This window comes from Trichosurus vulpecula, chromosome 7 (genome assembly GCF_011100635.1).
Source record: "Trichosurus vulpecula isolate mTriVul1 chromosome 7, mTriVul1.pri, whole genome shotgun sequence".
In the NCBI taxonomy this organism is placed as follows: Eukaryota; Metazoa; Chordata; class Mammalia; order Diprotodontia; family Phalangeridae; genus Trichosurus; species Trichosurus vulpecula.
Window position 1 is genome coordinate 130,001,384 of NC_050579.1, and position 281,193 is coordinate 130,282,576.

A 281,193-nucleotide genomic window follows, 5' to 3' on the forward strand; every position below is an offset into this window, starting at 1 on the left:
TAAGGGACCTATGGATCATACTTGTTTCTGAAGGAGCAGTAACAACCTAGAGAACCACAGTCTGGGTAATAGTGAGTGAGCTTTTCATTTTCATTCATTCTTCAGAAAGGAAATTTCTTACATACTTAGCCTAATTTCCTTTATTTCCAAGGCAGCTACGTGTTAAAAGAATACAGTATTAGAAATTACATATATTAATAATTAACATTCTTGGTCATGGTAACTCATGATTAGTTGAGGGAATTGGGCATTTGGCAATTAATTAAGATATGAGACCTTGGCAAAACCACTCTCATTGATGTACATGATCAAAAAATGGTCTTAGCTATCTTGATGCAACGGAGCACATTTATTTCTTGATAATGTAGTAAAGCTCTGGAGTTACTCTTCTAACTCTTTAATCATACCTCCACTATTGTAGGGCCCTGATATCCTTCTTCTGCTCTTAAGAGTCACATAGCTCCCTGCTTGGGGCAATGTCTCCCCTGGGCTGCTTAGCTGGTTTCCCAAGGTCAACTCCTAAGCATAGCTCAACTCTCAATTGCCAAGGCTAGTTTTCCCTTGAATTCATGACTTGCTCTCTTCTCTGCTGTCTGAGGTCATACTCCTTGAAACTGCTTCTTGCCTTTCTCTGTACGTGTCTGACTACGGAGTGTGTGTCTCAAAGCCTTCAATTGTAATTGGAACTCTATTGAATCAACTAAGTTGCAGACTCTACATATATGTGTCTCCTGCTGAAATGGTAGTGACCTAACTCCACTAATAGATGCATGGTCTATGTGATGGAGAAGGGAGAAAATCCTTATAACACCCCCACTCTCCCAACCCTGACCTCTGGCATAGACATAGGGATCATGTTCCACAAAGCTGCTTCAATTTCTGACTTCCTGATTGGAACTACTCAAATGTCATTTAAGGGACACCCAGGGGTATAAATTTCTCTGTCAATAGTTAAGTTCTCTTTCTAACATGTTAATGATTCATAAAGGAATCACCAGACATTTTTACAGCCTCTTTACTTCCTCGAATTAGATAATGGACTTTCTGGTCTGAAGGGCTTGGTCAAAGACCAACTCACCTACATAGGCATGAAGACAAAGTCATACAAAAGGCATTAAGGTCTCTGAGCCTCAGTTCCCTCATATGTAAACTGTGGATAAGGCACTATCTATGTTATCAAATTACTGTGATTAAAATGCTTTGTAAGCCAAAATGTGCTATATAAATTTGGGATATTAACAAAAGTTTTGGACAGATTTGAGGTTCAGCTTGGGGTGGGGGGAATTAAACCCTCACAGGAATATCCTCTATTAACATGTTTCCATATTTCCTCATTTGCAATTGATTGAAGATTGAGTCCTCAAAGTCTTCAGTATCCTTTTTGCTGTCTTTTTTTTTTAAACCTGGCATAGAAGTGCCAGGGTAGGAATCCTCACAATTGGACCCTGAAGTGGTACATTGACAAATCCTATCTTAGGTATAGAAAGGGGAATTTTGGCATTAATTTGATGCTGTGGTTTTTTGTTTGTTTTTCCTTATCTTTGATGAAAAGGAATTTAATGTGATAAATCAGTCTTCTTGCTAAGAACAGCCAACTGGTGGAAAATTCATTATCTGCAGATTTCCAATCCTTCCCATAAGACCCTTCAGTTACTTGATTGTTCTTTTCCCATATCAAAAACCTCACTGCTGTATAAAACCAATTAGAATTCTAATTACACTCCTGCGTAGAATCCTACTTTCACATACCTTATAAGCAGCACTTATGAATGATAAGATGTGGGTCAGAGCTACTGTTTTGCTGCCAATGCAAAGGCAACTCATCAGCAAATTCATTTGATAGAGGTTATGTGACTTGCCAACAATTAAAGAGCTAACATGTGTGAGAGGAAGGACTCAAATCTAGGTTTTCCTGATTCCAAGACTGGCCCTCTATGCATTACACCTTACAGCCACTATGCCCCAGAACTATTACATTTTACTGTGCACAATGCTGTTCTCTCCTAAGACAGATGACCCAAAGAATAAGCCCCCAGTCTCAGCGGTCTCTGGATGACATCAGAATCAACCTGGATTTTAACATTCCTGCAATCCTCTCTTGGTTAGCAAAAGCCTAAAGATGGAAGAGCTCATTATAAAAAATACAAGCAAAGCACCTCAGCTGGGAACATCTTAGAGTTATTACCATTTGCCATCAAGCAGTAATCTTTACCCTGACAACAAAAAGGAATTCTAGCCCAGCAAAACATTTCAATCAATTAGATGATAGCATCACATTTCTAGGAAGGCAGACATCATGGTCACATGCATTTCACTAACTGGATTAGCCAGAATGTTTTATAAATGTGGTCCAAGAGATCTAGACAAGCTGAGATAGCTGCTAGGAAAACAGCCGAATCATCTGAAAACTGCTCCTTTTCATCAGGCCTCAATCAAAATCATCTTATCTCATCCAACTGTCTCATACAAGCTGCCTTACACCCAGACTTATTTCTAGATTTTCTTTAGGCAGTCAGACAAGAATGACCAATTAATTAGTGATGGTCTGCTTTGGCTGCACTGTTTCTGCGCCACTCACTGCCTGTCTCATCTAGGCATCAAGCTCCTGCTTCGAGTTTGCTCTCACCTATGGTTCCAAGAAGCTGTAGCATGCATGTGGGCACACCATGGTAAAAACCATCCTGGCAAATGGACTAAGCCTCATTGAGAGTAACAGACAGGTCTCAAACCTATCAGTGAGATAGGGGGATGTCTACCCCAGCCAAGCGAAGACTTTCCCTGGGTGGAATGGCCAGATGAGAACAATTTGTTCCGATGGCCATGAAGGTGGCTAAAGCAGGCGCTTTGGAGAGCTTAGAGCTTGGCCCATCAGTGAAGGTGCCAAGATCATCTGCTGCATCCCGGCCCATCACCAATCATCTGGACTTTTGTCTTGCCACTGGACTTTGACGATTCTGGAAGAGAGAGTGAGGCTGATGACTTTGTGCAACCCTGTCTCACTTAAACCCAATTCACACACAAGTCAAGACATCACTCTGTGATGTCACTGCTCCTCTTCAAAAACGAAGGACTAATAACAACAAGAAGCCTACCTTCTAAAAATCATAGGCTCATATTGCTAAACTTGCAAAGGACCTTGACGGCTTTTGAGTCCAACCCCAGATGAGCAAAGTGAGGCGGAGAGAGGTTAAGTGACTTACAAGAAGCTAGCCAGTGTCTGAGGCAGAATTTGAACTCAGGTCTTCCTGACTCTGAGTCTAGTACTCTATCTAGTTGCCTCACTGGGTAAATGTTTGCAGGTGGGCTAGGGAAAAATCATAGAAAGTAGCATTGCAGTTCATCAAGTTTGCAAAAAAAAAGAAAACCTACCACTCACACCTTCCCAAGGTTTACAAAGCCTTTGGTATATCTAATGTTTGTCAATGACACTCTCAGCCTTGATTTTCTCATCTGTAAAATGAGGAAGTTAGGATTTATGATTTCTAAATCCTATATCATGCTACATTTCAATTTCTAAGCCTATTATACCAAAGATTGAAAAAATCAAAATTATACTCTCCAGAATTCTACCCATGTGGGCACACAGAACACTTAATATTGTGATATGCATGGCCCCTTTGGGTGTCAAATTTACATATTGGAAAAATTACATGTGAGTCCTTGCCCTTTGAATGTCATTTTAGAAAACATCTTGCACGTTATCATGAGGATGGAGGTATTTTAAAAAACCAAACCAACAGTTTCTGGAATTGGACAATTATTGGTAATTGTCCCATAGTTGCACAAATGCCTATGATTAAATTTCTGGAATGGAAGAAAAATTGATATTCTAAGAATTTGCTCTTCTATCTTAAAAATACTTCCTTGACCCAGATTCTCCTTCTGTCTAAATCAGCCTCATACTAAGTAGGGCATGAAACAGAGTGAATTCACTCTGAAACACATTGAGCATGGAGTCCCCGCAGCTATAAAATTTATTTACTCATTCATTCATTTAACAAATATTTGTTGAGCATTAACAGGTAGAGCCCTGTGCTAGAAGCTATGGCGGACAACAGTGATCAAGATATTCTCTACCCTTACAGTCTGAGATAGGCGCTTTTAGACACAAATCGTACTAATACAAAGTTTAATGGAAAGATAAGAAAAGTACATTAGAAATACTATGAGGATTTAAAGGAAGGAGAGATTACTTCAAGCCATGGGTAATCAGACAAGGAGAGCTTCATAGAGTGACTAGCATTTGAGTAGGGAATTAGAAGATCACGAGGTATTGGGAGAGGCAGAGCTGAGATCATGGGGTGGAAGAGTGGGTCAGGGAGTATGTTTTGGGCAGGAAGAACAGAATGATCAGGGACACAGGGTAATGAGAACAGGGGCACTTCTGGGTAACAGCAAATAGTCCAGTTTAGACAGTGTCCTGCATGAAGAGGAATAGTTAAAGATGGGGCTGTAAAAGCAGACTGGGGTCAAATCCTAGCAGGCTTTGAATGTTAAACTGAGGATTTTGGACTTTGAGGGATACATAATAGACAGCAGTTTGAAAAAGATCTAGGGGTTTGAGTGGATGCCAAGCTCAATATTATTCAACAGCGTGATGTGGCAGCCAAGAGTGTGGATATTTTCTTGTGCTGCATTAAAGAGAAGAATAATTTCCAAGAATAAGGATTTGATGACCCCTGTATATTGACCCAATCAGACCACATCTAGAGTATTATACTCCATTTCAGGTGTTACAATTTAAGAAGAGTATTGATGATCTAGAGAACAACATGTGAATGGGCCTTTCCGCTCAAAATTACTTTTTATTTATTTTGTATGTAATTAATCTGAGAGTATGTAAGTCCCTGGAGAGCAAGGACTATTTTTACTCCTAGCACCGATCACAATGTTTATACCACATTTGCTGTTATCGTTTGGTTGTTTCAGTCATGTCCAACTCTTCGTCACCCCATTTGGGATTTTATTGGCAAAGATACTGGAGTGATTTGTCATTTCCTTCTCCAGATCATTTTATAGATAAGGAAACTAAGGCAAACAGGGTTAAGTGATCTGCCCAGGATCACATAGCTAGTAAATGTCCAAGGCCAGATTTGAACTCAGAAAGATGAGTCTTCCTGACTTCAGGTCCAGCACTGCATCCACTGCGCCACCTAGCAGCCCTTGTCTGCCACATAGTAGGCACTTAATATATGTTTACTGATTGAATCACAATGGTGAAGGGCCTTGAGGGAACTGGGGATATTTAATCTGGAAAAAAGAAGATGGGGGTGGTGGTGCACATGATAGCTGTCTTCAAGTATCTGAAAGGTTGTCAAGTGGGAGATTGGACATGTTCTATTTGGTGTCTCAGGGCAGAACCAAGATAAATCATTTAAAAGATAGAAATTGAGGAGGTTTGATGTTAGGAAAAACTTCCAGAAATAAGAGCTATTCAAAAGTGGAGTGGATTGCTTAGGAGGCAGTGGGTTTCTCTCATTGGAGGTCTTTCAAGCAAAGAGGTTTGCTATCCACTCCTCTGGTAGTAATAGTGAAGACTCCTTTAAGATATGGGTTGGATTAAAGGGCTCTTTTCGATTCTAAAGGGCTGTTTTAAATTCCTCTTTATTGAAAATCATTAGGAAATTGATGTTTGAGTGAAACAACTATTCCGATTAAGGGGGAGTTGTGTATACCATACACAGGAGATATGAAGAAGTGATACAAGGACACTCTCAAGATCTCTCTGATGAACTCTGGAATTGATTTCATGACATGAGAGATACTGGCAAAGGACTGCCCAGCAGAGCATGCCCATATCAAAGAAGGTACTGTGCTCTATGAGAGAAGCAGAATTGCAGAAGCTCAAAAGAAACATGAAATGCACAAATTTAGAGACCTCTCCACTCCAAATGTTCACGTGGACTATTTTTATACCTGACCTGTGGGAGAGCCTTCTCATCAGCCACGGTCAGACACACTTGTACCTTGACTCCAATGTTGCGATGTCATTTTGGTCTTCCTTGGGAATGAAGAGCAACAACCCAGTTTTCAAATAACTAAAATAAAATAAGATCATCTACCCCTTACATGGTAGTAACCATAAAAATGATTGTGGGGAATTAACTCTTCCTTTGATCATTCAGAAATCTGAGGACATCATGATGACTAAGAATCACCACTCTGAACCACAAATTTCCCTTCTGGGTACCATAGGCACAAAATAATTGGAAATAATAAAATCGTAGATTGTTAGAACTGAGCTAGATCTTTTGGGTCAGGTTAGACTGAATTCTAAGCTGTCAGAGAAAGAACACAGAAAATAGAGCATACGGATTTGGGTTTGACTCAGGGTTTTACATCTTGCTACCTGTGTGACCTAGAGCAAATCACTGCAACTTTCTGAACTTTAGCTTACTCATCAGTAAAATAAGGAGTTGGACTAGATCAGAGAGTCTTAACCTCGGGGTTCATTACTTTTTTTTTTAGTATTTTGATAATTATTTCAATATAATTGGTTTCCTTGTATTTTATGTTATGCATAATATGAGACTGATTTAGATGGAGAATCTGGGTCAGTGAAGCATTTTCAAGATATAGGAGCAAATTCTTAGAATGTCAATTTTTCTTCCATTCCAGAAATTTAATCATAGACATTTGATTTTATGTTGTGCATTTAAAAACCTGTGATCTGAGAAGGGGTCCATAAGCTTCCCCAGAATGTCAAAGGGGTCCATGGCAGAATAAAGGCTTAAGAAGTCATGGACTAAATGATACCTACCATCCACTCCAGTTCCAATTCCATGATTCTGTTCATCCATTCTATGATTTTATGTCTACTTACTGACTCTTGGATGTACTCTGGTGCCCAATTTTTAGAATAGATCTCAGATATTTTTTTCTCACTTCTCATTTGTCTATGTCTCATGAAAGCAGAGTACAGAACAAAGCCTCTAGTTATTCAAGCTTATCCGTTGTTTACATTCTATATAAATGGAAGGTCGCCACAGCACAATGGAGTACTTTGTACTCTGTGTATGGGCTCTAATGACCTTGGAAAAGTCAAGGTGACTCCTCACAACAACCTGTTACAGTGGATAAAGTACCAGATTTGGAGTCAGAAAAACCAGAGTTCAAATCTTGCCTTGGATATTTACTAGCTGTGTGACCCTGGGCAAATCATTCAACCTCTGTCTGTGTCAGTTCCCTCCTTCATAAAATGTAGATAATAACAGCACCTACTTCCCAGGGGTTGTTGTGCAGATCACAATGAGAGTATTTGTAAAGCACTTTGCAAACCTTAGAGTGTTATATGAATATTATTATTATTATTACTATGAAATAACTGTAAGCTCTGTTTAGAAAACAATATGTAATCAACATAATACCTTTTATTCCATATAATTACACGAATCTCCTGCAATATGCATTAAAGCAGAGGGCCATATTTACCGTTATCACTCAGAGCCACAGGGGATTTTCTATCAATATTGTATGTAGAACAGCTACTATATTTGCCATGGCAACTCAAGCATCACTACATGTTCAGTCTTATCTAACACTATGACCTTCATAAGTTAGAATTCTGCTGAGAAAATTGCTTTATTTGAGTGAAGATTCATACTTCATTCCCGTTAGCATTATATTAAATGGGCCAAGAAAACAAGGGCATTTAATTTAATTCAACAAATATTTACTGAGTGCCTACTATGTTGTTTGAAGGTGCTAAATGCTACAGTGGGGAAGAGTTTAAGTGTGTTACACAGATAAGTAGATGCCATTAAGAGGTATCTCAGGACTTATCTGGAAATAAGCTTCAAAGTCTTCTTGAATGTATGAATTTTAGAATATTTATTAAAAGAGGCAAGGCATTGTTTTTGCGTGTTATTTGTCTTGTCATATTTAGTTATGTTTTATTGATTTTTGTCACCAATGTCATAGCCCGTAAAGGAATAAATGCATTTTCCCACTCTACTATGCATAAGAATGCTGAAATCAGTAACGAAACTGATCAGTCAAGTCCCATACATAATATTGTAGCAAAATAAAAGTTGGCATAGACAGAGTTGAGACCTTGTGTCATCCAGAAGTGCAGTATGGTGGAATGAGAACTAAATTGGGAGGAAGGAGCCCTAGAATTGTGCTCCGCCTCTAACTGTGTGCCCTTCAGCAAAGCTCTTAACTTCTCTTCACCTCCATTTCCTCATCTTCCAAGTAACGGTGTCAGGGTGTCAGAGCAAATGCAATAAAGTAAGACCCCTTTTCTAGCTCTAAAAATTATGCTAAAATTTTCACCGATCTTGTCCTTAAGGAGTATACAATTTAGGAGGGGAGATATAACAATACAAGATAATTAGAGGCAGCTGGACAGCACAGGGACTAGGGCTGAATTAGGAATCAGGAAGACCTGAGGTTAAATTCTGCCTTAGTCATGTACTAGCTGTGTGACCCTGGGCAAATTATTAAAGTTTCTCCTAGCCTCAGTTTCCTTATCTGTAAAAAGGGCATAATAATAGCACTTACTTTACAGGGTTGTTGTGAGAATCCAGTGATATAATACATGTGCAGCTCTTGGCAAACTTTAAAGTGCTATATAAATGCTAGCTATCATTAGCTAACTAAATGTGATGAATGGAATAGGGAAGGGACCTGTGCACAGGAAACTCCTTGTATCAAAGCAGATTGATGTTTTCTCTGCAACTTATAGTCTGAGGGCACTGAAGGGTTAGGTGACTTGCCTGGGACTACACAGAGAGTATGTGTCAGGTGAGATTTTAAATCCAGGTACCTAGAATCAAAGAATGATAGTTAGAGCTAGAAATCCTACAACTCTTTCATCTTATAGATGATTGGTGATTTTGCTCAGGGTCTCATGTAAGTCTTTTTGGCTCCAAGTCCAGCACGATCTCCACTTTCTGTCTCTCTATGATAGTAGGACAACAACAGTGATAATAACCAACAATCACATAATATTTTAGAGTTTCCAAAAATGCTTTACATACATTGATGGAGACATGAGAGAAAGGTAATATGCAGTAGGATATTGACTAGTCAGAAGCTTCAGTGGGGTCCCAAGTCCCCCAAATAAAGGTAAACTTTCCCATTGAATCGCTGTTCCCACTTTTACAATGATACCTACTATACTCCTCCACCATATACGAATGCCTGGCATTCCTTTAGTGGCACCCAGTAGATTTTGATAATGTACGGAGAGTTAGGATGAACAGGTCTTGAATAGAAATAAGTGAAAAACACTGCTCCCTTCCATGTATTCGATGCTCTAGCCAAACTGGACAGCTACTCACCAACTTTCTTACATAACCTCTTAAAAACCTCCAGAAAAGAAGGTGCCTAAGCAATACATTTCAGTTTAAGGATCTTCTATATTGGGACATTCTTAAAAAAATTGTCTAAGTACCTCATACTACAGTTAAAGCCCCACTGACATTGTCTCATCACCATGGCTTTCCATCTAGTCTTCATATATATTGGATGTACCTTTTTATTTACATATGGTCTCCCCGATTAGGACATAAGCTCTTAAGAGCAGGAACTATTTTTACCTTTCTTTATATCCCCGATGGTCAGCACAGTGCTTGGCACAAAGAGTAGGTGCCTAATAAATGCTTATTGGCTGACTGATAGCTACATACATTACGCGAAATCAGCTGATGGATTGCAAAAACAGAGTCTAGGCTATACGAGTTTAATGCTGGGCATGGAGAGAAGACAGGATGCATGAAGTTTCCACTCCACTCAGATCCCATAGGATTATTTTCCTGTAATGGGTTTTTCTTTGTGATATGCTGGGTTCCAAAAGAATAAAAGAAGCAGACTGAGGAGTCTGTTTTTTGATTCTCTGCAAGTGTTCTCTTATTTAACTGTGAGAGCAGAAAGAAAACCTCAGAGGGGGCCTTGAACAAACACATACACACATCAAGACAACTTTAAAGCTACTGGTGAGGGAAAAGCATAATAAAGGAGGCAGCAGGCACTGAGAATATTTGGTTGAGGTAATTTCATCCCTCTAAACATAAGTGATCATGAATGCTTTCTCTGTGTGGAAAACGGGAAATATTTCACATAGCATTTGCAATCTGATATCTCCCCTATTAACTAATGGCAGTCCTGGCTCCTCCATTAGTCCTGATCCAAATCAAAATGGTTGATGAGATGTCAACATAAATCATATAATATTATTATCACTTTTAAATTTAAAACATATTCTTTAGTTTTTTAGCATGCAGTAAGGAGAGAATAAAGACATAGCAAGTCATATGGTTTTCAAATTTTTTTTTTGTATTTTATACTGGAAAAAAAAAAACCTCTCAATAAATGGGAAGGAAATGCTCCCCAGAGAGCATGTTTCTGCAGGTAGAGGGGGAGGTTCATTTCTTGAGCAAACCCTTAAAATCAGAGGGTGCTTTGAACTAAAGACAGTTTCAAAGACATGTGAAAATACTTTGTCCTTTTTATATGGTTACCTAGGAAAAAGTGCAGCATAAGTCAAAGAAGGATATTCCATTTAGAAGCACTAGGAATCTGAAGGAAGACAATTTGACTGTGGGTAAAATTCAAATGCAAGTTCACTTTCTAATCACCAATCCAGAACCAGGATTTGAGGTAGGTAAATTGCACTGTCAAAATTCAACCTCTTACAAGGATTGTGAATATGCAGTTTAGGGGCAGACAGAATCTTCCTGTGTATTTCCTTGATGTTAAAACCTCTGCAATAATACACATGCATGAAGTCTCCATATGTAAGCTATGATAATATGGGTCTGTATAACAGTATCATTAAGCTCCCACATGTACCATGTGTATTAGCAAGCACGCTAGCATGCCCAGGATGGCCTGCCAGCACAGGTTCTTTGATCTGCTTTTATAAAGGAAAGACAGCTTCAAAGGGGTTAACAAAGGGGTTATTCTATCTAACCTTCTCGCAAGGGTTGCTGAGCACCAACTCTTACAGCATTCCCTAATTACCCTTCTCACAGGGGCCAGAGAGGGGGGCAACTCCCCCTATGTCTCCATGGGGCCAATTGAGACAGGCACAACTTGTGCATTCCCCTAAATCCCCTAAAGCCTCAATGGGGTCCAGTTGAGGCAAACACAGATTTCCCTCCATGCCTTGATGGGGACTGATCAAGGCACACACAGCATCCTAACCTATGCATTTCAACCCTAAAGATTCCCCACTCACTGACTAGTGCCCACTTGCTTTATCTTCATACTCCACCCCTCCAGGTTCCTAACCTTTACAGTCTAAACAGGTAATACATGGCCCTTACAATCTACATGGGTTGATGGAGATGTTTTGAACCAAAGAACTCATATCCAATACCTGGGAAGAAGAGATTGTTATGCCTATGGATCCTGGAAAACCAAACTCCTTATGCTTATACCATGTTAGCAAAAACTAATATGTATGTACATGGGCTCCCATCTACCAAAGGCCCATATAAAAGACACGCTCATATTGTAATAGCAATCAATGATCACAGGAATAATGGTGTGTATAGCTTCTCTTTCAAGGTCTAATGGAGAACTGAACATTTGGTGCTGGGATCGTTTTCAGCTATGATAGGCCTTGCTGTTACTCTCACAAGACACTCCATCTCCCCACTCTTTGCATCTTCGCGGGCTTTTCCCCGTTCCTGGAATTCTCTGTCTCTCTATTTCTGGCTTCCTGCAAAACAGCTAAAATCCTATAAGAAACCTTTCTCCCTTATTGCTATGGACTTCTCTCTGTGATTATCTCCAATTTATCTGGTATCTATTTTGTTTGTACATAGTTATTTGCATTTTTTCCCCATTCAATTACGAACGCCTATTTTTGTCCCTTTTTTTATCCCAAGTACTTACTGGAGGACCTGGTGCACAATAGGTGATTAACTAGTACTTGTTAGAACTCACTACTGGACATAAAGAATGATTTGACAAAAACTGCTGGGAAAACCAGAAAACAAGATGGCAAAAATTAGGTATAAACCAACATCTTATACCATATACCAAGATAAGGTCAAAATGGGTACATGATTTAGACATAAAGGTTGATGCCATAAACAAATTAGAGGAATAAGGAATAATATACCTGTCAGATCTATGGAGAAAGGAAGAATTTATGACCAAACAAAAGTTAGAGAGCATTACAAGACGTAAAATTTATAAGAATAGAAGTCATCCATTTCCCAACTGATGAAGAGTAAAAGGATATGAAGAGGCAGTTTTCAGATGAAGAAATATAAGCTATCTATAGTCAAATGAAAAAAATCCTCTAAATCATTATTGATTAGAGAAATGCAAATCAAAACAACTCTGAGGTACTACCTCACTCCTATCAGATTGCTTAATATGACAGAAAATGAAAATGCTAATTATTGGAGAGGATGTGGAAAAATTGGGATACTGAGGTACTGTTGGTAGAATTGTGAACTAATCTAACTATCCTGGAGAGCAATTTGGAATTATGCCCAAAGGGTTATTAAACTATGCGTACCCTTTGATACCACTACTAGGCTATATCCCAGAAAGATTTTTAAAAAGGGAAAGGACCTATTTGTGCAAAAATATTTATAGCAACTCTTTTTTGTGGGGGCAAAGAATTAGAAATTGAGGGCATGTCCATCCATTGGGGGATGTGGTATATGATTATAATGGAATACTATTGTGCTATAAGAAAGGACAAGCAGAATGATTTCAGTAAAACCTGGAAAAATTTACATGAACTAATGCAAAGTGAAGTGAGCAAAACCAGGAAAACACTGTAACACAGTAACAGCAGTATTGTATGATGATCAACTGTAAATGACTTATCTATTCTTTGTAATACAATGATGCAAGACAGTTCCAAAAGACTCATTATAAAAAATGCCATCCACATCCAGAGAAAGAACTGATGGAGTCTGAACCACAGATTCAAGTATAGTCTTTTTCACTTTCTTTTTTTGTCTGTTTTCTTTCACAACATGGCCATTATGAAAATGTTTTGAGTGTTTGCACATTTATAATCTACATCAAATTGCTCACTGTCTCAAGGAGGGGGAAGTAGATGGAGGGAGGGAGACAATTTGAAGCTCAAAAATTTTTTAAAATGAATGTTGAAAGATGGGCTTGGAATGGTTAGATTGGGACTCATCAATTCTATTCCTTCCTATGAGATGGAGCACTACCAGGCCTTGTCATTTGCTGTGCCATTGCCTCCTAAGGTCCTCTAAGCCTTACCACCCACCCTGCCTCAATGCCTTACAGATGCCTAGCATTATCATTTGATGTGCTTATTTAAACCAAGAATTCCTAGGCATTTCTAATTTGTTCTGTAACTGAACTTTCTTTTATGTTTCCCCTCAGAATTAGTATGAGATTCTTAAAAATAGGGACTCTTGCTTTTTCTATTTGTACCCCCAGGGCTTAGCTTGTAGCAAATGCTTAATAAAGTTTTTCATTTATTCATTCATTAATTCATTTGAAGAATTCTCCTAAGTACCAAGGCCAAAATGTCACTCTATTCCCCTTGGAACCTTAGAATTTTGCTCATATCTAAGGGGCCCTCAGCTACTGTGTGAGCATTTAGGTTAACAGTATACAGAAAATATGGGATGCCATTTATTTCACCTGCACAGAAAATGCAAATAATATATAAGCCAATAAATAAAGACAATACTGCTTCCCTATCAGATGAGCCCTACTTTCCACCATAGGTCTGCATAGGCCTCCAGCCACTCTGTGGTGGAGAAATCCCCAAAAGGGGAAAACCCTTAAGGTCAATAGAGAGCTGAGTGCTCATTCCCTGCCTCACTCCCATTTCCAATAATGGGTCTACAAAGTCCTCTGGGCTTATAATACTAGCCTTTGATAAAGGGTCCTCAAAAAGGGAAATACATTTGGAGTTGTTAGTTCCCAACAGTCCTGCAGAGTCTCCATGGCTCACAGTAGTAATAGGCCTTCAGTATCAGATTAATATCTCTATATCATGGCTCTGTCCCTTAGTCCTTCTACCTATCTGGGACTACATGGGTCGTACATTTATCTCCAGGTTACAGGGTCCAGAAACTAGGCATTGTCCAAGAAATCCACACTTCAACCCTTCTCTTCTCCCCAGGAGCTTGAGGTGGTCTAGGAGCTTGATCACTGGATATCTGCTAGGCATTCCTCCTCTCTTCTTTCTTAGCTCTACTACTACCTCTCCATGGCTGCAAACTCTAGGGCTGAGAGGTTCCCTGAGGAAGGGGGAGTGAACAAAAAGTTCTCATTTACCACCCAGTGACCAAAGTTAATTCGTTTCATAGACTGTCTTCTCAGACTTCTCTCAGTTTTTGTCTCTCTGTTCAGCTCTTCTGGTCTCTGGTATGCTCTCTTATCAAAAAGTTAATGAGCATTTGTTAAGTAATTAGTGCATGTGATCCATTGTGCTAAATGCTGGGGTAACAAGGAAAAGCCCTCAAGGAGTTTACAAGCTGGAAGAATGAACAAACAAACAAAAAAAGGAATATCACTATAAAAGGCTATTATGGCGACAGAGACACTCAAAACATAAACTCAGAAGGAAAGAATGGCTTCAAAATGTCTACAAGCAAAGCTTCAAAGATGATAAAATGGGAGATGATTTCAAGGGATAGGGCTACGAAGAGGAGAGGAGAAAATGGAGCTCATATAGATGGCCTCTCTTTTCTCAGTCAAGTATGAGGCCAGGTCTTCAGTTATGAGGGTAGGAGCAGGGCATGGCATGAGAAGTTTAAGGAGATAAGTAAAAAGTTTGGAACAGCCACTGTGGAGTAGGATAGACAATCAATTAAGAAGGATTAAAAGTATTCCCTTGATGCAATAAGCATCCAGTTGAGAACAGACAACAAATTTGTAATTGACCCTAATGTTGATTACATGATTGGTTGACATTCTCGAACTCTGTTCAGCAGCACATGGAAAGGACTAGATAAAAGGAGGAATAATCCAAGGTTGGAATTTAGCAAGGTATGAGGAAAAGTGAGCAAGAGATTCAAAAGGAGAAGCTAGTGCAGAATAGAAATGATTAACTAAACCAGTTCAAATTAAGAAGGGCTGAAAATGAAGCCAGAATGACGGTGACGGCCAGAATTATATTGAAAGGTGGAAGGACTGGAGTTACAGTGAAAATGAAGAATAGTTTTAGGACTAAACCATAGAGACAGAGGAAATGATGATAAAATGAAGGAATTTTAGAGTTCTTGATCATAGAAGGGGAGAATTTCTAGGTAATGATGTGATCAAGAGTGTGACTATCCCTATATATGGCTGAGGTGAAAAAGGTGGAGTTGGGAGTTGAGTGAATTGAGGAAGTAGGTGATCAGAGTATTTAAGGAAACATAAAAATATGAAGTCTCTTAGTATAAGATAAGGAGTTAGGGTAGCGAAGAAGACAGTGAGTGAAAAACTGAACTATTTAAGGAGAAAATGTTGAGTCTAGAATTGCTATAGACAGTGAATCCAAATGTGTTTTACACCTGATAAGAGGTGTAAATTCTGTACTATCTTTTATTGCCTGAGATTTCTAGTCCCTGTAAGAATTATTAGAGCGAACCCTTTAATCATGTCGGAAAGTAATTTCTTCAGAGATATCAGCAATCATTTTTGAGGACTCTGAATATGTTAGCCTAAGAAATGATGAGAAAGAGAGAAAATGGAAAAATTACACTGGCGTCTGAAACAGTTATTTTTGTCCATTTTCACAATTTAAAATATGTTTACTTACACTGGCAGTCACATTAAAATAATAAATAAGTTCATCTGGAAATGAAATACATGAAGATTTGGATCCAAGAATGAATGAATGAATGTCAAGGATGGATGATTGGTTTCAACATGCTGGATGCAAGAAAACAAGTAACTGGTAAATATGTCAAGTATTATGCAGTTATGGCTATTTGCATTTCTTTATTCAATTGAGGGTGAAAAATAACTTTATCTCTGAAATTGGATTTCTGAAAACAGATAAGTACACAATGAAAGCATGTAGAAAGATCAAATGAGGTTGATTTAAGAGTTCTATGGAGGTTTATAGTATATCCAGAAAGCCACTGTTATCACTTGTCTAGATCTGCCAAAAACTAAAAGTAGAGTCTGAGATTTAACATCATTTTGAAATCGAGCTGAGACTATTTCATCTTGCAATCCCCCAAATGTTCCCACAGTTTTCCATATTTTTACTTCACCTATCCATACTGGTAGAAACAATAGTATATCTCTTTTTTAATGACAGCAGATATGAAAAAGTACAGGGGGAGGGTCCAAGAGGTGAATAATATACCACCTCTTTATATATGCAAGGGTTAGAAGATATGCTGGTGAAATAACCAAGTTCTCTCTGGCTATCAAGGAGCTAGCTACCCTCTCCTCTTTCATTTCCCCTTAGGAGCGGGTATTGCTTTTCTCTCCTTGGTGTCAAAGATGTATATGTGCACTATCCAATCAGATCCTAGCTCTGGCCTTGTTCTACTGGCTATGTATTTCATTGATTCACTGACAAAACAGTGTAAGAAACTATAATCAGAATGATAGGAACAAAAAGGTAAATATCAATGCGTCCAGCACAATTGGGTTATATTTCATATATCAATCCTCCTCAAGCCATTCTATGACCCTTCCCCTGGAATAGGCAGGCAAAAACCCTTCACTTCCTCCAGGCATTTCCATGGGAAGCTGGCAAGGCATTCACTCAAGGCTTTTTGTTCCACTCTGGAATACAATTTCTTGGTAGATCAGGGTCCTGTTCTTTGATGTAAAAGAAACTCAGAGCTCCAGGCTGGTCTCTCCAGAGTGCATGGGTGGTCCAGAGCTGGTTATGTTTTCACTTTTGAGTCTCTAAGTCTCCTTCCCAATTGGCATCACTTCTGAGTGATCGTTTCCCTTTGTCTCTCTTCAAGTGTGTGCCCTTTACTTTTATCTATAGTTGTCCCTTTCATATTGGCCAATTCTAATGAGAATTTCAGCACAGGATCAAAGCATCTGACTCCCATGGTCCTACCAATGCAGTTAGAAGAAGAAAAGCCCCAATTCTTACATGTAGGTCAATATTTTTCTTTTTTTTTTTCTATTCACTTTCAAAAGTCTCTTTTCTCTGTTCTGATGGTTCATTTTGCTCATTCACCCTCTACCCTCTTTGTAGTAAGTACATCCCGGGGTGTTGTAAGAATAAAATGAGATAATATGTGTGAGGTGCTTAGCACGGTGCCTAGCACTTAGTAGGTGCTGCATAAATGCTCATTCCCTTCTGCTCTCAGCTAGGGCTACTCTATGGAGACCATAAAGCACTGCTGCCAACATCAGGCCAGTATTTGGCACTCTCCGCCTCTTGACAGCTCCCTTTAGGATCCCCATCAGTAGTTTTGAGAGTTCTAACACCTCATTGCCCCATCAAGATTCCTACCTGCTCTCCCCAGTCTGAACGGTACTTCTTAGGTCCTACTTTACATATTTTAGTTGAATTTTATTCTGCGATGATAAGAAAAGTATTGTAGCACACCATAAAAATAAGTTCTGGTCTATATGGTCAGCACTCACATATAATATGCAGTTTGACATGTAAGAGAACGCACCCCAGTGTATATCCTGTTAACTATGGCATTACCAATTTCTATATAACATTCACCATAGGCTTATGCATGAGAATATGGCTATGTGTCATGTGCCCTAAGAGGCAGATCTAGAAGTTTGGCCTGTTCAAACAACACTTTTGGGGTGCTAGATTGGATCAGGGTTATCTCCAAAATTAATGTCTACCTCACACTTTAAGTCAACCTTAAGACAACCCTAAAATCATCTCTAGAATTGCCAATGAGAATAACCCTAGGCTAAACCATATTTACATAAACAGCCTCTGCCCATATTCTTGGTCTTGACCTGTAAGTAGATTGATCTTTTGAACTTGGAAGTAGGGCCCTGGGAATAAGCTAGGGGGAGGAGGGGTGGCCTAAGATTAAGCAACAATCAACTTACCGAACTCTTCTTAACCTTGGATTCCTAAAGCAATGAAAACAAGTCCCAAAGAAATCAGATAGCAAAGCCTTAAGAAATATATTCCATCCATTCCATTAGTTCTCAATTTCATGGCAGTTTCACTATATAAAAGATCTCAGAGAGGTTTTGCTGCAAAGAGGTAGTTCTGTTTCCTGTTTCTGTTTCTGCCAGTCTACAAAGTAAAGTCGGCAAAGAGATAGTAATGTTTCTGCTAAATATGGTGGAAATATTGTCAAAATTGGCTGGCCAGAGTGTTTTTATGTAAACTCTCTGCAAGGATATATTAATTAATTAAACGAGGATTTATTTGTAGTCAGTAGGATATCCATTTTACTACCTTCCTTGTAAGGATAGAGAGATGAGACTAGCAAATGTCAACCTCCCTTTATAAGCATGGAAAATGCCTTCTTTTTTCTTTTGTGAAACCATGAACTGGAACTTATTTTAATCCCTGACTAGACTTGCCTTCATTGATTTTTTTTTAAATGTATCATTTAATAGAATCTTTTGATTACCAAACATCTCTTTCCTTTTAGTTCCCACTGGGCAACTGATGTCTAGCACTTTTTTGCCAAGAAGCTTTTCTGACAAATGGGCAACCCCAAAACAATTTCCAAGACAGCTCCATTTAATGGAGCTCTATCCCAAGCCAAAGGGGTCTCATTAATTAAGATAAAATCTCTGGTAAACATGAAGAGGTCTAAAAATTGAGGTTTACCTTTTCTACATAGACAGATATGAAATCAAAGAACAAATTTAAAGAGCTAACAGAATCACTGAAGATTCAAATTGAGGAGACCTCAGATCATAGCTACAATTTTAGAATAGAAAAGAATATTAGGAATCATCTGGTCTGACTCTCATTTTCTAGTTGAGGAAATTGTGAACCAGAAAGGAACTAGAGAAAATAATCTACTAGAGGTCCTACCATGTGATTATTATGGAATTGGGATTAAGACCAGTATCTCTTGATTCGTGGTTCAACATTCTTAGCATACTATAGAGAATAAGCTGTAGGACAGCCCCTGTAGGACAGGGGCGATTTTGTTTTTATTATTGTATCCCAAGCACCCAGGACAACATCAAGCAGATTGAAACATTAATAAATAAAAATTGAATTGAATTAAATTACACTATACTGTCCCATCCTGCCTCTTAACTGGAAAGAGTTGAATGATGGTTTGGTTTGGTTTTTAAGTAAAAAACATGGGTAATTGAGTAAACATAAGCAAAATAATTAAAACAAAATTCCTGGAGAATGTGTTCTTCAAAAGTAGGTTTGATAGCAAATTAGAGACCATGTTCTTGGTGAGGTATATAGACCTCGTTCAACATCTTTCTTTCTTCCCTTGTTTTCCTCTCATTCTTTCTTTCATGTCCTGCTGCCTCCTTTCTCTCTCCATGGCAAAACACAGAGACTTTTGCAAATAAAGAATACACAACTTCCTTGGATGAACTAAGCTTGTACGTATCTCCATTTGAAAATGTTTATAAGTAAGTTTATACCATCTGATAAGTTTTTTTCCCTTAACTTCATTTACCTTTCTGACTAAATATGAAGCCACGAGTAATCTAAGATGGGTTGTCAATGCACTTTAGAAAACCATTTGGGAACAAGCAGAAAATACGTTTTAGTCTTTTCTGGATCTGCCTGTTTTTATGAGCCCTGAATCAATTGCCAGAAATTCAGTCTTTGTCTGGAGTTAATGGCCTGCACGGTCTTGTTATGGCATCTCTCATTAAATATTAAATTGAATATTTATGATGTCCTCAAAGTTTACAGCAAATTAGTCTTAGTAACAGGAATACCATGGGTTTTAGTATCACTATTAACTCAAAGAGATCACAAGTTTAAGGAATGAATGTTTTGTATATTTGGGAAAAGGAAGTAGATTCTAGACTGATGACATAACGCAAGACACTAAAGGAGTTTCCTTTATAATGGAAGGCCCTGGGAAAAGATCTGTGTATTCATGATTATTTATACATAGGGCCTGTGTTTATGTGTACACAGAGTATCTGTGCAGATGTGTGTCTATATTTCCCTCAACAGAAAAATGGCAAAGGGCACTGCCAACTGGGCTAATGTTCTTGCCATAAACATGCATTGGATTGATAGTGCATGTACACCCCATACAAGTTTTACTAATCCAGTGTAAGTTTGCCAGGAGGCAGCTTAGCCAGTTGCTTTGGCCTTCTGCCTCTTCCTCTAACTGGGAAGGTCAGCCATACCTATATACACCCTCCATAAGCTTTTTTAGAGCACATGGAGATTTCCTTTTGCTTTTGGCCATACATTTTTTTTAATATATACCAAAAATAAAATGCTCAAATATCTAAACTTTGTTTTACGTCATTTGAGAAAGATTCACCTGCTTCTAGGAAGAAAACTGGCAGGTTGTCCTGTTGTTGCATCCTGAAACCATTTTTGGAGCTGCATTTGAAGGTGCTGGCCTCTCCTCATTTGGGCATATGCTCAGTAAAATGACTCAAAATGAGAAACTGAAGGGAATAAATATTTATTAAGTGCCTCCTGTGTGGGAGGCCCTATGCTAAGCGCTTTATAAATATTATCTCAACTAATCCTCCCAACAACCATGAGAGTTGGTGCAGTTATGGTCCCCATTGTACAAAAACTCAGGAAGACAACACTTAAATGACTTGCCCAGGATCATACAGCTAGTAAGTGTCTGAGACTAAATTTTAACTCAGGTCTTCCTGACTTCAGGTCCAGCACTCTACTTACTATGCCACCAGTTGAAATGAGGATAAGTTGGAAGGAATCAAAAACCTAGAAACTTCCTTCGATAGGCCTTCTGGAACCAACTTGAAAAGGAGAAAAATCTAACCTGCTTTTGTCTACTGCCAGGACCTAACTACAAAAAAATAGAACCTGCCATCAAAATCAGCTGGGAGTAAGATGAAAAGTTAATGCCTTAGTATCTGGTTTCCCCCAGCTTCTGGTGGCTTCCACCCCCAAATTACCTTGTATTTATTTTGAATCTATTTTGCAAATACTTATTTTTTATTCATTTTCTCCCCTGATAGACTGTAAGCTCCTTGAGAGCAGGAACCATTTCTTTTTTTTTCTTTTATATCTTTGGTTTAAAACATGCCCATGATATAACTGTAGCACAATGCTTGGCACATGGTAGCTGGTTAATAAATGCTTATTGTTTGATTGAATGCTTCTGGGTATGTGGGGGAAAACACCAAAGCACTTCAAACATAGTCCTTGCATGGTCTGAGAGGGCAGGGCTTAAGCATATGATTTCCTATAGACCAAAGGCAGTAATCATTGGGGATGGTGTTTAATGATGCTGGCATTGAAAGACCTTTCATCTGATTGGCTTCTCAAGATTCCATGACTGCCAAAATCTTCCAAGGGCTACTCATTAAAGATGATCAGTATCCCCCAGACATCCCCCCCAGAAACTCCCTCTGCCAATTCAATTACTATGACTAAATTTTTACATTAGAGACTGAGGTTTCAGAAGTTCTATGATAGATGCTCAGAGGTTTCCCTTTTGGCACAGAAAAATCATACTTCCCCAATCTTGAGTAATTAATGATAATAGCAAACAACATTCTTACATCCACAGAAGATTCATTTACTTACTGCTTATCAGGGACTAGGAAGAATCAGCATCAGGAGCCACCACAAAATTAGAGATTCTTTCCATGCTAAATTAATGACTTGTATGATAGCGGGAGTTTAGCTAACTGTACTAAGACATATAATGTTTTCCTTAGAGTTTTTTTTAATTAATTAATTTTGTCATAACAAAATAGCTAACGCAAACACATTCACACACATGAGAATGAAATGATGGGTAGGTAGATAGGTAATAGATGAGAGAGACAGATGATAGATAAATAGATGATAGAGACAAATAGATAAAGATAGTGATAGATGAAAGATAGATAAGAGATAGAAAGATGATAGATAAATAGGTTGATAGGCAGACAGACAAGACAGACAGATAGGTAAACAGACAAAACAAATAGAGAGACAGACAATCCCACAGATAGACAGTCTGACAGATAGATAGGTAGATAGATAGCTGACAGATGATAGATAGAAAGGTAGGTAATAGCTAGATAAATAGGTAGGGAAAGAGGGAGAGAGAGAAACAATGAAAACTGACAAGTCATACATATCATTTTGAATGTACTAGCTACTATTTACTTTTACAATTTACTATTTGTTAAAAAAAATGGAAGACTTTAATTTATCAGGCTGTAGTCAGTATATAAATTGCTCTTTTGGCTTGACCTTTTTTGTTCTGTCATGCTTCCTTTGTGGAAGGCACTGTGCTAATCTCTGAGGATACCAAGGCAAAAAATCAAATAGTCCCTGCTCTCCAAAGCTCTTATTCTCCTGGGGTTGAGGGCACATGCACACAAATAGTTAATTGCCAGATAATTTAATGTGAAAAAGTATTAACAAGTCATGGAGGAGAGGCTGAGTGTCAGGCTAGGACACACGGATGAGTGGGCACCTGAGTCTTATGGAATACAGAGATTCTAAAAGGAATTGAAGAGAGGGAATTTGAGGCAAGGCAGATGGCAGATGCACAGAGGTGGGAGATAAAATACTAAATTTGGAGAGGAGTCAATAGTCCCATTTGTTGGGACCGTGCAGTGTGTGAAGGGGAGTGATACAAAATAAGTTTGGAAAGATTGGTTTGAGATGCACAGCAAAGAGCTTTAAATGTCAAGCTTAAGTATTTGCATTTTATCTGAGATGCAATGGGGAATAACTGAAGGTTTTTGAGCAGGGAAAAGTCATAACGAGATTTTTGCTTTACTAAGATTATTTTGGCAACTATGCAAATAATTGTTGGTAGGAGGGAGAGACTAATAGCAAATATTAAAATAGTTTGGGCAAAGGGTGAAGAAAACCTGAACTAGGATAATGGTTGAGTGAATGGACAGATGGGGATGGGTGCAAGAGATGTTATGGAGGGAGAATTGGCAAAACTTGGCAACTGGTTAAATGTAGCGGGTGACAAATAGGGAAGAGTCAAGGCTGACTTTGAGGTTATTTACCTGGGTAACTGGGTCAACAGTAGTGACCTTTACAGAAAAAGGAAAATTTAGAAGAGGGAAAGAATTAAGGAAGGAAGTTCTGTGTTTGACATGTTGATTTTGAGGTGCCAATCATCCAGGTGGGATTATCCAGCAGACTGTTGTAACATGGAACTGGAGAACAGGAAAGAAATTAGAGTTGTGTGTATATATGTATATGTGTGTGTGTGTGTGTGTATACACACACTATGTATGTATATACATACATACATATATATGTATGCTAAGTGGCATAGCAGATGGATTGCCTGGCCCGGAATCAGGAAGACTCATCTTCCTGAGTCCAAAATCAAACCTCAGGCACTTTACCTCTTTACCTCAGTTTTCTCATCTATAAAATGAGCAGGAGAAGGAAATGGCAAACCACTCTAGCATCACTGCCAAGAAAACCCCGATGGGGTCATGAAGAGTCAGACACAACTGAAAAATGACTAAATGACATATAGATAGATAGATATCTCAGTCATTTTTCAGTTGTGTGCATGTATACATCTATACCTATATATGCCACATATACGTATGTACACATGCAGATACATATATGTGTGTACAATTTTTTCAGTCATTTCCCCATTATGTTATTCCTCAGAGATGTGGGATTGAGCATCATGATTAAGCATCTCTAAGTAGGCCAGTGTAGCTGGATCATAGAGTGTGTGGAGGGAATTAGAGTAAAAGAAGTCTGCAACGACAGGAAGGGGCCAGGTTGTGAAGAGCTTTAGATGACAAATGGAGGACTCTATATTTTATCCTGGAGCTTATAGGGAGCCACTGGAGTTCATTGAGCAGGAGGGATGGGGGAGGGTGATGTGGTCAGACCTATGTTTTAGAAAAAAATCACCTTAGTAGCTAAGTAGAGGAAGGAGTGGAATGGGGAGAGACTTGAGGCAGAGAAATCCATTAGAAAGTTATTGTGGTAATCTAGGCAGAAGATGATGAGAGTCAGACTGTGACTGTATGCATGTGTGAGAGATGTTGTAAAGGTACAAACGAGATTTGGCCATGGATTGGATGTTTGGGGTGAGTGAGTGAGAATGATGAGCTGGGCACGGTGGGGAGGTTTCAAGTCCGGGTGACTGGGAGGATTGGTAGTGAGGATACCAGGGTCACAAATTTGGTATAAAAAAATAGACCAAAAAATCTTTCCTCTTTCACTCTTCAAGCACTTAAAAGGCTGACATGGGGTCACAAAGAGTCAGACATGACTGAAAAATGACTAAACAGCAAAACATGTGGAGAAAGGATTAGATTTATTCTGCTTGGCCTCAGAAGGCATAAGGAGGAGCAGTGGGTGGAAGCTGCAAAGCAACCAATTTGGTCTTAATGGGAAGAAAATCTTAAAAATAAGAGCCAACCCAAAGCAGCAAGGGCTGCTTCAAAAAGTAGTGCCCCCTCTCTCCCACTGAGGCCTTCAAACAGAAACTGGATGACCACTCGACAGGGATGTTAGTGAGGGCACTCTTGGATTAAATGGCTTCTGAAGTCCCTTCCAAATCTGAGTGTCTGTGATGCTGTGATTCGTTCCATTAACTGAGGAGGGCATGCATGTTTAACGAGCTCTAACGACTTCAGAACCTCTTCCACCCACACTCTCCATTTTCTCCCCTTAGAGCTCAACATATGCTCAGCCTGAAGATTGCTTGGCTACAGACTCCAACAATTTCCTAGAGAATACCAGATTGTCCAGGGCAGTCAGTGACTATTAGAGAAATGTGCATATCTCAAGCGTTGGGTTTGAGTCTGGATTGGAGGCACTTCCTCTTCAATACTAGTATTTTGTATCTAACCTTACTCATTTTCACCACCAGAGAAATTTTTCCAGGTCTTGCCTTTTCAGAGATGTATTAATTTAGAGAATTGGGCACAGTCCTAGCAAGGATGCATAGATTTCATTTCCTAGAAATACCCGTGGTGTTAGCAAATGTGGGTAATTAGGGAAGAGGGAAAAGAGGAATGTCACCTAGAAAGTCAAATGGTAAGGATATAAAAGTAATGAAATTTAACAGTGAAAGTGGGGAGACAAATATGATGATGACACCTTGATGGAGCAGCAAAGACAAGGGAATTCTCACTTTTCAAAGGAGATAAGCACTCTTTCTTCAATAATAATGAATATAAGGAATGATATAAGCAGTGATAATGATGTGACATAGGCAGTGATTTTCTTATTGGCAGGAGCTTGTAGAGGTTAATAAGTGTTGGGTCCCAGATTTGGGCACTGATTTCACTTCAGTTATTAAGTGGCTGGGCAATTTGGGCTTAGTCACATCTTCTCTATGTAAAATAGCGATAATAACCTTCACCCCATGACCTCATGGAGTTGCTATGAGGACCAAATGAAATAGTAGACATAGAAGTACTCTGAAAGTCTCCACAGATTCAAGGGCTATTTTCATTATTATTAAAGAAAGAGAAAATGCACATCTGCTCTTCAAAATGAGAATTGCCTTTGTTCTGCTACTCCCTCAAGGTACCATCTTATTTCTCTCCCCACTTTTACTGTTAAACATCTAGTAGTTTACACTTGCTGCCTCTCCATCCTTACTTCCTGCTCACTTCTCAATAACTCTGGCTTCTTTACCTAGTATTCTACTGAAACCAGTTTTTCCAAGGTCATAGGATCATAGATTTAAAGATGAAAGGGCTCTATGATGTTAACTTAGTCCAACTCCTTCATTTACCAAATAAAGAAACTGAGACTCAGAAAAAATTAAGTGTCATGCTCAAGGTGACTTGGGTAGCAAGTCCTAGAGTCAGTATTTGAACCCTGGCCTTCTAGGTGGTGCAGTAGATAGAGTAAGGAAGTCTCGTCTTCCGGAGTACAAATCCAGCCTCAGACATTTACTAGCTGTGTGACCTTGGGCAAGTCATTTAAACCTTTTTTTTGTCACAGTTTCTCCAAACCACTCTTAATATTCCTGCCAAGAAAAACCCAAATGGGGTCATGAAGAGTCAGACACAACTGAAACAACTGAACATCAACTTCTGACTCCAAATGTAAGACTCTTTCCATTGCATCATGTTGGTCACCAATGACCACCTAATGGCTGAACCAATGGTATCCTTTCCCATCTTCGTGTTTCTTGAGAGATGATATATAGGGTGTTGGACCTGTAATCAGGAGGCCTAGGTTTTAATCTTGCCCGAGAAAATTATTAGCTGTGTGATTATGGAAGAGTTGCTTCACTTTATAGAGCCTTAGTTTCTTCATCCATAAAATGGAACTAATAACATTTATGGTACATTACCTCTTTCATAGGGTTGTTGTGAGGAGTACTTTATCTCAAAGTACTACATAAATTGAATTATTATTGTTTACCTTCAGTTAGCATTTAACACTGATCAATATGAGGGGGGTGCTCCTACTTGGTACTCTCTGATAATCTCTTCTACTTTAGCTGCCGTGGCAGGACTTCCTTCTGCCTCTGTCTACTTCTCTGGCTAATGCATCTTGGTCTCTTTTCCTGGTTCTTTATCCTCCTTTCACCCCCTAAGTATAGACATTCCTCCAAGACTCTGTCCTCAGTCCTCTTCTCTTTTCTCTCTATATCCTTTAGCCTTGAAAATCTTATCCATATCTGTAGCTTACATCATTATTTCTATACAAATGATTCCCATGCTACAATCTTTAGCTTTGACTTCTTTCCTGAGCTCTAGTCCCAGAAGCCCAACTCTCCACTGGCATCTCCACTTGTATGTCCTGCTGATTCCTTAGGTTCAAAGTGTCCAAAACTGAATACATCGATAGCTCTCAAAATCTTTTTAAAATTATTTATTTTATTCTGAACTTCAGAAATAAAATAAGCATTTCCATGACTTCGGTTTTTGGGGTAAGAATTCATTATTTGGTAAAAATTATTAGGAAAACTAGAAAGCAGTCTGGCAGAAATTGGGCCAACATCTTACACCATTTACCAATGTAAGACCAAAATGATACATGACCTATATATAAAAAGAAATATTACAAAATCTTCTTATATCCCTATTGCTGTTGGTGTAACTAACCTCCAGTCCCCCAAGATCAAAACCTTGGTGTCCTTTTTGACTTTTCCTTTCCCTTTAATTCTCATATCCAAACCTAATATTGCCAAGTTTTACCTACTGTATTCACAATATTGTAAGCGTCTTTGTCATTTGTCCTTCTTTACTGCCTTCATTGCCACTGTTCCAGTTCATCCTTGTCGTCTCTGTTCTAATAATCTCCTAACACATCTCCCTTATTCCAAGTTCTAACATCTACAATCCACCTTCGATGTTTTAGCATTTATACTTTTTCTGAATTGTAACATACATAGTCATTGCATTTTCATAATGCACCCCTCTAATTGCTTCTATCTCCTGTTCAAAAACCTACAATAGTTCCCCATTATCTGCATAATAATGTCCTCTGCTCCAGCCTACCTTCCCAGCCTTCTTTAGTGGTTTTCTCCTTCACACACTTTCCATTCCACCAAAACTGGGCTATTAATTGTGCCTTAATCTCATCCTGTCTTGTCTTCAAGTCTTGGTATACACCATTCTCCATGCCTGAGAATAGTCTTCTCTAGCTCCCTCTCCCATCTCTACCTTTTGGCCCTCTTTCCCTTCTTCGAGGCTTATCTCAGATGCCACTTCTTCCATGAAGCCTGCCCCAATATCCCTTTGTTTGATTTCTCCTACCTAACTTAATCATTTTTGAACTGGTATTATGATTATTTGTGTACATGGCTCAACTCTCTAGATTACAATCTACTTGGATAATTTTTCATTACTGTATTCTCAGAGCCTAGCATAGTGGCTAGAACCTTTTCCCCATTTTGATCTAGACCTGTGGAAACTCTCTCCACTAATTACATCGCTTCCCTGAGGCACTAAAAGTTTAAGTGACTTGCCAATGATCAGAAAGCTAGTTTATGTTGGAGGTAGGCCTCAAATCTAGATTGTTCTGGTTCACTCAGCTTTGGATCTTCACCAACTGGTGAGAGAGTAAAAACTCACCTAACTTCTGGAACTAGATAGTTTCAGAACACAATTCATGCCATCTGCCCCAACAGGACATCTTGCCATATCCCCCAGACACTGTGGGGATACACCCTACTTTCTACCTTTCTCTCAAGAAACAGTATTCAAACAATTCATTGCTTCTGGAAAAGATGGGACAATCATCTGCATTATGGCTCCATTTACTGTCCTTGTGACTCTACAGGCCAAACTTCCTTACCTGATTCAACCCCCCCCCCCATAAGTTTTGTCTCCATCTTTTAGAATGTCAGCTCTTCAAGCTCAGAAATGGTCTTGATTTTGTTCTTCTATTTCCATATTTAGGATGGTATCTGACATATAGTAGATGCTTACTAAATAATTTTTATTCATTCATTTCTGACTTCAAGGCTAACTCTCCATTTATTTCTGATTTCACGGCCAACCTTATAGCACACTTGAACACATACTTGAAACTTAGGATAATGCTGTATTAGCAAGGCAATAAACACAATATTGATGATAATTGTGAATATGCCTATGTAGTTCTGTATCACAAAACATGAGAGACTCTCCAAATAGAAGGTGGAAGAAGTAAAACATTTATTCAGACATCAGAGGACCAAATCCCATAACCAATAAGTCCAACCCATCCAAGCAGCAACCAACCTCCCCAAACCAGTAAGCCTACTTTATCATAAGAGCAAGGAACTTAAAACATAATATCACAACATGGAGCCTCTTCCACCCCGCTGCTGGGGCCTTGCCACCAACAAACTCACAGCACAGCTACCACATATGCTCTCTCCCTCAGTTCTAACTGCTCTCTCTCTCTCTGCATTTCCTGTGACACACTTGCCTTTTCCTCTTGGCCAGTTCCTCCTTCTACATGTGACTTAGGCTTCCTGTGATGTAAGCAGGTCACATGGCCTATTAATGAGTGGGAAAGATCTTCAAATATAAATTGTCACTACAAATGCCTAGCATATTGAAACAGTGTAATAAACACTCATTGAAGTAGAGAGAGAAAGAAAAAAAACCATGGATGTCTCTAGGCATCGTCATCATCACTGCAGACAAAAATGGAAAATGATGTCTTTTCTTGTAGGATTTCTTTCTTCCAATTTTTCAGATAAAATCCCAAAGATGGCCAATTTCTGCCCCAATTGCACATGTAATTCCCATTGAAGCCATTGACAATTTCAAATCCTGGTCACATCCAAAGTCTAAATACATGAGTTTTTAAAAAGACATCAATAATACATGTCTTAAAAATGAATCTATGTGGATCATCACCCTCTCTGAGAAGAATATTGAATTAGAGTTGATAGCAATTTCATGTGTGCCCTTTGGGAGCAAAATTTGACCCTATGTGACTATAATACTTACCTGCAATATATCAGCCATTTTAGCCCTCCCCGCTCCAGAACAGAATTTGTCAGACACCATTATAAGAGGCTTTTATAATATGGACAAATGTCCATTAGGGACTGAGATAAGGTAATTACTATAAAGTTCACTCCCAACAACAATATCCTGAGTTGTAAAAGACAGGTAAAATAATCTTTACAAATAAAAATAGACCCAGAGCTATCTGCTTCATGGTGAAGAAGCCTACAGATCTGGTTTGGTGATTATATTAACAAAACCCCTAACTAAATTTGACATTGGATCCTAAATAGATTTGGCTGCTTTTTCATCTCTTGAAGTTACTTCCAGAACAACCTTGTTACAAGTTAATTTTATTTTAAAAACAAGAAATAGATAAACTTGCTTAATTTGGCCTTACTATGATCACTTGCATCACCAAAGGAATCTCCCTATCCAACTGTTACCATTATATAGTAACATAAAAATGTTTTTATAAAAGTAACTATTTTTCAAAAACTCTATTGAATAAATCACAAAAAACCATGATGTTTCTTGTGTTTTGTGAACTCAAGGGACACTGAGGCTGCCACACTTAATTTTGTTCTATGGGCCTAATAATGTCATTTCCCAAAGCCATGTAGGAGAGAAAAGATGGGGAGCGGCCCATGGTTCAGCCTACAGAGCTAAAGCAGGAGTGTCAGGATCAGTGTACCTTGAGTTCACATGATACAAGGAAAATCATGAACTGTTGCTATTTATTCAATGAAGTATGATGTCCTAGAATCCTTGTAGGTTCAATGGGAAGACTACTGACAGTGGAAGTGATTGTAATGAAGACCAAACTCTCCCATCCTTGAAAAAATTCTAAGAAGAGTTCATCCTTGTATGATTTAGGATACCTTGTCTCTATCTTGTGGGTGTAAGAATCAGGATCATTACGTACAATTCTATTTAATAAGTGCCTATTGAGTACCTGGGTCAGCTAGGTGGCACAGTGGATAGAGTACTGGGGCTATAGTGAGGAAGACTCATCTTTCTGAGTTCAAATCTAGCATCAGATACTTACTAGCTGTGTGACCCTGGACAAGTCACTTAACCATGTTTACCTCAATTCCCTCATCTGTAAAATGATCTGGAGAAGGAAAGGACAAACCACTCCAGCAACTTTACCAAGAAAACCTCAAATGGGGTTACGAAGAGTCAGACACAACTCAACAACAACGACAAAACAATAACAATATTGAGTTCCTGCCAAATGCAAGGCCACGTGCTAGGCTCTGGAGGTACAAAACAAAGTTTTGCCCTTAAGTAGCTTAAGATACAACATTTAAACAAATAAATACAACCTAATTAGAAAGAGGAGAGGACACTAACTACTAAAAAGGTCAGGCATTTAGACTGAGAATGAAATAATGTGAAATAAGTCTGCAAATACAGTCTGAAGCCAGACTGTGAAAAAGACTTTTAAATGCCAAGATGAGATGTTTGTATTTTTCCTAGAGGAAATTAGAAACCACTGAAGATCCGCGAGGGAGTATCTGGTCAGTTTTGTTTTAGGAAGATTGTTTCAGCAATTATACGAAGGATGGATTGGAGAGAAAAGACAATGAAGTAAGGTAGAAAAGTTGGGAGCCTTGACAGTGTTCCTTGGAGCTGGGAACATAAGCTTGGAGCACGGAGACAGTTATTTTAATTAGCATTCGGAGGGAGAAGTAGGGGCAGCTAGGTGGCGTGATAGATAGTTTGCTAGGCCTGGAGTCAGGAAAACTCCTCTTTGTGAGTTCAAATCCAGCCTCAGACCAGCCATATGATCATGGGCAAGACACTTAACCCTATTTGCCTTAGTTTCTTCATCTGTAAAAATGAGCTGGAGAAGGAAATGGCAAACCACTCCAGTATCTTTGCCAAGAAAACCCCAAATAGGGCCATGAATAGTCTGACAGGACTGAGATGACTCAACAATAACAACAACAAAAGGAGAGGTGGAGTGGTGTAATAGAAAGAACTCATAGTGCTCCTGTATTGGTCAAAGTCCCATTTGGCTGGTCACTTCATTTCCAAAGACTACTTCTTTATTATCTATAAAGAATGACAGGCTAGATAACCTCCAAGATCCCTTCCAGCTCTAGCATTCTATGTTCCATACTCCTACTTTCCATCTTTTATATAGTAGGTGGCTAAGAATTGACATAAAAAACCCCTAAGTTGAAAAAAAAAACGCGTTTATTGTGAAAAGTGTGAAAACACTCTGAATCAGTCAGATTTATCTTATAGATAGCTAAAATCCTGCCACACGATTGCTTCAAAAGACAGCACATAATAATACTAATTACAGCTAATGCTTTATAATAGATGATGCATGGTCACTGAGAGCAGCCATTAAAAAGTAAAAGCCATTCAGTCTTTGACTAGAGATGGTTTCCATGTTGAGTCAGACTACCTGCTAAGTGACAGGAACTAAATGTAATCCACAAGGAGATCCACGTGCTGGCTATTCTGATACACTGGCACAAATGAACTTGGCTGAAATCTAAACAAGTACTTATTAAGCACCTACAGGGCATTCTTGCTCTCAAAGAGCTTACATGGTGGAGAGGCAAGGGAGTGCACATACAACATGTATTCAGATAAGTAAATCGAAAATATATGCAAATTAAATACAAATGGGAGATTACTAAACAGTTCAATTAGAAGAAGGCTTGTGTAGGAGGTAGGCAGCTCCTGAACTGAGCCTTAAATGACCCTGGGATTATAGGAAGCAAAGACAGGGTAGGAGAACATTCTACCTGTGGGGGATAGGGCACAGGGGCAAGATATAATTGCAGGTAGAAGAGTTTGGCTGGATGCAGAACGCATGATGGAGAATAATAGGAAATAAGTCTGGAAAGGACTTTAATTGCCCAAAATGGGAATTTGCATTTAATCCTGGAAATAATGGGGAACCACTGAAACGTTTTGAACATGTGGAATGATATAGACTTTAGCAATCTCAATTTTGCTGCTGTGTAAAGGATTGATTAAAATGAGGAAAGACCAGAAGCAAGGACACTTATCCCCTTCCCATCAGCCTACACTGTCTGAAAAACTCACAGTAATAGCAGGGGACAAGGTACTGGTCTTCTGCCACCCCATGTCATGGCTTTAATAGATGCATGGCTCTTCCATCTATAGGTTCACTTTCTTAGGAAATCCCCTTCTCTCTTCCCAGAAGGCCACATAGCCAAACTCCTGAATTTGGAGTTGTTCTCAAGGGAGCTCCCAAATTTGGTGCCACCTCACCCAGCCAAATCTCCTTTCTTTAGCCACAAGACTAGATTCTGGGTTCACAGTGCCAAGGAAATTTTCTTCTTCCTAGCAGAAAGCAGGAGTTCAGGAATGACATCATATATAAACTACCTTTCCCTTATAGGTAAAAACATGCCATTCCTTTGTATTTCTCCTGGCTTTATAGCTTTAGTCCTACTCTCAGTCCCTTTGATATGTGAAGTCAAAAAGTAGCTAGAAATTCATCTCCCAGGCCACATGGACAATGCAGCTCCGTATGCCGTTACTCCAAGACGGCCACTAATAGATGCAATCCAAAAGAAGGGAAAAAGGGAGAAAATGCCAGAAGATCTAAGCAGGTCTCTCAGCTCACTTTTGTAAGTCAGCACAAAGAATGGTTCCTCCCAACAAAATCTTAAGAGTCCAAGCCACTTCATCATGGTATCACCATACTCACTAAATCTTAAGTAAGGCAAACAAGACAAATTACATTTTGTCCTCTCAATAAAGTATCAATGGGCGTGTCCATACTCCCTATAAGGAGAGATTTTGATAATGAAAATTTCCAAATGCCCACTTTCCTATAAGCTCAAGTTCACTGAGGACCTCTCTTAATGAAACCCTTGCACAAGTTTTGACACAAAATCTAAAGGCACCTATCTGTAACTTGGCTGTTTCAAGAAGGCCAACACAATCATAGTTTTAGAGCTCGAAATGTCCTGAGAGGTTGTCAAGTTTAACGCCATCATTTTACAAACAAGAAAACTGAGGCCCACAGTGATTAAGTGACTTGCCTATGTTTAAATGACTAGTAAATACTGGAGGCAAAATTTGAACCCAAATTTACCTGACTCTAAGCCTAGAGTATATATAGTGGCTTCTCTACTACATCTGACTGCTTCTCAATGATATTTAGGAGGAGCATTTTGATCTCTCTTCTTGGTCTGTACCTGGGGTGGAAAGACAAAAGTAGATGCAAGAAGAGAGACAAATTTTCTGCTTTTCAAGTATGCCAAACATACTTGAGCCAACATACTTTTCAAGTTTGCCAACAGTAAGCAAAGAAACAGTGTGAATCTCGTTTAATTTCTGAGTTGATTTTCACCATTGATTTTCACCATTAAAAATTAATGCGAGATTAAAAAAAACAATATATTTAGCACAAAACTGTGAAAACACTCTAAATAAGACAGTATTATCTTTTTTGTTGTTCAGCTGTTTGGTTGTGTTCTTGTCTTTGTGACCCCATGGAGCATGCCAGGACTGTATTATCTACCAAACAGCCAAAAAAAAAGCTGTGTAATCACTAACAAAGATAACATATAATTATAAAAGATGCCAAAAGTATAGTCTATAATTCATAAAACAACTTTGCATACATTATTTCCGTTGATGATCACGACCAGTCAAGGAGGTAGGTATGACAGATATTACTACCCTCATTTATAGTTGTAGTCAGGAAGACTTGAGTTTGAATCCTGCTTCAGACACTTACTAGTTGTGTGACCCTAGTAAACTCACTTCTCTGTGTGTTGGGTTCCTCACCTGGGAAAAGGGGATAATAATATCATCTGCTTCATCTGGTTTTATATTTTATGATCATAGCTACTATATATAGTATAGTGTGTGTGTGTGTGTGTGTGTGTGTGTGTGTGTGTGTACATGTATGTGTATCAGGGCTGTCATTAGAAGTCTGGTCCCTTGACTCAACATCCAGCATTCTCTCCATTGTACCCCATTGGGTTTGGTTTGGTTTAGTCCAGATCTGATTTAATTCATGGAGGGAATTCCCCATGAGGAAACTTCTGCTACCAATGTAGATTACCAACTGCTCAGTAATTTATACTCTTAGAGAGTTTCCAGGAGCACTTAGAGGTAAAATTACTTCACCCAAGTCATACAACCAACAGATTGGTCAGCAGCAGAATTCACACCTGAATCTTCTTGACTTTGAGTCTAACTTTCTATTCATTACACCATGCTGCTTCTCTCCTAGAAGAGATATTTAAGCACATAAAATTTTCTTAATTTCAAAGTTAAGATATATAATGACAAAATAGAGAATGTTCCAGCCTCAGAGGAAATGATATTCCAATTAAAATATTAGAGTGTTCTATTAACGGCCTCAACATTTTGCAGGGCAAAAAAGAATGTGGGAAGTTGAAATGAACTGGCAAGTTAGAATGATGCCATCAGCCCCTGAGGTTCTTCTATGATGCCCTATCTTGACTTGTAGGAGATCCTGGGTTCTCAAAGACTATGGCAGGAGGTCACAAGCTTGAACAGATCCTCCCAAGCTAGAAAAGCTTCAGTTACAGCTCTGGTGATAGACTGTATTTATCATCCAAAGACCAGCCCAGTTAAAGTTCTGGTTTTCCACTAGGGCTCTAAAGTACATCAAACTCAAGGCTACTCAGTGGTTTGGACTTCCTTTTAGAAAGGAATTGATGTTGGGGTTGCCAATGGGATATAACTCTGATATTTATCATCAGAGGCTTTGCCACCAGCTCGTGGCTCTTTCTGGTCACAGCAAACATGAAAGACTCTCTACTAAGATGTGGAGGGGTTGAGATCTGTGTCTGTAGAGGGGATACTCACAGTGGGGAAATTGCAGCTCTTTGGAAGTACTGAGAAGTAGCAAGGCAGAACACCAACTGAAATAGTTTATATAAGTTTCTCAACAGCAGGTGTTTATGGCTATATTATCCAGATCCTCAACTGTACAGCTTATTTTAGATAAATTTCAGGACTTTAAGAAAACATTAACTTCTCAAAGCCAGCAAACTGCAAAAACAAACAACAACCAAAAAAAAAGCCAGCATAGCATTATGACTAATAAGTTTTTATCTTCTATACTGCTCTTCTGGGATAAAATTGCCTGAATATTTGCCCAAATCATGATGAGAATAAACAAGCCTGTGTTTTTCTCTGAACTCTCTCTGATTGTTCCCTTTCTTTATTAAGCTATGCAGCCAAAAACTGTAAGTGGTCCTTCAGACACGATATGAGTAACCGGGGAAAACTGGCTCAAGAAATACAAGCTCTATTTTACTCTGAATTCAGCTTTTAAAAAAAATATTAGTGCTACATGGCTGACTCAAGCTCAGTTTATGGCCCACTAGCTTCAGGTCTAAATTATCATGTTATTTTGATTGTATATGTTTAGGGCTCAGTGCCTGAGAAAGAAAAGCCATTGGAAAGTGATCAATAAGAATGAAGACGTCAACTGTGTGTATATACATCTAGTTTTTATTTTTTATATGAACTACTTCTCCATATGTGCATATGTACAGCAATGCTAGCTTCTAAAATGAACTCATTTGTAAAATCTTATGAAAAGTGATGATGGATAATCATGGGCAGTATTGTCTCATAAAGCTGAGAGAAGCGAGAGAAGACAAAAACCAGTGTATATGACCCTTGGCAAGATTCCCTGAAGCTAAGAACCTGGGAACAGGTCTAGCCCAGTGTCCATCTGCAGCTGTCATCCTAAGAAGCAACCTGTATGGAGATGTAACCTGTCCACTAATGCATGTGCTACAGCCACAACTACTGAAGATATAGAAAAGAAAGTTCTTGCCACCAAGGCTCATTGTACTCACAAATGGTTCAACATCAGAAACTGATATGATTTTATCAGTGGAAATGACAATAAAGAAGAAATTTTGCTGCTGTACCATGGGACTTTTGCATGTGATTTGCAGCTGAAATTTTCCATATATGTTATCTCCCCCATTAAAACATGAGCAGTGATTGTCTAATTTTTTTTAACTTTTTTCTTTTTATTAATTAATTTATTTTTAGTGTTCAACTTCCACATTCACTTCCACAAGATTTTGAGTTCCACATTTTCTCCCCGTCTCTCCCCTCCCAACACCCTAAGATGGCATGTATTCTGATTACCCCTTCCCCCAGTCTGCCCTCCCTTCTATCACCCCCTTCTCTTATCCCCTTCCCTTCTATTTTCCAGTAGGGCAAGATGGATTTCTATACCCCATTGCCTATATATGACATTTCCCAGTTGCATGTAAAAACAATTTTTAATATTCATTTTTAAAACTTTGAGTTCCACATTCTTTCCCTTCCTTCCCACCTACCATCCTCAAGAAAGCAAGAAATGCAATATAGGTTATACACGTATAGTCATGCAAAACATTTCCATAACAGTCATGTTGTAAAAGACTCACTATATTTCCCTCCATCCTATCCCACCCACCCCCCATTTATTCTATTCTCTCCTTTGACCCTGTCCCTCCTCAAAAGTGTTTACTTCTGATTGCCGCTCCTCCTATTTGCCCTCCCTTCTATCATCCCCCCTCTCTTACTCCTTTCCCCTCTACTTTCCTGTAGGGTAAGACAGATTTTCATACCCAATTGAGTGTGTATGTTATTCTCTCCTTAAGCCAAATCCAAGGAGAGTAAGGTTCACTCATTCCCTCTCACCTTCCCCCTCTTCACCTCCATTGCAAAGCTTTTTCTTGCCTCTTTATGTGAGATAATTTACCCCATTCTACCTTTTCCTTTCTCTTTCTCCCAGGACATTCCTCTCTCACTCCTTAATTTTATTTTTTAGATATATTCCCTTCATATTCTACTCACTTTGTGCCATCTATCTATCTAGCTAGCTATCTAGCTAGCTGGCTATCTATCTAGCTATCTAGCTAGCTGGCTATCTATCTATCTAGCTAGCTAGCTAGCTATCTATCTATGTTTATGTTCCCTCCAACTACCCTAATACTCAGAAAGGTCTCATGAGTTACAAATATCATCTTCCTATGTAGGAATGTAAACAGTTCAACTTTTATAAATCCCTTAAGATTTCTCTTTCCTGTTTACCTTTTCATGCTTCTCTTGAGTCTTATATTTGAAAGTCAACTTTTCTAATCAGCTCTGGTCTTTTCATATTTTTCCCCTGAAGGATTATACTCAGTTTTGCTGGGTAGGTGATTCTTGGTTTTAATCTTAGCTTTTTTGACTTCTGGAATATCATATTCCAAACTCTCTGATGATCCCTTAATGTAAAAACTGCCAAATCTTGTGTTATCCTGATTGTGTTTCCACATATTTGAATTGTTTCTTTCTGGCTGTTTTCAATGTTTTCTCCTTGACCTGAGAACTCTGGAATTTGGCTACGATATTCCTAGGAGTTTTCCTTTTGGGATCTCTTTCAGGAAGTGATTGGTGGATTCTTTCAATTTCTATTTTCCCCTCTGTTTCTAGACAATCAAGGCAGTTTTCCTTGATAATTTCTTGAAAGGTGATGTGTAGGATCCTTTTTTGATCATGGCTTTCAGGTAGTCCAATAGTTTTTTTTAAATTATTTCTCCTAGATCTATTTTCTAGGTCAATTGTTTTGTCATTGAGATATTTGACATTTTCTTCTATTTTTTCATTCTTTTGGTTTTGTTTTATAATTCCTTGATTTCTCATAAAGTCATTAGCTTCCATTTTCTCCATTCTAATTTTTAAGGAATTATTTTCTTCAGTGAGCTTTTGGATCTCCTTTTCCATTTGGCCTATCCTGCTTTTTAAGGCATTATTCTCCTCATTGGCTTTTTGGACCTCTTCTGCCATTTGGATTAGTCTATTTTTTAAGGTGTTACTTTCTTCATTTTGGGGAATCTCCTTTAGCAAGCTGTTGACTTGTTTTTCATGATTTTCTTGCATCACTCTCATTTCTCTTCCCAATTTTTCCTCTACTTCTCTTACTTGATTTTCAAAATCCTTTTTGAGCTCTTCCATGGCCTGAGACCAATTCATATTTTTTTGGAGGCATTGGAAGTAGGAGCTTTGACCTTGTTGTCTTCTTCTGGTTGTCTGTTTTGATCTTCCTTGTCATCAAAGTAAGATTCTGTAGTCTGATTTTTTTCCCGCTGTTTGCTCATTTTCCCAGCCAATTACTTGACTTTTTAGCTTTTTATTAAGGTAGGATTCTGCTTCCAATGTGGAAAGTGTAGAGTCCCAAGCTACAGGGGTTTTGTACAGCTGTTTTTAAAGATATATTTAGGGATATGTAAAATTTCAGTTCTTCCAAGGTTGTATGATCAAAGGTGAGGTGTTTATTCCTGTTCTTTTCTGCCTTGGAACTGTGAGGAAAATTCCCTCTCCACTGCTACCACAAGCTCTGCCGTGCCAGCACTCCTCCTCACCCCAGGACCAATATCTAGGATTGTGACCCAGATCCAAGGAGGCAAAGCAAGAGAATCCTGCCTCAGCACGAGCAATCCCCCTGCTATCAGCCACTCAATCTCCCCACCACCATCTGTGGGCTGAGCACTCTAGAAGCAGCCACTGCTACCACCCCACCTCCGGCTGGGGCTGGACCATGCTTCTCTCTTATCCAGGTCCAACAGACCTTTCCCACTGACATTCTAAGTTGCCTTTGGTGTTTGTGGGTTGAGAAGTCTGGAAACTGCTACAGCTGCCAGTGATTCAGTCCCCTGAGCTCTGCTCCAGGTTTGCTAGGGCACCAACTGTGCCAGCGCAGCCCATGCTGGACTGTGCTCTTCTCTCAGACTGGTGCAACAGACCTTTGCTGTCAACCTTCCAGGTTGTCTTGGTCTGGAAATTTGTTTCACTCTGTCATTTTGTGGGTTCTGTTGCTCTAGAATTTGTTTAGAGTCATTTTTACAGGTATTTGGAGGGTTTTGGGGGAGAGCTCAAGCAAGTCCCTGCTTTTACTCCACCATCTTGGCTCTACCCCCTGTCTAATTTTTCTGTTTGTATCTTCGGCATTCAGCACAGTGCTTTGTGCATAATAACCACAGTAAAAATGAAGTCCATTCACCATGAGCTCCCTCTTCTTTCTTCCTCATCTCTTATCACTCAGACGCCTTTTGGAACTATCTTTTCCTTCACCCCTGTCTCACACAATGAAGTGGCCTTATTCCTTACCAAGGCTAACCCCTCTACCTGCTCAAGCAATCCCATTGCTTCTCATCTCCTCCAACACATTGACCCCTCTGTCATTCTACTCTATCATTTATTTTCAGTCTCCCTGTCTTATTGGCTTATTTCCTACTGCCTACAAACATGCCATGTCTACCCTAGACTGAAAAAAAAAAACAATAACCCCCTAACCTCACTTGATCCATCCATCTCTGCTAACTATCATCCTATACGTCTTCTGCTCTTTGTAGCTAGACTCCTTGCAAAGGCAATAATAAGTGCCTCCACTTTCCCTTCTCTCTCTTCTTAACCCTTTACAATCAGCTTCCAATCTTATCATTCCACCGAAACTGTTCTCTGTTCTCTCCGAAGTTATCAAATGATTTTTTAGTTGCCAAATCCAATGGCCTTTTGTCAATCATCATTCTTCTTGACCTCTTCACAGCATTTAAAACTGCAAATTGCCCTCTTCTCCTTCATACTTTCTTCTCTCTAGGTTTTCAGGACACCACTGTCTCCTAGTCCTCATTCTAAACAGACACATTCCCAAGGCTCTTAAGTTCAAAGATATCTTGCCAAGCTTTCTGTATGTTGGTTTTGTCTTTTGCTGCTTCTCTCAGCTTTATAAGACAATATTTCCCACAATCTGAGCACTCCTTCTCAGTCTCTTCTCCTAGATCCTCATCCAGATTATGTCCTCCAGCCATAGATATCCCACAGGATTCTGTCCTGGTCCCTCTTTTCTCCCTCTACACTGCTTCACTTGGTGACTTCATCATTTCCGTAGACTTAATTATCATCTCTATACTGAGGATTCTCAGGTCTACCTATCCCGCCTCAACCTCTGGGCATTGAGGGACTAATTTACAAGTCACTTAAAGAAGGGGAATATATCAAATATATGTGGGGGAAATCTCAGACCTTATGATGAAAAAAAAGGTGAATTAGAGAAAATCAGCAATGAATGACCTATATGCCTACTCATCCATGTATACAAAATCTTTATCTATACACAAATTGGAGACATCTTCAATGAGGGCATTAGTTGTACCCAAGTAGGCTTTTCTTAAATCATATTCAACAATGGACTGTATCTTTGCTGTATCACAAGTGATTCAAAAGTGCAGTGAATGTAAGACATTATATAAAAGCTAGCTACAATTAGATATTAGATAATTAGATAATTGGATTTCTAATTGGGGGAAAGTTAGAAGCTTTCAAAATTGGTAGGGGGAGAGCAAACAGGTGCAGTTCCCTGAAATCAGAAAAAGAGGTATCTTTCTCCCAGCCAAATGTCTTATTCAATCAAAGGAAAAAAGAAGCCTTAAATGATTGACTTGTACAGGGCCAGTTTTCAGACAAGACATATGGGTTGCTTGAGATATATAACTGTGAGAAAATTCTGTGCATCAGCCTTTGCATATGACTGGGTTTCTGGTCAGCATAACTTAGGTCCTTAGTTAAGAATCTCTAAGCAGCAGGTAGAGAGGTCCAGCTTCCCAGCCACACAGGGCTAGATTCAAACAACGCAATAAGGTTTTCTCACAATCTCCATAATTAAATAAAATTTTCTCACAGGACAGAAATTGGACTAGACCCATAATTGAACAGAAAGGGAACTGAACTAGATCCAGAATTGAGTCACAAGATGGAATCCTTGTGGTTCGCTCAATTCCCACAATTTCCTCACCAATGACAAAAAGGGTATTTTCCACTCTAATAGAGTATGTCTAGTGAAGAGTTTGAGCAGAAGAGGGATTCCCCCTACATGTGGTGAGGGCTTCCATATGCTTCTGTTTGCAGATGGCACTGCATTGATTGCATTCAGCTTTAAAACAGGCAATCTCCTAAATAAGCTTTACAGTCATTCGAAGGAGTTCAACCCAATTATCTACAAAAAAAATAATAAAAAAAAACAATGAGAGGATAACAGCAACCTCTCTTTATGATAAGCCACATTTTTGTAGTAACACAATTGGCTAAAAGGCAGAAAAAACATCACGATATGTTTGCTGTTTGCTTATTATGAGACAGCTTTTGATTTAGTAGAAAAAAATGAGTGAAGAATGCCCAATAGTCACATTTTGAAAGACAGTTAGATTGACAGCCCCATAGAATTAGCCCATAAATATACTGCAAAGGGACAATGAACTGGACCAGGATTGTATAGAAGGAAGAGAGTGGGCTGGATTGCATTTGGGAAATTGCATGGCACTTTTAATGACTCTAGGCTTTTACCTAAAACAAAATCCTGTCTTTTAAATATGAATAGCCTCTCAGGGATATGGCTGTGAATTATACTACAGATCCTGAGGAATAAAAAATTCAGGTCATACAAAGGACAATGGAAGGGCACAGGATAGATTCAGGAATAGGCTACAGCACATGACAAATGATGAATTGGCCACGCAAAGTGGTGTAAAAGATTTCATTAAAAATGATATCTTTTCTTAACTCACTCTATCTTCAGGCTGCTCCATCTCCTCCCCAGCCTTGTCATGACTCCACCCTGGGCCTGCTCTCCTGATTGGTGAGCCCTAGACATACTTGCATCATTCCCAGCTCACTACAAATTGCTCTACCTCCTCACCAGCCTTGTCCCATAGGTTCCCTCATCGGTTCCCCCAAGCCCTCACTACCTCCACTTCTGCTTTCTAGTTCTCCTTTAAGCTTTTTATCTCCCTTATTTGAATGTAAGATTTTTGTGAATATGAACTATCTTTCCCTCTTAAATTGTATCCCTAACACTTAGCACAGTCCCTGGCACATGGCAAGTGTTTAATGGTTTTTTTTTCCTCTATCAATCTGTTAAAGAAATATATGATGAAAAGGTAATGGACTGGTCATGTACAGACGATAATTGGATAGCCTGTGTTCTCCATTAGAAACTACGTGTCAAAACATGTAGAGGACAATCCTCAAAATATTAGACACACCCACTGTGGAGGATTTATATAGAAGGACATAGACAAGATTCACACAGGATAAGAAAATGTGGATGGGTTGCTATCTTTTGGGTTGAAAGAACCCACATTGACAATGTCACCAATCCACTGAAGTTTCATAATAGCTGACATTTCTATCATGCTTTGAGCTTTGTAAAACATTTTCTTTATAATCCTCAGATAGGTAGCATAAGCAGTATTCGCTTTCAGGAAATAGTGAACTCTCCCTCCCTGAAAATCTTCAAGCAAAAGCTAGAAGACCATAAGGAATATTGCAGAGGGAGTTTTTGTTCAGGTTTGGGTTGGATTAAATGGCCTCCATGTTTACTCAGAAAGAATTTATCCACTGAAATAGATAAAAATTTTCCAACTCCAAGATTCTGACCTTTCGGGCTGTGTATTTTACAAAAAGAGGAAATTAAAGCTTAGAGAACAGAAGGGGTGAAAATGCGACTTATGTGAGTGGAATGGTGGAAGGGTTTGTTGTAATAGGGAGATCCCTCCTCATTCACACAGGAATTGTTGAAAGACCACTTCACATGTGCCAAATAGCTAGGAGCACTCAAAAGAAGCAGGGCTATTCCTCCCCGAATAACAGCTCCCAACAGGCTATCGACCCAAAATTCTCCCTCAAATAGCATCCAGAAATGAAAATCAGGTACCTATGCTTGGGGAAAGAACACAGTGATGGAGCTTTGAAATCCCTCTAAGAATACAAAATATAAAGCCTGCCAGCAGGTCCAGGTGAATTCCAGAGGGCGTGCGGCTATTTCACTCCTAGTAAAGTGTTGGCAGACTGCTAGGTCACCAGTCTTCTGGTGGAAAAGAAATATGTAACAGCATTGTTAGCAATGCAAGGAAGGATATATTGTAATTGTCTAATCCACTGAACTATGGAATTAAAAGCTTAAATAACCCCATGTGTCAAGTGAAAATGAGAATTGCTTTTTTCACTGGAAGTTTCTGATTTTTTTTTCTGTTCTCTTTGGTATGTCAGGCTGCTCCAGTCTTTTGAATGGGTTACCTTTGTGTGTTTTACAGGAAATAGTTACTTTCTGTCCGTTTGAATCTCCTTGTATTCAGCAAAAAGAAAAAGAATGCTTTCAGGGGGCTAGCCACTACAGTGATCTGGCTCTCCTGGTTGCCAAAGCTGAAGTAATTACTACATTTAAAGTGATCTCCCAGGGCAAGAGTACCAGCCTGGTGCCATGGGAGAAACATAGCTCCACAGCTGGGAGAAGCATTGGATCAAAAGCCATTGTTGCTAGGAAGAATCTCCTTTTTCTATTGTGGAATCACTCATTTTCTATTTTTAATAGTCAGTTATCCTCACTGCCCCTTTCCCACCTTAACAGGGAATTGGAATTCATTTTGGGACTCAAATCAATAGAGTGAATCAATTCACATTCAGTCTTGCCTCTCCTCCACACCTTAAAAGGAATGACCTAAAAATGATGAGGATATATTTGTGCTCTTTAAAAAGTTCTGAAATGTATTTTCTCCTGTAATGTTTCCACTTCCACACACACTCTCCTCTGCTTCCTGTGATCTGGCACCTACCTCCACCACTTTACTAAAACCGCTCTTTCAAAAATTGCTGATGACCCCTGAGCACCCAATTCCATGACCTTTTTTTCAGTCGGCATCCTCTTTGGACTCTGCAGCTTTTGACACTGTTTACAATTTCTTTCCAATAACAACTCTACTCTTGACTTTCCTGACCATCTTTAAATATGCAAGCAAAGAAGGCAATTGCCTTTCTCAATGCTCTAGCCAGGAATCTTTTTGAGAAGAATGCTACAAATTTTATACTTATTCAGCATGGATGTGACTGATAAGTGATGAAGGACAAGCTTTCTTCTACCTCTCTGGTCCTTTTCTGTCGCATTTGCTGGTTCCTTATCCTTTCTGATTACGTTATGAGGGTATTTCTCAAGGGTCTGTCTGTCATTGGCCCTCTTCTTGTCCCTCTCTACACTTGCCCTTGGCAATCTCACTCAGTCTAAGAGCTTTAACTACCACCTCTATGAAGATCACTCTGAAGTCTCTATTTCCAGCCTTGTCCCCCATTCCGCAAGTCCAGACCCATGTCTCCAACTACCTACAGGACCTGGATGTCCTCATTAGTACCTCAAAACCAGTAGCTTTGAAATAGCTCGTTATTGTAGGACCATAGCTGTGGTCATCGCCATAGAACTAAAAGGGCATCATAGATGGCAACTAAGACCGATCCCCTCCCTCTGTAAATGAAGGAACAAGGGAGATTCAGTGATTTGCATAAAGTCATAGAGATAGTAAATGTTGAAGGAGGATTTGTACCCACTCATATGGCTCCAGTCTCCTTCCACTGTACTATCCTTCCCTCTAAGCCTGTTCCTCCTTTGTATTTTACTATCTCACTTTGTGGTTCCATGTTTAACTTAATCTCCTGTATTGGAACTTCTCTCTCTTTCCTTACTGATTACTTCTCCACGATATCTCTCTAACCTTCTTCCTTCTCTCTACTCTCACTGCCACTACCTTAACAGTGCCTCTAGTTTACACTTTTTTGTATCTTCATTTTCACTACAAACAAAAAAAAATTATGTACATAGATCTGGTCATGACACTGGCGGTACTGCTAGGTGGTGAAGTGGATAAAGCACTGGACCTGAATTTCAAATCCAGCCTCAGACACGTCCTAGCTGTGTCACCTTGGGCAAGTCACTTAACCTCTGTTTGCCTCAGTTTCTTCAACTGTAAAATGAGTTTAATGATAACAGCTACCTCGCAAGGTTATTGCAAAGATCAAATGAGATGATATTTGTAAAACACTTAGCGCAGTGCTTGATACATAGTATTATGATGATGACGATAATGCTCAAAATCCTTAGTGACTCCTATTTGCCTCTGAAGTTCAAACTCTTTGACCTGGCATTCAAGGCCCTCTACAACCTGGTACCCATCTTACCCTTCCAGCCTTGTATTTTATTGCTCCTCTCAATGTATTCTGTGTTCCAGTCAAACCAAAAAGTTTCCTCTCCAAGCTCAACCCTGAAGATGCACATTGCTCTCAATATATCCACGCCTTTGCTTTGGTTCTTCCCTAAATATGAAATTCTATCAATCCCCATTTTCCCTGTTGAAATCCATCCTCTAAAATCCAAGTCAGATGGCACTTCCTACGAGAAGATTGTGAATTTTCTTTCAGGGTATTGATAGTTTAGTGATCTTCTGGGCATAGTTCCAAACTGTGTTCTAGAATAGTTGGACCAGTTTACAACTCCAAAAACAAGACACAAATGTGCCTCTTTTCCCACAGACACTACACTTGTCATTCTCTTCTTTGATCATATTTGTCCATCTTTTATTTACATTTCCCTAATTATTAGTGACTTGGAGTATTTTTTTTTATGGTTGTTGATTTCTTCCTTTGAAAACTGAGTGTTCATATCCTTTGATCATTTCTCTATTGGGAAATGAATCTTAGTCTTATAAGTTTGAATTAATTTCTTATATATCTTGGATATGAAATGTTCAGAGAAATGCTATAAAAATTTTATCCTTGTTGGTTCAAAGACAACCCCAAAGGACTCATGAGGGAGAGAGCTATCTACATCCAGAGAAAGAACTATGGAGACTGAGTGCATATTGAGGCAAACTGTTTGCTCTCCATTTTTTGTTTAGTTTTGTTTCTTCTTTCTCATGATTCATTCCATTGGTCATAATTCTTCTTTACAACTTGACTATTGTGTAAATAAGTTCAATGCAAAGTTATATGTAGAAGATATATCAGATTCCATGCCATATTAGGGAGGGGGAGGGGAGCTCAAAATCATGTGGAACTGAGTGTTGTAAACTAAAAATAAAAAATCTTAATAAAAAATTTTTATCCTTGTTTCTGTTCTAATATTTATTACTTTAGCTTTGTGCAAAAACTTAAATTAAAATTTTATGTAATTAAAATTGTCAATTTTATTGTCTGTAATCCTTTCTGTTCCCTTTGGTCATGAACTCTCCCCCTCTGTATAGACCTGAAAAATAATTGTTCCTCATTCCTGTAATTTACTTATGATGTCACCTCTTACGTCCAAGATATGTATCCAGCTGGAGTTGTTTTTTGTATATAGTGTGAAATGCTGGTCTGTACTGAATTTCTGCCAAATGGCTATCAGCCTTTCTCAGGAGTTTCTGTCAAATAGTGAGTGTTTTTTATAGTAACTGGGGTCATGAAGTTTATCAAACATCATGCTACTATATTTGTGTGCCTCCTTGTGTTATGTACCCAATTTGTTCCACAGATTGAACTCTACTTTTTACGAGCACCAAATAATTTTTAATGATTGTTACTTTTTGATTTAATTTGAGATCTAGTACTGACAGACCCTCTTTCTTTCCACTTTTTTTTTACCACTACTCTTGAGATTCTTAACCTTTTGTTCCTCTATATGAACTTTGTTGTTTTTTATACTTGATACAATAATCTGATGGTAGTTTAATTGGTATGGTTCACAAGAAGTTAATTTAGGTAGCGCTGTCATTTTTATCATATGAGCTCTACTTAACCATGAATAATTAATACAAGTCCAATTATTTAGATCTGACTTTATTTTATAGTTGTATTTGTGGAGTGCCTGGGTGTAATTTGGTAGATACACTCCCAAATACTTTGTACCTTCTGTAGTTATTTTGAATGGAGATTCTCTTTCCAGCTCTTCCTTTTTGGTTTTGTTGGTAAAATACAGGAATGCTAACGATTTTTATGGACTAATTTTATATCGTGCAATTTTGCTATATTTATTGTTTCAATTATTTTTTTGACTCCTTAGGGTTTCTAAAGAAACCATCACATCATCTGCAAGAAAGTGTTTGTTTTCTCTTCGTTATTGTTCCCTCGATTCCTCTTTCTTGTCTTAGTGCCACAGCTAGCATTTCAGAGTCTGTGTTAAATAGTAGTGGTGATAATGGGCATTCTTGTTTTACCTCTTATCAGTTTTCTTTGTCTGTCACATAAACTACTTTGTCAAATAAACTACTAAAGAAAAAAAACTCCCGAGACCAGATGGATTTATAATTGAATTCAATCAAACATTCAAAATACAATTAATTCCATTATTTAAACTGTAATAACAGTAAAAGAAGGCACCATTTCAATTTCTTTCTATGATACAAATATGGTCTTGATACCTAAGCCAGGGAGAGGCACATTTTTACTTTGTCTTCTAGTTCTAAGAAATCTGAGTAATTTTTATTTATATTTTTTAAAATGTGGTATCTAGGTTTTGGAGAGGCATAGTTTTCAGATAGTCCAATTATTCTTAGAGTCTCTCTCCTTGACCCAGTTTTCCAGGTCAGTTTTTTTGATGGTATTGTTTCAACAATCTGGCTAGCAGCTTCTGTGGGGGTGTAAGATCCACCCACAGCCAGCACCCGGAAAGCTGCCAATGGCATAGGTTCTTTTGATCTGCTTAACTAAGGAAAGCAAGGTGAAGGGGTTGGCAAGCTTGCTTTAATTCAGCATACAAATATCAGTCACTTATTTCAGGGGAAAAGACCAGCACACTGAACTTCAGAACAAAATACAACCAAATTACAAATATCAACAGACAGACCCAATACAACTCATAGTTACCAAAATCTAAGTTCAGCCCAGGAGCTCAGAGCTCAGAACAAGGGCTGGCCCAGAGTCACACACCACCACTGCTGCAGCAAAGAGCTCCAACAGAAAAGCTTACTTTAATTCAGCATACAAATATCATTCACTTAGTTCAGGGGAAAAATCCAGCATCCTGAACTTCAGAACAAAATACAAACAAATTACAAGCATCAACAGACACACGCAATACAATTCATAGTTACCAACATCCAGGTTCAGCCCAGGAGCTCGGAACAAGGGCTGGCCCAGAGCGCTGGCCACCACTGCTGTGAGTAAGAGAGCTCCAACAGAAAAACGGATCTTCAAGCTGTCTTCTCTCCTCTTATAGAGTTTTTGACATCATCAAGTGTCATCTGAATGACCAGAGCTTAGGCTCTGGTGATTGGTTCTTGAGTTGGCCCCTCCCCTTAGGATCCTGGGAGGTTCACATCCACATAGATTAGGTTAACACCCAATAGGGCATGGCTCTGGAGTTAACACCTCCCCTTAGCCAGCCCCATCTTGGGCCCCACCCCAGTGACCAATCCACACCCACATAGGTTCCACACCTAATAGGGTTCTGGGCCTGGGGCCCCGCACCTAGCAAGGCTCAATGAAATACACTGAGTTACTCAAAGAAAACAAAGGCCATTTTGCTTACCAACACAAGTATATTTTATATTTTCTTCTCTTTTTTCAATCTTTTTATTTTATTTTCATATTTCTTGTTTTCTCATTGAATCATTTTCTGTTTGGCCCATCCTAATTTTCATGGCATTCAGTTCATTTTCCACAATCTGTTCTAAGGCATCAATTCTCCTTACCATTCTTTCTTCCCTAAACATTCCATTTTGTATCTCTTGTTCCATTTCTCCCAGGTATTCTTGTAATCTTTGTAGCTAGGACATTTTTTTCTCCAACTTTTGGCTTGGACTTTTTGTCACTCTTTTCCCCAGGCTTTACCTCCTGGCATCTCTCAATCCAAACTATTTCCTCATAATGTCCAAGGATGCCCCCTAGGTTAGGCTCTGCCTACAGTCCTCCTTCCCTTCTACTGGACTCAGCAACTGCTCCAACACTGAGCTCTAGGCTTTGCCTGGGGCCTTTCTCCAGGGCCTATGTTAGGCTTTGCCTAGGGCTCTTCCCCTTTACTTCTGTGTTCTGGGTTCTGGGTCTCCCCTCTCCACCCCAACTCTGTGCTGCATTTCCCCACAGGGCTTCAGGCTGTTTCAGGCCAGTCTTTGCCTAGGGCCTTTCTCCTGCTATTGAGGATTCAGAGCTGTTACCTGGGCTGGGTACTACTGGTCTCTGAGCCAAGCTGAACTTCCCTAATTGTCCTGGGGCTGGTTGTGTACCCAGCTTGTGTACTTCAGAGTTCCTAGAGATTTCCAGTGGTCTTTCAGTACAAACACTATGCACTTATTTGTGGGGGTTCTAGACTTCTCTAGGTCCTCTATCATGTTATTAGTTGAGTTGCAATGCCTCTACCTATCAGGCAGTCATCACTTGGATTATTTAATAGTATTTGATTGAATAAACAATTTTTGGGTATTTTTTGTTATAAATAAATCTTGAAGGACTAGACTACTTTGTGTCAGGTATTATGCTTGGATGATGAAAAGAAATGTGATGTGTGATACACAAATAAGATGCAAACCAAGTGAAGGGGCAACATGCCAATAGATTGTGCTTTAGCAAAACAGATTCTGAGCACCTGCCTTGTTAGCTCTGTGGTCTCTTTTTTTAAAAAAAATTCTTTTCATTATGAAGGTAACAATGTACAAATACAAATATTTCAAAACAGAAAAACAAAAAAGAACACTGTATATGAAACTGTGAATTGTTTTTTACAGCTTGTTTACTTTTAATTTTTAGTTGTTATTGTTGTAATGAGGATTCATTCGAGTAATGGCCAATAACAGCATGGTCCAATGAAGCCAATTGGGAGATTATAGAAGTGGAGCAGCAAGGGATATTGGGTCCCACTCCCTCATTTTGCAAATGAAGAAACTGAGACTCAGAGAGGTGAAGGGACTTACCATGATCATACAGGTAGTAGTCTGGTGTAGTGGACAGAAAACTGGCCTGGGAGCCAGAAAGATGTAAGCTGGTGGTTGTACCTCTGAACATGCTGGCTCAGTCATGTAAAATCTCAGTACTTCAGGAAACTATTTAGAATTATAGGTTGCAGAGAAGATGTGTTGGTAGAGGAAGTATCCTTGTCTGAGAGTATTTCATACCAATAAAATCACAGATCTTGTATTAATACTATTATTTATTATTTAATATTAATAATTAATATTAATACCTACATTAAATTTAATAAGGTAACAAATTAACCTTTGTCCCCTTCTAAAATCATTTGTTTTCTTCTGTGTATTTTGTAAATGTTTTATTAACTCTTTTTCCTTTGTTTTTCTTTCTCTCTTTTTTTTTTACTTTTTCTTTATTTCTCTCTTAAATTTCTACCCCTACCTTCACGTTTATTTCCTATATAATTATTTAAGCATATTTTTTCCTGTGAATTTGGTTTAGGCATTTTCCCCTCAACTTTGATTAATTTCTCTGCTATGTTTCCATCTGATTAACTGTTCCAAACATTCCACATTTAGTCATTTCTCTCTTAGTATGTCAGAGATATCCTTTCAATTTTTTAGGACAACTCACTACAGGCCATGGAGGTTGTTTAGCATATACACAGACCTTTTCAAGTATTGGCCTCTCATCTTTGTTGATAAAAATCTGTTTTATTCTATGACTCTTATGTCACTCTCACTTAACTGGAATTCAAACTTCAAACTTTCATGCTCAAGCATGAAATCATGGAAAGTCCTCTTGAATTTGAACTTTAGACTGACTCCCACATTTCCTTCCTGTAGCTGACTCAGAAACTTTGTCACAGTGAATCTTTAACTCAGTTCAAATGTTAAATAAACTCCTAATTTTTAATTTATAATTCTTGGCTTGTCTTTTGCTAATAGTTAAATGTCCTCTCTTTTCTTTGCTACTTTTATTAGACCTTCCGTATGTCTAATTTCAATGAGAAATTACTAAACTAAATTTCTAATTCTCTGCCTTCATTCCTGGGGCAGGTAGGTGGCACAATGGATAGAGTGCTGGCCCTGTAGTCAAGAAGACGTGAGTTCAAATCTGGCCTCAGACACTTACTAGCTGTGTGACCCTGGGCAAGTCACCTTACCCCATTAGTCTCAGCTTCCTCATCTATAAAATAAGCTGGAGAAGGAGATGTTGAGCCATTTCAGTATCTTTGCCAAGAAAACGCCAAAGGGATCAACCCTCATTCCCCGTTATCTCTGATCCACTGCTTGTACTTCTCTGATTTAAGATGCTTCTGCCTCTTCTCAGGGTCGCTATGATTGGCTTTCTTTCCCACGTCTCTGGGACATTTCCCTATTTCATCACTTAGAAGAAACATATATTTCCTTGTTAGTATATTCCATGGGAGGGGGGTGCATTGGGGAAGGGACATCCCCCTTAATTCTAGTTCCTTTCCTCTGCTAATTATTGCAAATTTATTTTGTAGATAGCTCCTTGTACAAAGGTTTGCATTCGGCCCCCTCCTCCTCCTCATCAGAGCTCTTTGAGTCTGTCTTTTGCCTTCCTTTGTATCACTAATACTTCGCATGGTGTCTGGCACATAGTTGGGGCTAAAATAAATGTTTATTGATTGTTTACGATTGACTGAGACCTAGACCTGTGATTTGATCCATAATTCCCAATGTGGAAACTCCCTCCTTATATACAGATCAGTAACTTAGACCCAGTAAACTAGCGTAGGTGGGTGAAGACTTAGAAGTTAAGTAACTTGCCCATGGTCATGACTAACATGTAGCAGAGTCAAAACACGAATCTAGTTCTTCCTACCTCCAAGGCCAAGCCCTCTAATCCATCATGCCTTGCTGCATCCCACACTCCAATTATCTGTTGCTTATCACCAATTGTCTCCCTTAAGCACATAATAGTAAACCCCTCTAGGGCAAGGGCTAGGTCTCATTTATTCTTATCTCTTCCCCTAGAACTTAAAATAGTACACTGCATCATTAATAAATGTTTATTGAAGTGAAGGATTGTGGTCCTTCTCCTTCCCCTCCACCCCACTCCCCAAAGGTTCATGATCTAAGGGGAAATGAGCCAGAAGGAGCCATATTACTCTAAATATAATATTCCTGAATTTGTTTGTGTCCTTGTTTTTATTTTTTCGCATATACTTCTATGGCAATGTTATACACAGAGCGCTCTGGAAATCCTGGTTATCCTGAAGAATACTCCAAACTTTGGTCAATTTCACAGAAGTTTCTAAATATTGAATATGTAATCATACATACATACATACATATATATATATATATATATATATATATATATATATATATATATATATATATATATATACACATACACACACAATATGTCCATGTGCCTATATGCATGTATTCATTTTGTACAGGATATCCCCAAAATCTTAGTGTGGTTTTAAATTTTAATGGCTTAATTATCTAATGTCCTCACTCTACAGGGCAGCTAGGTGATGCGGTGGGTGAAGTTCTGAGCCTGGAATCGAGAAGACCTAAGTTGAAATCCAACCTCAGGCCCTGGGGAGATCACTTAACCTTGTTTGCCTTAGTTTCCTCAACTGTAAAATAATCTAGAGAAGGAAATGGCAAACCATTGCAGTATGTTTCCTAAGAAAACGCCATATGGGGTCATGAAGAGTTGTATGTGACTGAGCAACAACCTTGTATTGTTTTAAATGACCATCACAGGTGTGCTTCACAGTGCACCAGAATGTATGATAGCTAAATCAAAATTTTATAAAGTGAATAATATTGAAAAGTACCCACAGGAATTTGCTATTTCAATAAATCCTATGATAAATCCTTTTGTAATGTGAATAATCACTCTGAATTTATCTTTTTTGGTGAATCTGTCTACATCATGACACCACCCTGCCCTTCTGCTTTGCACATAGTAAACGTTTAATAAATGCTTGAGGGATTAGATTGTTGAATTGGAAACCAGGAAAGAACTGAATTATAGAATGCTAGAGTTGGAAGGGAATTTGGATATCACCTGGTCCAACTTCCTCATATTAGTAGGGAAGGAAACTAAAGCCCAGAGAGCGATCCAAGTTTACACAACCAGTTAGTGGCCTAAGTAAGGATTAGAAATGAGGTCTTTGGACTCTCTGTTTTCCACTACACAAGGTGGCCTTGTTTCCTTGTACAGAACTGTGATTATTGCCATGATGGAGAATCTGTTTAATTTATTTGTGTTCTGCCACTCCTAATTTTAATAGTACTTTATTTTTTCCCAATTTCATATCAAGACAATTTTTAGCATTCATTGTTACAAGATTTTGAGTTCCAAATTTTTCTCCCTTCCTCCCTCCCCTCTTCCTAAAATGGTACGCAATTTAATATAAGTTGTACTTGTGCTATCATGGAAAACATTTCCATATTAGTCACATTAGTGGAAGAAGAAACAGACTAAAAGGAAAAGAAAAACATGAAAAAGAATAAAGTAAGTAGGGAAAAATATGCTTTGATCCACACTCAGAGTCCCTCAGTTCTTTATCTGGATGTAGATAGCATTTTCCTTCATGAGTCCTTTGTACTTGTCTTAGATCACTATGTTGCTGAGACAAACAGTCATTCATAGTTGATCATCACACAATATTGCTGATATTGTGTACTATGTTTTCCTGGTTCTGCTCATTTCACTTTGTATTGGTTTGTACAAGTCTTCCCAGGTTTTTCTGAAATCTTCCTGTTCACCATTTCTTATTCCAACTTGTTTAGGCATTTCCCAGTTGATGGGCATCCCCTCAATTTCCAATATTTTGTCACCACAGAAAGGGCTGCTATAAATATTTTTGTATATGTAGGTCCTTTTCCCTTTTGTATGATATCTCGGGGATACAGACGTAGTAGTGGTATTGCTGGATCAAAGGGTATGCATGTTTGGTTTCCCTTTGGGCATAGTTCCAAATTGCTCTCCAGAATGGTTTGATCACTTCCCAACTCCACCAACAATGCCTTAGTGTCCCAATTTTCCCACATCCTCTCCAACATTTATCATTTTCCTTTTTTGTCATATTAGCCAATCTGATAGGTGTGAGGGGGTACCTTAGAGATGTTTTAATTTGCATTTCTCTTATCAGTAGTGATTTAAAGCAATTCTTCATGTGCCTATAGATACTTTTATTTCTTCATCTGAAAACTCCCTGTTCATATCTTTTGACCATTTATTATTTGGGGAATGACTTGTGTTCTTATAAATTTGACTCAGTTCTCTATACATTTGAGAAATGGGGCCTCTATTGGAGACACTTGCTGTAAAGATTATTTCCCAGTTTTCTCCTTTCCTTCTAATCTTGGTTGTATTGGCTTTGTTTCTATAAAAACTTTTTAATTTAATATAATAAAAATTATCTATTTTATATTTTGTAATGCTATCTTTTATTTGGTCATGAATTCTTCCCTTCCCCATAGATCTGACAGGTGGACTATTCCTTGCTCTTCTCATTTGCTAATGGCATTGCCCTTTATGTCTAAATCATGGACCCATTTTGACCTTATCTTGGTATATAGTGTGAGATGTTGGTCTACACCTGGTTTGTACACTATTGTTTTCCAAGCAATTTTTGTCAATTGGTGTGTACTTATCATAAAGGCTGTGGTCTTTGGGTTTATCAAACAGTAGGTTATTATGGTCATTGGCTACTGTGTCTTATGTACCTAATCTATTCCACTGATCCATCACTCCATTTCTTAGCCAATACCAGATAGTTTTGATGATCACTACTTTATAATATAATTTGAGATCTGGTATTCCTAAGCCACCTTCCTTTGTATCTTTTTTTCATTAATTCCCTTGATATTCCTGACCTTTTGTTCTTCCAGATGGATTTTGTTGTTATTTTTTCTAGCTCTACAAAATAATTTTTTTGATAGTTTTATTAGTATGGTACTGAATAAGTAAATTAGTTTAGGTAGAATTGTCTATCTATCTATCTATCTATCTATCTAATCTACTCTGATGCATCTAGGTGGTACATAGGCTAGAGTGAGAGGCCTCGAATCAGAAAGGTCTGAGCTCAAACTTGATTTCAGACACTTACTAGCGGGGTGACCCTAGGGAAGTCATTTAACCTCTACCTGCCTCAGTTTCTTCAATGATAAAGATGGGGATACCTACCTTGAAATGTTTTTGTGAGGTTCAAATTAGATAATATTTGTAAAAAGTGGTCAACACAATTCCTGGCACATAGTAGGTGCTATAAATGCTTATCCCCTTTCCCTCCCACCCAATGTAGTCAACAAATAATGATGGATTAGCCTAGGCCCAGTAGCCCTCTTCTGATTTCTGTTGTTGCTGGCTGGGTGACCCCACTGTCTCCCAGGGCTCTTTGATTAATCTCTTAAATTTATGGGATGGGATTATTTTTGAACCAGAGAAGTTAGGTGATTTCTACTTAGCATTATGTTGATATAGAGATGTCTTTATAGGTGACGTGGTGAGGACATATTTGTTTTGTCATGGAAAAGAAATCCAGTCTATATAATTTAGGGTAAGTCAATATTTTATCCACAGTTACAAGTCAGGGAAGGGAGAAGCATTAGTTGGCCCACAGAAAATGGAAGTTTCTATGGAGCAAATGAGCTTCTGAATATGAGCTAATTCTCACTAGGATTTATGGTATACAGGAAACACATAATCAAAGTGAGTCCACAAGCAGCAAGCCACTAGCCTTGGGGATAGTTTGTTGTGTTCTCGTGAAGGAGATGGGCTTCCTGATTGGCGAATATGCTTTTGGTCTCAGAAATCTGAGACAGGGTGGGTTCTGTTTATCTTGTTTGTCCTTACAGAAAGACTTGGATAGAAGAGAAACAAAACATCAAGGTTAGATGTGACTACGTGTTTATACTGAAATGAAAGCATTTTTTTAAGATGGTATTACTTATGTCAAGAAAAGAAATACTATAGGGCCCTTCTCTCTACCACCACAAACTTAAATGATTATATGCTACAATCTAATTTGGACTGGAAATTCTAAAACAGATAAATATACAGGGCAGTATCATCTTATAGCAGCTTTGTAGAAATCATTTGTACCTATAGATGAAAAGCACCTTGGGTTAGGGGACAGCACTTACCGTGGAAAGAGTCGTTTGAAGTTAGCCTTACATTCCAGTCTTGATTCTGATACTTCACAGAATTTCAGAGTTGGAAGAGACCTCAGTGGCTATCTATCTAGTCCAATCCCCTCGTTATATAAACGAGGAAACTGAAGCCCAGAGGCCCAAGGACTCAAGCAGGGTCTGAACTGAGATCCTCTGTCTAATGTTAATGTTCTTTCTCTTGAACCACACTGCCTTTTCTGGGCCACATACTGCTTCATCCTGGCCAGGTGATTTGAAATCAACAGCAACTAGGTTTTCAGTTACTCTTTCCTTACTTATATTTGAGTATGAACTCATTAGCCATTTGTGTGTGTGTGTGTGTGTGTGTGTGTGTGTGTGTGTGTGTGTGTGTGTGTGAGTTCTTTTCTTTTCAAGTCAAAATGAAAGTTGAATAGCTCTTCCATGTCTTTCTCACCAGGTGACACTCATTTTATTCATCTTGAGGAGGTCACATTCCTTCTTAGATCCTACACTTTTCTGTAGCATAGCCAAGTAAAAAAAAACACACACAACTTTGTCACCCTTAAATTTCTTCGCTATTTACCTTATTTTGAACTTCAGTGGTTCTTAAGTTATTCTCAGAGGGCTATGGCACTCATCTGTTTTCATTCTCAATTACTTGTTCTTGCTTCCTTCTGCTCCACATATCCTTTTAAAATCTAAGATGTTTTGATGAGTATCCCATGCATCCACCTAGATCTCTTAAACAATTCTCCTTTCCTTCTTTCATTTGAATTTTTTCTCTTTATGTCTTCAGAATTTTATTTTGGAGTATTTCCCATCCCATCTGGGTTGATTTCCCCTCTATAGAATTTTAGCCCATCAGACTTGATCTATCCTTGTTCTAAATTCTTTGAAATCCTCTCTTTCCACATCTAGGAAGCACGTCAAACTAACCCCAACTTTCCTTCTCTATCGCAAATTCTCAAAATGGAACCCACAATTTTTTCATCATTTCTAGCTCAGGAACTCGTTCTTCCTTGTTAGTGAGAATCAGATACAGGATGGAATTTTTCTTTGTTAGCTCCTTTGCCTTTTTTTTTAAAGAGGCAATTGGGGTTAAGTGGCTTGCCCAAGGTCTCACACAGTTACTAAATGTTTAAGGTTGGATTTGAACTCAGGCCCTCCTGACTCTGGTGCTGGTGCTCTATCCACTGCACCACCTAGCTGCCTTCTCCTTGTCTTATGAAGGACAAAATTACCTTTAAGGGAGATCAAGAAATTATAAGATGTCCTTGCTATGAGAGAGAGAGTGAGAGAGAGAGAGAGAGAAATACTTTGGGAGATAATATGCAAATAATTTGTTGGCTATTACTACTAGATCTATATTATGCCTTTGTTATTTTTCACAGATTTCTCATCTATTTTCCCTTGCTGTCTAGGGAGTCCATTGCATAATCCAGTGATCCAATCACTGCTATTTCATTTTGCTTTGATCATCCAAATGGTCCCTACCATGCTCCCACCATTCTGGTTTCCTTTACCCAAACATGTCTGTATATATTTTATGTATGTATACATATATAATATGTATATATTTCAATATAGCATGCTAATCTGTGTTCCCTAATCCCTTTTGCTTGTCCTGTTCTTTTTAACAAAGTACACCTTTCCAGAGCCATATTCCAATCATTGGTCTCATGCCACTATATCTCAATTATATTTATGAGGTCATATCTGCTTCCTCTGATTAGCATTTCAAGTTCATTTTGATTTCTCCTTCACCTCTCTAGGTCTCTATTTTCTCATCTGTGAAATAAAGAGTATTTTGAGCCAGGTCTAGCTCAGATCCGTCTGGTGATTCAGGCTCAGAATTGAAATGGAATGCAACCCTTATGGGCCATGCAATTCAATAAAAATAAATTTTCTTGAAATAGGAGATTAAACAGGATACAATTACCAATTCTAATAGAAGCTGCTCCTCTCTGCCTCCACTTTTGCCATGACAGCCAATACATAGGATAGAATTAATCTCTTTCTGTTTCACAGAAAGGCATCAGAAGGGGCTAGGAGAATTGTGCTAAACCCCCAAGGCTCAGCTTATCACTTCTGTAGGTTATTTATGCCCTCAGGCAATACAAAAGCAATGTCAATATTTCAGGCCTCAGTCCCCAGGACTGACCACATCCTAAGGTCAACTCCTTTGCTCCCTTAAAGGGGAACCATTCTAGTCTACATCAAACAGATACGACTTGTACCAAACAGGGGTTGTTGGATAAGATCAAAACCAAGAATTGATTTCTCCATTTCAGATTATGAAAATCTAATTTAGTACTGGCGGAAATGGAAGGGACAACATCATGGACTTCTCAGCAACCTACTGATTGACTAATGACAGCCTAAGCAGAGGACATGGATTTTAAATTTTGAGATTATCTCCCATTCATTTGAATGATGGCTAGTTTTTCAGTTATGACCGATGAATACAAATAAGTGGTTTCTAAATACAGAAAGCACTACAACAGATAAGATCTTAAAAATAACACTTCTATTCAGGACTTTTCAAGTTGCCTTATCAAGTTCCAACTGGGCCGTCTAAGAAATAAGTGCTATAGTTAGTTATTTTAATTTCTGATTTCTTCACTCAAGGTGAATTTTTCCCCAATGTTTGCTTATGCTTTGATAGGTCCCTGATTTCAGTGGTATGTATAGTCTTTCCATTGATAAGGACTACATATTTCTTCTTGTGGGACTTTGGTTTTCCTAAATATAGAGGATTTATCCAAAACACAGAAAGACTTCCTCTTATTCTTTTACTGTCTTGGAGGCACCAATGTAATACCTAGACTGTCCATCTGCTGTCTTTCAGGCCTCTCACCTAATTGGCTCACTTCTCTGGTCCTACACACTCTTGACAATATCTTGCATCTGTTTGATGCAAACAAGTCATTGCTAGTAATATGCTACAGTCTTTTTATACCTGCTATGTTCTTTTCTCATGATCCTTCGGGTTGTAATTTTTCATTCTTCTGAGATGAGGGTGTTTAATGATTTCAACAATGCAACATCACTATAAGAATATTACTATTAAAGAAGACATGGGCTTTTCAAAAGTGCTGAATTAAATAATAACCAGGTTTGTCTCATCAGTCTTCATGTTGATGGCAAAATTAGACAGGAACTTGGAAAATTACCCAATGTAGATATCATTATCAATTGTAGATATTTTTAAAGATGAAGCTCCCCTACCTAGAGAGGTGGGAAAGGAAGAATATATTTGAAATATATTTGAAGGGCTAAAAATTTATAAGAGATAGATTTAATGACAAAACATTTATTCACCCATTTTGGAGTAGAAACACTGTCTGACTGAAAGTTTTTCTTGTTAAGGATTAAATTGCCTGCTTGTCACTTAACTTCAAGTGACTAAATCTATCCTATGTATGACAGCTTCTGAGATGAGGTATATAATAACATCTACATAATACTTTAGAATTGCAAAGTGTCATGGCTATAGATAGAGATATTTAGTTGATAGTCTTTTGATTAAGTTGAGAGGACAAGTACTTTTATCTCTATAAGCCAGGTTTCCAGCCAAGCCTAGAGTGTTTTCCATGAGACCCTCCTAGTTGGTAGAGAGAATGCCCATATGATGCTAAGGGAAAGAGTTAGAGTTGTTGAGAGAGCTTTGGGAAGGAGAGGCATTCTTTATCCTTCTTTAAGAGAAACTCTAGTGGTTCCAGATTCTCTTTGGGAATGATTCCAGGGAGGAAAAAGAGATTCCAATACAGACATGTAGGGAAACCAGCTCCTCAACATATCCCTGATTTCGAGCTTATGTTCCTAGAGACTTTGGAAGAGAGTAAGATCATGGCTTCTCTCTTAGTGGAGTGATCCCATCTAATTTCATGTGAAGAACTCATTCAACTCTTGCGTATTTTCTGGTGGATTTTAATCTGGTATAACTTCTCTGATTTCATGGGTTTACTCATTATTCATTACTTGTGATAGTCTTTTGTATAGCATTTGGCAGTGTTGACCTGAAAGTTTGGTTAAAGGAGGCAAACAGGCTAGGTGATATGTAAATCCATATTGTTTTTTGCCTTAAAGTTAGCGGATACATATGTGTATAGAGCCAGACAAAATCTGACTGCCTGAACAGAAGAATGAGAAGGTTTAAATACATTTTTAGAACAGTCACAACTCAGCATGTCTATGTTACGCAATTTTATGATCTCCATATATGTTTAACCACGATACAAGAAAAGGACTTTTCTAAATTGAATAGGTTGTAAATACAATAAGATAAGAGAGTTGACAAGGGTCAACTGAAACTACAACCCAGTATTTCTGTGTTTAATTTGCCAATAACATTCCATAACATAGTGTATGCCCATAAAATATTAAGCAAGACAGTTTCTCGGGTTAAGGGTCTCATCCTTAACGGCTAATAGACAGAGGAAAGAATGCTCTTAAGTGAGTCCTATCTGACCTTGTTGACATAGGAAGAGGTATTCTCTGAGTTTACTCAGAGAACAAAGAGGTTGTTAGGTTCAGACTCTTCTTCTGGTTAATCAGTTCAGGCTCTGACCCTCATTGAAGTTACTAAATTGATATTAAATGATTATCAGCAGGAAGGGGCCAGGCTATTGAGTATAAGCATGGGGTATCCTCCACTCTTTAAAGGATAGTGACATGGGAAGTAGCTTTGTTCTGAACCTATGTTCCCTTAGACTGGCAATATTTGGGATAGCAGATGGATAAAATTCTAGCCTCTCAGAGACTAGAGGAAGTGCAGAGGACCTAAGAATGGGGTGTACAAAGGCTTGCCTTCCCCTTCCACCAGCTATCATTGCTCTTCTTCTCTTCTCAGAGGTAGTCCAGACCTCAGATGATATTTAACAATGCCTCCCCTCAAGCCACCTGTCTAAATGTCTAGACATTCCATGTGATTACATATATGTGTGTGTGTGTGTGTGTGTACACACACACATACACACACCAGCACACACCTTACATCTCCATTATAAAGATGTAAAAATGAAGACTCTAAGGGGACTAATAGTGACTTACCAAAGGATATATAGGTATTAAGTAGTAGAACTGAGACTAATACCCAGGTGTCCTGCCTCCATACCCAATGATCTTTCCACTGCCCCACACTGCCCTTCATATATATTCATATACAGCCAACGGTCATAGTGAAGAATAGAATGTACCATCAAACCTGAATCACCTCTGTATAGACACATCAGTGTTTTAGGATGACATCAGACTAAGGGTGTTTGAAAGAAAACTGAGTAAAAAACTAGTATGTTTTGGGTGAGAGAGGCTAGGTAAGCTCTGATACTTCTTTCAGAAGAAATAATTTTCCACTGCCTGCTGGGTTAGTTGCAATTTTCATCCTTTTGAGATCACAGCATTTCATACTTTCCAATGTGTTTGCTTTATTAAAAAATTAACCTTTTTATATTGATTTAAACAATTCAAGGTTTTGGGTGTATAACCTTGGACCAGACTTAACAATTCTGGGCCTCAGTTTCCTAATCTCCAAACACAGGGACTGAACTCAGTGACCCCAAAAGGCCCTTCCAGGTCTAAATTCTCTGATTACATCAAAATGTTGCTGTGAGAAAAGTCTTTTGCAAATGTGAGCTATTTTTATCTAGACACAGAATTTTATATATTTTCTAGGCCTATATCCAATACAACCGAGAAACACTTATTGCCTACAGAAAGCCTACACTGAATGATTAAATAGGTTTATAGATTTGCCAACAACCTTTCACTTGAATCCTACAGAAAAATAAGTTGGAGATTTTTTTTTTGTAGTACCCTTTATATTATGAGCTCTCTATCCAGTTCCCCTGTAATAGATTGTTTTCTTCGGTACCTTTTAAGGTTGGATTTTTTTTTTTTGCCAGGTTAATTATCTAATTTCCAGGTGGATAGACCCAGAAGGAAATAATCAGGAAAGCATTTCCTTCAGGAACAGCATGATTCAAGTGGCCAGAAACACATTTGGGTTTGGCACCATTCAAATGCTAATCATCCATTGTAAGAATACAGTTAGTACTTTCCAGGCTTCCTCCTCAAGCAACTCTGAAGCACCGAGTGCTTGGGAGTGGGGGAGGGGAGCAGAAGAGTACAGACGGGAGAGGCAAAGAGAACTGTGCTAGAATTTCAAATACTCTTTTGGCTATCTTTGAGTCACCTAGGGCCAGTTTTTTTTTCCTCAGTGATCTGCTGTACAGTATACTCCCAGCAATACTTCAAGATCACAGAATGGTGGATCTAGAACTAGAAGAAGCCATAGGACAGGTAGGTGGCACAGTGGATAGAACACTAGGCTTAGAGTCAGGAAGGCTCATCTTCTTGAGTTCAAATCCAGCCTCAGACGTGTGCTAGCTACGTGACTCTGGGCAAGTCATTTAACCGTGTTTGTCTCATTTCCCCATCTGTAAAATGAAGTGGGGAAGGAAGTGGCATTTCTAAAATCTTTGTCAAGAAGACCCTAAAAAAGGAGTCATAAATTGTCTAACATGACTGAACAAAAAGTAGGGATCATTCAGTCTAGTGGTCCTCAAACTTTTTTATCTGTATTATTATTTATTTTTATTAGATATTATTTTATCTATATTATTTACACTTTTACCATCTATTCCTATCAACAGGAATAGTATGTAATGTGCTTTGGTTACATCTGAGGTTATAAAAATACTTAAGGTTAGGGATTTTATCATTTTCTTTTTAGTGGAAAAATGACACACCTGTCATTCCATTGGTCTAAGAGTTCCTTATATATAAATGCTCTCCACTAATACAAATCATCACCTTATTTTGACCTCCTAGTTTTAGAGTGGTTTGGGACACTGAGAGGTTCTGGATTCAAATTCATGTCTCCCCGACTCCAGAGCTCTATCTACTAAGCCACTCTGCCTTTCAAGAATGGATTATAAAATGCTGTTGATGAAGGTGGCTGAACCTCATTCCCATGTTTCTGCTTAGCTATAGAGAATCTGTACTAATCCTTACTGTTTGTAGAGCCATTATGATAAGGTACAGATAGCCGGATCAAACAAAATTTCTGCTGACATCTCATTTTTGTCATACTTTAAGAGCCAGGTCTAGCTGGAAATATCATACATAAGAGACATTGCCTCAGGGGTCTGGTCTTAAAAGTAAAATTTCAAGTTTGAAGTTTTCATTCTGACCATGCCTTTTTTACACCATGACATTGTCCAAATCACATCATTGTACCTTTTTTAATTCATCTAAAAATGAAGTTGGTATGACTTACATCCATCCATCCATCCATCCGTTGGTTTGTTCATTCATTATTCAACCACTACTTAAGAGCTCCTACCATAATTTTTTTAATGCCATACACTTCATGGGGGATGACTATTAACCATGGTGGGTATAGTGGAAAGTATACTGGATTGGAAGTAAATGGAGCTGGCTTCAAGTTCTGACTCTTTTGTTTACTATGAATGTGACCTTGGGCACATCCCTTCACCCTTCTAAGCCTATGTCCTCATCTTTAAATGCTGGGGTTAGTTTAGATGACCTCTAAGGTCTTCTCCACCTCTAATTTCTATTATCCTAATGATTATGGTATTTTCCAAATTAATAATGCTAATATACTCAAAATGGATATGTGACTTCATTGATTAAGGAGTTCTCTGCAATGATGCCATTCACAACCCATCTCTTCCAGCTCATCCTCTCTTAACCAGGTCCTCCCAAAAGTTCCCTACCATGAAGGGGTAGAAGGGGGTCCACCTAAAATGTTGGAGGCTTCTCTCAATTCCTTCTGACATAAGGACACCAAGGACCAGCCCGTCTTCTTTTCTTTCTGTAATCTTTGATGATTAATGCAAATACATTACTTTAAAACTGCAGCTCCTTCTAAACCATCCCTTGGTGGATTGTCTGCATTATGGCTTATCTGAGGCAAATCCAGCTTTCAAGTTTATCAGTACTCTCTTTAATTAATTCCTCTGCTGATATCTTAGCTCTCTGTAATTACCCCTATTTTCTATGCGGCATGCATTCCAAATTCTGTTAAGGAATAAATATACATAAGTGCCCCAGTGGAGGATTTGTGGGAGGACACAGGCAGAGAGAAGGAGGTATGAATAGGTAATGTCCTGCACCTTTAGAAAGAGTATTCATAACAATAAGATCGCAGATTCATTTTAAATGTAAGGTGCATTTGTTACTGATATTATGGAATAATGTAAGGCAGTGTGCCTTAATGTTTAGTTTCCCCCCAGACCCTCCCCTCCTCTTACCTTCCCTATCACGGTGAGGGCAATGCCATCCTTTCAGTATCTCAGGCTCACATCCAAGGGGTCATCCTGGACTATTTACTTTCATTCCCCCATATCCACTCTGCCACTCAGCTGCCCCTCAGTTTGATTTAGGAAGGTTATAGATTAAGTAACAGGAGAGGTGAAACTGAGGGCTCACCAGAGAGGCAGATGACAGATAAAGATTGAGAGGCATAGGAAAAAAGCATGAAGGCTCATAAACGGTTGGGACCAATCTTCTCAACCTTATGCAACGGCAGCTTGAAACTGGAAAGAACACCTAGCTCAGATATCTACTTCAGACTCTGTGACCTTAAGAAAATCCCTCAACTTCTCAATGCTTCAGTGTTTGACATCTATCAAATGGAGATAAAATTTCCACATACTACCTCCTTCACCGAAATGTGTCAAAGGAGGGATTTTAACCCAGGTTATTATCCTCACCTCCAGGTCATACAACACTACCCTACATTTTTCACATGAGCAGCTTAGTGGTGCAGTGGATAACCCAGGCCTGGAGTCAGGAGGACCCAAATTCAAATTTGACCTCAGATTCTTACTAGCTGTGTGACCCTGGGCAAGTCACTTAAATCTGTTTGTCTCAGTTCGTCATCTGTAAAATGAGCTGGAGAAGGAAATGGCAAACCACTCCAATATCTGCTGAGAAAACCTCAAATGTGATCACAAAAAGTCGGACTCAACTAACTGATTAAACAAGAACATATTTGAATTCTAGTTGCTTGTTCATGGCACCAGTCTCTGGCTCTATCTAGTGAAAATTTAGCAACTACTTCACAAATCTGACTCATGTAAAATTGAAGCTGATTATTTTAGGAGCCCAAACCAAACTTTATCACTGTTGATTTGTCATAGTTGTTTAGAGAATTGTCTCAATACTCTTTTGTAAATCTAATGTTAGATGGTCATGTGTGAAAAGATACATCTAAGACTTCCAACCTCCCGGGTCTGTTTACTCACCTTTCTTTCTTGCTTTTCTTCATGCAGTCCCTTCCTTATGACTCGCTAGTAGAAAAATGGCTGCCCCTTGTCTGAATCATTCTTGTCTTATGAAGTGTTTTTTCACTTCATGGTGGTAGAAATAACATAATTTCTACTATTAGGCTTGCTTATCCATAAATTTTCTAAAAACGTATTCTTTAAGTATTCATAGAGATGAATCCTCCTGGGGATGAATGAAATGGTACCAAGATGTACCACCTCTGTCATCTGGTCCTCTAGTATGACGCGGTCATGTCTTTATTTCGCTTCTTAATGTGAGAAGGGGCTCCAGAGCCGGTCACTAACATTACTGCCCAGATTTCTGCTATCTCTTATATTTGAATGAGTAGTTTAAGCAACTCGGTCTCTCATTTAATTCTCTCATGTTCTTCAGTTAATCCTCTATGGAGCACCTAGTTGAAATGCTTTCAAAAAGCTATCTAAGCTGCAGAAGTATTTCTGCAGTACTTATCACAGTAGCATTGAGGTGCTTTGACAAATGTGCTATTTTAGTATGAAGAGAGGCACATAAAAGAAAATGAAGAAAGACACTTTGTCAGAGCTTCTGTTTATAGCTTCATTTGTTGAATTCTGCTGATACACAAAAATTATCTCAGAGGAAACCATTAAGAAATAAGATCTTTACTGGGAGATAGCCCTCCTTTGGTTTACTTAATCATTCTTCAAAACCCAAAAAAGAGAACAAAAACCAGTCTTGAAAAGCATTTCCTATATACTACAGAACAATGTGGGAGAGTTGGCTTGTTACTTTCCAGGAAGGAATTGGATCCTATTTTATCCCTAAATAACACTGCTACAAACCCTTTGAGCTCAGCTTGAAGCACATGGATGTGGGGTTGGGGGAGGGACCAGGAAATAAAAAAGCAACAAAGAACAAATGATATCTTTATTAGGAGGAATGAAAATGCCTTAAATTCATTTATATAAACAAATGCACTGTCATTCATCCATTCAGAAAGTAGAACCCATGAGATATGACCCAGAAGGCAATGATTTCGTAACTAAACTCTGAATCATTTTTCCTCTGTCACAATTTTCAATCAGCAGCAAGCACACATTTTACAGCCACCATAGAGTAAAAGACTGGGGAATCAACCAGAAACATTTTGGGCAAACAGACACAGATGCTTTTTAAAACAAGGAACTAGTGCAAAGAGCTTCATGTCATAAAAGACAAGACCCAGAACTGACTTCAAAAAGCAGAAAATAAAAATCTATCTTTATTAAGAAATAAAAATACAGAATTCATTATTTACCGAGGAACAAGAATACATATTGAGTTTGCTATATCTCTCAAGGACTGGCTACAATAATTACATTTAAAAATGTGTATTCAAGTATCAATACACTGTGAGCACAAACACTGCCAAATAAAAAAAAGAACATGATGCATAGGAAAGTCAGATCACTTAAAAACACTTCATTTGGTTTACATGTTGAAAAACTAAGGCCATGTTAATATGGCAAGCTTTCCCCATAATACTGCATTTTCTCTCTCTATATTATTTGTCTGTCTAGAGCTAGAATGGATTTCAGTGATTTGATGGGATGGGAATCTGAATAGACTGAGAGCCCAGTGACTGAAAATTAAGAAACTTTACTCAGGGATATGAATCCCAATATGATAGAAACAAATTGGTTTAGTGGAAAAGTTTGATGGTTTAGAATCAGCACCCCTACATAATAAACTAGCACCAATGCCCATATGCACTGGTTAATTTCTTGCCCAAATGTTTGCTTGTTGTCACTTTGATATGCCATGAGCCAATTTGTTACTTTCCTTAGAGAGTATCAATCTTTTGCTTTTCTAAAAGCTACATTCCTGGTTTCATTCCCATACAACCTGGCTACAGAAACCTCTTTGAAAGCAAAACCAAAAGAAGTTTGTTTGTTTGTTTACAGCGTTAAAGAATGAACACAGTGCTTGGTTAGGTCTGAAGGAACTGACCATCTTGTGTTTCTGGAAAGGAAGGTTTTATAATTCCATAGTAGGAATAATTCTTTCCCCAAGGGAGTAGGAAAAGCCAATCAGTAAACAGGATCATTCCTATTCAGGTGCTTCCCCAAAGCAACACTACCCCAAGAGTGCACAGTGTGTGGGTCAGATAGGCTGGCACATGTTTGTTGGCATTCCTGGGCTCGCTCAGCCCATATTCTATCAGAAATTATAATCTTATGTATTCCAGCAGCAGAATAATATGAGGAAAATTAGTGAGATGTCTTTACCCAAGAGGTATATTAAAGTCTGAAAAGATTTCAGGAAAGAGATGACTATTAGAAGCAATTTAGAAAATATTTTAATTAAAAAACCAGACGTCAATAGGTTTTTTCTTGAGTATTGTTGCTGCTCAGTCTTACTTCAGATAACTCTCTCTTGATTTGAGCCTGGATCTCAGGTTTTGATAAAAGGTCCTTTATCTGTTTGACTTTGGACAACACACCCAGCCTTTCTCCAAGCAAAGCTTCCTTAATTAAGTCCATGATTATGGCAGGTTTCTTGCCTATAGGGGGAAAAAAAATCACATATTTTTGCACTTAATGAATGTCAATGAAAAACACGAAAATACAGGACTTATCAAAACTGAATTTTTAAAAGCCTTTAAAACAGTCCGTATCTTATAGAAAAAGGTAACATCATGTGAAAAAATAGAATTTACATGTTTCTCTTATTGTAAATAACTATAACGGCAAGGAGGCAAGATGATCAGAACAAATGTCAGAAACATTACATACAGGATGGTTGCACTGATGGTGATCACTTCTACAATGGCCATGATTAACTTAGCACTAGTTGGCTTTGTAATGGCAGAATTTGCGATTTTTGGCCTCAGAACAAGCAGTCAAAAAACCCCGCTGTTCAGCAAGGCAGATGGCATTATATCCACTTATGGTAAGGCCTCTTCCATGACCATAAATGTAGCATGCATGGCGTGGACAAAAGTCTTGTCCACCTCTCTTGTAACATAAAGGCGTTCTAGCAAACACGGGTAGGCAGAACTCAAGTCTTTTCTCATAGCCTCACGTCCCCTTGTTCCCAGCATTCTATTTGCTTATAAGAATTGCAGATATCTCTCCTAGGAAAGTGTATTAGGGCAGGGGCCACGTTTCTACGAGACACACTTTGAAAACCAGTACAAGGTAAGTCAGTCAAGGCGACTTCATGAATCAAAGCTGGGAGGTGTCTCGTAGGCATTTTTAGAAGGGACAATCAATTCTCATTTCCTGTTATCACTGTCGTTTGTGTCTGAGTGTGCGGGTTCTTCAGTTTTCACAGGGCTTCCATCCACCTGCCTAGTTTTGTTTTGTGTTTCTTCTAAATACTGCTGCACGGCCTTGAGGACGGCATTCTCCACCAGCCTCTTGCTAAGCCTCACCAGTTCAGCATCATCTGGCTCTCTTCCATTCTTTTCACCTACATGCCATAATAGATAAGAGAGGTCACTAATATCATATTGCCATGGAAACCGGACATGCATAGCTGCGGCTACTGGTTCAATCACTTAAAAACAGATGCTGTTCTTCAAACAATTAAACTGGATTTCTATACTCCTAAATACCAGTTTTGTTTTTCATTTTGTACTTGGCGTTGAGGGGGGCGGGCTGGCTCATTTCCTAAAAGGTCAGCTGAAAAGTAATTCGTCAGTGCCCAGTAAATGTTCTACCTAGAGACGCTGAGCATTTCCTCTCTTTATACAAATGTCCTCTTCATACCCAAAGCCCAATCACTCTAGACCAAGCCCATCTGCCCACCTAGATGCATTACTTCCCATTAAGAAATTTTTAAAGAATTGATTGTTTTGCTGTTGCTTGAGTACCCTCTGTATCTCTTCCCTGCCCCCACTGCCCCATTATCATGTAACTAAAGTTTCCCAGTATTCTAATTACTTGGGGATATTTGTTTAAAATACTTGTAGATTCATTTTTGTTTTTTAATAAATTCTCAATGCTTTCAGGTGAAAAGAGTACTTGGCTAAAGCACAGTTAGATTCTAAATTGGCTCAAAGAATCATTGGTTTGTTATGAGTTCCTAAAAGGAAAAAGCATTTTTAATCTCATTGCTATTGCTAGACTTTAAGAAATTGCTCAATTTAAGAAACTGCTCAAGGGTATTTTGGAGCTGAAGTCATGAGTTACTGAAAGTTAACTTGCCTAGAACTATGACTTCACGGCTGGGGACACTAAAAAAAGGATGAAGAGATGAATTTATCCTGCATTTTTCTTTGGAAAAAGTCTAGTCAACAACCTAGAGAGGCCATAGTGACTGGTAAATCTTCCTAGATTCAAGAAAGCAGCAACTTACTTTACTAATTATGTGGTGCCTGGAGCACTTAAGTCTAGCTCTAGCTTAACAAAACTAAATTGACCCATCTTGTTGAGAGATTATATGATTAAATCTTACAAACATATAGTTTAACTCTCACAATAGCTATAATTAGTTCAAATTTCCTTGGGTCATCATGTTGTGGAAAAACTTCCCTTTAAAGGCAAACCAAAAAACAAGATGTCTCACAGACTCATGTCCCAAAGAACTAAATGTTTTATAAGACTTACATAAGGGAAGGAAGGGAGGGAAGGAGGGAGGGAGAAAAAAAGGAAAAAAGGAAGGAAGGAAGGAAAAAAGGAAGGAAAGAAAAAAGGAGGGAAGATGGAAGGATAAGAAAGATGTTACCTAGATAGGAATCTGCTTGAAAAAAACATTAAGTGGACTGCAAATTAAGAGTGAATAGTGAGACATGGCAACCAAAAGACTTAATACAATATTAGATCATATTAAGATACCCATCAGCAGATAGTGGCACAGTGGGTAGAGAGTGGGTTGTGTAGTTGGAAGATCTAACTACAAATCTGATCTCAGAAACTTACTAGATGTGTGACCCTGAGGAAGTGACTTAATCAAAACTTTTTAATCTGTAAAATGGGGATAATACCAGCATCTACCTCACAAAACTGTTCCGAGGATCAATAATATATGTAAAGCACTTCTTAAGACTTAAAATGCTTTGTGCATACTGCTAATAACATTAATAATGGTAGTAGTAGTAATGGTAGTAAGGTGGTAGTAGTAGCAGTAGTTGTTGTCCCAGTGATGTGACAGTCATACATACACACATATATATACGTACACACAGTCTCCCTGTACTCTGCCCTAGTTAGACCATAAAAGAGCATTGCATTTGGTGTTGTGTACCACGTTTTAGGAAGGCCATGATATTCTCAAGAGGATCCATACAATGTCAAGCAGAACAACGAAGGGCTTTCTTTGAATCTGTGAACTCTAAGGATTGCTTGAAGGAACCTTGGGGATTAGTTTGAAGAAGCGATTTGGAAAGATGTGACCGCTCTCTTCAAGTCCTTGAAGGGGGATCGTGGCTATGAACAAGTTTCAGAAGGGAAGATACATGAGGTGGATGTGACAATGAGAGTCGTACAAAGGCAGAGTAAGCTACCTCGGGAGGAAGCAGGTTCAAGCAAAGCCTGAAAGACCGTTGGCAGAAGGTTCAGGTTGGCCCCACTGGCCTCTGAATTCTCTTTCTAACTGAGAATCTGTGCTTTGGATTCTATGATAAAAGAAAGGTGACAATACATGTATTGGAAAATTCTAAGTGAGCATACTACTCTCCCCCCTCGCAAAGAAAGCCAAAATCTAGAGATAAGCCATACTGTTTCTAAATCTTCATTAGGCTAACACAGAAGCTTTAATTATTCTACAGACCTCTCAGCATTTACAATTCTAATTAGCTACTGTCAACTATTCATTATCTTTACTACTGGATGGGGTTCAGAGTAATAGCTGGTATTCCCTAAACAGTGGTTATTTGCTATTTAAATACAATAGGTAGTAACAGCAATGCTGTTTTAAGAACGACTTTGAGTGAATAAGTTATTTTGACTATAATAAATACTCAAATTAACTGTAAAGGATATATGAAGAAAGACATTATCCGCATTCAGAGAAAAAATGATAAACAGAAGAATGTATAGAATACTTTTACATATATATACATACACACACACACACACACACACACACACACACATATATATATATATATATATATATATATATATTTGGGTCTAATGGTAGCCTTCTCTGGGGCAGGGTGGGGGAAGGGTAGAAAAAAAGAGAAAAAAAATTTGCAGGATAATTTTGTTGTGTATTTGAAAGGAATAGCAAATTGTACATAATAGATTTGGAGTTTCATGTACAATCATCTTTTTATTGTGCTATGTTATAGAAATGCTTGTTTTATTCCATAAGTACATATTAATGTAATAAAATAAAAGGGGAGCTCACAATATAAACAGGGAGACAACATGTAAACAAGATACACGCCAGAAAATTTGAAGATAATCTCAAAAGAAAGGATTCTAGGCAACGTGCCTCAAAATGTAAGTATTAATAATAATTAATAGCTGTTAATAAACTATGTTAGTTGTTAGTCATTGTTTTATTATATCACACTTTATTATATCTATTATTTGATTAAACAATTTTAAAATTAATGAATCAATAATTTCATATATTACGTAAACATTTTTATTAATTTCATATAAACTCTATATAATAGATAAACTAAACACACATATCATCAGCATCAGTTATTAATAACTGGCAGCCACATGGTAAAAAGCAGCACATGTCAAAGCAGAGGTTGTGAACACAGGTCTTCCTGACTCCATGTCCAGCACTGTGTCATGCTCCCTCTCCCTAATAGAAAAACTGTGCCATGGATACACCACAACATAATCAAGAAACACCTTGAAGAGGTGATATGGTCAGGCAGAACATCATGGTGTTATGGAAAAAGCCTTGGACACTGAAATAAAAGAAAGGTTTTGAGCCCCAGCTCTCTAACTTAGTAGCTATATGACCTTGGGTTTAAACTCTCTCTGGTCTCTAGTTTTCTCATCTATAAAGAGAGGAAAAATACTTGCCCCATCTACCTCACTGGATCATTTCAAGGATTCAGTGAATTAGATAATACCAGGTGTCCCCAAAGTCAGAATGCAGTTCAAAGCTTTTAATAACTGACTTTTAATAACTGTATCACTAAAGTGCTTTGCAAGATCTAAACCATTTTACAAGTGCAGATTATTTATATATATATATATATATATATATATGTTTCTGCTTGGAGGATTAACAGATTTTGTATTTATGAAATTATAAAGTCCACAAGATCAGACAGCACTTCTATGCTTTGTGTGCTCTCAATTATAGTGGGTATCTATAAATGCTATTGAATGAAATGTCCAGTGACTTTCAGCATTCTAAATTCTGTCTCTTGAACTCAGGTCTCCCTGGTTCTAGGTCCAGTGCTGCATCCACTGCATCTGTCAAGTAATCCAAATAATATGAAGGGCAGAACTATCCCCCCTCCCTTATTCTGGACTAAAACAATCTAAGACGACCTTAATCTGCACCAGTGGAGGGAGTTTCCATATCAGGAATTCTCTACATTAAAGAAATCATGGGTCTTTACTCCAAAAAGGAAGGGAAAAGTTGACAGTTGTTTTGAATGCCCTGTTAAAATTCTGATTCGTATTGAACTCAAGGTCCATGAAAAATTCCAGAGCTTTTTCAGGGCTGTTCTCTAGCCCCGCCAACCTACCATGGATTTGTGAAGGCGCCTTTCTGGATTCAACTGCAGGGCTTTTCATTCATCGCTATTAAATATTAGACTCAGTTCAACATCCTAGACAGTCAAGGGGACAGAGCTCTGAGCCTAGAGACAGGAAGACCCAAATGCAGATCTGGCCTCACACAGCTGTGTGACACTGGGCAAGTCATTTAAACCTCTGCCTCAGATGGTTGTTGTGAGGATAAAATGGGGTAATATTTGTAAAGTGCTCTGTATATTTATAAAGTGCTAATCTTAAAGAGTTGCATGTTAGGTGGTGGTGGTAGTCATAGTAGTGGTAGTGGTAGTAATGTTAATAGTGGTAGTAGCAATGCTGGTGGTAGTAGTGGTAGTGATAATAGCAACGGCAGTAGTATCGGTGGTAGTAGAGTGGTGATGGTAGAAGTGGTAGTGGTGATGGTAGTAGTCATAGGAGCAGTAGTCGTGGTGATGGTGATAGTGGTGGTGGTGGTGGTGGTAGTAGCAGTAGAAGCATCCTGACAATTTCACCCAATATGTTAACTGTGCCTTCCAGGTTTGTGTTATCTGCAAATTTGATTAATATGCCATCTATACTTTCATCCAAGTCAGTGATACCAAAAAAAAATGTTACAAAGAATTAAGTCAAGGACAGATCCCTGAGACACTCTACTAGAAATGTCTATGCATGCTGACATACAGCTATTAATGGCCATTCTTTGGGTCTGGACAGTCAATCACCTCCAGAGTCACACAAATGTATTATTACCGTCTAGGTCAGTCCACAAGCATAGCAGGAGGGGCTTTGACAAAGGCTTTGCTGATGTTAGAATAAAACCACATTTGTGGCGCTTCCTTTGTCTAATGCCCTAGCGGATCGGTTATTATATTAACATTAGCAAAACTATCTGCTTAGCTAACCTGTGGCAAACAACATCATAAAAGTGATTAAAGATTACAGGAAAACAATTCCCATTGCCCCTAGGATAAAATGCAAACTCCACTGTTTGCTATTTAAAGCCCTTCACAATCTGGCTCCCGCCAGGCTTTCTAGGATAATTACACATTTCTCCGGCTAACATACTCTACGCTCCAGGGACACTGGCCAACTTGATCTTCTCCATGAGTGACATTACATTTTCTTTGACGGTGCCATAGTCCACACTCTCCCCTAGGCTTAAATGTTCTCTTGGAATCTCTAATTCCACTCCAAGTGCATGCCAGTTCTTTATGGAGGCCTTTCCTGATTCTTCCATTTATACATACCCCCTCCCATTTTGCATTTTGTATGTAGTCCTGTATTTATTAACTGCAAATACCCGGCATGTCCCACTAGAAGGTAACCTCCTTGGAGACAGGGGCCATTATGTTCTAGTTTCTGTAAAGACAGCACCCAGCACAGTGCCTGGTACACAATAGGTGGTTATTAAATATTTCTTGATTAACTGTCTGATTGGTTGACTTGCGAGAAGAGGTAACAGTTTGAAAAACTGTATGAAAATTTGTCTTTAGTTAACCTGCTTGACTGACACCATGCTGGGGCTGGGAATTCAATGTGGTCTCTATGTTGCAGAATTTCCAATTTGGTCCCACAGTTAATTGATAAGTGGTTATTAAGAGCATTACTATGTACCAGGCACTATGCTAAGCACTGGGGATACAAAGAAAGACAAAAACACAGTCTCTGTCCTCAAGGAGTCCACATTCGGCAACCAAGGCTCTTTTCTTTCTGAGAAATTCAAATGATGGTCTCTCAAAATTTGATTTAAATTCTGACCACAGAGAAGTAAGTACTTGGGAATGTTCAAATGGTACACTTTTGAAAAAATATGCTGCTGTGTAGCTAAATGGGTCATGGCTACAAAAGAATTAATATCTTCAGTGGGCCACAGGATAGAACATTATAAATGCAGAGATTATTCATTAGTCCATTTCATAATAGATAGGGAGCTTATGTCCTGACTGAAAAAAATACTATTTAAAGGCAAAAAGCTTCAAGAAGGCAAGAGTGATTGGTCACAAATGGTCAGTCAAGGGGAAAGGTGGTCAGAGGAGGCATACAATTTAAAGAGATTGCCCTTGACAGATACTTCTAAATTCACATGGGCATAAGGGCACCAAATTAAAATTAGTGGAGGGAATAGAGCACATCTACAAAAGACAAGAGCTTGTTGAGCCCAAAGATTTGTTGCGTTAGTACCCAAAAGCACAGCTGGGAGACGTATTGTAGAATGTCTATTTGCTCCTGTGTGACCTAAGACTTCCATTTCACTTTCAAAAAGGAAAAGGTTGGGGGGTGGGGTGGAACCCAGACCAAACTTAAACATTTTACAGTATACTTTGGTGGGGGGAGCTTTTCCTGTTTACTGAAAGTCTTTAAATAAGCTGCCAAGACAAATCTTGGGGAGCAAATCTCTAATAACACAGTCCACCATCCACTACATTTAATATATACATTAGCACACACATGAAGACCTAAGTCAAAGTTACTAAGCCAGGGACTTATTATTTTACGGGTACCTGGGTGGCAGAATGGACAAAGTGGTATAACTGGAGTCAGGATGCTGTCTCCGACACTAGTCGTATGACCAGAAATAAATTACTGAGCCTTGGTCTTCTCAATACAATCTAGCCTCTAGAAAATGCCCTAAAGCAGGAAGACAAGATTTTTGTTATTGTAACTGCTGTTAATACATATTTTCCTCATTAAAGTTTCAAAATCAAATGCATATTTTTTCTTTGCAGCCTTAAAATTACACAAAAAATTAAAACATACAAAATAGATTCTCTACAACCACTCTGCCCCTCCCACCTAGTTCTAAGGGGTGATTCTTGGTCCTTGGATGGTCCTTTCTCCTCCTACAATCTAAATCCTAAAAATATTGTGCTTATTACAATGCAAGAGACAGAGTATATGTTCACTTCTCTTCTAGGTGACCTGGACAGCCTTCCTTCTCTCAAGCTCTTGCGAGGACAGAGATGGAGGGAGAGTGAAGAAGAGAGAAAGAGAATACTTTTATAGCAGAGCTTCTTAACCTGGGTTCCCATGAACTTGTTTTAAAAATATTTGGATAACTGTATTTTGATATAATTATGATTATAATTGGTAGAATTATTAATTTGACAGGTTTTGATATAATTCTTGGTTATAATCGATACAAGTCCTTTGTAACTCTGTATAGGACTCAATCAAAACCAGAATTCTTAGAAAGGGTTCATAGTCTTCAAAAGATTCATGAAGAGGTCTATGACACAAGAAAGTTTTAAAGCTTCTGTCTTAGAGGGTTACCTGGGGAGAGGTTAAATGATTACTTGAGAAATTACATGATTTACCCAGGATGACACAGCTAGTAAATATCTGAGGCAGGATTTGAACTGAGGTCTTAGCTGTGTTCAAGAGAGGTGGTGAAAAGTAATAACTAATTACATATAAAAAGCCTGATTTAAAATGATTAAGCAAGGGAGATCAACTCCTTTCCATCCATCCCTTATATTTAGGGGTAAATAGCATAGTTACAAGTGCCTAAGGTAACCACCCTAAAATTTTAAAGAAAATTTAATGAGTTGGGGGTTTGGTGTAGAAAGCTTGATTGAACATAGTTCAATTCTATTTTTCCCTGTAAAATGATTTCACAGCTTACGCAAATTGTATGATGAGAACTGAGTAACAGTGAATAATTACATGGTTAGTTCTAGTGTGTTTTAGTGAATAATTAATTTAAAGGATACCATTTCTTTTTACAATTTCTAGGAAATCTATAGATCTAATTACAAAGAAATCTGGGAACAATTTGTACTTGATATTGGGAGCATCTAGTAGAGCACTGGACACACAGTAGACTAAAGATTGTTAGCTGAGTCACTACAAATTTTGATTTTCCATGATGTTCATTTAAATAGAGCCTGCATTTGATCAGAAGCCTCCAGAAAATTCTTCAAGGATGAGGGGTTGTTAACCTTTTTTGTGTCATGGACCCCTTCAGCAGTATGGTGAAGCCAATGGAACTATTCTCAGAAGATCTGTTGTCTATGTTCATCATGGAAGGAAATGCTAAATTTCAGTAAAAGATTAAAGAAAATAAAAACATAAATTTATTTTGGTCTCATCCAAGTTCACAGAGTCCCTGGGATCTATCTACCTAATCCTAGACCCCCTGCTATAGATAAATCCTGCAACAGGCAACAGCAAATATACTATTATTTGGCTCTAGACACACTGATTCAAAACACAGATTACCTCATAATTACTACTAATTTAGAAGTATTAAAGGAACGCACATCTTTCATAAACACTAGCACTGTTACTAAATTTTTATAAGGGAGTAGCCTAATATTACACCCTAAATTACCCCTTTCCTGACAGTATGAATTAAGAAATTTAAAAATAAAGCCCAGCTTCAATATCTTAAGTCTTTAATTTTAGTAGTTAGCTTCAGTGTTTTGATTGTTACAAAGATTATGCTATCACAAGAATAATTGCTGTAACACTCAGTTTAAAGTGTCTCTGTTACTTGGCTTCTTGAATCATTTGAACTTTTTTCCAGCCAGCAAAATCCATTAGAGCAGTCTTTTTGAAAGGAAAAGATGTTTTTGGACACTTCATATTTATTTTCACATGCAAACAACAATTTCTGTGACACGTGCTAAATCCCAAGGACACTGCCAGTCTGAGTAGCACACCCTTTTGCAATTGCTCACTGTTCTTTGCCACCACAGACTTTTGTTTTGTTTTGGGTTTTTCATTTGTTGCTTTTTTTGTTTTGTTTTGTTTTTTGTAGATCCGCTAGAGACTGTTCCCTTTATCCAAACCTCCCAGATGGCTGAAAGCTCCCATGGGCAGGTATACTTGACTACATCCAAGTAGGATAAGAGGAAATCATGTCAAGACCTGACTCCTTGACCTTACTCCTGCCTGACATCATTCCCCACAGTTAAAACATCTGTTCAACCCAAAGTGCTTCTTGGATCTCTGCTGTACCATTCCTTTGTTCCTTAAAAAGCTGTTTTCACTCCTACTTTTCATTTATTTTTATATTATTGGCAACTTTAAAGGAACCAGTTAATATAACACTTAAGTAGTGGAAACACTTTCTGTATTTTATCTCATTTGAGCCTCAAAACCATGGGAAGTAGTTTGTTATCCCCAGTTTACATATGAGACAATTGAGGCTCAAACAATTGAGGGGGTACTTGGAAAGTGTTACTGTAAAGGACAAACAGTCTTTCAGGAAGATGGGCCGTTGATTCCCTAGAACTCTCTTTGCAGCTACATAGCAAAAGTGGATATTGTGCCATACTTGGAGGCAGGAAGTCCTGCATTCAAATTCTGCCACACTTATTTACTAGCTATGGTACTCAGGGTAAGCCACTAACTTCTCGCAGCCTTAGTTTTCTCATCCATAAAATAGGGATGAGAGGCAGCTAGCTGGCAGAGCGGATAGAGCACCAGGCCTGGAGTCAGGAAGCCTCATCTTCCTGAGTTCAAATTTGGCCTCATACACTTATTAGCTTTGTGACACTGGGCAAGTCACTCAACCCTGTTTGCCTCAATTTCCTCTTCTGTAAAATGACCTGGAGAAGAGAGTGGTAAACTACTCCAGTATCTTTGCCAAGAAAACCCCAAATGGGGTCATGATGAGTCAGACACAACTAAAATGATTTAACAGCAGCAACAAACAAAACAGGGATAATTATAATATTCTCACAAAGTTGCTGACCAATGCTTTTTGTAACTTTAAAGCACTATGTAAGTATTAGCTATCAGTGCTGAGGGAGACAATACATAGGAAACCTAAGGGACTCACATCTACCTGAAGGAAGCAGCCCCTAACCCTTTACTCCATAGATAAGAAGTCAATAGTAATGACAAAGAGAAGAGAAAAGGCCACTAAAAAATGCAGTTGTACAGCTAGAGGAAAGAGTGGAATGGATTCTCTTTCTTATCCTTTATCTTTGTACCCTATGTCCCTATCACGCCTTCAAAGAGGAAATCTGAAGTATGTATGATAGAATGAAAAAACGAGGAGCTGGAAGACTCTTATGCAGTCAAGGTGTTTGAGCCTAGAAGAGTCTCTAGGCATCTAAGAGACTTTTATCTTCCTGAGAGTTTTCAGCAACTAAACAATTTTAATTGCTTCTTGTTTCTGTCTCTTGTCTTTCCCGAAGCACAAAAGCCTTTAGGAGCTGCAGCATCTGAGTTGTGCGCTTTCTAGGCAGTTTAGATTAATGATCTTCTCCTGGATCCTGACTATTCTAGCCTTATTCATTTTTCCTTTCTTTGAATTTCTATTGTGCCTTCAGTCTATATGACCCAACTTGACACTGCACCACATGCATTTATCTTCCATATCAGAGATCCTTAAAGACGGGGGCTATAACCTAGTATTGTTGTGGAGTCATTTCAGTTGTGTCCTAATCTTCACAACCCCATGTGGAGTTTTCTTGGCAGAGACATTGGAGTGGTTTGCCATTTCCTTCTCCAGCTCATTTTACAGATGAGGAGACGGAGGCAAATAGGATTAAGTGACTTGCTCAGGGCCACACTGCTAGTAAGTGTCTGAGGCAGGACTGAAACTCAGCTCTTCCTGACTCCAGGTTCATCACTCTATGCACTGCACCATAGACTTCTTCCCAGTCCCCTAAAGCATCCAATGATGCTAAGCACATTGTACGTTCTCAGTAAGTGCACACTATAGATTGTTTAAACACACTTAAAACTTTAGTTGTGTATACATTGTTGAAAAAGGTGAACAAACAGTCCTAGTGTGTTGTCTTACGACAACATCTGTGCTTGGACTTAATCATATTTATTTCTTTTATAAAGTTGTGAATTACAAGTATTTTCTTTATTCCAAGGGCTGCCCAATGAAAACTTACTTAACTATTCTAACCTAGGCTAACCTGCTTCTCCCTGTTTAGCACGACATTGCATCTCCCACTTCTGTGTCTTTGCAAGGCTGTTTCCCAAGCCTGAAATGTTCTGCCTTAATCATATTTGTTCCCTTTACAAAGCTGTGATATACAAGTATTATCATCATACTAAGAGCTGCCCAATGAAGAACAGCTGATTTGCTTTCCCCTCTTCTGCACATGACATTCTACCTTCACCTCTGTAACATGGAATTCCTAGCTAGCTCCCTTCAAGGTTAAACACTTCTTCAAATATTAGGTCTTTCCTGAATCCTATTACCAATTGTCAGAGTTCTTTCATTGCACACAAACTATTTTATATTTATTTATTTGTGCATATGCTTTTTCTTCCCAGCAGAACTAAGTCCCTTGAGAGATGGGACTGTCTTGTTTTTATCTTACTTTTTTTTAATCCAGTGCTTAGGATATAGCAAGTACTTAAAAGATGCTTGTTAAATTCAAATTAATAAAAGTAATGTCAGGCAGATGAATATTTAGCCAATACATTTAAATCAAGTTATATTCTTTTACCTTTCATCTGGCAGCAGGAAATTTTAATAGCCTAGTGGGATTAATTCAGAAGAATTCCCTGGCAGTTAATAGAAAATAGTTTTGGAACCCTTGCTAGGGACCCTGGGGCTTGTGGTCCTGAAGTGTTGGGGAGCTATTGTAGACTCTAAGCTAGACGGGAAACTGTCCACCAGTGATGCAAAGAGACACAGACATGGAGTCTGTGATTGACAGTGAAGGTGAATAGCTGGAGACTTCCCTGGTTCACCACTCCACTCGCTGACAAAATTGTTTTTCCCTGAGAATTTAAATAATTGGCAAAGTGCCTCTTTTCCCCTCCCTTTCCTTATCAAAGGACAGAGATATTTAAATCTGTATTTTTCTTTTTTTAAAGTTCTTCATTTGATATTTCCAACAGTCCTTGAAAAGCTGATTTACTAAGTGCTATTAAAATATTAATTGCTTCTGAGTTGTGTTATGCCTTTAATTGTGTACACAGAGTATAACTGGGATGATGCCAGTGACTAGCTTGAATATGGAAGAATTTAAATAGGTCAACTAACCCCTGCCTCAGAATAGACTTCTATTCTGACCTGGAGGCTACAGGTTGTGATGGTTCTTACTAATAGACTAAAACCACTAATTTACTGTTTATTGCAGATAGGCTGGATAATTATGAATGTGGGCACCTTAGGTAATCTCTGTCTTCTGATGCAAAGGAAGGGGGATAGGTGAAGGCAAAGTTATACCTTGAGCTAGGCCAGTGTGGAGAGACAAGTATGGTCTGGGAGTATCAAATCTATCTCTTTTCTGTTGGGAAGGAGTAAGAAACATGACTAGCCAGGCAACCATCTTTGTGCCACAGCCATACTCATTGGTTATAATATCAAAACATAACTTGAGGTAAAATGTAAATATCAGGAATATAAAAAGGGACATACGAATGGCTGAAAAGACCACTTAACCAACCAACTTTCAATACCTGTTGGATGCATTCTAGAATCTTTTTTTTCTTTAAAAGAAAACTTTACTTTTGAATAATTAAGGTATCATGTATTTTCATTTTAGATATAATTCAAATATTATTTTTAGATATCAGGGCATAAGGAAAATAATGAAAAACAATTTTAAGTTCAAAAGATATCCTAAAAGACATTAAAACATACAAAAACCATGCATATAAATACATTTCCAGCTGACCTGTCATCATACATACACATATATTTATATAAAACAAAATTAATTTTATACCATTAAAAAGGTGGGCATAGGAAGTACCATGAAAGGAACTTAAGCTTCTAATTAGTGCATCAGTGTTATGGTAGAGGAAAACAAAGTCCATCTAATTCAGAAGTTTAACCCTCTTAATTACAAGAAAAAGGAATTCCAATCAATGCTTGTTTTTTAACATTGCTTTATAAATCACTTGAACAGATCTACAACACAAATCCAATACTATTTGATATATCGAACAATTCTCTTGCATTGGTTTGTTTTCATTTCTCCTAACACTTGTTCCAGTTGCTGAATCAAGTGGAGCAAGGTAGTTGGGTCATTCTGCAAAACCTGGCTGCTATGCTCTCCATCCTGACTTAGGTGCAGCTTTACAGTCATGGCTAGTTTAATCTGTTGTCTTAGACATCTGCTAGCAAGCTGTACATCCAATCTCCACTCAAGACTGTGGTAACTGGGGAACACTGGTGCCAACTCACTCAGCATTGTTCTGATTTCCTTTCTGTTGTCAAGATAAAGCTGAAGCAACAATTTATTCAAGTCTTCATTGAATCCCAAAACAAGCACAGAATCTTGAAAATCCAGTTCAGAAATCATGAGTTTTAAGCTTTCAGTGAGTAGGTATGTTAATCCCTCACCTCTATGCTGGACTGTGTTACTACTAACACTGAGTTTTCCATTTGTGACACTCGTTTTCACAAGCGGGCCAGATTCAATCTTCTGAGCTAGACTGAATCTGAGCCTGCATTCTAGAATCTTAAGAGTTAGATCTTAGGGAAGGATAGACCTAAATTTTGACATTAATTTTTGAATCTTTCACAATTACTGTAGTGCTCTGCACATAGTACATGCTTAGAAATGCCTGCTGATTTGAACTGAATTGGTCTTTAACAGAGGCAGCTAGGGGCATACTGGACAGAGGTTCTGTCCTTGAGTAAATAGTCTTGAGTTAAAATCTGGCCTCAGACATTTATTAACTGCGTGACCCTGGGCAAGTCATTTAACTTCTGTTTGCCTCAACATCCTCAACTTTATAATGGGGATAATAATAGCACCTACCTCACAGGGTGGTTGTAAGGATCAAATGAGATAATATTCGTAATATTCTTAGTGTATGTAGTACTCAACACTTAAACATTTAATAAATGCCCATTTCCTTATTTAGAACACCTTCATTCACATTCTGTCTCACCGCCAACTAATTCAGAGAGAGGAAAGCTGAAAATGTAAAGGAATCTATCAAGTTCTCGATTCCTCCTGTCTCTAAAAGAAACTGTTTTTGAACTGACCTTCTCTTGTACAAGCTAAAAGTTACTTGCTAGCAGCACTTATTGATAATTCTTCATTGACAATTCAAGATCCAGACCTCTAAACACCCCATTTGCCAAAGGTTTTGCTCCTACAGTTGTTCAGCCGTGTCTGACTCTTCTTGACCACATTTGGGGTTTTCTTGGCAGAGATACTGGAGCGGTTTGCCATTTCCTTCTCCAGCTCATTTGACAGGTGAGGAACTGAGGCAGACAGGGTTCAGTGACTTGCCCAGAGTCACACAGCTAGTAAGTGTCTGAAGTCTGATTTGAACTCTTCCTAACTCCAGGTCAGGTACTTTACCCACTGTACCACCTAGCTGCCCTCTGTTCTATCAGAGACCTCTAAATTTTAAGTTAACATCCATGGTAACTGCATTTGCATAGCACTGTCTTTTGTTAGTTTCTGTCTGATGTCTCCTTGGGCTGCTCTCATATTAAGGAGGGACAGCTGGTAAATGGAAAACTAGGACTCATGGTGAATATCAATCTTCAAGATTCATAAGGGAGCCTGATTTAGGAATAGGCAGGGAAGGGAAATGTCTCTAGGATATCCTTCCAATAATGCTGAGAATAGCATCTTTCAAATGAGTAGGATAGGAACATAGCTGTATCTCCCGTAGTGGATTATTGCTGAATGCCAGAATTCTACCTTTGGAGCTTCCTTTGTGCATTGTGAAAAATGCTAATTTCCACCAAAGGTTAGTACATTAAGTCACTATCCATTAAAATGTTTTATTCATTAGTTTATCAGATGTTGACCCACAGGACAAGGAGTTGAGAGAAATTGTGGTACGGAAGAGGAAGAAGACACAGACCCAGGTCAAAAGAGGAGAGGCCAGGATAGGAGGTTCTTCAGAGAGGCAATATTAAACATCTTTGATTGGGTAAAAAAAGGAGTTAGAAGACTAAATGTGGAAGGCCTGAAGGAGTCTCCAGGCACCCAACAAGCCTATACCTTCAGACAGCTTTTAGCAACTGGACACTTTTAATTGTTCCCTATTTCTGTCTCTCATTTTTCCTTATGCAGATGTCTCATCTCCTCCTCTAGACTGTGAGCTCCAGCAGGGTAGAAAGCATTTTTATTTACCTTCTTATTCCATACAGTGTCCCGTAAAATGTTTTTTTGTCTTGAATCTATGATTTTATCGGTATAAGGAACTCCCCAGAGAGGACAGTTAATAATTGCTACAATTTACAATATAGTAATAAGAGTATTGCCAGGAGCATTGAGATGTCAAGAGGCTAATTCGCTGTGGGGTCATTAAGTGTAAAAGGGGGAACCTGAACCCAAGTCTTCCTGCCTCTGACGCCAACTCTCTAATTGACACTGTTTCTCAAATAGTCCTTTACTACAAACTGTCCTTTCCTACAACTCTTCCCGGAGGCAAGCTTCATTTCTGTCCAACCCAATCACCTATTAAATGGGAAGGATGGGGTCTGGAGGTATAAAAGAGGAAGAAGTCAGAGAATCTCATTTCCTTGCGAGGATATGGCTAATTAGAATGCAGATACTCATATCTATCTTAAGTATTGGTTAATTTCGAGCTTCAGGACTTAAAACCACGAGTTAGGATGGCATAAGCACAGGCAGAGTTAGGACCCATCTGCCTAACGTGATTTAAGTGAGAGGTACCCTGAAGGCCAAACCACACACCAGTAACTCCACTGTGGCTGGACTGTATCACTGATGTCCAAATACACTATCTGGATTCCTCCACTGGCTAAAAAAAGAGGAATAAAAGTCTTCTCTCTCTATTATATTGATAGTCCTTTACCCCAGCCATCTTCTGCCCTACAATGCAGCTATTCAACCCTCTAAACTGGACCACTGGAGACCATGTTATATAAGGGGAAAAGAATTAGAAACACTCAATTCATCTCATAAAGTAACATAAGAAAAAGTAGGGAGCTTCTTGGTGTACACTGGTAACCAGTGGCATTTCCTCTAATTACAGGCACTTTTCACCTCCTTAATTCATCATAGATATGTTAAGCGAGGAGGGCCAGCCTGTTCTCAAAGACTGACATTCAATCTCATTTTATACTTTTCACAGAGATGCTGACATATCAGGGAATTACTGCAAAATGTGGCATCAGCCTCCATACAAAATCCCTGGCTTTTCTAGCATTTCACTTACTAAAATAGGGGTCAGTGGCTCAGATTGCCCCCCAGGTAACACCACAGCAAGGCTGATGATGAAACTCCTATCGAATTCTCTGGCTCCTAGCTACCCTCCCTGACCCCCATTCACTCCTAGCTCCAATACAGGAGTGGTGAGAGAACAAAATACACTCCCAAGCTTTTACTGTATCCTCTGTTTGATCTAAAAGGCAAATACAAAGCAGCATATGTAGATACATGACTATGTCCTTGATAACAATAATAGCTAATATTTATACAGCACCTACTATGTGCAAGTGTAACAACAACGCTGCTAGCAGCTGCTGTGGCTGTGTAAGGCCAATAACACCAGCACACAGGAGGGCTGCTAGTACAGGTTCTTTGATCTGCTTTTCTAAGGAAAGCAACTTTAAGGGGTTTACAATCTCTTTTTAATTAAACATACAGATGTCATTCACTTAGTTCAGGAGAAAAAGTCAGCACCCTGAACTTCAGTGAAAACACAAACAGAAATTACAAGCAGAAGTTACATAAACAGACCAAATAACACAAATCAGCAGGCAGGGCTTCTAAATGCCTGTCCATAGCAATACATACGTAGTTACTAGAGAGACACTGGGGTTTTCAAAGCCCAAAGCTATTGTGATCCCCATTTTACAGATGAAGAAACTGAAGCAGATGCAGGTCAAGTGATTTGCCTAGAATTATAGAGCTAGTAAGTATATGAGTCGGCATATGAACCCAGGTCTTGAAGTCATTTGATCCTCACAATTCAACCTTGAGAAGTGGGTGCCATAATCTCCGTTTTATAGATGAGGATGCTGAGGCTAACTCTAATTGACTTGCCTAGGGTCAAACAGCTAGTGTCTGAGGCCAGATTTGAATTCAGGTTTTCCTAACTCCAGGCCCAGTATTCTATCTCATGCACTAGCTAGGTGCCCCCCAGGAAACAGGAAAAAACCAAGCTCTCTCCTTCCTACCTATATTTAAATCTATGATCTTAAGCAAAACTTTCAGAAGAAATGAGCTTCCAAGGATTTGACAGTCTTTTTATATTTGTGGGGCATGGAGGTGGTGAAGCTCTGAGGCTGCTTCCAGAGCTACAGCTGCAGTTGCTTCCAGCCCCAGGCCCACCTGGTGGGAGGAATTAAGTGGTGGATTACAGCAGGAGTGCAGAGCCTGCTTTGCCCTGCCTGGATCTGGGCCACAATCCTGGTTGGCAGTTCTTGGGGTAGAAGGAGTGCTGCTGTGGCAGAGCTTGCTGTGTAGAAATAGCTCTGAAAACATCAGCACAAGGCCCCTAAACCTTGGGACAAAGTACTCTCTACTGTATAAGCAGTCATACCCTGACAAAAAGCTCAAGGGTCAAGTAGTTGGCTGGGAACATGGCCAGGCAGCAAAAATGGACTCAGATTCAGAGTCAGACTGTGGAATCTTTCTTTGGTGACAAAGAAGACCAAAACATACAGCCAAAAGAAGTCAACAAAGTCAAAGATCCTACACCAAAAGCCTCCAAGAAAAATATGAATTGGTCTCAGGCTATGGAAGAGCTCAAAAAGGATTTGCAAAAGAAAGTAAGAGAAGTAGAGGAAAAATTGGGAAGAGAAATGAGAATGATGCAAGAAAACCATGAAAAACAAGTCAATGACTTGCTAAAGCAGACCCCCCCAAAATACTGAAGAAAATAACACCTTAAAAATAGACTAACTCAAATGGCAAAAGAGCTCCAAAAAGCCAATGAGAAGAATCTTGAAAGGCAGAATCAGCCAAGTGGAAAAGGAGGTCCAAAAGACCACTGAAGAAAATACTACCTTAAAAATTAGATTGGAGCAAGTGGATGCTAGTGACTTTATGAGAAATCAAGATATTATAAAACAGAACCAAAGGAATGAAAAACTGAAAGACGATGTGAAATATCTCATTGGAAAAAACACTGACCTGGAAAACAGATCCAGGAGAGATCATTTAAAAATTATGGGACTACCTGAAAGCCATGATCAAAAAAAGAGCCTAGATATCGTCTTTCAAGAAATTATCAAGGAAAACTGCCCTGATATTCTAGAGCCAGAGGGTAAAATATAAATTGAAAGAATCCACCAATTGCCTCCTGAAAAAGATCCCCAAAAGAAAACTCCTAGGGATATTGTTCCCAAATTCCAGAGCTCCCAGATCAAGGAGAAAATACTGCAAGCAGCCAGAAAGAAACAATTTGAGTATTGTGGAAACATAATCAGGATAATACAAGATCTGGCAGCTTCTATATTAAGGGATCAAAGGGCTGGGAATATGATATTCAGGAGTTCAAAGGAGTTAGGATTAAAACCAAGAATCACCTACCCAGCAAAACTGAATATAATGCTCCAAGGAAAAATATGGATTTTCAATAAAATAGAGGACTTAAAAGCTTTCTCAGTGAAAAGACCAGAGCTGAATAGAAAATCTGACTTTCAAACACAAGAATCAAGAGAAGCATGAAAAGGTAAACAAGAAAGAGAAATCATAAGGGACTTACTAAAGTTGAACTGTTTTGTTTACATTCCTACATGGAAAGATGATGTGTGTAATTCATGAGACCTCAGTATTAGGGTAGCTGAAGGGAATATACATATATAGAGAGAGGGCATAGGGTGATTTGAATATGAAGGGATGATAATCAAATTAAGGCATGAGAGAGGAATATATTGAGAGAGGGAGAAAGGGAGAGATAGAATGGGGTAAATTATCTCACATAAAAGTGGCAAGAAAAAGCAGTTCATTGGAAGGGAAGGTGGGGAAGGTGAGGGGGAATGAGTGAATCTTGCTATCAGCGGATTTGACTTGAAGAGAGAATAACATACAGACTCAATTGGGTATCGTACCCCACAGGAAAGAAGGGGGAAGGTGATAAAAAGGGGTGACAACAGAAGGGAGGGCAGATAGGGAGAGGAGGTAATCAAAAGCAAACAGTTTCGACAAGGGAGAGGGTCAAGGGAGAAAATTGAATAAAGGGGGACAGGATAGGAGGGAGCAAAATGCAGTTAGTCTTTCACAACATGAGTACCGTGGAAGGGTTCTGCATAATGATGCACATGTGGCCTATGTTGAATTGCTTGCCTTCTTAGGGAGGGTGGGTGTGGAGGGAAGAGGGGAGAGAATTTGGAACTCAAAGTTTTAAAAGCAGATGTTCAAAAAAAGTTGTTTTTGCATGCAATTGGGAAATAAGATATACAGGCAACGGGGCATAGAAATCTATCTTGCCCTACAAGAAAGTAAGGGAAAAGGGGATGGGTGGAGTGGGGTGACAGAAGGGAGGGCTAACTGGGGAATGGGGCAATCAGAATATATGCCATCTTGGAGTGGGGGGAGGGTAGAAATGGGGAGAAAATTTGTAACTCAAAATCTTGTGGAAATCAATGCTGAAAACTAAAAATATTAAATAAATATTAAAATATTGTAAGCCCCCCAAAAATATTTGGAGACCACTAGCGTGGAGAATAAAAGCTCATTTATTCTTTGTTAACTACAAGAAAATCATTTTTAGATAGCAAAACTCTGCTTTAAAGTGTTTTTATATTCACGATTCCTTTAAAAATATTCTTCAACACTTACTTTTGTGTTCTGAGATTCATCAACATGAGGGCTTCCTTTAAAGATGCACAAAACAGCCTTTCATCCTGACTGTCTCTTAGCATTTTCTGTAAATCCACAACATTGGGTACACCTAACACATTAGGGCCCTTCTCCTAGTTTCCTGGACATTGTGTAGAAATTAATGAAGCATATGGGTTATCGTCTGTCACACAATGGGGGCACCTTCTTTTCTGGTCTTGAGTATCTCTGATGACAAGTCTTTATGTCATTTCTCCAGGGGAATTCTTGGCTGACACCCACTATGTATCTCTCCATTACTCTTTGAGTGACACACATAAATTTTAATTCCTCAAGGACTATGGTCCTTCTTGTTTAATTATAACAGTAGTTTTTTAAAGGAGGATTCTTCCTTTTTGTTAAAAGATAGAATAATATGAACAACCCGGTTCAACAATCCTTTGGATATGAATATCAAGTGTAGCCTAGGTGGTTGCCTCTCTAGGCTACTTCCTCAAATTTGTGGTTTGGGTTTCCCAGAGGGAAGCTACTACTCTGGATTCTAGGAGTAACATATGGGTCTCCATGCCTAAAGTCGCTTCAGGTTCCCTTTAACAGTTAACACCAATAGACACAATTAACTCATAACAAAGTTATTTACCAAAGTGACCTAGTAAGTGCAGGAGCTACAAAATACTCCCCTCCCACAAACCCAGGGCACACTGTCCCACAAATATGCACAGTATCTTCAGGAAAAGTGGACATAAACTTGGAGGACAATGGTAGTGAGGCACACATCAAGGGAATAGATGTAGCCACAGCAACTCTCAGCTCTGGAACTAGGAGGGTCCTTTGTCTTCTCACAGAATCCTCACAAAGTTACCTCTTAGACTCAATGTCTCTGCTAAGCATGTGGCTTAGCCAAGTTCCCAAGGTCGACTTCACTCCTCAGCACATCCATCAATTGCCCTCTCTTGAGTCTATAGCCAGCTCCCTTCTCTGTCGACAAAGGTCACACTGCTTGAAGTTGCTTATGGTTTGATTGACTTTATCTGTATCTCTGCTCCCTCAATTGTGCCTTGAACTTTAAGAACATCCTCAACTGCTGGATGCGTGTCACTGGCAGTGTGAGTAACACTACTCTTAGATGCCATGGCAGATGGGGGCAGGACAAGGGCAGAGAAGTCCCTTGCATCCCCCAAATGCAATTCCCTCTCAGGATCCAGTCTCCTGCCTTTACTACTGGCTCTTGCTATAACTGTCTGTAGCTTTTTAAGATCCCTAAGGACATGCTTTATTTTGATGCGAACCAATGGTGTTGGCCTTTCTTATTCAACAAAAAAGGTGTTCTTACATTATGAGATAATTGGGTGTTAACACTTGATTAACACATTTGTGATATATCTTCTGACTTTATCAACTGAAGAGGGGGGGGGAATTTCTCCCTCCCTTACACATAAAAGTTGCAGTTTTTGGCAACCTCAAGTTTTCCATCAAACAAAAGTCTGCCTTTTAAAAAACAATATTCTTCCAATGATGCTGTAGATCTATCACCAAGTCATAGAATACCACAGACTTGGGGAAAAAAGGTTTTAGTTCACCCAGTGAGTGAAGAAGCAGCACATAATTTTCAACCAAAAAACCATATAGCCAAAGTAACCATTACCAGTAAAATGTGTGACTGGAAAACGAGGGAAGCCACCCATGGAATGAGACTGACAATAACTGATGAAAAGAAAGATCAAAGGCTCCAAGGGTTTCCATGTCACATCAAGAGAACTAGAGGGATGTTCTTAGCATGCCTGCTAGACTCCTGAGGAGGAGTTCTAGGAAAACATAGACAAGGTCTCATTTTGAGACAGCATGGGTGGCATCTGCACCCTAGGAAAGAGTACCTCCACCAGTGAGACTGAAGAAGTAATACTGTATATTCTAGTTACATGTTTTTGTGTCTTTCCCTCTTATTAGACTAAGAAGGAAGGTAGGAAGTGCCTCTAATATGAACTTCTATCTCTCTCGGTGGGAAGGGAAGAAGGGAGGGATTTTCACTAGATGGGTCATTTAATCCCAAAAAATAAAACGAAATAAAACTTTAGGTCTGGTTTCCCACCCTGAATTGGCCTGTAAGGGTTATATCCAAAGAAGCATGTGCCCAGAGTTCCCCAGTAACTTCCACAGACTCTAAGGACATAGCAGAATAATGGCTTGGGTCTTTGGGGGAATTTCTTGGCTGGGTATGGCCATGTGGTAGCCCAACAGTGAAAGGACTTGGCATTTTAATATGAAATGGTAAGCCCTAAGTGATTCTTAGATTCTCTCCCTGTCCCAAAGTAGAGGCAGGGAAGGGGTAGGGTATAGGAATGTATAAAAATGGGAGATTATTGAGACCCTAACCCCGGGTTCTCCTGAACACCAATCACCATTTGCATTTAGTGTACATAGTAAGGAAAAATGTCCCATCCAACAAAAGGCCAACATAGCCTGATTTGTGTAAATATGTAATTTGTTAAATGATATGAGGACAACCAAAGTCCCCAGACAAAAAAAGGGCTATCCTGAGATTGCTGACTCATCCCATGAAATGAATGAACCCAACCACTCAGAAGAGGCTTGTATATGAGCCTATTTACTATAAAATACTAAAGTATTCCTAACTTATTAAATATATAAATACAATACTATTTTCATTCAGAATTAGCGAAAAATATTCAATTAAAATATTCAAGGTAAAAGGGTTCTGTTCATAATAGAGGCCATTTTGTAGCAAGAAAAGAACATGTAAGAATGCTTGTTCTCTAATCAAGGAGGGTTTTTTCTTTTATTCTTTGTTTTAGTCTATGAGAAGAACTAAGTGGTTATTAAGTCTATACAGCAAAATTCCCATCAAATGGAACACAAATATAGGCATCCTCAATTAACTGGAGTTTTTTTTTGCCACACTTACTTCTAAAGGTAAGAGGTAAATGAAAAAAGCTCACATCAAGAATTTATTCAGAACTACAATTTACCCCATAGTACAGATTGATCTGAATTTCTTACATCTTTTACATCTATAGTACTACACACACGAACCTTTGATGTTCAAAACAATGACCCTGAGGTACTACACTATTATTAGTTGTCATAGAAGATTCAAATTACATTCTACATACTAAAAACTTACTACAGAAGTGGAAAGATTTTCAAAACACAAACAGAACTTCTAATCAAGTGAATTAACTAGAAAATTAAAGTAACCCCAAAATTCTATTGATTCATTTTACCTTCATCTTATTTAACTATTTAACCATTCTTAAAGATTTGAGGGTCTACATAGGTTTACATCCATTCCGAATTTCTTTTTCAAATCTGCCTGCTTGTGGATTTATTTTTAATGCATAAATACGGGCAGCGGTAATATGCAAATGACATTTAAAGTGCTTCTATCAGCACCACCAAGAGGCAAAGGAGGATCGAAAGAAAAAGTGAGGGAAGGAAAGTTACTGGACTCTTACCACTTTGCCACGGGGCTATATTGCTCCTGTATCCCTGTAGTACTGCTGTGTTCGGGCTTCTCAACTCACCTGCATTTTGAGAATGACATCCACAAATTCAAACATTCCCCTACAACATGTTTCCATCAATTATCCACAATACTAGTTCCTCTACACTCATTCCCAGGACCACTCCCTTATTCAAGTCAAAATGGATATGAACAATGTGTATTAGTTAGTACATGTTGTTTGTCTATAGCAGAAGGTTAAAAATGTTTATTGGATGGATGGATAAATGAAAAGATGAATGTATGGATGGATGATGTGACATACTTCATCTCTTTCTCTGATATTCAGTGTCTTTGGGCTCTTAAACTTTAATTAGCCATTTTTCCTTTGAAATCAAATCAACTTCCAGGATTGGTGACCCCAACAGAGCTAATATATGTGCTGTATATGTCATTATGTTGAAAGAATTTCAAACAGTGCCTTCTAGGCACTGGATAAGTATTTCTCAAATGAATGAATGCAAAGAATTCTCTGATGATTTTTTAAAAAGAATTTACTAAAGCATTTAGTATGCATTGCATGCACAGCATGGGGCTCATCTCTCCACCTGAGCCCTCACCACAGACACCCTTAGTCCTCCTTGCAGCAAACAAAAGACAAGAAAAATTTAAAGATGACTAGGAGAAACATATATGATAACGGGGCGGAAGTCCCCAAAATAAAAAGAGAAAATCAAACAAGGAGAGGAGAAACACAGCAGAAGAGGTAGGAGAACAAGACTATCAGAAAGAGTATGAATGAGAGAAAGGAGGAAACCTCAGTAATGATTGATCCTGACCATGATGTGCTCTGGTTGGATAAGATCTCTTCCTTCAGATACCTTCACTTTCTTTTTTAGAAATGAGATTGTGACTTCACATGCAGCGTGCACCACTTCCCGACAGCCATTTATGAATGAAGACAGACATGCCTCACACAGCACAGGAGACGTGGCTCTCAGGAATGGCACAGGGAAATCCACAGAAGTAGAGGGAGGGATAAAAATGGTAAGAAACCACTTTGCTTTGAAACCTGACTTTTCAAAAAGAACGGGGGAAACTTGCATTTGGAAGGGGTCAGAAAGAAGGGGGCAGCACAGGCAATGGAAGATTCGTGTCTGCAGGGAGGACCAAGGGAGGAATGCTTCCCGCACTCCTAATTGTTCAAGGCAAAGTTGTTTCAGCTGGTGATTTTCACCAAAATATGAGTTGGTAAGAATAAACTGAAAATGTTTGGGAAGCACAAGCCATTTTGGGAAATGTATAAAAAAACAAATCGCCTATTTCACAAATGAGACATCAAAGCTGGTTGTGATAGTATGTAAGGTCATATGAGGTTCTGAAAACAGGGCTATCGCAAACCATACGTTTTCATTTTTGTAAATAATATTCACAACACTGACTTTTAATTCCAATCAATGCTCACAGTTTTTACTGTCCATGATGTATTCAAAATATGCTGTGTGGTTGACTTTCAAGCCTTATATAAACCAGTTTATTTTGCAAACGAATAAATGAAGGATAAGCTTAATTATTTTTTTTAATATGAGCCTGGCCAGTTTCCTGAGGAATAAACAGCAGGAAATATAAACCAGATGCAGAAATCTTGATCCTTTGGATCAGATACTGCAAAATTCTGAAGACCTGAGTGAAACTGAATTTAGTAATAATGTGACAGAAATTTGGCTGGATATTTGAAAGGACGATTAGAAACATGTTACTAGAAAACTAGGCAAAAGTAAATATTCCAGTGAATAGCCAATTTATGGCAAATACTGCATCTAGTAAATTAATTAAAACACCAGAATTCCAGCTAATTTGCTAAAACATGACTGAATACACACCACTGACAATGAATAAGAATTCCAGTGCATTATGTCTGCTGTGCATGCCAAAAACAGATGTGGAATACATTTGGCATTCATTTAAAAATATTCAGTTAAGGGTTTTTTTTTGCCAGCAGAAATGCAGTGCAACTATTTCATCGCTTGTTCAAAATAACCTGATTACCTATCTGAATTACTTACATAAAGAACAAAGCAGAGGACCGCTCATAGTATCTATCTATACGAAATATATTTGCTTTCAAATCCAGCTTTTAACTCACTATATGTTATCATTGAGCCTGCCTTGAAAATATGCCAGTTCTAGATAAGAGAATATAGCCCATTTCCTACTATGTATCATACGATCATATTCAGTGTTTTAAGTCTATTCAAACCTAATTGTGACTATTAACATCTCTAGTTCTAAAAGTAAAGATAAGCTGTCAAAAACTGATGGGGGAGGGGGGAACCCAGAAATAACTTATTTTAATATCCCCTCTTGAACATGATCTTACAGATGATTGTTAACTACACACCCACCAGTCCTTTTAAGTACCACACACACACACACACACACACACACACACACACCCATAGTTGATGATTCTGCTCTTTTCCCGTGGCACTAAGAACTCGCTTAGCAGACAACAGCATGAAATAGTCCAGCACTCATCAAACGTACAAGTCACACTTACTGATTTTTTCCTCATCTCTCGAGAAAGGAAAGCAGCAGAGCTGACCCATGGCACCTAGTGCTTTCTTTCCTTCTCCGTGTTCTCTTCACTGTGTACACCCCAAACAGAAACTGCAGGTGATTCTAGCAGGCTGCGAGCAGACTGCTTATTCCTCTCTGAAGGAAGGAGGGAGGGAGGGAGGGAGGGAGGGGGAGAGGGAGAGAGAGAGAGAGAGAGAGAGAGAGAGAGAGAGAGAGAGAGAGAGAGAGAGAGAGAGAGAGAGAGAGAGAGAAGACAGAGAGAGGGAGAGAGTGCGCAGGAGAGAGAAAAGAGAAGGGAACAAAAAGGCTCCACCTACCTCCTTGCCCTCCAGTTTCTTATGACTGCTTTAGGACTGACAGTCACTGAAAAAAGTAGCCGTATGCTCTACTAACTCTCCCAGAATTGTAGGTTAAATCCATGCCATATACCGGCTGTGTAGATTTCTATGTGTGCCTTTAAGAGAAACTAAGGAACACATCAAAAAAGGCTCACCCCCCTCCCCATCCCTGTCCACCCCCACACAAACAATGCAATTACATACGGAATAAAAATGCGAACTGCAACAAAAAAGCAAGATCTTTCTGTACGTTATTTAAAAAAGGAAAAGCTTGCTTCTCTCCCTAGGAGACAGAAGAGTGGGCAGGGATCTCAATGTGTGCTGAAAAATGAGGGCACAACTCCTATGATGAAGTTCTGTTTACAGTTTAGAGTGATTGCAAGCACTCAAAGAATGCCAAGGGGGAAGAAAAAAGAAGAAAGAATCTAATCTGTTATCTATAGCATGGTTTTATGCAAAAAAAAATCATTTGTTAAATGTTCACCATCTGAAATCCTCAGGACAATCCAGCTATTCCAATACTGAGTCACTTATTAGGAAATCACAGAACTAGAACATATCCTAGAGACCATCTGATCCAACTCTTATTTTAGCAAAAAATTTTAGCAAAAATGAGGCTCCGAGAAATAAAGTGACTTGCTGTAAGTCACAAGGTTAGCTATGACTAGAAGCCAGATCTCCTAACTCCCAATTCTATTGTTCTATTCCCGCCCCACCCTCAATGCTGTGGACCTTATAGTCATCACACAAGTTTCTCAATTACCTGGATAAACCTCGAATTTATAGGCATAGCTGCAGCAAGGAAAGAAAAAGACGTGGCCGTCATTTTAGATGAAATCCTTAGAGGTTGAGTAAATTAAGACACTGAACCAAACTCTGCTGAATTCACGTAACCAGCTTGTTTTTAACTACATGATGCCTCTTTGGACTTAATGTTGTAATAATCATCACAAAGTTATTAAACCCTGTTTCTCTATTGGATGAGATAATTTTGAATAGAAAGGTCATTAGAAGTGTCAAAGATTGTTCTCAATGTCAGACTTCCCAAACCTTCCTCTCCTCCCCCTCCCCCAACATTAGCAAGAAATGGTGAGAGTATGATGGCAATTCCTTCCTGTGGCACATAATGGCAAAATGTCCTTTTCAGTACTCATCAAGAAAAAGGGTGAAATGTGGAAGAAGAAAGCAACATGGGAATCTCACAAATTAAATGTTACACTTAAAAAAAATCCCACTTTGTGGTTGACAGCCACTAAACATTTTTCAAATGGGACATCAAAGTGACAGAGGAGTCCTATTTTTATTATTGATATGTATTTAAAGAGAGGATGGGGAAGTATCTTCTTATAGTATTTGAATATGCATCAATTAGGTAATGCCATGCATTTTTTCCAATCATAAAAAACTCTACCCTATTAAGAGTTTTCAGAATTAGAATGACACAGATGGGCTGTGTTCCGTCAAGCAAAGATTTGTATCTGCTACAGTCAGACAGATTAGGCTAGGAATTCAAATAAGTATTTTAAATTTTCTATATATTCTCATAAATTCACTTTAAATTTTACTTCAACATCAGTGAATCAAATATAAATATCTCTACATGAATTCATGAAGGATGTGTGATTTCATCAGTATAAGGCAAACTTCTGGTCTGGGAACTCCCTTCATCAATTCAGGCAGTCGCTAATCCATAACCTAGTTTAAATAAATGCTAGAGAGTTTCCCTAGGCACTGAGAGGTCAAGTGGTTTTCCCAAGGTCACATAAGCAGGAAGTGGCAGAGATGGGATTTGACCCAAATCCAACACATAATCCTTTAGACCAGTGGTGTCAAATTCAAAAGGAAACAGATCCCTGTGGGCCTCACAACTTAGAAAACTATAACCATTATCTATTTTGTATTATATTTTTATTTATTAAAAACTTCCCAATTATATTTTAATCCAGTTTAGGCCATACTCAGGAGTTTTGCTGGCCATGAGTCTGATATTCCTCTATTCCCACTTGATGTTCAGTGACATAGTAGTTGAATTAGCTTGATTAGATATTAGACAAGAATATTTAAATTTTAAGATGTCAATTTTTAAAGCTAGATTTTCCAAATATAACATAATCACAGAGTATTAGAAAATTCAGTTGGAAGAGATCCATTTTAGAGTTTCACAGTTTATCAGCCTCTCCATTGTAAACGGTAATTACAAATTGCTTGATTACTCCTTTCTTTCAAAATCAGTGAAACATTTTACATTTAGAAATTTTAAAACTCACATAGATCTGTGATTTCATCAGTGTGAATACAGATCACAACTCATCCAAGCCTGCTCATTTAGTGCAATGATTCTTGTCCGTATCTTCCCAGACTCAAAGTAAAGGATATTATCAAAGGAAATGCATGATTTAAAAAGAAAGAGGACCCTGGTCCTTGTAAGAGTAAGGGATAACTGATGTATTTGCCCATGTGCTCCAATGGTGTTCTCTTGATATCAAGAGCAAAACTCACATATACTGTAAGCATAAAATCAATCCTAGTTCTAGAGATGAAAGATCATTTGAATTTGGCTAGTTCTGGTACTAACAGATGATAACTGCCAAAACTGTGAGCTCTCTGAAGGCAGAGATCATGTTTTATCTATCTTTGCACCTCCTTCAGCATTTGGCACAGTGCTTTAGGACCATCGTTTCTAACTCAGTTAATTTCCCATAGGCCACTGACATTCTATATACTGGATACCTTCAACATAGCTCAATAACTGGTCCGCTCAGAAGGGCCCACTTCCCTCTTTTAGTGCTCAATTCCTTCCACAAATTACATTGTAGTTATTTATCTATGTACATGTATACTCTCCCCTTCTAATAGAATGTAAGCTTCTTCATTTTGTATAGTAGGCACTGGAAACATTTATTGGACTGAGCCGGAGGCAACACCTACATTTTCTTCTCTCTAGAGCATACCCTAGAAGTTTTTATTTTATATGTATATTATGGCACTTACCTATTTCAGGACTTCATGCATCTATGATCTTCATAAGCAGAAGTTCTCCCTCTAAAAAGGAGATCACAATGCTCTCCACCAACCTGAGTTCTGTGGCCAAACCAATTGTTAACAAACCAAACCAACTGGTTTGGTAACAATTGGAAACAGCTTCCTAAAGATGAGCCTCCTTAGCTTGGTTAAGCTGATCCTCAGATGAAAGATATTCAGTTCACTGCTGGGTAAATACTCTAAGCTTTTACATCTTGGTAGGACCAGACGTAGCTTGTAGTAAATTAGAACATAGGGTCACCTCTCCCCAACAACACACACACACACCCCACATGATGAAGCAGCTGGGCTGAACTTTAGTGAAGAAGCATTAATATTATTAATTATTAATAATGGTAAAGGCATTTTCTGTAATGCCACCTATTATAGTAAGGGCAAGAAAGCACAGCTAGTATCATGGAAACTCATAACTGGGCACAAAGGAACTGCATGAAATTTCAACAAAATCAAGAATGTCCTCAAAGTACACTCAAAGTCTTTTACACATTCATTGCAGGCCATTTGCCTTAATAAAATCTGGTGGGAATATACTATGCAGATGTATACTCAGTCCATTATCTGTTTGCACACTAACACAGATATTCCTGATTTTTTTTAATGCTGACATCCCATTCTCAGTCAATTAAAACTGAAGGGCCAGCTTAAAGTGTTTGGAAATTATTTTCTGCATGAAAATGAATAAGCAACTACACACACACACACACACACACACTTCTTCAATATGTTTACGGATTTGTGCTCTCAACAATAAGTACTTCTGTTAATATACAATTTATCTATAATCTCTTAATCTGTGTGGTGTAAGTAAACCAGAAGACACTATATAAAAATAAATGAAGAATGGCTTCTTTACCATTCAGTCAAATGGAGGAAGGTTCTTCTCGGTGAAGAAGACAGGACAGTTGGTGAGGTTACGTTTGTTATATATGAAAAGGCAACAAGAAGCATAACTTCACAGGGTAATTGGTCATCTCACCATGCACTGCTCATGACGAAAGTTGAGACCACAACGGAGATACCTACACCTTTTTTCATCTACACCTACTTCATCAAACAGAGAAGCAAATAAACTCTATGAAAAAGCTAAGCCAATTTGGGGCAGGATAATGGAAAGAATGCTGGATTTGGCATCAGAGGACCAAAGTACGAATCCTGGCTCTGCCACTTATCTGTGTGAGCATGGGCAAATCTTTCATCACTTTAGGCCTCAGTTTCTTCATCCCTAAAATGAAGGGGTTAAATTAGAAGGTCTCTTTTGGCTCCAAACCTAAACTTTTATGAATTTATAACCTGAATTATACCCTTCAATTAATTTGTACTCAGTGACTTACATGTACAAACTGGTAGCAGGGAAGATAGCAAAAAATATATTTGGAAAATTATGATGTGAGAATAAGAAATGAATGAGACCAAAAGCTTCTAAGAACAGTATTTTTATAGTGCAGGAGAGGTTCTATATGCTTACACTTTTCAAGGGACTGCAAGGTAACCAAAGGTCCCATGAAAAAAATACTTCTTGTTCCCAGTAAGACATGACAAAACCAATGACTGGCAGTATCTTTTCAGTTCCTTCGCAGGATCATCATCTCTTTGCCCACAAGCATGGTGTTTCTTTAAGAACTTACATGTTCTTTTTTAATTTTTAAAATATTTTTCCAAAGGAAAAACATTTAATGAAACAGCATAATTCCATAAAACCATGAAATTGAATCAAGTATTAAACACTCCCATTTGTATTCCCAAATGACTCCATGTAACCCTCAGAGAGTGCTCAATTCAACTCCCAGTTAACCAATTGATCTACATTCAAGACATACCAAGAGCGGGATAGAATAATCATTGGTAGAAAGCTGACAAAGAAATACACTGAAGCCATAGGGAATGTTGGGCTTCTTTGAGGGGGAACCAGACCATCATTTAAATTCAGAGAAGATCTTGAGAGTATTACTTTTCAACATGGGACCTGAAAGAGGTGCCAGAATTCAGGACACAGCTGCCATTTTCTTCCCATCTCTCCCTGGCTAGCCCTCATGCTCCCCCGACCCTGAACCTCTCATTCGTGGCTAGACTTCCTGCCTCTTCAGCCCTTTGCATCATTTTGGATAGATGTGTCACCAGGGGGTGGCCACTAGGTGATAATTATTTTTGGGTGTGGGTACAGCACCCCAACTAAGGGATAGAAGGAATTATTAACTATGTTAGTGGCAGGAATATTCACATTGATGGACTCCTTGAAGTATTAAAGAAAGAAGCTTATATTCAAAGACCGGCAAAAATAAAGCATTTGATAAATAAGTTATTTAATGTATGATATGCTGTACATGGAAAGAGGGCTGTCAGTGGGTGAGACTTGCTATAGATTCCATGCACTGGGAAGGATGTTTTCCAAACCCCATGGCCAAACTGTTTCAAAGTCTGCCACAGTGAGCGGGGAGGGACTTCCTGCATGGACCCAAAGATTCTCCTGCATGTGTGGGAACAGGAAATTATGATGACAGCAGAAAAGTGGTAAAGTTATGGCACTAAAGGGAGACTGTGTTACAACCTGTGGCTTGTGGATGCTGCTGAAGCAGTACCAATCTGCATAGAGGTTCTCAACCCTTTCCTGCCCAATGAAGCTTAAAGCTACTGTTAATGACGATTCATTTTTAATTCAGATCTTTATTTTATTGATTTTGGTCCCTAACTGCCGTCTCATCACAGTGTGTAATTCTCAGTGTGGGAGCATTGTCCAAGCTCCCTCCACCAATGTTGATCAGCAATTCTTCTGAAACGAGTATTCTTATGGAATTGCCTGGGGGCACTGGGAATTTTGATGATTTACTAATGATCACATGCCTGGTATATGTCAGAGGCAGAATTTGACTGGAATCCAGGTCTTCCTGATCCCAAGACTGGACCTCTAACCACTACTCCATGCTGCATCTCTTGGGCCTGTAAAAATAGATCTAAATTTTTCTTTTTTTAAAAATTATTATTTATTTCATATTTTTAGTTTTCAGCATTGATTTCCACGAGAGTTTGAATTACAAATTCTCTCCCCATTTCTACCCTCCCCCCCACCCCAAGATGGCATATATTCTGATTGTCCCATTCCCCAGTCAGCCCTCCCTTCTGTCACCCCACTCTCCCCCATCCCCTTTTCCCTTACTTTGTTGTAGTGCAAGATAGATTTCTATGCCTCATTGCCTGTATATCTTATTTCCTACTTCCATGTAAACACTTTTTTTGGACATCTGCTTTTAAAACTTTGAGTTCCAAATTCTCTCCCCTCTTCCCTCCCCACCTATACTCCCTAATAAGGCAAGCAATTCAACATAGGCCACATGCGTATCATTATGCAAAACCCTTCCACGATACTCCTGTTGTGAAAGACTAACTATATTTTGCTCCTTCTTATCCTATCCCCCTTTATTCAATTTTCTCCCCTGACCCTGTCCCTTTTCGAAAGTGTTTGCTTTTGATTACCTCCGCTCCCATCTGCCCTCCCTTCCATTGTCCCCCCTTTTTATCTCCTTCTTCCTTCTTTCCCGTGGGGTAAGATACCCAATTGAGTGTGTATGGTATTCCTTCCTCAGGTGAAATCCAATGAGAACAAGATTCACTCGTTCCCCCTCACTTGCCCGCTCTTCCCTCCCAACAGAACTGCTTTTTCTTGCCACTTTTATGAGAGATAATTTACCCTATTCTATCTCTCCCTTTCTCCCTCTCTCCATATATTCCTCTCTCATCCCTTAATTTGATTGCATTTTTTTAGATATAATCCCTTCATATTCAACTCACCCTGTGCCCTCTGTCTATATATATGTGTATACACACACACACATATATGTGTGTATATATATACATACATACATATATATATACACATACATACATACATATATATATATATATATGTATGTATGTATGTATGTATGTATGTATATTCCCTTCAGCTACCCTAATACTGAGTGAATTACACACATCACATTTCTATGTAGGAATGTAAACAGAACAGTTCAACTTTACTAAGTCCCTTATGATTTCTCTTTCCTGTTTACCTTTTCATGCTTCTCCTAATTCTTGTGTTTGAAAGACAAATTTTCTATTCAATTCTGGTCTTTTCACTGAGAAAGCTTGAAAGTCCTCTATTTTATTGAAAATCCACATTTTGCATTGGAGCATGACACTCAGTTTTGCTGAATAGGTGATTCTTGGTTTTAATCCTAGCTCCACTGACCTCCAGAATACTGTATTCCAAGCCCTTCGATCCCTTAATGTAGAAGCTGCTAGATTTTGTGGTATTCTGATTGTGTTTCCACAATACTCAAGTTGTTTCTTTCTGGCTGCTTGCAGTATTTTCTCCTTGATCTGGGAGCTCTGGAATTTGGCGACAATATTCCTAGGAGTTTTCTTTTGGGGATCTTTTTGAAGAGGCAAACTGTGGATTCTTTCAATTTCTATTTTACCCTCTGGCTCTAGAACATCAGGGCAATTTTCCTTGATAATTTCTTGAAAGATGATACCTAGGCTCTTTTTTTTGATCATGGCTTTCAGGTAGTCCAATCATTTTTAAATTATCTCTCCTGGATCTATTTTCCAGGTCAGTGGTTTTTCCAGTGATGTATTCCACATTGTCTTCCACTTTTTCATTCCTTTGGTTTTGTTTGATAATATCTTGATTTCTCATGAAGTCACTAGCTTCCACTTGCTCCAATCTAATTTTTTTTTTTTATAAATTTCTTTATTTATTTTTAGTTTACCACGCACAGTTTCCAATCTAATTTTTAAGGTAGTATTTTCTTCAGTGGACTTTTGGACCTCCTTTTCCATTTGGCTAATTCTGCCTTTCCAGGCATTCTTCTCCTCATTGGCTTTTTGAAGTTCTTTTGCCATTTGAGTTAGTCTATTTTTTAATTTATTTAATATATTTAGTTTTCAGCATTGATTTTCACAAGAGTTTGAATTACAAATTTTTCCCCATTTTTACCCTCCCGCCCACTCCAAGATGGCATATATTCTGGTTACCCCATTCCCCAGTCAGCCCTCCCTTCTATCACCCCACTCCCCTCCCATCTCCTTTTCCCTTACTTTCTTGTAGGGCAAGATAGATGTTTATACCCCATTGCTTGTGTATCTTATTTCCTAGTTGCATGCAAAAACTTTTTTTTAAACATCTGTTTTTAAAACTTTGAGTTCCAAATTCTCTCCCTTCTTCCCTCCCCACCTACCCTCCCTAAGCAAGCAATTCAACATAGGCCACATGTGTATCATTGTGCAGAACACTTCCACAATACTCATGTTGTGAAAGCCTAACTATATTTTGCTACTTCCTATCCCCCTTTATTCAATTTTCTCCCTTGACCCTGTCCCTTTTCAAAAGTGTTTGTTTTTGATTACCTCCTCCCCCTATTTGCCCTCCCTTCTATTGTCCCCCCCTTTTTATCTTCTTCCTTCTTTCCTGTGTGGTAAGATACCCAATTGAGTGTGTATGTTATTTCCTCCTCAGGTCAAATCTGATAAGAGCAAGATTCACTCATTCCCCCTCACCTGCCTCCTCTTCCCTTCCTACAAAACTGCATTTTCTTGACACTTTTATGCAAGATAATTTACCCCATTCTATCTCTCCCTTTCTCCCTCTCTCAACATATTCCTCTCTCATCCCTTAATTTGATTGTATTTTTTTAGATATCATCTCTTCATATTCAACTCACCCTGTGCCCTCTGTCTATCTATCTATCTATCTATCTATCTATCTATCTATCTAAATATGTATATATATGTATGTACCCATACACACACACACACACACACACACACACACACACACACACATGAATATTCCCTTCAGCTACCCTAATACTCAGGTCTCATGAATCATATACATCATCTTTCCATGTAAGAATGTAAACAAAACAGTCCAACTTAGGAAGTCCCTTGTGATTTCTCTTTCTTGTTTACCTTTTCATGCTTCTCTTGATTCTTGTGTTTGAAAGTCAAATTTTCTATTCAGCTCTAGTCTTTTCACTCAGAAAGCTTGAAAATCCTCTATTTTTTGAAAGTCTATATTTTGCCTTGGAGCACTACACTCAGTTTTGCTGGGTAGGTGATTCTTGGCTTTAATCCTAGCTCCATTGACCTCCAGAATATCATATTCCAAGCCCTTCGATCCCTTAATGTAGAAGCTGCTAGATCTTGTATTATCCTGATTGTATTTCCACAATACTCAAATTGTTTCTTTCCGGCTGCTTGCAGTATTTTCTCCTTGATCTAGGAGCTCCAGAATTTGGCGACAATATTCCTAGGAGTTTTCTTTTGGAGATCTTTTTGAGGAGGCAATCTGTGGATTCTTTCAATTCCTATTTTACCCTCTGGCTCTACAATATCAGGCCAGTTTTCCTTGATAATTTCTTGAAAGATGATATCTAGGCTCTTTTTTTGATCATGGCTTTCAGGTGATCCAAGAATTTTTAAATTATCTCTCCTCGATCCATTTTCCAGGCCAGTAGTTTTTCCAATGAGGTATTTCACAATCTTCCACTTTTTCATTCCTTTGGTTCTGTTTGATAGTCTCTTGATTTCTCATTAAGTCCCTAGCTTCTACTTGCTCCAATCTAATTTTTAAGGTAGTATTTTCTTCAGTGGTCTTTTGGACCTCCTTTTCCATTTGGCTAATTCTGCCTTTCAAGGCATTCTTCTCCTCACTGGAGTTTTGGAGCTCTTTTGCAATTTGAGTTAGTCTATTTTTTAAGGTGTTATTTTCTTTGGTATTTTTTTGGGTCTCCTTTAGCAAGTCATTGACTTGTTTTTTCATGGTTTTCTCGTATCATTCTCATTTCTATTCCTAATTTTTCCTCTACTTCTCTAACTTGGTTTTCCAAATCCTTTTTGAGTTCTTTCATGGCCTGAGACCAGTTCATGTTTTTCTTAAAGGCTTTTTATGTAGGCTCTTTGACTTTGTTGACTTCTTCTGGCTCTATGTTTTGGTCTTGTCACCAAAGAAAGATTCCAAAGTCTGAGTCCGAATCTGAGTCTGTTTTGGCTGGCTGTTCATGTTCCCAGTCAACTACTTGACCCTTGAGTTTTTCATCGGGGTATGACTGCTTGTGGAGAGTACTTTGTTCCAAGCTTGAGGGGGTGCGCTGTTGTTTTCAGAGCTATTTCTATACAGCCAGCTCTGCCACGCCAGTGCTCCTCCTCCCCCAAGAACCACCAACACAGACTGGACTCAGATCTTAAGCAGGCTCTGCACTCCAGCTCTGATCTGCCACTTAACTCCTCCCACCAGCTGGGCCTGGGGCCGGAAGCAACTGCAGCTGTAGTTCTGTAGCTGCACCACCCCCACTGCTCCCAGGGTGGTGGCTGAATTGCGAGCTCCTTTAACTCCGTCCCCTGCAGCTTTTCCCAGAAACCTTCTCTGTTGTCTTTGGCATTTGTGGGTTGAGAAGTCTGGTAACTGCCACAGCTCACTGATTCAAGGCGTTAGGGCCTGTTCTGCCTGGCTCCCGGGTCTGATTCGTCCTGTTGCTGCCCACGCTGGGCTCTGCTCTACTCTGCTCCCAGCTCGGTGCATGATAGACCTTACCCAGCAACCATTCAAGCTATCCTGGGCTGAAGCCCTGCTTCCCTCTGCTATTTTGTGGGTTCTGCAGTTCTAGAATTTGTTAAGAGCCATTTTTATAGGTTTTTGGAGGGACCTGGCAGGGAGCTCACACAAGTCCCTGCTTTCCAGCCACCATCTTGGCTCCTCCTCCCATGTTCTTTTTTTAATCTCATAAGTTCCCAGGGGTTCAATAATCTCTATGTGGATGACTCTAAAATTTATGTTTCCAACCCTAAGTGATCATCTGAATATCAGTCTTTTATCACCAACTACCCATTGGTAACTGTTAGGAAGACCTGTTAAGACTTTACCACCAGGAAATCCCATGGACATCTCAAACTCAGTGTGTCTAAAATGGAACTCATAAATTTTCCTATAAATGCTTTCCTCTTCCAAACCTTCCAATTTCTGCTGAAGGTGCCATCATTGTTCCAGTTACCAAGATGTAAATCTTTAAGTCTCCTTTCATATTTTTCTTTCCTTTACTCTCCCTATCAGTTGCTAAGCCTTGTAGATCTTACTCTGTCTTCTCACCATCTTTCATGTCCCCTTCCACATACTCACACATCTGCTACCCTATTTCATCACCTCTTCCTTGGACTCTTGCGATTCTTGTTTCAATTGGTTACCCAGCATCCAGACTCTACCCTCAACACATCCACCACATAGTTGCTTAACTGATATTGCCAAAATATAGACCTAATGTATGTCATTTCTCCACAGAAAAATCTTTCCTCTTACCTCTAAGATAAAATGCAAATTCCTTAGAATTACTTTTGATGCCCTCCACAATCTGACTCCCACCTACTGTTCTAGTCATATTCTCTATGACTCTTATTCCATTTGAATCAAACTGGCCTGCTAGCTACTTAAGCCCCCTGCATGGCATTCCACCTTCTGTCTCAATTCCTTTGCACAGGTTCCCTCCTCATCATGTACTCCCAGCCCAAGAGGGAACTCTTTCCTCACCTTTACCTCTTTGAAATGGCAGCTAGGTGGTGTAGTAGATAGACTGCTGGGCCTGGAGTCAGAAAGATTCAACTTCCTGAGTTAAAATCTGGCCTCAGACATTTACTAGCTGTGACTCTGGGAAAGTCACTTAACCCTGTTTGCCTCAGTTTCCTCATCTGTAAAATGAGCTGGAGAAGGAAAGGACAAATCACTCCAGTATCTTTGCCAAAAAAACCCACAAATGGGGTCACGAGTGGGACACAACTGAAACAACTCAACAACAAAACCTCTTTGAAAGCCCCACTTTCTTCAAATTATAGCCCAGGTGACATTTTCTACACAAAGTTTGTCATCCCTCCCATGGTTAGTGCTCTCTCCCTCTTGCTATTATTTTGGGTAATTTTGTAGGTCGTATGTATGTGTGTATGTTGTATTCCTTCAGTTGAATACACCACTTGAAGGAAAGGAATATTTTGGCTTTGTAGAGCACAGTGCTTTACATATAGCAGGTATTTACTAAGTATTAGTTGAACTGAATTGTTTGTTGAACTCTACCACCTTCTATCTATAGAGGGGCCTATATGAGCTGTTCTACTATTAAGCTACGATATTTCCCTTCATTATTTTGGTTGTTAGCAAAAGACGACTGGAACAAGCAGCTAAGAAGGACTAAATGACTTTCACTCCATAAAAGTAGGAATCCTTCAAGAGGATTTTAGAGTAGTTAACTATCTTTAGAAAGCTCCTTGATGGCAGGAATTATTCCCTTTCTTCTTTGTAGTCCTAGTGCTTAGCATAGTGTATCACACAAAGTAAGCTTTTTATAAGTTCCAGCTGATTGACTGAATGTCAAAATCAGTGTTACAGTTCTTCCGGTAGAACCTCACTTAATTTCTCATGGGACAAAGATCTAACTTATTTAGTTATTACTCATTACCATTTATTAATAACTAACTTAAGGTAAAATTTATAGGCAATCTAATTTTAGATTGATGATTCTTAAACCCTTCTTGTCCTTTTTTTGGTCATTATACTTCATATTCTTATTGTATTATAGTTATATTATAGTCATTGTAGAACCAGCAGGGGGTCACCAAAGACTAAGAGCCATTTTGTATATTGATTTAATGGGTTGCAATAGCCGAAGAATTAGATAGGCTAGCCCTCAGACAGTAGACATAATCCACTGTCAGAACTGTTCTCAAAGTATCTCTAGCTCAATAAAATCTACCATACCTCTGAGAACCCATAATTTTCTTAGATATATGGACACACATTTTATATACAAAACCTTCCTTCCTCCAAAGACCCAGTGTTAGCTTTTATTTTCTTGGCTGTGGGTTTGGAGGCAGAGAATAAATGTAGGAAAAAGGATGGAAAATGCTAAAGTTTGAGAGTAATTTAATGAAGTGGAAATGAACTTGAGTATTCTTGTACTCCTATTCTCCTTATTCTTCCCTAATATCAGTAAAAAAGAGTATTACTATGATTTGAGTTGGAATCAATTACTTTTTTCATGCCAATCTTCTTTAGACAAACTTAATCTCTTCCATCTTTATACCTCTACACAAAGCATCCCCCAAGACTGGAATGCACTCCTTCCTCACTTGTTTCTTAGAGTCCCTAGTTTCCTTCAAAATTAAGCTCAAATACCTTCTCTCCATCAGGCCTTTCTTGATTAGCCCAGTAATGATTATCTCATTCCACCCCTCTTGTATTTTATTTTTTATATATTTATATGTATACAAGTTTCTCCCTAGATAGAATGTGAACTCCTTGAGATTAGAGGTTGTTTCATTTCTGTCTTTGTTATCTCCCATACCTTTGGGGGGGAGGTGCAGGGATAAGATAGTAGTGACGAGGCTAATCAAGAAAGGCCTGATGGAGAAGAGGCATTTGAGCTTGCTTTTGAGGAACTAGGGCCTGGTATATTTTAGGTGCTTAATAAATGCTTTTTGAGTAACTGATTGATGGAATGCTGGGCCCAGAAAGTCAAGGAAAATAAGCAAATATATTTGCCACGTTTAGTCATTTCTCAAAAAAAAATTTTTTTAAATCTCTCCAGCCTATCCCAGCTGTCTCTCATTACAGTTATTCTCTCACCCCTTAATATTTCTTCCACAAGGTTTCAGGTATAAAAAAATAAAAAATTCAAAATAAAAAAAGGTTTCAGGTTTCCAGAAAAGCAAAAGTTACTCTGAAGATTTGGTCACAGGTACTGAAAAGGCCTAAATGACTAGTTTGGTAAGAGTATTTTAAGAAGGTATCAAAGGAATTAAGTACTTACCCAGACCTCAGAGACTCTTCCAAGGAGAAATTATGCCCTAGTAAGCTTCAAAAGGAAATAGATCCAGTCACCTCCATTATTCTATTCCTTTCACTCTGCCTGCCCCCACCTCAAACACAACAGCTTCCCCTATTTAGTTGTAAAATATTTGATTGAAGAGGGGATGTAGAGAATTGCATGTTCAGATAGAATGTCTACCTTGCCCCCAAACTAAAACGTAAATGGGTATAGCGAGTCAATGAATCCTAGAATCGTAATGCCTGAAAGGAACTTTAAGAAGCTATTAATTTTTCCAACCTAAATTGTATCCAGCCATCACATAAATATGACTGCCTTTTCTATTTTAAAAGATAGCCAATGAGAACTATATTATACTCTCCTTAGCAACTTTTTCTAGCATCTAACAATCATTAATGTCAGAGAATTCCTCCTAATGATTAGAATATCAACTATGTTCTCAGAGGATTTCTGAGCAGGTATTTTTGCCTTTTCCTTTGTAATAGCCTTATATCATTCTCAAAATTATCTATTCTGGGTTTAGCAATCCCAGTCTCAAACAAGTTCTCATAGAAGTGATAGCCTTTTAATAATTTTTATTATACTGCTTTTCTGCAAATTTCTCCATGTTCCTTTTATATTCAGAGCCCCAAACTAAATACCACATTACACTAATGTTCCTCATGTCAAATACAATAAGAAATGTGTGGTTTTTTTTTACTGGTTTAACACTTGCGATTTCTTCCTAATATCACATTAAATTTAGGGGTGAGTGAGTGTGAGAGTATGTGCGTGTGTAACACAGCATTAGAACAGACAGCTTTGAGCTTAGTCTTTCTATTTCCAAAGTTCCTAATGAGCCACAGTTCTCTTATCTTCAGTTGATATATATATATATATAAATATATATATATACACACACATACATATATGTATATATGTATGTATGTATATATAAACTTCTTTTTGTTTTTAAATCTAAAATTGGCCAAAGTAATTTAAATAAGACAAGCATTACAACAGCTTGCATACACACACACACACACACACACACACACATATATATAGGTATATATCTCAAAACTCTGAGATTGGTTTTCTGTGATTAATAGGGCAGTAATATTATTGTGATTTTTAAAAATGTTCCACTGGGATAATAAATGCATTCACAGGACTACTATTGTGGTTTCAGGTAATTTGGTATAATACATGACTATGGCTTTATGGCTAAAGAAGTCTCTAACTTCCTCTTTGATCATATTTTTATTACTTTGTTTAACAGATTCTTTATTCATAAAATTGTATGTAAGCAGTGGTTTTTCTTTTTTTATTTGGTAATTAAATGTTTGACTTTGTTGACCCAAAATTTATTTAAAATGAGTATTTTCAGGGGAAATACAGTGAAAATAATTTCATAGCAGAGTTTAATGTTACTTAAATTCCCCTTCAACATGTTTCCCTAAATACTTAAAATAAATTTCATGGGTTTGAAACCAGAACAAGAGGTGGCTTAATTTTAAGAATGGCTTTAAGCCACAGATATTGCTTTATGACAGTATTCAAATTAATAACTGGCTAAAAGATACATCATCACTTAAGATTCATTTCCTCAGATAATCCTCCCTCCCTCAGTCCAATGTCAAGAAAGAAACTAAGAGTCTCATTTGTTAATTGCTTCTAATTTTATTAGAGGCAAATAGTACCAAATTTTGAAACATCACAAAAATGTTTTCCTAACAGCAATTTTTAATAAAGTGTTTCATTAAAGAAATATTTCAATAAAGAAACTGTATTTATAAAGAACAAAATCAGTAATTAGAATATTTTAAGATATAAAATATTCTGGCCTTTCAAAAATATCAAGTTTTATGTAGAAAAAATAAATTATAAAATACTCTGCCTTAGGCTCTTTATGTATTCATGTCTTTTCATGAAGCAACTTTCCAACAGCTAAAGCCTTTTTCAGGAAAAAAAATATTTACAATTCTCTCAGATGAGAGATCTGGTGTCATTTCACTTCTGCCCTCTTCTACCACGCCTGGAATTGGGTCCATCTTAATCAGTGCAAGTAGAGATGCAATGTTCTTTATCACTTCCCTGTCAGCCTGTGTAAAAGAAAACAAGACATTCTTTGGTTCTTCCCACCATCACTCAGAAGTTTATATATGGCAGGATGCCAACTCATGGTATCATATTATATCTTAAGTAATCAATTCCATATCACTCTACAGCTATTAGAGCATGCTCTATCCAGACTCTGCTACTGCTGCTAAGCTCCAGAGGGGAGAATTCTCTTACTTATTCACATCTCTATCAGAGTGTGAGTGGGAACAAACTCAGGTAGGAGAGCATCTCTGTAAGCCACTGTGTAGACTCATTTCCTCAGAATGAACCTCTGAATAAAAATGTGTGTGTGTGTGTGTGTGTGTGTGTGTGTGTGTGTGTGTGTGTGTAATATTCTAAGAACTAAGTTTGGTACAAGCGAGAAAACAAACAATGAATATAAAAATAAAAGCACGAAGAAACAATACCTTGCAAATTACTATAAGCTTAAATAACTAATTCAACAAATATGTATTTAGCACCTACTATGTACAAAGGACTCTGGGATACAAAGTAATAAATATGACAAAGTAGGTACAATCTAGTGAGGCAGAAAGACAGAGTCAAAAATAACCACAATGCAAATTAAAATGTAATAACTGGACATTGGCCACTAGAGGATAGAGAAATCACCTTTTGCTAGGAGATCACCAAGGGCCAAGTGAAAGAGACAGCACACTGTGGTAAGAGGTCTTGAACACAAGAAACTGATTTCAGTTTATTCTATGATGGAAAAATAAGATGATGGGCCTTAGATTCAATAAATGTATATTTTCAAACTAGACACTTTTTTCCAACCAAGTCCTTTTTTATTATTTTTTACAAAGCCAAAGACTCTCGGGATTAAACAAAAAGACCTCATATTCAACCCACACTTGAACGGTAATTCCCTCTACAACATCCCCACAAATGATTATCTATCCTCTACTAGGAGTGGATGAAGAATTCCTCCAGGAACAAAGAATTCACTACATTCCTGAGGCAACAAATTCCATTTTCGGACAGCTCAAAGTATTAGAAATTTTTTTCTTTGTGGTGAGTCCAAATCTGTCTCTGTAAATTCCTCTCTCACAGTTTCTAATTCTGCTACTTAGGTCAAAGAAGAATAAATATAATCCTCCTTCCAAATGACTACTAGGCTAAGCACCACCAATTTCTTCAACTATTCCTTTCGTAGAAAAGCTTCCAGGCCTCTCAACCACCAAGTCTTCCACAGTTTGTCAATATTCTTTCTAGAATGTGGTTCTCAGAATTGAATACAATATAGCAGGTATGTTTTAATGAAGGCATAGAACAGTAATACTGCCATTTGCCTTGTTAGGGACACTGTACCTCGACTGTGGAAAATCCCCTCCACTGTGGGCAAATAACCATGTACCTTTGAAATTTTCCTGTTTTTTCTCCACCTCATCATCTTAAATAAAGGGTCACAGAATCAAAAACGAAGACAGAACTAATCCAATCCAGCCCTAAAAAATCCCCTCTACAACATCTGACAAATGGTCATCCAGTCTTTATTTAGAGACATAAAATGTGGGGGAACCTACCACTTCCTGTGGAAACCCATTCCCCTTCTTATTAGTTCTAATTATTATTAGTTGCATTGAATCTAAAAAATTTTCCTTTGTGAAATTTCCACTCGTTGCTCCTAATTCTGCTTTCCCTTTCCCACATGACAAACATTCGAATACTTTAAGAAAATTATCACATCTCCAAATGTATCCAGAGTATCTTTCCACAGAAGCTCATCTTTCTCTACTCTTAGACTAAACAGAGGAGGAAGTGTCCTCATGATTGTCTGTGCTCCCCAGTGCCCCATCCAGACAGCTGATCCAACATCACCCTTCTCTTCCTTTGAATTCCATTTATTTTATCTTTCCCAAATTCTTTCTGCCTTACATATCCATTTTCAATATCCTTCAGGACTTCAGAATTTGATTCATTCTTCTTATATTCATCCTACTGTCCTCTCCATCTCAAGTATCTGTTCCTATGCCCATCTTCATAGTCTTTCTTGACTCATAAGGTATCTTTCCTCTCTAAAGCTAACTCATCTACTTGTATTAACAACTGTATCACTTCAAATTATACTTCCTTCTTTCTTTCCCTCCTCTCCTCCTGGAACAATCCCTTCTACTTTTTTTTCTAATTTAAAAATACCTTCATTTAACATTGCTAACTCTTCAAGCTACTATCCCAATTTTTGCTTTCTATTCTATTCTGACAAATTTCTAGAACATACATGTGGTCTAAAGCTTTTTCTTTCATTTCCCCACCAATCATCCACTGCTTAAGCCCATTGTAATTTGGTTCCCATCCCTACTCCTCTACTGAAATAGCAATATTAGAAAAATCTTTCTAACAATAAAAGCTATCTTTAAAAAAGAATTACTTTCCTTGTCAGGCAGCGGATCCCTTATTTTTTGAACTGTTCAAGACAAGGCTGGATGACTGTCCATTGAATCCATCAAGGAAGTTATAGATGGGATTCCAGCATTTGCACAGGAAATGGGATGGCATTATTTTAAAAGGTCCTTCAAAATCTAAGGTTCAATGATTCTGTGCACTTTCAAGATGTTACTAATGACCTAACTGCATCATAAAAAATGAAGTTCAATGTATCTCAACAGAAAACAAAAGTAACTGGTTACAGACAAATCATTTCAGAATCAGTTGCTTGTGTTCAGTCAGATAAATAACTGATTAAAGAGGGCCAAATAACAAACAGAAGCATAAAATGAAAAGACACTGTGATTGGTGAAGCTATTAATTTTCAAAGGAAGAACAGAGAGGATCCCAAGGACTAAAATTCTAAAAGGAGAAAATCATCCCAGGAGGGATAGGAATCATAAGCAAGAAATTATGGACACAAAAAGAAAATACTTTCTTTAAGAAAGACATATATTGTAGCTTGGTGAATCTGTATGGCTTCAAGTCATAAGGTACCTGGCTCCAAAGAGTTAAAGCTGAAGGTTATCCAGAGGGCAACTGAAAAGGACACTGAGTGAGAGTAGGCTTCAGCATATAATCAAGGAAGAACTGAAGAGGAGAAGCAGTATTGAACCTGTCAAGAGAGATGTATGCATGACCAGAAAGAGATGAGTCAGTGACATAGTGAGAGAAAGAGATAACCAGTGGACAACCCATGTGTTCCTCTGGTATCCACACATAAGAGATCTAGAAAAAAGCCCATAATGTGCTAACGGAAAACCTTTCAGGGTGTCTCCTATGTTAGGACACCATTACAGAGACATTCCAGGAAGACATGAACATGAGTACCACCAGAATGAAAAGACATGGACAGGCTACAATATACAAGGTGTAGATGGAGTATTCATGTTGATGAGCTCATAGATTCATCAAAGTATCTATATTGGTAGATCAGAATAAAGCTATAGAGTAAGATACTTAGATAACTGCAAAGCTACTGACAAATATTTCTCATGCCACGTCTATGGATAAGATGTAGAGACATGAGCTAGACGATAACCAGTATAGTCAGGCAAATTTAGAACTGACAGAATGACCAAATCCAAAGAATGGCCATTAATAAGCCAATGTCAAGTTGGAGGTCAGTCTCTAGCTAAGTTCCCCAGTGATTTGTTTTTGAAGCTCTGCTATTTACCATTTTAAGTCAATGACTAGATTGTCATTCTTATCAAATCTGAAGAAAGTATGAAGCTTACATGGGTGGTTACCTTATTAGATAATGAATCTAAGATGCAGAAAGATCTTCACAGGTTAAATTTATGGACAAAATCCAGTAAGATGAAATTTTAAATGGATAGATGTAGAGTTCTGCCTGGATTCAAAAACAACTTCACAAAGACATAACTGAGGAAACATATGGATTAGATAACGGTTCCTGTGAGAAAGACTGCTGTGTTTTAATGGACTGCAAACTCAATATGAGGTAAACATGAGTAATGGCAACCAAAAGAAGTGAATGCTCTCCTAGGCTAGATTAAGGGGGAGAGTGCTGATCCAGAATGAGAGAGATGATAGTTCTGCTATATCCTGCCCCAGTGCTGGACAACACATTCTAAGAAATAAATACATAGACAAGTTAAACCCAGAAGAGGGTAGTCAGGATAGCGAGAGGACACAAGTATGTACCACATAAGGATCAAAGGAAAGAACAGAGGATGTTTAGCCTGGAAAAGAAAAGAGAGAGGGTGCATGAAATCTGACTTCATTTACCTGAGACGCTGTCACATACAAAGATATTAATTGTATTCTCCTTGGCTCAGGGGGCAGAACTCAGAGTAATGGGCAGAAATAAGCTGGAGGATCAGATTTTGATTTCATACAGGCAAAAACCTGAGAATCAGAACTTTTCCAAAATGAAATGGTTACCTCAGAAAGCAGTGAGTTTGTAACAGCAATACTGTTCAATGAAGAACTGTGAATAACTTAGCTATTCTCAGTAATACGATGATCCAAGAAAATCCCAAGGGACTTACGAAGAAGCATACTATCCTGTCTCCAGAAAAAGAAGTAACATTGATCAAACACAAACTGAAGCATGCTATTTTTCTTTTTTCTTCATTTTTTTTCCTTTTGAGTCTTCTTGTACAAAATGAATGATACGAAAATGTTTTACATAATTGCACAATTATATAACCTGAATCTGAATGCTTACCGTCTTAGAGAGGGGGGAGGAGAGGGAGGAAAGAAGGGATAGAATTTGGAACTCAAAACTTTAGACAAAAATGTTTTAAAAAATTTTTTAAAAGAAAAAAAGAAAGTAGTGAGTTTTCTGCCCCTGCTGGAGGTCCTGAAGCATGCAGAGTAACTGAGGATGTTACAGAAGGAATTCTCACTGTTAACACGGGCTCTGAAATGACCGTCCTGTATGCCAGAGAGTCCCTTCTTCACAGAGCAGCAGGACAACGGAGTCATACGACAACCAGTCAACGACAAGGCTTCTGAAGCCCAAAGTTGCTCGACATACCGTGATCCTTTGCAAGTGAACTCTAGATGAGTCTGGAGATGCCTGTAGCTGCCAGAAACCACAGGACACGCCTTGGTCAGCTCAAGGGCAACCCTGAGCAAGAACTACAGACTCAAGACCCTGCTCTAACATCCTGCTGCCTGGGCTTACTGTGTCTTCAGATGTCCTCTCCCTTAACCCCAGCTCCGTGCCCAGAAGCCTCTAAACAGGGATGACCCTTTGAATGAATCCAAACTTCACAAAACAAATTCCTTAATAAAAGGATCTGTTCTGTAAAACTTGGACTCAGTCAAAAGGCCACACCTGAGGACCTAGAAGGCCACATGTGGCCTCAAGGTCGCAGGCTCCCCGCCTCTGCTCTAGAAACTATAGTATGTTACCTTTTTCCATTCCCTGCTGAACAGCTGAGAACTTTCTCTCCCTCCCCGCTCCCTTGTAGGATCTTCTCTCCCCTACACGTCTCTTTCTCAGACAATAAATGCTTTTAATTGGTAATAGGACTCGTTTTCATTTCAGGTCCCTTTATGGGGTCTGGGGGTCATCTGTTTACATTACTGAATATTGAGCAGCAGTAGTGTGCACTAATGGGCTCTGTGGTACCTTCTGACCCTTAAATGTAGTAATTCTCAGAATCAGTAAAATTTTAATTTCAGTGTCAATGATCAGAAAGATTTGTACAAATCAGTCTGAATGTAGTGAATATCCAATGTGTGAATCAATCAATCAATATTTATTAAGTGCCTATTATGTGCCAGGCACTGTGTTAAGTGCTTTTACAAATATTATCTCAGTTGATTCTCAGAACAATACTATGAGGTAGATGCTATTATTATACTCATTTTAAAGTGAGGAAACTGAGGCAAATAGAGATTAAGGGACTTGCCCAAAGTCACACAGCTACTAAATTTAGTCTGAGGCTGGATTTTAACTCAGGTCTTCCTGACTCCAGGCCCAGCACTCTATCACAGCACCTCCCAGATGCATCTTCTTTTTTTAATATAAACATGGCAAAACCTATATCCCAGATTTTTCCCTCCTGTACTCACTCTTCTGATCTTCTGGCACTCATGTAAACCTGGCTCCCTCCAGAAGTAACTGAATCCTTTCCAATACCGAACACTGAACCAAGAAAAGGAGTAGGCAAACACCTTGATCTTCACTGCCATTAGGGCAGAGACCCCTCCCTCCACCACCATCACTCAGCATCTTGTCCAGATCCTGGTGAGAGTTACCCATTAGACCTTTGTACTTAGAAGCATCAATACACACGTTGGAGTCCCCTTAAATACCAAGGCTTCCCAATTAAAATTTGATGGCCTTTTCTCAGTCCTCATCCTTCTGGACCTCCCAACAGCATCCGATACTGCTAACTACCACCTTCCTCCTAGACATCCTCTCTTCCCTGGATTGTCACGGTCCTACTCTCCACGGGTTCTCCTTCTACCTGTCTGCTACTACTCAAAATTTCTTTGCTGAAGCATTAACCAAATCTCAACCCTTACGTGTAAATATACCCCAGGGATTTATCCTGGGCCCAATTCCAGCCAGCCAACAAACATTTATTAAGTCCCTACTATGTGCCAGGCATTGTGCTAAGTGCCAGGAATATGACAAAAGGCAAAAAATAGCATATTCTTACTCAGTGATTTCATCAGCTCCTAGTGGTTCAACTATTATTCTTTATAACCATATCATGTCCCCCGAGCCTCAGTGCTGCAATACCACCATTGAACCAGACATTTCCAATGTGATATCCCTTAGGCATCTCAAATTTAAAATCCACCACTGCATTCATGTTTCCCTCAAATTCTTATTTACTCTTAACTTCCCTTTTTCTATTGAAAACATCAGCATCTTTCTAGTCACTTATATCTACGTCCTCAAAATCATCCTTGGCAGTTCCTTCTCCCTTAACCCCTTACGTCCAGTCAGTTGCCAAGTCTTTAAATGCCACATCCACAGGACCTTTCGTATCTACCTCCTCCTTTCCGCTCCCACCGCTCCCACCTTTGTTCAAGCTCATATAATTTCTTCCTTGGACTACTGCAGAGCCTTCTCATTAATCTCCCTGTCTCCAGTCTTCTCCCTTCCCATTCATCCTCCACACAGCCGTCAAAGTGATATTCCTAAAGTAAAGGTCTCACCATGTTACTCTTCTGCCCACAAAACTCCAGACACTCCCTCTGGCCTTTAAGATAAAAGACAGATTTTCCTATTTGGCATTTAAAACTCTTCAAATGTGGCTCCAACCTACCTTTCCAGGCTAACTGAACATTACTATCTTTCACCCATTCTTGCCAGCCAAATTGGCCAAGCTGTTGTTCTCCATTCACGACCCTCCATCTCCCACCTTTGTGCCTTTGCTACAGACTATTGCTCCCCCAGGACTGGGAAGCACGCCCTCTCACTTTCATCTTGAAAAATTTCTATCTTTATGCTAAGGTAAAGTGCCTTGAAATGTACACTCATCTATTCTTTCTACATGAAATCTACCCCCTAATGCTAGTGCCCTTCCCACCCTAAAATACTTTGCATTTTTAATCTACTTAACTGCCTGTATGTTGTCTCTCCCCTTATGATACCCCCTCCCCCAATTTAATCTCCTGGAAAGCTAGGACTGTATTTTACCTCTGTATCTCCAACTCCTGGCCTAAGATCTAGCTATTATATAGTCAGTGTTTAATAAATGCTTTCTGAGTGAATGAAATAAATGAAAATTCTCCTTCAAAGTAGTACCCCTGGGAGGCTATAAACCTTATTCTAAGATCTAACCCAGCCTGCAGAAAAATACCCAGGGCTGGAATCCAAGACTAAAGAGGAATCCAACAGAGCCTTCCATTGGCTAAAGGGAGGTGAAGCCAACAGCAATTTATTCTTGCTCAAACCTAAACCCAGGTCAGGAACTTGCAGAATTCAAAGCAGGATAGGTAGCAATCAGGTTTGATCAGACAGGTCCCCAGCCTGTCCCTGAGATCTGAGAATAACACAACATTCTAACACCCCCAAAAAGCAGCAACAGTACCAGCCTAGACCTTCCTTCCAGAAGTACCACAGAGCCCAGCCCTAACATCGAGTCTGAAGTCAGGAAGTAAGCAAGAATGAGCAAACAGAAAAACAATACCACTATAAAATGCCATTACGGTGGCAGGGAGCTCTAGACACAAACCCAGAAAAAATGACTCCCAAACACCTACAAGTAAAGTTTTAGGAGCCTGGGCAAAAAATCAGCTAGAATTCTTGGAGGAAGGCAGTAGGAGAAAAATGGAAATGACAGTTGCTGAAGAAAGAATTGGAAAGGGAATTTTTGTTGTTTGTCCTTTGTTCTTGAAGAGGACTGTGACATCAGGGAGGTGATGCCATGACTTGCAAGTGAACTGGATTTAAGTGAGGGCCAGCTGGGCAAAGTCACTAGCCTCACTTTCTCCTCCAGAGCCATCAAAGGGAACTAACAGCTTGATAAAAGTTATAAAACCTTGCCCAAGTAACTAACTCATTGAAGTAGGATGGACCGAGTAGAAGCTAATGACTATGATAACAAGAAATATTAAAACAAGGAGAACTGAAAAAATAGAAGAAAATATAAGACATCTCATGGCAAAAAGAACTGAACTAGAAAACAGAAGGAAAAGCAAATATTTAAAAATTCCCGGACTTTCTGGAAAATTACTGGACATCCTATTTCAAGAAATCTTAAAAGTAAATAGACTAGATCTCTTAGAACCAGAGGGCAAAGTAAAAATAAAAAAAAATCTACTGTTCACCTGATGAAGAAAACTACAAAATGAAACTCCCAGGAACATCATCCCAAAACCAAGAATTTCTGGGAAAAGAAAAAATACTGCAAGCAGCCAGAAAGAAAGAATTCAAGTATCAAGGAGCCATTGTCAGGATTACACATGATTTGGCAGCCACCACTATAAAGGATAAATTAGAATATGATATTCCAGAAGGCAAGGATATGGCTTTACAGCAAAGAATATCCTACCCAGGAAAACTGAGTATAATGCTCTAGGGGGGAAAATGGAATGGAATAATGGATTTTAATGGAATAAAAGATTTCCAAACCTTCCTGATGAAAAGACCAGAGCTGTGTAGGAACTTTGAAGCTCAAACACAGGAGTGATGAGAAACATAAGAAAGTAAATATGAATAAACAATAATAAAGGACTAATCAATGAGGAGATAATACATTATGTGCCTTCAGAATTCTTTCATCATTATGGGTCATACAAAGAATCCAATTAGACATGGCCTGGGAATAGTTCTGTTAGGACTAGATGATCTTCAGAAAATAATGGAAAAGGGAAGAGGAATACCCTGTGGGTGGCAGGAAAGGAAAAGGAAGGTTAGGGAAAATTATCTCACATAATTGGGGTATGCAAGTGGACATCTATACACATAAGGAGGACAGTGGCTGATGCTGAACATATTTTTCATCTGAAGAAATACATTTCATTCAAAAGCAAAATAGAAGGGAAAGGGAAAAAGTGGGGAGGGGGAATTTGAGGAAGAGTAGAATGAGAAAAGGAATAGTTCTAAGCAAACTCTAAGGTTGGACAAAAATATTTATAGGTCTTTAAGGTAGCAAAAAAAATGGGAATGAGGGGGTGCCCATAAATTGGGCAATGGATGAACAGGTATATAATTATGACAGAATACCATTGTGCTGATTTCTTATCAGCATAATGAACAACTACAGTTCCAGAGGACTAATGATAAAATATGATAAAAACAACCACCTTATGAAAAGCAGGCTAAGGACTCAAAAGACAAAATGAGACGATTTTTTTGGACATGGCCAACATGAACATTTTTATTTATTTTACAAGTCTGTAATGAATTTCATTTCTGTTGTGTTCTCAATTGGGAGGAAAGGAACATCTTAAGGAAGTGAATGCGTATATTTTCTTTTAATCCTTTTATAGTTCATACATGGCATTTTTAATTGTCCCTATTCATAGTGTTTTCCTTTTTTCTGGTTTAAGACTAAATAAACAGGTACAGAGTGATTACTTCAGGTAATCTGTCTTCTCAAATAGTAACTAAACAATAAACCTTAGAATAGCACTTATTTCTGCCAACACTTTCGTACACATCAAATCCACACTCAAACAAATGACTTTCTGAAGCAGATAAGATAGTTACATTACGGCATATATAGGTGACTTTTAAGCTGGTCTAGCTATAGAGGATAACCTCAGAAGAAACTGCTTTTCTGAAAGGCTTAGTTGCAGATGAAAGTCTTCATAGAAGCTATTTGGGAGCAAAAACAGCACTTGTGGTGGCTTAGGACAGATAACTTCAGGAAAAGGAATTGAGTGGAACAAGACAGTTTCTAAATCAGTACTTACCCATGTTATTGGGAAACAACTGCCACCATTATGAAGTAAATTTGAATTAGAAATATTCCTTCATTGGTAATTACTGTTGTTGTCACCAGTACAGATAATAGTATGTGCCTGATGTTTCACTTACTAAGGAACAACAACATCTCTACATCACTTTAAGACATACGTTCCATATACCACCTACAGGACCATCCGTCTGTCTTACCAAAAGACACTCATGTGCCTATCAATATGGTCCTAATGAAGATATAAACATTTTTTCTACTGAACTATTAAAGACAATTCAATCACTAGACTACTTAGGACCTTTATGATATCTGTCACCCTATATAAGCTTGGGAAGGTATATGATGATATAATTTATAAACAACCAGTGGAGTGTCAAAATATATCAGAAGATCAGCTGTCAGGGAAATGCTCCTACCAGAGAACTATATGCTTCTTTTTTACCTCTAATAATGATTAGTCGCCAGGTAGCTGTTTTCCATTTTCACCAGCTATAGGCCTTTAGGCCAGGCTTGCTCAGGATTGGTTCTCAGCAGGATGACTATGTTGATGTAGTTTCTTCATTCTTTCTTTGCTCCTGGTGCAAGCTCTTTGTTCACCAAGTCTTTTGTCAGCTCCTGTGGATTTCCTAGTTGTGGCCTCTTTTCATGGCTTTGAGAATTCCTACCTTGGTGTGTCTACCGGTATCTGTGTCCAATTAGTTTCTTTTTGCTTATTTGGCTTCTAACTCCACTTCTGCCCCTGTCACCACCATCAGCTCCATTCTGCAAATTTCATAACGGCTTTGTTTCCTGAGCTCCAGTTCAGTGCCCTCATCTCATCTGACACGACACCACATATCCGTTCCAATAAAAGAGAGCATTCTAGAGCTTGATACAAAAATCTTTACCTAACGAGAAGGCCTGAATATAAATGTCATGAAGTCTTAAAAGTCTCAGTGGAAGTTTCAATGTAGTTCAAACCCCAAGAAATAAAGGCTAAATTTGATTAAAACCGATCTAAGCTGGCAAAGCAATAAAGGCAAATTCACTCTGCTTAGGATATATGAAGGGCATTTGCTCACGAGAAAATATGCCCTGATAAAAGCAAAAATTGTCAGTTAATTCAAAGATAAATGATAGTTTAAACTGCTTAATAAGTATTTATAAACTGTTACCTGATTCACAGAGGTGTTATGTGAGGGTTTATTATGCCATAATCTAGTGTGATGAGTTTTTTCCTCTAGGATGAACTTGCAGTGACCAACATCTTTGCCTCTTCCCCTTTGCCAAAACTCAGCAATAAGATGGAGATCCAAAGGATATTATGAATATATGAGAATCCTCTTAAAGATGAAATTGTAGATTATACATTTAGAGATGGAAGAGAACTTCAAAGTCATCTCATCCAGTTTTATAGCTGAAGACTAAGGCCCTGGGGTTTGGGATTTGCCCAAGATTGCATAACAAGTGATTGATGCAAGATTTTAATGTAGGGCCTCTGACTCCAAAGCCTTCTTACTATTGTATTTTAGAGTAGAAAATCTGGATTTCTTGTGGAATTTCTGGTGTATGATATCCATACTATGGGGAGAAAGATATGGTAGCTCTTGAGTATATTCACTATTGCATATCTGGAAACAAAGCATTATTTCTTGGATATTTTTCAAACTCTTTAGTAACTTCAGACTTAGAATCCTTTTAGGATAAGTAGTATTGTAAGTTTCCTTAAAGGTGTCTTTTCTGGAGATGACTTATTGTAGTTTGAAAATTTTAGGGTGCTCAGGTAAATGAATCTTCTTTGAATCTCTTCACATCACTTCAATGAAAATTAACCAAGCAAGATCTCATTAAAAAAAATCAGTATCCTTGGAGTTAAAGACAGGAGTTAAATTTCAGCAGATTTGTTCCCTTTAATGTTATTCATGATTTAAGATGTAGAAAATAACCCCCTTCTTATTAAAGGATTCTCCACTAATTATAAGCATTTCTCATAGAAAACACAAGGCTGTTGAGTCTCTTTCTACAAATACCTCTTCTTAGACTGATAAATTCTTAGAACGATTTGTTCAAGGATGTATTTCTCCTGAGGAAAACATTTTGGGGCCAAACAGAGAAGCAGTTTTCGATCTTTGCAAGAAACTTTCATTTTTCTCTCACGGTGAAATTCTTATTTGGACAATGCAATTTCTATGAAACACATAAAAACATGTTCTTCACTGTCTCTTTTCAAAATAAAACATGAAACCGTGTGGTATGGAAGACACTGTTGGGAGAGACTTCTTTAGGAAAAACCTGTACAATATTCTTTCGTTAAAAGCGACGGATTTCTAACACATATGAATTTTGACTCACAATGTTATGCTTGTTCTTGGCAATCCTAGATCCTAAACCCTAGGATGGAAACCATAGGCCCTAAAATCTTCACCCATAAGAAAATGAATACTGCAGAGAAACTCTATAAATGTTCATGTATTGTTGCTAAATGTTACCTGTGAAAGGGCGTACTAAATACATACCTCACAAGCTCCAAATAGTTACCACTAATTAATTACTGATGCCAACCACAAAATCTGAGAAGAAAAAAGGAAAAAAAACCCAACTGAACTCACCAATCACAATGGAAGATTCACAGTGGTAGTAGCCATTGCTTTGCTTTCTCTTCAGCATGGAACAAAGGTCTATTCGGTACAATGATTCTTCTCCAAATCTGTGGTCTGCAAATTTTTCATAGAGTTCAGGGTCTATTCTTTTCACTCCCTTGAAATGGCAAAACAAGACCACATTATTTAGTCATTTCATCAGGCGGCCAGAGCATACATAGATACACACACATGACACACATATTATGAACACACGCACATATAAAAATATTCTTTTTGACACAATGAATATTTCACAACTGCTGGTTGCTATTTCAAGATGAAAAACAAAGACATAGATATAGATTTATAAGCATATACATATGAGAGTGGGGGATAGGGCACTGAATCCTGCCTGCCTAGAAGGTATACAATGAAAGTGTTTATCATTACTACGGATTGTTGGGCATGGGGCAACATGCAGATTTTCATATTCCCAAAAAAATCTCATAAACACTAACATATATCAAGTTGAAATTCTAGTGTTGTGAATATCATATTAAAATATTAACCTTCAATTGTAATGGCCAGACACTTAAGTTTTTAAAAAAATATGTATAATGGCATTCTGCGGTAATTTTTATTCTAGAAAACATACGTAATCTTATTTTAGTTGAGACTATTACCATAAGAAATTTGAAGATAATCTGAATACATTTTATTCAAAGGGCAGCTAGGTGGTACAGTGGATTGAGTGCCAGACCCAGTGTCAGGAAGGCTCTTCATCCTGCGTTCAAATCTGGCCTCAGACACTTAATAGACATATAACCCCACTGGGCAAGTCACTTAACCCTGTTTGCCTGTTTCCTCATCTGTAAAACAACCTGGAGAAGAAAATGGCAAACCACTCCAGTATCTTGGCCAAGAAAACCCCAAATGAGATCCTGAAGAGTCGGACATGACTGAAAAATGACTGATGAAAAAAATTTTATTCAACTATAAGGGAAATCTCTCAAAACCAGTTTTCCTCCAAATCATCTTATTTCTACTCTCACAGACTGGGAGAATAAGCTGTTGGAAAGTTTATGCAGGGCATTTTTGGCACTTCAGAAATACTGCACGACATGAGGGAAAATAGCTCTCTCTACACTCTGGCACACAGCAACTACTCAACTATTTGGGTCTCAGAGTCCCCAAAGCAGTATGTGTCTAGAAGCAGGCTGAATAAAAAGAGAGCACTCCACAGGATGGGTTTACTGATCTCCTTAGGATATCACACGGGGATTCTCCAAGTGCACATTTTCTACATACACAGATGTTGCCGAGTTACAAAATGACAAGTTTATCTCTGGGTGGAAGTCAGCTGAGTCTGTAAGCCATAGCCAGAAAATAATCTGGGGCGTCTGCAGGAGACTACTTTCCCTTCTTTAACACGGCGCTGTAGCACCCTCCAGAGCTCAAGAGGAGAACAACTTGTTCATCACTAAATACCTGTGTGTGTTGATTTGGATCCTTGTGAGATGGAAATTTTGAAAAAACAACATTTTGCAGCGGCCTCACAGATAGCTGCTAAGGGGAAAACCACGACTTGCAAGCAGACAAGATTTTCTTGCGCTCACGAGTCTCCAGAGGATGAGAGTTAAAAGGCACAGCAGCTGTACAGAGGGCAGATACAGGCTGTGGGAGCTTGGCTCAATCTGAGTATGTGCTTCTACAGCCCATTAATTAATCGCTCCCCTCAGAGGTGCCCATTTCAATGTTCACAAGGCTCCTTATTAATAATATCAAGAAATTCCAGGCTGTTGATCATGAGGAGACAAACATAGGGATTTAGGCTTACTTGTATTTTATTTGGTTATATGTTTCCATTTGGCAGACACATTTAAATACTGAAAAGGCCAGAATTCAATTCCTACGATTTTATATTTCTAGCAGTCAAGCTAAATGAATGAGAGACAGTGTGGCATAATGAACAGAGAGCTGACCTGGGACCTCAAAAAGTCCTGAGCTCGAGTTCTACCTCTGACATTTACTGGCTGAGTGACCCTTCTCAATACCCCCACACCACCCCCTAAAGCTACTTCACAGAGAAGAAACAAGGCTACATTGGTAGAGGAAGCCCCTCACAGGAAGCTCCCTACCTGAAAGAAATAACAAGTCCAGTTAAAAAAATCAGGCATAAATATCTTTTTTTCATTAATAAATCCAACAAATAAATGAAATAGACCTGTCATCATTTCTCTAACAATTTGTTTTCATGATTAATAACAGTGCAACCACTCAGTTTGGACTCAGCACCTTGGTACCTGATGTGTTACATAAGGAAATGGAAATATCACTTAAGAAAATAAAATGGGGAAGAGCAGATGGAGCAAACCAAATGCATAGAGAGGAAAACCACGCTAGAAGCAACAGGACCTTGAGAGGACTGGGGGATGTTTCAGGGAAGCGGAACTGGGATTATTCGCAAAGTCTTGTTCTTTCTACCTCTACCCTCTCATACACAACTGTTCCCTTCTTTCTATTTATATGGTCATCACCACCTCAGTCTATGCCCTCATCATCTCTCACTTGGACTACTGGGCTTTCTCTCCCCTCTACAGTAGTGCTGTCAAACTCACATATAAACAGAGGCCGCTAAATTATAAGGAAGGATCCTTGACATACTGACTTAGAAAACTACATATTAACACTATCTATGATTTATTCTATTTTTATTTTGTTAAATACTACATTTTAATCTGGTTCAAGCTGCAATGGTTTGGGTTGTGGATCACATGTGGTCAAAAGGCTGAATGTATGACTTTCTGCCCTACAGTGTCTTTCTTTGTGACCTCAGCACCTGTGCGTGCAATTATCATCTCTATGCAGATTAACAACAAGATAGACATATCTCGCCTCAGTGTCTTTCCTGAATTTTAGTTCTGCAACACCAGATGTCTATAAGACATCAAGTTGTCTCACAGACATCTCAAACTCAACATGTCAAAAACAGAATTGTTATTCTCCTCCCCAGACCAACGTTTCTCCTAAACCACCACTGTTTTCCAAGAGCACCACTATCCTTCCAGTCGCCCAGGTTTGACCCATCAGTCATCCTTAACTCCTCATTCTGATTTGTCTGACATATCTAATCCATTACCACATCTTGATTCTACCCAGACATCTCTCTTGGTTACATCCCCTTCTGTCTGTACATGCATTGAATTCTTGCAATAGAATCCTAGTTGACCACCCTCTCTCAATTCTCTCCCCTTTCCAATTAGTCCTTTGTAGCTAGAAAGATATAAAATCGATATTCCCAAAGGAAAGGTCTCATTACATCGCTCCCATCCTCAATAAACTCTTTACCTCTAGCATAACCCATTACCTCTAGCATCAAACACAAACTCCTATTAGACACTTCACAATCAAGCTTCAATCTACCTTTCTTGATATCCTGTGGATCCCTATAGCCTACTTCTAAAAAATCATTAAAAGGTAGGAGTACAATAACTATTTAATGCCACTTTTTATAAATCCATGTATCTTTGAAGGCAGAATATTACATTTAAGTGCCAGACAACGAGGAAGTACTTGATGCAAGAAGACTGAGGTTTGAATTCCACCTTAAAACACTGTTAACCTTGCGCAAGTTACTAAAACCTTCCTTACTCTCAGTTTTCTCACCTGTAAAATAAAAATATTTGAACCCATCTCTCAAAGTTGTGAAGATGAGACTGGATAATGATGTTTTGTAAAAACATTATTTTTGTACAGTGTTTTGTAGGCCTTAAGACACCATATATAAATGTCAGCTTTATCATCACCAACATCTTCAACACCATCATCAATTATGTGAAGAGTCAAGTCACGTTGTATAATGAAGTACTAATACCTCTGGGAAACACAAAGGGCCAACACATTTTCAAACCTTGCCTAAGATCAACAAATGGTATATCCCCTTCCTGTTTCGCAGATAACACTCAACAGATATTAGAAATGTGGGATTGAAATAAAGAGGTTAAGGCTAGAAATAAATATTTTAAGAGACATCTACAAAGAAGTTGAAATCACGGGAACGAATGAGATTAAGAGAGAAAGCATAAGGTAAAAAAGAGAAGGAACTACAGAAAAGAACTTTATGGGAAAGCCCATGTTTCTGGGTCAGGATAAGGAAAAAAAGACACCAAAGGAGACTGAGGAAAGGGGAATAAAGGATACAAAGATAATCAGGAACATATACCATTCAAATAATATTTTCAGAAAAGAAGAGGTGAAGTGCAAGGAAGGTAAGAACAGAGAAAAAAAATACTGAGATAAGTGATTAGAAGGCCACATTTTAAGAAGGCAGCTTTTGGTGAGTGCCAGGGATATAGATTTGATTATAACTAGTTAAGAAATGAGTGGATAATGAAGTGGAGGCATTAAGAGGAAAGCTACTACTTCCATAGTTCCATATTTAGCTCCATATTGAGCTTTTGATATGGTACAATGTCCAGAAAAAAGATGTCAATCTCAGGTCTTTCTTTAAGCCCTGAATTCTCCATTTAAAAATAAATCAGGAAAAGTAAATAATATATAGTGATTCGAATCTGCTTCATTTATTAACCAATTTTTTTGTGAAAAGTGGGCACCAAATATTTTCAACCTACTTTCAACATATATCACACGGATGTCACATCACAAAGGAATGAGATGGTATGATTACTGAAACCATAATTTACAGTCAAGACCTGGGGCCTGCATGATTCAAGGAGGAATAAGGCTTCTGGAGATGCTAGAGCACATTTACACAAAAGAAAACATTTGTAATAATTATCTAAGATCAGACCAGTATTTGCATTGTCTGAAGCATAGTACATGTATAGTACTGATATACAAAATAATATTAGCATGTACTTAAATTCCATTAGTATGAGCATTGTTTTCAGGTTACATTCCTATTTGGAAATACATTTCTTTCACAGAAAATTGTGCCCAAATACAGGGTGTCCCAAAAGTCTTAGTGCAGTTTTAAGCCACTAAGGCTTGAACTCTGTATAAGTTTCATCATCCAACTTCAGTAGTAATAAAAGTACTAAAATAAATAAATAAAATAAAATAAAATAAAATAAAATAAAATAAAAAAAATAAAAAAGTACAGAAGAATAGAATGTCATTTGGCAATTTAAGTAAGATTCCATTTTTATGTAGTTCCCTAAAGTTGCCAAATTGTACCTAAACAGATAGTCCCTCAAAGACCAATTTCACAGCTAAAGAGGCTAGAGACAGAACCTCTTACAATGCTAGTGAAATTTTATTTGTTAGTTTGAAGGTGACATTTACACTGAATCTAACAAAGATCACTTATTCCAAGTGGGGAAGTGTTTAATACTTAAATGAATTTTATCATTTTGCTCAAGGTGACTGAAACTTATCAATAATGCATGATGTAGCTGAAATGAAATTAGACAGTGAATCAAAAAAATCAATAAACGTTACTCAAATAGCAAGAAACATCAAATGAAATAGATTACAAAATACCGCTTCTATTAATCATTACATCTGAGTGACGATTGACTTCAGCTAGTCAATTTATGTCATAGAGAAGTATCAATCGTGTCAAAAGCTGCCTGAAGGTCTCCAACATTATCCAAGAAACTCAGAACTGAAAAGATCCATCACTCTTTAGAGTAATTTGACCATCAAACTGATGATGATGATACATCCAGATCTATGATTTCATTGGTATAGGAAACTCCTTTTCGGTAAGGAAATTCTCTTGACCAGTGTGGATATGTGAGTTACATAGGGTACTTGAGGGCTTCAGTGACTTACCTGGAATAACAGGCCCATACATGTATGTCACAGGCAGGACTTGAATGCAGGCCCGTTCTGAGTCCAAGGCTAGCTTTCTATCCAATACACCATGCTGCCAACGATGTTGATTATGACGGCACCATCTTACATTTATATGTCATAGCTTGCTGCCAGCGACTGCGGCGTTGAAATGGCCGGAGATGGCCGAATGACGCAGAGAGTGAAAAGAAAAACACAAAACACGGGCCAGGTGGAAGAGTAAAGTACAGCTCCATTTATTAATCTGAGGGACAGGGCTTATATACCTTTTAGGCAAGCAGAATCAACAAATCCACGTGTAAGGCATTTGCATAATGCATTACTTCCTTATGCTTTTGTTCCCCTTTTGCCGTAAACAATATTGTGTTAATAGTCCACAGGTGGTGTTTAGCACGTGTGCACCGTGGGGGTTTTGGAGAGAACACTTGCATACCAAGGAGGCTTGAAGAGCCTCCATCCTGAGCAGCACGTGTATCCCAAGGTGGGGGATGGAGAGCCCACGTGCTGAGTTATCAGCCCAAGGGCAAGAATGGGCCTCTGGCCTGTATCTTATCCCAGAATGGACTTTCTCAGAGCTGGCCCTCTACAACAGCTTACAAAACACTGTGTACATGTATTATTTGATCCTCACAAAAACCATAAAAGGTATGTAGAGTAACTTTTATAGCTGATTATCAAGGCAGTTAGCTGACTTACTTAAGGCAACCTAGCTAGTTAGTGGCAAAGTCAGAAATTGGTTAAACTCAAGCATTAGACTCCCAGTCCACTGCTGTTTGCAGTGTACCATGCTGCCTGTCTATATACAAATCATGACATGAATCTGATCAGAGAAGGAAAATTATTTCACAAAATCATAAATTTAGATCTATACTGGAAGTCTGTCTAGTTTAACATCCTCATTTTACACATGAGGAATAAGTCCCATAGAAATTAAGTGACAGGTATTAAGTTACTAAACGGGGATTCAAACTTAGGTACTATAAATCTAAGTTGAGCATGCTTTCCATTATATTACTCCAAAACCCTAAAAAATTAGCACTTTAACATTGTTTAAATATTTACACATTTGTGTACATGTGTATATACACACATATGTATATGTGTGTGCACGTATGTGTATGTATGTATACGTACGTATGTCAAGGAAGTTCTAGAATAGCATCAATGTGCTGCCAACTCCGTTTCTAGAGCCAGCTATAAATAATGTCGATAATCAAAACACTTTGCATGTTTATAAACCTGAACACAAAACTCACTGAGATGATGACTGAAGGACATCTTTTGTGTCTATGAATTTTCTGACACTGACGTCTGAGGGTACAATGGAAGTACCATTAAATTCAGGCCTACTCCTGCAACTTCCCCAGTCACGTGGCAATCATTGTGGAGGTATGCGAGGTATACTGGAAAGAACACTAGAGTAGGAATTGGGTAAACAGAGTCGCTATTTTGGCCGTGCCATTAGCCACTTCATATCACCTCACCTGTAAAATGAGAGAAAGGGGACAGGGCTAGATGATCTTAAAGCTCACTTCTAGCTCTGACACCCTGCGATTCTCTAATACAGGCTTTGGCATTTTGGAATCCTGGTTCCAATAAACCAGAGCTTCTGGAAGAATGGCTTTGCATGTCATCAAAACCCAGCCATGTGGCGTCACTCTCACTGATGATAACTCATGGATCTCAGGTCGAGGATTATAATGAACCAGTAGCAGTCCTGAATATTTCTAGTTATGTAGCCATGTATCTAGTGAGCTATCTCAGTTCATCAAGGTTACTCAATGTATGGACACTGAGTCTTGATTATAATTTCAACATGACTGTCTAATCGAATCAAATGACCTGAAAAGACATCACACCTAAACGTGGTCGGGAGTGGTTGGTCTTTTTGGTGGATTAACTTCATGCGATCTTTACAGTCAGCCGGCTCTTCAGTCCCTGGCTCAAGACAAGGTTCTTTAATCATCTGTCATCCTCAGAAAGCTCCTACTATGGAGCCTCCAACTGATTTATCTGAACTCACTGGTTTGGGGAGATGGGATACTGGGGTAATTTTTTTGCCAGTGAAGACACCAACAGACCAGTGGCCTATGATAAAGTTTAGTTTTCCAGAAATTTATCTGAAATAGTAATCCGAAACTCTACTTTCATTTGAAACAGGCAGCAGTAGAACAGTCCCAGGAAACAATGACAAAGATCATGAACAGAGAAATGAGAGAATGCCTTGGCAGGGAAGGGATTCTTTCACTAGATCAATTTTAGCTCATATATATATTTATTGATAAACAACAACTTCTTTAATGGAAGTGTAAACAAGACTTCGGTTCAAATACTTCTTCTGACACTCCTTGTGTGACCATGGACAAATCATTTAGGCTCTCTGAGTCTCAGATTCCTCATCTGTAAAATGAGGGGTGGGCCTATATAGTCTCTAAAGTCCCTTCCAACTATAAATCTATGTTCCCATGAAAAATACCCTTCATTACTACTAATATTAAACTGGGAATTTTGTAGTCAGCATCTCCCGGACCTTTGCTTTAGCTTTCCATTATTTTTATCCCTCTGTTGTGCAAGTAACTATATAAAGGATTTTTAATTTCCTGTGAAAATTTGTTGAAGTCAAAGCTGTTACATTATGTACACAAGAGAGAACACCATCCAAATCAGCCTAGTGTTACTCATTTTGATTTCATAATTTCAGACAGCTGCTACTAAGACATTTTTAGCCTTAAATATATTCACCAAAATTTAAAACAAAAACACATTTATTTCTATTTGATTTTTGTAAGACAAAGTATCACGTGAGTGAAGATATATAAAAAAACTTTAATTTTGTAAAATGGTTTTAAAGCCCCACAAATTTGTTTATAATCAATGGTGACTGAATGTAAGTAAATTATACACACACACATATATTCAATTCAAGATTATTTACAATAAAATATCCCCATCATGGCTTGTCTGAAGAAAATGTTTCTATTTTTTTGTTGACATTATCACCTATTTCTCTTCACGAGCTTTTTATTATCATTAGGTTAGCACCATTTTGATTGGTCTTCTGCATGAAGCGTGCAATGTATCACAGCGATGATCTGGGATGGAAATGCTTAATTACTTCACTTCCCCATACACAAGATACAAAACAAAGGAGAAAGGAACAAAGGGAGAGGGATAAAAAAAGAGGCAGAGGTGAAGGGTGGGGGGGGGGGAGGGAGACAGGATGAAGAAAAGAGAAGGGAGGGGGATCAAAGGAGGGAGAGAGAGCGAATCAGGGACAGAATATAAAGAAATGGAGTGAGAACAGCAGCTTGCATTTATAGTGCTCTTCAGTAATACAAAGCATTTCACATACATTATTTAATTTGCTCCTTAGAACAACCTGTGGCATGGGTGCTACTATTATCCCCATTTTACAGATCAGGAAATTGAGGTTGAGACCCCTTTAAGTGAGTTAGACAAAGTCACACAGATACTACGAATCAGGATTCCTCTAACTCCTGATCTTTTCTCTGCAGCTAGCTATTCCAAGCCTCATTTTTTCTCAGGGACCCAGCTTCACTGGGTCCACCTACATTCCAGCTTCATTCACCCACCTACATTGCCCTCAGTGAATCATCATGGTCCCAAATTTAATTGGGACTATCCAAAATGAACTCCCTTCACGTTCCCCCTCTCTCCCTTCTTCACTCAACCTTTCTTCCTTCTCCCTCGTCTCAGAGGAGATACCATCATCCTTGTGAAAACTCATTTCCTCTTTCATAACCATTGCCACAGCTCTGGAACCTTTTATCCATCTTTTTGTCTCTCATCTTTGATTTTTCCCTTTCTTCTGGCTTATGCCTGTCTGCCTATTTGAAATTAAAATATAAACTTCTCCACATATTCTCACCCCTTTAAATTAATATCCTATTTTCTCCCCTATTTCACCGCCAAACTTTTAAAAAAAGTAGTACTGCGTCCTCTACCCATTCATTCTTCAACCTCTCTCCTAACATCTCCATCTGCCTATTAGACATCTGAGGGACAACTTGGTGGCACAACTGATCGAGTGCTGGGCCTGAAGTCAGGAAGACTCCTCTTCTGAGTTCAAAATTAGCCTCACACACTTATTAGCTATGTGACCCTGGTCAAGTCACTTCACCTTGTTTGCCTCGGTTTCCTCATCTGTAAAATGAGCTGGAGAAGGAAATGGCAAACTACTCCTGAATCTTTGCCAAGAAAACCCCAAATGGGGTTTTGACATGACCAAAATGACTAAGACAAACTGGACATCTGGAACTGGATGTCTCATAGTCATCTTAATAACAACATGTCCAAAACTGAACTCATTATACGCCTGCCCAAATTTCCCCCATTTCTGAACTTCCCTATTCTTGTCGAGGACATCACCATATTTCCAGTAGCCCAGCCTAGAAACCTGGGTGCCATGCTTGACTCTTCTCTCTGCCTCATCCTCCATATACAAACTGTTGCCAGATCCAACAGATCTGACCTTTGTAACATCTTTTACATATGCCCCTTTCTCCCCTCTGATACTGCCACCACCTCGGAACAGGCCCTCCTCAGCAAACACTGGAACTACTGCAATAGCTTACTGGTTGTTCTCCCTGCCTCAAGTGTCTCCCCACTCCAGTCCAACCTCCATTCAGCTATCAAACTGAGCTTTTAAAAGCACAAGTCTGACTATGTCACATCACCGCCAATTCAATAAATACTAGTAGCTCCCCAGTACCTCCAGGATCAAATAGAAAATCCTCTATTTGGTGTTCAAAGTCCTTCATAAGCCTCCTCCTACCTTTTCAATTTTATACCTCACCCTCATGGACTCTGCGACTGGTCTCCTTGTGGTTTCTCTCACAAGACTGAGCATTCTCTTCTTCATCTCTGCCTCCTGGCTTCCCTGGCTTTCTTCAAGCCCTAGCTAAAAGCCCATCTTCTACAGCAGGGCTGTCCAACCTTAGGTTTTTATTGAAACAATAGACAATATGTTTTGATTTGCCATTTCAGTGAGAGCTCTGCAGCAGCTCAGCTTCATTTACTAAAACATTTATGTAAATTTCTGTGCTTGTAGGCAGGCTGCATAAATCGCACTGCTGGGACAGCCCTGTTCTACAGGAAGCATTTCCTGATCTCCCTTAATGCTACAGCTTTCCTTCTGGTGATTATCTCTAATTTATCCCATATATCTTGTTGGACATAGTTGTTTTAATGTCCTCACTATTATATTATGAGATTCCTGAAAGCAGAGACTGCTTTTTGCCCTTCTTTTATTCCCATGGCTTCCATATGTGGAACCACTGGTTACAGCAAATGGAGAAGTTGTGAATGCTGTGGATAAGTTCGCTTACCTTGGTAGTGTACTTTCCAGGGATGTACACATTGACAATGAGGCTGATGCACACATTGCCAGAGCTAGCTCAGTGTTGGGGAGGCTCCAAAGGAAAGTTTAGGAGAAAAGAAGTATTAGACTGACTACCAAACTGAAGGGCTATAGGACTGTTGCGCTGGCCTCATTGTTGCATGCCTGTGAAACCTGCACAGTCTACTAGTGCCATGCCAGGAAACTGAATCGCTTCCATCTGAATTGTCTTAGGAAAATTCTAAAGATCACCTGGCAGGATAAGATACCAGACACCGAGGAACGTTCTCAAACTACACTGCCGAGCATTCAAACTCTGCAGCAGAAAGCGTGACTCCGGTGGGCTGGCCACGTTGTTTGAATGCAAAATATATGCTTGCCAAAAAGACTATTTTATGGAGAACTCACACAGGGAAAGCATTCACATGGTGGTCAGAAGAAGCCATACAAGAACACTCTTGACTGTGTGACATGGGAGACACTGGCACAGGACTGCTCAGCATGGCATCGGAGAAGGTGCTGTGCTCTATGAACAAAGCAAAATTGAAATAGCTCAAAAAAAAGGTAAGATGAGCAAATTTAGAGAATCCACCCCAAATATTCACATAGACTGTGCCCAATAATAAAACATTCCAAGCTCACATTGGTCTGATCAGCCAACAGTCAGACACACTGAAACTTGACTCTAGCACTGATGTCATTTTGGTCCTCTTCAAGAACAAAGGACAACAACCAACCATCCCCAGTGCTTAACACGGTCCTTGGCCTATAGCAGGTCCTTAATAAATGCTTATTGACTGAAAAATCTACTGCTTCTTTCAACTTCTTTATTTGAGTTCATGGCACTGCCATGTTTCCAGTCACTCAGTGTCGGCAGAATAAGGTGAACAGAGCATCCTGGGGAAGAGAGGCAGAAGATGATACAGAAAGCACAGCATGTGGTTCCACGGCTTCAGACAACAGGTGGACTAAATGTCAGCTGATGGCATGGGCACATCTACTAATCGACGGAAAGAGGTCAGTACATTAGGATTTGAATGTATTTCGTTATTTATCTGCTCACAGTGTATTAATAAGAAAACAGATTTGGAGTCAGATGATCCGGGTCTTAGATTCTATGTGTTATTTTCAAAACTGCCCTGCTGTTCTGTGCTTCCTTCTGAACTTCTTTCTGTTCTCTTTTGTGCATTTTCAAGAGTCACAATGGCCCCTTCATTAACCAAGAGGAAAGAAGGGAAACTTTGTAACAAACATAATCAAGCAAAACGAATCTACACAATGGCCATGTCCAAGAATGTATGCCTCTGCATTGTGTCTCTGTCTTCCTTTCAGAAAGTAAGTTTTCTTATGTGCCTCATCACAGGCCACACAGAGACTGAGTTGATCATTGCTGTAATCACCATTCTCAAGCTTTTCAAAGTTGTTTTTCTTTACAATGCGGTTGGCCTTGTACAAATTGTTTTCCTAGCTTGGCTCATTTCACTGTGCACCAGAATTCTTTCTTGACTTTGTATCAGAATTCTATCAAAGATTCTTTGAAATCATTTCTTTTGGCACAATACTCTCTCCTTACATTCAGATACCATGATTTTTTTCTGCCATTCTGCAAACTAAAAGAGAGTCTAACACATAGCTGGTAAATGTCTAAGGCCTGATCTGAACTCAGGAAAATGAGTCATCCTGATTCTAGGCCCTGCACTCTATTCGCTGTGCCACCATCTATTATGATTACAATCTATACATGTCTTCATAGATTGCTTAATAGCCTCTATATAAACCACTGCTTTTGAGAAGAACTAACCAGAAGTAAAAGGGCATACTAAGAATGTAGTGACTAATATTATTCCCCTAAGGAATGGCAAACTCAATTTAATTTGCTAATCTAAATAAAGCTAAAAGTGTCAGGTCTCTTAATAACAGCTAGGACTTGTTCATCCCACACAATAGCTAAGATGGACAAAGCCAGTGAAATTACATTATGCAAAAAGTCTTCAAGAAGGATACTCTCAAAGAGTCAAACATACTAAAGTTTCATGAAGCCAGGAAAGGTTGATTTACATGATTCAGTCCCAGGAAAAATAAAAACACATGCAAACTGCTTTTACTTCCTGATTTTCTAAGTTTCTTCCCAATTAAGTGACATTGTACAAAGAGACAAAAGATTTATTCCAAGTTTATTTTTCACTGTCAGCACACAGGAAGAAAGAAGGTAAGAACTGTCTCCCACCAAAAGACAAGCCCCTAAAGTCTTGCATTTTCCCCCTCTACTCTCTAGTGTCCCTAGTAGTACACCCATCTCCATTACAGTCTAACACATAATGTTTAGGTATACAGCTAAAATGATTACAAGATAAAGAATAATTATCATACTCCAAGTAAGCTATTTTTTATGTTTTATCTACCCTCCTAATTTGTAAGAGGGCAGGATTCATTGTCATTTGTATTGCCCCACTCCCTTCAGTCCTTCACACTATTTCAGAATATAAATTCTACACAGTAGAGCTATTTGCATTTATCCATTGCACAAATGTGTAATAAGCTAGGCATCATACTACCATGGGAGATACAAAATTCTTAAGACAGTAACATATGGGCACAAATAGTACAATACTAGTATAAATAAGTACCACAGATAATGAGTGATACAAGAGTTTAGAAAAATCAATATGAATTAGATATATTTGAGATTGCTTCCAAATCTAAATCATAACTTGTGTGACTCATGGTGTTCAGTCACTTTCTGTCTGTCCGGCTCTTCATGATGCCTTTTGGGGTTTTCTTGGCAAACATACTAGAATGGTTTGCCATTTCCTTCTCCAGTTCATTTTACAGATGAGGAAACTGAGGCAAACAACATTAAGTGATTTGTCCAGGGTCACATAGCTAGTAAATGTCTGAGGCCAGATTTGAACTCAGGAAGATGAGTTTTCCTGACTCCAGGCATGGCACTCTATCCACTGTGCCACCTAACTAGTCCCTGCTTGATTCATGAAGGAGGTGGCAACTGAGCTGAACCTTCAAGAATCACATTTTGATCAGCAAAGATGGTAAAGGAACACAGATAAAGAGAACAGCATGAGTAAAGATACAAAGCTACAACCATTAAGGAGATAGGGTGGTGTATATAGTGTCATGGAAGTCTTACGAAAATTTTCCACTAAGTCAAAAGTATTCAACAGTGCTAAATGCTTCAGAGAGCAGAAAAATCAGAAATGAGAAAAATGTGCCTGGATTTGTTGATGAGGTCACTAGTGGCTTTTGAGAACACAATTTCTCACATAGTTCACATGATTCAGGTTTGCTCAGGATTAAAGCCCTGGATCCCACCACTGGGATCATAGGCTGAAAGTTTTTTCCAAGTATACTCTATGGTCACATTCTCTTATACAACAGTATGGACTGGCAGTCTAGTGAAGATTATGGATTCCTTTTCCAGGAGGAGTGTTTTTAAATACATAAAATAAAATATAAAGGAAACCAATTACAAATTACAGATGAAACCAATTATATTGAAATACAATTTTAAAAGTTTACAAACTCATTCTCTAGGGCTCTCTCAGTTGGATTCTTTTCAGGATAACTAACCTTCTATTCTCCAGTCTCAGGCCAAGGTGTCTTACCCTAGCTCCACAGGCAATGCATCTTCTTTCTCTGAATTTGGACAAAAGGTCTTCTAGTGGATTTCTTTTTTTCTAGACATTTTCTGTCCTTTAATCTCCAGTTCCTTTCTATCAATAGGCTGTGCTTATGAATCCTGTATTTAGATCTGCCATTTTTGATGCTCTCTGTAGTTTCTTCCCTCTCATTTCCTTCCTTCTTTCTTCAGCTCCTTTTCCCCAAAGCTTTACCCCTAATCTGGTTTCTTTGGGTGCCTCCTACTCATACATGGTCCACCCAATGCTATTCCTCCTAGTCAGAACACTAAAATCCTTTATAATGACCCTAGTCAGGAATTGATAATCGATTTTACATGTATATAAAAGCTCATACACATATACACATACATACATACATACGCACACGTTTAAAGGCAGGGTTCATTTATTCCTGATACATGTGTTAAAATTCCTAATAGTTCACACTTGTATTTTTACTCAACTATTTCCCCTCCTCTCATCTGATATGTCTACTTTAAATTTATCATCATCAACCTATGAGTTTGCAAGATAAAGAACTATCTCTTCATCTGGCTGCTTAATAAATGTTGAGTGACTGACTAGCGAAATGAAAGGCTGACTTTTTTTCCTGGCTTCACCAATTATAGCTTTCCGTCATCCAAACAATCCAGAGTGTCACCAAAATTACTCTTTCTACTTAGCATTTTGATTATAACATGTTCCCCGAAATTCTCTACTGGCTCCTCATTAGTTTGTATGTCAGGTAAAGACAACTCACTTAGTCATCAAAAATCTTCCATCAGTCAGGACCTTGACTTTTTTGTCCTTTTCAAGCAGCTTTTCTTAAAATTCTCTTGATCCCACTGCATTACTGAATATTTGCCCATTCAGTATTAGGTTCTTTAGTAAAGCTTCCCTGATAGATACCCCACAAACCAGTCTACATATTAAAGTTAGTTATTTTGTATGTTTTATCTTCCCCACAAATTTGTAAGATCCCTGAGGGCAGGACCCATGCCTTTTTGTTCTTTGCATTCCATCACTCCCTTCAGTCCTTTATAGAATTTCACTATGAATGATGAATGATTTAGTGTGCTTGACCTATATTTCTTCTCTAAAAGGAGCCCGTTTTCACATTTTGGCTCCCTGGGTAAAGACAAAGCAGGTATGTTTTTGTTTGTTTGAAATCTTTTTGGTCTGAGATATGACCTTCCAAAGGATTCCCTTCATTTTGAAGGCTCTCTCAATTCAATACGGGTATGCCTCTCTCCACTTGTACTTAGTGTTCAGGCATACTGAGATCCATGAGAACGGGGTCCTTCTGCAGAGTACTTATTGAAAACAGTTGCACCAGGAGTTTCAGGATCCCAGATAGCCAAGCTATTGCCCTTTGAAGGCATTAGAATGAATGGAGATGCCATGTTGGCATGCCTAATTAAATAGAACTTGCAATCTATGTTATCTGTCACGGCAATGATCCATCCTCATATTTCCCATTCAGCTTCTCTCTGATGGTTCTTTTCCTTGTAGTTTTCACTTTCTTCTCTCTTTTTTCACTTAGTTGTCTGAATACAACATTATGGTTGACTCTCAAATTTGGTTGTGCTATTGTTCTTCAGATTTAGTGCCATGGTTTTAACCATTTGCCTGCATGCAGTCCAATCTCTCAGCAATAACAAAGTCTAGTAAATCTATTTGGCACCTAGCATTAAGACTCTAATCTTGTATTAATACCTTAATGCAGACCCTAATTAAAAGCTGAAAGTGGATCCCAATCACCTTAGTCATTGCTTTCCTCTGCCAAAAAGGTACCAGGCAATAACTAACAGGGAAAATGATAGGTATAGTTTAGAAATGCTATAAAAGGTTCTGAGAAATTGATAGTCCAACTTGTCTCCTAGAATGCAAGCTTCTAGTGGGCATGGACAAAATTATAAGACAGTACAGCTACACAATTAATACCTATAAGATGTATAAATTAATACCTAATAAGTACATGGATAAGAATTTAGTCATGATACTGAATAACAGTGCATAGTTCTATAGCTACATTTTAAAAAATACCAATGTAATATTGAAAGTGTTATTTTGCTCCATTGTCAATGACACTAGTACAGCAACACCTTTCAAAATGAAAAACTTTCGAGAACTATGTGTAATAATAAAATGAGTAATTAAGAGTTATCAGAAGGAACTCTGTCAAGAGTAAAACACTGTAAGATAATGGGCACAGGCTGTAATTAGGAAGACAACATTGTAATTCACTTAGAAACACAAGCATTTTACATCTCAACTCTAAAAATACAGGCTGTCATACTTATGGTTTGCATTTACAGCATTTAAAAAATTCTATAACCTAATTTAGTGGAAAAGAACTGAACTCAGTAATCCATGAAATCCGTTTCATTCCGTTCTTTAGGTATCTATTGTCCTACCGTGACTTTCATAAGTGGGAAGAACATTCTAAACCATTAGCAAAACAATCCAGACTATATTAATAAAATTAATTCAATAACAACTATAGTTTCAATATTAGCTACAGTTCATGGACCGTTTCCTTCTCACTTTTATTTCAGGGATTCTTAATCTAGAGTCCATGGACTTGTGGTTTTTCTCTTTTAGTATTGTGAGAACCGTACTTCAATATAAGTGGTTTCTTTTGTTATGTTATGTAATCTATTTTGCCATTTAAAAGTAGTATCCTGGGAAGGGTCTCATAGGTTTAACCATACTGCCAAAGGGGTTAATGGCACAAAAATGGTTAAGAACTCCACTAAAGTTAAATCCTTCAAGAAAACAAACCATTTCCTTCTATTTTTTATTTTTAATAACTTACTATTTTAATCTTTAAATTAACAAGTTTTTTTAATTAATGTGTCCCTGTACGAGCCTCCTCCAATGAAAAAATAAGCCCATAATATAAAGATGTATATCTTCTCCTCCCTATAAGGAGATGAGTGTTTTATCTTTATTCTTTTGGACGAGTGGTTTATCGTTGCATCAATCAGATATCTAAAGTCTTTCAAAGTGTTTTTTCTTCATAATGTCATAGTTACATGCAATGTTTTATTTCTGTTCACTTCTCTCTGCATCAGTTCACAAATGTCAAGTGAGAAATGGGAGGCAAGGGGCTTGAAGGTGAGAGGGAGAAAGCAGGTGAGAAAAGGATTGCCTTAAAGTAGATTAAGCAAAAATAACTGGAGACAAAGTACCTATTGCCTTTACAAAAGAAGAGCAACAAAAATTCTTATTCAAGTCATAAAGCTCTTTCCAATTTCTTGTAAACTTGTTCGTTTCATCATTTCTTATGGCATAGTAACATTCCATTACATACATGTACTACAATTTGTTTAGTGATTCCTCAATAGGAAGACAAGTTTCTGATTTTTAGCTACCACAAAAGAGCTGTTATAAATATTTCTGCACACATCCTTTTCCTCTTTCTTTGATTTCTTCGGGGTATAAGACTAGAAGTGGTATAAGTGGGTCAAAGGGTATGCCAAGATTGGTACCTTTCTGGGCAAAGTTCCAAATTGCTTTCCAGAATGACAAGCAATTCACAGCTTCCCCAACAGTGCCAGAGTGTACTTGTTTTCCCACAGCCCCTCCAACCCTTTTATTCTAAAGATTTATATATGCTCCTTTCATAAGGAGCCATATAATTAACAAGGCATGATAGGCAAGAGTTTGTACCTCCCTTCCCATCCCCATTTATTAAATGTTGGAAAATGAAATCTTTGGCCCATCCAACTCATTTCTACTGGATTGACATTATGTCGCCGGCTCATCTTCTGATTTAGAAATAATAGTATTACTTAATTCAATAAGGCAAACTATTCTAAATTGAAACTTTGTAGGAAAAATACTGTCACCATTCTTGATTATATGTTTTACTGTGACTTTGGGCTAAAATCACTACCACTTAATATCCCAGTGAGAATTCCCAGTTTTCCACAATTTCACAATTTCCACAATTCCACAATACCAATTGTGCCCTCAACCAGTATAAGGAAATGAAATTATCTGATGCTGGGCATTTCAAAATGTCTAATGATAACTTGATAAAAACTGTTTTGTTACGTGACAGAGATTTTACCAATAATTTCACACTATTATTAACTATGCTGAAAAGTACAATTTGAATCTCCCTCAATATCGCTTTGTTCAATCTCTTTGCACTACTATTAACACCCATTCTAAAATAACCAGTGATTCTTAAATAGCCCTTTTTGCCTCGGTCTCAGAGGTCAAATTATCACAGATTTAGAGTTGCAAGGTACCTATAAAAGTCACTGAGTTTAATCCCTTCATTTTACAGATTACAAAACTTGAAACCTAGAGAGATTTATTTAAGTCCAGGGTTACAAAGCTGTTAAATGTCTTAGAATCCTGGTCTTCCTGCAAGAAGTCCAGAACCTTATCTACTATGGTGTCTTTCTCTAACATTAATCAAATCAGAAGAATTTCATGAGGTAATGCTAAGGTCTGCCAATAACGAAGGAGAAGCAACAGGGCTTGAGGGGAGAACTCTAATGAAGAAAGACAGCATAACACAAGTCCTGACTGAAATGACTAAGACAGGAAATTGTGCTTGGTCGAGTCAAGAGTCCATAACACCAAATCTTTTAAATACTGAGTGAGAAGTGGGAAATGAAGTCTATCACACCAAACAAATTCCAACTCAGAAAAAAACACTGAGGAGATGACAGATTGTGCCACTTAACTTCCCATTACGTGATAGACAGCAGGGCAAGTCGGTCATTCTAATGGAAGAAGTTGCAGTACCCCGGATACTTCTATTCTAATCACTGGACTGGACTTGTTAAGTTGTAAAAATCTGAATCTTTACCCAGAAAGCCATAAATATTATAATATAGAAATGAAATCTAAATTATGGACAGCAATCGGAGGAGATAAAAAGAGCAGGTGATGGAGGGAGAAAATATGTTTTAGAAACAGAAAGATAGACTTAGCAATAGGAATTCCAACAAAGAAGTGAATCATCTTAATATCTACCAAAACTATAATGGCATTGCATCCCTGAGATGGGAGCAGATTACGCTTTTTTTTTCCATTGCAAAAACACAGTGCCTTGTAGTAAGCACTTGATAAATGCTTTATCATTCATTCATTCAGACACTGCACAGGAATCTGTCACTGGCCCACCTTGGCAGAGGTTTCTTGTGCCTAACGCTAGCAGATCAGATCAAGCGGATCTTGTCATGGCTGAGTGACAGCAAAGTTTATATTCTACAGGAGGGACTATCAGGGTATCCAAATAGGCTTTTCATGACAGTGCATCTGCCTACACATTGGGATGTCCTAGAACACAGGTGATGGTGAAGTTCCATCTACCAAAACAATAAAAATGATACAACAGATAGCATTTATATAGCACTTGGCAGAGTATTTAGAGAATCAGGCCTGGAGTCAAGAAAACTCATCTTCCTCAAGTCTGGCCTCAGATATTTACTAGCTATGCGACCCTATTTGCCTCAGTTTCCTCATCTGTAAAATGAGCTGAAGAAAGCAATGGCAAAACCACTCCAGTATCTTTACCAAGAAAACCTCAAATGTGGTCATAAAGAGCCGACTGAAAAACGACTCAACAACAACAAAAAGCTTTGCAAGGCAATTCACAAGTATCTCAATTGATTCTCCTAACAATCTTGGGAAGTCGATGCTACTGCCATCCTCATTTTATAGTGAGGAAACTGAGGCAGATATAGGTTCAGTGACTTATCCAGAGTCACAAGACAAGTGACCTAGGCTGGATTTGAATTCCCACCTTCCTGATTTCAGGTTCAGACTTCATTAACTATGCCACCTAGCTGATCTACATAAAAAAGTAATGCCTAGCTGGTCTGGGATTGGTTACCGTGTTGGACTGTCAAACGGAATTCATAAGATACGAAAATGATAAGGTGCCATACTCCCTCCAAGTGTTATCCCCACCCTGCAAAGAGGCTGAAAGAGCGAGCAGATTCTTCTCTTCTATTAAATAAGTCCTGTCTGCAACGGTTAACATGAAGAAATGTGAGCAGGCATGCTACCCACCTCCGGACAGAAAGGTGATGAACTCAGAATGATACTCTGGGTGGGGTCAGGAGGGGGAACATGGCCAATACAACAATTTATTGTGCTTGACTATACTTATTTGTAACAGAGTTCTACTTTCTTTCTCAGAGAAGGGGGGGGGGAGGCAGAAAAGAGAGAAGGCAGATTTTTATTTTATTTAAAAATTGTTTAAAAAAAAGAAATACGTGTAGGGCCAAGATAGGGGGGAGGACAGCGAAGCTTCTGAGAGGGCAGTTCCCATAATCACTTCAATGTTCTCTGTGCTGAATTGTTTCTGTGGGTCCAGGTTAATCAAACTGGGGACCAAGGTAAAGAGATTCTTTAAGCTTTAGAATGTACCTTTCATTTCTGGTGTCTATGGGGAAAACTCACAAAATTTTTAGCAGGTCTGTAAGCAAAAAAAACCCTGAGAATTAAGTAATGGCAATTTTTGCAGATATTTTGCTTATACGGGGCCTATCAGAATAATGTAGCTTCTACACTACATGGATCCTTCCTTACTTCCCATGGAACGCCTCTCTTACATCCAGGCACAGATCAAATTCCACCTTCCACATACACCTTCTCCTGATTCCCCCCAACTGCTAGTACATTCTGTTCCTAACATGTATTTAACTATCTTATATTTGACAGTATGTATTTTCTCTGTATTTATTCTGTGTGTGTGTGTGTGTGTGTGTGTGTGTGTGTGTGTGTGTGTGTGTCTGTTGTCTCCTGTTAGAATGTAAAATCCTTGGGAGTATGGATAATTGTATTATTTTTGTAGTTGACTCTATAGAACCTAACACAGTACATTAGTGACTACTCTTTGGGTCCAATTATTCAACATATTCTGAATCTATCTAACTATACTATCTTCTAGGCCCATAGCTCATTATTTTTTTCCAAGAGGCTAACTTCCCTCTCTTGATGGTACTAAAAACAACTTAGCACTGAAGAGGAAACTGAGTAGCAGTCCAGAGGTAGGCCATGATGGCTTGTAGTAAACATATACTCCTGATAATACTTCTGGAAGCCTGAAAAGGGAAATGGAACCTTCCCAAGTACTACAGCACCACTGGGAAAAAGGAAAATCAAGTTATATAGAGACCGAGTACTTTGTAACACACCCCTGTTTAACCCCTCGGATGTTTAGTCTACAGGGTCACTGGGCAGTATATCCGATCAATTGGCTCAACAACAACTAAGGAGATCCAGCGCTAGGACCTGCAGTAATTAGGGGCATGGAAACTTGATTTTTAAAGTTAGGAACAGGTTAGGAACATGGAAAAGGCTGGAGATTAGCTGGTCTGAAGATGGCTACACAAGGGACACTATCATTACACCCCCTTCCTGTTGTCAAGAGTAGGGTCCACCAGTAGCAGTTCTATCCCTGAATTAATAGTCAACGTAGTATTTTTTCAACTATTCCAAAAGTCCTTTACAAAAGTTAAATAATAAGAGTATATTGGGGGTAGTATAAAAAAAGAGTCATGTGATTAGTAACAGCACTGTTTAATGATTATTACAGAGTTCATAAATGGAACCTCACAAATAGCTCAGAAGAAATCACCTGAACCTGACACTAAATTTCACTGGCTTTTAAGTTTAAGGAGCAACTAAAACACTTGGTGTTTTAGATAGGCAATTAAGCACAGCAGTAAGCTACTGAGTAAAAAAAGTTCCAGGGAGAAATAATCATCCTATTCAAGTTGTAGCCTGAGATTTACCTGAGTAAGGGATAAGAAGTGCCTCAGAAACATTTAAACAGTAAGGGACCAAGTCACATGGGATTGGAAGATACTGGAACAGGCTGCTGAGATAGGATGCCAAAACTTCTTCCCTGGGAATCTTTAAGATACAGGGCATCTCTCCACCTGGAAGCCTTTAAGTACACTACTGCATGTAGGCAGGTGCATGAGCTAAATGCCCTTTTTCAGTTCTCTTATACTTCTTATGCATTGGTGTGGCCACCCAAAAAGTATTTTACCTACTCAGTGAAAGGTTAATGTCCATTTAAAAAAGCTCCAACTCAAACTTGGTTGTTTCCCTAATGCCCACACAGGTGAAAAGAAGAGTTAAAGAGTATCTGGTGGATGGACAAATTTAATAAGCCAATTCCCTGAAACTACTAAGTATTTTGACTGTCTCTCTCCTTCCCTCTGACTTCATAGATCTTCTCTTCTTCAAGTGCCATATTCTGCATAAAGCCCATCCTAATGTCCCCACTACTTGTAGTTTCCCCCCAAATTACCTTGCATTTAGCTACTTGCTTTATATTTGTATTTATTTTATATTCGTGCTGTAAATACTTGCATGTGTACTTCATTAAAATGTAAGTTTCTAGGGAAGAATTTGTGAACAAACAAGAGACAGAGAACATTACAAGATATAAAACAGATAATTTTGATTATGTAAAATTAAAAAGTTTTTGCATAAACAAAATGAATGCAAGCAAAATTATAAGGAAAGCAGAAAACTGGAAGGAAAAAATTTGTAACAAGGATCTTTGATAAAGGCCTCCTTTCTCAAATATATAGAGAACTGAATCTAAATTTACAAAAAATGTCATTCCCCAGTTGACAAGTGGTCAAAGGACATAAAAAGGCAGCTTTCAGATGAAGAAATCAAAACTATCTAGTCACATGAAAAAATGTTCTAAATCATTATTGATTAAAGAAATGCAAATTAAAATAACTCTTGAGGTACCACCTCATAACCTATCAGATTGGCTAATATGACAAAAAAGGAAAATGTTGCATATTGGAGAAGATGTTGGAGAACTGGGACACTAATGCCCCGTTGGTGGAGTTGTGAACTAATCTAACCATTGTTGGGAGCAATTTGGAACTATGCCAAAAGAGCTATAAAACTGTACATACCCTTTCATTGATCCAGCAAAACTACTGCTGGGTCTATATCCCAAAGACATAAAAAAGGGGGGAAGGGCCTACTTGTGCAAAACTATTTATGGCAACTCTTTTTGTGGTGGTTAAGAATGGGAAATAAAAGGAAAGCCCATCAATTACGGAATGGCTAGATGAGCTGTGATATATGGTTGTAAAGGAATATTATTATCCTATAAGAAATGACAAGAAATAGCCATACAAAAAATGCTCTAAATCACTATTGATTAGGGAGATGCAAATCAAAACAACTCTCAGGTACCACCACATCACACCTATCAGATTGGCTAACCTGACAAAACAGGAAAATGATAAATGCTGGAGAAAATGTGAGAAAGTTGAACACTAATTCGTTGTTGGTGGAGCTGATCCAACCATTCTGGAGAGCAATTTGGAACTGTGCACAAAAGGCTATAAATATGTGCATACCCTTTGACCCAGCAATACCACTTCCAGGGCTGTATCCCAAAGAGATCATAAAAATGGGGAAAGGACCCACATGTACAAAGATAGCAGCTCTCTTTGTGGTGGCCAAGAACTGGAAATTGAGGGGGATGCCCATCAACTGGGGAATAGCTGAACAAGTTGTAGTATATGAATGTAATGGAATACTATTGTGGTATAAGAAATGATGAACAGACAGAATTGAGAAAAACCTGGAAAGACTTATATGAACTGATGCTGAGCAAAGTGAGCAGAACCAAGAGAACACTGTACAAAGTAACAGCCACTGTGTACAATGACTGATTTTGATAGACTTAACCCTTCTCAACAATGCAAGGACCTAAAACAATTCCAGAGGATTCATGATGGAAAATGCCATCCACATATGGAGTCTGAATGCAGAGTGAAGCAGACTATTTTCTTTCTTTTGTTTTACTTTTCTTTCTCATGGTTTCTCCCATTCATTATAATTCTTCAATATAACATGACTACTGTGAAAATATTAATACGAATGTATATGTAGAGCCTATATCGGATTGCAGGCCTTCTTGGAGAGGAAGGGAGAAGGGAAGGGGAGAAAATTTAAAACTTATGGAAGTGAATGTTGAAAACTAAAAATAAATAAACTAATAAAAAATGATAAGCAGAATGATTTCAGAAAAGCCTGGAAAGACTTACATGAACTGATGCAAAGTAAAGAGAACCAGGAGAACATTGTACACAGTAAGAACAATATTGTTCGATGAAGAACTGTGAATGACTTTGCTATTCTCAGCAATATCCAAGAAAATCCAAGCAAATCCCAAAGGACTAATGATGAAGCATACATACTATCCGCCTCCAGAGGAAGCACTAACATTATTTGAACACAGACTGAAGCATGCTATTTTCACTTTCTTTCATTCTTTTTTCTTTTATTTGAGTCTTCTTGTACAAAATGACTAATCTGGATATGTTTTACATAATTGCACATGTGTAACCTATATCTGACTGCTTACCATCTCAGAGAAAGGATGGCCAGAATTTGGGACTCAAAACTTTAAAAAATGTTAAATATATGTTAAATAAAATACATTTTAAAAATCTAAGTTCCTTCTGAGTAGTTTCATTTTTCATTTAATTGTTTCACTTTTTCTATTTGTATCACCAGTCTAGCACAATGCTTAGTACATATTAAGTGCTTAATAAATGCCAGACTGGCTGATTGATTAAAGGTCCCTGAAAATACAGCGGAAGGCTCCTCAAAGACTGCTCTTGTCACTGTGAAAAATGTTTTCCCAATATTCCTGGTCTACTACTAATGGAAGATTTTACATCTGCTCTAAAGGTTACAATAGGCAGTCCTTTTTTATTTTTATAGTAAGTTCAATAAATCAGTATACTTTCCCCTTTATTAGAGCAGAAAGAATATATTTCAAAGTATATAAGTACTTTGTGCATCAATCAATTGATCAGACACAAAGCTCCTTATCTGCTATACTGCTTTCATAATTTACTTGTTATAAGTAAGCACTCATAATGACAAATTGTCTTTAAATACAGCTGAGAGGGGGAAAAAGGGAAGATAGTAAGCTAGGCAGGGTCATAGCTAGTAAACAGTATCTACCCTAGAAGTTGACATAATAAGGACACAGTGCTGGGGCTCCTTACTATCCCCACCTGCTTCACTCCCACCTGAGCTCTCAGCTTTAGGAAGGGGATGCCCTGAGGCCCTAAAACCTGTGATTTCATTGTAATAGGAAATTGCCTATGAAGAAGGGCTATCTACCAATGCAGAACAATTCACGCCCTGCAACTTAGCACCCCACAGAACTGCCTGGGACACTGAGAGAGTGGTTTGTTCAGGGGCACTCACTAACCTAACAATAATAATGATGACAATAATAATAATAATAATGATAATAGTAATAATCATCTATATAACAGCAAGTACTTTACACGCTAACTCATTTGACACTCACAACCACCCTGTGAGGGTAGGTGTTATTAGCATCTCCATTTCACAAATGAAGAAACTGAGGCACAGATGGGTTAAATGACTTACCCACGGTCATACAGCCAGGGAGTGGCTGAGCAAAGATTAAAACTTAGGCCTTTCTGATTCCAAGTCCTGAACTCTATCCAATGTAGCCAGAACGAAGGAACTAGAAATTTTCAGAATCAGGCTTGGGAAACGGCGCTTTTCCTTGTCATGAAAAGGTTGCACAGCACCTACTTTTGAGCCTGCCCTAAGCTAGCACACAGAACTTCACCACCACCACCACCACCACCACTCAAAAAAAAACCCGATGCAAACTGATCAGATCTGCTCCATACATGTTTGATAACGACCACAACAGGTCCTTAGCTAATGGTCATGTCGTTTCCTCAGGGAACATTCTGTTATCACTAATGGTCATGACCATTTTGTACCAAGATTAAAATGGATTTTTCAAATGTCACTAAAAGTCTGGAAGAAAATACCAAGTCAAGTCAAGTCAACAAGCATTTATTAAGCACCTACAATGTACCAGGCACTGCGCTAAGCACTGAGGGTACAAAGAAGGGCAAAATATAGTTCCCAATCTCAAAGAACTCACAGTCTATGGAGGATGACAACGCAGAGACAACATATATACAGGATACAAAATACATACAAATAAAATACATACAGGATAAAATGGAGATAATTAACAGAGAGAAGGTTCTAGCATTAAGGAGAATCAATAAAAGTTTCTCATACAAGGTAGGGATGAGATGGAGCACTGGGGCTGATGAGATCTTACAAGATCTTGGGTTATCCCAATAATGAGCTTCCTGGGGCATGGTGGAAAAATCTGAGAAGTCCCAGAGTAGTAAGTTAAGTAATTTCTCTAATATCACAAGTTGCAAAGCAGTCGATCTGCATCAATAGAATATTCCTTATTGAGAGTTCTCTCCATCAATGAAATCACAAGTCTGGACCCGTCACAACCATATTTTTTTTTAAACCAAGTCTCCTCTCTCTCTCAAATTCTTTGATTTTCCAGGCCTAAGAAAATCTATTATTCTGTAAATTGGCAAAGACAATAACAACGAACTAGTAAATGTTGAAGGGGCTATGAGAAAACAGACACACTAATACACTGTTGTAATTCTGGATTTGCCCAACTGCTCTGGTTAGCAAATTGAATTTATGAAAGAAAAAAAAATCACTACTGTCCATATCTTCTGACCTAGAGAGTTTACCACTCAAAATATACCCCCAAAGGAGTCAAAGAGAAAAAAGTTCAATATACATTAAAATAAAAATCTTCTTTATGGTAGCAAAGAACTGAAAACAACATTGGTAATCTTTGACTAGGGAATGTCTGAAAAAGGAAAATTCAATAGAATGTTGCTATTTAATAAGAGGGGCAGCTAGATGGTGCAGTGTAGGGAGCACTGGGCTTGGAATCAAGGCTCCTCTTTGTGAGTTCGAATCCAGCCTCAGACACTTATTAGCTGTGAGGCACTGGGCAAGTCACTTAACCCTGTTTGCCTCAGCTCCTCACCTATAAAATAAGCTGGAGAAGGAAATCGCAAACCACTGTCTTTGCCAAGAAAACCTTAAATGGGATGAAGAAGAGTCAGATACAACTGAAACAAGTGAACGTTTAGTAAGAAATGACAAATAATAGTAATTCAGAGAAACAAGTGACCTGTAAGACCTGATGTGGAGTAAAATAAGCAGAACCAAGAAAATAATATTTATAATGACTATAACAGTACCAAAGGAAAGATCATCAAAAGGAACTACGTAACTGAAAAGCCAATGCAAGTCTTTGAGTTCAGATAATTAAACATACTTTCTTCCTCATGGCAAAGAGGCAGGGACTCCTAGGATAAAGAATTGTCTATACTGTCATGTGCAGTCACCGTATCAGGCACTTATGCCTAAAAGAATTGGGGGCGGGGAGAATAAAGGGGGGCTCGGATCAGAAGGGGAAAGGTAGGCAAAATGTCTGAAGTAAATACAAATAGGCAGGTCTAAAGTAAGAAACGATGGCTGATTGTTTTAAAAACAAACAATGGGGTGTGGTGGATAAAGACAGATTCAAATCCCCCCAAAACAGGATTCAAGTTCCATCTCTGCAATAAAAAATATATTAAAATATTTTAAAATTAAAAACTTATTATATCACCTAATATAATAGCACTGAGTAAATCACTATTTTAATTCTTCAAATGCATTACAAATCTATGTCCAACAATCCCAGAAAGTAGCTTATGTCTTAGAAGAATCCTTCTGTCCATAAAAACGCCACATGTTATTTCTCAGGGAGGCTAGACCTTCACTGTGATATTGATGTGTTTAGAAATTGGTGTTTTTCTGCCACTAAGTGTCAGCAAATAGTTCTAGCCAACCAACTTAATGTGAGATTTACTAGGAAAAGCAGAAAACCAATGGACTGTTGTTTAAACTGAATGACAAAAATAAAACCACATGTAACATATACTATAAGTAGTGTGAAGCAAGATCTAAAATTCCTTTTCCCCCTACATACAAGCAATAGAAAAACCATGTAAACCACAGAGACTCATAACTACAAGAAATTTTGGCTGAATTTCCTGACATAGTAATCAGAACTTTGAAGGCACACAAATAATGAGAAGAAAGAACACTCAGAGATCATCTAGTGGTCCAACAACACCCCCACCCTGCCCTTTCATTGCAATATTCAACTAATGTCATCTTCTACTACTTAACACTCTAGAATCTAATAAAACTGAAGATCCACTATGTAATGATATTCTAATATATTACATGAACTTTCTACATTACAAATTAATCAGTCAACAAGTATATTTATTAAATACTTATAACTAGTAAGTTGACCTCTCAGAGCACTCGAAAAATGGTCTAGAAGAAATAATTTAGCTGATAATAAAATATATGTTTTATTCTCATAATATTAGGTTATTTTAATTATATATAGATAAATAAAATTTTAAAGCTGAAGGGGAGCTTTATTGTTATTGTATGTCCTTCGTTTTTAAGAGGACTAATGACACCATATGGTGATGTCCTAACTTGTACATGAAATAGATTTAAGTGAGACAGAGGTGTGCAAAGTGGTCAGCCTCACTCTCTCTTCCTGAGTCATCAGGAAGTCCAGTGGCAGGACAAAAGTTAAGATGACTGATGGCGGCCTGGGATGCAGTGGATGACCTTGGCAGCTTCAATGCTTGAGCAAGCTCTTAGCATTCCACTGCACCAGCTTCACGGCCATTGGAACAAATTGTTCTCATCCACCCATTCTTTCAGGGAAAGTCTTCACACCCTTGAGGCAGACATCCATCGACAAGTTTGGGGCCTATCAGTTAGTTCAATCTGGTTTAGTTTGTCTGCCAAGATGGTTTACTGAAGTGTGGCTGCTGCGCATGCTATAGATTCCTGGAACCACAGGTGAGAGTTGGGTGAAAATGGACACTAAAGATGGGTGAGCAGCCCTCACACCAGAGAAGCTAGTCCTTCCTGAACACCCCACAGACCCCGATAAAATGATATATCCTTGAAATACTGACGTAGAGCAGAGATTCTTAACCTTTTTTGCTCTTATATCCCTTTGACACTATGGTCTATAGATCCCTTCTCAGAAAACTGTTCTTAAATGAGTAAAATAAAAAACAAAAGATTACAAAAGAAACTAATGCTGAAATAGTTACCAAATTTTTTTTTTATAAAAAACAAAACAAATTCACAGACTTCAGGTTAAGAAGCACTAACATGGAGTTATTAAAAGGTCTTGAAGAAGGCCTCTAGTGCAATGAAGTAAACCCTCCATGGAAGATCTACAGAAGGACATGGACAAAAAATTAGTAGGGTAGGAAAGCATGCAAGGGTTGTAATATGCACCTAGGAAAAATATCCATACAGATGCTATCACAGATTTATCTAGTTAACTAAGTGTATATTTTCATGATGCCAATGATATACTTTCCCAAAAAACAGATGATTAAAGCCTTTCAAAATGCTGCTATGCCTAAAAATTTTAAGTATTTCATGGGGAAAAGGAGATAATGAAACAGGGCAAAACTAGTTAAATGTGAATTTTTTAAATGAAATGTTCTTACCTGGAATTTTTAATTATGACAACAGAAAAAATTCTTGATAAAGAATTACTTGAATTACTTGTGAATTTGTCATTTAAAAAATGCAAACTTGGTAGGACTTCCAGGAGCCAAGGCGGCAGAATAAGCAGTAAATCACCAAAACTCTCACATATTCATCTCCAAACAACCATAAAATAGTGCCCCAAAACAAATGCTGGAACAGCAGAACCAGCAAAAAAAAACAACAACAACAACAACAAACCCCAGATGAAACAATCTTTTAGCCCAAGAAATTTGGAAGACGGGCAAGAAAGGTCTGTCTGGTTCAGGTAAAAGGAGAGTGCAGTCCAGGACCGGAAGTATTCCAGCAAGCCAGCAGCAAATCTCACCCCAGCAAACCAGTGGTAGGTAGATCCTGAGCCCTAGTGCAGTAGAGCAGGCAAATGCCACCACTAGGACCCCCACGTGCCTCAGCCTAGCTAGGGAAATGGGCAGACTCCAACTCTGAGAACAGCCATATACTTCAGCTAGCCCCAGACAACCTTTAGCAGCCAGACCTCCAAACACTTCGGTGTACCCTCCAGCGAACAGGTAGCTGAACCCTACCGGTGCCTAAGCAAACAAGCTGCCAGGCCCTTGTAAGTGCTTCAGCATAGCCCCAGGCAAACGAGCACTGTCAGGCGCCAGACTGCTACATGCTTCAGTGTAGCCCCAGGAAACACAGAAACGCCCCACTGACCATGCCGCAGAGCAGACACCACCATTAGGGCCCCAGCTCAGTACCAAGTAAGCTGCCAGATCCTTACACCTTCCAGCAACACCTGTGACACCACCATCCCACTCCTCAGCAGACAGGAGAGTCCCTGGGGGCCTCAGGGCAATGTCAGTAAAGTGCCAGGAAAACAGCTGGCACAAGAAGCCTGAGACAGTGCCCCTTCCATCCCAGGAGCAGAGCTCAAATTTAAAAGAAAGGAAAAAGCCCAAAAAGGTAAACAAAAAAAAACAATAAAAAAAGAATTTTACCATAGAAAGCCATTATAATGACAAGGAAGATAAAGACACAAACTCAGAAGAGGACAACGATGTCAAAACACCTATGGGAAACCCAAAGAAAAATTGGAAGTGGTTTCAAGCCCAGAAAGAACTCATGGAAGTATTCAAAAAGGAGCTTAAAAATCACATAATAGAGATAGAAGAAAAATTGGGAAGAGAAATGAAAGTGATGCAAGAGAATTATAAAAAAAGTCAACAGCTTGGAAAAAGAAAACAACTACTTAAAAAATAGAATGGCCAAATGGAAAAGGATATACAAAAATCCACTGAAGAAATCAAAGTGATCTATAGGCATGTGAAGAAGTGCTCTAAATCACTTTTGATTAGAGAAATGCAAATTAAAACAACTCTGAGGTACCACCTCACACCCACCTCTCAGATTGGCTAATATGACAAAAAGGGAAAATGATAAATGTTGGAGAGGATGTGGGGAAATTGGGATGCTAATGCATTGTTGATGGAGTTATGAACTGATCCAACCACTCTAGAAAGCAATTTGGAACTACGCCCAAAGGGCTCTAAAACTGTACAAACCCTTTTATGCATCAATAAGATTGTATCCCAAATAGATGATAATAAAAAAGGGAAAAGGAATTACATGTGCAAAAATATTTATAGCAGCCCTTTTTGTGGTGGAAAAATACTGGAAATTGAAGGGATTCCCATCAATGGAGGAATGGCTGAACAAGCCACAGTAATGTAATGGAATACTATTGTGAAGAAATGATATACAGGTAAATTTCAGAAAAACCTGGAAAGACTTGTATGAACTGATGCAAAGTGAAATGAGGAGAAGAAGAAAATCATTGCACATAGGATCGGCAACACTGTGTAATGATCAACTATGAATGAGTCAGCTCTTCTCAGCAACACAACGATCCAAGACAATTCCAAAGGACTGGAAGGAAAATGCTATCCACATCCAGATAAAGAGCTGATGGAATCTGAATGCAGATCAAAGTGTACTTTTTTCCTTTCTTTTATTCTTCTTTTTTCCTTTAGATCTGTTTCTTCTTCTGCAACTGTGACTAGTATGGAAACACGCTTTACATGATTGACTACCATTTTAGGAAGAGGGGAGGGCAGGGAGGGAGAAAAATTTGGAACTCAAAATCTTATAAAAATGAATGCTAAAAATTGTCTTGACATGTAATTGGAAAAAAATACTATTAAAAAATGCAAACTCACCTTTCTTCTGAGCTCTGGTGATTTTGACAGTTTCATGAAGGTCAAATGGGGCTTGAAACTTCTATTTTCTCCTGCCAAGATACCTCGTTCTTGAAATGCTCTCTTAGCTGCCTCTAAAGAAAAAAACCACAAAAATATTTTATCTATCAATTGTGCCATGATTTATAAAAGTACACATTTATTTCTTTTACACAAAAAGGGTAGTCTGACAAAATTAAAGTTAAAAGTAATATCTGATTTGTATTATAACTTGAATTTTATCTGCAATAAAATCTCATTCTGACATTTGTCAAAGGCAGGGAAACAATTATTTAAAAAGTTAACTGTCTATGTAAAGTAGTTGTTGGGCCAATGTGATGACAATACTGAATGTCAATGAGCCGAATGAAACATTTGTTTAGGTAGTCAGTCATTCATGTTTTTCTTTTATATCTACCAGAAAGATCTTTCTAGAAAATAACATTTTAAAACCAATACACAAAATTCCAATTTTAGTGATATTGAAAGAAAAAATATCACTATCAATTTTTAAAGGTGGCTGTTATATATAGTATACATTTGCCAATGTGATATTAGCCTAACACCAAAGAATCAATGAATATTGTCCCACTGCAAAGTAAAACAAAAAAAAATTGCCTTGAAAAGTTTTTACATCTAAGTGTAAAAAGAAAAGGTTGAGAACTAACTAAGCTGAGTCTGTCCATAATCAAGCTGCATAATGGTGAACAAGTCCTTAACCTATATCCGTTTTCTCATCCATAACATTAGGCAGCTGGATTGTAAGATTTTTCCTAGCGCTATGATTCTATGCTGTTCTAAACAACATTATCTATATCTGACTGATAAGTAAAACATACTATGAAGCTTACATTTCTATATGACTTAACAGTGAAGAGAAGCATTTTAACATATACAAGACATTCCAAAAGCCTTAGTGTAATTTTAAACTTTAATAGCTTTACAATGCACTAAGAGTTTTGGGACACCCTGTATCAACTTATTCTATGACCACAACTTGAAGAGCATCTTTCCAATCAACTAAACCATTGTTTTATCTCTAAAATGTCAAATAATCAACTGAACTGATTTTTTTCTTTTGAATTGAATGATTATTTCACTCCCAAAATCATAATGTCTTTAAGAGTTCCCTTGCATCTCAGCACATAATGGGAGCCTAATGAATGCTTATTGACTGATCAAATTGTAAATTGAAAAGGTTGACCTAGACGATCTAAGGTCCCTTCCAAGTCTAACATTCTATAATTCTACCATGAAAGTAAACTCCATTGTCATGGTCTAGATTGATGACCAACAACTAATTACAAGTAGTTTAGAAGAAGCTATCCAACAATCATATCCCCCTTTATCTCTACATGAACCTGGCCACACATCCCAAAACATGAGTGTATAAAGTAATAATCAATCAATGAGCATTTAGCATCCATTATATGCCAGGCACCATGGAAAGCACTAGAAATTAAAATAATTCCTGACCTCAAAGAAGTTATATTCTATAGGGGGAAATAACATGTACTCACATATATTTATATGTTTATAAATTTCATATTTATATAAGTATAAACAAAATAAATGGAAAGTAATTTAGGGGAAAACACTAGCAACTGGGGAATAGGAAGAATCAACAAAGTCTTCATATGGAGGAGAATTTTGAAGGAAAAAAGGACTCTAAGAGGTAGAGGCAAGGTGGGATTGCATGATAGGTATAGGGGATAGACAGCGCAAAAAACGATGGGAGATGGAAGTGTTATTTTGGGAACAGCAGAAAAGCCAGTTTGGCTTCAGTATAGCATCCCCAAAGGTGAATAATATGTAATAAAAGGCCAAATAAATGGATTGAGGCTAAGTAGTAAAGGGCTTTCAAAGCTAAACCGAAGAGTCTGTATTTGATCCTGCAGATAACAGAGAACCACAGAAGTTTACAGAATACAAGATTAACATGCCTGTGATTTTAGGAAAATCAGTTTGGCAACTATGTGAAGGTTGGAGAAAGTAGAGACTCCAAGCTGGAAGATCAATTAAGAAAATAATTAGAGGTTTGTAATATGCACATCTGAGCATTCTCTTCTTTATGTAAAAGTAGTTCCCAGAGTCATAACTAACATTCTGGCATTAAGAGTAAATGTCACAAAACTCACGGGGGAGGGAGGGAGAGGCAAACAGCATGACAGGTGTTCTCAAATCAAATTTTAACAATAAACTCATCTGAAAGTTAGAAGGGGCCCTCAGGACATCTGGTCCCATCAGGGGAGAGATCTCACCGCTGCCCTGGGTCAGAGTTAGAGTGTGGGAACAGAGAGAGACCCTTAGCCAGACCTGTGGAATTCCCAGGATAACCAAGGCCACTGCTGGGGAGGCCTTCAGAACAAAGGAGCTAGGGAAGAGTTCACCTGGAGCACAGCAGATGAGTGAAGAAAACCATTATCCATAGAGTTCTGTTTTAACTATTTTTGCTAACTAGGTACTAAGCATAATTATTTATACCTGCTGAAGGAATATAAATACCACCAAAATTTTGGTAACTTGGGGCAAAGTTCCAGTTGCCTCATGTTAATTACACTTCTGGGACTGGGACCTACTGCGCCCCAATCATTGTGACTTTCTAGGATTTAATTTTAAATAATATAGGAAAACTCTGCTATTTGGAGCTAGCAGAGCCAGTCATTGCCTTAGATATAACCACAAAACACTGGATTCTTTTGCACCACTATTTCCATACGAAGTTTTAAAGAACTATGAGCACCTACAAACACCAAAATATTTACAAAGGCACTTTTTTTTGTGGTAGCAAAGAATGGGAAACAAAAGAGATGTCCACCGATTAGAGGGCCACTACACGACGAAGACAGAGAAGCATGAAGGACTTTCATGAAAAAGTGCAAAGTCAAGTAAGCAGAGTCAGGAAAATACACGGCTACAGCATGCTAATGGAGAGGATAGTCCCAAAACAACTGAAATGGAATGTCACAAAATTGTAAAACAAGGTGGGTCAAGAAGAAACATGAAAAGATATCTCCTCCTCCTCCTCTGCAAGGGCTACAAATATAGAGCATAGCATACAATGTCGGATTTCTTCTATGGTTGATCGATTTTAATGAATTTTTTTCCTCCTGTTCCTCTTTTTATTTCTTGAAAAAAAATTCCTTTATTATTAAGAAGAGGCAAAGAAGTATCTAGGGGGAAAAGATACTATAAAAACAATACATATGTGCATGTATATATATATATATATATATGTATAAGAAATGTGAAGAGCATATGTACATGGGAAGAATTAAGAGTGTCTACTTGGATCAGGCAGGAATTGCAAAGCCAGTCCAGCACTTCGAGGACCTAGGATTTTAAAGAGAACTAATTATTTTATGAAGCATGTCTACCTACACGCGAGGGCAGGTAACAATGTTTCCTAGATTAAGGACTATGAATTTGACAGGATGGCAGCTTCTACACTCTGCGTAATCTTTCCTTGTTCAGTTTCCTCATCTATTTACCACACAGAATTGTTTTGAGGATCAGTCAATCAATCAACATTTGTTAAGTGCTCACTATGTGCCAGGATCTGATGAGATGTATGTGAAACCCCAGCAAAAAACGACATAAACATCAGGTATTGTACATACTTAATCTGAAAAAACCTGTATCTGAAGTAACAGATTGAAATGATACACAGTTGTGAACTTCCCCAATATTTGCATCTTTTTTCTCTCATCCCATCTCTGGGGCCATCTTTTAAAATATATATAGATGTATAAAATTTTTCTCCCAATTACATGTTAAAGCAATTTTTAACATTTGGATTCTTTTATTTAAGTTTTAAGTTCCGAATTCTATCCTTTCCTCCCTCTCTCCCTCCATCCCCCATCCCTGAAACAGTAATACCAATCGAACTACTAAAGAATATTTCAGAGAGGTGGAAAAAATAATAAAATTCCACTGGAAGAACAAAGGTCAAGGATATCAAGGGTATCAATGAAAAAAATTGTGAAGGAAAGTGGTCAAACTGTACCAGATCTCAAACTGTATCATAAAGTTGTAATTATCAAAAACAATCTAGTACTGGCTACGAAACAGAGGACCAATATTTATTTCTTAAATCACCTCTAAGGCTCTTTGTTCAGAATGAGAATTAAAATTCCTAGATGACCTGGAAACAATGAAGGATCAATATCTTCCCTAGATTTTGCTCTTCTCTGAAGCCATGTTCCACAAAGAGAGCTTTATGGGAAGAGAGGGGTTTCTGAGAGTTTTATACAGAAAACAATGAAACTAATGTACTGAGAGGATGCATTAAGTGAGGCACAGTATCTAGGAATAAGGAGATATAATTCCTTCTGTACTTTGTTCTAATCTAACCACATCTGGGGTATTTTGTTCAATTCTGGGAGCCAATATTTTAAGATAGAAATTGATGAGCCACAGAGCAGTTCAGATGAGGGTAGAAGACCTCAAGATCATGCCATATAAAGATCACCTAAAAGACCTAAGAATATTTATTTTACCCACAATTTCTGTTCCTCCCTTTCACAAAACTTATTTTTCCTGTCTACTTCTCAGCATATATGGAAGTTGGGTTCCCTCCAGTGGCAATATTGCTACAAGTAACTCTCCATGGGTAATACCAGAAAATAGTGAAAGTTAATGCTTATCAAATTTCTTATGCATTTTAAATAACATGTCAAATTCAAATGCTTAGTGGGAAAATAATATTTTTAATTTAATTCTTTATTTATTCTTAATGTTAAATATCACAGCTTGCCCAACAACTCAATATCATGAACCTATAATGGGCAATGCAACGTTTCTGATAAAAATCTGTACTTTTAAAAAATGGTGTAATTTAACACAATCTTAGAGTCTTACATTTATCAACTTTCATTCTATTCAAAATTCTGAAAAAGACTAGAAACATACAAGATATACAACTGTAATTTGAATAAAAATGAAACCAAGGATATTTTTTATCCTTTCTGGATACTTTCTGCACAGATTATAATATGTCCATGATTTTTGTGAATTAAACAAAGATCAATGTATTACAGAATAAATAGGCTGTATAATATTCTTATATTAGAAAATGGAGATTGCATACAGGGGGCGGAGCCAAGATGGAGGCTGGAAAGCAGAGACTAGCGTGAGCTCCCACCCAGGATCCTCCAAACACTTATAAAAATGGCTCTGGAAAAACTCTAGAACTGCATGAAATAGCAGAGAGAAGCAGGGCTCCAGCCCAGGACAGCCTGGATGGTCCTGGGGTAAGGTCTGTTGCATGGACCTGGGAGTGGAGCAGAGGGCCAGGTGGACCGACCAGACCAGGAGCCAGGCAGAACAGGCTTAGCGCCCTAAATCAGTGAGCTGTGGCAGTTACCAGACTTCTCAACTCACAAATACCAAACAGAGAATGTTAGTGGGAAAAGCTGCAGGGGACAGAGTGAAATGAGCTCCTAGTTCGGCCACTGCCCCGGGGGCAGCGAGGGGTGGTGCAGCTATAGAACTACAGCTGCAGTTGCTTCTGGTCCCAGGCCCACCTAGTGGGAGGAATTAAGTGGCAGATCAGAGCTGGAGTGCAGAGCCAGCTTAGATCTCAGTCCGGTCCAGGTTGGTGGTTCTTGGGGGAGGAGTAGTGCTGGTGTGGCAGAGCTTGCTGTGTAGAAATAGCTCTGAAAACAACAGCACAGCCCCTAAGGCTTGGGACAAAGTACTCTCTACTCTACAAGAAGTCATACCCCGATGAAAAACTCAAGGGTCAAGTAAGTCGGCTGGGAACATGAACAGGCAGCGAAAACGCACTCAGATTCAGTCTCAGACTTTGGAATCTTTGGTGACAAAGAAGACCAAAACATACAGCCAGAAGAAGTCAACCAAGTCAAAGAGACTACAACAAAAGTCTCCAAGAAAAACATGAACTGGTCTCAGGCCATGGAAGAGCTCAAAAAGGATTTGCAAAAGCAAGTAAGAGAAGTAGAGGAAAAATTGGGAAAAGAAATGAGAGTGATGTGAGAAAACCATGAAAAGCAAGTCAATGACTGGCTAAAGGAGACCCAAAAAATAATGAAGAAAATAATGCCTTAAAAAATAGACTAACTCAAATGGCAAAAGAGCTCCAAAAAGCCAATGAGGAGAAGGATGCCTTGAAAGGCAGAATTAGCCAAATGGAAAAGGAGGTCCAAAAGACCACTGAAGAAAATACTACCCTAAAAATTAGATTGATGCAAGTGGAAACTAGCGACTTCATGAGAAATCAAGATTTTATAAAACAGAACCAAAGGAATGAAAAACTGAAAGACAATGTGAAATATCTCATTGGAAAAACCACTGACCTGGAAAATAGATCCAGGAGAGATCATTTAAAAATTATGGGACTACCTGAAAGCCATGATCAAAAAAAGAGCCTAGATATCATCTTTCAAGAAATTATCAAGGAAAACTGCCCTGATATTCTAGAGCCACAGGGTAAAATAGAAATTGAAAGAATCCACCGATTGCCTCCTAACAAAAACCCCAAAAAGAAAACTCCTAGGAATATTGTTCCCAAATTCCAGAGCTCCCAGATCAAGGAGAAAATATTGCAAGCAGCCAGAAAGAAACAATTTGAGTATTGTGGAAAAACAATCAGGATAATACAAGATCTAGTAGTTTCCACATTAATGGATCAAAGGGCTTGGAATATGATATTCTGGAGGTCACTGGAGCTAGGATTAAAACCAACAATCACCTGCCCAGCAAAACTGAGTATCATGCTCCAAGGCAAAATATGGATTTTCAATAAAACAGAGGACTTTCAAGCTTCCTCAGTGAAAAGACCAGGGCTGAATAGAAATTTGACTTTCAAACACAAGAATCAAGAGAAGCTTCATGAAAAGTTAAACAAGAAAGATAAATCATAAGGGACTTTACTAAAGTTGAACTGTTTTGTTTACATTCCTACATGGAAATATGATGTGTATAATTCATGAGAGCTCAGTATTAGGGTAGCTGAAGGGAATATACATATATAGAGATACAGAGGGCACAGGGTGAGTTGAAGATGAAGGGATGATATCTAAAAAAATAAAATCAAATTAAGGAATGAGAGAGGAATATATTGAGAGAGGGAAAAAGGGAGAGATAGAATGGGGAAGCAGTTCTGTGGGAAGGGAAGAGGGGGCAGGTGAGGGGGAATGAGTGAATCTTGCTCTCCTGGAATTGACCTGAGGAGGAAATAACATACACACTCTATTGGGTATCTTACCCCACAGAAAAGAAGGAAGGAGATAAAAAAGGGGGGACGATAGAAGGGAGGGCAGATGGGGGAGGAGTTAATCAGAAAGAAACACTTTTGAAAAGGGACAGGGTCAAGGGAGAAAAATGAATAAAGGGGGACAGGATGAGAAGGAGCAAAATACAGTTAGCCTTTCACAACATGAGTAGTGTGGAAGGGTTTTACATAATGATACGCATGTGGCCTATGTTGAATTGTTTGCCTTCTTAGGGAGTGTGGGTGGGGAGGGAAGAGGGGAGAGAATTTGGAATTCAAAGTTTAAAACAGATGTTCAAAAAAAAAGTTTTTGCATGCAACTAGGAAATAAGATATACAGGCAATGGGGCATAGAAATCTATCTTGCCTTACAAGAAAGTAAGGGAAAAGGGGATGGGGGCAGGAGTGGGGTGACAGAAGGGAGGGCTGACTGGGGAATGGGGCAATCAGAATATATGCCATCTTGGAGTGGGGGGGGAGGGTAGAAATGGGGAGAAAATTTGTAAATCAAACTCTTGTGAAAATCAATGCTGAAAACTAAAAATATTAAATAAAGAAAGAAAGAAAAAAGAAAGAAAATGGAGGATATGCTAGAATATCAATAGAGTTTGAACAGTACAGCCCTACAAAATGCAAGCACAAAATAAAAAGCATTATTTACTAGGTATATATAATCTTAAAACATTCAAAAATATTGTTAATACTATAAATAGGTCCTATCTACATATTATATCAGGATATGAGTGGCAGCAGGATTGAGCTGATTAGCTCAATCCGTAACATAATGTCTGAAAAGCAGATATGTGAAGCAGAAAATCTGCAAACACCAAGAGACTGAGGCAAGAGCCAAGAATTCAATGGCTTGCCACATGGTTAAAAACAAGGAATAGGTTTAGGAGCCAGGAGGATCTGTTAGATAAGGAAGACAGAGCGTGAGAAGTCAAGAGATGGGATCATATGATGATTGGGTCATATTGATCACATGACCTTATTCCCTACTCTTTCTTCAACTGCTTGCACCATGATATTTGCCATCATCATTTTAACTAAACTATTTTCTTAAAAGTCATTACTGGTGTCCTTAAAAAATACAATGATCTTTTTTGAGCCCTTGTCTCCTTAATCTCTCTGTAATGTTTAATACATTTGGCCTTTCTCTATTAAGTAGGGACACTTTCCTTCCTTGTCCTTTGAGATATAACAATATCATGGTCTTCGTCCTACTTCCCTGGCCACACTTGTTTCCTTCCCTCACTTACACGAATTTACAGATTTTTCACAAAATTTTAGTTGGAAGAGACACACTGTCAGAAGGAACCAGTTGTTTTACCTCTTTCTTTGTGACTAAAGAAAAATAACTGCGATGTAAAAACAAAACATATTAATACAACTTCTTTTACGAAAACAAATGGAGGCGTTTGAAATCATGCTTCTGTCAAACTATTTGGTGGAGCTGATTAATTACAGTAAAAGAAGACATTACAATAAGTGAATAAAGCTTATGGTGAGGAGGGAATGAATCGAGTACAGAACAAAGACCAGTACAAGAGAGTGGTGATCGTGTGTCAGTCTGGATTGCATCACTGTGGCAACTAGGAATATTCAAAATTGGCAAAATAAATGAAGTAATCAGAGCCATCCCAGGGCTGTCCATATGATTTATACAAATTCCTAATTTCTTATATCTAGTGTTAGAAGCTCAGCACTGACACCAGACCTGTATTAGCAGTATGTCTAAGGTATACCTAAGGGAGGCTTATTAGATACACAGAGTTCGGTCTGTAGATGGTGCTAGAGGACAACTTTACAGATTACAATGGTGTTGGGAAACAGAAGTAGTGATAGGTATGTTGTAGAGCAGTGGTTACAATTCGGTAGTTTGGAAATCCTTTGGAAGTTCACAATGAACGCTCAAGGGATTTGTGCCAAAAATGCTTTAATGGCATCTTAAGCAGCAAATAAGTTCCCAATTATACTAAAAATATGTTTTTCCTCTGTGACAACAAACGTGCATATTCAAAGCATTATAGGTTTGTTTCCAGACCCATCACAAGGCCATTCAAGGCAAACTAATTCCCAATAAAACTCATCAGACACATACTAATAACTTCATTTTAATTCTGTGTATTATTGGAGTAGCTCCCTGATTCCTGTTACCTTATCAGCTGTATAATCACAAGATCAAGACACTCTGAACATTTGCACTCTTACAGAACAAATGCGATGCTATTTGAAAAACATGATCACTGGGCATGCACATGAAAAGTCACCTTGAAAGCATCATGGACCCTCACAAAAATTCTGAAGAAACAAATCTTATATTGCCTCTCATTATAGTACTGAGGCTATTTTCCAATTTAAACTTATTCTCCATTTATATTACTCTCTTTCTCTTTGGAAGATATGCAAATGAACTGGATGAAAACGTTCGTTAATTGTTCAATAGAGTTTCTGTGACGGTATAGCCAGTATGCCAGTGGTAGGAGAGAAGAGAGTCACATCTAAAGAGTTTCTTTCTTTTCAAAAGTTAGTTTACATATCAACATTGCTAAAAATAAAGCAATGTATGCATCTGAACTCTAAGTACATTTATGTTTTAATACAGTGCTTATCCACAGCTAATAGGAAAGTAATTATTTCATATAACTAGCTATTCATTTTCCTTGATTAGATGGCTAATAAAAACAATAAATTTATATCTCTAAATAAACAACCTTGTAATCTACCATTTTCTACCTCATATCTCTGTGAGAGGGTATTTTCACTTTATTTTTATTTTAAATCAAAATGCAAAAATAAACTTAATGTGGAACTAGATTTAAGATACTCTGTGGGTGAACCGAATATTACAACCTTTGCTCAAAAAAAGGACCAACATCAAATTTAAATGTAAAGTATGATTGCTGTATTATTTTAAACATCTTTCAAGTTATAACTTGTTTCACTGTAATTTGATTTGCATTCAACAAAATTTATAAAATTTAAGAAATTTAATATGAAGTTTTCATGATAATAGAAAGTTATCTTTCTGAATAACTTCTTAAAATCCTTACAGAATGTTTCACATAAAATATCTGGTAAAGGCACTGGAGATAGACAGTAAGCTGGATCCAAAGTTGAATAAAAGGATGGGCTAAATCATATTTGAGAAATTGTTTAGAGCTTTAAATTATTCCATGTTATTACCTGCCACAAAATCCCATTCTTTTACCACATATATTATCTCAATGTCTCCAGCATAATTTGTGATCAGAGAAAGTGGAATGGTTATATAGGAAATTATTCAATCAACAAGCACTTATTGAATGTCTACTATGTGCTAGACACTGACCTAAGCCCTGTGAATGCAGAGAAAGGCAAAAACAATTCCTGTACTCAAGGAGGTTATATTCTAATCTTGAGGGAAAATGTGTAAATAAAGTTACATACGAAATACATGTCGGTGCATGGAAGGTAACCTTAAAACAGAAAGCTGAAGCAGCTGGGAGGACTGGGAAAGGCTTCCTACAGAAGGTGCTTAAGAAGAGTGTTGAAAGAAACCAGAGATTCCCAGAGGGGAAGATTAAGAGGAAGTGCATGCCAGGAATGGAGGATATCCAGTGCAACGGCACAGAAATGGGAGATGCCTGATGACGTGAAAGGAAGAGAAAGTAAAACAGTAAAGACAGATCATAGAATGCACAGAAAGGAGTCATATATAAGAACACTAAAAAGATATGAAGGAGGCCAAAGATAGGGCAAGAATATTCAGAAAATATTAAAAGAACTAGAGGAAGGCTATTAGAGCACTGAACAGATCTTCTACGCAGGATTTAAAAAAAATAAGACATGGATAAAAATGCCACAGAACGGGAAGACCTCTATAGGAGAAGGCTGTTTTGGTAGAGACATTGCCCACTCTAATTAGATGATGGATTCATCTGATTTCAGAAGTACTTTAGCACTCCACCTGACCCTCAAGCTATTATCCTACATCTTACTCATTCCTTAGCCTCTTCTAATCATTTCATTACTCAACAAAAAACTTCTCTCTGAAATTATCAAATCATTTAATATTTGCCAAGTCCAACAGTCTTTTCTCAGTTTTTTTCTTTCTTGACCTCTCTGTAGCATTTACGATAGCATAACACTGTTAACTAAGCCTTCCTCCTAAGAGTCTCTTCTTTAAGCGGTCACGACATTCCTCTTTCTCACTGTTTCTCTCTTCTACTTCACACCTCAGTCACCTCTGTTGGATTACTGCCTGTCCTAGGTTTCTCATTTTTTTTTAAAAAAATTATTTAATATTTTATTTTTTCCCAGTTACATGCAAAAACAATTCTCAACATTTGCTTTTAAAGCTTTGGGTTCCAAATTCTCTCCCTTCCTCCCTCCTCACCCCTACCCCCACCCTCCACATTGAGAAGGCTAGCAATTAGATATGGGTTAAATATGCGTAGGCATGCAAAACATATCCATAATAGTCATGTTGTGAAAGGAAATACAGACAAAAAACAACAAGAAAAAACTCAAGAAAAATTAAATAAAAATAATATGCTTTAATCTGTATTGAGACACCATCAGTTCTTTCTCTGGGAATGGACAGCAATTTTCATCATAAGGCCTTCAGAGTTGTCTTGGATTGTTGTATTACTGCGAATAGCTAAGTCATTCACAGCTGATCATCTTACAACATCGCTGTTACTTTGTACACAGTACATCATTTTACAACAGCCGATGCAAATTCTTTATTTTTCTCTTTTTGCCAGTTAAGTGACTTGACCAAGGTCACACAGCTAGTGTGTCAAGTGTCTGAGGTCGCATTTGAACTCAGGTCCTCCTGACTCCAGGGCCCATGCTCTACTCACTGTGCCACCTAGCTGCCCCAGCCCATGCAAATCTTTCCTGGTTTTTCTGAGAGCATGCTGCTTATCACTTCTTATATTACAATACAATTCCATCATAGTCACATATCACAACTTGTTCAGCCATTCCCCAAATGATGGGCATCCTCTTAATTTCTAATTCTTTGCCCCATCAAAAGAGCTGCTATTTGTACATATAAACCCTTTTCCTTTTTCGTCTCTTTTGAGATACAGACCTAGTAATGGTATCGCTAGGTCAAAAGGTATGCATGGTTTTATAGTCCTTTGCGCATAGTTCCAAACTGCTCTACAGAATGGGTGAATCAGGTCACAACTCCACCAACAATGCATTAAAGGGTCATTTTTCCCACATCTCCTCCAACATTTGTCATTTTCCTTTTCTGTCCTATTACAAATCTAATAGGTATGAGAGACAGTACCTCAGAATTGCTTCAATTTGCATTTCTCTAATCAATATTGAGTTGGAGTATCCTTTCATATGGCTACAGAGATTACTTCATCTGAAAACTGATCACATCTTTTGATCACTTATTAATTGGAGAATGGCTTATTTTTATATATTTGACTCAGTTCTCTGAGAAATGAGGCCTTCATCAAAAAATTTGCTTTAATTTTTTCCAGTTCCTATTGTTTACTGTATTTCCCTCAATTTTATTCCCCCCCACCCATTTATTCTATTTTTTTCTCTCCTTTCACCCTGCCCCTCCTCAACAGTGTTTTCCTTCTGACTACTCCCCCAATCTGCCCTCCCTTCTATCATACCCCCTTTCTCTTATCCTCTTCCCCTCCCACTTTACCTGTAGAGTTGAGTGTTAAAGCCTCTTTGAGCCAATTCTGATGAGGGTAAGGTTCGCTCTTTCCCTTCCTTACCTCCCCCCTCTGCCCCTCCACTGTAAAAGCTTCTTCTTGCCTCTTTTATGTGAGATAAATTACCCAATTCTACCTCTCCCTTTCCCCTAGTATATTCCTCTTCTACCCCTTAATTTTATTTTTACAATCTTTTCATATTCAAATCACACCTGCACTCCGTGTGTGTGTGTGTGTGTGTGTGTGTGTGTGTGTATTTCTTCTAACTACCCTAAGAATGAGAACAGTCTTATGAGTTCTATCATCTTCCCTTGTAGGAATGTTAATGGTTTAACCTTATTAAGTCCCTTGTGATTTCCGTTTCCTGGTTTCCTTTTTATACTTCTCTTGAGCCCTGTATTTGAAAGTCAAATTTTCTCATTAGCTCTGGTCTTTTGATCAAGAATGCTTTAAAGTCCTCCATCTCACGGAGTTTTTTTCCCCTCAAGGATCATACTGTTCTTCTGTGTAGGTGATTCTTGGTTGTAATCTTAGCTCCTTTGCCCCCCAGAATATCATATTCCAAGCCTTCTAGTCCTTTAATGTAGAAGCTGCTACATCTTGTTTTATCCTGACGTGGTTCCCCGATACTCGAATTGTTTCTTTCTGGCTGCTTGCAGTATTTTCTACTTGACCTGGGAGCTCTGGAATTTGGCTGTAATGTTCCTGGGACTTTCATTTTGGGGTCTCTTTTAGAAGGTCATCAGTTGATTCTTTCATTTTCTATCTTATCCTCTGGTTCTAGAATACTGGTGTAGCTTTCCTTGATAAAGCCCTTGAAAGAGGATATCTAGGCTTTCAGGTAGTCCAATAATTTTTAAATTCTCTCTCCTGGATTTATTCTCCAGGTCAATTGTTTTTTTCCAACAAGGTATTTCATACCGTGTTCTATTTTTTATTCTTTTGGCTTTGTTTTATTGTTTCTTGATTTCTCATGAAGTTATTAGCTTCCATTTGCTCCATTCTAATTTTTAAGGAATTATTTTCTTCAGTGAGCTTTTGGACCTCCTTTTCCATTTGGCCAGTTCTGGTTTTTAATGCATTCTTCTCCTCATTAGCTTTTTGGACCTCTTTTTACCGTTTGGGCTACTCTTTTTTTAAGGTGTTTTTTCTTTAGCATGTTTTTGTTTTTCTTTAACCAAGCTGATGAATCTTTTCTCATGGTTTTCTTGCATAACGCTTATTTGTCTTCCCAACTTTTCCTAATATTTTTCTTGAAGGCTTTGGATGTAGGAGATTTGACTCTGCTGTCTTCTTCTGAGTGTATATTTTTATCTTGTCACCATAGTAACTTTCTACAGCCTGAGGTTTTTCCCCCATTGTTTGCTCTTTTTCCCAGTCTATTATTTGACTTTTAACTTTTTTCTAAAGTAAGGCTCTGCTTCCAGTGTGGAGGGCACACTGTCCCAACCTTCAGAGGTTTTTGTGCAGCTGTGTTCAGAGATGCTTCTAGGGACGTATAAGTTTTCAGTTCTTCAAAGGTGGTATGATCTAAGGAGAGGTGTTTACTGCTCTCCTGACCTGTGCACAAGCACTTTTTTCTACCCGGGAACTGTGAGGAGGGTCCTGCTCCACTGTGGCAACAAACTCTGGTGTGCTAGTGCACTGCCACCCAGGACTGTGACCCAGATCTGAGTATGGGCAAAGCAAGAATCCTGCCTCAGTGCTAGCAAAAAGGCCCCTGTGGCCTACTGATCAGTTATTCAACCCCCCCCCCCCCCCACCATCTGTGGGCTAAGAGCTTGGGAAGCAGCCATTGCCACTGCTAATTCAGTCATTCCTAAGGCTTGCTCCTGGTTTGTTGTTGCCGGGACTGTGCTGGTGGGGCCTGTGTTTGACTGCGCTCCACACTCACCCAGGTGAGACCAACGCTTTCTTCTGACCTTCTAAGTTGTCTTTGACATCAATGGCTAAGAGGTCTGGAAACTGCCATGGCTGCCAGTGATTCAGTCACTCTGAACCCTGCTACTGGTTTGCTGGGGCGTGGCCAGCACCGGACTGCCCTCCTCTCTCAACCTGGTGCAACACACCTTTCCTGACTACCTTCCAAGCTGTCATGGGCTGGAAATTTGTTCCACTCTGTCTTTTTGTGGGTTCTGCTGCTCTAGAATTTGTTTTAGTGTCATTTTTAAAGGTATTTGGAGGGGTTTAGGGGAAAGCTCAGGTGAGTCCCTGCCTTTACTCTGCCATCTTGGCTCCACCTCGCTCTCATTTTTCTCTAAACTTTGTCTCTTAGCGATCATCTAAAGATAGATGCCTCCAACATCTAGAAATTCAACTGTAAGGGACAGCTAGGTGGCACAGTGAGTAGAGCACTGGCCCTGGAGTCAGGAGGACCTGAGTTCAAATCTAGCCTTCAACTTTTGACACACTTACTAGCTGTGTGACCTTGGGTAAGTCACTTAACCCCAATTGCCCTTCCTTCCCCCCTCCAAAAAAAAAAAACAAAGACCAAAAAAAGAAATTCAACTATAATGTCTTTTGAGCTGCAGCCCTGTATTATCAACTGCCTATTGACCATTTCCAAATGTATATTCCAAAGGCAACTCAAACTCAATATATCCAAGACATAACTCATTATTATTGCTATTAATGCGTAAACTGTTCTCCTAGTTCTATTTACTTTGCTTTGCATCAATTCATACAAATATTCCCAGGTGCTTTTTAAAACCGTTCCTTTCATCGTTTCTTCCTGAACAACATATTCCCTCCCACTCACATACCGTAAATTCTTCAGCCATTCTCCAATTTGTAGGCACCCCTCAGCTTCCAATTCTTTACCTCCACAAAAAGAAATGCTATAAATATTTTTGTACTTTAGTACTTTTCTTCTTTCTTTGATCTCTTTTAACTATAGTAGCAGTATCCTTAGGTCAACAGGTATGCACAGTTTAATAAATGGAAAGGCATAGTTCCAAATTGCTTTCCAGAATAACTGGTCCAGTTCACACCTCTACCAACAGGGCATTAAAGTGCCTTTTTCCCGCCAACCTCTCCTACATTTGTCATTTTCCTTTTTTGTCAGTTAACTCTGCCAATCTGGTGGGTGTAAGGTATTAGTTAAGTTGGCTTATTCGCATTTCTCTAGTTATTAGTAATTTAGAGCTTTTTAAAAAATACATTTATTTATAGTTTCAGTTTCTTCATCTGAAAAATGCTTCCACCCTTTATCATTTGTGAAATGGTGCTTCTTGTTATAATTTTGACTGTGTTCCCTATACAAATTAAAATAAGATCTTTATCAGATAAATTTGTTTCAAATTTTTTCCCCAATTTCCTACTTCTCTTCTAATTTTATCTGAATTGCTTTGTGTAAAATCTTTTTAAATTTTGTGCAACTGAGATTGTCAGCTTTATCATCCATGAACCTCTCTGTCTCGTTCTGTCAGGAACTCTTCTCTATAGATCCAATAGATAATATCTTCCTTGCTCCTCTAATTTGTAATGTCACATTTATGTAAAGTGATGTACCCATTTGGAGATTGTCTTGTTACACAGTATAAAATGTTGATCTATACCTAGTTTCTGCCAGACTACTTTCTACTTTTCCCAATAGGTTTTGTTTAACAGTAAGTTTTTGTTCCAATAGCTGGGATTTGGGATTCTATCAAACAGTAGGTTACTGGGTTTCTGTTCCACTGATCAAGCTGTATTTTTTTTTACCCAGTACCAAATTGTTTTGATGAAATTATAACTGTGCTATTGTTTGACATCTTGTATTACTAGGTTCTCTTTACTTCCCCCTTTTTCTATCAATTCCCTTGATATTCTTGACCTTTTTTTCTTCCAGATCAATTCCGTTTTATTCTTTTAGCTCTATAAAGTAAAACTTCGGTAATTTGATTGTTATCGCACTGAGTAATTATTTTTTTGTATTTTTGATAGCATTTTATTTTTCCCAACTATATGTTGACAATTTTTAGCATTCATTTTTACAAGATTTTGAGTTCCAAATATTTCTCCTTCCTTCCCTCCTCCTCTCCTCTTCTGAAAATGGCAAGCAATATGTTATAGGTTATATATGTACTATCATGTAAAGCATAAGCAGGTCAAAAAGAAAAGAACCAGGAAAAAAACAAAGAGAAAAGTATGCTTCTATCTGCATTCAGAATCTGTCAGTTCTTTATCTGGATGTGGATAGCATTTTCCTTCCTCAGTCCTTTGAAATTGTCTTGGATCACTGTGTTGTTGAGAAGAGCTAAGTCATTCTTAGTTGATCATTACAGTGTTGCTGATCCTATGTGCAATGTTTTTCTGGTTCTGCTCATTTCATTTTGCATCAGTTCATACAAGTCTTTCCAGGCTTTTCTGAAATCTGCCTATTCATCATTTCTTATTGCACAATAGTATTCCATTATATTCATGTACCATAACTTGTTCAGCCATTCCCTGATTGGTGTCCCCTCAATTTCCAATATTTTGCCACCATGAAAAAGGCTGCTAAAATATTTTTGTACATGTCAGTCTTTTTCTCTTTTTTTTTTAACCTCATTGGGACATAGATCTAGCAGTGGTATTGCTAGATCAAAGGGGATGTAGTTTGGTTGCCCTTTGGGCATGGTTCCAAATTGCTCTCTGAAATGGTTGGATCAGTTCACAACTCCACCAACAGTGCAACCGTCTACCAATTTTCCCACATCCTCTCCAACATTTATCATTTTCCTTTTTTGTCATATTAGCCAATCTGATAGAGTCATTTTAATTCATATTTAATTCATATTTCTCTTATCAGTAGTGATTTAGAGCAATTCTTCATATGACTATAGATAGCTTTGATTTCTTCACCATTTATCAATTGGGGAATGGCCTGTATTCTTATAAATTCAGTTCTTTATATATATGAACAATGTAGCCTTTATCATAAACACTTGCTGTAAAAATTATTTCCCAACTTTCTGCTTTTCTTCTAATCTTGGTTGCACTGGTATTGTTTGTGCAAAAGCTTTTAAATTTAATATAATCAAAATTATCTATTTTACATTTTGTAATGCTACCTCTTGTTTGGTCATGAATTCTTCCCTTCTCCATGGATGAGACAGGTAGACTATTTCTTGCTCTTCTCATTTGCTTGTGGTGTCACCCTTTATGTCTAAATCATTTATCCATTTTGACTTTTATCTTGGTATATGGTGTGAGATGTTGGTATATACTTAGTTTATATGCCCTATTGTTTTCCAATGTTCCCAACAGTTTTTGCCAAATAGTGAGTTCTCATCTCAGAGGCTGGTATATTTGGGTTTATGAAACACTAGGCTGCTAGAGTCATTTGCTACTGTTATGTGACTAATCTATTCCACTGATCCACCACTATTTCTTAGCCAATTCCAGATAATTTTGATGATTTGAGTAAGTAATTAAGGTAGTGTCATCATTTTTATTATACTGTGTCACACAAGGAATTCGATAGGATCCCTTCCTCCTCTTTTATCAAACAACTTATGTAGTCTTAGAATTAATTATCCTTCAAATGTGTGGTGGAGTTTCCTTGTAAATCCATCTGGTACTGGAGTTTTCTTAACTTGGGACCTCACTTGGGAGCTTGTTCAATTTCTTCTAAGATAGAGTTATTATTTTATTTTCTGCTGTGTTGTTCTGGGAGATTTATAGAATTTTCATAAATACTCACCCCCTTCAGTTAAGATTATGTTTCATTAATTTGTTGTTAGGTGAAATAACTACTAATAATTTTTTAACTTCTCTATTATTGCTTGCAAATTAACCTTTTTATTTTTGATTCTGATTATTTGGTTTCATCTTCATTTTTTCAATCAAGTTAGCTTATGTCTTATTTTTTAAAAATTAGCTCCTGGTTTTACTTACTAATTCAATGATTGTTTTTATTTTACTATCCATTTTCTTAATCTTTCCTTTGGTTTTAAGGATTTGGGGGGGGGTTAATTAGAAGTTTTAATTTTGTTGGTTTTCTAATTTGTTTTTAGCTGTACGCCCAATTCATTGATCTGCTCTTTCTTTTTTACAGATGAAAGAATTTAGAAGAATAAATACCCCCCACGCCCACCCCAAATGCTGCTTTGACTGCAACATGTTCTGTACACTCACTGTTGTCTTCATAGTTAGTAAAATTTGTTACTTGGTTTATATGCATTTTAGCACAATTGTTAATGCATTATCTCTGGTACCTTTCTGAAAAATGTATTTTTCTGTTAATCTCCTAATTAAAAATTAGTTCTGTTTTTGCCAGGGTTTGTCTTGAGATCATGATTGCTATCTCTGCTTTTTTTTTTTAGGTGAAACATAATATTCTGTTCCAGTCCCCCATCTTAACTTTGTGTACATCTTTCTGTTTCAAGTGTGTTTTTGGTAAAAACAACTAATTGTTGGATTCTAGTTTCTAATCCAATCTCTCTTCTTCTGTTTTATGTTCATCACATTCACAGTTATGACTGCTAATTGTGTATTTCCCTCCATCTTATTCTTATATTTTCCTTCACTTTTTCTTGCCCCTTCTTTAAGAGTTTGTTTTGCTTCGGACTAATCTTTTTCTTAATCTAGCTTCTCCTCCTCCTTTCCCTTCATCTCTTTCACTCGCTTCCCTGTTGGGTGAAATTTATTTCTGTAACCAATTTATGCGTGTGTGCGTGTGCCCGCGCGCGCGTGCACGCGCATGTGTGTGTGTGTGTGTGTGTGTGTGTGTGTGTGTGAGAGAGTGAGAGTGAGAGAGAGAGAGAGAGAGAATTTGTTTTCTTCCCTCCTTCTGGCTATGTATGTCATTTATGTTAAACAAATTTCTCAATATTTCCTCTCTCTTACCCTCCTCCTTTCTATTCTTCTTTTAAGATACTTACAATATTACAGAATCATTTCCAGGCCTTCTGTCTAATTAGACTCTTACTAGGACCCCTGAAGGGATAGAATGCTTCAAAGTCCTCTATTTTATTAAGGATCCATTTTTCCCCCTATAGCATTATACGGTTTTGCTGGGCAATTTTTCTTAGTGATAAGGCTAGATTTTTTGCCTTCTGAAACATATTCCAAGCTAGTGCTCTCATGTTCTCTCTCTCTCTCTCTCTGGCTGTTCAATCTTGTGTGATCTTGACTATGGCTCCTTGGTACTTAAATTCATTTTTTTCTGGCTGCTTGAAGCATTTTTTTTCTTTGACCTTGGAGCTCTGAATTTTGGCCATATTATTCCTGGGCAGTTGCATTTTGGGTTTCTCTCAGGATATGACCAATGGATTCCTTTATTTCTACTTTGCTACATTTTAAGTTTTAATTATTTCCTTAAATCTGCTGTCTCGGTTGTTTTAGTGCTCATGGCTTTGTTGTAAGACAATGATTCTTAAATTATCTCTCCTTGATATCTTTTCCAGGTCAGTTGTTTCTGTTACAATTTCTTCTATCTTATCAGTCTTTTGACATTTTTCCAATATTTCTTATTGCCTCACGGAGTCATTAGCATCTATTGGGTGGCTTCTAATTTTCAAGAAATTAATTTCTTGCAATGAGTATGTGTACTCCTTGTTCCAAACTGTTAATTCTCTTTTCATTTCTTTATTTGATAGCTCTCACTTCTTTTCTTATTTTTTCTTTTTAATCCTTTTTAAAAATTCATGCTTCAACTCTCCCAAAACTTCTGTTTGGACTTACAACCAAGCTGCATTTTTCCTAGAAGCTTTACTTGGAGAACTTTTTGAGTCATTTTTTTTTTTCTGAGTTGATCATATGAACTTCTTTGTTTCCGTAATAGTTCTTTGAGATTCTTGTTTTTAATCTGGTCATTCTTCCATCCTACTTGTTTTTGGACTTTATGTTAAGATTGGGCTCTGTTCATTCCTGGGAGAAATATCTGGGCTGAGCTTCTGTCTTCTTGTGTTTTACTGCTTTTATAAGTCAGGTTAGGAACCTACAAGCTTTCAGTGCTTTCCAAAGTGATGTGATCTGGGGCAGAGTGTACTCAGGGTCTTCTTCACTTGAGCTCAACAAGTTCCTAACCCAGGTTGGAATCTGTTCACTTTCCCCTAGTTGGAAATTTCAGTAGCATTATGGCTGGACTCAGCCACAGTTGGCCCACTGGAAGGCTCTGCAAGTTTGAAACAGGTGAACTGCAGGCTCCCCTTTGGTATGGAATTCCTACCTGATTATTCTACTATAAACTTCGGCCTGGGCCTGAAGACTAGAATTGAGTCCCTGATCTGCTCCTAGGATCAGAGACACATACCCACAATTTGCTTCCGAACCCGTTTCTCTAAGGACAAAACTAGGAAATATAATCACAATCGCTCTGTTGTACCACCACGAGAAACAAATCCCCTCCTCAATTATGCCCAGGATCTAGAACTCAGAATGCGGGAATGTGAGACAGAGCTGCCAAATGGCACTAGTTCCTGTATCCTTGGTTAGTTGGGTCCCCTGTGACCTCTTCTTGTCCCAGTGCTTCCTACTCCAATATCCAAACTTAGCTCTCTTTCAGTCCCTGGGTACTAAAAGTGGGATACTCCTAGGCAGACCTCATCTCCAGCATCAGCCAATATGTTTTCTTAATCCTACCTGGGCTAGAAAAATGACTCACTGACTTTGTTTTGGATTTCCCAATCAGAATTCAGTCTTGCATCTTTTCTAAATGTTCATAGAGTAGGTATGGTACAGATGCCAAACTGTACTTCTTGCTGTTACTCCACCAGCTCGATTCCTCTGAGCTAGGAAAGTCATTTAACCTCTTTGCACTCTATGCAGCTCTTTTAAGATTTCTAGATAAAGTGCCAACTTTCATTGATATAAGGAGTTTCCTCACTCAAGAGTTCCTATCATCTGCATAGAATACTAATTTTTAAAAAGACAACAAATCTATATTAAAATAATATTAATGATTAAAAGTCTTGAGGTCATTCTGAATATATTGACTCATCATTATATGATAAAAACATAACACTGCCTCTATTTCTTCTCATGTAAAATGAGAGGCCTGCCTGAATTGAATGATTTACATTGTTAGACTCTTACATTAATTACCCTGTAAAATTCTGTTTTTAATAAAGTATCAGTTTGCTTATCATTTTTTCTTTCATATAAACATAAAATAAAAATAAATTGCCATTCATTTGAGCTTTCTGGTTGTCCTCATAAATGAAAGCTTAATGTATATGTATATAGGCACATGAATATACATGTATATATATATAATTTATAAATATACACACAACACATTCATGTGTTATATATGTACATGTCTCTACACACATACATATATATATATACACACATGTATACAAACTCACACACAACTATTAAAGCTTAAACTTGTACTACGACTTTTGAGATACCCAAAATATATGTTTGGATGTGTTAAGAATATATATAAAATGTTGTAGTCTAAAGACAACAGTACTTCAACACATATGGCTTCATGAGGACAATTAAAGCACAACCGCTGTAATTGGCCTTTGCTAACATATCAAAATCCTTTGGTGACTCACCATAAAGCATGGTGTGATTTCAAATTCCTCAGAGTACAAAGGTTCTTTCATCAATATTGGAAACCCTCTTTGAGGGAATATTTTCAAGGAATGGATGGAATTCTGGATGTTGTAAGCAGCCTTTGAATGATTTAAAAGAACAATGAATGACTAACAAGAAATATTTTTGAGTTCAGAGACCTTTTAATAAAAGAAGACCTAAGCCTGGTATTTTCTTCTTTTAGGCTATGTTCTTGGGAAGTACACATGGAGTATACTTGAGTATGGACATAAGTTTCTTAAGGGAAAACCAAGATTTTTTCTAGATGTTTTCTCAAAAGAAAAAGGCAATAAACCTTAAGTAAAATACGAATGGTTCAAGAATGAGACAAAATATGTTAAGCATGGGAGGCAGATAGGTGAAAGAGGTAACAGAAATGATTTTATGTACATAGAAGAGTACATATAAGAACAATCAATCAGGATATCAGAATGCTGACCATAGAAGGAACCTCAGAGGTCAACTTCTCCAGCTTTCTCATGTGATGGATAAAAACCCCTAGGGTTTAGACAGGCAAAATAATTTGCTGAAGAGTGGACAGACTGTTGGTAGCAGAGTCAAGAATCAAATCCAAGTCTTTTGACAAATCTAGTGCATGCTCTACCCAACATAGTTGCATCCCAGTTATCTCTTCTTCATCTTCTTCCTTTCCTTTAAAATTCTACGGCCTGAGGTTTCTCAAAAGGCTGCAATTACTTCTAAGAGATATATAAAAGAGGAACTAGCTAATGATGGCCAAGCCCTGTTACATGTTTGGTAAGTCCACTTCTGGAAGATCTCAATGATGTGGAATGGAGTGACCCAGCTCTCCACTTCAGAACTTAAGCAGCTATTCTAAGACTACAGCTTGTCAAGTTATGTTGTGGAGAAGAAATACCTCTGGATTGGCTGCTTACCCACTAATCAGCCAAATCAATCTTCTCCTCCCTAGCTACATTCAAATAAGGAAAATAACTGCTATGGATATTTGGGTGGGGAAGGAGCTTCCAGCCCTCTTACCCAGAGCTGCCATTAGGTCAGTGAGTATATGACTTCCTGCATTCAAGCCTTAACCCAAGATGGGACCACTTTCTGTTCGTGTCTTCTTTCCTTTGGGACAATACCTTATGAGATCTTGAAAAGTCAGGAGTCTATACCAGAGTTTCAAAGCAGGAAATACTCCAGTACAGCTCCCAGAAGCAACCTAGAGGAGCCGGCACCGAGTAAGACAAGACACTACAATCTGCAGCAAGGAAGCAACTCATCCATCCAGGGGCTGTATCACACTCTGAAATGAATGTGGTAGGGTGAATGTTCTGTAGCAGCCACTTGAAGTAAGGACCTCTTCCCAAGGACCAATATATATAGAAGGTAGCGTATGCTCTTACATACAGTTCAAGGGGATGTTTTTGTACATCCATCCTTGTTTTCATGGCCCACAGAAATGAAATCAGAGTTCCAAGATGCATTGACATGATTAATGTCATGGTGCTTTTCAATGACTTAAAAGACAACAACAGGGAAAACTGAAATAACATTTGAGTGCTTTCTAGTGATTAGGGTGGGGGCAGAATTGAAATGGAAATAATGACTCTATGATCTGTAATTAGTATTTTCATAAGGTCATAGTTCTAGAATTAGAAAATACCTCAGAGGTTATCTATCTAGTCCAATCTCTCTCATTTTATACATGGACAAACATGAAGCTCAGAGACATTAATGCATTTGCTGAAAAGCACAGAGACAGTTAGTAGCATATATAAACACCAGTCTTCTTGACTCCAAATGCAACACTCTTTCCACACGATCACATATTTCAGAATATTCATATGCAGTGAGTACCGGCAAGGCTTTCAGTCTTTGGGCCATATCAGAGAAAGGAACTGAATGGTAACATGGCATGCAACTGCCAGAGATGGTATACAACTCCTGATTCCCCCTCCCTGACACTTTGTCAAAAAGATAAAAAGGTAAAGGACAAGAATAGCATCTGAATCAGTACCAAAAACTGGCATGCCAGATCCACACTATTCATTTACCCATTCACTCACATATATGCATGGATGTATATTCATGTATGTATACTCATGCCCCTAAAAATAGGTGAGGTCCCAGTCCTTAGGCCTTGCTTAATGGAAAGAGCCCTCCTTACTCTTATCCCCCAAATCAAAGCATACAAAGGTACTATTGGACTGGTTTCTGATGACATAATATATCATAATGAAGAGTTCTTTAATTTGCTCCTAAGCTAGAAACTGAGTTGCTCCTCTTCCCAAGCAGATTTCAAGTAAGGAGAATTGGTGTCAGCCCCTAGGCAGGTGAGGAGCAGAGGTCTCTGTCTCCCACTCAGCCATAATATTTATGAACATATAGTGCCTATGTTTCTCTTTTATCTTTCCTGGTTGTAGGTGAATGAATATTCTAAGATGGGACGATTGAGGCAAACAGCGAGACGAGGAAATTAAAATCATCTAGGGTCCCACCAAAAACCAGCCCAGAATCAGTGGCAGCAGTATCTGAGCCTTCATCTGAGAAGCCAGCACTGCCAGTGAGTGACCTGGTTGAAAAACGACTGACATGTCGATGAAGACATCACATCCTACAAGAAGCTAAACCCAGTTCAGGAAGGAAGTGATTCACCCATCATCCACCTAACCCCTTGTTAAGGACCCTATGAAGGGACTCCTAGGGTCAGGAATTACCCTGCAGCTGCACAACTGTGAGTAGGAAGTATAGGTTTAGGTAGTCGAAGGCACAGTAAGAGACGGAAAGATAAAGGATTATGATAAAATAATGGACTCTAAGGTCTTGAACACAAAGAACAACAAGGTAGTTAGAACAACTGGGATATTCAGGAAGGTCTCACAGAGGAGGTGGTACCTCAGCTGAGGCTTGAAGGAAAGAAAGGCCTTAAAAAGGTGAAAATGAGGTGGGAAGGAATGACAAGAACGGAAAATGTACTGTGTAAATGAAAAGAGAGAAAAAATGGAATACCTAGCTGAGTAAAGAATTAAGAAAGAAGGAAAGAAAGCATGTCTAGGAAGACGGTACAGTTAACAGGGTCAAAGCTACAAGTAGGTCAAGGAGGACAAGGACTAAGAAAAGGCCACCAGAATTAGCATTAGGGAGACCAACAGTAACCTGTAAGAGAATAGATTAAGTAGAGTATAGGATCAGAAAACATACTAAAAGCAGTTTTCTTCTGTTGAGTTGTACATACATTTGACTTATCATTGCATAAACGTTCCAGAAGAAATTTCTTGAGGAAAGAAATTGTATTTTATTCATTTGTAGCCTCCACCATCTAATACAGTACTACCCTGTTTATAGTAAGCATTTGATAAATGTCTGTTGAATGACTGAATATGAATATGAATGCAAAGGAAAATGACAGCCTAGTCAAGCTCAGTGAGGCTCATTACCAATACGTTGACTACTAATTAAGGCATTCTCCAAACCCATAAAACAAAGAAAAATGCGAAATGGAAACTCATATAAATAGCACTTGAAGGTTTACAAAGCACTCTTATAACAACCCTGAGCTAAGTCGTTCAAATATTATCAGCCCCACTCTATGGCTGAATATTTTGAAGTTCTTGAGAAGCTCAATGGCTCCTGGTCATATAACTTAACAATGGATTTGAACTGATGTCTTCTGACTTTCCATTATATTGCACTGACCCACAAAACGGCCCCACCTCCTCTGTGGATCCCTACTCTGTAGCAATGGTGGCAATGTGGTAAAAGGGTGGTAAGAATTATACAATTTTTAGAGCACCTATAAACACAAAGTTAATCATCAGCACACTGAAAGATCTTTGTCCAAAAACCACTATGTGACCTAAGGAACCACAGTAACATTGACATTCTCACTATAAATGGAAGTCAAAGCCAAATACAAGGAAGGGTAGCACACAGGTTCTCCATGGAGAGTCAAGTAGGTTTTTAATTTTGTCCCCAAGGTCAACAAGAAACATCATTTCACAGAACACCTGGTCATGTGACCCTCCTGTGTTAATGAGGAACACAAAAGAAAAAAGCACCACAATGATAACGGATATGGGTCAACATCTGCTGCAGAGAATAATGAGGCAAATGAAGTCGAGGAAGAACCTGAATTAGAGATTATACTGAAAAATAACACACTTCAATAGATCTGAGATTTAGGATCATAGCTTAAGAGCTGTAAGGGACCTTCAGGTCTAGTCCAAACTTTTTATTTTTCAGGTAAGAAAACTGGCCCAGTGAGGTTAGAGGATGTAGTCATTCTTTCTACTAGTTTAGATTACAACCCACCCATACCCCTTGTCCTGTGCAGTTGTTAGATTCAGTCAAGGTGCTGTGAAGTCTTCCTTTGCATCTTTTTGGTATATAGTGGATGTCAGAGGGGCGCTCAGGCTGTCTATCTGTTATCCCTCAGTCTTTTCACAGGACAGACAACTCATTTTCCAATCACCTATTTCCTCAACAATCTTTCTTTTGTCACTTTTCACACATAGGTCATCCCTGAAAACATGCTGCAAACATTCCTGAGCATACCATGAATCTTGCCATTGTACTCTGGATCACCCACAACTCTTTTAAGAGATTGTGAAGCTGCAAGATTAAAAACTTTTACAGTATTGATGAAAGAACATTTGGGTTAAAAATATGGTTCCCTAAATGAGAATTATTAAAAGCCCTGCACAAGTTCACTCCAGTCAATTTGCTTCTCCTATTAACTTTTAGGCCCATCTCAATGTCCCTCTGCAATGATTATCTTAAATATGTATGCTGATATACCCAATGAACAGTTCATCCAACTGCGTGTTGTAACCTGGACAACAATCATTTTCATCTGTTCATTTTTTCCTACATGGACCTTATTTCCTTTAAAAAGACATGGATCTTAATAAAAATCTGAAGGACTCCCTATAATCAGCATATCTTCATTTGTAAAAAGGAGCTCTTCTATCTACAGTAAATCTCCATTTTATTCAGACTTCACACAGGATATGCTCCATGACAATGGTGAACATTTTTCGCTAGCATTTATATCTTTGTTTTATGTGTCCTTTACTGGTAACAATTAGAAAATCACTGAACAAAGTTCATCAAGAAATCTTTTATGACCTAAAAATATGTATTGCGATGGCCAGGCCTAGCTTAGACAAGTCTCACAATTCACGTTTGAGACTGGAATGAGATAAGGCACTCACAGAATTTAACAGTTCTCCTAAAAGAACTTTACTCCAATATAAAATGAAAGAGATATTCACAAGTATATTGTATATGTATTGGTCTACAGTTTAGACCAGGGGTGGGGAACCTGAAGCCTCCAGGCCACATGTGGCCCTCTAGGCCCTCAAGTGCAGCTCTTTGAATCCAAACTTCACAGAACAAATCCCCTCAATAAAAGGGATTTGTTCTGTAAAACTTGGATTGAGGCAAAAGGCCACACACCCAAGGACCTAGAGGGCCACAAGTGGCCTCTAGGCCGCAGGTTCCCCTCTCCTGGTCTAGACCAATCAATTCAGAGAGTTTCCTTGTGTTTTGGCGAAAAAAAAACAGCCTGAGCTATTCTCCAACTGAAAAATGACAAAGGGATACGAACAGTCAGTTTTCAGAGAAATCAATCAAAGCTATCAGTCATCTGAAAAGTTGCTCTAAATAAATAATGCAAATTAAAACAACTCCAAGGTACCACTGGCTAAGATGACAGAAAAGGAAAATGACAAATGCTAGAGGGGATGTGGGAGAATAAATCTACTCACTACTGGTATATCTGCGAATTGGTCTAACCATTCTGGAAAGCAATATGGAACTATGACCCAAAAGCTATTAACCTGTGCATACCCTTTGACTCAGGAATATAACTACTAGGTCTACTACAACCCCCCCAAAAAAGGAAAAGGACACATATGTACAAAAATATTTACAACAGTTCTTTTTGTAGTGGCAAAGAATTGGAAACGGAAAGCATGTCCATCAAATGGGGAATGGCTAAATAAGTTATGGTATATGAATGTGATAAAATACTATTGTGTTACAAGAAATGATGAAGGGGATTTTTTTAAACTTATATGAACTGATGCAAAATGAAGTAAGAAGAACCAGGAGAACAATTAACACAGTAGCAGGAATATTATAAGGATAATTAATTGTGGAAGACTTAATAACTGATCAGCACAAAGACCCACTACAATTCCAAAGGACTGATAATGAAAAATGCTATCTGTCTCCAGATAGAGAACTGATGGACTCAAGAGTACAGAATGAAATATATTTTATTTCTCTTCCTTTCTTTTTCTTCCGTTCCCTCCCAAACATGGGTAATGTGGAAGTTGGTTTTGTATGACTTCTTATTTGTAAAAGGTTTTATATTTCTTGACTTCTCAAAGAATGGGGAAAGGGATAGGAGGAGAGAGAGAACTCGAAACTGAAAATAAAACTGAATTAAAAAAAAAGAAAATAAAAACTAGGTAAGCTTAGATGACATTAACAGAGACCCCATGCTGGAGCAAAACCATTAAGGCTACATTTGCCTCAGCCAAATCAAATGCTGATTTGTAAACAATAAAACATAGCAATAGTTTATATTGTCTATACCTTTCAGAAAAATGTGTGAAAACGTGGTCTACTACAGAAAATAATCTACAAAAGCTCATTCTTTTTTTAATCCTTCCATTAAAAACAGCATTAATATGTATGTAGCTTAGTCTCATAAAGATTTTACAAAGATGAAAAAGTATGTATTTGTTAGTAGTTACTAATGTTCTCTCCACAATGGGGACTAAAATGTTAAGATCTGAAAATGGTGCTTTCACTGTTACTGAAAATAAGATCACTACAGAAGTACTGACAGACATTCCATTTTCTATGTGTTGTTTTTTTAGTTTCATCTATAAATACTCTTGGGATACAGTGGCTTAGTTACATCTGAAGTCTAATGCTGTTTTATAATGTAAATCAAGAAATAATTTTATATAATCCCCCTTATATAGTTTTCTGAATATTCTAAACCAGAGTTCCCTTTCCCATTTCACTTTGCTTGGAAAGGAGGTCAAGGGCTTGCTAGATGAGTTAGTTTCTGGACTTAGCCTCCTCATAAAAGTACTTGCTTTTTATCAGTTAAGCATTTACAAAATACTAATAAGCAAGGCCAGTATCTTTTCCTTTGTTCATTTCCTATTTGGAAGGTTTACAGGTTTGTTTGAATAGGTCAGGCTGAAACTATTATAACCATTTGCAGTTAATGTTTAACCCTCTACTTTGATGTTAATTTTGTCCTGTGCCTCAACTCATTGACAGCCTGACAACATACAGAAAGCTAATTTTGATATGGTTCTCACATCAAATACCAGTTACTTCCTGTCCAAATATAGGCAAATAGAAAAGATAGCTATAATATATATGTACAAGGTTTCTCAGTAGTTTTCACCTTTCTTTTTTTTTCTCAAACATAAGCCATATTTTCCAACATAGTTTTCACCATCTCTTCTCCCCAATGAAGTCACAGAGTACTAACGTATATGTTTAACTTTATGATAAGTATAGCAAGATAAAAAATATAGTGTTCCATGAATTATATTTATTATTGCGTCGGAACATAAAACCAATTATGCCAAAGCCTTTGTTTGCCTTTCCAAGGAGAGCTATAAACAAGCCAAATTTCCATTTAACAGCCATCTTTCTTTTTTTGTTGTTTGTCTGCTATTTTATTTTCCCCCAGTTACATGTAAAAACAATTTTTAACATTCATTTTTAAAATTTTTAGTTCTAATTTCTTTCCCTTCCTCCCCCTCCATCCCCTTCCCCATAGAGAAGGCAAGCAATTCCATACAGCGTATACATGTGTAGTCATGCAAAACATTCCCATATTACTCATGTTGTGAAAGAAAACACAGACCAAAAAAAAACCTCAAGAAAAATAAAGTTAAAAAAGTATGCTTCATCTGTATTTAGACACCATCGGTTCTTCTTTCCCTGGGGATGGACAGCATTTTCATCGTAAGTCCTTCAAAGCTGTACTGGACCACTATATTGCTGAGAGTGGCTAAGTCATTCACAGCTGATTATCATACTGTTGTTACTTTGTAGACAGTGTATTTTACTTTGCATAAGCTCATGTAAGTCTTTACAAGTTTTTCTGAGAGCATCCTGCTCATCATTTCTTATAGCACAACAGTATTCCATCACAAATCACATGGTACAATTTGTTCAGCCATTTCCCAACTGATAAGCATTCCCTCAATTTCCTATATATATATGTTATATATAGGTCCTTTTCCTTTTTGTTTTAACAACTCTTTTTGGATACAGATCTAATAGTGGTATTGCTAGGTCAAAGGGTGTGCATGATTTTACAGCCCTTTGTGCACAGTTCCAAACTGCTCTAAAGAACAGCTGAATCACTTCACAACTCCACCAGCAGTGTATTACTGTCTCATTTTCCCACATCCCCTCTAACATCAGTCATTTTCCTTTCCTGCCCAATTAGCCAATCTAATAAGTATGATGTAGTACCTGAAAATTGTTTTAATTTGCATTTCTCCAATCAATAGTGATTTAGAACATTTTTTCATATGGTTATAGATAGCTTTGATGACTTCATGTGAAAACAATACATATCTTTTGATAGTTTATTAATTGAGGAATGGCTTCTATTTTTATATGACTCAGTTCTCTATATATTTGAGAAATGAGGCCTTTATTGAAGAAACTTGCTTCAAAAATTTTTCAGTTATGATTACTAAATGTATTTCCGTCCATTCTATTTCCTCCACCCCCATTTATTCTATTCTTTCTCTCCTTTCACCTTGCCCCTCCCTCAACAGTGTTTTGCTTCTGACTATTCCCTCCCCAATTTGCCCTCCCTTCAACCACATCCCCCCTTTCTCTTATACCCTTTTCCTCCTACTTTCCTGTAGGGTAAGATAAAATTTCTATGCCCAGTTGAGAGTGTATGCTATTCCCTCTTTGAGCAAATTCTGATAAGAGTAAGATTTATTCACTCTCCCTTCCCCACTTCCCCTCCACTGTATAAGCTTTTTCTTGCCTCTTTTATGTGAGATAATTTACCCTATTCTACTTATCCCTTTCCCTTTCTCCCAGTGCATTCCTCTTTCCCATTCCTTAATTTTATTTTTTAGATATCATCCCTTCATATTCCACTCACACCTGTGTCCTCTGTCTATATATACTCCTTCTAATTGCCCTAATAAGAAAATTCTTATATGTTACAAGTATCTTCTTCCCATATAGAAATGGAAACAGTTTAACTTTCTTAGATCCTTTATGATTTCCCTTTCCTGTTTACCTTTTTATGCTTCTCTTGAGTCTTGTATAGGAGAGTCGAATTTTCTATTCAGCTCTGGTCTTATCAAGACTGCTTGAAAGTCATCTATTTCATTAAATATCCATTTTTTTTCTCCTGAAGGATTTTACTCAATTTTGCTGGATAAGTGATTTTTGGTTGTAATCCTAGCTCTTTTGCCATGCAGAATATCATATTCCAAGCCATCCAATCCTTTAATGTAGAAGCTGCTAAATCTTATGCTATCCTGACTGTGGCTCCACAATACTGGAACTGTTTCTTTCTGGCAGCTAATGATATTTTCTCCTTGACTTGGGAGCTCTGGAATTTGGCTATAATATTCCCAAGAGTTTTCATTTTGGGGTCTCTTTCAGGAGGTGATCAGTGGATTCTTTCAATTTCTATTTTACCCTCTGGTTCTAGACTATTGGGGCAATTATCCTTGATAATTCCTTGAAAGATGACATCTAGGCTCTTTTTCTGATCATGGCTTTCACGTAGTCCAATAGTTTTTAAAGTATCTCTCCTGGATCTATTAACAGCCATCTTTCTATTTAACTTATTTTGTCTTAAGGTCTCATTTTCTGCAAGAATGTCAATACTAACGTGCTTCAGTTCTTCCAGTAACATGTCAATTTGTTAATCATTAAACAAGAATCTCACATTTAGAATAACTTCATCTAAGTTAATATTTATAGACAGCCTAAAACTTATGCCATACTTCCCTACTGACCTTTTCTATGATCACCTTGGAAATGGAAGAGAACCAGACAAAACTGGGAGCCTTTTTAGATCTATGTTTCATGAGCTGCAATGGCCAAAGAACTCATGTGCTTGGAATACAACTACTAGTGAAGAATTTTTCTATGCTCAGTTACATTGGTTTTTGGACAGAACACTGAGTCATAAGACCATACTCATCAACTTTTCTGGCATGGTAAAAGCTGCCCAGACTTAGGCTTATCTGATCTAGCCTTCAGAAACTTTCACATCACAATGAGAGATCAGAGCAGGACTTTGCAGATTCTCCTAAAGGTGCTCATATGTCTCTAAGGCATAGGTTAAGACACATCACTAACTTGCCATCTGCAGTTCCTTGTCGCCTTCAGAATAATATACATACTTCTCAGCCTAGCATTCAAGACCCTCTACACTCTGAATGCTAACTACCTTTCCAGTATTATTCCATAATATTTCCCCTTATATACTTCAAATTAATTGATAGTCTATTAAAATAATGAAATCCTAAGAAAAGTGTCAGAGATATTTCTAATCCCCATTTCTCAGGTTGTTTTTTACCTGCTATTTCAAGAAGTGTAGCTACATGATCACCTTCTGCCAACTTCACAAATCCAACCTGATTTCCAAAATTACCAATTCCTTGAAATGGTAAATTTAAATCTCTTCCTTGTAGTATTTCTTCTATTAGTGCTTTTGTCTCCAAAAGAGCACCTATACTTCTGTTAAGAGAAGAAAAAATATAAAAGTCAGATAAAGAAAAGTTCTAATTTATAGAGACTGAAATAAAACCTGGAATGATTCATTAAAATACCTACCAAATATTTTCATCTCAGAATCATTTCTAAAAATCAAACTGTTCCACATAATAAGCTCATATTGCAACATGAGCTTTACGAGTAGGCATTAAAGTTAAAGCCAATATAAAATGAAAAATTCAAGTACAGTAAAAGTAAGTTTAATTTCTGATATTTTCATTTTTGTTGAAGAAATTATAAGTGTATTACTTGTAACAACTATTTCATTATTCGAGACTTCAGAAACTTGTCAAAACGAAGTATCAGAAAAAATTAGTGACTACATATTTATATTATGTACCTAAAACATTAAAAGCTATAACTTATATCTGACTTATGACTAATATAATGGACTCTATCACCATTAAATTGCTACAAAATACTAAATTAAATAAAACATGTCCCCCATAAAATGGAACAATAGAAAAAGCACTGTATTTCTACACCTGAGTCCAAATCCTAGTTTTGCCACATGCAACCTTGACTTTGGGCAAAATCCTTAACTTTTATGGGTCTTGATTTATTCATCTGTAAAAGGGGAAAAGGTAAATTAAGTGATCTCTTACATCCTTCACAGCTTTCAACCCAATATTCTAATGGTCTAAAGAGAAATACTGCTTCTATTAATTACACTTTACAACATGGATGTCAAATGCATGTCAGAGAATACCAGTATTAAAAAGGAAGCTTTGCCCTATTTCATTTTCCCTATTAAAAAAATATTTAATAGAGGCCAACTAATTTTACCTTCTACACTTTTAGCTCTTCAGTGTTTCTGGTAGTAGGAATAAGTTATTTTCAATATTAAATAAAATTACTGTATATGCCTTACTTATTATAAGTATCTTATTCTTAGAATGGATTTTTAAAAAAAGTATCACTAGGGGGCAGGCATTATCCAGTAAAAAAATAGTTACTGCCTTTCAAGACTTTACATCCCTGTTCAAGAAGACCATATTATTTTACATTTCTTTGATTGAGTTATTTGTGTAGTTCTATGTCAAGTATGTGAGAAAGAGCAATCAGTGGTAACTTTAATCAATGGGTGTTTTATTCTTCCTACTTACTGACCCAAGCCAGCATTGATTCTGGAATAATTATTAAGTGTTGAAAATGCACTTTAAGTTAGAGGATATACGGAATCAATCTAATTATTTTAGAGTCACATTCATGTGTTCAGAATGACTTTGTAAGTGGAAAATTTTCTTATTTTATTTAAAACATCTTCCAAATCCAATCCTTTTGAACTACATCTTTACTACATTTTAGCCAGTGGACTAAAACTTTTACTGAGTCAATATTTGTTAAAATATGCATAGGTCTTCCTGATGACTATATGTGATATATAAGGAAATGTAATAACATGGTAATTCTGGTAAACTTAGTAAGAAGTTATTTTAAAGGGCTTGATGGTTCCTATCTTATGAGAAAATCGTTGTTAGGCACAAGTAAAAATAGGAAAAGCAAGACCCTACCTATTAAGTAGATAATCTGCACTCATATCAGCTTTTCCTTAGTTCATCTATATTTGGAATTGAGAATGTTTTGCTATACCTTTAATTGATTTGTTATTTAATGACCATTTAAAAATGTCCTTACGTTTTAAATTCATTTTAAAGAAAAAAATAATGGCTGTACATTCCAAAGTGAAAGTACTACAAAATTTTAAAATGGGATATCAGGACTAGAATAAAGACTCAAATTATAATGGTTCAGTGAAGCATATATTTGTAAATAACTAATCAAATCTATGCCGAAGCTACTCAAAATAAATCAGTGATGAGTGCATAGGACATAGGTTTAAATCCTACATATGCCATTGACAAAGTATCTTACTGTAAGTAAATCACTTTACATTTAGGGGGACATAATTCTCTCATCTATAAAATTATTCAATTCTATTAGTTGGCTTCTAAATTTGCACTCAGATTTAAAAATATTATTTGATTCTTTCAGTATTTCTCATCATATTCTCTTACCCAGAGTGAAGCTACATTAAAATAAATATGTGTCTTTCTACTGTCATAACAAAATCAACAATAATAAAGCCAGTCAATAAACAGCCATTTATTTAAGACCTACTGTGTTCCAAGCACTGTGTTAAGCACTGGGGGTACAAAGTAATGCAAAAGATAGTCTCTACTCTTAAGGAATAAAGCAAAAATCATGAAATCAACTACGTACAAACAAGATATATAAAGGATAAACTGGAGATGACTTTGGAAGAAAGGCTCTAAGTTTAAGGAAGCCTGAGAAATGCTTCTTGTAGAAAGTAAGATTTTTTGGTGGGACTTGGGGTGGTAATCAGGGAGCTAAAAGGCAGAGGGGAGGAGGTAAAACACTACATATATAGATGACAGAGTCAGAAGGTGAGAAGTATAATGTGAGGAGACCACTGTCACTGGATTACAGGATAGGTAAGGGTGAGTACGGTATAAGACTGGAAAGGTAGGAAGGGCCAGACTTAATGACCTTTAAAAGCAAACAGAGGATTTTACTATTGATCCTGGAAGTGATGCAGAATCACCGGAATTATTGAATAGGGGGATGACATGGTCAGACCTGTGCTTCAGGAAGGCCATTTAGACTACTGAGGACAGGATGGATGGACTGGAGTGGGGAAGGACTTGAGGCAGGGAGACCAACCAGTAGTCTATTGCAGTAGTCTAGTCATAAGGTGATGAGAGCCTGCACACGGGTGGTGGCAGTATCAGAAGATATTAGAGGAGGGGGAGGAATATACAAGAGATGTTATGTTGATAGGACTTGGCAACAGACTAGATACAGGGGATGGAATAAACTCAGGATGAAGTTCACCTAGATGAAGGTGAGGTTGGGTGACTGAGAGGATGAGGATGGTGGTACCCTCCACAGTAATAGGAAAGTTAGGAAAGGACAGTTTGGGATGCTAACTTTAATGTCTATGGGATATCTAGGTCAAGATGTCTAAAGCCTATCGATTTCACCTCTACAACATCTCTCTGATACTCCCTGTTCTTTCCTCTGACAATACCACCAGTTTTATGCAAGTCTGTATCACCTCACACCTAGATTACTGGAATCACCTGCTGGGGCGGGGAGATGTCTGCCTGCCTGAAATTTCTCCAGTCTATCCTCAATCCAGCCATTAAGTGGTTTTCCTAAAGCACAAGTACAACCATGTCACCTCTCTAATCAATAAACTCCAGTGGCTCTCTATTGTCTCCAGGATCAAATGGAAAACCCTCTATTTGGAATTCCAAATCCTTTATAACCTAGTTCCCTCCTACTTTGTCAGTCTTCTTATACTTACACTTCTCACACTTCCCACAATGTACTCTTCAATCCAGTGACACTGGTCTCCTAGCTGTTCCACAAAAAAGACAAGTTTGGGGCATTTTCTCTGGATGCCCCCCCACACACACACACCAGGAATGTTCTTCCTTCTCATCTCTGCCCACTAGTTTCCTTTAAGTCCCAACAAAAATCCCATCTTCTACTGGAAGCCTTTCCTAATCCCTCTTATTTCTTGCACCTTCCTTCTCTTAATTATTTCTATTTATCTTATATAGAGCCTGTCTTTATGTATCTGTTTTCTTGTTGTGCCCCAATTAGACTGAGGGCAGGGACTGTCTTTTTCCCCCTTTTTGTATCCCCAGTGCTTAGCACAGTGTCTGGAACACAATAGGAGCTTAATAAATGTTTACTGACCAACTAATAGAAAGTTGGAGATGCAAAACTGAGGGTTAGGAGAGAGGTTAGCTGTGGACAAAAGATCTGAGAATCATCTGTATAAAGATGATGACTGAATCCTTAAGAATTTATGAGATCACCAAGAAGAGGGCCTAGGAAAATGCCCTGGGGGACACCCACAGTTAGGAATCATGACCCAAGAAGGGAGACTGAGGAGGGGCTCAGACAGAAAGAGAAAGAGTAGTGTCACAGGAACCAAGAGAATTCATTATCAAGGAAGAGAGGGTGACTGACAGTATCAAAGGCTGCAGAGAGGTTAAGAAGGAGAAAGACTGAGAAAAGGCTACTGGATTAGGTAAATAAAAGATCTTCGAATCTTTGTAACTTTGAAGAGAGCTTTTTCAGTTAAATGATGAGGTCAGATGCCAGACAATAGAGAATTAAGTAGAGGAAAGACAGTGGATGCCTTAGTTGTAGACAACTTTCTTAGGAGTTTAGCCACAAAAACAAAGATGTGGGATAATAGATAATGAAAATGATTAGATCAACTAAGAGTTTCTGGAGCATGGGAGAGTCAGGGGCAGGATTATACGCAGTAGGGAAGCAACCAGCAGACAGGAAGAGAGTGAACACAAGTGAGAGAGTAGAGATGATCAAAGGGGCAATCTGGAGAAAACTGGATGAAACAGGGTCTCTTGTGCAGGTAGAAGGGTTTGTCTTGGCCACTTCTTCATATGAGGAAGAGAGATTGGCAGAAAGAATTTGAGTGATTTGAGATGAAGAGGAAGCTCTCCTTGAACAGCCTCAATTTTTCAGTGAAATATGAATCAAGTTTCTCAGCTTGGGGAACTTCTCAGAATGGGAAGGGACGCCATATGAGGTCTGAAGAGGGATGAAACAGCTTGGAAAAGCTACTGTGGCTAATGAGTCATTTAGGAAAATGTAAAAGGATTGCCTTGCCTCAATAATAATATACTCAGATATACATATGTACATATCTAACCATCCTACAAGCTTGAAGGCTCTGACTTTTTAAATCCTCCACAGAGCCTGAGAGACTTAAACACAGAGAAAAGACTTTGAGCAAACAACCTATCCCAGCATCCACATAGTATTGAGTGCGAAATGAAGTACTATTTCCTTGCCTACATGGCAGATAAAGTAGAAGTATATAAGTATAAAGTATTATACTATCAGCACTGACAAAACCACAAAGAATTGGTTCGTTTCCTAATACATCAGAAGTCCTCTCCAGGAAGCAGTAACCTCTAACAGCCAGTATAGCTTTATCAAGAACAGGTCATGCCAGATTAACCTCTTATTTATTTATTCATGCATTCACTTATTTATTTATTCATCTGTTTATTGGATGCCTAGAATAGCAGATGTAGAATACTTTAAACATTATATATTTAGACTTCTTTGAAGCATATGATAAAGAGCTTTATCCTACCCTTACTGATATAGTAAAGCGAGAGGAGAATCAGCTAGTTGAAAGCTTAGCTAAATAAATTCTTAATTGGCTTAATAACTGAATTCAAAGAGTGGTAATTAACAGGCCAATGTCAATGTGGAAGAAATCTTCAATTGGTCTGCCCAAAGAATCTGTCCTTGCCTCTGCAGTGTTAAACCATTTTTATCGGTGACTTGGATGAAGTATATAAGGTATACCTGTGAAAAATTTGCAGAAGATATTTATCATTAACATGCTGGATCAGAGTCAGGATCTAAAAAAATCTCTACAAACTAGAAGGATGGGCTATAAAAATCTATAACTTTACAACTACAAAATGAAGGATATGTGACTAGGTAAGGAAGATCCAGGGATTTTAGTGATTGTGGGATCCAGAGGAGTTAAAGTACACCACAGCGGTCCAAAAAGCAACTGCCACCATTGCCTGGGTTAAGAGAAGCGGTGTCTAGAACCAAGGAAGTGAGAATCTCAATATCTTCTGTTATCATCAAACTTTATCTACACTGTGTGGTTCTGAGTGCCACAATGAAGGAAAAATACAGGCTAGTGTGAAGAGAGGCATCAGGACAGTGAGAGGATTAGTTAAAGCAGACTTGCACAACTTGGCAGTAGGTAGGGTCCAAAATTAAAATAGGCTAAACTTCTTTGCAGAGAGATCAGACTAGAGACAGACTGATGGTTACTTGCTGCAAGTCGTGTGAGAAACAGGGGAGTGCACCCTACATTTCTTGAAGGTTGCTCGAAATCCTTTGGTGGGCTGCAAGCCATATGTTGTGCAGGCCTGGGTTAAAGGAACTAGATATGTTCTCATTGGAGAAAATTTAGGCTAATAACTTTCTTCAAATATAAAAGGGTCAGTCTTGAAGAAGGGAATTACTCTTGTTCTGTTTGGCTCCTTAGGGTAGAAATAGTAGCAGTGGCTAAAAGTTGCAAGCATTAATATAAGTACAAACTTCCTAACCATTAGAACTTTCTCAAAGTAGGATAATCTGTTTTAGGATGCAGTAAATCTCCTTAACTGTCAGGATTGAAGCTGAGGCCAGATGACTACTTTTGAATATGATGGGATTCGGGGGCAGAGCCAAGATGGCAGCTGGAAAGCAGGGACTTGCTTAAGCTCTCCCCCAAATCCCTCCAAAACACCTGTAAAAATGGCTCTGAACAAATTCTAGAGCTGTGGAACCCACGAAATAGCAGAGAGAAGCAGGTCTCCAGCCCAGAAGAGCCTGGATGTTTGCTGGGAAGGGTCTATTACACAGTGCTGGGAGCGCAGCGCAGCCCAGCGTGGGCTGTACCAGGGCAGACCAGACCAGGAGTCGACCAGACCAGGCCTTAGGGCCATGAATCATTGAGCTGTGGCAGTTACCAGACTTCTCAACCCACAAACACCAAAGACAACAAGGCAGGTTAGTGGGAAAACTGCTGGATTGGGGGAGAGCAGTCTGGCCCCAGCCCTGTGTGGTGGTGGTGGCAGCAGAAGAAAGCTCCTGCAGCTGCTTCCAGAGCTCCAGCGTTAGCTGCTTCTGGAGTCCCTGGTTCACATGGTGGGAGGAATCAAGAGGCAGACCAGAGCAGGAGGGCAGGGCTTGCCGTGCCCTGCTTGGATCTGGGTTGCGGTCCTGGTTAGTGGTTCTTGGGGGAGGAGGAGCGCTGCTGTGGCAGAGCTTGCAGTAGCAGTGGAGTAGAAGTAGCTCTGAAAAGAGCAGCGCAGCCCCTCAAGCTTGGGACAAATCACTCTCTATTCTACAAGCAGTCATACCCTGACAAAAAGATCAAAGGTCAAGTAGTTGGCTGGGAACATAAACAGGCAGTGAAAACGGACTCAGATTCAGACTCAGACTCTGGAATCTTTCTTTGGTGACAAAGGAGATCAAAATATACAGCCAGAAGAAGTCAACAAAGTCAAAGAGCCTACATCAAAAGCCTCTAAGAAAAACAGAATTGGTCTCAGGCCATGGAAGAGCTCAAAAAGGATTTGGAAAAGCAAGTTAGAGAAGTAGAGGAAAAATTGGGAAGAGAAATGAGAGTGATGTGAGAAAACCATGAAAAACAAGTCAATGACTTGCTAAAGGAGATCCAAAAAATACTGAAGAAAATAACACCTTAAAAAATAGACTAACTCAAATGGCAAAAGAGCTCCAAAAAAACCAATGAAGAGAAGAATGCCTTGAAAGGCAGAATTAGCCAAGTGGAAAAGGAGGTCCAAAAGATCACTGAAAAAAAATACTACCTTAAAAATTAGATTGGAGCAAGTGGAAGCTAGTAACTTTATGAGAAATCAAGATATTATAAAACAGAACCAAAGGACTGAAAAAATGGAAGGCAATGTGAAGTATCTCATTGGAAAAACCACTGACCTGGAAAATAGATCCAGGAGAGATCATTTAAAAATTATTGGACGACTTGAAAGCCATGATCAAAAAAGAGCCTAGACATCACCTTTCAAGAAATTATCAAGGAAAACTGCCCTGATGTTCTAGAACCAGAAGGCAAAATAGAAACTGAAAGAATACACTGCTCACCTCCTGACAAAGATCCCAAAAAGAAAACTCCTAAGAATATTGTCACCAAATTCCAGAGTTCCCAGGTCAAGCAGAAAATACTGCAAACAGCCAGAAAGAAACAATTTGAGTATTGTGGAAACACAATCAGGATAACACAAAATCTAGCAGCTTCTACATTAAGGGATCAAAGGGCTTAGAATATGATATTCTGGAGGTCAAAGGAGCTAGGATTAAAACCAAGAATTACCTACCCAGCAAAACTGAGTATAATGCTCCAAGGCAAAATACTAATTTTCAATAAAATAGAGGACTTTCAAGCTTTCTCAATGAAAAGACTACAGCTGAATAGAAAATCTGACTCTCAAAACAAGAATCAAGAGAAACATGAAAAGGTAAACAAGAAAGAGAAATCATAAAGACTTACTAAAGTTGAACTGTTTTGCTTACATTCCTACATGGAAAGATGATGGGTGTAATTCATAAGACCTTTCTCAGTATTAGGGTAGCTGAAGGGAATATACATATATATATGACAGAGGGCACAGGGTGAGTTGAATATGAAGGGATATCTAAAAAAATTAAATTAAGGGGTGAGAGAGGACTATATTGAGAGAGGGAGAAAGGGGGAGATAGAATGGGGTAAATTATCTCACATAAAAATGGCAAGAAAAAGCAGGTTTGTTGGAAGGGAAGAGGGGGCAGGTGAGGGGGAATGGTGAATCTTGCTCTCATCGGATTTGACTTCAGGAGGGAGTAACATACACACACAGATGTTCAAAAACAAAAAAAAAGTTTTTGCATGCAACTGAGAAATAAGATATATAGGGAAAGGGGCATAGAAATCTATCCTGCCCTACAAGAAAGTAAGGGGAAAGGGGATGGGGGGGGAGTGGGATGACAGAAGGGAGCGCTGACTGGGAAACAGGGCAATCAGAATATAGGCCATCTTGGAGTGGGGGGGGGAGGGTAGAAATGGGGAGAAAATTTGTAACTCAAAATCTTGTGGAAATCAACGTTGAAAACTAAAATATTACATAATAAAATATGAAAAAATAATTTAAAATGCAGAAAAAAAGAAAATTATATAGAAGGAATTTCTGTTCAGGTACGTGTTTGACTACATGGTCTCTAAGACTACTTCCAATTCTGAGATTCCATGATTCTGAACTCAGAAATGTGCTGAGGTAACACCAAAGAGAAGTCTCTTCTATTTATCTACAGACAGAAAGTAAGGGATCCTCTATTTTGTCATATACAATATCTGTAGCTCAAAGAATTTTTTTAAAAACACAATACCTACTGATCACTGTAACACAAAATAAAACTCTGGACCAATATGGTACACAAGTAGTACAATAAAAGGTAGTGTGATATAGTAGAAATACCAATCTACATTACTCTAAAGCCTGCTAAATGGTTACTCAAAGAATCGTACACTTAAAGGGGAAGAGACTTTAGAGATCATCTGATCTAACCTCTTTACTTTACAGATGAGAAAACTGAGTTACATAAGGTCACACAAATACTAGGTGGGAAAGCTGATACAGTAACTGAGATCCTGTAATTCCACTACACCAGATGGCCTCTCTCTTCATGATTCCACAGTCCGTACCTAAGGGTTAAAGTCACCTCTCCATGTCATAGCATTTTTACTGGATTTCTCCCTGCTCACTGTCCTATCATGGTTATTTACATACTAATACATCCCCTCATTAGACTGGAAAATTCCTGAAAGAAGAATCTATCTGACACTTGTCTTTGTATTCCAAGTGCCCAGCATTCAATCTTGCACACAGAAGGTACTTAACCAATGTCTGCTGAAACATAACAAAAAAAGAAACTATGCTGTGCACATGTTACAGTTCTGCCACTAAAAAGCTGTGTGGCTTTGTCCAAATCACTTAATTTCTTGGATCTCAGTTTCCTCACTATAAAATGAGGCAACTGGACTGGAAATTCCTCTAGATCCCTTCTATCACTAACATTCTACAATTCTTTATGTTCTATACGACTGCTTATTACTTCAATTGCTCCAAATGTCCAAATATCTCCAAACCACAACAATCAGAAATATTCCATGACTTAATTAAAGGTATCTGTCTATTGAGTTGAGCAAAGAAATCATTTCTCTACAGCTAACTTGGTGATAAGCCTCTCCAAACTGAGCTTGACTTACTCTCAAATGAAACAGAACAGTTTGTTAACCAAACTATTCTCGAAGACCTTCCCTACTTGGTAAGACCTAAAAAAATTTACATTCCACTGGCATAGTTTTTGAGAGCATAGTGTCTCTTCTCTGTAATCATGAGGCTTACTGATCTGAATAAAGTTAAGATTTAAAATACTAATATTCCTTTAATCTATTTTTCGAAATTTTCAACTCTACTTTCTTCTCTTCCGTGCTTGTATAATGACTGGAAGGTTGGGTAAGAATAGGAAAAAAAGAATTTATCTCAAAATACTTACATGTTAACTTCCTCTTCATTTAGTAAATGCATCACTAGGAGGGTAACGTGGAAGGAACCACAATTGGTCATTACTTTGGAGAGTCGTTTATCTTGCTGTATTATTGTGTTTTGCAGAGTCTGAATTCCTCTTGTAATCTAATCAAACAAATTAAAAACTAATGATTAGACAAAATTGGATATTATTGCCAAAATGTAATCTTAAAAAAAGTGCAGGAAAAACAACTACAACATTACAGGGTAATTTCAAAAACATTCAAGCAAACATATTCTTCATTATTATTTTACTTTCTTGACTATCATAGATGGTTGAACTAATTGCTTTAATATAGTCTCTGAATCATAGAATCATGAAACAATTCAGCTGAAAGGGATCTCTGAGATCATCTCTAGAATAGCAACTCATTTTACAGAAAAGCAAACTGATTAAAAGATAAACATCTTTTCACAACACTGCTCTTTCCTGGTTCTCCTCCTACTTGTCTGGCCACTCCTCAGTTTCCTTTATTGAATTTTTAATCATCATACTCATTAGCTGTAGATATCCTCAACAACTCTGCCCTGGGCTCTCTTCCCTTCGCCCTCTATGCTACTCCCCTTAGTTATTCTCGTTACCACCTCCAAATTATTCTACTATCATCTTTACTCAAATGATTCTCTGATTTCTTTGTCCTAATGTCTCTCATCTCCAGTCTTGCATTTCCAAGTGTTTAATGGATTCAGTCTTAAACTAGATGCCCCATAGATACCTGAAATAGTCCAAAACTGAACTTACTCTCTTTCCTCCCAAACCTGTCCTCTTCCTAACTTCTCAATTACTGTGGAAGGTACCAACATCCTCCCAGTCACCTAGCCTCACCTTCATCCAGGTGACCTTCATCCTGAACTTCTCACTTTATTCCACCCCCTATATCTAACCTGTTGCCAAGTAATATCAGTTTTACTTTCATAACATCTCTTGTATACTCCTCCCCCTCCTCTACTATATTCGGATACTGCCACCACCCGTGTGCAGACTCTCATCCCCTCATGACTAGACTACTGCAACAGACTACTGGTTGGTGTCCCTGCCTCAAGTTTCTCCCCACTCCAGTCCATCCCGTCCTCAGCAGTCTAAATGATGTTTCTGAAGCACAGGTCTGACCATGTCATCCCCCTATTCAATAAATTCCAGTGATTCTCCATCACTTCCAGGATCAAGTATAAAATCCTGTTTGCTTTTAAAGGTCATTAAGCCTGGCCCTTCCTACCTTTCCAGTCTTCTTATACCGTACTCACCCTTACCTATCCTACAGTCCAGTGACAGTGGTCTCCTTGATGTTCCTCACATTGTAATCCTCACTTTCTGACTCTGGACATTTTCACTATCTGGCCTTCATGCCTGGAACTCTCTCTTCGTCTTCATCTCCCCCACCTAGCTCACCCAACTTCCTTCAGGTTCTTGCTAATATTCTACTTTCTACAAGAAGCCTTTTGCATTCTCTCTTAAACTTAGTGCCTTTCCTCTGAGATTACCTCCAACTGATCCTACACACACACACACACACACACACACACACACGTTTGTACATAGTTGCAGGTCATCTGTCCTATTAGACCCTGAGCTTCAAAGTAAAGATTGTCTTTTGCCTATCTTTGTATCTAGCACCTGCTTAGAACATAGTAGGTGCTTAATAAATGCTTGTTTACTTAGCTTGACTCTAAATTTATCCATCTCCACAGACTCTTTTTCATTGTGAAACCACAGCGGCACACTTCAGTCCCATTCTTCCCCACAAAAGCTATATTCCTCCCATTAAGGTTAAAGTCAACTTGCTAATTTCTCCATTTGTGGATAGGCTATTATACTCCTTCTTTTCAAAAGGATGTCCCTGACAGTAGATTTCTTGCTGCCTTCAAGATTATCTAGCTTAGCCCTTTTGGGAGAATAATACTAGAATTATGTTTATAGAAGGAAGGTTTTTAAGAAATGCCATAGGGATCACTAAAGACCTCCCTGCCCAGTTTTGTCCCACATTCAATCACTTCTTTCTTCCTCACTGCTTCCTGCATTGAAAAAGGAAATTACTGTCCCATGTAATCACTTCCTGGAACTAAGTTTTCCCTTATTCTAAGCATCCTGATCCTAAATAACCTCTTCTCTTCTCCACCCATCACATTTAACCAATATCTCTCACCATTCCATATCCCCACAAGTCATTTCTGAAAATGAGTTAATTGATAGGAAATTACATGCTAGTACTTGAAATAATATTTCCTGAGGCAAAGAGCTTCAGGATACACACATAAGGAATGCTGACAGACTGGTAAGGCATACCATAACTGAACAATGTACTAAAATATAATGCTTAAGTCTTATATGTCCTTATAAACAGTCTAAATATAACCAGATTAAAAGTGCCTTCAGGTAGGAGTCCACTTGAAATAATATTTCCTGAGGCAAAGAGCCACTTCTATGATGCACACAGAAGTAATGTTGACAGTCTGGTAAGCAGCATGCTGTAACTGAACAATGTACTAAAATATAATGTTTAAGTCTTACTTGTTCTTATAATTACTGTAAATATAACTAGATAAAAAGTGCCTTCAAGTAGGGGTCCATATCTTACTTCTCTGGGATCCTTCAGAGTTCCTAAGATGGTGTTGAGACACAAAAGGTTTAAATAACACTTACTGATTTTGACCAGTATTGGTACTGACAGAGGGAAGATTATTTTGTGTTGCAAACTACTATTTCTCTTAGCCCTTTTAGCATAAGAAATTCAAATAAAATTGCATTTTTAGGGCCACTGGGTTAAATTAATATCAAAAAATAGTATATGTATTTCAGGGGCATTTTTTTAAACAAATGATTAATGAAATATATTTTTAAAAATACATTTTATTTTGAACCTGTCCCTCCATCCCCCTAAAAGACTAATTTTTAAAGGCTGGGTTGTAATTTTTAGGTCTTAGAGTAGATTTATCAAAAAGAAGTGACTAATTTATTTATTTTAAAAAAAACCTTGGGCCATGATTAAACTGTTCTATATGACTTAGTGATCACATTGAGGACATATACTCTAATGAGATTAAAAATAGAAAAATATAGATCCCACATATATGAAAATATTCATACAACAATTTTTGTGGTAGCTAAGAAGTAGAGCCAAAGTAGGTACTCATCAGTTGGGTAATGGTTGAACAAATTAAGATATATAAATGTAAAAGAATATTGTTGTGCAAGAAGAAAGGATAAATATAAGCCCTTCAGAGAAACACAGGAAGACTTGTATGAACTAATATAAAGTGAAATAAGCAGAACCAGGAGAAGTGTATACAAGGTGACTACACCAATACAACTGAAAAGAACAATAAAACAAAGTTGAATACTGTGCAATTTTAATGACTAATTTTGGTCACATTAAAGAGATGAGCACATGTACCTCTCTCCCTTCTTTACCTGGATATGTGAAAAATGTTGTTACATTATCAGACTGGGTCAGCTAGTTTTACTTAATGGGTTTTTCTTTGTTATAAGGAAAGGTTCATTGTGAGGAGGTAATAAGGAAATGGAAATCACTATCATGTAAACAAAAGGCATCAACAAAAATTTTTTAAACTAAGCCCCTATCATCTGCCAAAGAATGAATAAATCAACTGTCTATGAGCAGTCCTGTGCATTGATTTGGATAAGCAAAGACCAAAATCAATATCAAACTAGAAGAAAAATAAAGATGAGAATATATGGTATTCAACTGAGGTAACTCCAACCCTATTTAAACTACTTGTGATCTAAAAAAATAAGAACTGGATAAAAGAATATACTATATCATCCCATATCATTATGTTCTAAAAGAAATTTTAATGATGTAAACAAAGAAACAAGTATTAACTATATGCAGAGTGAGTTAAAATTTAAAATAATGAATGTTACAATTAACATTTTTTGGAACAGATATAAGTTCTCATTGGCATTGGTAATTTCTGGTGCAGACACTTATTCTACCAATACATGGCTCTAAAACTTCTTAGAGTGCTACCTGGAACACTGAGAATTAAATGATTTGTCCAGAACCACACAGCCAATATGTATCAGGAGAAACTTGAACCAAGGTATTCCTATCTTCAGGGCTAGCTCTCTATATAGTATGCCACACTGACTCTTGATATTCATAATATAAAAATATATTAATATAACATAATAAATATTATATATAATAAATTCATAATGCAATATATTCATAATATGATAAATTCAACCTACTTAATGTAATTTTGATGATTTAAAATATATTAATGAGAGTACAGACTCATGTTATAATGTATTTTTTCGTGAGAGGTCTATTGTATACAGAATCTAGAAAAATTAGTGTAATACTAAAAAATTCAATTGATCAGAACATATTTAGAATTTATGATTATTCACTTATGGTTATATAGTCTAAATCAATATAAAAGAGATTGTTCAGTTGGTCAACAAGCTCTTATTAAGTTCTCACTATGTGCTAAGCTAAGCACTGGTGATACAAAGAAAGATAAAAAAAAACTCCTGTTCTCAAGTCACATACCCTCTAGTGGGGAAGTCAATATGTGAATAACTGTCAACAGTAAATAACTAGGTACTGATCCCTTAACAGTCCTTAACAGTACAAATCTTGACTAACAAATTCTTGGGTTTTATGAATTCTAAAAAAATAAGTATGGGTAAGAACTTGAGCATATGTTATCAACATTATTTATTTTAACTTAAGAAAACACTAGAGAAACTAATATCCCCGTAGTTATATGCCTTTTGATGTAAAATAGTGGTTACTTCAGGCTTTGTAAATCCCATAGGCAAAACCAATGATTTTGCTTGGCTCTCTAGACCAGAGCTGTCAAACCACGTATTAATGTTATCTATGTGCTATTGTATTTTTATCTATTTGTTAAATATTTCCAAGTTACATTTTAATTTGGTTCCAGTCCACAGAGGAGTTGTTTTGAGTCACAACTGAGCCACATATCTGATACCTGTGTTCTCTAGGCCCTCTATCATGGCTGCCTGCTCCAGCCCAACCATCTATGACCATGGCTAATTCTTTTGTTCCATTCAATGATACTGGCTCCCCTGCTGTTCCCCAAACAAGCCACTATCTCAGCTCTTGGTATTTTCTGCAGCAGCTCTCCATGCCTAGAATGCTCTCCCTCCACATCTCTGCCTCTTCATTTTCCTGACTTTCTTCAGGTCTTGGCTAAAATCCTATGTTCTATAGGAAGTTTTCTTATTTCTCTCGTAATCTAATACCTTCTTCTCTATTATTTCCTTTTTATCCTGCATACCACTTATTCATATATATTAGTCTGAATGTTGTATCCCCCATTAGACTGTACCCTCAGTGCCAGAAACATTCAAGGTACTTTATAAATGCTAATTGACTGACTGACTTTGTATACTTCAACATTGCAGGGAATAACAAGCACCTGAACCAAGTCACTTTCAAGCTATTTGCAGACTGATAGCAGAAAACAATTCTGAGTACCAGAAAGAAGGGATTTTGTTAACAAGGGATTCTTCTTTCATAGAAATTCCTAGGTTTGAGTGCCGGGGCGGTAACTTCACACACCACGGCACCAGTAGCAGTCCATCTATGGGGAAAAAATGTGCCAATATGAATTTCATCCTTACCTGGCATGTCATACCAGTTTCTAATCTTTACTGTTTAGTCTGACTGGCTGGATGACAAGGAGGTAGCCCTTAGCCAGGTGAAAGGAGATTTGAACACTGTGAAAGCCAGGAGGTAGCTCTGGAGCCCAAGATGACAAGACCAGCAAGAAAGTTCACTTTGGCTGACTATGGACAACTCTCATAAGTTTGGAGGTACCTGAGGGAAGAAAGTCGGTCTTAATTCCCTACCATTCTTTAGGTACCTTGAGGAAGTATCCCCTACCCTGACCCCAAGCTGCTCTCACACTCTCTAATACTTGTACTCTCACTTGCTATTTAAACTGTCTGGATGTAATTTATCTTTTTCCTCTACAAGTCTGGCTAGACTGCAGAATTAAATTTACCATTATGATATAAAAATAAACTACAAGGTAAGAGATTTTTAATTTCTCCACTTTAGGGTTATAAAGTGGCCCTATACAGTATGTGTAGGAACAGCCTACCTCACAAGAAAGGAGGCCCTTAGTAAGCCCCTTCCATGTGAGTCTCTTTTCCGAAGTGACTGGGGGTCATTTTTCCAAGGCAGTACGGCACAATGGAAAGAGTGTTAGCTTTAGAGTCAAGATACCTTTCAAAAAAAAAAAAACAAAACAAAAACAAAAGCCAGCTCCATCATTTGCTTACAGAGGGCCTTGGATTCTTTTATTTAATTATTTTAATTAATTCTCCAACAGGCTTAGCGAATAGCAGATTAAAATGAATGCAAAGCAGTTTAAAGAAGTTACACATTTATCAAGCCCCTACTATCTGCCAAAGAATAAAGCTTCTCTGTATTCACACAGAACTTGTGAATAACAAAAGATGATGAAATTCAGGTCTATGAGAATTTTAATCCTTAACAAATATGTGTGTGTGTGTGTGTGTGCATATAATTTATATACATACACACATATTTAAAAACATGCTTAAGTTTAACATATTCTTAACAACTACATGGGCTGAATATAATTTCAGATTACATGTTATATATAACAGAACATGTTATGTATAGTGATATTATAATTGTATATAATAATATAATTTTATTTAATATTTCTTTTAGAAAATTTGTCTATATTCTTTTGTTTTTGGAGGGTGGGGGAAACAGCCCTGTGATTTCACAGAAATCATGGCATAGAAAACTCCTAGTGAGGGGACTCCTCTGCCAACACAAGACTGGTGGATTGATCCAAAACTTACAATTTGAGTGAATTATCTGGGGCTCTAATAGCTTAAGGAACTTGCCTAGGTAGGGTCCCCCCTCAGTACATGTCCAGGTTAGGATCTGAACCCAGTTCTTCTTGATTCCAATATCAACTCTCTCCAGACACTATGCCATAGCTGCCTCTAAAATCTTTAGGCTAAATATTTTGAGAATGATATTTTAAAGTTATGCCAGACTTTTTTTTTTAAAAAGAAAGGAATATTTTTTTTGCCAAATAGAAGAAGACAACAGAAGGTCTAATTTTAAAAGCCTAACTAACCATCTTACGTGTTTCCTTGGTTATATTATTATGATGCCACACAGATGCAAATATTAGTCACACTACACATATGGGTAAAAGTAAAACCAGATCTAAATATGATGTTGGGGGAAATGTTTAAATAATTTACTTCTTATAATCTTAAATATTTCATTAGTTATGTAATTTCTTGGTCTGGACTAAGCAAATCAAAAGCAGATTTCCATCTGTTAAACACCATAGCCAAACCAAATTTAATATACCTAAAGATAACGGAATATTTCCTTTTTAGGGAAAAAATATATAAAAGATTTTCTTAAAGACATTCAGTTTTCTATCAGTTGCAACTTCTGATGGATTTAAAACATGTTAAAGTATAAGGCAAAGGCATCATAACCAAGATCACTATTATTTGTTTATATTCTAAAACTCAACAGTTTTTTTTATTTTACCTTCGATATTTATATTTCTACTTTCTTATATCCTTTCTTGATTTTTGGCCCAGACCTGGGATTTAATAGGCATAGGGAACTCAAGGGGATACTCTCTCTACCAATACGGATTGAAAACTATTCCTCATGAAACTTAAATGCTGTTGTCTTAAACTGCTTGCCACATAACCATAATGTTAACAGAGTAAGACAAACCTAGCTCTTCCTGACTTTGCCTTTGAATTCTACATAGTTATACCTCATGGCCTCTCTAGCTGTAACACCTTAGCTCTTCTAATCAGTTTTCAATTTTCCCTACCTTATTGGCAATTTCAATATTTGAAAGAATTCACAATGTCACTAAAGTGACTCCTTTATCATAACTAACCTATGTCCCCTAATCTGATGCTATTGTTTATATTCTCAATTTAATGAAATTCAACAACCATGTTATCAAGTGTCAATTACCCGCAAAGCATTGTCAAAGGCATTAGAAATACTAAGACACAATTAAACAGTTAGTGCCCTGAGAGAGGTTCTATGGTTCTTCAGAGTACAGACCTCGCCTTGATTCTTATATTGTTCTACAGGACTTGGACTATGTGCTATCCCTCACTCTCATATCCCTTTCTTTATATGACCAATCAAACCCTTTTGTGGTTATTCATGTCCATGAGGATGTCTTTTCTCCAGTTCTTTTGTACAAGTTTTTAATAGTATGTTACAGGCTACTTACAGCCATAATCTAGCTCTCCAACTTCCTTGGGGTTAGCAACAATTTTGATTCTTTTTATAAATTAAAATTCATTTTCAATCGACAAAATCCACCTTTTCTATCTTCCCATCCCCAAAGAGAAAGAAAAAATATGTTACAAATGGTCAATTGAGACAAATCCTCACATTGTCCATGTCCAAAAAAAAAGTCTCAATCTGAACTGCGAGTCCATCAACTTTCTGTCAGGAGGTTGATTGCACTGTGCTCATCAGAGTTCCTACGTCATTCAAAATTGTTTGCCTTTTCAATACTGCTATCATTGCATAAATTGTTCTCCTAGTTCTGCAAATTTCACTTTGCATCAGTTCATAAAGTTTTTTTCTCAAACCATTCCCTTCATTCATTATTTCTTACAGAACAAGGATAGTCTATCCCACTAATAAACAATAATTTATTCATCCATTCCTCAACTGATGGGCACCCCCCTCAGTTTCCACTTCTTTGCCACCACAGAAAGAGCTGCTATAAAACACAGTTCTCTTCCTCTTTATTTGATGTCTTTGGGCTATAGACCTAGTAGCAGTATCACTGGGGCAAAGGATATGCAAAATTTAATAAAGGCAGGGGGCACAGTTCCAAGTTGCTTTCCACAATGGATCGGTTTCTATGCTTATTTGCTTATGTATATTGTATCTGTTCCACTGATTAAACTCTCTACTTCTTAATCAGAATTTAGATTCTTTAGAGAACATGGTATTTTATGATTTATGGCCATATAGTATCACTAGAAGAATTCTGATGTTAAAAACTAGAGTTTTCCTATCAAGTATCAACTTGGAATCACTGAAAGTGCTACATAATTTCACCACAAATGCATTCCAAACTTCTCTCCCCCTTCTGTTCAATTACTGGGCTAGCTTATTGTTCATTATCTAGTGTCTATCCAAAATTAGGTTCCATGGGACAATAAGCATTCTTCATCAATTTAGTGTTTTCTGTGTGGATGACAAGATTTATTGACTGTGGGTCTCATTAAAGGAAGGTCCTATAGCATCATGGAGCATAGTATAATCAATATAATGCCACCCATAAACAAGACTATATGGAGAACATCATACATAGGAAATCCTTTTTTTCTGGTAAAATTCTGTACTAGACAGCCACTATGAAAATGGTAAACACCTCTAGATAGCATATGTCTTCCTGATATAGATATATTTTATTTTTAAAATAAATTATCTATTTTTAAATCATTTACCTCTAAATCAGTAGATTCATGGAATTTTTTTCCAGGTAAATCTATGACCACAGATAGAACAAGAAATGTTGAAAAAAATAGTAATTAGGGAGAAAGTAAGGAAGATTGTGTTAATAGATCCTCTGCAATGTACTATGTAAGTTCCTTGAAAATGGGGTACTTAATTTTGGTCTTTGGAATTTCAGTGCCCAGTAGTGCTTTTTACAAAGTTGGCGCTTATTAATTTTTATTGGAAGGACTTAATGTTGATATTCTGCCATTCCCAAGTATAGAATCTAACTATGATAACTTTTTAAAATCAAAAACAGGACACACCATCTGACAAAGATACTTTTTTAAAAGTCTCATTGAAAGTATGCTTTCTTTTTTTCCAAATCAGGACTTTACTGATAAGTATAGGTCACAGGGGTGGGGAACTTGTGGCCATCTAGGTCCTTGGGTACGGCTTTTTGACAGAGTCCAAGTTTTACAGAACAAATCTTTTTATTAAGGGGATATATTCTGTGAAGTTTGGATTCAAAGAGCCACACCTGAGAGCCACACCTAGAGGACCACATGTGGCCTCAAGGCCACAGGTTCCCCACCCTTGGACTATCGGACAGATGACCATTGGGCATTTACCAAGTGCTATTAAGCAATTTTCATAAGAGATTTAGGCATGGGGGCAGCTAGGTGGCACCCTGAATAGGGCGCCAGCCCTGGAGTCAGGAGAACCTGAGTTAAAATCCGGCCTCAGACACATGACACACTTACTAGCTGTGTCACCTTGGGCAAGTCACCTAACCCCAATTGCCCTGCCTTCCCCCCTATAAAAAGAGATTTTAAAAAAGAGATTTAGGCATAGAGACTGGCTCTATGAATATTTTATGTAATACAGGGAATTCCCAGATGATGAAACTTCCTCTATCAAAACAATTACATTCTTAGAGTTTCCTATGACACTGAGAGGTTGTGACTTGACCAGGATCATGCAGCCAGTATGTGTCAATGGTAGGACCTGAATACAGATCTTCCTAGTTACAGAAGGTCAATTCTCTATTCACTAGAATGAAAATCTTCATTATCTTGTGCCTAGACTATTGCAAAAGGTTCCTATATTACATAATAACAATAATAATAATAACAATAGGCATTTTAAAATTTGCCAAATCCTTTGCATACATTCTAATGTGAGTTTATGACAATCCTCTAGGATAAGTATAGCAGGCATTATTATCGGTATTTTACAGATAAGGAAACTAAAATAGAGAAATGAAATGACTGCTTAGGGTCACATAGAGAGTTAAATATCAGAGGCAGAATTTGAACCCAAGACTGGAGGCAAGTAAGTTAATTCCGGGAAGAGGAAGGCAGATGCTCAAGGCCTTTACGAGGCATCACCCTGTCTCCCACTGTAAGACTGCCTGCAAGTGATAGATATGAAGAAGGTGACCTGAGAGCTCTGCAACGGTATTCCTAAAATGTGGTTTATACTATGGGTGCCCAGCTTACTGTCGTGAAGATCAGAGAACAGAAAAGGATGGGGAGACCTTTTTTGTGCAAGAGTAGCTGGGGCAGTGGATGTCTGAATCTACTGGGTGGCTTCTTTATATCTTTGTTTATGTCTATATTCCCCTTTATTTTCTGTGCCTAAAAAAGTCTTGCTCCCTGACTTGTCTTACAATCTAAGGCCTGCTACACAGGAAATAAGTCATTCATTTTTCAGTCATTTATTACAATAATTATGTTTTAAAAACAGAAGCTACTATTGCTACTGGTGCCAGTTAGGTGGCATAGTGGTAGAGCTCTGAGCCTGGAGTCAGAAAGAATCATCTGCCTGAGTTCAAATCTGGCCTCAGACACTTACTAGCTTATATGACCCTGAGCAAGTCACTTTTACCTCTGTTTCCTCATCTGTAAAATGAACCGGATAAGGAAATGGAAAACCACTCCAGTGTGTTTGCCAAGAAAATCCAAAATGGGGTAACAAAGAGTCAGACACAACTGAACAACAGCAAATAACAAAAAAATACTTCTATTATTTGACAGGTACATTTCTACTGGCACACCCTTAGGACAAACAGACAAAAATGAAATGATCCTTGCCCTAAAGCAGCCTAGATGTTATTGGGAGAAAAGAACACGTACACTGATATATATGTAAGGTAAATACAAAGTAACTGCCCAGGGTGTGACAAGAATAACAACTGTGACCTTGACAATGATCTCTTTTGAGTCTCTTGCCGTATCAGAAGTATACCTGCATTACAAGGCTAGGGGACTCTCACAGCCAGAATTTTACAGGACCCTGACCATGCGTCCGTCTCCAGCCTTTCCTCATTCTTCTAAAATACTGCTAGAGAAATCTGCCTAATGCACAGTTCGACCACCTCATGTTCCTGTTTCAAAACCTTCAATGGTGTTCCAATTTAAGTCCAAACACCTTATCCCTGATATCAAGGCCCTCAAACAGGTCTGTCTCTAAACTACCAAACCATGCTTCACATGCTGTACAGAAGTCTACCGCATCTCCCTGGACATGCCACACTCCTATTCTACCACTGTTGTTCTGGGAACCGTAATCAAATCAACACCAGCACTGCTAATTGCATAGGCATGACAATTACCTGCCCTATGGCTCCACGCACCACCCCCATGACTGCCCAGATTCTCATTCTCTTTCCTGGTCACCACTCCCTATATATGTACACAGAATACAAGCTCTTTGAGGACTGGAACTTTCATTTGTGTATTTATGTCCCCGGCACCCAACAGGAGTTTTATAAATGCATTTGAGTCATTAGCGTCATTTTTCCTTCCCAAGAGAAGATGCATGGAAACATTAATGGCACAATGATAAATACTTAAAAAATAGGTTAGATTTAATGTTTGTATCCAAAAAGCCTGTTAAACTCTCCTTCACCTTCATATTAAAACCAATGTGTAGTGCCTATAAGAGAAACATATACACATTTCTCTTATTCAGTTGCACCAAATTCATCACAATGTTATTTTGAAGATACTTTCTCATGTTCAAGGAGTCTCCTGATTCATTTTAAAGTAAAATTATTTTTCTTAGAAATATGAAGTAACTTTTTTCACAAGGAAAAGAACTTCCAAACTGTAAAAGACATGACTTCACAGTTAAAAATCAAAAGCCCAGGAGGTTCTGGACGTTTAGTTCTTAAAAAGAAAGGCCAAAATGCAGACATCAAAAGTAGAGTCATCCAACACAGTACAGTTTCCCATTTACAAATGGGTTGTGTTCCAAAAATGTCCTCTTAAGTCATTTATTTGTAACTAAGGGCAAATTTTCCCTCTAAACAATTTTATAGGTAACACTTAGATTCCCAGGCTAACCCACAAAACTTGTTTAACTCATAATGTACCTCAAGTAGAATAATAATACTTTGGTTTTTAAAGGGCATGTTACATAACAATGATGTTTCTCACTATAGGAAAATGTTTTGATTTCCAACCTGGGATTCTGAGAATGCCTGCTATGTTAGAAGGGCACAAGCTATCACTCAGGACATGCCACATTACCTGGGTTTGGGCAGGCACTTTCCCCTGTGGTTGCAGAAGGAATTTCGAAGGTATACTTTTGGAAGTACATCTTGAAATGACCTCCATATTCCTGACTCCTAGGATAACCTCAACTCTTAACAATTACCTACCCTTCCAGATTTTCCCTGCCTTTACCTGACAGCCAGAGATGCCTTCCCCTTAAGACTAATAATTAACTTTGAAAATCAACATATTGCTATCCCCAGAAACATTTCTAGCTGTCTTCCTGCTTACATCCATAACAAAGTCAAAATAGAACCCATCTAAACAAGCATCTGAATAATCCACATATAAAAAATGTAGCCAAAGGTATTGACCACTCATGGAGGATGTCATACACAAATTTCAAACTGAAAAGATTCTGTTCAGATATTGATATATTCCAGATGCTCCAATTACTGGATGATAGATATTTTGTGGATCATATCAAGTCCCTGAATATTACAGGGTCTCCTCAATAAAATCCATGATTCTTCAGAAGATTGCCCTAACAATCTGTACAAGAAAAACTAAATGGGTGAAGAACACCCATTATTCAGACCTTGACACAAAGTTAAATAGCCAGTCCACTGAGTTGAGTGATTCGTATATATTCTTAAGACAGGAACTACAGACAGATGATGAATTAAGCCCAGAAATAAATAAGGAAGAAGTCCGCATACTGCATTTGGGAAATTACACGGTACTTTAAATGAACCTGAGCTGCTGTCTGGCACAAGGACCCCTATCTTCAGTGTAAGTGTTCTCCCAATAAGGCTATAAAACTTGGCATACTTCAAACTCCTAAGTTGCAGGTGATCCAAAGACCATATCCTGGGGAAGAGTGGGTAGCTAAATATTTTCTTTTTTCCTGCTGCTGACTGGATTTTACTAAGATAGAGCTGCTGTGCATCAGCACAGAGGCCCTCTGTACAAGTTTCATATGAAATAATACTGGCATAAATTAAATTCCAAGTGTTTGAGATGCAGGGTGATGGGAACAAAGTCTATGCCTACCAAGATTGTCAAAGTCTGAAGAAGTGATTGAGTATGCGCAGGCATTTATCTCCAAGAATGTGAGTCACACACTGGTTCTAGGAGTACCACAAGTCAAAGAGTACCTCTGGGCAGTCTTTCTCAAGGGGGAAAGTAGCAGACACCTGAACATCACCAATCTCAAGCCACTCCTGGGCCTGCGCACATTTCTGTATCTGCTCACAGTACTTTCTCGCTGTTGTTAAGGGATGCACTAATTCTTTCTCCTCCTCCTCCTCCTCCGTGTCCCTTCAGCTGCCCAGTGCCCTCTTCTCATCCTCTAGCCTTACGCCTGGCATTGGCTCTGACAACTACCACTCTGCCCAAGGAGGACTCACCAGGGCCACAGAGTAGATATCCAGTCAGCAGCGTATCTTCAATGATAAGCTCCATCGTAGTAGTGACACAAGAGATATCATAAAGAAAACGTAACCAGAAAAGGTGATAGGCTCGTCATGGACAAGAGTGAAAAATAACAGATGGTCAGCGACAGTGCTCTACTAAAAAGAACTAGAAGAAAACATATGGCCCTCTGAGGAGATCCTCTGTAGAGGATCTATAGAAAAAAACGGTTAAGAAGAAGACAGAATATGGTATAGATGGCTTGCAATTTATACTAACGAAGGGATAGCTATACTCAAGGAGAGATCACAGATCCACTGATGCAATGGAGAAGCCTACAATTGTGATCTACTTTAACCTTCATACAACTAAAAAATTGCTATAGACTACTATAACTCTGAAATGAATTAACTAAATCTTGTAAATAGCCATGTTTCTTGTTTCTGTTAAATTAACATAAAATTATATGAAGGATCTATGATAGTGGATTATGGGAGATTCTCAGTATGGAAACATCCTCCATTAAACAGATATCAACCTATTACTTAAGATATTCATTAAAACCTAGGTAGTTGCCCAAAGCACATAAAGGTCAAGTGATTCATTTTGTCAAAGGCAAGATTAGAGCCAAAGCTTTGAGCCTTTGGGCCCAGCATATTTACATCGTGTCACAATACTAATATTAACTATCCAGATGAAATAGCAGAAACAAAATATTTCATGATACAGGTTACATTTGCAGACTAGACTATAAAAGCACATATAATTCATAAGGTACTCTAATAACAGATATTACATGCAGTCTTCAACCTACAAACATACTATGTTCCAAAACTTTATCTATATGTTGGTTACTTAGATTTTGGAATGCCTTTTCTTGTAGAAATGACATTCTACCTGGGGCTTGGATTGCCAGTCAACCTACAAATCTATGTCACCAAAAAGGAGATGAATTAAGTGTACTAATAGGACTAGAGTCAGTGGGTCCCATGGTTCAAAGGGGGCCAGATACGAAGTTAGAAATGCTGGGATGTATATGGAGTGACAGAAGAAAGTAATCCCTTTTTCAAATACTGTGGAGTTGGCTTTTTGCATTTAGCCATAATGTAAAAAGTCTTCCAAGTGAGTTGATCTCCCTGTTAGCATTTTAATGTCTTATTCACTGGTTGAGCAGTATATAAGTACACACTTGTGTTTTTTTTCTCTTCATAATTTAAATTTTTCTTAAAATGGACAAATTGATTATACCCATTTCCACCTCTAAATTTTTCTATATGACATTCATGCCTTTTTATTCCATCCAGACACTGAGCAATACGCAAATCCTAAAATTAAATGGCATTTCAACACATAATTTTAAAAGAAATTACTTCACATTAACCAGCATCACAGTGACGCAAATGCAACTGACTACAGAGCCTAGTTTTCTTTACCTAGGTCAAGTTCTCCCACCCGAACAATAATCAACAGGGAATCCAGAATCTTATTCGCTTACCGAGACAGTGATCTCTGCTCTTATCACTGAATAAAGAAATGTAATCGAAGGCTCCCCAGGTGAGGAAAGCAGATGCTAGGAAAGACAATCAAGCACTCATATTGCCACTACTTGTGGTATTTTCAATAGTCATTATTACAAAGTCATTTCTTTAGACATGACAAAAGCAGCTGCCCAAGTAGCTAAAATGATATTACACTTCCCTAGTGGTAAAAAAAAAGGCTGTTTAACAAACATTTAATAAAACTGAGTAATAAAAGATAATGGTACCTCTTTGTTGGTGATGGGAATAGAAAGGAAATAATTAGGTCGATAATCTTTTTTCTTTTTATTTTTCTTCTTCATTGGATCTTCTTTCCCTGGCTCCATATTTTCCTGTCCTCTCTTCGAATTTATTTCAGTTACAACAGGTACTAGGGAAATAAAAATCAAACAATATTCCTCTTAGTATAAATATAACATATTCATTAAATGACAAGAGGCAAACACAGGAATAGGATGTATGAGATAAACACCCATTATTTATGCTGAATATTATTATTTCTTCTCATAAATGATATTCTCTCTCTCATTTCCACGCCTTTGCACAAGCTGTCTCCCATGCCTGAAATGCACCCCCATCTTACCTCTACTTCTTAGAATCTCTTCCATCTTTGGCATTTAAAATTCTGTCAAGAGACAGAATTTCTGGGCAAATAAATCATTTTATTAATAATACCAGTATTTTATCAAAAGGCTGGTTATCTGGCCGTCTTTCTTAGACCAAAGACAATCATGGTAGCAAATTCTGAACACTCTTCCTTCTTGCCAGTGTGTATTCACGCTGTGCAAATGTATTTTAATATTAACCCATGTAAAATTTAACCAGACAAACCTTTTTAAAAAGTGCTTTTAGGTTTTATATTCCATTTAATGCCAAAAAGACAAAAATTAGGAAATCAGCTTCCCCCCCCAAAAAAAACCCCAAATAGCTGATTTCCAACACAAGTAGATATGGTTTACAAATTAAACACTGCTTTCTATTATCCACATCAGTGATACCTTACACCAATGTAAATAATCAAAAATTGACTAATAATACAGAACACTGAAGTAACACTCAACAAGGAAGGACAAAAAACACAAGAAAAAATTGGCCTTTGACTTCCCAATCTACAGTGAGCCCACTAAGATCAGAATCTTCCTGTACTTCTCTACTCAAAGCTAAAGCTTGCCTGTCTCTTCTTTGTTTTGAGACCTCTTCCTCCTGTTGATCTTTTGCCATTTCACTATATTGTGGAAGGCTAAATGGATAAAATTCAAGACAGTTAATTTTATGCAATTATATCTAGTGAAAGGTTTAATGGGAAAGAATCCTAAAAATTTAACTAAAATATTATTTTTTTTTACCACTTTTTACTTTCCTTACTCTCTCTGCTTCTCAAATACATGAAGAAAACCATGTTATTCCTATATGAGCGAGGGGGGACTGGGGAATAAGAAGGCAATAGCTATATAAATGGACCTTTAATTTGTTCTTTTATTAACAAGAATCTAAATTTAAGTCTTTATATTTTCAACATGTTTTAAATGGTGAACTAAGGTATTACTACTAAACGGTAATCTTTCAAGACCAGCTAATTTATACAATTTTGTGTCTGCCTGGAATATTAACAGTCTTTAGTTAGACTCTAAATTCAGCTAAGTTTTTTTTAATCTTACATCCAGAAAACATCACATCAAATTGATTACATAGCCCGTTTCCATCACTAACAGTTCTTGTGTTCAGACTGAGGGATCGATATTAATACTGAAGAATTCATAGGTTAAGCTAAAAGAGACCTAGGACATTATGAAGTAAAGTTACCTCACCTGATAGAGCAAATTGAGCCTAGGGTTGAGAGGCAACTTAATAAGCATCTGTTGAACGGAACTGGTTAATTGAATTAACTTTCACATCATTAGGAAACTCCTTGTAGACAGCCTAAACCAGGGATTCATAACCGAGTGTCTGTGTTTGTTTGCTTTTAATATTTTGATAATTATACTTGAATATCATTTGTTTCTTTCAAACTACTATTTATACATTTAAAAAACAATATTCTGAGAAGGGGTCCATGGGCTTCACTAGATTGCTAAAGTGGTACATAATACAAAAAAAGGTTAAACCCTCATTCTGCAGTGTGTAGATTGTTTTGCCTTAGTAAGGGAAGGGGGAAGGGAAATGGGACCTATGATAGAGCCTACTACGTGCCAGGTACTGTTTTAAGCAAATTTTGTAAGTATTATCTTATTTGATCCTCACAAAAACCCTGTGAGATAGGTACTATTCTTATCCCCATTTTACAGCTGAGGAAATTGAGGCTGATTCCTGGCCCATCCCCCATCCACCAGACCACCAGTTCCCTCTTGGCTCAGTAAGAAGCAGAGGCACCTGCCACCAATATGATAATAATTCTGCTGTCCCTCTTGATTAGTCATCTGACAAGACAGGCTGGGCCTTGTCCATGGATAGTGAGTTGCTTGGCCACCATAAGAGTTATGTCACCAAATTTCAACACATTTTTGAAGAGCTACAATATAGACTAAAGCACGGCTGTTAAACCTTAGGCTTTTATTGAGACAACAGACAGTATATTTTGATTTGCCATTTTGGTGAGAGCTCTTCGGTAGGTAGCTTGGCTTCATTTACTAAAGCATTTATGTAAATTTCTATGCTTGTAGGCCTGCTGCATGTGGCCCATGGGCCACATTTTGCATAGCGTCCGACTAAAGCATCAGCAAAGCAGTAGCTACCACAAAAATGTGACTTGGTTCTAGACTATATACAACCAACCAAGTTGTGAATATTCAGGCCTTAGGAATGTGAAGAGGTGACCTTGTGGTCAAGTTCCAGAAAGGCCTCAACACAACTATCCATTATGAATTCCCTGAGGTCATCACATCCTTGTCTGGCCTCTGGAATGAGGTCTAACTAAACCTTTTATCTAGAGCCTTCCAATAAGTCTACATCTTGTTCACTTACTGATGCCATCTATAGTTATGGCAGAAGTAGGTGGGGCTTGCTTTTACCATCCCCAAAGTAATGAAATTGGAAGTAATGTAGCTCTATCAATCTTTCCTTGGTGGAACTCCAAGTGAATCTGGATCTTCAGCCAAGCAGGGCACAACTAGGAAACTACCAGAACAAATGATTAGATTGATATGAAAGGGATAATTTGGCTTCCCCACTTTAGAAAAACTCTCAGAACATCAGCTAATTACTTTCAGGGTCCCACCAAAGTCATAATCCCTACTTCACAATCCCACAGCATCCAGCAAGTTCTACCTCTCAAACACCTAGGTACATACATCAATTCTCAGCTATGATGGACTCCAGAGGTCTGGATGATTGTACTAAACAGATTCTGGTAAAGCATATCATTGACTCATATGGTCTGAAGCTAACTGAAATTTTCAAAGCCATTAATGTCTATACCTTGTTCTCAACTACTAATAGATGACTCAGAACCTGTCAGTCCTCCTTTTCCAAAGGATCCTTAATAATTCAGTGGCTGAAAAGACATCCAACTACCACCTGAAATACCTAGGAACTAACTTCCAACCACCTATTAGGTGAGGGACTGCACTGAATAATTTATAGTCTTTTCAAGCTCTAAATCCTGTGATGTGATGAACCTCTATCCCTGTAACAAACCTATAGGCATATCTTTTGAGTCTAAATCTCTGAATTATATTCAATAGTATGAAAAAAATTAGACTTTGCAATAACTAAATGGCTAAATGATCTGTACTTACAAGTAACAGAAAGTAAAACATTATCAACAAAAATCTCCATTCACATAATAGTAAAGATTCTTAGTTCAATCTTTTCATTTTACAGATGAGGAAATTACTTAGACTCAAAGATGTTGCATGACATACGAGACTCAGAATCAAACTTTATATCAAACCGTCCAAATCTAAACTTTTGATCTATTTTCATGTTTTGGTTTCTGTAAAGGGTTTCTTTCCTAATAATCTATAAGTGCTCATATTTAAGTCATAACAATATCTAATAAATTCAGCAAATTAAATTGAACACCTGATTTTCCTTAATAAACCGTTGGCAAAAACTATAACACACATTCTGATTCATCATATTTAAGTCTTTACCTTAAAAATGCTTGTGGATTACTATTTTTAATTGAAATTTTTAACTGATATTTCTTTCATCAACATTTTTAGGGAATTGTGGCAGAACTTTTATTTTTAAAAGCAGTTTATGTGTTTTCTTGCTTTTTTAAATGGACCTAAAACCTTTGAAATAACCATTCCTAAAACCCTAGTAAGGTATCAATAACCAAAAATATTTTGAAATGGGTAAATAAACATTAGATATCTACTGTGTTTCAGACATTATAATGAGTGCTAGGAATACAAAAAAAGCCCTCAAAGAGCGTACCATATAGTGGGGGAAATAACAAGCAAAGAAATATGTACAAACAAGCTACATACTGGATAAAGTAGTAGTAAATGAGAGAGAGGGAGAGAGGAGAGAGGAAAGAGGGAAAGAGGGGGAGAGGGAGGGGGGGCAGGGGGGAGAGTACTCGCATTAGAATTAAGAGGGATGAGGAAAGCCTTCCTGTAGTTGATGGGATTTCAGTTGGGACTTAAGGGAGTCAAGGAAGCTATTAGACAAAGATGATGAGGTGATGAGGGAGAATATACCTAGACATGGGAGACAGAGAAAGAAAATGCCTGGGATTGAAAGACAGTGTCTTGTTTGTGGGACGTTAAGAAGGACAGTGTCACTAGATTGAAGAGCACTTAGCAAGGAATAAGATCTAAGATTGGAAAAGTAGGAGGGGGCTAGGTTATAAAAAGCTTTGAATGTATCTGATTCAGGAGGTGCCTGGGAACTACTCAAGCTTATTGAGTGGGGGTGGGTGTGTAACATGGTCAGATCTTCACTTTAGATAAATCACTTTGGAGACTAAATGGAAGAGGGATGGGAGAGGAAGGAAATGCAGACCTTCCAGCAGCCTACTGCAGTAGTCCAGGCATGATTATGATGAGGATCTGCACAGCAGGGTGGCAGCAGTGTCAGAGAAGAGATGTTACAGAGGTGAAATTAACAAACCAAGCAACAGCTTGGAAATGGGGAGTGAGAGATAGTGAGTTGAGGATGATGCCCAGATTATGCCTGGGGGACTAGGAGGATAGTGTTTCCCTCTATTGTAATTCGGAAGGCTAGGATGTGGAGAGAGTTTAGGAGGAAAGATAATGAGCCTGATTTTGGACATGTTGAATTTAAGACGTCTATTAGACACCAATTCAAGATGTCTAAAAAGGCTGCTGGAGATGAGAAATTGGACATCATCAAAGAGATAGGTAAGGCAAGACAGGTAGATCTATCAGACTCTAGTTTTAGAGAGTTCCTGGAGTAGTGAGATGTTAAGAGACTTGTCCATAATCACCCTCTCTAGTATGAATCAGAGGCATTACTTGAACCCAGATCTTCTCGATTCCAGAACCTGCCCTCTATTCAATACACTACACAGCCTTAATTAAAATGATCAAGCTCTTGAAAAGTCACAATAATTTTTACAAAATTATCTTAAAATCTAATAACTTCCACAGATTAGATCCCTAGCATAGCATGTACCAGTGGAAAATCTACCAAGTTATTAAACATGTTAATGGTTGAAAACTGTTAATTTAATTTATTTGGGATAGTATTGGAAATGGGTAATTATGCACCTTTAGTCTTAAGAGAGTTGTCTAGAGACTTAAGTGGTTAAGTGACTTGCCAAGGGTCACAGAGCCAGTATGTATCAGAGGTAGAACTTGAATCCAGGTTATCTTAGCTTGTAGACCAGTTCTCTAACACAACACACTGCCTCTTGTTACATGTTATTATACGAATGTATTTCTCCATAAACATGAAAAGATAAACTACAAGCTATAAAATTTTTAGACAGTTTTACAGATCTATACACAAAGGATTTTAAAATTAAATATTTTCTAATTAGTATATTAGCTAACATATAGGAGTAATTATTTTCCTTATCTGTTAAATCACCAATATTGGTTATAAAATGCCAATTGGGGTATATTTATGATTATTCTAACAAAAATAACAAACTGAAAATCTACACTCAGGAATGGAATACGATTAAAATGTTTTGAACTTTACTATATAATTATAATGTTGATATCCATAAGGCTGAGTCTCTTAAAGACCTGGCTTAAGTAAACCAAATAAGGGGAGCACTCTACAGATTTATCTACATAGAAGAATAAATATAGATGGAACCCCAAACAGTTTAGATGGCATACGGGCTTTATAGAATCCCACAATTTTCTATTCTTAACTACCACCTATATCATCTACCTGCATAACTCTTCTTAGAGAACAATGTCAATGGAGAACTAAGATGTTCATGTTTCATGATTCTCTTTCAAACAGACTGAAGAATAAAAGGGAATTTTCCATCTGTTTCCAGAGGGCAATACATTGTGCCCTACTCAACAGAAAGTGAATTTGGATCTGTTTCTATCTACTGTTTTCTCTGCTTCTAAGAGATTTTTTGTGTGTATGTATGTGTGTGCGTATGAATCTATGGTTTTGGAGTTTGTATAACTCAATGTTTTTTGGTATATATATATGTATGTATATATACATATATGTGTGTGTGTATGTGTGTGAATCTATTATGTTGGAATTTGTATAACTCTTGATGTTTTCTTATAAACAAGATTCACAATCTCCTTTAAACAGACCAGAATATTTTGTGCCTAATTTTGACTATAAAACAAACATTAAATGTTCTACATTGAGCCAATGCTGGGCCAGAGAGTTCGGAAAGAACTTCCCTACTGGCAGAGTTCTTTTCCCACAATAGCCTTTCCATGATAGCCTCACTAGTTAAATTTCATGAGTGGCCAAAAAGAAAGGCAGAATTGAAAGACCCATCACAACCATCAGAATATTTGTACTCAGGTTCTCATTCAAGAATTCCAAGGATCATTTATAACTGGGAATTAGAACGTCCTGCATAATTTCAAAATCCCTGGATTCTAAATATTACTGAAACAGGCAGATTGGCTAAACTTACCCAGTGTGCCCCTTGTTATCCCTCCTACCCCTAATTTATCTGGACGTTAAAGAAAGGATTGTTTGTTTCTGGTAATGGAGTTGAATTTTACTGTGTTTTGGCCAAAAGCTATGGCAACTTAGCAACAAACATTCGTGGGTTTTTAAACTAGAATTCAAAAACTGACATTTTTTGATGCAACCTTCTGATTTTGGATATTTGCAGGAAAAAATTTATTTAAAAGAGCAGTTGGGGGAAAAAGATCAGACATATCAGAACTTCAGACAAGCCTTATATAAGTCACAGAACAAAACCATTTTTAGTTTCTTCATTTTTTATCTTGTTTAAAGGTGGAAGGTTAATGTGAAATCTTAATTCTTTAAAATAGTTTGTCTGATTGGTTTTTGTTGTCTCTACTTCCATACCAGGTACAATGAGTTACAAGTTAGCTTATTTCTTTTTCTTTATTATAAACTTAATACTAAAGTCAACTTGGTCATTTAAGTTATATATAATTATGTACTTAACTTAGAAATGTTTTTGGTGTGAAGAAAATATTAATGGCATATTAATGACCTGAGCTAATGCTACTAACATAGCGCTTTTATTCTTTTACACATATTATTTCATATGTTGGAAGAAATACAAATATTATCCTTTTTTCCTAAATAAGAACTTTGAGACAGATTCAGAGGAGTTAAATGGTTTATCTAGGGGCCCGGAGATAATCAAGGGAAGAGCCAGGACTCAAATCCAAATCTCTAACTCCAAATCCAGTGTTATTTCCATCATACTATGCACTATCCCTCTATAATATGAATAGCAGGAATAGTCAATTTACCAATGGGTTTTGTTTCAAAAGTTTGTAAATCAGCTGTTAGAACTGAAGTCCACAATTTACCATTGAAACAATGATAGAAATGGTAGATTCCCAGATCTGCCTGAGCATAAGTTTATTTAATTCACCCTACTTAAGAACAATTAGACCCATATTACAATTTAAATAGGATTGTATTTTAAATATGCTAACCAGGGAATCAGTATGATGCCATGGAAAGATATGAGATCTAGATTTGGAGTCAAGAGAACCTGAATCCCAATCCTGGCTTTACAATTTCTACCTCTGTGACCTCAGGTACACAGAACCCTCTCAACTCTAAAATGAGGTATCTGGATGACTTTAAGGGGCTCTTGGAATACTTTAAATGATCCTTCCATTTCTAAATCTTCGACACAAACCCAGGCTTGTTTCTGTTTTCACAGTTTCCATGCGAAAATATATTTTGTGGCACATAGGGAAAGGGAAATGGAATACCACACACACACGCACACACCCCCCCCCCCCAATCTCCTATTCTTCCTGATACAGCCACTTCATGGAGCAGCTCAGTGACTGTTTGTTCCTCTGCACCCCCACAGCGGTTACTGGGTAGCCTGTAAATGGAGAAGGGAACGCTGCCCTTGGCAAACACTTCTCATTCTGGAAGTGCACAAGTAGAGGGTGTTTTCGACTTAAACATTTTATTTTTACTGAACTGTGATTTCATTGCTGCCGAGAAGTGGTTCTCAATGTGTGGTCTACATGTCCGTGGAGATCCCCAAGACTCTTTTGAGGAGTCTATGGGATCAAATTATTTTCATAGTAATACGAAGACATTATTTGCCTATTAAAATACTCCTTCATTTTCCAACTACTTATTTGTGTGAGGCCAGATTTTCTTAATATACTTTAACCAAAACAACACATTGAAACAGACAGATATGAGTCTAGCTGTCTTTTATTAAGTCAGACTGAAAAAGATTTGTAAAAATATGTAAAACTATGTTCTCACTAATTTTTTAATTTTGAAAAAATATAATTATTTTCATTAAAATATTTTTATGTTAACATGTAATGGGTTTATTTTTATTTTAGATGAATGAATAAATGAAATATTTTAAAGTTTTATCTTTTAATTTCTAATAGAGTAAATATTAATAGATATAACTCACATAAACAAAAGCTTTTTGAGATTGTCAGTAATTTTTAAGAATGTGAAAAGGGTCCCGAAACTAACAAGTCTGAAAACTGCTAGTGGTAGGAAGACCCTGATAAAGACCATCTTCCAATGCAGAGCCACACCTCTGTGTCTGGTAAGACCAGAGATCACAGGGTCACCGATTTAGAGCTGTCAGGGATTTTAGAGGCCATCAAGTCCAATTCCTTTCATTTTAGAGATGAAGAGACTACTCTGAGTCCTATCCATTCTACCTAGCTGATGTCATAGTCTTTGTGAGTTGCCTGTCTGAGGCACCAACGGGTTGTCCAGGATCACATAGCCAATATGTGTCAGAAACAGGTCTTAGATCCAGGTCCTCAAGATACTGAGGCCAGATCTCTATCTTCAATGCCATGCTGCCTGTCTTCTTGAACAATAGTCAAAGAGAGTATTTTAATTTTATATTTAAATTAGAAAAAGCAAATGAAGGCACAAGGAACCAATCAACAAATCTGGTACTTTCAAATTTGAGTTCATATGATTAGCAAATAAAAAAATCAAGGACAAAAATATCACAAAAAAGTGCTCTTTCCAAATGCTCATAAATAATAACAGAGTTTACACTGGCACTGAGGGTCCAAAAAAGGCTGCCCTGCCTATGTCTTACGGTTTTCTTAGATAAGAGGATACTTTCAACTCTACACACCTCCAACAGCTATGAATTCACAAATGGAATTCTTCTACAAACTTGTGCTATAAAGGAGATTTAATGCACTCAAAAAGCACAGAATTTGAAACTGAAGACTGGGTTTGAATCCTAGCAATATCACACCGTGTGATTCTGAAGTCTGTTTCTTAGATCTAAAGCATTTGAGATAATTGTATTTAATATTAGCCCCTCTCGGCTTGTTTCCTTATCTAGAAAATGGGACTGATACTACTTTAAAAAATAATCTTTGAAGTACAGTGCATTTTAAAATATTAACTCTCTGTTGGTTTTTTCATTCATAAAATGAGGAATAAGGTTGGATGACCTCTAAGCACGATTCTATAGCTAACTGTATGATTCTAAGTCTTAACAGAGCAGATATGGCCCCTTCCTAGTTAATTTTTCCTTTTTACCACTGAATGTAGAGTCCATTTATTCAAAGATCCTACAAAATATTAAGGATTTTGTATCTCCTAAGTATCCTTGTCTCAGCCCCCTTTTCTCTAAAAAAAAAACATATACACACATGTATACATATATATACATACATACATGTGTGTACGTGTATGTGTATATGTGTGTGTGCACATATATACATATATATATACACACATATACATATACACATACACACACACACACACATACACACGTATATATAAAAATCCCATTACTTCCTAAGGAAGCCACTGTGACATGACGGGAGGAACACTGATTAGATAAAGAGTCAAGACACTTAGCTTCTACTTCTGGCTGTCACTGACTACACTGCTATGCGGTCTTAATTCACTTGGACTCTCTAGGACTCAGTTTTCTGATTTGTAAACTAAGGGGGTGACACTAAATGCTTTCTGAGGTCTATTCCAGGAGCACCAATATTCTGTTGACTTTAATTTCACCGTACTCTTCAAGACATACTCTTTATTCCCCTTTGAAAGAATAAAATTGATGACCATATAGACATTTTTACCTGACAATAGTTATCAATCACGTTTCCAGGGAATAATGTTGCTCCAAAAATTATGTAAATTTGTACAACAGTTTTCCCACAGACATTAAATTCATATTTTATTTGTTAAATTTCCAACTCTATAAATATTCAACCATTTAAGTGCAGATCTCCCAAGTCTATAGAAAGAACAAATATTTTATATATATAGATTTAACACTTAAAGATTATAAAACATTTTCACATACATGATATCAGGCTTTCGGATTACTCAAGTCAACACATATAGATCTGATTTTTTAAAATGTGTCCCTAAAAGTAGTAAAAACTGACATTAATGGGGCTACAAAAATTATTAAAGAAATAATTTGTAAACTGTGGAATGATCTTGTCCTTTACTTTGAGTAATCTCAGAAGAACCACAAATACTAGGCTTTTGTGACAAGTGCCTTTGCATAACATGAATATAGCTCATAGTAAGGTAGAGAGCATAAAACTATTAGTTATCCCTAATTTACAAATAAGAGAACTATGATAGAGTTAGGGTTATGAAATTCTATCCCGTTAATTTATATTCCTACTCAAAAATACAAGTGCTCAAGTTAATAACATTTAAAGAAAAAAAATACACACAATAGTGACGAAATATATACCACCTTATAGCTTATATATTTAATATAAACATACTTACATTGAAATTCATCTTTTATATCTATAGTAGAAAATGGCATTTCTGCCATCATATCATCAGGATCCCACCCCTGTATACTTTTCTTTTTTCTTCTTGACATCCTTTTCAATTTCTTGGAATTTATTACTACTTCGACATGTAAAACAAGGTATAAGTGCATTTATTTTTTGTATATTGAGCTTCTAAGGGACAGGAGCCTATTTCTTTAGCATTTTAGTATTTAGTATTTTATAGATAAGTATAGACTTCGAGCTGAGAGGTACCTTACAATCCACTCACTCCAGTGCTTTCACTTTACAGAGGAATCTGAGGCAGAGAGAAGTTATGTGACTTGCCCAAGGACACATAGAAAAGGGGAACTGGGAGGTAAGTGAATTCATTTAGTTAAACCCCTTATTTTTTTGGAGGAGCAAACTGAGGCCTAGCAAAGGTAGGCTGCTCAAAGTAGTAAGCATCAGCAAGGAAGGATTTGAATAGCAGCCTTGTAATTTCAGAATTTTTTTTCCTTCAGTGTACATGGTGTGCACTTAATTAAAATTACTGATAACAATACTTCAAGGATCTCTACCAATGCAGGAATGAACTTCATCACTATATCTCAGATGGTTGGGGTCAAAATTTTCATCACCTGATGGCCAACCTCCGGGTAAAGAGCTCCACTGAAATTAGTTAAGGTAGACCCTGGAGAGTAGATACACTGACAACTGGCATTCAAAACTTTTCTAGTTTGATAGAATCTGTCAAAAACCTAGGGTCACCTCCATGTCTCAATGAGATTTCAAAGAAAGACTTTAAAATAAAATGAAATTAACTTAACTCAAGCTATCACAACTATAACCTCTTAATTCTAAAGCTACAACATTCTTGCTGTAATTTTTAAAAAATACAATCTCTTCTATCATATTAATGAGCAGCATTTTGTTACCAAGTTCCGTTTATTAAGGATGTCCCTTCATTTGCCACTGGCATGGGTCCGTTTAAAAAAAATTTTTAAATATTTTATATTTCAGAATTCCCATTTAAATCAGTTACTTAAGAAATACAGCTTTTTTCTGGAACAAAAGTAAATAATTGGAATGATTTTAAATTATTTCCTTTAAAGATTGCCTTTTCCTATCAGTGCACACTCTCACATACTCTCTCTCCATGTACACACACACACACACACACACACACACACATATACATACACACACACACACACACACACGCATAGATGCTGTCAGTCATAAATAAATAACATTTACAACCAACAATTAAAGCCAGTGAGTAACATTTGTATTTGCTTTTTGGTTATTTTTTTAAAATTGGATGGAATAACTTCCGAGTATCACATTTATGTGTAGAGTTGAATGGAAGAATCCTGTTTCACTTTAAATAAGTCTTACCAATGTCTAATCTTTCATGTACTATTATTCTGAAAATCTTTAAGGAACATTGAGTATGTCATTTGGAAAAAATGGATAACCTAGAACTATATGAATTTCTGTATGCTTTTCAACACCCTTACACTGTATTTTCTTTAAGAGTAATACACATATCAATTACAGAGAAATAAAGTTACCGTATATTATTTTGGTCATCTACATTAAAAGACAACACTTAGCCAAATATCCATTTCAGTGATATGGATATCTGGCTTAATTTAATTAGTTTTTCTGTGCGTCACTATAATGCCTTTAGAGACCTTGGGATCATAGATTTACAACTGGAAGGGACCTTAGAGGCTTTCTGCATTATGCAGTCTGATATGTCAGATGTAGCAAATGTGCAAAAACAATATTTTAATGTGTTGTATGTATCCACCTCATAGGTTTAAGGTAAAGCACTTTACAAACCTTAAAACACTACATAAACATAGTAATTATTATTACTTTTACATTGCTTTTCTATTGCCAGTGTATATTACCTATTACTGAAAGCCAGTATGGAGCAGCCAAAAAACAAACAAAAGGACTTGAAAATCAGAAACACTGGTTTCAAATCAAGGTTATGTCATTTACCACCTATGTGACTTTGAATAAGTCCCTCAGGCCCTCAGTTTCCTCATTTGTAAAACAAAGATAATATTTGCACTATCAACCTTCATTAGGTTGTTATGAGGAGAAAATGGGATATATAAAACCCTTTGCAAGCCCTAAAACATCATATAAATTTAAGATAGTATGTTAAAAACTAGACTTTGTGAAGAAAAATGACTTACTGTTTTGTCTACTACCTTCTTATCAGGTGATTAATACCAAAGTGTGTGGGATGAAAGACCCTCACCAATTAAATTTATAACAAGGAGCCATCTCAGGGTCGGAACAGAAATAAATTTTATTCAATTCTCGAGAATTGGGCATCCCCTACTAGAACAAATCCAGCAAGGGAGGCGCTTTACAAGGGGCAAAGCACCCATAATTATACCTAACACAAGAGAATTCCCACCCACCTCTGACCCTTCTCACCATTGGCTGGGAGGTGGGCTTACAATCTGAGCATGAAAGCTGGACAAAGAACCAGGAAATTGAGGCACAGAAACTCCAATTCCCATTCCCTTAGTTAATGATTACAACTGAGGTGACATCTATAAATCTAAAGAAGGAGAACAGGATAAGGGGAGGGGGAGACCCTCTCCATTCTTTACAGTAGAGAAAAACAGGTCATTATGACCCTGTTCTTACTGAGCAAATCTTTAAACCAGAACCAGAAGAAAGAACAAAGTTTCAGGGTAAACTTTCTCAGAGGCTGAGCGATCAGACTCTCATGGCCTCAGAATTTTTCCACTTCCCTATTTCTTGATTTTTAAACATTTCTTAATGTATATATTTATTTATTTATTTATACATATCTTCCCTGTGAAGTCTTCACATTTTATTTACCTCACACAAAAGCAACATGTTCTCCTGTATATTATTAATACCACCAAAATTATGACTATATGTTTAATAAATTCATAAACACCTAAATGTTTGGGAAATAAGTGTTTGTGTTTGGTTTTTATAATTCTCTGGCTTGAAAAGTATAAAAGCTTTTTTCTATTTATCTTTGGGGCTTACAAACTGCAGAGAACTATGAAAAGAAATATTTTTAAGCATGACAAGTCTTCCTAGTTACAAAATAAACAAAATTTATTTTATCTTCATAGATTTTACTAATGCTTCAAATGACCTTTTATAATTATGAATTTTTTTTTTGAGACACAACTTGGTTTAGTCGATGGAAAGTTGCCTTCAAGTCCTGCCTTGACACATATTGGTAGTGTGACCCTAGGCAGGTTACTTAACCAGGAAGTACCTCCAGGCAATTCCAAGAGTTGCTAAGTAGTAATTGACCTTAAATCATAAGTTGCCTTAATGGGAATTCCAAACACTAATATGATAGGCCCAAGTTAAAAAAAATAGAAATTTTATCTTACGTTTTACTAAGGCATAGGGCCTTCAACGTATCTACACTGAATTCAATAGGAATGTAGGCTTTCTTAAGAGCGTAGAATTTAGAAATAATCTAGTCCAAAGTTCCATTTTACAACAGGAATTCATTAATTATGCACTTGCTATGTGCATGGTTCTGTGCTAAGCACTTAAAAAGTAAAGCAAAAATCATCCTTGCCCTCAAGTTTACATTGTAACAGGACAGGCAATATGTAAATAACTAGGCAAATACAAGACATTTACAGAGGAGATTGAGATAATCACTGAAAGGAAGAATGCGCTAACAAATTCAAGGACCAGGAAAGGCTTTTTATAAAAGGTAGGATTTAAGCTGCTACAAGAAAGTCAAGGGAATTAGGGGAGGAGGTGAGAAGGAAAAAAAGAATAGTCAACTCAAAGAGATGAGAGATGGGGTGTCATGTGTGAGGAACAGGAAGCAGCCAGTGTAGGTGGTTCAGAGCGAGCCAAGAGGAGTAAAGCAAAGACAGGAAAGGTAGGCCACAGGCAGGCTATAAAGAGTTTTACTTGCCAATTAATGGATTTTATATTTGATCTTGAAGGTAATGAGTCCACTGGTTTTTATTGAATAGTGGTATTATTATAAACAAACTTATACTTCAAGAAAATTATTTTGGCAGGAAAACCAATTAGAAAGCTATTACAATAGGCCAGGTGAAAGGCGATGAGGACCTGTATTTGTTGTTCATCCTTCCTACTCAAAGAGGACCCATAAGCATCACAGTGTTGGGGTCAAGATAAGGTGTGTTCAATTGTGGCTGATCAGTCCTGCATGAGCTTGGCTAACTGCAATAGTCCAGGTGAAAGGTGATATGGACCTATAAACCATCATATTGTCTACGTGATAGATAAGAAGAGGACATACACTATATATCGTGAAGATAGAAACGACAAGATTTAGCAACAACTTGCGTATGTGGCCTGCATATAAGTGGAGATGACACTGAGGTTGCACGCTTGGATGACTGTAGTCTTTCACTTAGGTATTAACAACAACAAACCCAGGAATGTGATGTGGCAGCCAAAAAAAGATAGTATATTCTTGGGTTTCATTGGAGAGGTAGAACTTCTAGGAACAGAGAGGTGACAATCCCATTGTACTCACCGTAAATCAGACTTGAACTGGCATACTGTGTTTAATGAGGACACAAGGAAGCTTAAGGGCTTTGAGTTCATAATGTAAGGAAGGCATCTGGGCATGTTTAGTCTAGAGAAAAGACTCGGAGAGGACATGATACCTGTGTTCAAGTATCTGAAGAACTATCACGAAGGATTAGGTTTGTTCTTTTGTTCCCAAAGAGCACAAGCAGAGGCAACAGGTAAAAATCACCAAGACGACAATTTAGGATTAACCACAGGAAAAAATCTCTAGCTTTCTAAAAGTGGAATGGCTTACCTCTGAGGTCTTCAAGCAATGGCCGGCCAACCATTTGTTAGGCATGTTATGGTGAGGATTCCTTTATCTACAGGTTCAACTAGATGTTGCTGACTCTAAGTTCTCAAATTCTATGGCTGTGATTATGAGCTGATGAGATCAGCCAGCAGGAGAGTATAGCGTTACCCATGATTAATACTGCAGACATGGATGAAGATCCAGCAAAGGAGACTGAGAAGGAACAATCAGACATGCAGGAAGAGAACCAGGAGTAGTGTCATAGCTAAGGGGGTAGATGGAACAGGTGCTTGAAGAGAGAAAAGAAATTACTTTCTTCACACAGGTAGTAGTTGGAAAAACCTGAATTCAAAACCAGGTTGCTGGCTCCAAATTCAGTGTTCTTCTCAACATATCATGCTTTCTATAAACCAAAGACTTGGTATGGTTTAGACAAAGTGTAGGCATCATAAGGATAGGCAATGTGTCTTTCAAAGAAACTAAATAATCAGCTTTAAAAAATCCTACCTTGGAAGACAAATCTCAATATTTCTTTTTTGGTATAAAATAAGACTTGTAAAATGTATTGGTTTTTAAAAAATAATTTAAAATGTCTTAATAATTGGGTCAATATAGCCCAAATAAGATGTGGTTCTTTCACTTTATGGCTCAAAGTAAGAGTTAGTAGAATATTATATAAATACACTTGAAAGCCCTAGACTTAATGAAGCATGTTAAAATTACCGGCACTGACATATATACTGTTTAGTAAATATCTTCACTAAAACCCTAATACCAAAGAAGAACAAAATGCATATGTCCCTTACACAAAATGACAAATTTTACACAGGATGCTTCAAAACTCAGTGCAGTTTTAAGCTATTAAGACTTAAAACTGCACTAGTTTTGGGACACCCTGTATTTAAAGTGTCAAATACAAGTTTCCTAAGCAAGCCACCCCACTAACAGTTCTATGAGAGATTTCATAGGTTCATAAGAACCTTAAAATCACGCAGGCCAACTCTCTCATTTGCAGATAAGGAAACTGAGGCCTTAGAAGAAAAAGTGACTTGTCATAAGTCACATAAGCAACAAATAACAGCTAGAATTACAAGATGATGTTAACCGTACAGCCTTTTAAACTTTGCAAAACTTCATGATATTTAACAAGCCACTTAAAGTCTCACTTTCTTGGCTTCTTCATTTACAGAATGACACAAATATTATGAACCAATATACAAGGATGTTGTATGTATGGGGAGGAGGAGGAAAATGGAAGGGAATGAGTATTTAGATAGCATTTACAGCACTGTACTATGTGCGTTTTTTTTTTTTTTTACAAATATTACCTTATTCAAGATCCTCACAACCATCCTGTGTGATAAATATTTTATTATTCTCATTTTACAGTTGAAGAAACTGAGGCAAACAGAAGTTAAGTGACTTGCCCAGGGTGGTGATAGGGTTCAATCACATCCAACTGTTCATGACCCCATTTGGGGTTTTCTTGCCAAAGATACTGGAGTGGTTTGCCATTTCTTCTCCAGCTCATTTTTTACAAATGAGGAACTGAGGTGAACAGGGTTAAGCGACTTACCCAGGTTCACACAGCTAGTAATTGTCTGAGGCCACCTTTGAACTCATAAAGCTGAGTCTTCCTGATTCCAGGCCCAGCACTCTGCCACTTTCCCACCTAGGTGGCCAGGGTGACACAGCTAATAAATTATCTAAGGCTGGATTTGAACTCAGGTCTTCCCAACTAGGCCCAATGCTCTAGCCACTAGGTAGTACAGATATTATGAAGAATCTTTGAAAATAAAATATAATAAGTATGAATGTATAAAAACACAATTTCCAATGGGAAGTAGAAACAAGACAGTATGAGAGAAGTTGTGGAGTGGAAAAATATGAGTGCCTGTTGTGTAACAGAGAAGAGCACAGCACTAGATGCTAGGTGAATTCTAGAGTTTGCACAGCATGGAATTCTTTGCCGTTATAGATTTTGTACCAACTAGAAAAAATACATAATCTTATACACCTTATTCTTACTCTTTCATTACCCACTGAAGGGAAAAAAGAAAACTTTTGGGAAGAGGTGGCATTTGGTTTAGACTTTACAGAATATTTTGGAAATCAATAGGTAGAGAGAGGAAAGGAATTCCATACACAGGGTGTGAGCAAAGATATGGGGCTGGGAAAGTTCAGAATGTGTCCAATGGGCAGTCCAATTCGGTTAAATTGAAGAATATATGGAAGAAAATATTAATGAAAGAAGAGAGTAAGAATTAATATGACCTTTATAGTCCAGACAGGTGGAGATGGCTAGGATATTCTAGTGACAGATTCAACAGTACTTTATAACCCAATTGAATAAAGGATAAATGAAAAGAAAGAGTAAATTATAACACCAAGTTTTTAAACACAGGAAATTGGATGAATCATGATGGCACTTAATGAACAGTGAAGTCAGAAAGAAAAGTGGGTTTGGGGGGAAAGACACTAGCTTACCAGATCATATTTATTAGCGGGTAACCTGGATAAAGTCCTTTGTTGACCTTCAATTTCTTATCTATAAAAATGGAGGGTTGTTTAGATAATTTTAACACTCCTCACACAATTCCTAAGATTCTATGATCTTGTCTTATCCTTTGTTAATGTTATTAATGGAGGGAAGGACTGAATGGGATCCCAATTGTTCATAAAAAATTTGAAAAGAAATCGTATCAACCACCATGAACTCATGTTATTCCTCTCAATTTAATAGTCCCTTTTCGCTTTCCTTATGAAACAAAATCCTTCTCACTTTAAATAGACAATTCCAAAATAATCTCAGTTGACATTAGTCAATACTGATTCCTCCATTTCCTCCAGAATTTTGCTTTGCACTATATTAATGTGCAAAAGCACATTTTTTGACTTTGTGGTTTTGTTCTATAAAATCCTTAAGGTTAAACATCCTCTTTTTCTGTTTATTTTATTCCTTCTCCTTATACCTCTGTCCCCTTGATTCCTACCTCCAAAGCTTTGCATTGGGTTCTACAAACAGTGGTCACTCAGTAAATATTGTTTACTTCTAAAATTAGAAGCATATCACTAGATTCACTGGATTTAGCATCTTAAGGGTAAGCTGGGGTTATTTCTAACCCCATAATATTATATTAAAGAAACACAGATCAGATAGTCTGAGTCCCAAATTTACATATTTGCAAGGAAAAGAGTTGCAAAATCAAACAGCAAAGAGAGTTGTTTCCTTTTTCCCCCATGTTTGCTATACAAATGCTTCATCTGCGGATCTTGCCATGAACTTTAGCCTAGAAACCAAGAAAAAAGTACTGTGAAACAAAAGTGAAACCTAAGAGTCTGCATTTTGCTATGCGGTTCTCCTTGTTACTGCTGGTAGGTGATATGAATTTATACAAGTGATTTAACCCCTCCAGGCCTCGGTTTTCTCCTCTGAAAAAGAGAAAGTGTTAGGACAGATGACCTCCAAAGTCCTTTCAGGGTCTAATTCTCAAAACAAAATTGTACAAATCTGTTATCAAAATCTTGCCTAAAAATAATGAAGTACCTTAGTATAACAAAATTGTTATCTGAATAACTATGTACAAGGTGAATAACAGACTTGCAAATGTTGTGGGCCATACTGCTGGAAGTGCATTTTTTTTTTTCCTTTTTAACTGAGCCATAAGAACTTGTCTGCTTTCAGTAGCTCTGTGGATTGCTATTACCTCAAGAGGCAGCGTGCACCAGTGGGGAAAGCTAAGCTCTCTGAAATCAGAGGACCTGGGTTCTAATACCGGCTTTGACGTTTGGTAACCGACAAAGTGAAATTACTCAAAGTAATGCATTTTGTCATTTTACTGGAAAGAAAATTGAGACCCAGGAAAGGACAGATACCAAGCCTCAAAAGCAAGGCTTTAAATCCCCATCCTTTCACTCCAGGACCTGTGTCTTTTCCTCTACACTACGGTGTTATCTCCGTGAAAAACTGCACAAGTTTATCACACCCATGATGTCATTGGGTCTCTTCAAAAAAAAAAGGCAAAAAACTACATCGGTTTCTTCATCTATAAAAGGAGAGGGTCTATCATAATGCCCAAGGCTCTCTTCGATTATCCTACCTTCGTGGTTCTAATGTTCTAAAATGTTCTCTTGTCATTTATTAGGTCTTGGGGCGTTGGGGGGTGTTATCTCTCCTGCCTGCAGGTCCCCCAGGGTATCACGCCCGTGGGGCTGGTCTCAACGGGGGGGGGGGTGTCTATGCTCCGAGCTGGAGTGCAGGAAAGATTGGGGAGGGGGGTGAGGACGCCTCCTCTTTGGCGGGGCCTCAGAATTCAAAGTCGGGTTAAAGGAAGTGGCACCAGCACTGCCGCCGCCTCCTCCTCCTTCTCCTCCTTCCAGCCCCAGAGCGACCGAGAGCCCGGGGAAGGCGGGCCGGCCAGGCGGGAAGCGTCGGGGACCGGGGGCGAGCGGAGCCCCTGGCGGCGGCCTCGGTCCGGCGCCCACCCCCTTGCCCGGCGTCCCCCTGCAGGCTCTCACCGTTTCCCGGGGGATCCATCTCCTGGACCGGCCTGAAGGACTTCTCCCAGGTGGCGGAGGAGGAGGAGAAGGCAAAGGCTGGGACCGCCCAACCTCGCAGTAGCCCGCTGGCCTTCCCTGGCCACACACCGGGCCCTGGAGCCCAGGGCAGCACGAGCCTCGGGAGCAGGAGGGCCGGGGCGCTACGGGCGATGGGGACCGGGAGAAGGTAGAGGGGGACGGGCAGCAGCGGAGGGAGGGGCAGCAGCCAGGCGGGACAGGCCGCGCGGCCCGCTCCGCCTCCGCCGGCAGCCGCGGCTCCGGCTCCTCCTCTCCGTCTCTGTTGCCAGCGCCGCCGCCCGCTCTGCTGCTGCTGCTGAGGCTGAAGCGGGGCTAGCCCGGGATGCGGGTCCGACGAGGCAGCCCACGAGCAGCGGGCGGCGGCGGCTAGGCCTGCGCGGCAGCGGCCGCTGCAGCAGCTCGGTGGCCCGCCGGCCTGCAGCAGCAGCAGCCCCCCGGGCCAGGGCGGGGGAGGCGGCAGCAGCGCCGCCACTGGTGGCGGCGGCAGCAGCAACATGGCCCGGCTCGGGCTCGAGGGCGCGCGAGGGAGCCGCCGCAGCTCGGGCCCTAGCCCGAGACGGGGACGGCGGGGCGCCCCTACCACCCCAGGGGAGAGCCCCAGGTGCAGCCGCCTCCGCAGCCCAAACCCCGGCGGCCTCGGAAGCAGAGGGAGGCGGGCGGCGGCGAGCGCGAGGTGCGCCGTCTCCTCAGAGCGCGGCTCCCACTCCCCGGGGCCGCTCTGCGATCTCCTTAGTGGCGGGCTTTCCCGCTCCCCAAGACGACAGGCTACTGCCCGGGATGGTTTCACGCGTCCTGCCGCCCCCCCAGCTCCTAGTCCTTCCCCAAGCTGAGCGCCCTGGGCGAGTTTGCAAACAGAGCTAAGGAGACACGTGCGGAAGGAGGAGGGAGGGGCGGAGGGGGAGGGGCAGGTGTGCGCGCGGGAGCCCTCGGCGCCCGAGGGCATGGAACGTCGGGTTCACCAGGGCGGGGGAATCCCGCTGGGAGGAGCGCGGGGCTTGGGTGCAGCGGGGAAGGGCTTTAACCACTGATGGAAGCGTGCATGCCTCGGAATGCATTGAGCTCCGAGCCCTGGCCCCGGTGTAGACTCCACTGGAGATTCGAATAAAAGGAGAAAGTTAAGTGAACCAGAGTTACTCTGAGAAGGACCAGCCCATCTTCCGAGTAGTGAATCCATTGATTCAGTTCTCTCTGCAAAGTTAAATAGACATTTACTCCGGGAAGAAATGGCCGAACTTTTTTTCTTAATCCCCAAAGTAACTACTACATTTATTATTTAGTTAGGTCTGCGAAAATAAAAACGAGACTAGGTAGGTTTTTCAACTAGTTCGGCCAGCATCTTGAAAACTACGACAATCTTGAATACTGCTACAGTTTCATTCAGCTCTCAGTACCCCACAACCAGAAAACAAACGAGGCACTGGAGCATCCCCTCAACATTCATTTATTTAACAATACAGGGTGAGACAAAAAGTCTTATTGCAGTTTTAAGCTTTGACAGTTTAAATACACCTCGTATTTCCTGTGCACCTGTTACGTGCCTGTGGAGGTATATACAAAAATGACGTTTGTGTTTTGGTTTTTTTAGACTCTATTCTTAAGAAACCAACAATCCAGTTAGAACAAGGAGAAAGGGTTGGGTCCCCTGATCTCTAAGGTCCCTTGTAATTCTTATGTTTGTATTTCTATGAAATAGACAAGTCACTTTAACATTGATACGAAGCAGAACACCAAAAAGATACAAAGTGATATGGGAGTTTACACTACTCTTATCTGTAAATATCGAATCCATTGTCACTTGAACCAGGCATTTGTCATCTCTTAACACAGAGATAGGGACTGGACTTGTGATTTCACTGATGAAGGGAATTCCTGGATGACAACTAAGAATCAGAAAACTGAAGTTATAATACATTACAGCTTGGGGGAAGGGGAATTTTTTAGAGGCTACAGGGACCAAATGCCTCATTTTGCAGTTGGCGAGGGGGGGGGGCGGCGTTGGGGAAACCTGTGCCCAAAAAAATCAAGGAACTAGGCTACAATTACACAGTAGTACATTAGGGAGGATTAGGACCTCAAGTCTTCCTGTTTCTAAATCCAGTCCTCCAACCACTTCACCATGCTGCATCTCTTTGAACTGATCCTTAAAGGATGGGTAGAATCCCCATAGGCAATAATGAAGATATGGCAGTTCCAGACAGAACTAATCACACACATAAAACCATCAGAGAGGGGCAGGTAGATGGCACAGTGAGTAAAGCACCAGCCCTGGCGTCGGGAGGACCTGAGCTCAAATCCAGCCTCAGACACTTGACACACTGTGTGACCTTGGGCAAGTCACTTAACCCCGATTGCCTTGCCTTCCCTCCTCCAAAAAAAAATGCCATCAGAGTACCATAGTTTTGGACGAGCTGTATAAATAGCTCTTTAAGGTTTACAAAGCAATTTACATACCTCACTTCATTTGATCATTGCAAAAACCCAGTGAATTTAGTAGAAAGGGTATTATTATACCCATTTTACAGAGGAGGAAAACCAGTGCCCCAGAGGCTGGCCACAAGACTTTCCCAGAGTGGCACAGCTAGTAAATGTAAGGGGTAGGATTCAAACCCAGGTTTTTCCTCATTCCCTGGCTAGCATTCTTTCTGCCAATATAGAGGAAGAAAAGCAAGAAATATATTGTGGGGAAGTTGGTGGTCCATTATGACTTGAATAAACTGCAGAACCTGCCTATTTGTAGATCTGGTGTTTTAGTGCCTTCCAAGTAATAGACTCTTAATAGATGTTAAATGAAGTGAGATAATAAAACTATATTGAGGCTAGAGTATAGAGGGCCCTAATTGTCATTCAATTCCAAGGACTTAATTCCAGAGGCAAAATAGAGCCACTGAAGTTTTTCGGGCAAAGGTTTGCCATGATCACAGGTGTACTCGAAGGAAGAGTAATTTCAGATGGATTACAGGAGAAAAGGGAACTGAAATTGTCGTTTATGTCTGATTCTTCCTAACCCCTTTGGGGGTTTTCTTGGCGAAGATACTGGAGTTGTTTGCCATTTCCTTCCCCAGCTCATTTTACAGATGAGGAAACTTAGGTAAAATAGGGTTAAATGACTTGTCCAGGGTCACACAGCTAGTAAGTGTCTGAGGTTGAATTTGAGCGCAGGTCCTCCTGGCTCCAGGGACAGTCACTTTATCCACTTGGCCATCTAGCTGGAAGAGAAAGAGTGACAAGTGTAATTGTCCACTTAAGGCCATGAAAGTCTGAACTAAGAGTATAGTATTAAGAATAGAAAAGAGTAGACAGACGTTTTAAGGGGACAAACCAACATTTTATATCTGTTATCTCCTTTGATCCTCTCAACAACCTTGTGAAATAAGTGCTATCACTACCCCCATTTTGCAGATAAGGACACTGGGGCCATGAAACATTAAATGACTTTCTTAGCAAGTGAGAAGCAGGATATGGACCCACGTCTTTCTGACTGTGGATGCTATCCAGGCGATGCTATGCAATGCTACCTCCTTTTCAGAGCACAACACGGGGGAAAAATTCTGTTTGAAATCCAGAAAAAAATTCTACATGGATGTTTTCATGGAGTCCTAGAATGATCTAGTTCAGCCTACACCTAAAGCATGGATTCGCCCCTTCTACAACATCCTCCAAAGATGGTCACTATAACTCCACTTGAAGGAAACTGACTTCATTTTTGGACAATTCTATTTGTTAGGAAGTTTTTCCTCAACTTAAGTTGAAATCTCCCTTTTTGCATCTTCTACAAATACAGAAATTCTGTCTTTGCGACCCCTCAACTTTTTGAAGACACTTGCCATGACAACTATGGCTTTACCTAAGTTATGGGTACAAATGTTAAATTTTCATAACTTTTAGGTTATTTTTCAAATGAGGATCCATCCCTAATGGCAATCCAGTCTGTATTTTTATTGTGGTTTTTTTGTAATGGACCATAGGATCATAGTTGAGAGGTGGAAAGAATTTTAGAGATCATTGAGTCCAGCTGTGATCGATGATCCACATAGCCACAAAAGGTCTACAAACAAAGCGATTCATTTTGTTGGCATCCACATTTCTTCAAAAGTTAGAACACCAGATGGGAAAAATTTAAATTTAAAGAATAAAATTAATTATAAGTTTAGTCTATTAACTTGGGTCTTTGAAAATCAGATGGTAGACTTTTTGACATTACTACCCCCCTGTTTGTATTAGTTTTTTTTCTAATGATAATATCACTTGATTCTCTTTTGACAATGAATAATCACATTTGTATAGCACTTTCTAAAGTACTTTCTTCATAATCCCCCATGAAATAAGTAGTTGCAAGTAGTATTGTCCCTATTTTAAGCTAAAATCCTCAAATTGATTTCTGATTTTACTGATATAAGTATTCCTGACAACATTGCAGATTTCAATCCATCCATTTCTATCTATGGCATTTGATCCCTGTTTATATCTTCCCATGAGTTTGCCCCGAGAGTCCACTCAGTGTTCCAAGGACTTTCTTTGCTTTCTTTTGGCAACATGAGGATACCCATGAAGCCCAATGATGGGCTGCCAGTCAATGATCCCTCTTTCTCATCCTTGATTAGCTCATTTTTTCATTTATACATTTCTTCACTGATATCCTTTCCTACATTACAAATGAGGAAACTGAGGCGCAAATTAAATGACTTCATGAAGGTCACATAGTAACTGTGAGAGCTTAGGTTTTCTGGCTCCAAGACCATGTTCCACTATCCCACTGTTACTGTACTGTCACCTGACATAATAAAAAGCATATTATATTTTGCCAAAGATTTGTAACTTGAAAAAATGGTCACTGCTGTCCTCTTCCCTCTCCTAGTTACCTTTATCAACTTCTTTATTAATTTATTTTTTTGCTGCCCAATTTGTATTTATACTCAGACATCATGGCATATTAGAAAGAAGGTATGTCTTTTCCTTCACCAACACATCCATTTTCTATTTTGTTTCAGAACTAGTTCATCATTTATTTTGGGGCCTTGAAATTTTGAAAACCAAAAACCCTGTGCCTTCCACTGTCCTTTCTGGGAGGTTACTAAGTTATATGGTGCTTTATCTGCTGTTCTTTCACAAGGGATCCCAGAATTTATTAGCTAGAGATCCATCTGTGTCAGAGTTCTAGATTTAGCTACATCTCAAGAAGCACACTAGCCTTCCTACAGAAAGCAAAAAACAAAAATAAAAAACAAAAAAAAACTCTTTCAAAATGTTGCATGTTCTATTTCTGATTTGTTCCAGCTTCACAGTCCTCCTATGAGCAGACATATTCTAGTAAATATTTAATAACTAAATCATAAAAAATGATCCCACAACACACTTTTAAATTTAATCTCCATTATTAACATTTTCTCTATCACTTTCTGAAGTCAACAAAATAATAAATCAAGCTCTGATTTGTAACTTTTTACTGATTTCCAAGGTGTAAATACTCACACTGAAAATTTTACAATCGACTAGTCAGCCATTAGGAGCTGGCTCCAGAATGCTCTGTCTTTAAGGAGTGTGTAACCTTCCATAAACATCCTTGAGAGGGATTAAGTCCTTTTTTTTTTTTTGGTCTTCACAGAAGAGGATTTTAAGTCCCCTTACGTGTCTAGCCCAACAAAAGTGTACTCTGACACCAAAGAAAGCATGCTGCTTCCATTGTTGCAGTGACCCACTTTTAAGAAAGCATTGCTACTGTGTCTGAAACAACAGTCAGGCATAGTCGGAGGGTCTGTGTTTGTTCATCTTCTTTCCTAGGGAAATATAGAGATACTTCCCCCTAGAAGTGAAAGGAAGAACAGAATTGAAAGAAGTTTTTAGTAATGGATCCTAAATAGTACGCTGCAACCTACCCACATACTCCATGAATCCTTTTAGTGTCCATTGCATAACCTATAAACATGGTTCTTCTGAAATTGTAGTGTCCTATGATTCGTGGTTACACATAACATCTCTAGGAGAGCGTTGACCTTTAAAAATGTGCTTTTGAGAAGGAAGGAGCAACTTGGGATCCCTAAAAGCTCTACACGGTTTCCCGAATGCAATCCATCCCATTCTCCTCCCACTGAATTCTGGGTCCCGCTCATTGTCCACCTAAAATGTGTGCCTAAATTGTATGTACTCATTGGTCTTCCCATTCAACTTCCCATCATGTGCATTTTTCATAAACTTGATTTTTTTTGTATGTGTATTACCAGATTATTTTCTTTCAAGGGGTAATCTTACTGAAGAGGCCCTATAATATTCTAAGTTCAGGGATTTTTTCTTTTTAAAAAAATATTGATTTTGACATTCTTTCCTTTTTAATTTTTGAGTTCCAGATTCTCTCCCTCCCTCCCACCCCTCCACCACTCACATAGAAGGCAAAAGTTATACATGCGAAATCATGCAAAATATTTCCATATTAGTCATATTGCTAAAACATAAAAAAATAAAATGAGAAAATTATACTTCAATTTACACTCAAAGTTCATCAGTTCTCTCTCTCTGGACATTGTCAAAATACTTTGGAAATACCCTGATTTCCAGAGCTAAGGCCCAGCAAGCAGGCTGTGTCCTGAGCTTGGCATAACAATAATCTTTTACTTGCAGGATATCACCCTCTGGCAAAGAGTATTACTCAAACCAGCACCAGGTGTTCACTAAGGAATTTAGCTCCCTTAATTTCAGGGCTGTCCATCACATGTTCACAATCCCTGTTCTTTGTCACTGACAGGCACTGCACTCCTGTTGCCATCACAGAACTCTGGTTCTGTATCTGGCAGGGTAGCCACAACCCCAAGACTTGAGACAGTGACTGTTCCCATGGACCCCAAGAATACCTGTATTGTCTGAAGAAATGCTTATCATGAAAACTATCTCAAGATCTAAGAATCCTGTGTTGTGGGCCAACCCCTTTCATGTGTATAAGTGGTCCCAGCCTTAGCTGCCTTAAGCCCTCCTTCTTAGGAGGCAGGGCTTCCATATGCATATGTCGTTTTCCTCACTCTGAAATTAAACTTCTGTTTGTGTCCTGACTCTCCTGTCTCTAGCCTCCACAGTTTAGAGGCTGGTTACTGTCCAGTTGACGACATGAATAGCATTTTTTTTCATCATGAATCTTTTGCAATTGTCTTGGATCACTGTATTGATCAGAGTAGTCAAATCTTTAACCATTGATCACCATTACATTTCTGTTAACTGTGTACAATGAACTTCCTATTCTTCTTACTTTACTTTGCATCAATTCCTACAGGTCTCGCCATGCTTTTCTGAAACTGGCCCCCTCTTCATTTCTTATACTACAGTGGTGCTCCATCATAATTATATGCCATAACTTGTTGAGCCATTCCCAATTGATGAACATTTCTTTAATTTCTAATTCTTTACCACCACAAAAGAAGAGCTGCTATAAATATTTTTGTACATGTAGGTCCTTTTCCTTTTTCCTTGATCTCTTTGGGATACAGACCTAGTATTGGTATTGCTAGATCAAAGAGTATGCACAGTTTTATAATCCTTTGGTCATAGCTCCAGATTGTTTTCAAGAATGGTTAGGCCAGTTCACTAGGCTACCAATAGTTTATCAATGTACCTATTTTTCCCTTATTCCCTCTAGCCATTTCTGATAGGTATGAAGTGTACCTCAGAGTTGTTTTAATTTGCCTTTCTCTAATCAATAGTGATTCAGAGTATTTTTTAATGCGATTAGATAGTTTTGATTTCTTCTTCTGAAAACTGCCTGTTTATATCTTTTAGCCATTTATCAATTGGAGAATGGCTCTTATTTTTATAAATTTGACTCACTTCCCTATATATTTGAGAAATGATGCCTTAATCAGAGAAACATAAAAATATGTTTTTATATTACTTCATTGTCTATGCCTCAGTGCTTCTTAAACTGTGGGTCACAACCCCATATAGGTTTAAGAAGCACCAAGGGGTCACAAGTGGAAAAAGTTTAAGAAGTCGTGGTCTCTGGTACCTTTTAGCAAAATATAGTTTCCTTGATTATTTCTTTCAGTTAGATTTATTTGTCTTAGCTTTGTCTGAGATTATGATTGTCACCCCAGCCCTCTTCACTTCAGCTGAAGCATAGTAGACTCTGCTCCAGCCCTTCATTTTAATTCTCTGTGTGTTTTTCTGTCCCAAGTGTGCCTATTGTATACAACATATTGTTGAATTCTGGTTTCCAATCCATTCTTCTACGCCCTTCCATTCTATGGGTGAGTGCATTCCATTTACATTCACAATTATGATCCCTAACTGAATTTCCCTCCATCCCGTTTTCCTCTATCTTTCTCTCTCTCTTTTCATCCTGTCCCTCTTCAAAGTGAGTCTTGCTTCTGACCACTGTCGCCCCAAATTCACTTTCCCCCCACTGTCCCCCACTCCTATTTCTCTTATGCCCTTTCTCTCTTTTCTCCCTATTAAGTAAGACAGATATTGTCAGCTGGACCGAACCAGCCTCTAACATGTGGATGGCTGGAGCCTAACAGAGCTGGCTAAAGACAAGAGAGTCAGGAATCAGAAGTTTAATTTCAAAGCAAGGGAAATGGTTTGCAAGCAAGGAAGCAAATTAGACACATGTGCCAGGGTCCTGCCCTTCGTGGGGGGACCCAAGGCAGTGTGGAGAGATCTCAGTGAACTGTAGCCCTGATGATGAGGGGTAACAGCAACGAGACAAATTTGATTCATGGCAGGACTTCATGTCCAACCCTGTCCAGTGCTTGTCCGAGCTCAAAGAACACCTGGTGCTGGTCAAAGCAGTACAATAATTATGTGATTTTACCAGAGGGTGAAATCATCCAGAGGGTGAACACAAAGGATTGTCCTTATGCCAAGCTCTGGGCACAGCTTAGCTCTTGAAAACAGCGTATCTCCTAATATCTTGACAATAATTATGCACAGCTTCTACACACATTCTTCCCTCTTCGAACCAATTCTGATGAGAGTAAGGTTCAAGCATTACCCACCCCACCTCCATTTTCTCTTCTACTATAAAAGTTCTTACTCGCACACACCCTCTTTGTGAGAAAATTTACCCAGTTCTTCCTCCCTCTTCCCCCTTCTCTCAATGCATCCCTCTTTCTCTCCCTTACTTTCCTTTTTTGGAGATCATTCCAACATAATTGACACACATGCAGGCTCTCTGACTATGTATACTTCTAACTGCCCTAATAAAGTTCTTAAGAATTACATATATCATCTTCCCATATAGGAATGTAAACAGTTTAACTGCATTGAGTCTCTTTATAATTACTCTTCCATGTTTACCTTTTTATGCTTCTCTTCGGTCTTTTTTAAATGTTAAATGTCGTATTTTCTATTCAGCTCTGGTCTTTTCATCAGGAATGATTGGAAACCCTCCATTTCATTAAATATACATTTTCCCCTGAAGGATTATACTCAGTTTTGCTAGATAGGTTATTTTTGGTTGTCATCCTAGTTCCTTTGCCCTCCGGGATATCCTATCCCAAGCTCTCTGCTTCTTTAAGGTGGAAGCTGGAATCTTGTATGATTCTGCCTATGGCTCCATGATATTTGGGTTATTTCTTTCTGACTGCTTACCATGTGTTCTTTTTGATCTGGAAGCTCTGGAATTTGGCTATAATATTGATGGAAGTTGTCATTTTGCATCTCTTGCAGGAGGTGATTGATGGATTCTTTTGATTTCTATTTTACCCTCTGGACTAGGATATCAAGGCAGTTTCCTTTGCAATTTCTTGAAATGTTATGTCTAGGGTCTTTTTTTTATCATGGCTTTCAGGTAGTCCAATAATTCTTAAATTATCTCTTCTTGATCTATTTTCCCAGTCAGTTGTTTTTCCAATGAAATTTTTCACATTTTCTTCCATTTTTTAATTCTTTTGACTTTGTTTTATTGTTTCTTAAGGTATCGTGGAGTCATTAGCTTCCATTTACCCAATTATGTTTTTAAGGACTTATTTTCTTCAATGAATTTTTGTACCTCCTATTCTGCTTTTAAAGGAGTTCTTTTCAGTGAATTTTTGTGCCTCTTTTACTATAAGGCCAATTCTGTTTTTTAAGGTGTTATTTTCTTTAGTATTTTTTGTACTTCTTTTACCAAGCTGTTAACTTTTTCCCATAGTTTTCTTGCATTACTTTAATTTCTTTTCCCAGTTTTTCCTCTACCAATCATCTCTTTCTTTAACTCTTCCAGGAATTCTTGCTGGCCTTGGATCCAGTTAGCATTATTCTTTGAGGCTTTGCTCATAGTTTTTTCACTTTGTTGTCTTCTTCTAAGTTTATGTCTTGGTCTTCCCAATCACTGTAATAGCTTCTTATGGCCAAGTGGTCTTTTTTTGGTTGTTGTTGTTCTTTGCTTATTTTCCCAGCCTATTTCTTCACTTTGAACTTTATATTAAAGTTGTACTTTGCTCTCCTGGGGGTGGGGAGTCACTGTGTCAAGCTTCAGGATTTTTCATGCTACTATTTTTAGAGCTAGTTCTGGAGGTCTGCAAGTTTTCAGTGTTTCCACAGGGTGATGTTATCCTGGGAGAGGTGTAATCACTGTTTCCTGATCTAAACACTGGTCTTTATCAGGAAGGAACTCATGCTCTGCTGCAGCCTGTTTCCACAATCCGGCTAGCAGCTGTTGTGGGTGTGAAAGACCAACACAACCCCAACAACAAGCATGCAGAAAGCTGCCAACATGCTGCAAAAGCACAGGTTCTTTTGATCTGCTTTAGTAAGGAAAGCAACGTTAAGGGGTTGACAAGCTTACCTTAATTCAGCATACAAATATCATTCACTTAGTTCAGGGGAAAAAACCACCACCCTGAACTTCAGAGCAAAATACAAACAAAGTACAAACATGGACAGACAGACCTTGTCTGATTTAAATACCAATACATAGTTACCAGAGTTTAACAAAGTCCCAGCATCCGGGTTACAAGCTGGAGGGCCCTTAGCTACAGCTGCCTAGGGTCTCCGCGTCAGCACACCAGCATGAGTGAGAGCCCTAAACAAATTACAAACATTGACAGACAGACCAAATACAGATTCATAGTTACCAACATCTAGGTTCAGCCCGGGAGCTCATAACGTGGGCTGGCCCAGAGTCACTCGCACCACCACTGCTATGGGAAAGAGCTCCAAAAAACAGAAAGCCAACCCCTGGTTTTATATCTTTTTCAGGGTCAGGGGTGAGTCACACATGCGACTCACCCACGTGACCTAGAATCATCATAAAGAGGTGACTTAAACCCACATGATCTAAAAGCCCCTGCTGTCCCAGACATGTCACTCAAACTCATGTGTAAACTAGGCCCTCCCCTTGGGACCCTGGGAGCTTCACGCCCACATTGGCTTAGCACCTAATAGGGGTTTGGGCCTGGGGCTTAGCACCTAGTAAGACTCAATGAAATACGCTGAATTACTCAAAGGAAACAAAAGCCAAACTCTTCAAGGGCACTTGGTTGAACTAAGTGCTAAGAGCCCTTTTGCTTACCAACACACAGCCACAACTGTTAGTGCTCCTCTTGGCACTGAAACTATGATCAGGCCCTTATTCCATTGTAACTGATCACAAGCATGCCTCTCTATCCTGGAACTGTATATGGACAATAGACTTGCCAGTCAATGCCAGCTGTGCCCAGTGCCAGCAAAGGGTCCCCTATAATCTCTTTCTGACCAGTTCTCCAACCCCCTACCACCTCTGGGCTGAGAGCTCCTAAAGTTCATGCTGCTAGTGATATTGTGGCTGCCTCCAAGGCCCACCACTGGTGCTCCTTCTACACTCTGGGCCTGCACCCACCAGTGTTATAGATCTCTATAGCAAACTTCCTAAGTTGTTCTAGACTGGAAAAATGTTCCCCTCTGACCTTTTGTTGGCTCTGCTGTTTTGAAATTTGATTTGAGGTGTTATTTTAAAGTTGTTTGGAGGAAAATGTTGGTAGAGTTCCGCTGAGTCCTGGCCTGTCCTCCACCATCTTGGCTCTGCCTAGGAAATTGTTTTTCAATGAGAACTCATAGTACAGTTTAAATTTGATGGATAAGATATATTTCCATTTATTTGTTTATTTCAAGGAGTGGTCTACATATGCTAATTTCATCAATGTGAGAAACTCCCTCCTGGACATTTCTGCCACCAATGCAGATCAGCAGCTTGTCTTTACTTGTAGTCTTAGAGCTTTGCTTAGAACATTGAGAGGTTAAGTGCCTTGCTTGTGGTCAGTCACCCAGTCAGTGTAGTGGCAGATGAAGAATCTGAATCTATGACTTCTAGACTCCAAAACCAGTTCTCTATCCACTAGTCTATTCAACCTCTACAATTAAGAATTTTAAAAATAAAATATTGCAACAGGAAATAGCTAAAAATGCCTTTTAAGAAAAACCTCACCAAGATATTAACTTATTCTTATTCCAAATTTAGAATCTCCTTGTGCCAAGGAGGGAAGGAAAAAAGGAAGGAAAGAAAAAGGAAGGGAAGGGAAAGGGAAAGGGAAAGACAGGGAAGAAAAGAGGAGGGGAGGGAAGGGAAAAAAGCTACATGGAGTAGCAGAAAGATCACTGGATTTGGAGTCAGAAGACCTGGGTTCCGAATACCAGCTCTGACACTCGCAAGCCATGGGACCACAGGCAAAACATTTAACCTCTCTTCAGACTCAATTTTCTCATTTATAAAATGGGAATAATGCTAATAATTATACTATGCAACTCCAAGAGTCATAAGAAACACCTATCTTAAGGTACTCTATAAATGTAAGTCATTATTATTAAAGCAGAGAAACATGTGTTAATGCGGCAGCTAGCCTATGCATGGTCCTTTGTGGTAATATCAGATTCCCTTAAAAGCATGACAAAATAAGACAAGTTTACACTTTTGATTGAGAATAGGCATGGATCTTATAGTTTAGAAATTAAATTTTTCATCTTCTACTGATTTTTGTTCTCTGGCTGCTGATTGTTTTGCACAACAGAGAAGCGGTATATTAAATGTCAAGTCTAGAATGGCTCTTACAATGGCTCTTCCAGTTTTGTCGGCCCAGCTTCAATTGCAGCTTCTTTATGGGGGGCGGGGTCATAGCTCACTAGGTCTACATGTTAACTCCAACGCTGCAGGATCATTTCCTTTGGCACGACCTGTATATTGGGACACAAAACCTTGAGAGATGAGAAATAGCATATTATACTAGAGATAACTAAAGCTCATAAGTGAGTCACTCCATCATTTGGAAGATGAGAGAAATGATGTCTGTAATACCCACTCTGCAAGGTTATTAAGAGTATTGAATGGCACGATGTACGTAAAGCACTCTGTAAAGATTGAAGTGCTAGACTGATGTGGAGGACAATGATGATGATGTAATGCCTGGAATGAAGATTATATTCACATGGAGAAGTCAAAAGCACTTAGACTGGCAGCACATCTATAGGTACATATTTAAATTAGATGTCTAAGGGGAGGCAAATTACAAAGCAATTCCTGAAGAGCAGCTAGATAAACAATATAGTTGAATGGTGTTGGAATATTTAACAGAGCATGATGTTTATTGTTATTTGCATTCAGAGATCGATAGGGGGCCCAGGGTTACTACAGTTACTCTTTTTATTCAATCAGACATTCTAGGTGTGTTTATACTATCATGGTGGATTTTAGTGCAAATTGCATTTGAGCCAGTCCCCTCCCTCTATTGGAAGCTAATAAGCAAAAGGATGATAAAGCACCTCATTTGTGGTCTGTAAGTCCCAAGGGGAGTCCTTGTGTAACAATGACCAGAAAGCTGCTTGGGTGGAAGACACATTTCTATGGAACATAGTTGAAGTAGGAGATAATTTAATCTGAAATGAACCGTGTGTTACTGTGAAGTTGAGCATTTTTTTGGAATCATTGCTAACACCCGTGCCATGACCAAGAGACTGAGCATTCAGAGAATCTGTTGTCTAGCAGCAAGTAGGGAAACATCAACTGTATCCATTTAGGTTGCTGGAAGCTAGAAGAGGGAATCAGGGAATATAATCAGTTAGCAAGCATCTGCAAAGCATATACTCTATGCAAGCACCGTGATAATATACAGGAAAAATGAAACAGCGCTTTTCTTTTTTTGGGGGGGGGAAAGTAGGGCAATTGGGGTTAAGTGACTTGCCCAAGGTCACACAGCTAGTGCGTCAAGTGTCTGAAGCTGGATTTGAACTCAAGTCCCGTGCTTTACTCACTGCACTACCTAGCTGCCCCAACAGTGCCTTTCTTGAAGAAGCTTATATTCCATCGGGATCATATGTCTTGGTCTTCTTCCTAAATAGCCCTATTCCTAAGGTCCAGGATCTGGAAGAATTGGATAATAAGAAAACCTCAATATTCATTTTATAAAACTGTGGCCCTTTAAGGGGTCTATTTCAGCCCCCTCATTTTACAGATTAGGAAACTGAGGACAAAGGAGGTTGTGACTTGCCTATGATTAGTGGCCAAGGTGAGACCTGAGCTCACATCTCCTGATCATACCATGATGCACACCCAAGGTGTGGTTTACTCTTCCTGGCAGACAATGGTCGATCCTAACATCTTCCCAGAAAAGTCTAGAGAACAAGGTGTCCAACACCGAATGAACTCAGTTGCTGCTATAACAAACAATGTGAAGGTGATGCTGTAAGCCCCCCTCGCTGAATGATTTCAGCAGAAACTGGAGGTTGAGGTTGGAGCTAGACACACATGGCTGAATATAATAAAGGCACACGTGTCCACAAACAGTGTGACAAACTGAAATAATTCTTCGTCCAGCTCAACATCCTGTTCCTTGCCTGGTGCCAAATGATTACAGACTGAACTGGGAACTTGATACACTCACCTTTCAACCTTCTTGTGACTCTGGGTTTCGCTTCTATTCTTTAATATTTGACTGGGTTTTTAAGCTCCATGACTCATCTGCCCTCTACAGGATTGTTGTACTGTGACTCTGACCCCCACCTGCATAAGACTGTCTTGGCTGTATTTCTTTCCTCCCTCTCCTCCATTTCCCAAACCAAGGAGATAACAAAGGATACTTTTGTTACTTTTGTTCAAGGCTGCTAGATGGATGGAACCACAGACAGAATGCTGAAGTCAGGAAGACTTCACCTCAAATCTAGTCTCGAATACTTAATAAGCTTTGTGGCCCTACCTGGGTCATTTAACCACTGCTTGCCTCTGCTTTTGCACCTACAAAATAAGGGGTTACAATACTATCACCTACCTTACGGAGTTCTGGTAAGGATTAAATGAGGTAATATTTGTAAATTGCTTTGCAAACCTCAAAACACTCCATAACATTATTATTTCTCTCTTACTTTTATAGAGGCACCAGGATTTCATTTGTTGTTGTCATCATTTCTTCTTTTGTGATCTGATATAAATTAACTACACAGTCTATGAATTTCACTCTTAACTTCTTTTCTCTCTAGAGGAAGAGTTAACTTCCTGACAAAGCTAAACTTTCTGGTGGTTTTCTTCCATCAGTGATCTTCATTGTCTGAATATTCAGTCTCCCTCTCTTCTGGCTTCCTCCTTTCAGACTACAAACAAGCTTAGCCCTTCCTTTTCCTCTGATCCTGATTCCCACCTCAACTCTTATCCTCCCTTCTTCTTTCCCTTCACTACTAAATTTATACAAAATATAGTTTCTGTTTGCTGACTCCCCGTGCTCATCATTTCTCAAGCAATTGCAATCTCGCTCCTATCCTCATTGCTGTCCTGAAACTTCTTTGTCCAAGGTCGCTAATAACCTCCTCTTTACAAATTCCAGAGGTCTTTCTTCTGTTCTGATTCTTTTTCAGTTTTTCCTGTGGTGTTTCACGTGGTTTATCCACCCCTCCTTTCTGATAACCTCTCCTTCCTTAGCTTCCATGATATTACAGTCCCATGTTTACTACTTGCGTGACCTTGGCAAAATTATTTAATCTCCCTGGAACTTTGTTTCCTTATCTGCAAAATGACAGAGTTGCACTAGATGGACTCTGAGACACCTCCCGGATCTAAGCTTGTGATCCTATATATTACCTTATCTAACAATCCCTCCACTGTTTCCTTTCCTAGCTCCTCACCTTCCTCCAGCACTCTAAAGGGAATGTCTTTCCATACTAATTGACTGTTGGAAGAACTGTGAATTAGTCCAAACATTCTAGAAAGCAACTTGAAATTATACTAAGGAAGTGACTAAAACGTCCATACTTTTTGACACAGAAATCCTGCTGCTAGGCCTGTACTCCAAGAAAGGCGATGATAAAAAGAAAGGCCCCATTATAAGCCAACTTATTTATAGCAACTGTTTAGGTGGCAGCATAGAAGAAAGATAGGACAAAAAGGTGTAATATATGCCCCAAATGCTTATATTAGCATTTTTTTAAAATGGCAAAATGGAAACAAAGTCAACTCCCCCTAGATGGGGAATAGTTCTACAAATTGTGGTACGGGAATGTACTGAAATATTATTGTGATAAAAGGAGTGATGAATATGGAGAAGGCATAGGAGTATGGGAAGATATATACATTAAAATATTTATATTAGTACTAAGTTAGAAAAAATCAAAACAAAATGCTGTGATGTTATAATGACAAATTTTGGCCTCAAATAAGAGATGAAAAGGTACTTCCCCTTCTTTGAAGAGGTGGTGGGGGGGGACATTACATATAATGTCAGAATTTTTTCTATGTATTACATAATTTTAATGAACTTTTTTTCCTTTTTTATTCTTTGCTATAAGGAACAGCTCTCTAGGAGATGAAAGAGAGGAGAAGACACTGGGAATTATAGATGATTAAAAAGATACCAATAAACTTTTTTTAAAAAATAAAAGTTCCTCAAGTTTCTTTTTTGCCCCCTTTCCTCTCTATTCTCTGCCCTTTGGGGTTACAATCTATTCCCAAGGCTTCAATTATCAGATGACTCCTAAATTCACAGCCCCAATCCGATATCTCTTTGAAGATGCGTTTCCCTATTTCCAGCTTCATGATGGATGTTTCCACTTGAGTGTTCAGCTAACACCTCAAACTGAACATATCCAAAACTGGTTTTAGAGATGGGTCCAACACAGACCTTGCTTTATCCTTCCCCCATTCCAAAAATCCCACCTCTCTTCCTATCTTCTAAATCTCTATAGATGGCACCTTTATCCTCCCAGTTGACCAGTCTCCCAATGACTCATCACTTATCTAGCCTCAGAACTAATCAGTTGCCCAGTCCTTTCCGTTGTTCTCAGTTCTCTCTCCCATATTCAATTCCAGCTGTAATTGGCCTAGTTCATGCCCTAATCTCTTCACACCTAAACCAGTTAGTAGCCTCTTAACTGTTCTTTTTCTCTTCAGTCTATCTGCTCTTCAATTTATCCCTCACATCAATGCTTGAGTAATCTTCCTAATGAATCACTCTGATAATTCCCCTAATCAAAAGCCTTTAGAAGTTCATCACTGGCCCTCCATAAACTTGCCCCCAAGCCATCTGTTCAGCCTTATCCCATGCTTCCCTTCACAGGTGAACTGGATGACTCTTCATCTTCCATTCTCATTCTGCCTTCTCTTGTTTATATGCCTTTATTCAGAGCATCCCTGGAATTGACTCTTCACCTCAAAATTTCCCCTTATATCACAGTCAGAAGTATGTATAAATGTTTGTAGAATTGAATTTAGCTATGAAAATAAAGTTTAAAATTAATATAAAACAACTCATTCTAAAAAGCACTAAATGACCGGAGAATCTTTTTCAACAAATGACTTTCTTGTTATATATTTTCTTTGATGCTTGCATTTTTGTCATTCTTTTATTTCATAATTCTTTTTTAGCATTGTCAAGTTTTTATAATATACTAACAACTAAAGTTCACTTATCTCTTTTCCATTTTATTTCAATAAAGTCATAGTTTTTTTAATCTTGATTTTCTCTTCTTACTGTATAAGTTTTAGCATGTTAGAGGGGCCAATACTTAGGAGAATGGAACTTTTGTTAATACATGGGCACTCTTTCCTGTCTACCAAATGGGCAGAATTATAGTACAGTTTCATCTTCCCCACCTTTTTCTCTTATTCCACTGGTGACATCTACCCCAGAGAGTGCTATTAACTTCCACTGTCCACAGATTCCATATCTCTATCTTCATATTTTTAATTTATCTCTTTCCACTATGGGTAGAAATTTGTGTTCTGACCATAAGGTTTCATTGAAGTTTTTATGCTTAAAGGGTTAGCTTACAAACACACCCACATGCTATTTTCAAAACAATATGCAATATGAACTATTAAAAAAAGACCCAAAATGATATTTTCATCTTGTTGGGGTAGCATGACAACATGTATAGCAAAAGAATGTACATATGCTGACCATATCTGTTTAAGGAGTCAAACTGCCTATGTAATAGCATTATTCCAGCCACATATAGATAAAGATCTTGAATTAATTTTAAGAATTAAGTTATAAAATTTTTAGAATGATCCAAGTATCAATTACACCAACTTATACTGCATATAATTAATTAACAACATGTATTTATTCTAGCAAATCTGGTTCTTTGGAAAGGAGTCTGTTATTTTTGGAAACATAATTTGTTTCATTTATTTAATTAAGTTAGGACCGCGAGTGTTCTCATAGTAAACTTGTTCAGTTGTAGAGAGGACAGAATTTTCTTCCTGAAGTGAAATTTTAATCATATAATTTCCCTTTTCATAATTTTTCTGTTGTTCCAAGTACCTCTTACAGCAAATTAAAATTTGCACTTGAGTTTTCTCCTCCTATACCTTCTTCATTTATGCTTTCCAGGCAAGAAACCTCCTACTTGCCACTTTTGATTATTTCATCCTGTGACTTGAATCTAGATATCCTCCCTCTGCCTCCCCAACTTCTCAAGATTCATTTTTCCACAAAAAAAATTCTTAGTAGCAGTAGAACCAGTCCTGTGTCATTGGATTCAGATACTTCAATCACAATCTTGTGACTATCCCCTCATTCAAAGGTATTCTAACTCTCTAATGTATTTGTGATCCATTGATATAGGCACTCCCTCCAATAATGAAGAAAGTAACCCGTTCACACCTACCCATCCCATGTGATTCTTTTACATGTCTATTTCAGAACAAGAGAAAAAATAAGCAATAACAGGTCTTCCGCTGCCAGGAGGATTAACTGTCCTCAATTTCTCCTAGTCACAGCTATGATTTCCTAACATTATGCCATCTCCTTATCACATCCAAGCAACTCTCTAAGAATATAAGTTGCAGGGAGGTTGCTGATCTGCAGTGGGAGGGGGAATTTCCTACTGAGAAGTTTCTAGTACTAATGAAATCCCAGGATCAATATAAATATCATTTTCTTATAGCCTATTTTGTCTATAAACACATATATGTATATATACCTGAGTTTCATGCATCATCATCATTATCATCATCACTATCATCACTGACATTTATGTAGTGCTTTAAAGTTTGCAAAGCACTTAACATGCATTGTCACATGTAAGCCTGAGAACAACACTGCGAGATAAGTATTAATGGTTTTCTTATCCCTATTTTACTGATGAAGAAACTTGGGCTCAGAGATATTAAATGAATTGCTTCTGGTCATAAAGATAGTAAGCCTGAAAAGCAAGATTTGAATCTATGTCTTCCTCGTCCCAATTGTTCTATTTACTAACCATAATGAAGTGGTGTCATGAATGACATTGCATGAAAAGGTAAATTGAGCAATTCTCCATGCATTCTTTCTCCACAGTTTATTAATAGGGCTGCAAACCTATAATAAAGGGTGCTCTGGTCTGCCTCTATTTGTGCCAAAAGACCCAGAGTGAGGACTGACAGAGGTTTTTGAATCTAGCTGTGTCTTCCTTCTGATTGGCCTGACAGTACATCATTTGGACCTCCCCTGGCAAAGGAAAAGCAATCCTGATTGGTGGATGTTTTAATGAGCAGATGCCTCGGGGTCTAGGAGTGACCACATTGCTTGATGAGGCCCTTCAGAAGCTGCCTGCCCTTCAGAATCTGACACATCTGAGATCTGACAAAAATGAAGAAAAAGGTGGATCCCAGAGTGATACTGGTTATTAAATAATAGAGCACGATATTAATTTCCCTCATTCCCCTCTTTGATTCACTGATGATATCTCCTCAGTGAATCACTAGCTAATATGACAATTATAAATCTCAGGATTGACTCACCAAGATACAAAAAGATCTAAAGTTATTAAACACTTCATCAAGGGTTTTTAACTACAGGGCTTAAGTGTTTTTGCAATGATGAAAATAGTGTGAAGGGAAAAGGAAGAGAGATGGATACATTGACAGTAACCATTGGGGGCAGCCCCCTTTGGTAAGCAGGCCTTACAAAGAACAATGGTGCATGAGGAAGGAGTAAGATGGAAGGGTGGACATTTGGTCTCTTTCTCAGCAACCCATTCCTACTTTCCATTTCATCAGCTCATCGCATCTTAGGGCTCAGACTTCTCATGCAGCTGTCTGGCTTCTGAGAACATCTCCCAAAGTAGTCATCTGGTCTTCTGGAAACATCTTTATCTAAATCAGGTACTTGATTTAGACACTGCCAGCAACAGACTGAAGGGATAATCTAATAGAATCTATAAGGAGCTGACTTGTAGAATTAGCCCTTCAGGTTAGAGAATTGCTATTTATCAATGTAGATATATAAGCTAAGGGTAAGAGTAGCTTTTCAAATTGGCATTGACTCTACCATCATTTAACTTCTTTAAACTGGCATTTATTTATTTTATTCTTCACCTCAGATCCAAGCGCCACAAAGGGAAAAAAAAACCCTTCAGTTTTATTACCTGTAACTGCCCTGTGATGTAAGCTGGTAAATTGTTATGTTGATACATTTAGGAAATTCAAATAACAACTAGCCCTCTTAAATTGCCTGATCTATGTAGAGGTGAAAAATCCAATTGCATATATAAAATTCTGAACCCAATTTTTAGCACTTGTAATTAGAACATACTCAAGACCTTTGAATCTCAATAGAATCATTTGATCTGATTGCTTAAAATTTTTTCACTCCAGCTATTCCCTTTAGCTGCCCATTCCCCCTTTAGGAGGCTGAGATGATGCTAAGGCTCTAATTCTATTCATGAGTACATAGCAAACAACACTCTTTGTAAGTAAATAACTTCTGTGCCTAGGTTTAATGGCCACACAAATGAATTTACCTGAGAGATGCTTATTTTATTTTAATTGTAATAAAAGGCCTGGGATGGGATGTGTAAACAGACTAAGTAATTAATTCCAGATTATATCAAATGAGTTGTCTATAGTAAGACATGTTTGGTTATTAACTATGTTCAAATAGTTATTATAGCCACATAGACCACTGCTCTTAAACACTCTCTAAATATGAGGATAGATTTAAGGTAACTCTTGTATAATTTGCTTGCATTTCCGAGCATGATCCATATATAAGTTTATTTCAAAGACCTAACCTTGCACATGAATGCATAACTACTAGTTAGCAGATGATTAACCCAAATACTCATCCCCTTAGTTGTTTAAGATATGGAAAAGACTATAACTTCAGACTGAATAACAGATAATAACTGAATAACAGACTGAATAACAGATAATGACTGAATAACAGATTGTACATGCTTGCATCTTTTTACAGTAACTTCTATGTCTTCCAGCATTAGTCTATTAGATAAAAATTTAATATCATGTTCATATTTTCTACTGACCATCTGCCATGATAATAGAAATTTTCCAAAAAAGGAAAATGAGAGACATTCCTATAGTAAGGAGAAAATGCACCTCTAGATTGATGTCAATTCCAGGCAAGGGTCATATGGGAAGCCAATTGTCTTGACAGAATGTCACTGAGCTAGGCTCAGGATTTTAGCCAGGTAATAAAATTTTTCATTCAAGAGAAAATATCACACTGGAAAAATTGAGTCAGGAGAGTCCTTAGTTCATGCCAAAAGTGGCTTTCCCAGCTTTCCCTGAGACAGAATTCCACTGTAGTTCACAGATGTCACCTCCATAGGGCTGCTGGCATTATGCATCATTGACTTAATAGCATTTTCCAACAATCATACCTAGAATCAGAGTTAGAATAATATTAATTGTAGTCCCATGGGATTTAACCTTAAACAGCAAGTTTCACAAATCATCATTTAGGGATGGATTCAGTTATTATTACTCTCATATTGTTAAGAACAAGCATTATAGGTTGACCTCTTAATTAAGTCCCTAAGCCTGGAGCCTGTTAAGACCAGGTTCACTCAAGATGTAACTTCATTCCAGTTTTATAACTTCATATTCTTTTCCAGCCGCCATCTTGGCTCTGCCACCCATAATTTCATACTCTTCATAGTCACAAATCACCACATGAACTACTTCTATAATATAAACTTAGTAAAGGAGTATTAGGAATACAATAAAGGATCTGATTTTCTGAGAAGCCATATTCTGAAGGTACACAAGATATGGGGAAGCCCCTGTAGCCTGGGAACAGTAAGTCACAGGATGGAGCTAGGTCAAAATGACTGAGACCGACCTTCCCCTCTGCTCCTAAAATGAAAGGCTTGCTAAAGCCAGTATAGCTAAGCTTTGGTGCTGCAGGGCACCTTTTTAAGTTCACTCCAAATTTCCAGAAGATGAGAGATTCTGCTACCAAGATGTGGCTTTAATACAGCTAAATAGGGTGAAATATATAATACAGACAATTTGTGTTATCAGAGTCTGTAGGGAAAAAAAAATTGAGTATGAAAGGGTGCGTAGGGCCCATGATTGAAAATGGTGGTCACCCCCAGTAATGGCATGAAAAGGTATCTACACAAGAATGTACTACAAATTTGAATATGTACAGTTTGTTTGGAAGGATGTGTTTGTTGTTGTTTGTCCTTTGTTCTAGAAGAGGACCAACGACATCACATTCACTTGCAAGTGAATTGGATTTAAGTGAGGCAGAGCTGTGCAAAGTTATCAGCTCACTCTCTCCTCCAGAGTCATCAGAGTCCGGTGGCAAGACAAGAGTCAAGATGATTGGTGATGGCCCAGCAGAAGGATGTGAGTAAACTGGTCTAGATGGAGAAGGTTCATGTAACAGTAGTATGTTTGTTAGGCTGGTAGTAGTTAATAAGTAGTCAGTAAGGTAGTCTGGAGTCACATAATAGAGGACTTTGAGGGTCCAACTAAATAATCTAGACTTTATTCTACAGGTACTAGGAAGATTTTTGAACAAGGGAGTAAAATGATGAAAAAATATATAAGGAAAATATATCTGGCCATGGTGTGCAATATGGATTAGAAAAGAGAGTGAACTGGAGACAGTGGCAATACAATAGTTTGGATGAGAAGAAATAAGGTCATGAGTGAGCTATGGTGGCATGAGTAAGAAAAGGCTAAAGATGAATAGGAGATATTTTGAAGGAAAAAATAGCAGGATTTAATGATTGATTGCATGTTGTAGGTAAGAAAAAAAGAGTCAAACATAACTCAAAAGATGTCTAAAAGAATGGAAAGTGCCACTAAAAGATGTCACGAGGAGGCAAATCATGAGGAGGAGCTTATTTGAACGGGGTGAATGACCTTGTCCCACTATTGTATCTGCCTTTCAAAGAAATCTGGTAAGACTTGTATGAACTCCTACAGAGCAAAGCGAGCAGAACTAGGAAAACAATTTCTATGATGACAATAACTTTGTAAAGATAAGCTCTTTTGAAAGACTTAATCCTCTCAATCTATTGTGATTCAGTCATTTTTCAGTCATGTCTGATTCTTGGTGACCCCATTTGGGATTTTCTTGGCAAAAATACAGATATCATTTTACAGATAAGGAAACTGAAGTTAACAGGGTTAAGTGATTTCTCCAGGGTCACACAACTAGCAAGTATCTGAAGCCAAATTTGAACTCAGGAATATGAGTCTGACTCCAGGCCCGACACTCTATCCACTGCACCACTGAGTACCCCAATATCAAATACAATGACTGACTAGGATTCCAGAGGCCTGATATGAAAGAAGGCTTACTCTTCTCTTTCTGAATGTCACAGAACTTAGTGATTAGAACGGCCCAGAAGGGAACTCAGTAAATGTTAACTAAAGGACTAATCAAAAATATTCAGTTTACTGTTTCAGTATCACCAAAGGAAAAATAGAAATTATTAAATTTCTAATAAATTTCAAAGATAGAACCTAAGAGGAAAAACAAGGTATAAAACACTGAAATTTCATCTTTTGCAATATAGTCAGTTCTGCTACAATACAATTGAACAATTCCTAAAAATCATTACACTATGCAAATCTCACACAATAAAAACTACAGGATTTATGGGGAAAATGAGGTTGGGGTATAATACCTAAAAAATCAGTCATTCACATAAAAAGACAGGAACCTAATAAAAATGGTAGCACAGTTTTATACATGTTAAGTGGTTTAAAAATACATAAATGTAATAAATAGTGGCAATGTCTCTGGCCTCAGGCTGCTTCTCAGCCTTACAAAATCAATCAGCAAGAGGGCCACCTCAGACCACAGCTTTGGAGTAGGGGGAGTGAAGTGTTGAGACCATCACTAAAGGTGGGGAGAATAGAGTTCATGGGTACAGACCAGCCCTCCTCCCCACATGGCTTTTACTGTACCAAAAGATATATAATAAATATTGTAGCTAGGTGGCGCAGCGGATAGAGCATTGGGCTTGGAATTAGGAAGACTCATCTCGCTCAGACACTTCTAGCTGTGTGACCCTGAGCAAGTCACTTAACCCTGTTTGCTTCAGTTCCTCATCTGTAAAAAATGAGCTGGAGAAGGAAATGGCAAACCCCTCCAGTATCTTTGCCAAGAGAACCCCAAGTGGGGTCATGAAGAGTCAGATGCGACTGAACAGTAAGAATGGCATTTTACCTTGCAGAAGACCTAAAGTTTGCTTGTAGAAGAACGCATCAGAAGGGTCATACCCTGCAAATTATTGTTAAGTGGTAGAAGGAAGGTTATCCAAAATTAGATGAAGTTGTAATACCAGATGTGGATGGGTATGGCTCATTGTTCTCTTGTTTCTTCTACAACTGGAAGCAGTTTTCTACGTTCCACAGCTGTTTCTCCTCATGAGCAAACTGTTTGTGTTGTGCCTAAATTGTTCCTTTATATATCAATCATGTTGGAACAAATTCATGTTTTCAAAAGCAGTGTTGTAGCAGAACTGACAGTGTTCATCTCCTTAGCTTACAGTAATTCCTTTATAGTGATTTTTGTTTGTTTAATTAAAAAAACACTGAGGAGATATGTTAAAACATAAATGATAAAAATCATGGAAAGCAGATGTATATTAATTATATCCTTGTACTCTACATTTTTTTGTTTTTTGTTTTCCCAATTAAGAGGATCCTTGGGGAAGATGTTTTTTCAGGGAATACAATTTATTTTTAAGCACGAAATAAAAAAAAAAAAAGAATGAAATCAAAGCCTTTGTACACATAACAAAAATTCTTGGCATTTTCCCCCCACTTTGTAAAATGTTTTTATACAAATATCATTTGAGACTTAAAACAATCCCGTGAAGTAAGTCTGGTTGTCACCGTTTCGCACATAAGGAAATAAGGCCAAAAATTTTTAAATGATGAGCCCAAAGTTATCTTGCTATTGATGGCAGAGCTGGGACTAGAACCAAGGTCTTCTGGCTCCAAATTCAGGGTTTTCTTTACTACACTATCTCAACCTCTGTCCTACTCTTCTGAATCTTTTGTGCAGAGCTCATTAGCAGTCTGCTCTGTGCTAGTTTTAAAAAAATAAGCAATAACCCCTAGCAGAGGGTGTTCATTGAGAAAGCTAATGTTTTCTGGTTTATTTTTAATTGAATACAATTATGATTAATAATAAGGCATTTTACTAGGATGGATTAAATTTAGCATTTGAATATACTGTTATTTACTAAAATAATATGTTCTTGTTTTACTTAACATAAGGAGAAAATAACCTGTTATGCTTTTGCTAATACCTCTATTTATTTGAGTTGAGAACATCTCTGTTTTTTGTGTGCTGAGACAATTAGTCCCCCAGACCACGGCTTGGGAAAGTGTCCAGATTGGGGATTAGGTTAAAGACTTTTAATAGGTCTTCCTCAATATGAACACTGCGTTTCATTTTGTATTTCATCAAAGTCACAAGATTTCCTAGGTTTGTCTATTTTCTTTGTAGTTTTTTGGTAAGGTTTGTTTTTTGGAATTATTACAGAATTCTATGAATTTTTGTAGACTACAAAACTCACTGAAATTTGAAATTGTAAAATGCTTTCTTTCCAATAGATTAATTACAATGCTTTCATTTTTTAATTTGTTCTCAGGCAAGATTTTTTATACTAAGAAGAAGGTACTAAATATGTTGGCTCCAAGTTCATATTCAGGATTGAGAAATTTTTTCACTTATTCATTAAATTTGTCTTTTTCCTAAAGTGGTTGATAGAGACCACGTGTATTTAATCTGTTATAGTTTCTTTTCCACATTGTCCACTGTAGCCTTAAGGTGCAATTCTGTTCATTAGGGTGGACATGTATATATAGATTCATAACCAGTGGATTTCAATGTTTAGACTATGGAATTTTCTCATCTCATGGAATCCTGGGGATCTTGTACTTCTTTTTGTTAGTTTCCAGAGCAAATACCACATAGGATGTCAGTGGCAAGGTTTGCATTGTGTTTGCATTCTGACCACCGTGATTATATAAGAATAAAGTAATCTTTTTTTTGGATGAGGAGAGTTCCAAAACTTTAGACAGTTGGGACATGTAATTGGAAAAATTGATAAATCTACCTGCCTCAAGTTTCTTCCCACCCTAAACCATCCTTGATTCAGCCGCTAAAATGATTTTACTAAAGCACAGGTCTCATCATGTCATCACCCCCACCCTACCCCCACACCCAAATCATTAAATTCCAATGATTTCCTATTGCCTCCAGGATCAAATAAAAAATCTTCTGTTTGCCATTTCAAGCTGTTCAAACTTTCAGCTTCCTCCTACCTTTCCAGTATTCTTCCCAGTGACACTGAGCTGGCTATTCATCAAACAAGACACTCCATCTCTTGACTCCAGGCGTTTTTTCTGGCTCTTCTCATGCTTATTATCACTTTCCCTCCTCCACTCCAACGACTGGCTTCCTTTAAGTTCCATCTAAAATCCCACCTTTTATAGGAAGTCTTCCCCAACCCCTCTTAATTCCAGTGCCTTACCACTGTTAATCATTTTCTATTTATTCTGTATTTAGCTTACTTTGAGTATATTTGTTTGCATGTTGCCTCCCCCATTAGACTTTAAGCTCCTTAAGGGAAGAGACTATCTTTTGCCTCTTTTTGTATCCCCAGTGCTTGGCACAGTGCCAAGCACATAGAGAAGTAGGCACATAGTAAATATTTATTGATGGATAAATCTTTTAGTTTGTATTAGATCCACCAAGGCGCCAAAGCTTTGGGGACCTTTCTCCGTTTGGAGATAATTGCATCCCAGCAGAATGTGCCCCTCCCCTACTTCAGCCCTAATTATTTATAAATTGGTAAAGAAGACGCTGGGTACCATTTGAGGATTTAGTAGTGAACACTTTTTCTACAGCAGCATTTGCAGAGCAGAAGTGAACACTTTGCATCTCTAGACTTTGTGTCCTTATGGCTCATTTTTATGGTAAAACAACAGAGAGGAGGAAGAGGAGGGGTGATATAATTGACATGATTCAGAGTTCCTGCACTCCTATCATGACTGCCTGAGATGTTAGTTAGCATCACGATAACTTACAATTGCATGAAAATCACTTAATACAACATTACATGCTGCCTTGATGTCCCAAAATAAGGCGGCTCGGTGCTTGGCTTGAAACTCTACGTCTAGGGCTCTAGTAATTAAGCTGCCTCTAACCTGAGAACCGAAGAGATCTCTATATTACAAGTCAAAAAGAAGATTTTTGCTTTAATGATTTAATAATTTAAGGCTTGTGCCAAGTCTGAAATTGCACAGGTAATTAATCGCCTCAATTCTATATTTTACTTCATTAATGTACTATAATATAGCACCAAGTACAGTGGATTTAGAGGTGGAAGGGGACCCTGGATTCGGGCCCTGCCTGTAAGACTTACCAGCTGTGTGTCCTTGGCAAGTCACCAAGCCAGAGCTTCATCATCTATAAGGAGATAAGAATGCTCACCCTATACCCACTTTGACAGGACTGTTATAAGGGAAAGACTTGAGAAGAAATGTATCGTAAGAGAAGGTAGGAATGAATTGTAAAAACATTAGAGAAATGTGAGTTCTTATTAATGGTGAAATTAGTCTTGTTTTTAATTTTTCAAATAAAACAAACATTTATTTTATTTGGTTTCTACCTTTGTGTTAAATCATTTGTTTTTGACACATGGAGTGTGGCAGATTCAGAGTCAAAAGGTGACTAACTGGCTGTCACAGGATCAGGTTCTCACTGTGTCTCATCTCTTAATACCCCTTGTGATTTAGAATAGCAAAAAAAAATATTTCAAAAACTTTGCTCCATCAGAAACCAACTTATGTCATCTTAAAGGCTAATAACTTTGACCTAAAGTTTGAGGCAAAATAAGGCCCCAAAATAGAGAGCCATAAGTCTCACTTTTTAAAATTATTTTTTAAATTTGTTGAGGTCTTTTGTTTTTATATCACCTTCATATATTCCTTCCCAGTCCTTCTCCTCCCCACCCCACAAGAAAAAGGGGTAGGAAAAATACCTCAAAACTAGCCAACACAACATACATTTCTGACACAGCCAATGTGGGAATTTGTTTTGCTTTATTTAATATATTGATTTTCATTTTTTCCCTTGAGAATGAAGGGGCCTCTGGAAGAAGAAAGGATAGCTAGGGGGAATCCTGCTAGGGTAGAAAAAGAATAAAGAGGAAATGAAAGAATCACTGATGCATCCTTTCAAAAATAGAGAGAAAAGAACAGAAGGAGGTCCAGAAAGAAGGCCAGAGAAGCAGGACAGCTTTAAAAGGTATAGGTTGATCTAAATATATATTTAAAAAGAAAAGCAAGTTATATATATAATAGAGAGACCTGCAGTTTCATGTACAATCCCCTTTTTTGTGTTCTATGTATAGGCAATATCCCATTCTGCTTGGTATTTGTTATTCAGAATAAAAATTAAAAAAATATTTTAAAAAGCAGTTTTAAGATGACAAAACCTACCAACCCAATAACCAATTCTTATATCTTATGCATTCTGCTTCCATCATATATCCACTTGTACAAAGAAGGAAGAGAAGTATATTCCTATATCTCTTCTTTGGGGCCAAGCTTAGGCCACAGAATTGATTATGCAGCATTTAATTTCTAGTTGTTCTTATTTACATTGTGCGTATTGAGTTTTCTGCTTCTCTATACTTTACTTTGCTTGAAATAATATGTCTTCCTGCGCTTCTCTGAATTGTCCATGCTGTTTCCTACGGCACAAAATATTCCATTATCCTCATGAACCATAATTTGTGGTTCCTCAATTAATGAACAACAACTTTGTTTCCAGTACTTTGTCTTTTAAAAAACATCAGTATAAATGTGTTGGCATACTTAAGATTCTTCTACATTTGGCCTCCTTAAGTTGGAGGCCTAACCGGGAGACCTGTGGATTAAAGGACATAAGCATTTTAGCCACAGTCTTAGTATAATTCTAAATTGTTTTCCAGAATGGTTGGACCAGTGCAGAGTTCTACCAAGAATTTACATATTCATGTGCCTGTCTCAGAAATCCTACTCTTAAAGGGGCTCTGTGCAGCTATAACTGGCAGTAGAAACTTTTCGGTCTTTTTTTTTTTTAGAAGTAGGTTTTAAAAAATCACTGGATTCTTTAGGTGCCAAATCAGAGTTGGTAGCTGCCCAACCAGTATTTCTAATACCTGGGATGCCTACAGTGGGGCTCCTTGAGAAAGGTGCCAAAGATGGAGATCCCTGAATGGAGAAGGTATTACCTGGAGGGGCATTTTCCCCAGAGCAGATCTTTAAAAGGTTACATGTCCTATATTAAAACCACAATAACAACAACTCAAAATAACCAGGACAATCCAACTTGGTTACTTTCTTTACTCTATCTCTATCTCAGACAGCCAGATGGCACTGAGGGATAATACTTTGTACTAATCACTTAGGAAGACTAGTAGTGCTTTAAGAATTGGACATAAACAGCCATGATCCTTTCCATTGTAAGATGTAGTCATGAAGATTTTCATAACAGGCGAAATAAGCTTTGGTTCTGTGAAGTGCCATAAAAATGTGAAATATTTTAATTTTCTGGTTGTTATTTTTTATCTTCAGCTACCTGCTGGGTATTTCCATTTAGGTATATTGTAGACAATTTAAATTCAACATGGACAAAACTGTACTTACTTGCCCTCCTAAACTTGCCCTTTTCTCTAACTTTCCCATTTTTCCAATCACCTTGCTTTGAAACCCTAAGTATTTATCTTTTCCTCTCAAATTCCACAACTACAATGTCAATTCAGGTTCTTATCACCTTTTCCTATATTATTTTTAATAATTTCCTAACTGATCTCCCTCCTTCCAGTATCTCCTTGCTATAATCCATCCTTCACACTGCTGTAGAAATAAATTTTCTAGCGGTCAGGCATCATCACATCATTCCCTTTCTCTAAAATATTCAGTAGCTCCTGATTGCCTACTGAATAGAATATGATCAAGTTTCTAGTATTCAAGTCTCTCCTTATTCTTGCTTCAACTTGTAGAGGTTAAAGGATTTGTCCAGACCTCACCAATAATAAGTGGCAGAGCTGCCACTGAACTTGGCTGATGCCATTTTGTTTCTATTGTACCATGCTGCCTCCACAGTTTGTCTGGAAAGTATAAATGAAGAGATATCAATGAGATCAGGGACTCTTTCTAGCCTTCGTTCACTGGGCACACTATGATCCTTCATGCACGTTATGGTCCTGTCAAACTGAACTACTCACTGTGCTTCGATGTGGTCTCACTTTCTGTGCTTCCCCATCCCTCAAGGCCCAATTCACATCTCAACTTTTCCATAAAATGATCCCTGATTCTACAGCTACAAGTGTTCACTTTCCTCCTTGAACTTCTCTTACCCGTTTCATCTCTCTAACATATGTAATAATTTTCAAGTTTTTATTTTAAGTTATTTATATATTTGTCTTATACTCCATACTCTATAAGAAACTTTCTAGTCAGAGACTGTGTTTTTTTATCTATGAATCCCCACTACTAGTACATAGTAGCTGCACATAGTAGCTGTTTAATAACTGTTAAACTGAATTTGATATCAATAAAATATGAAGGGCTACATTATGGACATAATAATAACAAAGTTCACATGGAGAAACAGTCGAGAAAATAAAGACAGACCATGAAAAAGAGATTAAAAGTAGGAGTTTCACCCTCTGATTTAAAATTGTGTTATTAATTAACAAGTAACAAAACCATCCAATACTGGATAAAAATGGAAAAAAAGGTCAGCAGGCTAGATTAGGTAAGACTTAGAAGCAAATATGTACAGTTGTCTAGTATCCAATAAAACTAAGAACATAAATAACTATGGAAAAAATTGATTATTTGATGAAAAAAACTCCTTGCAAAAATTGGATAGGGAAATGGGTTTAGATCAGCTCTAGAGTATATGCTTTAGCATATATTCAAATACTTCAAGGTATCACCTAGTAGGATTCTTGGCCATTTAATAAGTATTTGTTGACATCATTGATTTGATATTCTCTCCAATGTCGAAGACAACTTAATCTGTGCTTGTGTGTCCTGTGAAACTCTCATCGATGCCTTTCCATAAATATGACACAAGGAGCCCATCTAATATGTTGGGACATTATGGACATTCTCTTGACATTCCAAAGTTTTAAATGGGTCATTGAAATGACAAAGCAGTTATCCCTCTTTTGTTTTCTTTTATCAATCCTACACTTACTTGATGACATTCTTTACATCACTTTCTCCCTCATAATTCATTCTCTGCATTCTCTGTAATGTGTTACAGACACCTCACACCTACCATGCATCTCTTCATTGCTTTCTGAGGGATTTTCAACTTCATTTCTTTGGAAACATCACCAGAAGGATACTGGCATTAAAAAAAGATGGTCCCTTGTTTCAAGGAGAAGCTTAAAGATCTTGGCACTTTTCCCCAAAGCAAAACAGATCATTCTTCACTTCCTGCTAAATTCTGGACCTAATTTGTTGTTTATTTTTTCAAAGTATATATCCTGATGGATAGGATCGTAGGCTTTTCCATCCAACCACAGCATATCATAGTATGGACAATATGTATTTTACATCTACTTGGTTTTTCCTCTGGACTATTAATTCAAATTTGTTTGTTTTTGAGAGATAGATCTCATTTAGGAGGTTTTAAATATTCCAGGGCTTGATATATATAGCACAATGTTATATGCAAACAGGATTGTGTGGAGAAACTCACCATCAGCAGGAAGTTCCTCTTCACCTTGAACTTTATGGTGAAACTCCTTCATGACAATGGTCAATTAATTTGGCAAGCATACACTGTCTCCTTCCTTATGCCGCCCTTAATATTAAGAACCAGAGGGTTGTTGAACAGGGTAATCTCTGTTATTATCTTTCAAATATAATTTTGACCTGTTTATGGGAAACGTTATTGGAAGAGAAATTTTAGGGCAGCGTTTTGTTCTGAATTAAATGCTTTTTATAGTCAATAAAAAATAAGTAAGGGAGTCTTTTATTCTTTACATCTTTCAGTCAATCATGTGTTGGTATTGATGTGGTCTGCTGTAGAATATCACTTGTGAAAGTTTTCTACATTCCTTCTCCAGAATATTTTACAAAGGAATCCATATTCCCAAATAGTGTTGTCTTTGTGTAGCATATTTCTTCACTTGGAAATTAGGTCTAGTGCTAAAGTGATTTGGCACTCTTTTGATCACCTTCCTAAAGTAATGGACTCATATTAGTTAAACTTCAATATGAAAATTTTAAAATGAGCATCCTTCATCCACTTTCCTTTTTTTAGGTCAACAATTTATGTAGTATACATTAGAATTATCTTAATAGCACACCATATCTTTTTCCATTTCTATTCTTTCTTCTAGCTTCATATTAACTTTAATCCTTGCTCTAACAAATAATGACCTAACTGTGCATAGACGTTTCCTTAGTTCTTTTTTTTGCTTATTAGGACCATTCTATATTTTTAATTGTATTTTTCCAGTTACATGTAAAGACAATTTAATTGTTCATTTAAAAAAATGAATTCCAAATTATCTTTCTCCCTTCTTTACCACCCCTTCCCAAAGATGGTAAGCAATTTGATATAGGTTATATATGTTCAATGTTATAAAACATTACCATATTAGTCATGTTGTGAAAGAAGAAACAGTCAAAAGAAAAGAACCATGAAGAAAATAAAGAAAGTGAAAATGGTATACTTTGATTTGCATTCAGACTCCATCAGTTCTTTCTCTGGATGTGGACAGCATCTTTCATCATGAGTCCTTTGGAATTGTCTTGGATCATTGTATTGCTGAGAAGAGCTAGCTCATTCATAGTTGATCATCATACAATGTTGCTGATACTATATGCAATATTCTTCCATTTCTACTCACTTTACTTTGCATCAGTTCATGTAAGCCTTTCCAGACTTTTCTGAAATCTGCCTGCTCTTCATTTCTTATAGCACAATAGTATTCCATTATATTCATATACCAAAAAGTTATTCAGCCATTCCCCAATTTATGGGCATTTCCTCAATTTCCAATTCTTTGCCAACACAAAAAGAGTTGCTATAAATATCTTTGTACATGTAAGTCCTTTTCCCCTTTTTGTGATCTCTTTGGGATACAGACCTAGTAGTATTGCTGGACCAAAGGATATGCACAGTTTGATTGCTCTTTGGGTATAGTTCCAAATTGCCTTCCAGAATGGTTGGATCAGTTTACAACTGTACCAACAATGCATTAAATGTCCCAATTTTCCCACATCCTTTCCAACATTTAGCATTTTACTTTTCTGTCACATTAGCCAGTCAGATATGTGTGAGGTGGCAGCTCAGAGTTATTTTAATTTGCATTTCTCTAATCAACATTGATTTATTTTTCATATGACTATAGATAGCTTTTATTTTTTCATTTGAAAACTTCCTCTTCATATCCTTTTACTATTTATCAATTGGGGAATGGATGACTTGTATTCTTACAAATTTGTCTCAGTTCTCTATGTGCTTGAGAAATGAAGCCTTTATCTCAGATACTTGCTGTAATTTCCTGCGCCTGTCCCCCCCTACCCCGCCCCAGCTTTCTGCTTTCTTTCTCATCTTGGTTGCATTGGTTTTGTTTGTGCAAAACATTTTAAAATTTAATATAATCAAAATTATCCATTTTACATCTTGTAATACCCCTTAACTTTTGTTTGGTCATAAATTCTTCCCTTCTTCTGTAAATCTGACAGATAAACTAGTCCTTGTTCTACGAATTTGCTTATGGTATCACCCTTTATGTCTAAATCATGTACTCATTTTGATCTTATCTTGGCATATAATGTAAGATGTTGGTCTGTATGTAGGTAATTCAAGAATGACTTCCACATTAATAATTGATCATTTCTTTTGAATTGTAACATAATCACTTTCATTTTTGTACTGTCATTTAGTGCTTTCCATGTCTGTTAACTCACAATTCTTTTCTTGAAGAAACTTTTTGTAATGCATGGGCATAAAACATTGGGTGACAAGTGTTTGGCCTATCTCATTTTTTAATCCTGACTTGTATATTCCAATGTATTTTTTACCATCTCCATATTTCATCCTTTAATTCTTTTGACAGACATTAGTTAAATATATAAGGTACTAGTGACACAAAGAAAAAACAGAACAGTCCTTGACCCACAAAAGCATGGCCACAGATAAATACAAACTAAATACAAAGTAAGTTTAAAAAAATCTGGGGGCACCAGCAACAGTGGAGATTAGGACAATCCTAAAAAAGGAAATGGCATTTGAGCTGAATCTTGAAGTTAGGGATTCTAAGAACTGAATGTGAGGTAAGTGTGCATTCCAGACATGGGAGACAGCCTGGGCAATAAAGATGGGATGTCATGTTCCAGGAACAGCAAATCGGTCAGTTTGGTTGTTAGCTGACCAACAGTGTAATCCTGGAAAGGTAGGTTATAGCTAAATTGTAGAGTTTTAAATATCATACAGAGCAAGAAAGAAAGGAAATGCATATTTATGAAGTACCTACTATGTGCTAGGTGTGTTATTTCATTTGATCCTCAGAAAGATTATTTATATTATCCTAATAGGAAATCTTCCCTAATAGGGGATCATTGATGATCTTGAGCAGGAGAATGATAGGATCAGAACTTTTCATTCAGAATATTAATTCCTCAGCTGTGTGAAAGATGAATTGTAAAGGGGAGACACTTGAGACAGAGAAACTGATTAGGAAGCTATTGCAATAAAACAAGAGAGAAGAGATGACAGTCTGAATTAGAGTAGTGGCTGTGTGAATGGAGAGAATGGATGGATTTAAGAAGTGTTATAAAGACAGAGTAAACAAGCCTTGGCCACTGATTGGATATGAAGGAAAGGAGAGGGGAGAATTGAAGAAGAGTACAAGTTTTTGAGTAACTAAGTGACTAGAAGAATGGTGTTTTTACATTAAATATATAGACAGATATATATATATATATATATATATATACATATATATGGAGAGAGAGAGAGAGAGAGAGAGAGAGAGTGTGTGTGTGTGTTTTGGTGGGGGGGGGTAATGAGAATGAGTCCTATTTTAAACATGTTCAGTTTAAGATCTCTGTGAGATATCCAGTACAAAATGTTCAGTAGATATTTGGTGATGTGGGACTGGAGCTCAGGAGAGAGACTGGGGCTAGATATATCTAGATATGGGAGTTATCTCTGTAGAAATAATTGAACCTATAGAAGTTGATTAGGTTACCAAATAAGGGTAGAAGTAAAAGAGAAGATCCATAGGATATGCTATCATTTGGTAAGTGTGACGTGAATGATGATCTAGTAAAGAGATTGAGAAGTAGCAGTCAAAGAGGTAGGAGGAGAATCAAAAGAGAGCAGTATAATGAAAACCTAGAAAAGAAAGAGTTTCCAGGAAAAGAAAGTACTTAACAAGGTCAAATGCTGCAGAGAGATCAAAAAAGAATGAGTCTGTAGGAAAAGGTCATTAGATTTAGCATTTAAATGATCTTTGACAACTTTGGAGAGAGCTATTTTAGTTGAGTGATGGGGTTAGAAGCCGGCTTTGAGGGATCAGAATCAATGAGCATAGACATTTTTTTCCAAAGGAATTTGGCTGTGAAAGGAAGAAATATAAGACAATAACTAGAGAGGATGAAAGAATCTAATAAGGTTTTTAAAAGGTTATATAAAAGATAAATTGGGCTTTTAAAAATCCTTTTTAACAGTATTTTTTTCAATTACATGTAAAGACAATTTTAAACATTCATTTTAATGAAATTTTGAGTTCCAAATTTTCTCCCTCTCTTTCTTCCTTCCCCCCTGCCTAAGGCAGTAAGCAATTTGACATAGGTGGAATCATGTAAAACATGTTGTGAAAGAAGAAACAGTTTGCAGAAGGATCACACACACATACACAAAATGAAAATAGTATGCTTCAGTCTGCGTTCAGACTCAATCAGTTCTTTCTCTGAATGTAGAAAGCATTTTGCATCATGAGTTATAGAGGATAAATTGCGGAAAAAAATCCAATTCACCAAACATTTGCTGAGTACCTACTATGTACAAGACATTGGTCTAGGTACTAGTAAATATTTCAATACTGTGGTTACTTCCTCTAACAATCCAGGTCACAGCCCCATTCACAAAGTCTCAACTTGTGTTACTCTTGTCCGTGTCCTCTTATAATTCTGGAACAGTAGCCTACCCAAAGTGCTGGGAATCTTCTTCTAGATGTCTTGATATTGAGCGGATGCCAAGGCATATGCAAGCTGTCTGTTAATTATCCCTTTCTCTTCTTGCATGACTAACTCACCTTCCTTTTTGGTTATATATCACCTTGGATATCTCCTATACAATTCTTTTTTTAATTAGATTTTTTATTTTTAGTTTATAACACTCAGTTCTACATGTTCTTGAGTTTCCAATTTTCTTCCTTTCCCTCTCCCCTCCCCCCTTAGAGGGCATGTAGTCTGATATAGATTCTATATAAATTTTCACATTAAACTTATTTACACAATAGTCAAGTTGTAAAGAAGAATTATGACCAATGGAATGAATCATGAGAAAGAAGAAACAAAACCAAAAAAGAAGAGGAAAAAAAGAGAGCAAATAGTTTGCCTCAATCTGCATTCAGACTTCACAGTTCTTTCTCTGGATGTAGATAACTTTTTCCATCATGAGTCCTTTGGAGCTGTCTTTGAGCCTTGTATTGCTGAGAAGAACCAAGGCTATCAGAGTCATCACAGAATCAATATGTCTGTGGTTGTGTACAGTGTTGTCCTGGTTCTGCTCCTCTCACTCAGCATCATATCATGTAGGTTTTTCCAGGCTATTATGAAGTCCATACCTTCCCCATAATAGTATTATATATATTAATAGTAATAACAGTATTCCATTACATTCATATACCACGACTTGTTTAGCCATTCCCCAATTGATGGGCATCTCCTTGATTTCCAATTCCTTGCTTCCACAAAAATAGCCGCTATAAATATTTTTGTATATACAGGTCCCTTTCCCACTTGTATGATCTCTTTGGGATATAGCCCTAGGAGTGGTTTTGCTGGGTCACAGGGAATGCACATTTTTATAGCCCTTTGGGCATAGTTCCAAGTTGGTCTCCAGAATGGATGGATCAGTTCACAACTCCATCAACAATGTAACAGTGTTCCAGTTTTCCCACATCTTCTCCAGCATTTATCATTTTCCTGTTTTGTCATGTTAGCCAATCTGACAGGAGAGATGTGGTACCTAAGAGTTGTTTTGATTTGCATTTCTCTAATCAGTAGTGATTTCAAGCATTTTTTCATATGCCTATAGATAGCTTTAATTTCTCCCTGTGAAAACTGCCTGTTCATGTCCTTTAACCATTTCTCAATTGGGGAATGACTTGTATTCCTACAAATTTGGCTCAGTTCCCTGTATATTTTAGATATGAGGCTTTTATCAGAGACATTAGTTGTAAAGATTTTCTCCCAATTTTTGCTTCCCTCCTAATCTTTGTTGCATTGGCTTTGTTTATACAAAACCTTTTTGGTTTAACATAATCAAAATTATCCATTTTGCATTTTGTAATGCTCTCCGTCTCTTGTTGGGTCATGAATTATTCTCTTTCCCATAGATCTCATAGGTAAACTATTCCATGCTCTCCCAAATTGCTTATGGTATCAGCCTTTATTTCTAAATCATGTACCCATTTTGACTTTATTTTGGTATACAGTATAAAATATTGGTCTATGTTCAGTTTCTGCCATACCATTTTCCAATTTTCCCAGCATTATTGTGAAATATGAGTTCTTAGCCCAGAAGCTGGATTCTTTGGGTTTATCAAAGAGTAGATTGCTATAGTTGTTGACTTCTGAGTCTTATGTACCTAACCTATTCCACTGACCCACCACTCTGTTTCTTAGCCAGTACCAGGTAGTTTTGATGACTGCTGCTTTATAGTACAGTTTGATATCTGGTATGGCTAGGCCGCCTTCCCTAGCATTTCTTTTCATTAACCCTTGATATTCTGGACATTTTGTTCTTCCAGACGAATTTTGTTAATATTTGATCCAGCTCTGTAAAATAATTTTTTGGTAGTTTGATTGGTATGGCACTGAATAAGAAAATTATTTTAGGTAAAATTGTCATTTTTATTATATTAGCTCGGCCTAACCATGAGCAACTGATATTTTTCCATTTATTTAGATCTAACTTTATTCACGTGAAAAGTGTTTCATAGTTATGTTCATATAGGCCCTGGGTTTGTCTTGGCAGGTAGACTCCCAAATATTTTGTAGTGTCTACAGTAACTTCAAATGGAATTTCTTTTTCTATCTCTTGCTGTTGGGCTTTGTTAGTAAGGTATAGGAATGCTGAGGATTTATGTGGGTTTATTTTATATCCTGCAACTTTACTAAAGTTTTTTATTATTTCAAGTAGTTTTTTACTTGATTCTCTAGGATCCTCTAAGTAAATCATCATATCATCTGCAAAAAGTGATAATTTAGTTTCTTCTTTGCCTATTCTAATTCCTTTGATTTCTTTTTCTTCTCTTAATGCTAATGCTAACATTTCTAGTACCAAATTGAATAATAGGGGTGATAATGGACATCCTTGTTTCACCCCAGATCTTATTGGAAATGCATCTAGCTTATCTCCATTACATATAATGCTTGCTGATGGTTTTAGGTAGATGCTATTTATAATTTTAAGGAAGATTCAGTTTATTCCTATGCTTTCTAGTGTTTTTGATAGGAATGGGTGTTGTATTTTGTCAAAAGCTTTTTCTGCATCTATTGAGATAATCATATGGTTTCTGCTAGTTTTGTTATTGATATGATAAATTATGCTGATAGTTTTCCTAATATTGAATCAGCCTTGCATTCCCAGAATAAATCCAACCTGGTCATAGTGCATTATTCTCCCATTAAGTTGCTGCAATCTTTTTGCTAATATTTTATTTAATAATTCTGCATCAATATTCATTAGGGAAATTAGTCTGTAAATTTCTTTCTCTGCTTTGACTCTTCCTGGTTTAGGTATTAGTACCACATTTGTGTCATAAAAAGAATTTGATAGGACTCCTTCTTTGCCCATTTTCCCAAATAGTCTATAAAGTATGGGAATTAATTGTTCTTTAAATGTTTGATAGAATTCACATGTAAAACCATCTGGCCCTGGAAACTTTTTCTTAGGGAGTTCATTGATGGCTTACTCAATTTCTTTTTCTATAATGGAGTTATTTAGGTAATTAACTTCCTCTTCTGTTGACCTGGGCAGTTGGTATTTTTGTAAATATTCATCCATTTCCCTAATGTTATCAAGTTTATGGGCATACAATTGGGCAAAATAATTCCTAATTATTGTTTTAATTTCCTCTTCATTGGAGGTGAATTCACCCTTTTCATTTTTGATACTGGTAATTGGGTTTTCTTCTTTCTTTTCTTTTAATCAAATTGACCAAGGGTTTATCAATTTTATTGGTTTTTTCATAAAACCAGCTCTTAGTTTTATTTATTATTTCAATAGTTTTCTTGATTTCAATTTTATTAATCTCTCCTTTGACTTTCAGTATTTCTAATTTGGTATCTAATTGAGGATTTTCAATTTGTTCTTTTTCTAACTTTTTCAGTTGCATGCCCGTTTCATTGATCTTTTTCTCCATTTTATTCATGTAAGCATTTAGAGATATAAAACTTCCCCTAAGAACTGCTTTTGCTGTATCCCATAAGTTTTAGTACGTTATCTCATTATTGTCATTCTCTTGAATGAAGTTATTAATTGTTTCTCTGATTTGTTCTTTGGCCCACTCATTCTTTAGAATTAGATTATTTAGTTTCCAATTAATTTTTAGTTTATTTTTCCATGGTCCTTTATTGCAAATAATTTTTATTGCATCATGATCTGAGAAGGATGCATTGACTATTTCTGCCTTTCCGCACTGGATCGTGAGGTTTTCATGCCCTAGTACATGGTCAATTTTTGAGTACGTGCCATGTACCACTGAGAAAAAAGTATATTCCTCTTATCTCCATTCAGTTTTCTCCAGAGGTCTATCATATCTGCCTTTTCTAAAATTCTATTCAACTCCTTAACTTCTTTCTTGTTAATTTTGAGGTTATATTTATCAAGTTCAGAGAGGGGGAGGTTGAAGTCCCCCACTATTATAGTTTTGCTGTCTATTTCTTCCTGTAACTCCCTTAACGTCTCCTCTAAGAATCTGCATGCTATACCACTTGGTGCATATATGTTAAATAATGATATTGCTTCATTGTTTATGGTGCCTTTTAGCAGGATATAGTGTCCTTCCTTATCTCTTTTAATTAGATCTATCTTTGCTTTTGTTTTTGTCTGAGATTAGGATTGCTACCCCTGCTTTTTTTCTTTATCTGAAGCACAATATATTCTACTCCAGCCTTTTACTTTTACCCTATGTGTATCCCCCTATTTCAAATGTGTTTCTTGTAAACAAGATATTGTAGGATTATGGTTTTTAATCCATTCTGCTATCTGCTTCCATTTTATGGGAGAGTTCATCCCATTCACATTCATAGTTATGATTCCAAGCTGTGTCTTTTTCTCCATCCTATTCCCTGCCCCTCATTTATGCTTTTATTTCTCCCTTCTCCCTTCCACTCCTCAAAAGAGTTTTGCTTTTGACCACTGCCTTCCTCAATTTACCCTCCCTTTTGATTCCCCTCCCCTATCTTACCCCTTTGCCTTGCTACTTCTTCCCTCCCTTCTGACTACCTCCCTTTTCCTTCCCCTTCCCCCTCCTACTGCCTGTAGGACAAGTTTGATTTCTATACTTATCAGAGTATGTTATTTTCTTCTTCAATCAAATCTGATGTGAGTAGAACTCATATACTACTCTTCTCCCTCCCTTCTTTCCCTCTACTATAATATGTTTGTCCCTCTTCATGTGATGTAATTTACCCTTTTCTACTACCTCCTTACCTCTTCTCCCAGAACCCTCCCCTTATATCTCTTAATTTTGTTTTTTATCACTATATCAGTTATTTTATACTGACACCCACAGTCTGTGTGTATCCCTTTCAATTGTCATAATAACTGTATTATTCTCAATATTGACATATATATACACACATATATGTATATAACATATCTAAAACAATATAATCCTATATAAGGATGTAAACAATTTGCCCTTATTGATTAACAAGGTTTGTGGGTTCCCCTGCCTCGTTTACCTTTTTATGTCTCTCTTGAGTTTTGTATTTGAAGATCGAATTTTCCTTTGAGCTCTGGCCTTTTCATCAGGAAGGTCTGGAATTCCCTTATTTCACTGAATGTCCATCTCTTTGCCTGAAGTTAATCCTTTTGTAGTTCAAGCTCCTTTGCCTTTTGAAATATCATATTCCAATTTCTCCTGTCATTTAATGTAGAAGCTTAAAGATCCTGTGTGATCCTGACTGTAGTTCCATGATATTTGAATTGTTTCTTTTTGGCTGCTTGAAGTATTTTTTCCTTGACTTCATAATTCTGAAATTTAGCTATAATATTTCTCGGAGTTTTCAATTTGGAATCTCTTTCAGGGGGTGATCTTTTTTTGATAACTATTTTCCCTTCTGGTTCTAGGACTTCAGGACAGTTATCTTTGAGGATTTCTTGGAAATTACTGTCCAGGTTCTTTTTTTCATCATGGATTTCTGGTAGACCAATAATTCTTAAATTATCTCTCCTGGATCTATTTTCCAGGTCAGTTGTTTTTCCAGTCGGATATTTCACGTTTTCTTCTATTTGTTTTATTCTTTACATTTTGTTTGACTACTTCTTGATGTCTCATAGAGTCATTAGCTTCCACTTGCTCAATTCTAATTTTTAATGAATTTCAGCCTTCATTCTGCTTTTGAGTCTCCTTTTCCAGTTGGTTGATTTTACCTTTCAGGGTGTCATTTTCTCTAATTAGATTCTGAATCTCCTTAGCCATTTTGCTGCTATTACTTTTTAAAAATTTGTCCTCATCAAGTTTTTTTTTTTCCATTTTTTCTTTTACCTCCCTAATTTGGTTTTTAAAATCCTCCTTTAGCTCTTCCAGTAATGCTTTTTTGGGCTTGAGACCAGTTCACACTCCCTTTTGACGTATCAGACGTGGGTATAGTGTCAATGCTGTCCTCTTCCAAATTGGTATTTTGATCTTCCCTGTCTCCATAAAAAGAATCAATGGTCTTCAGTATTTTTCATATTCTTCTTCATTTTCGTTAGCTTTTTCCTGGCTTTACAGTGGATTTCTGCTTTCGAGGCTCAGGGATCTCTGTCCCGGGTTTCTTATTCTGGGAATTGTGAGTCCAGCTACTGGCTTTGTGTGCTATGGCCTTCAGTTTCCTGAGGTGTGAGGGAGGGGTCATCTGGCTGCCGGAAGTCTCCTCTTCCCCTGGGGCTGCTCTCCAGCCCAGGTGGTCTCAGCTGTTGTCTGTGCTGGTGTCTGCCACTTCCCCTGGCTGTGCAAAGGCACGTCTGGGTTCCTGGTGTTGACCCTTGCTTGCTCCACCCTTCTGGGGCTCAGGAACTCCTGCTGTTTGGCTACTGAAGTCCCACTTCTGGCTCCTCTGTTCCTAGGTTTTTCCTGAGGTATTCTCTGGGTCAGGGAGGGAGGGATGAGAGCTTTTTACTTGGCCGTTATTCCTCCTGGAAGTTCAGGAAGGCAAGTTTCAAACCTTTGGGCTGCAAGCCTCAGGAGTAGCTGTCTCCCGGCCGCAGGTGCTGTACTGCTGCCTCCCGTCTTTGACAGACTCCCTTCCTGTGCTGGGAGGCCTGGGGATCTCCACTGGTTTCCTGCACCCAGCTTTCTCCCAGCCTGGATTGCTGGCTGGTTTCCACAGCTGCTTCCGCTTTGGTGTGGTTTGGTGCAGCTCCGTGCTGGGCGCTCTCCCAGCCCACACATCCATCCTGTTGACCTTGTAGACTCTCCTGGCTTGGAAATTTGCCCTGCTCAGTCTACTAGAGGCTTCTCACTCTCTCAAATCTGCTCACATTCTCTTTTTTAGAGGTATCTGATAGAACTTGTGAGAGAGTTCCAGTAAGATGCTGTTTTCACTCTGCCATCTTGGCTCCACCCTCCTACACAATTCTTTATTGGTAATATGTCACAGCCTAGTCATAGTTCCTTTGTACCTCTGAATTGCCTGTTGGGTGCCACTCAACTTTAATTCTTCATAAACTGTAGAATTCCATGACTCAAAGCAATAGAGCATCACAATATGGCTAAAAAGTCTAGGAGGAACTCAACAAGATTCTTCAAATTAAATCAACATATGCCTAGAAAGGCAGAGTGGTGTAGTAAATAGAGAGCAGGGCTCTTAGTCCAGAAAGCATGGGTCTAAGTCCTTCCTCTGATCCCTATTGGCTATGTGATTCTAGGCAGCAAGGTGGAGTAGAGGATAGTGTGCAAGACTTGAAGTCAAGAAGAACTGAATTCGAATTTGACCTCAGACACTTACCAGCCGTGTGATTCTGTACAAGTGACTTAACCTTTCTAAACCTCGGTTTCCTCATCTGTTAATGATGCTAGTATTTACCTTCCTGTTTGTTTTGGGACAATCAACTAAGATATCGTCTATACAATGACTTGCAAACCTTAAATGCTATATAAATGCTAGCAGTTATTATCATTGTCTTTGTTTAACCTCTCAGTGCCCCAGGAAGCTCTCTAGACTCAGAGATTTTCAGTGAGTTGCCCATGATCACACAGCTAGTGAGTATAAGAGAGGCAATTCAGATCCACTTCTTTCCTGACTAAGTCTGGCATTCTTTGTATCTTCAGCGATTAGCACAATGTCGGGTGATATAGTAGGTTCTTAATAAATGTTTATTAACTGATTACTATACCTTCCGGATCAGTCTCTGCTTATTTGCTATGCCAGTCTTCTGAGCAGCTTAAAGAACTTCAAATTC

General features: G+C 38.0%; 1 protein-coding gene across 1 annotated transcript; it reads right to left on the minus strand.

The window, feature by feature from the left end:
* Positions 1–66,453: 66,453 nt before the first annotated feature.
* AKAP7 (A-kinase anchoring protein 7) lies at positions 66,454–237,590 on the minus strand. The gene is made up of 8 exons (XM_036768250.1): positions 236,588–237,590; positions 216,127–216,269; positions 199,926–200,062; positions 189,574–189,734; positions 156,564–156,676; positions 124,096–124,243; positions 92,328–92,396; positions 66,454–68,993 (listed from the first exon to the last, which is right to left on the minus strand). The coding sequence occupies exons 1-8, from the start codon at positions 237,588–237,590 to the stop codon at positions 68,797–68,799; spliced, it is 1,971 nt and encodes a 656-aa protein (XP_036624145.1). The 3' UTR covers positions 66,454–68,796.
* Positions 237,591–281,193: the final 43,603 nt, after the last annotated feature.

Coding starts and splice junctions, on each gene's coding strand:
- AKAP7 (XM_036768250.1), bottom strand. CDS start 237,590: ATGCCCTCGGGCGCCGAGGGCTCCCGCGCGCACACCTGCCCCTCCCCC. Junction 124,244..156,563: donor CACCAGAGCTCAGAAGAAAG/GTGAGTTTGCAT, acceptor TGCCATTTCAAG/GGAGTGAAAAGAATAGACCC. Junction 68,994..92,327: donor TATAGCCCCGTGGCAAAGTG/GTAAGAGTCCAG, acceptor TATGGCATGTAG/GTGAAAAGAATGGAAGAGAG.